At 37.0% G+C, this 288358-nt stretch overlaps 22 protein-coding genes, 7 long non-coding RNA genes, 1 other non-coding gene and 7 pseudogenes across 52 annotated transcripts in view; 14 read left to right on the forward strand and 23 right to left on the reverse strand.

Moving 5' to 3' along the window:
- Window positions 1-9720, reverse strand: part of LOC103945339 (disease resistance protein RPS2-like) — an 11934-nt gene extending 2214 nt beyond the window's left edge. Inside the window, exons 1-4 of one of the 2 annotated variants that reach the window (XM_048588178.1) lie at window positions 8830-9720; window positions 8494-8574; window positions 467-2844; window positions 1-173 (exon numbers count right to left, since the gene is read on the reverse strand). The exon at window positions 1-173 is cut by the window's left edge and continues 193 nt beyond it. In XM_048588178.1, coding sequence (XP_048444135.1) covers window positions 1-173; window positions 467-2842 — 2549 coding nt within the window. In that variant the 5' untranslated portion in view covers window positions 2843-2844; window positions 8494-8574; window positions 8830-9720. Of the gene's footprint in view, window positions 174-466; window positions 2845-8493; window positions 8761-8829 lie in introns of those variants that run through there. The other variant, XM_009355899.3, reaches the window with a different exon arrangement.
- A 4666-nt stretch (window positions 9721-14386) lies between these two features.
- LOC125479194 lies at window positions 14387-19437 on the reverse strand. Of its 5 annotated transcripts, none has more exons than XR_007259870.1 (4): window positions 19212-19437; window positions 15067-15197; window positions 14808-14970; window positions 14387-14645 (listed from the first exon to the last, which is right to left on the reverse strand). It is a non-coding gene; the product is annotated as an uncharacterized LOC125479194 (long non-coding RNA). The 5 variants fall into 5 exon arrangements; XR_007259868.1 differs by having other exon boundaries at window positions 19216-19435; XR_007259872.1 differs by lacking the exon at window positions 19212-19437 and adding an exon at window positions 19013-19200.
- A 12512-nt stretch (window positions 19438-31949) lies between these two features.
- LOC125479363 lies at window positions 31950-39852 on the reverse strand (annotated as a pseudogene).
- Window positions 39853-49031: 9179 nt separating this feature from the next.
- On the reverse strand, window positions 49032-50978 carry LOC125479330 (WD repeat-containing protein ATCSA-1-like). The gene is made up of 4 exons (XM_048588531.1): window positions 50339-50978; window positions 49665-49833; window positions 49283-49351; window positions 49032-49202 (listed from the first exon to the last, which is right to left on the reverse strand). Exons 1-2 carry the CDS (start codon window positions 50700-50702, stop codon window positions 49745-49747), a joined length of 453 nt encoding a protein of 150 aa, XP_048444488.1. The 5' UTR covers window positions 50703-50978; the 3' UTR covers window positions 49032-49202; window positions 49283-49351; window positions 49665-49744.
- Window positions 50979-52363: 1385 nt separating this feature from the next.
- Window positions 52364-88568, forward strand: LOC125479282. Of its 5 annotated transcripts, none has more exons than XR_007259908.1 (6): window positions 52364-52731; window positions 87518-87613; window positions 87768-87843; window positions 87963-88012; window positions 88134-88164; window positions 88262-88568. It is a non-coding gene; the product is annotated as an uncharacterized LOC125479282 (long non-coding RNA). The 5 variants fall into 5 exon arrangements; XR_007259909.1 differs by lacking the exon at window positions 52364-52731 and adding an exon at window positions 87004-87294 and having other exon boundaries at window positions 87518-87609; XR_007259910.1 differs by lacking the exon at window positions 52364-52731 and adding an exon at window positions 87004-87294 and having other exon boundaries at window positions 87518-87605.
- On the forward strand, window positions 53312-64399 carry LOC125479286. The gene is made up of 3 exons (XR_007259917.1): window positions 53312-53377; window positions 53499-53529; window positions 64172-64399. It is a non-coding gene; the product is annotated as an uncharacterized LOC125479286 (long non-coding RNA).
- Window positions 54377-61243, reverse strand: LOC125468108 (probable disease resistance protein At4g27220). The gene is made up of 4 exons (XM_048588444.1): window positions 61058-61243; window positions 60448-60528; window positions 55337-57693; window positions 54377-55049 (listed from the first exon to the last, which is right to left on the reverse strand). Exons 3-4 carry the CDS (start codon window positions 56303-56305, stop codon window positions 54504-54506), a joined length of 1515 nt encoding a protein of 504 aa, XP_048444401.1. The 5' UTR covers window positions 56306-57693; window positions 60448-60528; window positions 61058-61243; the 3' UTR covers window positions 54377-54503.
- LOC125479287 lies at window positions 62061-63129 on the reverse strand. The gene is made up of 2 exons (XR_007259918.1): window positions 62345-63129; window positions 62061-62230 (listed from the first exon to the last, which is right to left on the reverse strand). It is a non-coding gene; the product is annotated as an uncharacterized LOC125479287 (long non-coding RNA).
- Window positions 64842-73048, reverse strand: LOC125479273 (probable disease resistance protein At4g27220). 3 transcript variants are annotated; one of them, XM_048588440.1, is made up of 6 exons: window positions 72819-73048; window positions 71672-71814; window positions 70747-70829; window positions 70047-70127; window positions 66051-68422; window positions 64842-65760 (listed from the first exon to the last, which is right to left on the reverse strand). In XM_048588440.1, exons 5-6 carry the CDS (start codon window positions 68418-68420, stop codon window positions 65212-65214), a joined length of 2919 nt encoding a protein of 972 aa, XP_048444397.1. In that variant the 5' UTR covers window positions 68421-68422; window positions 70047-70127; window positions 70747-70829; window positions 71672-71814; window positions 72819-73048; the 3' UTR covers window positions 64842-65211. The 3 variants fall into 3 exon arrangements, with proteins under 3 accessions (XP_048444397.1, XP_048444395.1, XP_048444396.1); XM_048588438.1 differs by having other exon boundaries at window positions 70666-70829; XM_048588439.1 differs by lacking the exon at window positions 70747-70829.
- LOC103945340 lies at window positions 80294-81238 on the reverse strand (annotated as a pseudogene).
- A 652-nt stretch (window positions 88569-89220) lies between the features above and the next one.
- LOC125479275 (probable disease resistance protein At4g27220) lies at window positions 89221-91249 on the reverse strand. Its single transcript, XM_048588443.1, has 2 exons — window positions 90131-91249; window positions 89221-89837 (listed from the first exon to the last, which is right to left on the reverse strand). Exons 1-2 carry the CDS (start codon window positions 91109-91111, stop codon window positions 89289-89291), a joined length of 1530 nt encoding a protein of 509 aa, XP_048444400.1. The 5' UTR covers window positions 91112-91249; the 3' UTR covers window positions 89221-89288.
- A 15-nt stretch (window positions 91250-91264) lies between these two features.
- On the reverse strand, window positions 91265-92531 carry LOC125479364 (probable disease resistance protein At1g15890). Its single transcript, XM_048588599.1, has 2 exons — window positions 91305-92531; window positions 91265-91273 (listed from the first exon to the last, which is right to left on the reverse strand). The coding sequence occupies exons 1-2, from the start codon at window positions 92529-92531 to the stop codon at window positions 91265-91267; spliced, it is 1236 nt and encodes a 411-aa protein (XP_048444556.1).
- Window positions 92532-97623: 5092 nt separating this feature from the next.
- LOC125479284 lies at window positions 97624-99386 on the forward strand. The gene is made up of 2 exons (XR_007259914.1): window positions 97624-98227; window positions 98800-99386. It is a non-coding gene; the product is annotated as an uncharacterized LOC125479284 (long non-coding RNA).
- A 1715-nt stretch (window positions 99387-101101) lies between these two features.
- On the forward strand, window positions 101102-102088 carry LOC125479277 (increased DNA methylation 1-like). The gene is made up of 2 exons (XM_048588445.1): window positions 101102-101935; window positions 101972-102088. Exon 1 carries the CDS (start codon window positions 101153-101155, stop codon window positions 101858-101860), a length of 708 nt encoding a protein of 235 aa, XP_048444402.1. The 5' UTR covers window positions 101102-101152; the 3' UTR covers window positions 101861-101935; window positions 101972-102088.
- Window positions 102089-102413: 325 nt separating this feature from the next.
- On the reverse strand, window positions 102414-105071 carry LOC125479276 (annotated as a pseudogene).
- Window positions 105072-105279: 208 nt separating this feature from the next.
- Window positions 105280-108089, forward strand: LOC125479280. 2 transcript variants are annotated; one of them, XM_048588448.1, is made up of 7 exons: window positions 105280-106868; window positions 107055-107220; window positions 107290-107376; window positions 107484-107523; window positions 107615-107668; window positions 107749-107805; window positions 107891-108089. In XM_048588448.1, the coding sequence occupies exons 2-7, from the start codon at window positions 107081-107083 to the stop codon at window positions 107948-107950; spliced, it is 438 nt and encodes a 145-aa protein (XP_048444405.1). In that variant the 5' UTR covers window positions 105280-106868; window positions 107055-107080; the 3' UTR covers window positions 107951-108089. The 2 variants fall into 2 exon arrangements, with proteins under 2 accessions (XP_048444405.1, XP_048444404.1); XM_048588447.1 differs by having other exon boundaries at window positions 105280-106814.
- A 1106-nt stretch (window positions 108090-109195) lies between these two features.
- Window positions 109196-112004, forward strand: LOC108867095. 2 transcript variants are annotated; one of them, XM_048588450.1, is made up of 7 exons: window positions 109196-110783; window positions 110970-111135; window positions 111205-111291; window positions 111399-111438; window positions 111530-111583; window positions 111664-111720; window positions 111806-112004. In XM_048588450.1, the coding sequence occupies exons 2-7, from the start codon at window positions 110996-110998 to the stop codon at window positions 111863-111865; spliced, it is 438 nt and encodes a 145-aa protein (XP_048444407.1). In that variant the 5' UTR covers window positions 109196-110783; window positions 110970-110995; the 3' UTR covers window positions 111866-112004. The 2 variants fall into 2 exon arrangements, with proteins under 2 accessions (XP_048444407.1, XP_048444406.1); XM_048588449.1 differs by having other exon boundaries at window positions 109196-110729.
- A 1230-nt stretch (window positions 112005-113234) lies between these two features.
- Window positions 113235-115117, forward strand: LOC125479283. 3 transcript variants are annotated; one of them, XR_007259911.1, is made up of 5 exons: window positions 113235-113629; window positions 113852-114177; window positions 114297-114346; window positions 114468-114498; window positions 114612-115117. It is a non-coding gene; the product is annotated as an uncharacterized LOC125479283 (long non-coding RNA). The 3 variants fall into 3 exon arrangements; XR_007259913.1 differs by having other exon boundaries at window positions 114688-115117; XR_007259912.1 differs by lacking the exon at window positions 114468-114498.
- A 230-nt stretch (window positions 115118-115347) lies between these two features.
- LOC125479274 (probable disease resistance protein At4g27220) lies at window positions 115348-151331 on the reverse strand. Of its 6 annotated transcripts, XM_048588442.1 has the most exons (6): window positions 122627-122913; window positions 122110-122188; window positions 121049-121195; window positions 120480-120560; window positions 116484-118849; window positions 115348-116201 (listed from the first exon to the last, which is right to left on the reverse strand). In XM_048588442.1, exons 5-6 carry the CDS (start codon window positions 118845-118847, stop codon window positions 115653-115655), a joined length of 2913 nt encoding a protein of 970 aa, XP_048444399.1. In that variant the 5' UTR covers window positions 118848-118849; window positions 120480-120560; window positions 121049-121195; window positions 122110-122188; window positions 122627-122913; the 3' UTR covers window positions 115348-115652. The 6 variants fall into 6 exon arrangements, 2 of the variants coding, with proteins under 2 accessions (XP_048444399.1, XP_048444398.1); XM_048588441.1 differs by lacking the exons at window positions 122110-122188; window positions 122627-122913 and adding an exon at window positions 150509-151012; XR_007259904.1 differs by lacking the exons at window positions 115348-116201; window positions 116484-118849; window positions 120480-120560; ... (1 more) ...; window positions 122110-122188; window positions 122627-122913 and adding exons at window positions 133993-134050; window positions 138347-138427; window positions 138914-139070; window positions 139870-140012; window positions 150509-150972.
- Window positions 127752-128740, forward strand: LOC125479278 (increased DNA methylation 1-like). The gene is made up of 2 exons (XM_048588446.1): window positions 127752-128582; window positions 128619-128740. The coding sequence occupies exon 1, from the start codon at window positions 127800-127802 to the stop codon at window positions 128505-128507; it is 708 nt and encodes a 235-aa protein (XP_048444403.1). The 5' UTR covers window positions 127752-127799; the 3' UTR covers window positions 128508-128582; window positions 128619-128740.
- On the reverse strand, window positions 128795-130828 carry LOC125479281 (WD repeat-containing protein ATCSA-1-like). The gene is made up of 4 exons (XM_048588451.1): window positions 130107-130828; window positions 129428-129596; window positions 129046-129114; window positions 128795-128965 (listed from the first exon to the last, which is right to left on the reverse strand). Exons 1-2 carry the CDS (start codon window positions 130468-130470, stop codon window positions 129508-129510), a joined length of 453 nt encoding a protein of 150 aa, XP_048444408.1. The 5' UTR covers window positions 130471-130828; the 3' UTR covers window positions 128795-128965; window positions 129046-129114; window positions 129428-129507.
- Window positions 131467-132396, forward strand: LOC125479285. 2 transcript variants are annotated; one of them, XR_007259916.1, is made up of 4 exons: window positions 131467-131678; window positions 131798-131847; window positions 131969-131999; window positions 132105-132396. It is a non-coding gene; the product is annotated as an uncharacterized LOC125479285 (long non-coding RNA). The 2 variants fall into 2 exon arrangements; XR_007259915.1 differs by having other exon boundaries at window positions 131467-131847.
- Window positions 151332-162133: 10802 nt separating the features above from the next.
- LOC125479279 lies at window positions 162134-164471 on the reverse strand (annotated as a pseudogene).
- Window positions 164472-180211: 15740 nt separating this feature from the next.
- On the reverse strand, window positions 180212-185063 carry LOC125479365 (probable disease resistance protein At4g27220). Its single transcript, XM_048588600.1, has 2 exons — window positions 182896-185063; window positions 180212-180962 (listed from the first exon to the last, which is right to left on the reverse strand). The coding sequence occupies exons 1-2, from the start codon at window positions 185061-185063 to the stop codon at window positions 180227-180229; spliced, it is 2904 nt and encodes a 967-aa protein (XP_048444557.1). The 3' UTR covers window positions 180212-180226.
- Window positions 185064-220886: 35823 nt separating this feature from the next.
- LOC103964000 lies at window positions 220887-223998 on the forward strand (annotated as a pseudogene).
- Window positions 223999-225793, reverse strand: LOC103963999. The gene is made up of 4 exons (XM_009376880.3): window positions 225588-225793; window positions 224731-224842; window positions 224410-224463; window positions 223999-224205 (listed from the first exon to the last, which is right to left on the reverse strand). Exons 1-3 carry the CDS (start codon window positions 225695-225697, stop codon window positions 224449-224451), a joined length of 237 nt encoding a protein of 78 aa, XP_009375155.2. The 5' UTR covers window positions 225698-225793; the 3' UTR covers window positions 223999-224205; window positions 224410-224448.
- A 133-nt stretch (window positions 225794-225926) lies between these two features.
- On the forward strand, window positions 225927-226781 carry LOC103964017 (annotated as a pseudogene).
- Window positions 226782-229189: 2408 nt separating this feature from the next.
- On the reverse strand, window positions 229190-231568 carry LOC103963998 (aldehyde oxidase GLOX1-like). The gene has a single exon (XM_048588563.1). It carries the CDS (start codon window positions 231049-231051, stop codon window positions 229426-229428), a length of 1626 nt encoding a protein of 541 aa, XP_048444520.1. The 5' UTR covers window positions 231052-231568; the 3' UTR covers window positions 229190-229425.
- Window positions 231569-244193: 12625 nt separating this feature from the next.
- LOC125479366 lies at window positions 244194-244985 on the reverse strand. Its single transcript, XM_048588602.1, has one exon. The coding sequence runs from the start codon at window positions 244983-244985 to the stop codon at window positions 244194-244196; it is 792 nt and encodes a 263-aa protein (XP_048444559.1).
- Window positions 244986-253111: 8126 nt separating this feature from the next.
- On the reverse strand, window positions 253112-256372 carry LOC103964016 (GPN-loop GTPase QQT1). 2 transcript variants are annotated; one of them, XM_009376893.2, is made up of 10 exons: window positions 256090-256372; window positions 255933-255977; window positions 255745-255824; window positions 255001-255075; window positions 254525-254628; window positions 254260-254416; window positions 254062-254149; window positions 253906-253978; window positions 253697-253827; window positions 253112-253560 (listed from the first exon to the last, which is right to left on the reverse strand). In XM_009376893.2, exons 1-10 carry the CDS (start codon window positions 256179-256181, stop codon window positions 253485-253487), a joined length of 921 nt encoding a protein of 306 aa, XP_009375168.2. In that variant the 5' UTR covers window positions 256182-256372; the 3' UTR covers window positions 253112-253484. The 2 variants fall into 2 exon arrangements, with proteins under 2 accessions (XP_009375168.2, XP_048444193.1); XM_048588236.1 differs by having other exon boundaries at window positions 255920-255977; window positions 256090-256194.
- On the reverse strand, window positions 256352-256423 carry TRNAP-UGG. The gene has a single exon. It is a non-coding gene; the product is annotated as a tRNA-Pro (tRNA).
- Window positions 256424-258949: 2526 nt separating this feature from the next.
- LOC103963996 (LIM domain-containing protein WLIM1) lies at window positions 258950-260717 on the forward strand. The gene is made up of 4 exons (XM_009376877.3): window positions 258950-259243; window positions 259854-259950; window positions 260036-260079; window positions 260175-260717. Exons 1-4 carry the CDS (start codon window positions 259109-259111, stop codon window positions 260490-260492), a joined length of 594 nt encoding a protein of 197 aa, XP_009375152.1. The 5' UTR covers window positions 258950-259108; the 3' UTR covers window positions 260493-260717.
- A 113-nt stretch (window positions 260718-260830) lies between these two features.
- On the reverse strand, window positions 260831-263488 carry LOC103963995 (F-box protein At3g12350). Its single transcript, XM_009376876.3, has 2 exons — window positions 262363-263488; window positions 260831-261444 (listed from the first exon to the last, which is right to left on the reverse strand). The coding sequence occupies exons 1-2, from the start codon at window positions 263269-263271 to the stop codon at window positions 260962-260964; spliced, it is 1392 nt and encodes a 463-aa protein (XP_009375151.2). The 5' UTR covers window positions 263272-263488; the 3' UTR covers window positions 260831-260961.
- A 1009-nt stretch (window positions 263489-264497) lies between these two features.
- Window positions 264498-267516, reverse strand: LOC103964014 (exocyst complex component EXO70I-like). The gene is made up of 3 exons (XM_009376892.3): window positions 266722-267516; window positions 265739-266277; window positions 264498-265314 (listed from the first exon to the last, which is right to left on the reverse strand). Exons 1-3 carry the CDS (start codon window positions 267514-267516, stop codon window positions 264498-264500), a joined length of 2151 nt encoding a protein of 716 aa, XP_009375167.2.
- Window positions 267517-270899: 3383 nt separating this feature from the next.
- On the forward strand, window positions 270900-273236 carry LOC103963992 (annotated as a pseudogene).
- Window positions 273184-275087, reverse strand: LOC103963994. Its single transcript, XM_009376875.3, has one exon. The coding sequence runs from the start codon at window positions 274456-274458 to the stop codon at window positions 273355-273357; it is 1104 nt and encodes a 367-aa protein (XP_009375150.1). The 5' UTR covers window positions 274459-275087; the 3' UTR covers window positions 273184-273354.
- Window positions 275088-281474: 6387 nt separating this feature from the next.
- On the forward strand, window positions 281475-286304 carry LOC103963991 (trichohyalin-like). Its single transcript, XM_048588604.1, has 3 exons — window positions 281475-282498; window positions 282546-284209; window positions 285961-286304. The coding sequence occupies exons 1-2, from the start codon at window positions 281548-281550 to the stop codon at window positions 283773-283775; spliced, it is 2181 nt and encodes a 726-aa protein (XP_048444561.1). The 5' UTR covers window positions 281475-281547; the 3' UTR covers window positions 283776-284209; window positions 285961-286304.
- The last annotated feature ends 2054 nt before the right edge of the window (window positions 286305-288358 follow it).

The raw sequence follows: 288358 nt of genomic DNA on the forward strand, positions 1-288358 counted from the left end.
TCCGTTTTTTCTTCACCATATTCTTCTGTTGAAACTATCTCTTCCATTGATTCACATCCGGCTATCTCAAGTTTTTTAAGTTGTACAAGATTCCTAGCCATGGGAGACGATAACACAAAAGTTAAACCAGTACATTGATCCACCACCAAGCTTGTTAAGTTCGGCAACACAACCTGCAGTATTTGTACATTCCATTTTTAAGAGAAGAGAATTCACATTAATTGTTATTATCTAGTCAAATGGTATCCTTAAATGAAAAAATTATACAAACAAATATTTCTTGATACGCACTAGAAAAAACTGAACCACTTCAAATGATCAAATATATGTAAATTTAGAGAAATAAAATCTAGAAGTTCTATGGTGGTTGATTCATTTTTCTTTGCAAATTATTTCGCTCAAATAATAAATAAATAAATAAAAGTACTAATGGCATAAATGGGAAAGAATGACACCAAAGGCATACCTCCTCAGTAATGATATGTGTAAATTGGGCATTGTTTTTCACATGGAGATGCTTGAGTTGTTGAAAATCTTCACTACCTGAGTGGTACACAACATTATCAGCTCCCTCCGACCCATCCAAGTACAAATCTTCACATGACCTCTTCAACAACATTTCTAGACCATGGTCCAATTCACAGCCCGTTGGGAGGTGGAGCTTCAATGTATTGAGGGTTTCATCCACATCGTCCCATTTTGGCGCAGTGCCGATTAATATTTCGTATCTTTTTAACTTGTCTGTGAACAAGTTTGTCGGAATACTGCTAGCATCTGGAACATGTATGCTTAATGCAGCTAAACGAGGCAAGTCCTTCAGTTCCAAAAGGCTAGCATTACTTCTTTCTCCGATGACTCCTTCTGGCACCCATCCGTTGAAGCTGTTTTTCATTCTCAAGTCTTCTAGACTTTTCAAACTTGATATAACATTAGGTGAAATCACTTTGAGTTCAGAGCACCAGCTTAAATCCAGCAGTCGAAGACGAGTCAATTTCCCTATTTCTTTCGGCAACTCTTTAAGATTGGAATATATAAAGCTGAGAATTTCTAGTTGCGATAGCTGTCCGACTAGAGTTATGTCTCCCAACACGCATTGATCCAAACACAATGTACGAAGATTTTCTAGGAGCAGAAGAGATGGAGGTATTGACCAAATATGCACATTGGTAAAATCCATAACTTTAAGCTTTCCCATCTCCTCGAAAAATTTACCTGGGATTTCAAGCAAGTCACCATCATATTGCAAATGAAAAAACTCCAGTTGTTGGCATTTCAAAACTTCAGGAAGCCTAGGGATGTTTTTGCAACGCAAAGAGATCATTGTGCAATTTTCCAAAAAATCCTTGTTGTTTGGCCATTCCTTCAACTCATCTCCATATGTTCTTAATAAGGCACGTTGGCCTTTAGATGCAATCGAGATGGCAACATCACGTACCATATCATGCATTGTGAATGATGTATTATCCTCGAATTCGAGTAACAGACAAGAATCTTTAAGCTCTTCAATCCGCGAGTGCAATGCATATTGTGCGTGCTCCACTGAGTCAATGTTATTAAACAAACCCAAACCAATTGTATATTTCAACAAGTTTGTCAGAGAAGCGTAGGCTCCCCCAAGACGTACCAAAATTCCACATATCAAGAATAGGGGCTTCAGTTTTTGATCATCCAATTGATTGTAACTCCACTCTAAAGCCGAGTATGCTTCTTGTTCGGCTGAGTGTTCGTTGTCAAACACTTTTAGGCATCTCAAGGCATCCCTCCATACTGGTAAAGTACTTCTATTTCGTAAAGAGCTTGCGACTGTGACAACCAAAACTGGCAAACCTCCACATTTTTTGGCTACTTCAGTTGCCACAGTTTGTATGTTGGGATTTTTAACAACACCACCTGCCTTCATCTCAAATAAACGCCAAGCTTCTTCCTCGTTTAAAACTTGAAGCACAAAGTCTTTCTGCAACCGCTTCTCTGAGGATAACAATTTTCGAGTTCTGGATGTCAACAGTATTCTACAAGTCGGCAGACAAGGAAGTCCTACACTCTGCAAGTCAATGCTTTCCCAAATGTTGTCTAAAATTACAAGAACTTTCTTGGCTTTTATCCTGTTACACAGACGAAGTGCTCTGTTTGACATAGTTTCGCTTTCATAAACTTCCATACCTAACATCTTGGCAATTTCTTTTTGAATTCCTTCAAGGTCCGGATTTTGCACACTTCTTACCATAACCGCATCAGCAAATAACTTTTCTTTTACAGCTTGCCTAAGGACTTCTTCAACCAGTGTGGTCTTCCCCACGCCTCCAATACCATACACCAAAATCAGGTCGGTATTAGGAATTCTCAGTTCATCCATGATCTTCTTGACAGTTAAATTCCTCGAATCAAATGCCTCATAATGTTTGTCAGATACCATGGATACCTCTTGTGGGCGGACATTGTACGAAATGCTAGCGAAATCTCTTTTCGCGTAAAGGTTAACAACCGCCTGCTGCAACTTTGTTGATCTCCTACCTAGCTTGTAACGGAGCACCGGGTTTGGACAATCCCCACGGAGACAGCTCATCTTTGTTTGCGTATCACGCTTCCATAATTCGTTCGCCTTCTCAGTGATCTCAACCACGTCTTTTAGCCAGTTCTGAATGTCAGTTTGGATTTCTTCACCTTTTTCTTCAGCTCGAACAACCTCGAGTTCTAGCCGCTCTCTAGCAGCACTTAATTCGTTCACTTGAGTCATTAGATTCTCAAGGTTCCTTTTGCAGTGAGCTAGGTAACCCACTTGGCGCATAGCTGGTTGAACTGCATACTCGGCAACTTTTCCGACAATATGAATGACAATGTCCATGCCTGCTCATAAATACAAATTAAATTGGAAAAAAATGAGCTCAATAAATACTTTACTTTTCTAATTGACTTATGAGTTATGATCTTTCAACAACTTATAACTAAACACATTGCATTTCAGTGTATTATAAGAAACTGAGAATTCTATTCCACTTTTTGAAAAAGATTACTTTTTGAATAAAATCTTGTCTAAGATTGGAAATTAACTATAGTTGGCCTTTAGTTGTAATTTTTGAATATTAATTAAGTCATAGCAATTATGGGTAATGCTATAAAGGCTAAATTTGTAGACAAAATATGCAAACTAAATAACTTGTCACAACATGAATGAGCACGTTTATCAACACTTAAGTAATAATCCAATTATCAACTTGCATTTCATTTAGTTTACAAAATCTTGTCTACAAATTTAGTCTCTTCAGTATTACCCAATAATTATTTGTTTTGTTTGGCTCACACATATGAGTCATGTGTTGACAACAATTGAAGACCATGTGAATGCCTTCCAGTTGTGGCGAGGAAGACTCCGTTCAAGAGAAGACATCTACTGCCACAAACAAAGTTAGAAGCAGATCTTGACTTTGTGGGTTGCATGCAATTGTGCATGCTTTCTCTTCTATTCATTAAATGGTAAGTGGAGAAAAGGGAGAAATTTTTGGGGGTGATGGGAACACACACCTTAGCAGCGCAGGTGGTGTTCCCTTCCAATCCAATAACGCCATCTGCCCCACTAAGGTAAAATAGTTCTATCTTTTATAGAATAATCAATAAATAAAATTTAAAAATAATAATAATAATAATAATAATAATAAGCCTCATTCTCGAGGCCCTACCCCAACCTTCTAATCATATGCCCCTCCAATTCCTCTTAGCCCCCGACAACCACCATCGTCACCTGGGGTTCTGCTCCACCATGTCCTCGTCCCCTTATCATCCTACCTTTCTCCTGGTGATCAAGAACCGGCGTCTTCAAATCATGATGATGAAGCAACATGATAGAAGAAGATGATGGTGCCAAATTGAGATTTTAGTTGTGTGATGGAGACTAGAGCTTTCATGGGTGTTCATGGTGGTCGGTGTGACATGGTTGTTGGATGGAGGATAGACATTTTGGCGTAGGTGCCGGTGACCCTTTAGTCAGAAAATGCTTGTTAATTAAATATTAAGTTTTCTAATTGCTTTAATGGTGGGCTAGATTGTTGGTGTAAATATCGGATTTGGATCCTCGCCAGATCCTCTCCCTAGGAATCCTAGAGATCAACGAACACGGACAGTTGATTAAAAATTGTACGGCCACAATTTTTTCATTTTTTATATTTTTCATGCAAAACTATGTTGTTTTACTTTTAAAAATATAAAAAGTATTTAATTGGGACCGCACAATTTTTTTACAATGGTCCGTGTTCATTGATCTTTAGGATCCCCAGGGAGGGGATCTGGCGAGAATCCAAATCCATAAATTCCAACTTAAATGCACAGATGTCAAGACCTTATTAGTGGAACTCCAAGTCAACAAGAGTTCCCAGTACCTCGAAAATTTTCTCGAGAAGAGGGTTACATGCTAAGTAGGCTAGGTGTTGAATATGGCATGTGAGTTTAAAACTTTTTGGTCCATGTGTCAATGGGTGAACCTTTAGTCAGAAAATGCTTGTTAATTAAATATTAAGTTTTCTAATTGCTTTAATGGTGGGCTAGATTGTTGGTGTAAATTTCGGATTTGAATCCTTGCCGGATCCCTAGGGGATCCCCTTCCTGGAGATCCTAGAGATCAACGAACACAGACCATTGATAAAAAATTGTACGGCGACAATTTTTTCATTTTTTATATTTTTCACGCAAAACGATGATGCTTTACTTTTAAAAATATAAAAAGCATTTAATTGGAACCGCACAATTTTTTATCAACGGTCCGTGTTCGTTGATCCCTAGGATCCCCAGAGAGGGGATCCGGTGAGAATCCAAATCTGTAAAGTCCAACTTAAATGCACAGATGTCAAGACCTTATTGGTGAAACTCCAAGTCAGCAAGAGTTCCGGGTACCTTGAAAAATTTCTCAAGAAGAGGGTTACATGCTAAGTAGGCTAGGTTTTGAATATGCCATGTGAGTTTAAAACGTTTTGGTCCATGTGTCAATGTGGTGCATGTGATATTAAAATTATAAAAATTATAAAAACGAAAAGAAGTAGGGATAAGAAGGAGGAGTTCCGGTCAAAAAAAAAAAAAAAAAAAAAAGATACGAATAAGGAGAGAGATCTGAGGTGGGGGAGTTAGAAATCCAATCGATTTCTCTTTCCTTCTGATTAACCCCTCCATCTTTCTCTTTCCTTCTGCAGCTCAATCAATTTCTTGACTTGGAAACCTAATCGATTTCTTGTGTATTCTCTCAGGAATTTTCTTCCTTTTTTGTTTCTGTTTTGAGAGAGAGAGAGAGAGTTGTTTTCTGTTTGGTTGGTGGGAAAGTTGAGGGGATTGAAAAAAAATGGGAGGAATGAAATCGAAATTCAGGGTCTTTTTTGGGCGGGTATTTCGGGAAAAATGTGGATAAAGTTAGGTATCCGAAAGTTGTGATTTTGAATTTCGCATTTCAAGATTAAGGCTGCTTGTTCTATCTTTTAGAGAGAGAAAGGAGAAAGCAAGTTATTTTCTATTTGGTTGCTGGGAAAGTTGAGGAAAGATAACAAATTATGAGACAATGACGGAACAAGCAAGCAATGATGAAAGGAGAGAGTCAGTGTGAGGTCCACAGTGCCAGCCCTAAGAACCGGTGTAGTGGTGCCGTTTGCCGTTGCTATACACTTCCGAGGAGTCGTTGTCATATAAGTAAACAAATTTTAATCAAAGGTTATATGATCTGTTGCACCAGAGTCCAGAATCCAACCTCTATGATGTTTCATATCAGAGGTTAAAAGAACACGCCCCATACTACCTGTATTGGACAGTGATTCACTAAGAGTGGTTCTAGTCAACAAACTTTGACTTGGATCTCTAGGAGTAGGCACGGCTTCCTTGGAGCTAGGTGCAGCAATGACACGGCTTCCACTTGCTTCATTAGCAGCTCGCTCATTGGCACTTAATTTTTCTTCAATTCAGGGAACCACTCAAGGACTCCATGCTTTTGGAAACAGGTATCCTCAGTATGACGGGTTTGACGTAGAAAGTACACTTTAAATCATATTTATTCTCTTAAATAAAAGGATGAGAAGTTGTCAATGAAGGTGAGACATATGGCTGGCCAGCAAGGAGTGGCCAAGACACCATGGCTATTGTCGGTGTCAGGGCTCCTCCTTGGCTGCCGACACTACTTCCTCCCATCATGGTAGCATGACATTGGGCTTCATGCCTAAGAACATAAGACACCTATTCAACAGATGGTAGAGGTTGAGTTCTCAAAATATCATTATGTACCTTATCAAATACATAATCAAGTCTCGCCAAGAAGGCATAAACTCGGTCCAATTGGATCTCCTCTCGAAGCGTCTTCAAGTCAAGAGCACACTCCATCTTAATCGGTCTTCTTTGATCCAGTTCTTGCCATACTGCTTTGAGATCGGTATAGTACACACCAATATGACGCCCTTCTTGATAGAGTCGAAACGACTTTACCTTCAACTCATAAATCTGAGAGATATCAAAACCATCATAATATGTGCGAGCAACTTCTTCCCACACTTCTTTAGTAGTACGAAGATGGATGAAAGAACCCATGATGGTAGGATCCATGGAATTAATCAACCACCATTTCACAATTGTATTCCCAGTTTCCCAAGCTTCATACTCGCCACTCTCTTCCTTGGGTTCCTTGATACTCCTTGTCACGAACCCTTTCTTACCATGCACAGTGATCTGCATCTCCAATACTTTGGACCAAAGAGGATAATTTGGTCCATTGAGTTTTATGGTATTTGGTACGTTTGAAGCATCATTATGTATCACCACATAGATCACAACTGAATTGTCGGTGGTCGAATGTGAACCCCCCTCCAACTTCAGCCGTGAGTTTTCCTCAATACTTACCATTGATAGGGCAGCAAATTACACACGGCACGACAACTTTTCTTTCTGCAGGAGCTCAACAAAGAACGAGACTGCATATTCCAATATGAGTAACGGCATGGTGGGGAAAAAAGTTTAGGGCTACGCTAACTCGGCTCGGATGCCAAATATAATTTTACGGCTTAATTTTGATGTATTCTATAATTCTGAATATAAGTACATACAATCCTTGTTACCTAAGGAGACAATAAAGGACACATATATAACCTTCCTAAGACATGACTCAAATATTGACATTCCCTTTCTCCTACACATTGACTCACGCAATAACAACCTCCTCGACATCTTCGTTTAATCGAAGAGCATGAAGACGACCTCCTCACCACCACCTCCCATCCTAACTTTAGGTTTCAAAATTTTATTAGTTTTTTTTTAATAACCACATGGACCCAAATTGACACACACTTAGTCATTGTCTACCTAGGCGCCACGTCACAGGTTAATGGTCGTTTTAACAGAAAACTTAATGGATGTATGAAACATATATCTCCAAAAATTATCACTTTAGGTATCAAACTGGAATGAAAAAAACTTAAGATATGAAATGATAAAAACCAAAAAACTTCACATTAGTAAACTAAGACTAACCCTTTTTATTAATTCTCATAATGAGAAAATTCATTTCATCGTATAAGATATTGCGAGAAAACACAACTGAGTTGTATGTTTTCAGCAAAACTCCTGTCCAAACACAAATTTGTTTATCTGAGAGGATTGCTTGGAGTCAAAACAGAATTCATTTAGAAGGGAATGTTGGAGCTCAATGAGATTTGGTTTTGATCCAACAACTTGGAACACAAGAAATCTGTTTGTGTTTGTCTGTTTGAATTCCATAAGACTAGTGTTATGTAGCTGCTAGTGTTCCTTGTTGTTAGTGAACTAGGTGTGGACTTAGTCTCATAAGACAGGTGTATGCACCAAATTAGTTTCTTAGATTGAAGGGTTCAAAGTAATTGTCTTCGTTTGGTTGTGAAGGAGAAGAGATAAGAATGTATGAAGTATGCTAAGCTGCCACTATTAGCTCAAGCATTTCATCTCTAAAATTCTCTCTAATTGTTCTTCATTCTTTTTCAAGATTACATCACGTATATACACTAAACTATTGCAGATTTAACATAAACGTACGATAAGTAATCAATGCATTGACTAAAAAGTACAAGCTTGCATGGCACTAGATTTAGAAGCAAACCAAATGACCCACTTTTTACCAAAAAAACTCACAATTGTTGTTTTAAGAAAAAAGCATGGAGTTAATTGTTATGACATAGGGTTAAGCGATCACGCGTATTGGACTGCGTCCAAAAGCCAAGTCCTAAACCCTAAATTATAAGCTCCACCCGCCCACATCCTCATTCCGACACCCTTACCTATCCACTTGTTGTGCTCCAATTGATTCTTATTTGTGAAATTTCTTTATTGTTATAAAGTAAATTGATTCTACAAACTATTGAATTCGGGGCATTTTTCTTTGTTATTAAAGGCTAATTACATGTGAAAAGCCCATAAATCAAATCAAATATGAAGCCAACCATCAAATTACCATAAATGAAATCCAAAATTCCAACTCAAATCAAATATGATTATAATTAAAGAACGTACCCTTAGCTTTGTTGGTTATGGATGAAGTGAGTTGCTCTTCAATATATACGTTCCTTGGAGCACCTATACAAATCGGTGGTTCTGTAAATTGAGAATAAGCTAATGAAGTAAGAAGGGATAGTACTTAATAATTTCATTTTTTTCTTGCAAAGTTATTCTGGATATAATTGCAATTTGCTAACTAAAAGCAAAAAGAACCGAGAAATCTATTAAAAGGACTAAGTTTTATCTTCTTCTTCTAATTTAACAATATGTGTACCTGTTTGGGTTTTTAGGGTCAACAGTACCCTACAACCAAATGAAATGATTATCAAACGGACTCTAAACCACATGTACCTTTTTCACTTTTGGTGGTGAATGCTCTTCTAATTCTTCTGCTTGTGATGCTCTTTCTTTGAAGTAAACAGACAGAAAGAAAGAAAAAAAGAAGGTTGCTGCAATGAAGAAACTGCTAGTGTGCAGGAGACCGAATCTAATTTAACTAGAATGAAAACGATGAACGAATCACGGAAGTGAAACTATCTTTCTAAGCTTAATTCGATCATAGAGAAAATGCTAGATCATGAAGAGATAGGCCAGTGGAATGAAGAATTGAGAAATTGAAAGTGAGAGTCAACGGGCCTGCATGCCGAAGAAAATGGATAATAAATACATGGATCATATGGAGACATTAGTCTATTCCTCCAATTGCTAATCAAATTTGGAGTGAAACCTTTACTTTATTCGTTGCATCGTAGTGCGTTGTCTGCAGAATTTGGAGCGAAACCTTAACGCAAGTCCTAAGAAGGTGGTTAGCAAACCAATTACAAATTTTGCTAGTAAACAATGACTGAAGGCATTTAAGCTAAAATATTATGGAAATTAGACTATAGAGAGAATATTAATATTTTAATAAAGACATGGGAAGGTGGCTGGCAACAAGTACGTACTAAATTTGCTAGTAAAAAATGACGGAAGGCATTTCAGCTACCAGAGATTCTGGTACCTGACATAAGAGAGAAAAACAGAAGACCAGTAACGTGGGTTTTTTTTAATTATTATTTTTTAATTATTTTAATTTTATAAAAATATAATGAAAATAAATATGTGATTTTGCAGTACTGAAATGTCTCACAATGTCACCATTTTAATTTGTTAGTATCTAACTTTAACATTACTTCCTTCTACTATCATCTCTTTGTCCTTTTTTTTTTTCTGATTTTTATTTTTTTATATAATGAATGTGTGTGCTGTCTACTTGCATTGTTGTATGTGTGCTCATTGTGCTTTTCATCCTCTTTTATACATACATACATAAATATACATATATATGTATATCATATAATATATGTATATATATATATATGTGTGTGTGTGTATTTATTATATATGTGTGTACTCAGGATGATTATTGATTAATATTTTTTTTAATATAATATATATGTACACTCAGTGTATATATTAAAAAATTTAGGTTCCATGAGGCTTTGCCTCACGCCTAAGTGGGGCTATCACTTGGACGCCTCGCCCACGTCTCGCCCTTTTAATACACTGCTACAAACACACAAAAGAAAATGAAATATTCCCCATTTGGTGGCTAAGAAAACCTAAAAAAGTAAACAACTATTGAGAAAATACACACAGAAATTGCAATTCCCACAAATCCACAACAAACAAGAAACCCCATGACCCCATTTTCTTTCCCAAATTTTCCAGGCAAACAAACAGACCCCAACTCAACCCTAATCCCCAAATTTCTCAATCAAACACCACTCAATCACCTGTCAAAAACCAAAGAAATTCAAGAAAACGAAGAATGCAACAGTGGAAGGTTCTTGTTTCTTATCAAAATAGATCCCTCTTAAGAAAAGGGGCTTATATGCATTAAATTTGAATGCTCCTATCAATCAAGTTACCAAGGTCCTAAATCCTAAAATGCAGAGAAAGTCTTATGTTCGTATAAATAGTGTCTTACTAATAACATGATGAACGAGAGTATCCATGTCCCGATAAATTAATAAGTTAGAAAATCAGAGGTGTCATAGAGTCATGGAGAAACGAACATTATGGCTTCGATTCAGCCGGATATGACTTTGGTTTGTATGAGTCCCAGATTAACATCCTTATCAGAAATTTGAAGGCCCAAAGATTTTCAGTTGCCTGATACAGTTGCCTGATATTTCTCTTTATGCATAACACCATACCCACCTGCTTCAAGTAATTACCATAAATGCATATCTACATTCATATTCAAAATATCAAAAACTTTATCATGTTTCGGTTCCTCAATTTTTATTTTTTTGGCGTTTAAATTTTGATCATTGTATTCTTAACCCAAAATTTAACATTTCAAAGTTTCAGAATATAAGATTCTCTGCAACGTTCTATACACTCTCCTAAAAAAAAACAAATACTCTAACTATTTGTGTTGTTAATGAAGATGATGATGCATGCCAAGGAGGAGGTTGGAGGGTTTTAATTTTTTTGGTCAACTATTAAGTTTTATTTAATTTAGTAAACTAGCTACTACTAATTATTATTTTTCGTTAGCAAATCAACTACTAAATTTTCTAGTAAACAATGACTGAACGCGTTTCAACTAAAATATTACGGGGATTAGACTATGTAGAGAGAATATTAATATTTTGACGAAGTCCTAAGAAGGTGGTTAGCAAACCAATTACTTAATTTGCTAGTAAACAATGACCGAAGGCATTTAAGCTAAAATATTATGAAAATTAGACTATAGAGAGAAAATTAATATTTTGATATAGACATGGGAAGGTGGTTGGCAAACCAACTACGAACTGAATTTGCTAATAAAAAATGACGGAAGGCATTTCAGCTACCAGAGATTCTGGTACGTGACATAAGAGAGAAAAAACAGAAGACCCGTAACGTGGGTTATTTTTTTTTTTAATTATTTTTTTTTATTTTAATTTTATAAAAATATAATGAAAATAAATATTTGATTTTGCAGTACTGAAATGTCTCACAATGTCATCATTTTAATTTGTTTGTATCTACCTTTAACATTACGGATCACTTTTTATGCTATGAGTGTTTTAGTTATTAGATTTAATTTTCACAATTATTAGATCTTTTATTTTAAAACTGCAATCCAGGATCATAAATCATTTTGACAGAAAAAGAACTAGCTTCTTGAAATTTGTAAAGCCATTAGCAATTTGTTGATGTTTCTTTGTTTTATTTAATCTAAAGATTGAAATACATAAGGATGTGCATGAGTAAAAAGAAGTGGTGCAACCATTGGCAATGAAGTAAAGATTGTGTTTTGTGTGTGATTATATGAGAATTTTAATTCAATTTCTAAATTGTCATTGTTTTTCCTGGTCATCGAGGAGGTAGTCAAGTTATTTGAATCTCTGGAAATATCGATATGAACCGAAATGGAAAAAATAAAATAAAATAGAATAGAATCGAGTGCTCCCAGAGAATCAGCTTGCATATAAGGCCAGAAAGTATGAATAAGAGTGCTAGATGCCCTAATAGACTGCTGAGACAGTTGGGTGGCTCCATGCGAACTAACAGCTTGGACGGCAAATTATTTTGTCTACAACCCAATGACATAGCCAATAATGCATAACAAACGACAGCCAATAGTGCGTGACGATCGACACAGTGTAGAATATGCAGACTTGTCTTAAAAATTGTTTAACAAATCAAATACACAAAAAATTTAGATGAAGTAAGGCATTTGATTTAAAATCACAATAAACAGAACTTGAATTACATCACTACAAACCAATGTTTCAAAAGGCTTGCCTCAGGACGCGCCTAGACGGCCTCTAAGGCTGGGCGTGAGGGTTGCTGCCTCTTTTATACATACATATATATATATATGTATATATCATATAATATATGCATATATATATATATATATATATATCTGTGTGTGTGTATTTAAAATATATGTGTGTGCTCAGGGTAATTATTGATTAATAATCTTTTTTTTAATATAATATATGTGTATATATTAAAAAATTTAAGTTCCATGAGGCTTTGCCTCACGCCTAGGCGGGGCTATCCCTCGGATGCCTCAACCACGCCTCGCTCTTTTAATACACTGCTACAAACACAAACAAAAGAAAATGAAATATTCCCCATTTGGTGGCTAAGAAAACCTAAAAAAGTAGACAACTATTAAGAAAATACACATAGAAATTGCAATTCCCATGCACAAATCCACAACAAACAAGAAACCCCATGACCCCATTTTCTTTCCCAAATTTTCCAGGCAACCAAATAGACCCCAACTCAACCCTAATCCCCAAATTTCTCAATCAAACACCACTCAATCACCTGTCAAAAACCAAAGAAATTCAAGAAAACGAAGAATGCAACAGTGGAAAGGTCTTGTTTCTATCAAAAAAGATCCCTCTTAAGAAGGGGGCTTGTATGCACTAAATTTGAATGCTCCTAAACCCACAAATTCGTAATCAATCACGTTACCAAGGTCCTAAATCCGAAAATGCAGAGAAAGTCTTATGTTCGTATAACAAGTGTCTTACTAATAACATGATCAATCAGAGTATCCATGTCCCGATAAATTAATAAATTAGAAAATTAGAGGTGTCATAGAGTCATGGAGAAACGAACATTATGACTTCGATTCAGCCGGATATGACTTTGGTTTGTATGAATCCCATATTAACATCCTTATCAAAAATTTGAAGGCCCAAAGATTTTCAGTTGCCTGATATTTCTCTTGATGCCTAACCCCATACCCACCTGCTTCAATTAATTACCATAAATGCATATCTACATTCATATTCAAAATATCAAAAAAATTTATCATATTTCGGTTCCTCAATTTTTTTTTTTTTTTGGCGTTTAAATTTTGATCATTGTATTCTTAACTCAAAATTTAACATTTTAAAATTTCGGAATATAAGATTCTCTGCAACGTTCTATACACTCTCCTAAGACAACAGATACTTTAACTATTTGTGTTGTTAATGAAGACGATGATGCATGCCACGGAGGGGGTTGGAGGGTTTTAATTTTTTGGTCAACTATTAAGTTTTATTTAACTTAGTAGACTAGCTACTACTAATTATTATTTTTCGTTAGCAAATCAACAATTAGATTTTCTAGTAAACAATGACTGAACGCGTTTCAACTAAAATATTACGGGGATTAGACTATGTAGAGAGAATATTAATATTTTGATAAAGTCTTAAGAAGGTGGTTAGCAAACCAATTACTAAATTTGCTAGTAAACAATGACCGAAGGCATTTAAGCTAAAATATTATGGAAATTAGACTATAGAGAGAATATTAATATTTTGACAAAGATATGGGAAGGTGGTTGGCAAACCAACGAGGCACTAAATTTGCTATTAAAAAAATGACGGAAGGCATTTCAGCTAAAATAAAATTTGCTCCTAAACAATGACTGAAAGCATTTCAGCTAAAATATTACACGGATTAGACTTATAGAGAGAACTAGAAATTGGTACGCGGATTAAAAATTATATGAAAGAGCATGTCTAAAAAATATAAATAATTAATATTATTTATATTGCAACATGAAGAAGATTTTTACATAGAAAAAATTTGATTGATACGGACCACATACAAGATCATAGATTTATTTTTAGAAAAATTTGAAGTAGGTCTAATTTTATCGACTACTTTTTGAAATAGGTCCAATTTTTAGTGACTTTTGACCTTTGAAATAGATTCAATTTTTCGTTACTTTGGACCCATATAAAAAAACCCTTTTTTTTTTTTTTTTTATGAATGCCAAAAAGATTAGATGTGAGTTTGTTTAAGTAGTTTCTGTGGCTTTTCGCCGTTCATACGACATATTTGCATTTCTAATAACGAATGCAGTGTGGCATGTCCAGACAACAATTTTCTCACGACAGATAATCCAACAATATAAATGTACACAAATGTTAATGAATCAAATAAATTGAATAGGCAACAATAATTGGAAAAGGATGCCTGCACTGTAAACCGCAAAAGACTAATACATGCAAAAGCAAAAAAAGAAAGGTGAACAAAAGTCTTCAACTTTTGACAATTTCACGCAACTTTAAGACTTGTATGCTCACACACACACAGAGCCTTCGGCTAGGAAGAAGGCTGTCACACTCTGCTTTCTGTCACACTCTGCTTTCTGCCACTTTTGCAAACATTGACATCTAGCACAAAAGCGAGAGAGAGATCTGACAGATGAGTGAGAGAATCGATAAACAAAATCCTCCAAAATCACAATAGGATATTTGAACAGAAAACAAATTTGCAAATCCAAAATCACAAAAACGAAATTGAAACACCCACATTGAGAAAGCTATAAAACTCACCGGGAATTGCTAGCTTTTCTGGGTAAAAAAAATTATTCGAATTGAATTGAAGAACCGCGGACAGTTCTACTGGTTCAGTGGTTCTTCCAGCAACAAAGCACCTTTCTCCCTCTTTTTTCGCCATTCCGACCATTTCCAGGTTGGAGAATAAGTGGATAATCACCTAACCATTCGTTAAAGAAAAACGGTTTGCATTAGAAAATCCTCTTGTACTAAAAAAACAATAATAATATTGCATCATAAATACCAGAATTCTTACCAGCATTGGGTTTTTAGCTGAGCCTATAGGTGTAAAATTCTCACCAGAATTACCGAGATTTTTCCTGAAACTTTTCTTTATCTTCGTGAGAATCAGAAGATGAACTTGAGCATTCTCCTCCAATTAGATGCCTGCCTATGATGCATGGACACGGACACGGATACGGGAATACGACACGATACGACATGGGAATACGTGAAATTTCTAAAAATAAGGACACAATACGTCAAGGATACGGCAATTAAAAAAAAAAAAATATATATATATATATATACACACACACACACATATCTAAAACATTATAAAATAAGCATTCAAATTTATTCCAATAAACTCTAAACATTTAGAAAGATAGTTCATCCAATAAGCAATTAGTCTTAAAACTTGAAAAAGTAAAAGGATCATCCAAACGAAATTAAAATAAAAAATAAAAAAAAAGTCTCATTCAACTTCCACATTCATGATGTCTTCTCCAGTAATCAAAGTAGTCTCCAATGACGGTTCATCAAGTGAAAGGTTAGCAATATCAAGCATCCCGACACTTTCTTCACCCGAATTTTCAAAGTCATCTCCTCCAACATCCCACAATTGAGTAATACCTTCTTTGTAGGTTGAGCTATTCCTTGATAAAAGATGAAGATTATTATGCACAAATACCAAATCCTCTGCTCTTTGTGGTGTAATCTTGTTCCTTCTTAGAAAGTGAATAAAACTATAAGTGCTCCAATTTCTTTCACAACAAGAGGAGGAACAAGGTTGTCCAAGTAGCTTCAACGCTATGGATTGGAGACTAGGTGTAGAAGCTCCATGGACAATCCACCACATCACTGGTTCCAAATGAAACCTATCATTCATAGAATCAATAGCTCCAAAGTCATTCAAGCACATAGAGAAAGAGGCATACTCCACATTGATACTTCTTCTAATTTCCTCATTGGAAAAGTATCTCTCAAAGCACTTTTTCCTTTCAGTTATAAGCTCAACATCTCGGTGTGGAGCAACCCGACTAGGGTCTTCTTGGAGCCATTCTGAACTATAATACCTAAAATAAAAGAAATAGCACTTTAAAAATATAATCATAAAGCTAAAGATTAATTTATAAGAGTTTATAAGGATATTAGCAAAATCATTACCTTGGATTTAATGAATGCGCCAAACAATGAAGTCGTGTGCTACTTTTAGTCCATCGTTCCAATAAATTGCGATACACCGCATCAAAAAAGCTGCTTTTTTCATGTAATGCCTTGCGCTCATTCCTGTAGATAGCAGCTTTCACCTTTTCAATCATAGTATCCCACCACTCATACACCAAGTGAAGACAAGGTTTATCTGTATCAGCCATTCTAATAACCTCATATATTGGAGCTGTAAAGAAAAGAATATAATCAATCTTCTACCAAAAGTACTCATCCAATATTTTTTGCTTCACCGACATTGCTTTAACCAAATCATCTTCTTTGTATAAAGCCTGGGCTAATCACCATTTGTTGTAAACCTTCCTTTACTTCCTTAAATCTTCTAAGCATCACAAGTGTGGAAGCAAATCTGAAAAATTTTAAAATTAGGATAGCTCATAATTGAATAAGAAAAAAAAAAAAAAAAGTGGAGAAAACAAACCTTGTTTCGGCAATGGAGAGCAACTTTAGTTTGCAATGTTCATTAAACATGGACAATCTCATGCTATGGTTCATAATAAAATTTTTTATGGACCAAACATCACTAGCAATAGTTGAAATCCAATTGCAGTCATCGTACGAAACATCTGTTTGTTTCGGAGAGCATATACTCTTCAAAGCAAGATTAAGAGTGTGAACAACACAGGGTGTCCAAAAGATATGGGGATAGTGAGCCTCAATAAGTAACCCATCAACTCTACAGACAGGAGCATTGTCAGTGATCACTTGAACAACATTTTCATGACCAATTTCTTTGATAGCTTTTGTAAAAAAGTTGGCAATACAATGCTTGTCTTTATATTCACCTTCACAATTAATTGCCCTCAAGAACATAGGCCCGCTTTCACAAGTTGCCATAATATTAATTAGTGGTCTCCTTTGTGCATCTGTCCACCCATCACTGCACAAACTTACACCTTTAGTGCTCCATGTGCGCTTGATTGGTTGGAGGCATTGTTCAATGTGACTCTTCTCTTGTTGCAGAAGAGTGGTTCTTAGTGCATGTAACCTGGTGGAACATACCCTAGAAGTGTAGAAGCACGAACATATGAGTTTCGATAGTGTGGATTTCTTGCAAGGTTAAATGATAAGCCACCTGTATAAAACATCCTTGCAACCTCGGCATCACATTGATCTTGAGCTTCCTTGTTAAAAGCTTTACTGAGAGGCCCACTTGTTCCTTTTCTCTTCTTTGGATCAAGATTCATTTCAGGTAGCTCATAACAAAAAGAACCAGTATTGGGCAAAGACACATTCTTAAGAGCAGAACTCTTCAGCTTATATTCACACTCTCGAATTAACTTTTCCATTTCTACAAGATTTTCATTAGTAACCTTGCTGCAAGGCGCGATCCCGTTTCCAGCCATTTTTAACAAATGATACTTGACCCTAGGGTAGGATCCTTTATAAGTTTTCTGACAATAATTGCATTTAAATTCAGTATTTCCTCCTCCTTTATTTCCCACTTTTTCGAGCTTTTTGACATACTTCCACAACGGAGTGTGATAATTTTCAACAATCTCATCAGGATTAGCATTATCATCCAGATTAGTATTATCATTCGCATGATTATCAGGATGATTCATTTTCCTAAATCAACAAACATATAAAGTTATAAACAGTAAGAGTTAATCCATCATGAAAGCATATACATAAAAAAACACATCATGAAAGCATATACATAAAATTATTATAATCTAATTATTCATACCACTACACAATAATATATTATAATATGCAAAATACAAGAATATTATAATAATACAAAAAGTTAAAAACAGAAAAGCAACAAGCTTCATCAGAATAATATTATAATAAAAACAACAAGCTTCATCAGAAGAATATTATAATAATACAAAAAGTTAAAAACAGAAAAGCAAATAGAAAAGCAACAAGCTTCATCAGAATAATATTATAATAATACAAAAAATTACAAACAGAGAAGCAAAAAGCTTCATCAAATTCGAATGGGCTATAGGGTAGTGGTATGGGTATTATAATATATTATTGTGGGTAGTGGTATGTGTATTATAATATATTATTGTGGGTAGTAGTATGAATATAATAATATTGGTTTCGACTTTTGGAAAAGCAAATGGCATTATATTTTATAATCAGTTAAAGGCTTAAAGCTTTTAGTTTCAAACTTTCAGTACTCACTCACCTGGAGTTGCAGACAGAGAAGAAGGAGACGACAGAGCACTTGTAGATGGAGAAGATAGAGACGACGGCGCAGTTGCAGATGAAGACGATGGAACGGTTGCAGATGACGGTCTGATTTGTGAAAGTCTCCCAACAAGAGTGATTTATGTTATGAGGTTCGAGAGGTAAATCCGAGTTTTATTTTATTTTTTCTAATTATCCTCCGATTTTAGAGTGATTTCAGTTAGTTAGCTTCGATCAATCACGATTCTATGCAAATTTATTGTGATTTTTTTTTTTTTTTTCTGATGATCCTCCTATTTTAGTTTCAAACGTATCCGAAAAGTAGGATACAGGTATCTGGACAATACGATACGCGTATCTTATCAGTCCTAAACGTATCTCTTCATTCCGATACGTATCGGGCGCGTATCCACGCATATCCTTCGCGTATCCGTATCCTCAGCGTGTCAGATACAGGATACGATGGATTTCTCCCATGTCCATGCATCGTAGATGCCTGCATAAAGCCGCCAACAAATTCAATTAGTGTTTAAAAATTAAAACATTCAAAAGCAATATTTGTGATATTTTTTACTTGTTATTTAGAAAAAGCATGCTCAAGAAACCTCTAGCCTCTCAGAAAAGGTAATCAAACCATATAGAACCACAAACACAAAGTAAATAAGAAATGCAAAGATGCAGATTTTCAAGGAAGCTTAGCAACCTCCAGGAGCAAGAAAAAAATGCAAGATGGATTCGTACAAAATGCTACAAACAATAAGCAAATTCATGTCCATTTTAACATGAATACAGCGGCAAGATTACCTACCATTCCAGTCAGACTGAAACCTATGAAAAGGATGAATAGGTAGCAAATCTTTCCGCCTCATTTCAACCTCATGAACAGGAACCGTCTCTATTTCCTTCTCTCCTGGAAATAAACCAATAGGACACAAATGGATTTTCAAGAGGAAATTGAGACCAGATGGTACCATGGACAAGTATAAAGCTCATTTAGTAGTCAAGGGGTATCGTCAAAAAGAAGGACTTTACTACTTTGACACTTATTCACCAGTAGCTAGGTTATTAATAGATATAGCGTCTGTATACAATCTCGAGATACATCAAATGGATGTCAAGACCGCATTTCTAAATGGTGAATTAGACGAAGAAATATATATAGAACAACCTAAAGGTTTCATTGTCAAAGGTCAAGAAAAGAAAGTTTGCAAACTGATTAAGTCATTATATGGACTTAAACAAGCTCCTAAGCAATGACATGAAAAATTCGATCATAATATGATTACGAATGGATTTGTAATCAATGAAAGTGATAAATGCATTTATGTTAAGCAAACGAAAAATGCTTGTGTTATTGTATGTCTATATGTTGATGACATGCTTATAATGGGAACAAGCAAAGATGTGATTAACTCCACAAAGAAAATGCTAAATTCTAGTTTTGATATGAAAGATATTGGAATATCTGATGTGATTTTTGGAGTTCGAATCCTAAGGAATTCAGATGGATACGTCCTAACTCAATCACATTATGTTGAAAAAGTTCTAAAAAGGTTTGGACATTATGATTGTAAACCTGCAGTAACTCCTTTTGATCCCATTCACAAACTTACTAAAAACGAAGAAGAGAGCGTATTTCGATTAGAGTATACCCAAGTTATCGGTTGCTTGATGTACATTATGAATTGTACAAGACCTGATCTTGCTTATTCAATAAGCTGACTAAGTAGGTATTCAAGTAATCCTGGAAGAGTTCACTGGAATACATTAATAAGGGTATTAAGATACCTAAAGCATACAATGAACTATGGTTTGAATTACACTCAATATCCCCCAGTCATAGAAGGATATAGTGATGCAAATTGGATTTCAGGGAGCACAGACAGTAAATCCACAAGTGGATATGTATTTACACTTGGTGGAGCAGCTGTGTCATGGAAATCGTCTAAGCAAACATGTATAGCACATTCGACAATGGAATCAGAGTTTATAGCCTTAGATACAACTGTTGATGAAGCTGAATGGCTTAAACATTTTTTGGAAGATATTCCATTATGGCCCAAGCATGTGACTGCAATATGTATACATTGTGACAGCATGACTGCACAAGGTCGAGCCAAAAACGCTGAATATAATGGAAAGTCGAGATGTATAAGGTGATGACATAAGACCATTAGACAGCTACTCAAGAATCGAACTATTTCCATTGATTATATTAAATCTAAGGAGAATATTGCCAATCCTTTGACAAAAGGCCTATCCAAGGATCAGGTGGCATTTAATCAAGGGGAATGGGTTTAAAGCCAACTCAATGAGTTATAACTTGACGGAAACCTAACCTAGCTAATTGGAGATCCCATGGTCTAGGTTCAATAGGCAAACTAGTTGAGGAAAACTCAAAGTAAGAAGCACGCAATCTTTACTCATTCTTATGATGGAAAACAATATGTTACCTATAAGACGAAGAGGGTGAACAACAATTCTTAATAATGCTAATATCTTATGGTTAAGATGAATAGAATATGCTATTCTTAATTAGCGTTACCTATATGAGATTGATGTGAGGTCGCATCTTTGAGAATTTATATGGCTACAATTCTCTAAAGGTCTCATGAAATCAGGATCTATTCAGGACCAAAATAAACACAACCGTATGAATTGACATGTGTCAAGATGTGATATGTGTGATACTTATTGTTTCGATTTACTACTAAGAATGATCAGTTTAACATATTAAATTAACTGCTTCATTAGGTAAATCCGATAAGTACTCACTAGAGAAGGTTCAAGTCCAAAAGACACATATCCCGATGTGTATTATATCTAAGTTCTTTGGAAAGACATTACTAATTTAGTCAGTATCTTATTTTCTATTCAAATGTGGGGTATTGCTAGAGTTTGAATAGAAAATGGGGGTTATTGTTGGAACTTGTGTATAAGGGACTCCCAGTCCCACATCGCCCAAACTTTTATTGAAAGTTAGCTTTATAAGTGAGTTCACTCACTTATAGTTTGAAAAGAATTGGGCCAAAGGTGAGTTCACTCACTTATTGTTTGAAAAGAATTAGGCCAAAGCCATGGACCTTGGGCCTTAGACTTGGAAGGTTTGGGTGTATATATTAAATGTCAAAGATGGGCCTTGGGCCTTGGGGCTCAGATGGACGAAAAACACAAGTTACGTTTTTGATTTTTTGGATTCAGTTTTTTCGAAAGGATAAATTAGATTGAACAGTTACGTCCGTTTTAAAACTAATAAGAATGAATGGTTACATTTGTTCAAGTTACGCCATTATATATATGGCAATAAAATCAGAAAATTCATCAATCAATTTCGTTTCCTTTTTCCATCTTTCACAGAGAAATGCACAACCAATTCGCCAAGAATCCAAGTTCGTGTGCAAGAACTTGGATTAGATAGTTGTATCCTGCAAGATAGACGTCCATTGAACTACTGCACTAGTGTAGGGGCGAATTTCTGTCTTAGGTGATTGCTTCTGCAAACCTCTATCTTCAAAGAATAAGTCAGTGATTTGTGATTTTAAATGCGATTTCATTAAGTGTTTATATTTTGATATATTGTATCTGTTGTTGAATTTTTCATTAGAAATAGACTGTGCAAATTGCTATATATTATATACTTAACATTTGGTTGGTTATAACACCTAGTTTCTCGGCGTGGTACAACGAACAGAATTTTAGCTTGATTCCAGGATTTTGTTAGGGTGTAACTATATAGGATAACTGAACAAATTATCGAGAGAAATATTTGATAGATACATTTGGTAATTATGTACAATTGTTTAATGTGTTATTAAACTAAATATCACTTAACAAATTTTATTTTTCTTTCAGAACAGACTCAGTTTTTCTTCTTTTAATTCATCAATGACTCAGTTTTACTTTTTTTAATTATCAGTGCACAAGTTTTTCCATAAATTTTTCCCTTGATTCTACTTTAAGAATGAGCTTAAATGTACATATCTATACACGCCGCAAGAAAATATAAACTTACTAATCATTGTGCCTATCAAATACAGCCTCTTAGATCTAAAAGCAAAACAGGAAACTCCGAGAAAGACAAAGGTGCTCTACCTAGCGGAAATGAGGATCATAAGCACAGCGGATGCTAGTCACTCCAATTATCCTCGTCCTTGGATGGTCCTTTATCCTGCATTTCCAAATATGCATAAGATACAAGCCGCTAAACAACTAATAAGGTTAGATATGCTAATTAGAGCTTATCTTTGGGGCTTAATTTTCTGATATCATTCTTCTCATCAAGGAGGAAAATATATAATGTACAAGAGTGATTTACAAGGAAATAAATAAACATCAAATAACCTAATTACAATCTGATTATAAGGACTCAAAAAGGTAACTAAACTAATTACAAAAGGTCAACTCTCCAACACTCCCTTCAAGTTGGTGCATAAATGTCGTTCATGCCCAACTTGACAAGAGAGTTGTAGAACGCTTGACTTGCAATAGCTTTAGTTAAGATATTCGCTAATTGATCCTTTGACTTTACGAACGGGAATTGAATAATATTCCCATCCAACTTCTCCTTAATGAAGTGTCTGTCAACTTCCACGTGTTTTGTGCGATCATGTTGAATTGGGTTGTGTGAGATATCGATAGCTGCTTTATTATCACAAAATAAATCTGAGGCTGAATTCGAAGGATACCCGAGTTCACCAAGTAACCTCCGAAGCCATAATAGTTCACATACTCCTTTTGCCATACCCCTATATTCCGCCTCTGCACTTGATAAAGCAACCACTTTCTGTTTCTAACTCCGCCAAGTCACTAAGTTTCCTCCCACAAATGTAAAGTAACCAGATGTGGACCGACGATCAGTAACATTGCCTGCCCAATCTGCATCGGTGTAACCCTCTATTCGGCAATGATCATTCTTGGAGCACATGATGCCTCTACCTGGTGAGGACTTTAGGTATCGTAGGATGTGTTCAACTGCACCCATATGTGCCTCAGTTGGAGAATGCATAAATTGATTAACAACCCTAAACCCTGCGTATGCAATATCAGGCCTGGTGTGAGATAAATAAATTAACCTCCCAACTAACCTTTGATAACGATCTCTGTTAGTGGGAACTTGATCAGGGTGCACGGCAAGATGGTGATTTTGGACTATAAGGGTGTCAGTCGGTTTACAATCAAGCATTCCGGTTTCTGTTAATAAGTCTAGAACATATTTTCTTTGAGACAGAAATATACCCTGTTTAGATCGAGCTACTTCTATCCCCAAGAAATATTTCAAACCACCAAGATCGTACATCTCGAACTCGGTTGCTAGGTAATCTTTGAGCCTTGAGATTTCCTCTTTGTCATCACCCGTAACAATCATATCATCCACATAGATGATAAGTGTTGTCAATTTCCCAATTCAACATTTCAAGAAAAATGTATGATCGGAATTGCCCGGCCTGAACCCATATCTCCTCATAGTCGTCCGAAACCTCCCAAACCATGCTCGAGGTGATTGTTTCAACCCATACAACGCTTTATTCAACTTGCACACTACTCCGGGTTGTAAAACCGATGCATAACCAGGTGGTATATCCATATACACTTCTTCTTTAAGATTATCATGTAAGAAAGCAATTTTCACATCAAATTGCTGTAATGGCCAATCTAAGTTGGCCGCCAATGAAAGCAATACTCTTACCGTATTAATCTTGGCTACCGGGGCAAATGTCTCTGTATAATCAACACCATACTTCTGAGTGTATCCCTTGGCCACCAATCGTGCTTTGTATCATTCAACAGATCCATCAACTTTGTGCTTGATGGTGTACACTCATCGACACCTAACTCTCTTCTTTCCTTGGGGAAATGGAACTAAATCCCACGTTTGATTTTTCTAGAGTGCAACCATTTCTTCCTCCATGGCCTTGGTCCATCGATCGTCAGATAGTGCCTCCTTCAATGAACTTGGTGTGCTATCATTGGATATTTGTTGTACAAAAGCTTTGCCGAGTTCTGATAACTTCTGTGATGACACATAGTTGTCAATGGGGTATTTAGAGCCTTTCGTTGTGTTCGGTGAATATCAATTGGGTGGTTTTCCCTGGTTGTGCCTGAAAGGTAATTGATAATTCAGAACAATGGTATCATCAACAGGGATAGTAGAGCTTACCTCAGGAATATTCTCAGGAGTATGGTCATCTGGTGGTACTATATTTGGAGATGAGGGGGAGTAGTATCAGTAGAAGTCTCAAAGTTGACAAGGGTTTCTGGTAGAGTACTATATTGGGTGGCAGCACTGTTGCCGCTTTTCTATTCAGAATGATTCTTTCTAAATCTTGTGATTATGTATCAATGTGGATTTCTGGTATGACCCTTTTTAATTCTTGTGATGTTTTGAGGGGTTTTTTTTTTTCTTTAACGATATTCTACTTTGAGAAGAGAATTTGGGCTAAACGAGATAAAATGCCATAAATAATTAGGTATTGAACTCGTCATTTATGTCAGTCAAATACGAGACTTCTCATTTACTATTATAGATGAATATCATTGGCCTATAGTGTTACAACATATACAAAGATCGTTAGAATTTTTCAAATGTAAAAGATTATTCTTATGTTTTCCCGTCTTTTGTTCCAACTTCAATGTTGTGTCATTTTTAGCTTGGATTTGGAACTCGAATAGTCGAGCATTTACCCACTAAACAAAATGAGGAGCAAAACAAAATGTCATGGAGTTTCTGCAAGGGAACAATAGTTTAGTTGGTTACTCTATATTCAAAGTCTCATGTCTAATTTCCTCTTCTTCAATATCACTCGTATAAAATAGAAAAATAAAATTTGTAAGGTTGTTAGAGTTTCATCTTGTACTCCCCCATCTTCCCATTACATTACACCACACTGATAACGCCATAGTGGGCTACAAGTGAAACCACACTTAAGGATGGCAACGGTTCGATTTGTGGACGGAAATGCTACATTCATCTCCATAACCATGAAAATTAACCATATCCATAACCGCAAATTAACCATCAGGGATTATCTATAACCATATCCACTGGGTAACGGATTTTCAATCAGTGATTGGTTATACCCATCTTCGTCAAAAAACAAAAAAAAAAAAACAAAAATTATATTTATCCAATTGACGCATTATAAATTTTAGTAGATACTAATTCCGTCATTATATAGCAACATCCAATTACAAAAAACTAACAATATATTTGAAGTTGTTAATGATAACATGCACCAATTTCTTAACAGTGAGACTCTTGAAGAGAGATGAATCTGATAAACTTGTAATATTTGATAATTGATATATAAAATGATTCAATGAATTAATTTGGTTGAGTATAACAATAAGAGTATTGAATTGATGAGGTTGTTTATATGCCCCATGCATGATGTTTGGTGCATAATAAAAATAGCATAGGGTTCGATGCATGCATAATGACTTAGTATAGAGAGGATTCGGTAAATTGAATAAAATTATATTATATATCAAATATATATACATATATATATTCGGGTCGGATTTGGGGACGGATAGGGATTGGGGACCCCTATAACCATATCCAAAACCATAACCGAATAAAGTTTGCGGTTTTTCCCCATATCCATACCATACCCGAATTTTCATATCCAAATCCAATACATTCGGACGGTTATCCACGGTTATCGGGTTTAACGATTAGAATTGTCATTCCTAACCACACTTCACATATTAAAGATTATTCAAAAGGTGTTTAACCCCAAAAAGTTTTAAGTAATTAATGCTTAATTAGGGTTGGAGATAAGAGTTTAATGGAATTTGAGCCCATAAACCATCCTATCATGAAAAGTTCCCCCACAAGAACAACAAAAAGTAAATAATTCTCGATATTTTTTTGGGAGAAAATCTATCACAACATTTAATATTTGAGGAAGTCTGAGCCTCTTTTAGGTGCAACAAACTCCATGCTTTTAGCTTAAATCACGGAAATGGGGCACTAATCAAATGATGGTACCTTAATCCTAATGATTGTCGGGAACTCATGTTAGCATTGTCTTAGGGTATTTTTATTAGCACCCCACATTATGTGAATACACTCCATTTTAAAATTTGATATTAAATGAGTTATATACCTTAATATGAAATATCAATTTTGACCTTATAAGGTTTTAAAAATAAATAAATGAACTCTAAATAAACTCCAAATTGTTGCAGTCATGTTTAGAATAGGAATGTGATTGCGTAAATCCTAGTAGATCTAAGAATATCTCTTATATTCCTATTAGTAGTTAATTACCTATTAAGAGTTGTAATCCTAAAAGGTTACAGATTCTACCTATCCTACTACTATAAATAAAGGCTCAATGGGATGATACAACACACACCTCACAATTAAATAACTCTCTCTTTCTTATTGACGTCGGCCTCCCTCTCTCTATTCCCCTAGAATAGTTCCGTCATATAGGCTTACAACATGCTTTTGCCATAAGCTAAGGAACTGAAGGATCGTAGGAGGAGACTCTCTATTCTACAATAATTCAAAGGTTTTTATTTGTTTTTTGCTAATCAGGTACGCTTAAAATAAAATAAGATATTTGAAACGTCCACAAAGCATGAAAACATTCTCCATGATGCATGAATCCCCTTATATTTATATTTTTCTTCCAATATATATATATATATTGTATATGTTTATATACTGGTCAATATATATATATATATATGTATGTATGTTTCATGCAGTACACAATTATTTTGCTATGTGGAACTTGTGAGTCAAAGCATATAAATAAATTAGAAACATCAATAAAAAAAAAAATATTGGGCACAGTGCGGCAGGTGCCGCACCGCACCATCACCATGGCACTACCGTAGTCCTCTGCGCTGGCCTACTGCTTAGCTGCGTCAAGCACGCCACCAGGACAACGTCGTTTTTACGTCTAGACCATGGCAGCAGCCCTTTGGGCCTTGCTGCAACCACATGGACACACCAGGCCTTCGACCTGGTTGACTTACCCTGGTTCGAAGCCCAGCCTACTCCCTAAGGAAGCCTGCAGCCTTCCTGGACTAGTCCATGTGTTCTCGGCCCAAACTACCAGCAACATAAGGTTGCTAGGCCTTGTCTTGCACCCTGGCCTACTTACCTGCAGCCCTATCTGCTGGGCATAGCTCCCCTTGACCCAATAACAAAGAAACCCAGCTTCAGTTGGGCTTCTCGAACTCAACCCAAGGTTAGCATTTCGCTAGGCCTACCCCGTGTCCACCCATTCGACCCAAACGCCAGCATCTGCTGCTGCTGGGCTTCCCTGCCTCATCCCTTGGCCTGTAGCCATATGTGGGCTATTTTTGCAGCCAAACCCGAGGCCCAATAGCCTCTAGGGCTTTTCCCTACTCACGGCACCCAAGCCTAAACCCTTTTGGGCTATGTTTTTTTTGACCTAATGCTAATTTTTGGCATTCTAAATAATTTTAACCCAAATGTTATTATTATTTTCTGTTTCTACAATTGACCCTATATGGTTCGATTTATTGAATTAATTAAAAGTAACCTATAGTCCATTAATCTGATAATTAATCCAAAATTATTGAACCTGAAGATCATTTTTTGGACATTAACGATTCAATAATTTATTTTTATACTTGGAACCGTTGACATCATTTCGTAGTCCCGAAGCTCTCACACTTGAGTTCCTGAAGCAACTCAAATCCACTACACTTAAATCAACATATTGAATTATGTGTTCTTGATGGAACCTCTCCTTTGTGAACTAATCATTCATAAAACTAAATTGAACCTGTAGTTTCATATTGAGTGCCTTTGAAACTCGAAGTTTTCAAACTTGAACAAGCTCAAATTCACTGCTCTGGAAGTATCTGGAAGAAACTACCTGAAGTGGGTTCAAGACGTAAAACTCCATCTTACTGCGAAGGGTATTAGAGCCACCATCGAGGCACCCGCCGACCTTCACAGTAATTTGGTTAATTATCGCCTCGTTGGTTGCACAGATGCTGGATATATGTCTAACCCACATAGGGCACGTTCTCAAATGGGCTATGTCTTTACCATTGGAGACACTGCTATATCTTGGAGGTTTACCAAGTAAACATTAGTTGCGACTTCTTCAAACCATGCTGACTTTCTTGCCCTGCATAAAGCATCGCGTGAGTGCTTTTGGTTAAGAGCAGTTATAGAACATATTCGAAGCACTAGTGGTCTTATGTCTGTCGTTGACCTTCATATGACGATCTTTGAAGAGAATGCCGCATGTATCAAGTAGTTAAAGAAGAGATACATCAAAAGAGACAACATCAAGCATATAACGCCAAAGTTCTTTTACTTTCACCATCAACAACAACAGCAAAACATTGAAGTCAAGCAAATCCGTTCCCAGGACAACCTGACTGATCTCTTCACCAAGTCATTGCCCAATTCTACTTTTCAGAAGCTCGTCCAAGGAATCAATATGCGTGCATAAATTATCTAAATTGAATCGCTTGTAGTTTTCTTATTTGGAAGTTATGTCTAACTCAAGGGGAGTATCCTGAAACATACTCACTTGATCTTAATGTATTCTTTTTCCTACGATTAGGAGCACTTTTTCCACTGGGTTTTTGCTACCTAACAAGGCACCCATCCTGGGATGATCATACTCCGTTGAGTTCACTACTTTCGTCATGTTTGACGTTTGTTTTAGACATTATGCCTACTTCTCACTTTTCTCCTTAGTCTATGGGTTTTCACCTATCCTAGGTTTTACCATAGCGAGGTTTTGTGAGTTTTACTACCCATGCATACTTACTTTCTTATATTAAAGAATCGCATTTACCATACTGACTTCATCAACTGTTCTACCTTATCTGTTGAAGATCCGATGCAATGTTTGTTTGAGTATTTACACACTCAAGGGGGAGTGTTGCAGTCATATTTAGAATAGGAATGTGATTATGTAAATCCTAGTGGATTTAGGAATATCTCTTATATTCCTATTACTAGTTAATTACCTATAAAGAGTTGTAATCCGAAAAGGGTAAGAATTCTACCTATCCTACTACTATAAATAAAGGCACAATGGGGTGATACAACACACACCTCACAATTAAATCACTCTATCTCTTGTTGCCGTCGGCCTCCCTCTCTCTATTCCCCTAGAATAGTTCCGTCACATAGGCCTACAACACAAATCACTTTTAACATATATGTCCTAAGATTATTTATCTTCTTCAACTCACAAAACCACTCTCAACTTCCTCCGTCACATGTAACAATTTACCATGTTAAATTGCTATCTCAAGTTTGGCAATGAGACGTGTTAGTTTATTCGCCAGAAACCTGTAGCTTTGTAACAATAATCATAAGAAAAAATCATTCTTATTAGACTTATACAAATACAATCTTTTACATATTGCTTTATTTTTATTAGTGGTTTTTACACTAATTAAGTTCTAATGGTAAGGGAGGAAACTAATATTAATGTTTTATTTCTTTTGATGTGGTTAATATTTTGTGAAGCAATGAAGGGAAGTAGCAAATTTTTAAGGTATAGGCAAGCTCATGCCGAATATTATAGTAGTTTTCTGTAGCTTTTTGCCGAATTTTTATGGTTTCTTTATTATCAAAGAGTAGGCTAGCTTTTGGAAAATTATGAAGCAATACAAAAATAGTATCATGAAGTTAATGCAGAACCATTATTTATGTTATGCATTTCTAAAAATTCCTTTTTGCCACAAAATGATGGATTCTCAAATTTTCGTTTGTTCCTGGTGGATTCTCAAATCTATATCTTTATTATTTGAGAGGGGGGGGGGTGGAGGAGAAACAACATAGAAACCACCTGTTTGAAGAAACAAATAAGATCTTTGGTTGATCTTATGTATTTGCACCTAAGATGTGAAGAGTATGGGGAGTATGTAGGAAATTTAAGGTGTATATTGAGAGTTGGGTTGTGAAGGTATTATTAGAAAGTATGTGGGGTGTATTAAGATACATTTAAATTTTAAAAAAAACAAAAAAAGAAAAAAAAAGAAAAGAAGCAAATGTGTGGTTTATTCAACAATATGTGAGGTGTTAATATAGACATTGTCTTATATTATGTGTAATTTAACCAGAAAGATAAATAAAAAAAAGGGTTGTTGCAATGAAGAAATTGCAAGCGTGCATGAGACTTGACTCTAATTTAACCAGAATGAAAACGATGAACGAATCGCGGAAACGGAACTATCTTTCTAGGTTAATTCGATCATAGAGAAAATGCTAGATCTTGAAGAGATAGGAGTGGGACTTCATAGGATTGAGCTTAGACTCTGTTCTAGGCTTATCTAGTCTAGGCCACCATACAAGCCCTTAAGGTTCACATGACAATGGAATAACGTTTGCGCAATTATTTCTTAAGGTTCAAGTGGTGATGATTGCTAAAGTTAACATGATTGTGAAATTGTTTTAGAATACTTTTAAATTGATTAAAACATTCTTTCACATGGAGGGCGAGTCAGGTGACAAATATTTGGTAGAGCCAACCAATACATATGAGTTTTATCTTTATTAGAAAGACAGTACACATGCATGACAAGTAATTTGAAAACAAACACGTTTCGCTTAGCCAAGAAAAGAAGAAAACCTTAATTGTGGAAGAGCCTTCTAGGATGAGTGGATGCCTCCCAACATGCAATCCATTGTTGAATTTTGCGGCCCAATTCTATTCGGGCCTTCTGTTTTGTCTTAAAGCCCATATTGTTTTGGTCCTTTAGCTACTCATGTGAAAGCCCACGTGATGGCTAGGGTTTAATTGGGCTAGGGTCGTAAGACGAGGTATGTCAAGTCTCGTGGAACATCTCGAAGAGCCTCCCATGTTGTTCATAGAGGATCTCACTCCTGATTACTATTTGTTGTTCTGAGCTTTCTTCTCCTGGACCTTAGCTTGAAGAGTATCTTTCTTTCTTTTCTTCAATCACTGCCTCATGCTAGACACGAGAGGGGTGTCGTTCTGGTTGTTGTGGCTTCCTCGGCTCTCTATGTTGGATAATGATACTTGATCAAAAAAGAGTGTCCAAACAATGGATACTAACTTGACAAAGCTGATGAGAGTAGGAATAAGTGTCATTTCCCACAAACGACACCAAATCTTGATGCACAAAGTTGGAGATACTTTGGAACAAAGTAAAGTGTCAAGTTTATGACCATTGCATGGTTGCTCTGGTCATCTAAGTTGGGCTATGTCCGTGAAGGTAGATGATTTTTCAATAATAATATAGAGTTTACATGATACAATGGTCAAAGCATAATCATCATAAGCAAGTTCTAATGACAAGTTTAAGTATTATAATGGCATTAAGGATTAATTTTATGGAGGGAAATGATCTTCTTTTATAATTGAGGAGTCTCCGACCTTCGTGCACAATCGATGTGGGGCTCTAAGAGCTTTATTTCGATGTTGACTCGTGTCGTGCTGTGATTAGCCTCTTGGTTGGAGGTAAATTTTTGTGCTTCAGCAGGGGTGTCTCAACATGAACCCCTCAGTTAGAAAAGTGAATAAAAATTATAGGAGAAAATTGTGTTCTATAAAACCCAAAACCAATTACCTTTATAGATAAAAATAACAAACACGTTACCAAAGAGAGATTTTTTAGTGTGACCTGTACACGAGGTGATACACCACGTGTCACTATACAAATGGTGGGATATGTGTGCTAAAAAGTTAATAACTTAAAAAAATAAAATTTCCCACCACTTCATTTAAACACGTGGTATACCACTTGTCTTCTCGTCTCTATGGTGAGTGTAGCATTGCTGTCACCACCACCACGACCACCACCCCCCATCATCAATATCTGCATCACCATCACTATCGCCATAAGAATCTTCATAGCTTCCGTCATCAGCAATATCATCACCATCTACAGTAAACATCATCATTAGATTCACTACCATCACCAACACCACCATCTGCATGAACTTCATCGTCGTCGTCGTCATCCTTGCGACACCAATAATAATCTCGTACTACCTCCTCTGTTATCTGCACTCCTAGTTCTGGGGAACTCTTCCACTCAAGACAGTTAATCTTCAACTCAGGGCATTTGTATATATGTAAGGTTTTCAAGGATCGGAATTTGACAATGCAATTTCCAGAGAAGAAATCTTGCAGACGCGGTAGAGAGTAAAGTTTCAAACTTTGCAACTGGCTAAAACAAATCTCACCATCATTTACTGCATCATCTGCATCTGATGTCGTTGCCCCTATTCCTCTCATTCTTTTACAATGCCCAACCGTCATTTCTCTTAGCCGCTTTAAAGTTTTGGCTATCGTGTAAGTTGTTAAATATTTCAAACTATGACAACCAACTACTTCCAAAGTTGTTAAATTCTTGAAGGGAATAGCAGATAACACCGGATCCTTCAATGCAGCACAAGCAACCACATGTAGAACTTTCAAGTTTGGAAAAACTGGGTCTGCCCCTGGGAAATTCTCGTTGTATAGATGCATCAACTTTCGCATTTCCTTAACCTTCAAAACACTTAAATGTGGGAAGGTCACGTCTGGATGTACACTATTCTCAAATAAAGAAACTTTCTGGTCAGAGTACTCAAACACCAACGATTTTAGTTTCCTAAACAACTGTGATGAAGATGGACCACACCATATCTCCATGTCTCTGCCTAAGGTCATGTTTTCCAAGTTGGGGAATGATACATCCTGCAATATTACCAACGCAAGAATGATAAACGACAAAAATAACGACAGAAGGAGATTTTTTCTATGAACTAGCTTGAAAAGCTAACTTCGTTCAAGAAAATTGTGTTATGTATTTTTACCTTGTCAATTAAGAACATAGAGTGTTTAATTGGAGTGTAAGGACCTCCAAACTCATGCTTCTGGAAACTTGAAATTTCAGAGGCAAAAAGATCCAATTTACCACATTCCTTCACATCCACTTGTTCGAGTAGCGGCCATTCGGAAGCATGCATTCCTGGATAGAAGCTCTTAAGTTGGGCTAGACAGATAAATTCAATATTTGTTGATTTTGGAAACACAAACTTGGGCATCATTTCTAGTCCCTCTTCCTTGGAAATTATTTCCTCCACTCCAGAACAAAACTTCACTTTTAGCTCTCGTAGTTGCTGAAGACCTCTAGCCACTGAGCATGGAAAAATATATTTCAAACTCTTACAGTCATCTATAAATACCGAATCTAGATTTTCACAACCAAACATTTTCAACTGAGTCACAGAGGTGTAAGGTGTTTCTTCGATCTCAAAAACCACCTCTAAACAACTGCACGAACTTATCAATAAACTTCCTAAAGCATTCAATCTTCCTGCAATGCTAGGTGTAAAGATGCTTATTAGACTATGGCATTCGATAACTTCAACATCTCTAAGTTTGTAGAAAGAGTCTGGATCCAGTTGGTTGTGCCATACTGTAGTCAAAGTAGATAGCCCAAAGATGGACAATATCTCCAACTTTGGAAACCCTACCTGTATTCGAATTACAAAATTGTTAAATTTTTTTTTTATTTATTTTTTACTTTTTATTTTTTTTGTCGAAGTAAATACATTAGACGTAAGAATAATGATCAATAACAGAGAAACAATAGTATAATAATTTTACCTTATCGTCAAAAAGAAAGTATAGTTCTTCTGTCTCAAGTTTAGGTTCAAAGACAAATCCTTTCAGTTCTGCACAATTCTTTAATTTCAAACTGTCCAAAGATGGAAACTGGACATTACAGCTTACTGAGCAGAATCTAGAGAGTTTTGGAAGATCTCTTAGCTTCATATGTTGTAGCTTACAAAACATGCCATCCGTTTTTTCTTCACCATATTCTTCTGTTGAAACTATCTCTTCCATTGATTCACATCCGGTTATCTCTAGTTTTTTAAGTTGTACAAGATTCCTAGCCATGGGAGACGATAGCACAAAGGTTAAACCAGTACATTGATCCACCACCAGGCTTGTTAAGTTCGGCAACACAACCTGCAGTATTTGTACATTCGATTTTTAAAAGAAGAGAATTCACATTAATTGTTATTATCTAGTCAAATGGTATCTTTCGATGAAAAAATTATACCAATAGATATTTCTTGATACGCACTAAATAAAACTGAACCACTTCAAATGATCAAATATATGTAAATTTAGCCAGACAAAATCTAGAAGTTCTATGGTGGTTGTTTCATTTTTCTTTGTAAATTATATCGCTCAAATAAATAAATAAATAAAGAACTACTAATGGCATAAATGGGAAAGAATGACACCAAAGGCATACCTCCTCAGTAATGATATGTGTAAATTGGGCATTGTTTTTCACATGGAGATGCTTGAGTTTTTGAAAATCTTCACTACCTGAGTGGTACACAACATTATCAGCTCCCTCCGACCCATCCAAGTACAAATCTTCACATGATCTCTTCAACAACATTTCTAGACCATGGTCCAATTCACAGCCAGTTGGGAGGTGGAGCTTCAATGTATTGAGGGTTTCATCCACATCGTCCCATTTTGGCGCAGTGCCGATTAATATTTCGTATCTTTTTAACTTGTCTGTGAACAAGTCTGTCGGAATACTGCTAGCATCTGGAACATGTATGCTTAATGCAGCTAAACGAGGCAAGTCCTTCAGTTCCAAAAGGCTAGCATTACTTCTTTCTCCGGTGACTCCTTCTGGCACTCATCCGTTGAAGCTGTTTTTCATTCTCAAGTCTTCTAGACTTTTCAAACTTGATATAACATTAGGTGAAATCGTTTTGAGTTCAGAGCACCAGCTTAAATCCAGCAGTCGAAGACGAGTCAATTTCCCTATTTCTTTCGGCAACTCTTTAAGCTTGGAATATATAAAGCTGAGAATTTCTAGTTGCGATAGCTGTCCGACTAGAGTTATGTCTCCCAACATGCATTGATCTAAACACAATGTACGAAGATTTTCTAGGAGCAGAAGAGATGGAGGTAACGACCAAATATGCACATTGGTAAAATCCATAACTTTAAGCTTTCTCATCTCCTCGAAGAAGTTACCTGGGATTTCAAGCAAGTCACCATCATATTGCAAATGAAAAAACTCCAGTTGTTGGCATTTCAAAACTTCAGGAAGCCTAGGGATGTTTTTGCAAGGCAAAGAGATCATTGTGCAATTTTCCAAAAAATCCTTATTGTTTGGCCATTCCTTCAACTCATCTCCATATGTTCTTAATAAGGCATGTTGGCCCTTGGATGCAATTGAGATGGCAACATCGCGTACCATATCATGCATTGTGAATGATGTATTATCCTCAGATTCAAGTAACAGACAAGAATCTTTAAGCTCTTCAATCCGCGACTGCAATGCATATTATGCGTGCTCCACTGAGTCAATGTTATTAAACAAACCCAAACCAATTGTATATTTCAACAAGTTTGTCAAAGAAGCGTAGGCTCCCCCAAGACGTACCAAAATTCCACATACCAAGAATAGGGGCTTAAGCTTTTGATCATCCAATTGATTGTAACTCCACTCTAAAGCCGAGTATGCTTCTTGTTCGGCTGAGTGTTCGTTGTCAAACACTTTTAGGCATTTCAAGGCATCCCTCCATACTGGTAAAGTATTTCTATTTCTTAAAGAGCTTGCGACTGTGACAACCAAAACTGGCAAACCTCCGCATTTTTTGGCTACTGCAGTTGCCACAGTTTGTTTGTTGGGATTTTTAACAACACCACCTGCCTTCGTCTCAAATAAACGCCAAGCTTCTTCCTCGTTTAAAACTTGAAGCACAAAGTCTTTTTGCAACCGCTTCTCTGAGGATAGCAATTTTCGAGTTCTGGATGTCAACAGTATTCTACAAGTCGGCAGACAAGGAAGTCCTACACTCTGCAAGTCAATGCTTTCCCAAATGTTGTCTAAAATTACAAGAACTTTCTTGGCTTTTATCCTGTTACACAGACGAAGTGCTCTGTCTGACATAGTTTCGCTTTCATAAACCTCCATACCTAACTTTCTGGCAATTTCTTTTTGAATTCCTTCAAGGTCCGGATTTTGCACACTTCTTACCATAACCACATCAGCAAATAACTTTTCTTTTACAGCTTGCCTAAGGACTTCTTCAACCAATGTCGTCTTCCCCACGCCTCCAATACCATAGACCAAAATCAGGTCAGTATTAGGAATTCTCAGTTCATCCATGATCTTCTTGACAATTAAATTCCTCGAATCAAATGCCTCATAATGTTTGTCAGATACCATGGATACCTCTTGTGGGCGGACATTGTATGAAATGCTAGCGAAATCTCTTTTCGCGTAGAGGTTAACAACCGCCTGCTGCAACTTTGTTGATCTCCTGCCTAGCTTGTAACGGAGCACCGGGTTTGGACAAACCCCACGGAGACAGCTCATCTTTGCTTGAGTACCAGGCTTCCATAATTCTTTCGCCTTCTCGGTGATCTCAACCACTTCACCCAGCCAGTTCTGGACGTCAGTGTGGATTGTTTCACCTTTTTCTTCAGCTTCAATAACCTTGAGCTCTAGCCGCTCTCTAGCGGCACTTAATTCGTTCACTTGAGTCTTTAGATTCTCAAGGTTTCTTTTGCAGTGAGCTACTTCGACTGCATACTCGGCAACTTTTCCAACAATTTGCAAAAGAATGTCCATGCCTGCTGATGAATACAAATTAAATTAGTAAAAAAAGGAGATCAAGAAATACTTTACTTTTTTAATTGACTTATGAGTTATGATATACACTACAAGAAATCAAATAAATATGGGCAGAAATACTTGTCTCTAAAAACCCCCAATAGGGGTAAATATGTTGAAAAATTGCCCCTAAAAAAAAAGATGGGGCGGAAAGTAGATTCACCCCTGAAAGATTCGTTGCTATTGTTATAGATGCAAAAAAAATGTCAAATATCCACCCCTATTGTTTTTGTTGCCGCGTTGGCAAGTTTTATAAATACATATCATTACAGGCAGAAGCATCCGCACACCCCTAATACTTTTTAATTATATAAAAAAATAAATCGAGTAGATAATTATATCCGCTCCTAATACTTTCAATTATAAATAAAATTAAATTCACATTATAATAAATGCATTATCCATCCAAACGTTAGTTATTGGTTTTGAATTAAATATTCAAACCCAGCATGATTCATCTTCTTCTTTCCAGATCTAAAAATCTTCTCCTTGTATTTTTAGTCTCTCAAGCTTTGCAGATTAGAACTCTAAGTTCACCTTCTTATTTTGCAGCAGCACATGAGTCGTTCTCAATTAAGAATTGTTCATAAACAAATACAAAAGAAAAAAATAAAACGTAACAACAAAGTCAAATTACAATGTTTACAAATTTGTACGAACAAACAGAAAAATCAACCCTAAATTTCACAATCAATTAAACGTATAGGAAAAATCAATAAACAAAGATTAATACAAGGCAGTTACCTCTAAAATGAAAATTCTTGAGAACCTCTTTCTCCCTGTCAATCAAATTATATTTCTATTCCAAACTATTCATGAAATTCTCTTCCACTCTAAATTATTCAAAACCCCCTCATGTATACCTGCAAAACAAAAAATTCAGGATGGAAGAAAAACTTTGATCAAACCAAATGAAATGAGTTTATCTTCTATCTAACAAACCTTTCATTTGGTCATCTCGGAGTAGCAAGGGACAAATAGACAACAAACTGAGAGTGAAATTGTGTTTCAAGGTGATTATTATGAGGGATGTCATATTTAATAAAGAAGCTGTTAGGAATTGGGATAAAAAGGTTGAAGATATCATCTTAGTACCACTAAGACTTGATGAAGTGGAATGTGAAACACAAACTGAGAGTGAAATTGTGTTTGAAATTTAGTCTCCCGAACGTTTAAGTTCAACACCAGAGGACCTAGAAGTGCAAGACTCTCCCTTAGGATCAACTTCATTAAGAATGAGGAGGTTGAGTGAGATTTATGCAACATGCAACTATTGTATACTGGAACCTGAAAGCTTTGAAGAAGCTGAGAAGGACCAATTTTGGCAGAAGGCAATGAGTGATGGAATTGCCATGATTGAGAAAAACTCAACTTAGGGAACTTGTGAATAGACCAAGGGACAAACTAGTAATAGGTGTGAAATGGGTCTATAAGACCAAACTGAATCAAGACGGCTTCATACAAAAGAACGGCATGACTAGTTGCTAAGGGTTATTTACAACAACATGGGGTGGATTTCAATGAAATTGGCAAGGTTGGACACTATTAGGACTTTAATTGCTTTGGCCGCATAGAAAGGTTGGAAATTGTATCCGTTGGATGTAAAGTCAACTTTTCTCAATAGCATACTTGAAGAAGTGTACATAGATCAACCACAAGGTTTTGTGGTTCCAAATAAAGATGAGAAGGTGTTCAAATTAAGGAAGGCACTATATGGAATAAAGTAAGCACCAAGGTCTTGGTACATTGAAATTGACTCCTACTTCAGCAAAAGTTCAAGTGAGGAAACAAGTTATACAAAGACGGGAAAAGGCTAAGAAAAACTACCTGTGTTTATCTATGTTGATGATGTGGTGTTCACTGGAAGCAATGAAGCTATGATTTATGAACTCATGGAGGATATGATGAAGTATTATGAAATGATTTCTTCTTCACTTTCTGGGAATTGGAGTGATTCCATAATCCAGTGGTATTTTCATACATCAACAAAAATATACACAGACCTTACTTGAGAAATTTGGATTGAAATGATGCAAAGTCAATTGCTACCCCCATTGATTACAAATGAAAAAGTGTAAGAATGATGGAACTGAAGCTGCCGATGAGAATTTGTAGAAGAAAATTGTTGGCAATCTACTTTATTTGACTGCAAGAAGACTTGATATCATGTTTGTAGCAAAACTACCATCAAGATTTATGCATGGTGTAACACAGATTCACATGGGAACTTCAAAAAGGATCCTCAGATACATCTCATGAACCTTGGACTTTGGACTCAAGTATAAAAAGTGAAAATGCAGATCTAATTGGCTTCTGTGATAGTGACTGAGGTGGAAGTGAGGATGATATGAGAAGTACCTCAAGTTATGCCTTTACATTTGTATATGGGATATTTTCTTAGGCTTCAATCAAGCAACAAAGTTCTGCAATAACTAAGACTAAAAACCATGTGTTCCATCAGAAGACTAGAGACAAAAAAAATAAAAAATAAAAAATAAATAAATTCCATTTCATCGTAGAGGCATTGCTGGAAAACACAATTGAGTTGTTGTTCTGCAAGTCTGAAGGTCAGACTGCAGATATTTTTAGCAAAACTCTGCCTAAACATATATTCGTTTATCTGAGAGGATTGCTTTGTTGGGTTTTTTCCAGCCCATAAGTTGTCCTACGTCTATAAGGAATTATAGTCTTAGAGGATTAAATTGTTTTCCCAATTGGAGTTAGTTTCTCAATTGGAGAATGATTCGTAACTAGATTCCAATTAGGATTAGTAATCCTTATTGAAGAAGACCTTTATTATGTCTATATAAAGGGGCTATTGTACTAGTTTTGAGAAGGGGAGAAAAACAATAAATTGTATACCACTCAAGGGATTAGAGTGAGAGAATATTGTAAAGTGTGTGCAAGAGAAAAGAAAAGAGATAGTGTATTTCTTGTTCTTGTTCTTTCAGATTTTTCGTCAAGTCCTAGCTCTAGAGATTTGGCAAGATTATTGGTTGTACTCATTATTGATAAAGTGAAAAATTGTTGTTGCTGTCCCGTGGACGTAGGCACGTATTGCCGAACCACATAAATTCGTGGTGTTATTTATCTTGGTTATTTGTTTTTCGATTTCTGGAGTTTGTTCTATTTTTCTCATTCTTAAACGCGATATTCTCAACATGCTTGGAGTCAAAGCAGAATCCATTTAGAAGGGAATGTTGGAGCTAAATGAGATTTGGTTTCAATTCCAACGGCTAGTGTTATGTAGCTGCTAGTGTTACTTTGTTGTAAGTGGACAACGTGTGGACTTAGTAATAGTATCACAAGACAAGTGTATGCACCAAATTAGTTTCTCAGATTGAAGGGCTAAGAGTAATTGTCTTTGTTTGGTAGTGAAGGAGAAGGATAAGAATGCATGAAGGATGTTGAGCTGCTACTATTAGCTTAAGCATTTCATCTCTAAAATTCTCTGTTTTGTTCTTCATTCTTTTTCAAGATTACATCACGTATATACATTGGACTATTGTAGATTTAACATAAACACAATAAATAATCAATACACTGGTTAAAAAGTACAAGCTTGCATGGCACCAGATTTAGAAGCAAACCAAATGTTGTTTTAAAAAACTCACAATTGTTGTTTTTTTTTTTTTTTAAATGGCATAGGGTTAATTGTTATGGTCTAGGGTTAAGCAATCAAAAGTTTAGGACTCCGCCAAAGACAGAGTCCTAAACCCTAAATTATAAGCTCCACCCACCCACACCCAGGTTCCGACGCCCTTATCTATCCACTTGTCATGCTCCGATTGATTTTTGTTTGTAAAGATTCTTTAGTGTTATAAAGTAAATTGATTCTACAAACTATTGAATTCGAAGCATTTTTCTCTATTATCAAAGGCTAATTACATGTGAAAAGCCCCTAAATCAAATCAAATATGAAGACAGCCACCAAATTACCATAAATGAAATCCAAGATTCCAACTTAAATCAAATATGATTATAATTAAAGAACGTACCCTTATCTTTGTTGGTTATGGATGAAGTGAGTTGCTCTTCAATATACGTTCTTTGGAGCACCAATACAAATCGGTCGTTCTGTAAATTGAGAATGAGCTAATGAAGTAAGAAGGGAGAGTACGTAATAATTTATTTCTTTCTTGCAAAGTTCTTCTGGATACAATTGCAATTTGCTAACTAAAAGCAAAAAGAACCAAGAAATCTAAAAGCACTATGTTTTATCTTCTTCTAATTTAACAATATGTGTACCCTACAGCTAAACGAAATGGCTATCAAAGGGGTCCTAAACCACAGGTAAAATTGTGTGTACTTTCACTAAGGTCGACTAAAAAAAGAAGCACGTCACCAATTAGGATGGATGTGAGACACTTTTTTTTAGATAACAAAATCTTGTTGTGGTATAAGATGAAATCTGGATTCTGCTTTCACTAAAGATCATTCACTAAGAATTTAGGAACAATTAAAACAGAACAAAAAAACAAAGCAAATGAAGTTAAATAAGAAGATTAAATGACGTACCTTTATCACTTTTGGTGGTGACTTCTCTTCAAATTCTTCTGCTTAGACCAGAGAGTTTGTGATGCTCTTCTTTGAAGTAAACAGATAGAAAGAAAGAAAAAGAAGGTAGCTGAAATGAAGAAACTGCAAGTGTGCAGGAAACTGACTAATTTAAACAGAATGAAATTCCCAAACATAGTAAATCCATTTGCAATTTGTTGATGTTTCTTTGTTTTATTTAGTCTAAAGATTGAAATATATAAGGACGTGCATATATATGGAGTAAAAAGAAGTGGTGCAACCATTAGCAACGGAGTAAAGATTGTGTATTGTATGTGATTTATATAAGAATTTTAATTCAATTTCTGAGTTGTCATTGTTTTTTCCGGTAACTAAGGTGGTAGTTAAGTTATTTGAATCTGTGGAAATATCGATACAAACCAAAATGGAAAACAACCAAAAAAAAAAAAAGCATGGAATTGAGTGCTCCCAGAGAATCAGCTTGCGTATAAGGCCAGAAAGTATGAATAAGAGTGCTAGGCGTCCCCAATAGACTACTAAGACACTTGGGTGGCTGCATGCCAAAGGCACGAGCATCTAACAGTTTGGACGGCAAATTATTCTGTCTACAACCAAACAACAGCTTGGCCGGCAAATCATTCTGTCTACAACCAAACAACAGCTTAGCCAGCAAATCATTTTGTCTACAGCTTGGACGACAAATTATTCTGTCTACAACCTAACAACAGCTTGGACGGCAAATTATTCTGTGTACAACCAAACAACAGCTTGGATGGCAAATTATTCTGTCTACAACCACACAACAGCTTGGATGGCAAATTATTCTGTCTGCAACCTAACAGCTTGGACGGCAAATTATTCAGTCTACAACCTAACAACAGCTTGTACGGTAAATTATTCTGTCTACAACCTAACAGCTTGGACGGCAAATTATTCTGTCTACAACCTAACAACAGCTTGTACGGCAAATTATTTTGTCTACATCCTAACGACACAGCCAATAATGTGAAACAAATGACACGGCCAATAGTGTGTGACAAACAACACAGTATGCAGAGTTTGCAAACTTGTCTTAAAAATTAGTAAATAAATCAAATGCACAAGAAATCTAGACAAAGTAAGGCATTTGATTTAAAATCACACTAAACAGAACCTAAATTACATCACTACAAACACAAACAAAAGGAAATGAAATATTCCCCGTTTAGAAGAAGTAAGGTAGTTAAGTTATTTCAATCAAGTTGATGCATATATCAATCGAGCCTCATTAAAAACAGAAACTTGGAAAAAAAAAATTATTACATTTTTAATCACATCCAACCGTAAAAGTCAGCCCTGCCAATATTGGATTTTTTTGTTTCAGTTGCAACAACATACATTACCACATAAAAACTATGTTTGATTAAAAGATTTATAAATGCAAGAACTATGTTTGGTTAAACATTTTCGAACACAATGCATGCAATCAATTAGAAAAGTAACTGAACAAAAGAAGATGCATATAGAGATTTAGATAATGAAATTGAAAATGTTTGCATCTTCTTTAACAAAAGAAGACACACATAGAGATTCAGTTGATGAAATCAGATAGAGATTTAGGTTCGAGGAAAAACACTCTGCTGCTTTATTTCACAGCTGCTTATTCTAACAACATAGCATAAGCAATTTTTTTTTTAAAGCACAGCAATTCCAAACCAGCCCTAAAGGCATTTCAGCTAAAATATTACATGAATTAGACTATAGAGAGAATATTAATATTTTGACAAAGTCCTAAGAAGGTGGTTCTCCAAAGGAAATGCTAAAATGTACATATTGACTATAATAGTAAAAAAAGACCACACTAATATTCTCCAACCGAAGTGCCAAATCCTATGTGGCAATGACATGGATTGGCAGCAAAAGAGGTTGCTGTCAAATTTGACAGCAGCTTCAAATGTTTTTTTATTAATTATTAAATGTATTTTATTAATTTTTAATTAGTTTAATCATTTATTATAATTAATGTTGAGTTGACTGTTGCAATTATCCTACTTTTTTCTTCTTTTCAATCAAGGAAGGTGAATAGATTACTGATTAAACTTTAAATGTCCTTTATTAAATTTTAATTAGTTTAATAATTTATTTTATAAAATAATAAAATAATAATTTAATTTGACATATCGAGGTGTCAGAAACCATTTGTAGAAAAGTTACAAAACGACATCAAAACCATCACTGCACCCTGCTCCCACTCCCCTTCCCAAGGTTCTAATCACACTACCAGAGATTCTAGTACGTGACATTAGAGCGAAAAAAAACGAAGACACATAACGTAGGTTGCTTTTATTTTTTAATTTATAAAAAGAAAATGAAAATAAATATGTGATTTTGCATTACTGAAATGTTTCACAACGTCACCATTTTTAATTTGTTTGTATCTTGCTTTAACGGATCACTTAATGTTACGCATGTTTTAGTTATTCGATTTAATTTTCACAATTATTAGGTCTTTTATTTTGAAACCACAATGCAGGACAGATATGAATCATTTTGACATAAAGGAACGAACTTCTCCCTTCAACGATCCAAATTCCTGATATTCCCAAACATAGTAAATCCATTAGTAATTTGTTGATGTTTCTTTGTTTTATTTAGTCTAAAGATTGAAATATATAAGAATGTGCATATATATGGAGTAAAAAGAAGTGGTGCAACCATTAGCAATGGAGTAAAGATTGCGTACTGTGTGTGATTTATATGAGAATTTTAATTCAATTTCTGAGTTGTCATTGTTTTTTCCGGTAATTGAGGAGGTAGTTAAGTTATTTGAATTTGTGGAAATATCGAAACAAACCGAAATGGAAAACAACAAAAAAAAAAACTAGAATTGAGTGCTCCTAGAGAATCAGCTTGCGTATAAGGCCAGAAAGTATGAATAAGAGTACTAGGCATCCCCAATAGACTACTAAGACACTTGGGTGGCTGCATGCCAAAGGCACGGGCATCTAACAGCTTGGACGGAAAATTATTCTATCTACAACCAAACAACAGCTTCGACGGCAAATTATTCTGTCTACAATCTAACAACAGCTTGGATGACAAATTATTATGTCCACAACCTAACAACAACTTGGACGACAAATTATTCTGTCTACAATCTAACAACAGCTTGGACGGCAAATTATTCTGTCTACATCCTAATGACGCAGCCAATAATGTGAAACAAACAACACAGCCCATAGTGTGTGACAAAGTCCTGAGAAGGTGGTTAGCAAACCAACAATTAAATTTGCTAGTAAACAATGACTGAAGAAATTTCAGCTAAAATGAAATGTCAGAAACCATTTGCACAAAAGTTATAAAACAACATCAAAACCATCACTGTACCCTGCTCCCACTCCCCTTCCCAAGGTTCTAATCACACTCCTAGAGATTCTGGTAAGTGACATAAGAGAGAATAAGAGAGAAAAAAAGAAGACCCATAACGTAGGTTGTTTTTTTTTTTAATTTATAAAAATAAATATGTGATTTTGCATGTACTGAAATTTTTCACAATGTTACCATTTTTTATTTGTTTATATCTGGCTCTAACATATCACTTAATGCTATGAGTGCTTTAGTTATTAGATTTAATTTCACAATTATTAGATCTTTTATTTTGAAACCACAATCCAGGACAAACATGAATCATTTTGACATAAAGGAACCAACTTCTCCCTCCAACGACCCAAATTCCTGAAATTCCCAAACATGGTAAATCCATTAGTAATTTGTTGATGTTTCTTTGTTTTATTTAGTCTAAAGATTGAAATATAAAAGGATGTGCATATATATGGAGTAAAAAGAAGTGGTGCAACCATTAGCAATGGAGTAAAGTTGTGTATTGTGTGTGATTTATATGAGAATTTTGACATAAAGGAACCAACTTCTCCCTCCAACGACCCAAATTTCTGAAATTCCGAAACATAGTAAATCCATTAGCAATTTGTTGAAGTTTCTTTGTTTTATTTAGTCTAAAGATTGAAATATATAAGGATGTGCATATATATGGAGTAAAAAGAAGTGGTGCAACCATTAGCAATGGAGTAAAGGTTGTGTATTGTGTGTGATTTATATGAGAATTTTAATTCAATTTCTGAGCTGTCATTGTTTTTCTAGTAATTGAGGTGGTAGTTTAGTTATTTGAATCTGTGGAAATATCGATACAAACCAAAATGGAAAATAACAACAACAAAAAAAAAAAAAAAAAAAAAAAAAAAAGCTTGGAATTGAGTGCTCCCAGAGAATCAGCTTGTGTATAAGGCCAGAAAGTATGAATAAGAGTGCTAGGCGTCCCCAATAGACTACAAAGACACTTGGGTGGCTGCATGCCAAAGGCACGAGCATCTAACAGCTTGGACGGCAAATTATTTTGTCTACATCCTAACGACACAACCAATAATGCGAAACGAACGACACAGCCAATAGTGTGTGACAAACGACACAGTGTGCAGAGTCTACAAACTTGTCTTAAAAAATTGGTAAACAAATCAAATGCCCAAAAAATCTAGACAAAGTAAGACATTTGATTTAAAATCACACTAAACAGATCCCGAATTACATCACTACAAAAACAAACAAAAGGAAATGAAATATTCCCCATTCAGACGAAGCTAGGTAGTTAAGTTATTGCAAAGTGGGACACTTTACTACCCTCTATTTGTGATACAACACCAACCAAAGATTCCAACTCACCAGCCCCAACATGAAGAAAAACCAAATCATACTGGCTCGACTCCACTGCCTTCCCTTCTTGAAAACCAAGCAAGCTTAAGTAACTCAGATGCCCCAAAATCAACCAAAGTTCGGCGCTGGCTGGACTGTTTTTAAGAAAACAGTCAATTGTCCCCTGAAGGAAGCAAAGTAGAATCATCAAGCCGTCCCACGCCAAATTCCCCACCACAAAGATCATGTATCATCCCAAAATCCATGACAAATCTAACAAATTTAACCAACACCCCAAGCTAAAGGCCTCAAATTTCCCAACTGGGTTCTCTTTGAACATGATTATAATCTCAAATTGAACATAATTAGTATGATATTAAGCAACTAATGATGATTAAATTTTCAAAACTTGAACTACATACTTGTTATTACAGCAACAATCGTATTATCCTCCAAACCACCTTCTCTCATGTGATATTTCAGAGAGAGGGAGAGAGGACCTGAAGAGATGTCATAGATGGAGGAAAAGAAAGTGACACAGAACCCATTACCTCAAATCACCCTCTTCCCCCCACCCTGTGCCACCCCAACCCCCACGTCTTTTAGTGTAAAATGACCAAACCACCCCTAATCCCTGACCATCTATTTGGATTGAATCAAGCAAAATTGACATTTTACCTACCCAAGGGACAGCCCACTTGGGCCCAAAAACAACAGCCCAACCCGGTGGTTTTGGGTGAAGCTCAGCGCGCGTACACAATGGGACAATTGTAATTCAGTCAAAATCGAGGGCCCATTCCAGAAGAAACATACATAGTGCAATTTGAATCTCTACAGTAATATGTAGAGTACTATCACGTATAATATAATGCAAGTGACACAAACATAACTGACATATCATAAATTTAAAGTGTAATATATTAATATTACACGTCTTGCCGGTAGTACTTGCCGACACCAAACTAGGTAACAAAGATAATCAAATCAAAGGTGTTGCTCACCTCCTAGCTCGACATGCTTTCTGCATGGATACTTCTTTTTGGACTTGATTTGAGGAACCTCCGATTTTATTTGTTTACTTTCAGATTGTAATGTTGATGGTAGTGTTCTGCCTCCCTTATTTGTAATATGTTTTCTCTTATCAATGAAATTTTACCATTGCTATTAGAAAAATAATTTTATTTATCAAATTGGAAACATCATAACAATGCTCTAACTAAAGGATTATATAGATTGCAATTTTGTGTGTTAATATCAGGATAGAAAAAAAAAATCTCTAAAACACTATCTTGTCCATTTATGCATTTGTTTCTCTGAGTTAATCATTCTGTAGGATGAGGATTTATACTTCACTTTTTTAACATGGGAGTTTTAACGAAACACTTCAGGTACTGTTCATTTTTAACGAAAAATCACATTTTTACATTTCCCTGATACTATTCACTAAACCTTTATTTATCATTTTTCATTAAAACTGAAGTTTTGTTTGGACGTTTCGTTACTTTTCCTTTTTAACATTTGATATCATAAAAGGATGCAATAACCCTTTTTCTTCCACTAACCAGGGATCTAAAAAAACCACTCTTCAAATTTCATTTGACTTGGAACTATCTATACCTTTACATGTGCCAAATATGAATAGCAACTTTTACTTACGTATTAGACTGAATTGGTTTGAGCATGATTGGATTGATTGGATTGAGTATGAAAGATTTTGAAAACTGGGATTCATTTGGAATTTAAGGTTTAGGGCCGTAGTTCAAAGTTGAGGCCTTCTCCTCCATCTGATTCTGATATGGAGGACTTGACAGAAAACTACAGCAAGCTCAATTTGGCTCTGAGTGTGATGCACGAGTGTTTCGAGCCTTCTCAGGATCCTTACAAGAAGAGTGACATTGTCGAGGACATTATTTTCAACAGAGAATCGGACCTGAGCCGCTTGAACTTCAGAAGCTTTTACACAGTGCTTTTGGAGAGAGATGTGGAAGTGAACACCGCGGGTAGCCTGAGGATCTACAGTGAGTTGGCGGAAGTACCTCTGGTGGCAACTAGGTTCCATTATCGTAGACAAGGAATGTGTCGTGTTATGAGGGATGAGCTCGAAAACCAGCTCGTGAACTTGGGAGTTGAGAGACTGGTTTTGCCTTCCGCTTCTAGCACACTGGATACATGGACTAGCACTTCATTTGGGTTTTCAAAGATGACACCTAATGAGAGGATGCAGTTTCTCAATTATACTTTCATGGATTTCCAGGGCACTATCTTGTGCAATAAAGTATTGAAACAGGCAAACTCTACGACACAAGCAACCATACCGTTCGGAGGAAGTATCAAATTTGATGGATCGCCCGTTGCCACCTCCACAGTAACTCAGGCAGAAGACAATCAGCCGGAGAATGGAGCTTCAGACCAAGAATTGGGGAACGTTGCCTCCGGTGACAAGTTTTTGATTGATGTTGACTGCATGCTGTTGGACAACAACGAACCTAGTTTCTCGGCGTGATACAACGAACAGAATTTTAGGTTGATTCCAGGATTTTGTTAGGGTGTAACTATATAAGATAACTGAACAAATTATCAAGGGAAATATTTGACGGATACATTCGGTAATTATGTACAATTTTTTAATGTGTTATTAAACTAAATATCACTTATCAAATTTTATTTTTCATTCATAACAAACTCAGTTTTTCTTCTTTTAATCATCAGTGCACAAGTTTTTCCATGAATTTTTCCCTTGATTCTACTTTAAGAATGTGTTTAAATGTACATATATATACACGCCGCAAGAAAATATAAACTTACTAATCATTGTGCCCATCAAATACAGCCTCCTAGATCTAAAAGCACAACAGGAAACTCAGAGAAAGACAAAGGTGCTCTACCTAGCGGAAATGAGGATCACAAGCACAGCGGATGCTAGTCACTCCAATTATCCTCATCCTTGGATGGTCCTTTATCCTGCATTTCCAAACATGCATAAGATACAAGCCGCTAAGCAACTAAGAAGGTTAGATGCACAAAATCATCAGGTGTCCCACCTCATCGGAAACCATTCTGGGCGGCAACCAAACTAGAATTTGTCTATCATTGCCACCAGTGTACAATTCCTGCAATGAGAGACATGAAGTACAATTCATACAGGATTAAAAAATAATCAATAATCCATAGATAACAAGTGAGCTCATGGAATAAATAAATGGATGGAGGAAAACTTCAACAGGCTTTGTGATTTTAAATCTCAATCTCATCTTAGAACAGTTGGAAAAAGGGCTTACAACTCCCGTTAACTGACATAGAAGTTGGAGCAACCGACTTTAATATTAAATGCCATTTTAGTTTATAAAGCATTGATTGGAAAAGACCTATAATGCAATGAAGTTATAATTGAAATTTGAAAAAGAGGGAACACGGGACTTATACAAGCAAATAGACATCGCATATAATGGTTGTGCATTCACATTGTATCTTCAGTGTGGATCATCGTATTGGTTGAGATCTCATCACGTTCCATTGTCATAAAAGTCATAGATCCATGCTGTAAGTAAAACCCACTCGCTAGAAGTAGACCATTCCACAGTCATCACACCATCTGCCATCATGAAAATACAGCACTTAGGACCCTCTAGATGCACGAAACTTTATTCTACGTTATATGTTAAAACTTAAACCCAAGAAACAAAACTAAAAACACTTGTACTTTTGTAAACAAAAACTAGAGAACCCAAAGGAAGAATATGAATCTACCAAGAGCAGAAACCTAGCGATACTAAGGTTCTAAGCATGAATCCCGCCAACACGGTGTATTGTAAATTTCCTGCTGTCCACAGTTACAGGGTTCAACCAGAAAATCCAAATGCTACAAATTACAAAATGCTGAGAAAACCGACTAGGCCGGATTGTTTAAAGAAGCAAATTTTCGCAACATTCGTGACTGTCCACCCTAGATTTCAAGAACAACCCCTGCTTATATCCTCAATATTGTCATCCAAAATGTTTCATATGTTCACATAACCATGATAAGAAGTTTAAATTTTGTAACTTTCTATGTATCAAGTGTGCATCAAACGTCGAATTCTATGAATTTTGGGACATACCGCGGTGGCCAGACAAGGTGTGAGCAAAAGTCCCAGAGGCAATATCACAGAGGCGGACTTGAACATCTTCGGTTCCGGCCGCAATGAGCATGTGAGAAGTTGCCAACGGCGACATTGCAGTCCGGTACATCTTCCCCGGCATGTTGAAGTCCATAACTACCTGAGTCGCATTCGTGTCCCAAACATTGATGTGATGATCGTACGACCCCTTCACAAACAGTCCGTTGTCGACGGGATACCACACGGCGGAGGACACCGCGTACTTATGCCCGTGCTCGTGCTGCTTATCCACCGCAAACAGGCACTTATGCCTCGTGACAGCTCCGCCGCCCACGTTATCGGTCCCGCGCTGGACATCAAACATGGCGGCGGAAGCATCGGAGGCGCCGGATAATAGGTACCGGCCCTCCTTCAAATCGAACTGGAGAGAGTTGACGGAGCCTCGGTGAGGGGAGATGATGTCTTTGTGATAGGAGAGTTGGAGCGTTTGGATAACAGGTACCGGCCCTCCGTCAAATCTACATGCTCAATACCTCGAAGGAAAGCTAGTTGCTTTTTAGAGTATGCACCATAAAACCTAATCGATTTGACTTTGCAAAAGAGCCACACCAACCCTCTACATAGCTCTGGGCAACGTCAACTTTCCTAGCTTGGGAAATGAATCCTGAAACATTACAGGCCAATGTGGGGATGTTTTACAACAGGCATAGAAAAAAATATTGGGTCTTCAATAACTTTTATTCATTTGAGCATAAAGAAATGTTCTATTTTGCTTGATAAATTTCAATAGAAGTACTATTAGGGTGTAAATATGTGGATACTCCTATGGTAGAAAAATATCATTTGAGTATTTGCCCAAATCAGCTTCCTGTTAATAGGGGCAGATATCAAAGACTTGTAGTGACGTTAATTTATTTATCTCATACTCATCCTGATATTGCATATGTTGCGAGTGTTGTAAGTTAGTTTATGCACTTGCCTAGGGAAGATCACATAGCTGCGATAATGTGAATTTTGGCATATCTGAAGTCTACCACTGGTAAAGGAATACTTTATGGAAAAACATGGGCATCTAAAAGTTGTGGGGTTTACAGATGCAGATCGGGCTAGCAATGTTACTGATAGACGGTCTACATCTAGGTATTTTACGTTTGTTGGAGGTAATTTGGTTACGTGGCATAGTAAGAAGCAGAAAGTGGTGTCAAGGTTGTCTGCGGAAGCTAAGTATAGAGGTATGGCACACATAATATGTGAACTTCTTTGGTTATGTAAACTTTTGAGATGTCTTGGTTTTGAACTAAAGGAGACTATGTAGCTATATTGTGACAATAAATCTGCATGTAGAGATTGATCGACACTTTGTCAAGGAAAATCTTGAAAAGAAAATTGTCTCTATACCGTTTGTGAGTTCATGAAAGCTTCTTACTCATGCAGTATCTAGTAAGGTTTTTCAAGACTTAATCATCAAGTTAGGCATGTATGATATTTATGCACTAACTTGAAGGAGAGTGTTGATTTTAGTCTTAATTGTAGATGTTATTGGAGTCATGTTTTAAGTATGATGAGAATATGTAATCTTTAGGATTTAGTGTCCTTGTATTTTGCAATTACTGTCCTTATAGAATAAGGTGTCTGTGCCTATATATTGTAAAATCCTATAGGATCCCTCCAACCTCATCTTTCCAAATTCACTCATTTTTCTCTAATTTTAGTACGTACATCATTAGACTCCTTTTATGTCCTTCGTGTTGATCCAAGTTCCAACCACTATTCTTCCATCACACTCATCTTTTATTTATTTATTCTCTCCCCTTCCTTCTCCTGAACGGTTACTGTTAAGTCACGTCAATATTTTATATTAATTTTTTATAATAAGAGAAATATAAAATAAGAGAAAGTAAAAGAATGATATAAAAGTGAATAAGAGAATGTAAACGGATGATATGAAAAGGAATAGAATAAAGAAGGAGAGAATCCTAGTTCCTTTCTTAAACGGTTAAACCTTCCATTCTCGTTATTTTCTACAACCGGCCCCCACTTCATCACTCTTTCTTTTTCTCTTTCTTTCTTTTTATCTTTTGAGTTCTTTTCCTTTTTCACTCACCTTTCACAAAAAAATAGGTGAAATTAATCTCTGTCGCTCACAATTCGCAAAAAAAATTGTAAACCTCAAACAAAGAAATCGCATAAAACCTCAAACCCTCTTATCAACGAAGAGAATTCCCACACAATCGAAGTTTGAAACCAACAAATCAATTTCAAGTGTTAAGCTGCTAGGGTCTGGGTCTTCAAATTCCGACGAGCTGTTTCCATACGAACCGCGGCGCACCGTACCGTGCCATGCCGTCGAACACAATCCTCTCTGCTCTATCTCCGGCGTTCAAGCCATTAAGGTAAGCAATTTCTTATTTATTAAACGAATTAGGGAGTTACATCGGGCTTTTGAATTAGGGATTTACAAATTGGGGATATGGGCATTAATTTTTTATTTAGGGTTTTAATTTTGGAGAAATTAGTAGGCTAGGCAGGGGATTAATTTGATTGCGTCAGAATTTGAGTTTTGGGATTGTTGATCTGTGTTTGTTTTGTTATTGTGTTATTGGGTTGGTTTTGCAGTGATCCGTGGATTCTTGTACGCACTCGGATTGATTAAAATCCAAACAGTCTTAACAGCAGTTGATCTATTCAATCTGATTTCATCTATCATCTCGCACTCAGATTTCTCTATCTTTATTTATCTATTACCTCTAATTTATAACTTTAAAATGTTTGACTGTTTTCCCGCTTTGATCAGTATGAACAAAATTCTTGAGCGGAACCATAAAAGTTGCTATTCCTCACAAGACAATGTTGCTGAGAACGAAACACAGGTGATATTTCAGAATTACCGAGCCTCATCAAAATTCTGTTTGCATTTTTGTGTTTGTATGTGCTGGTGGTGGTATGAGCGTCTACTGACTGTTATACTTGATGGTATATATCCTCTAAGCACGCATGTTGGTTGGAGTCAAATGCAAATTCATAGAATCTGAATTTAAGGTAATCTATATGCATTTCATTTCAAGTTTCGTTCCATAGAATTTGCTTCACCGGTGCAGATGATGTTACAACTGTTTTAATGGCCTGAATGGATGATTTAGAACTGCTTCTTCGTATGCAGATTACCATATGTATTTGAGAGCACAGCTGATGTAAGTTCTCTCTCTCTCTCTCTCTCTCTCTCTCTCTCTCTCTCTCTATGTCTCTCTCTCTGTGCATCGAACTGTTTTGTCTGCCAACTTTGCTTATAACTTACTCTCCTTGCTTTCCCTTTATCAGGAAAATTTTACCGATTGCAAATGATAAATGTTACGAGCATGGGAAAAGCATAACCAATTTTAAATCAGCTTTACAGGTATGCATTGATTCCAGATTCAAACCATCACTTCCGTTTAGCATGTTGTTTATCATTTTGTGATCATAACACCGTCGGGCGGTGTTACTATTGTGAATGTTATGCGAGAAAGCAAAGAAAATTCTAATGGGAGAAAGCAAAGTTAAGGTGAAGATTTTGGTTTGTCCTTTAGCTTTCAATAATTTCACTGCTAATTCGGGGTTTTTCTTCATATGTTTTCCTTCGTGTTTCAACTTCCGATTTCACTCAATTTTATGTATTTGCTGAACGCCTTCTTTGTTTTACAAAATGTTTCTATATTCCCAAATAGTTGTACCAAGAACCAACACTACTTAGATCACACGGATGGTACTTGGACCTAAAAAAAGAATGGTCAAACGGATCTTTTCTCAAAGTCAAATCTCAATTGTACAAATGACTGATTTTTTTAATGTGTTGTTAACGTTTGATCGTTTTATCTTCAAAATATTATTGCTGTATCATTAACATTTGAACACTATATTGCCAATTTTAGTTCTAATCAATTTATTGGCGTCAAGATGATCTTGGAGGCCGTCAATGTACACGCTACTATTAGGCACATATATATATTCAGAACTTTCTACACCTTCAACAATATTTCAAACACTTATGAAAACTAAAAATCAAGCAAAAAATTATTTTAAATTATTCGAAATTTAATTTAAAATGGGCAGAAGATTGTCTTGGTTAAAACCCAAAACCATTACACACAGAAATAACAAACATCTTAACAACGAATATTTACAGTTTTCAAGGAAGAAGACTAACGAATAATCGTTTTATACGATTTTTCATTCTTATATGCGCTCCTTGTATTTCTGGGTTACTATTCCAGTCAAAGCCGTTAATCTTCAACTTAGGGCATCCGTATATAGTTGCAGTTTTCAAGGATGGGAATTTGACAATGCAATTTCCAGAGAAGAAATCTTGCAGACTTGGTAGATCGTCAAGTTCCAAACTTTGCAACTGGCAAAAAGAAATCTCACCATCATTTCCTGCATCATCTCCATCTGATGTCGTTGCCACTATTTCTGTCATTCTTGCACATGCCCCAACGGTCATTCTTCTTAGCTGCTTTAATGTTTTGGCTATCGTATATGTTGCTAAATATTTCAAGTTGCAACAACCAACTACTTCCAAAGTTGTTAAATTCTGGAAGGGAATAGCAGATGACCCTATATCCTTCAATGGAGAACAACCATATTCTTTTGTTGACACTATCTCTTCCATTGATACACGATTTCTAGCCATGGAAGACGATAACACAAAAGTTGAACTATTACAATGGCGCACAACCTGCAGTATTTGTACACTCCATTTTTAAGAGAAGAGAATTCACATTAATTGTTATTATCTAGTCAAATGGTATCTTTAGATAAAAAAAAATTATACCAACAAATATTTCTTAATACGCACTAGATAAAACGAATCACTTCAAATGATCAAATATATGTAAATTTAGCCACACAAAATCTAGGAGTTCTATGGTGGTTGTATCATTTTTCTTTGTAAATTATATCGCTCAAATAAAAATGAAAAAACAAGTACTGCGTAAATGGGAAAGAATGACACTAGTGGCATACCTCCTCAGTAATGATATGCGTATATTGGGCATTGTTTTGGACATAGAGATGCTTGAGTTGTTGAAAATCTTCACTACCTGAGTGGTACGCAACATTATCAGCTCCCTCCGACCCATCCAAATACAAACATTCACATGATCTCTTCAACAACATTTCCAGACCATGGTCCAATTCACAGCCAGTTGGGAGCTTTAGCTGCAATGTGTTGAGGGTTTCACCCATATCGTACCAATTCCACGAAGCACCGATTAATATTTGGTATCTCTTTAACTTGTCAGTGAACAAGTCCCTCGGAATACTGCCAGCATCTGGAACATGTATGCTTAATGCAGCTAAACGAGGCAAGTCCTTCAGTTCTGAAAGGCTAGCATTACTTCTTTCTCCAGTTACTCCTTCGGGCACCCATCCGTTGAAGCTGTCTTTCATTCTCAAGTCTTCTAGACTTGTCAAACGTGATATAACATTAGGTGAAATCACTTTGAGTTTAGAGCACCAGCTTAAATCCAGCAGTCGAAGACGAGTCAATTTCCCTATTTCTTCAGGCAACTCTTCAAACTTGGAATGTGTAAAGCTGAGAATTTCTAGTTGCAATAGCTGTCCGACTAGAGTTATGTCTCCCAAGATGCATTGATCCAAACACAATGTCCGAAGATTTTCTAGTGGAGGCAGCGACGAAACACACGCCCTAGTTAAATCCATAACTTTAAGCTCTTTCATCTCCTCAAAGAAGTTACCTGGGATTTCAAGCAAGTCACCATTAAAGTGCAAATAAAAATACTCCAGTTGTTGGCATTTCAAAACTTCAGGAAGCCTAGGGATGTTTTTGCAAGACAAAGAGATCATTGTGCAATTTTCAGAAAACTCCTTATTGTTTGGCCATTTCTTCAAGACATCTCCTTTTGCACTTAGTAAGGCACCGTGGCCTTTGGATGCAATCGAGATGGCAACATCACGTAACAAATCATGCATTCTGATTGATGTATTGTCCTTGGAGTCAAGTAACAAACAAGAATCTTTTAGCTTTTAAATCTGCGTGTGCAATGCATATCCTGCGTCCTCCATTGAATCGATGTTCTTAAACAAACCCAAACCAATTGAATATTTCAACAAGTCTGTCAGATCAGCATGTCCAAAATGATTTACCAAAATTCCACAGATCAAGAATAGTTGCTTCATCTTTGGATCATCCAATTGATTGTAACTCCACACTAAAGCCGAGTATGCTTGTTTGGCTGTGTCTTCGTTGTCAAACACTTTTAGGCTTCTCAAGGCATCCTTCCATACTGGTAAAGTACTATTTCTTAAAGAGCTTGCGACTGCGACAACGAAAACTGGCAAACCTCCGCATTTTTTGGCTACATCGGTTGCCACAGTTCGTATGTCGGGATTGTTAACAACATCACCTGCTTTCGACTCAAATAAACGCCAAGCTTCTTCCTCGTTTAGAACTCGAAGCTCAAAGTATTTTTGCGACCGCTTCTCTGAGGATAGCAGTTTTCGAGTTCTGGATGTCAAAAGTATTCTACAATTCTGCAGACAAGGAAGTCCTACGGCCTCCAAGTCAATGCTTTCCCAAATGTTGTCTAAAATTACAAGAACTTTCTTGTCTTTTACCCTGTCACATAGACGAGGTGCTCTTACTGACATAGTTTCGCTTTCTTTAACTTTCATACCCAACTTTGTGGCAATTTCTTTTTGAATTCCTTCAAGGTCCGAATTTTGCCCACTTCTAACCATAACCGCATCAGCAAATAACTTTTCTTTTACCACCTGCCTATGGACTTCTTCAACCAGTGTGGTCTTCCCCACGCCTCCCATACCATACACCAAGATCAGGTCCGTATTAGGAGTTCTCAGTTCATCCATGATTTTCTTTACAGTTGAAGTCCTCGAATCAAATGCCTCATAATGTTTGTCAGAAACCATGGATACCTCTTGTGGATAAACTTTGTACGAAATGCTAGCAAAATTTCCTTTTCCCTCGAGTTCAACAACCGCCTGCTCCAGCTTTGTTGATCTCCTGCCTAGCTTGTAACGGTGCACTGGGTTTGGACAAAACCCATGGAGACAGCTCATCCTTGCTTGCGTATCAGGCTTCCATAATTCGTTCGCCTTCTCGGTGATATCATCCACTTCTTTCAGCCACTTCTGGACGTCAGTTTGGATTTTTTCACCTTTGTTTTCAGCTCCAACTATCTCGAGCGCTAGCCGCTCTCTAGCGGCATGTAATTCATTCACTTGATTCTTTAGATTCTCAAGATTTCTTTTGCAGTGAGCTAGGTAACCCACTTGGCGTATAGCTGGTTCAACTGCATACTCGGCAACTTTTCCAACAATTTGAATAACAATCTCCATGCCTGTTGATGAATACAAATTAAATTAGAAAAAAAAGGAGCTGAAGAAATACTTTACTTTTCTAATTGACTTGTGAGTTATGATCGTTCAACAACTTATAAATAAACACTATATTTCAAAGTGTATTATGAAAAGGGGAAAATTCTATTCCACTTCTTGAAATAGATTACTTTTTGAATACAACCTTGTCTAAGATTAGAAACTAACTAGTTTCTTGGCATTTAATTGTAATTTCGAATATTAATTACGTTTTAATAAAGTGGGGCCCACTAACACATTTAGTTCTCATCTCTATTAGAAAGATGATACAAATAATGGTAAAACTATGCGGTAAGAGTAGTGTTTTTGTCAAAAAAAGTTCAAAGCAATGGTTGAACTACAACGTGGACTAAAAATAAAAAAGCTTAAAAGTGGTAGAGGTGGGGAATATACTTAAATCGAGTTCAAGGAGTTATGTGAGGATATGGGACTACAGAAACAAATAACTGTTGCTTACTGATCATAGCAGAATGGTATTATAGAAAGGAAAAATTAGACAGCGATTGAAATGGCAAAATCCATGTTGCTTGAAAAGAAGATGCCACATTCATTTTGGAGTGAGGCAGTTAAAACTGCAGTCTAACTTCTCAACATATGTCCAATAAAGACACTTGATAAAATGAATCCTTTTGAAGGATTTAGTGGCAGGAAACTCGATGTGAAGCATCCAAGGGTGTTCTATTTGTTATGCAGAGATGCCAACACAATTGAGACACAAACTTGAGGACAACAACACCAAATGCATCTATGTGGGATATAGGAGTTAAGAGAAAGGGTATAGATTTTTCAATCTTGAAACTTACAAGGTCATTATTTTGAGGGATGTCATATTTAATAAAGAAGCTGTTAGGAGTTGGGATAAAAAGATTGAAGATATCATCATCTTAGTACCACTTAGACTTGATGAAGTGGAATGTGAAACACAAACTGAGAGTGAAATTGTGTTTGAAATTTAGTCTCCCCAACATTTAAGTTCAACACCAGAGGACCTAGAAGTGCAAGACTCTCCCTTAGGATTAACTTCATTAAGAATGAGGAGGTTGAGTGAGATTTATGCAACTTGCAACTATCGTATAATGGAACCTGAAAGCTTTGAAGAAGCTGAGAATGACCAATCTTGCAGAAGGCAATGAGTGATGGAATTGTATGATTGAGAAAAACTCAACTTGGGAACTTGTGAATAGACCAATGGACAAACTAGTGATAGGTGTGAAATGCATCTATAAGACCAAACTGAATCTAGATGGCTTCGTACAAAAGAACAAGGTAAGACTAGTTGCTAAGTGTTATTTCCAACAACCTAGAGTGAATTTCAATGAAACCTTTGCTCTAATGGCAAGGTTGGACACTATTAGGACTTTAATTGCTTTGGCCACACATAAAGGTTGGAAATTGTATTCATCTTTGTTGTCAATAGCATACTTGAATAAGGTTTTGTGGTTCCAAATAAAGATGAGAAGGTGTTCAAATTAAGGCAGGCACTGTATGGACTGAAGTAAGCACCAAGGTCTTGGTACAGTGAAATTGACCACTACTTCCGCAAGAGAGGTTTTAGCAAAAGTTCAAGCGAGGTAGCAATTTATATAAAGACGGGAAAAGGCTCAAAAAGCTAATTGTGTTTTTCTATGTTGATGATGCGGTGTTCACTAGAAGCAATGAAGCTATGATTTCTGAACTCATGGAGGATATGACGAAGCATTATGAAATGACTAATTTGGGATTTCTTCATCACTTTCTGGGAATTGGAGTGATTCCAGAATCTAGTGGTATTTTCATACATCAGTAAAAATATGCACAGACCTTACTTGAGAAATTTGGACAAAAATGATGCAAGTCTGTTGCTACCCCATTGATTACAAATCAAAAAGTGTAGAAATGATGGAACTAAAGCTGCCGATGAGAATTTGTACAACAAAATTGTTGGCAGTCTACTATATTTGACAACAACAACAACAAGACTTGATATCATGTTTGTAGCAAACCTACTATCAAGATTTATGCATAGTATAACAAAGACCAAGACTAAAAACCATGTGTTCCATCAGAAGAATAAACACATTAAAGAAAATTTCATTTCATCGTAGAGGCATTGCTGGAAAACACAATTGAGTTGTTGTACTGCAAGTCTGAAGATCAGATTGCATATATTTTCAGCAAAACTCTTCCTAAACACAAATTTATTTATCTGAGAGGACTGCTTGGAGTCAAAGCATAATCCATATAGAAGGGAATGTTGGAGCTAAATGAGATTTGGTTTTGATCCTACAACTTGGAACACAAGAAATTTGTTTGTGTTTGTTTTGCTTGAATTCCATAAGGCTAGTGTTACTTTGTTGTTAGTGAACTAGGTGTGGACTTGGTTTCATTAGACAAGTGTATGCACCAAATTAGTTTTTTAGATTGACGGGCTCAGAGTAATTGTCTTTGTTTGGTAGTGAAGGATAAGAGATAAGAATGTATGAAGGATGCTGAGCTGCTACTATTAGCTCAAGCATTTGATCACTAAAATTCTCTGATTTGTTCTTCATTCTTTTTCAAGATTGCATCACGTATGTACACTAAACTATGGCAGATTTAACATAAACACGATAAATAATCAATACACAGACTGAAAGGTACAAGCTTGCATGGCACCAGATTTAGAAGCAAACCAAATGCCATAAATGAGATCCAAGATTCCAACTCAAATCAAATATGGTTATAATTAAAGAACGTACCCTTAGCTCTGTTGGTTATGGATGAAGTGAGTTGCTCTTCAATATATACGTTCCTTGGAGCACCATTTCAAATCGGTCGTTCTGTAAATTGAGAATAAGCTAATAAAGTAAGAAGGGAGAGTACGTAATAATTTCTTTTTTTCTTGCAAAGTTCTTCTGGATACAATTGCAATTTGCTAACTAAAAGCAAAAACAACTAAGAAATCTAAAAGCACTAAGTTTTATATTTTTCTTCTAATTTGACAACATGTGTACCCTAAAGCTAAATGAAATGATTATCATATGGGCCCTAAACCGCATGTAAAATTGTGTACTTCACTAAAGTCAACTAAAAAAAGATGCAGGTCACCAAATAGGATGGACTAGAAAGTTATGCCCGTGCGTTGCCAGGAGATTAAAAATTGTAAGAGAGATTGTGTTTCGAAGATACAAGGAGTATGCCAAACCACGCAAAAAAAATTTTGCTTCAACGCTAAAAGCTTTTGTCCAGTATGTGTTGGTTGTTAAGGAAGCATCCTAGGCAAGGAAAGAAAAATATTGAAACACACGAAGCAAATTTATATGACAATAGAATCATACTACAGAGAAAAAAAGGATAGAGTATGCTTACCTAGTTTGTTGTTGTTGTGTGGATTGGAGTCTGGTTTTGCACCAATTGGAGAGGACGTTTTTTTTCCAGCAGGACTTCACTACCAACATTCTTAGCTAGATGGTGAACGTTGTATGAGGCATCGTTATTATCCACAAACATGGAATTTGAAAAGATATAACTATAAATTCAAGCTTGAACCAACTTCTGCCTATATACAATGAAAAAAGCAAATCATAATTTCAATTCAGTCCCTCATCAGAATGTATAAGATAATGTGAATTAAAAAAATTGACCCAAAAAAAGATTAAAATTTTGATATTTATAAATCTCAAAATCACAAAACTCCCAAATTTAAACAAAACAAACTCCACATATGTGTGTTTTTCATGTTATAAACTCGAGTAGAATAGGCTTACATACAGTTGTTATAAAACAACACTTGTACCAAAATTCACTCACATTCTTAGTTGTAAGTTGTTGATTTGGTAAAAATTGGTGACTCATATAATGTATTGATACATTCATAGTATTTTTAATCAATTTTTACATACAATTAATAATATGGTTGTATATTTGCACTCGTTCTTTTCTAAATTTCTGTTCTCAGATTTTTATTCATTATTACTTCGTAAGTAAACAATTTTTTTTTAAAGGCAGAGAATGCAATAAATTACATATTCACTTGGCTAGGAAAACTAAAATCAAATAAGTTACTAAATGCACCAACAAATATAGTAAAGCTAATTATCCATGAATTCCCAAAAAAAAAAAAAAAAAAAAAAAAAAAAAACTGAAAACTGTAGTAATGCTGAAAAGCATATCCAACGAAAGGAATGATAATTTTTTTTTTTTTTTATATTAGAAATATCTTCAATTTTTATAATTATATACTTGAGTTCCAAATGGCATAGGAAATTACAAAAAAAAATAGAAAGAAGGAGAAAATGTGAAATTCCCAGATTAACATATGTCCTGCTATACTGAAGTATAAAGAACTCTAGTAATCACCTTGCTTATGGTAAAAAAAATAGTTTAAATAATGTTTTGTTGGAAAATAGCATTAGCATGCCAACTGTCATCGACTTGAGCACTATGGAGAGAATAATTTGCTTCAGTGTTCCGGAATTTGCAGACATTTGAAGCACATCGTAAATTATTGTTCTGTGTCACTACCAATGGAGTTGAGAATAGCTGGCAGCAAAAAAAGAGCAAATAATTTGTTATTAAGCATGCAGACAATATATTTCACACTTATCAAAACAATTATTTCTATCTAATACAAATGAAAGCAGGCTAAATATCTACCTTATTTAAAAAAGAAGTCTAATTTATGGAGAGGAAATTGATGCAGAATGGTTGTGCAATTGCTGTTCTTCTTTGCTAGTTTATATAGACAGTGGACACCTATGTTTACCCGCTTGCTTTCTACAATGCAAGATTCTTTCCTCATATTACCAAAACGATTTGCCTTGATGCTGCTGTTTACTCTCCTCGGACGAAAGGAATAGCAAGTTTGAGTGGTGAATCTATAGTGGCAGTGTCGGCAAGCAACTATTTTTTATAGAACGTAAACCTTGTTTCCAGAATCTCACATCAACAAGCACGATGGCTTACGAATCAATCCTCGACAGCAGAAACAAAGCATATACGTCACGTTGAAGCGGTATTTGGCATTCGTGCCGCTGTTCTCTTAGGCAATTATTCCTTTTTTTTTTTTAAAAAAAAAAAATTATATTTAGTCTCTAGATACTAATGTTCTTTCATTGAGATCTTATTGACTTTTTGGTTTTAATTGAAGTCTTTGACATTAATTTATTAACGTAGAGATTGGACAACTCCGTTTTCCTAAGTGAGGATTCCGGGGATTCTCAAATCACATTCATTCATCGTACATTGTGCGGTTATAAATTATTATAATTTTTTATATTTAAAATTAAATATAAACAATATCTGACAAAAACTGATCATACAATGTACGATGAACAATTATAATTAAAGAATCTTTAAAATCCTCGTAAAAAGGATCAAGCGAGAATCCAAAAGGTTTTGCCTGTATGCGTTTTGATTTACCAAGATAGGAATATGGTGACTTCTTATCAAAAAGATTTTGATAAGAAGTTATTGTTTTGAGAGAGTAAATGAGGCGTGGAAGAGAGGAATTAGTGGATTGCAATGATGAGTCGGATTGGCGCATGATTGATGCGCTGAAAGGGAGGAAACTCGCCAAAAGGTAAAGGAAAGGGGATAGGCTGAGGGAAGTGGGGTCTTGCCTGATGAGTTGTCGGTCACTCATGTACAATCCCAATTGCATTATTTTGATAGGTCTTTTGATAGGACGACATTGATCTGGACTGTTGGTTGATCTAACTGTCTTAATTTAAAATTATTAATTATTAATTTTAAATTTATAAATACATTTAATATAATGGATGAAGTTGAATATGATATATTTAACTATATATAAAATAAAATAAAAAATCTAACAGTCTAAAATTAAATCAAAATGCAATGCTTTGTTTCAGAAAATAATCAGTTTAGTGTTTTTTCATTATATATCAAAATCTAATATTTTTAAGTAAAAATGTTTTTGAAATTAAATTAGAATAACCTACATAATTTTTATTTTTTAAAAAAGTTACTTAATGGACATAATTCAACTTAAATTCATTTCTTAATAATCTTTGGTTAAAAATTTAACCCATAACGGTTGGAACAAATTTTTTTTTTCTTTTAGTCAAAACCTAAATTTTTGTTCCCAATGTTTGGAGATGGTCTTATTATAGGTATAACTAGAAATTACGCCCGCGCATTGCTGCAGGAACTAACTGTTTTAGACATAATCGATTGAATAAAACACATTTAAGTTGAATAAGAATGTCCCCATGATTAGTCTTCTCGTTTATTTTTCACAAACCAATCACATATTTAAAATCCAAGTACGAAAGCTTTGCAAAGATAAATTAAAAATTTATATAACTAATTAGACTTTGAACATGCAATCAAGGCACATAATCGTATACCTAAAAATAGTAAGGAACCGGCTTCTTCCTCTCACAACCAGAGTTCCTGAAATATCCAAAGAAAGTAAATCTGTTAGCAATTCAGAGAAATTGGAGGACCAAATCATATCAGGAAAATTTTACCGATTGCAAATGATAAATGTTACGAGCATGGAAAAAGCATAACCAATTTTAAATCAGCTTGTCAGGTATGCATTGATTCCAGATTCAAACCATCACTTCCGTTTAGTATGTTGTTTATCATTTTGTGATCAGAACACTGTCGGGCGGTGTTACTATTGTGAATGTTATGCGAGAAAGCAAAGAAAATTCTAATGGGAGAAAGCAAAGTTAAGGTGAAGATTTTGGTTTGTCCTTTAGCTTTCAATAATCTCACTGCTAATTAGGGGTTTTTCTTCATATGTTTTCCTTCGTGTTCAACTTCCGATTTCACTCAATTTTATGTATTTGGTGAACGCCTTCTTTGTTTTACAAAATGTTTCTATATTCCCAAATAGTTGTACCAAGAACCAACACTACTTAGATCACACGGATGGTACTTGGACCTAAAAAAAGAATGGTCAAACGGATCTTTTCTCAAAGTCAAATCTCAATTGTACAAATGACTGATTTTTTTAATGTGTTGTTAACGTTTGATCGTTTTATCTTCAAAATATTATTGCTGTATCATTAACATTTGAACACTATATTGCCAATTTTAGTTTTATCTTCAATTTATTGGCGGAGAGAATGTTGCGTCAAGATGATCTTGGAGGCCGTCAATGTACACGCTACTATTAGGCACACCTTCAACAATATTTCTAACACCGCAATAGCGGGCGGGTACACCGGCATATGAAAACTAAAAATCAAGCAAAAAATTATTTTAAATTATTCGAAATTTAATTTAAAATGGGCAAAAGATTGTCTTGGTTAAAACCCAAAACCATTACACACAGAAATAACAAACATGTTAACAAGAGAACTAACTATGCAGCAAAGTTAATTCTTTATATGTATTGAGTGTAGTTTTGCCACGACCACCACGATCCATCAGCAACATCTGCATCACCTTCGCTCTCTTTGTTAGAATCATCATATCTTCCGTCATCATTAACATTGTCATCCTCACCAACACCATCATCTGCATCAACAGTATCATCTTCATCCTCATCACCACCCCAAATAATCTTCTGTTATCTGTACTCCTTGTAGTTCTGGGGAACTCTTCCACTCAAAGCTGTTAATCTTCAACTTAGGGCATTCGTATATATTTACAGTTTTCAAGGATGGGAATTTGACAATGCAATTTCCAGAGAAGAAATCTTGCAGACTTGGTAGAGAGGAAAGGCTCAAACTTTTCAACTGGCAAAAAGAAATCTCACCATAATTTCCTGCATCATCTCCATCTGATGTCGTTGCCCCTATTTCTGTCATTCTTTCACATCTCCCAACCCTCATTGCTCTTAGCCGCTTTAAAGTTTTGGCTATCGTATATGTTGCTAAATATTTCAAGTTGCAACAACCAACTACTTCCAAAGTTGTTAAATTCTGGAAGGAAATAGCAGATGACCCTATACCCTTCAATGCAGAACAACCATATTCTTTTGTTGACACTATCTCTTCCATTGATACACGATTTCCAGCCATGGAAGACGATAACACAAAAGTTAAACTATTACAATCACGCACCACCAAGGTTATTAAGTTTCGCAACACAACCTGCAGTATTTGTACATTCCATTTTAAGAGAAGAGAATTCACATTAATTGTTATTATCTAGTCAAATGGTATCTTTAGATAAAAAAAAATTATACCAACAAATATTTCTTAATGCGCACTAGATAAAATGAATCACTTCAAATGATCAGATATATGTAAATTTAGCCACACAAAATCTAGGAGTTCTATGGTGGTTGTATCATTTTTCTTTGTAAATTATATCGCTCAAATAAAAATAAAAAAACAAGTACTAATGGCATAAATGGGAAAGAATGACACTAGTGGCATACCTCCTCAGTAATGATATGTGTGCATTGGGCATTGTTTTGGACATCGAGATGCTTGAGTTGTTGAAAATCTTCACTATTTGAGTGGTACACAACATTATCAGCTCCCTCCGACCCATCCAAATACAAATCTTCACATGATCTCTTCAGCAACATTTCTAGACCATGGTCCAATACACAGCCAGTTGGGAGCTTTAGCTTCAATGTGTTGAGGGTTTCATCCACACCGTACCAGTTGGAAGCACCGATTAATATTTGGTATCTTTTTAACTTGTCAGTGAACAAGTTCCTCGGAATACTGCCAGCATCTGGAACATGTATGCTTAATGCAGCTAAACGAGGCAAGTCCTTCAGTTCTGAAAGGCTAGCATTACTTCTTTCTCCGGTTACTCCTTCGGGCACCCATCGGTTGAAGCTGTTTTTCATTCTCAAGTCTTCTAGACTTGTCAAACGTGATATAACATTAGGTGAAATCACTTTGAGTTTATAGCAGTCCTTTAAATCGAGCAGTCGAAGACGAGTCAATTTCCCTATTTCTTGAGGCAACTCTTCAAACTTGGAATTTATAAAGCTGAGAATTTCTAGTTGCAATAGCTGGCCGACTAGAGTTATGTCTCCCAACACGCAATGATCCAAACACAATGTACGAAGATTTTCTAGGAGCAGAAGAGATGGAGGCAGCGACGAAATACGCGCCCCGGTTAAACCCATAACTTTAAGCTCTTTCATCTCCTCAAAGAAGTTACCTGGGATTTCATTATTAAAGTACAAATAAAAATACTCCAGTTGTTGGCATTTCAAAACTTCAGGAAGCCTAGGGATGTTTCTGCAAGACAAAGAGATCATTGTGCAATTTTCAGAAAAATCCTTATTGTTTGGCCATTCCTTCAAGACATCTCCTCGTGCTCTTACTAAGGCACCGTGGCCTTTGGATGCAATCGAGATGGCAACATCACGTAACAAATCATGCATTGTGATTAATGTATTATTCTCGGTGTCGAGTAACAGAGCAGAATCTTTAAGCTCTTCAATCCACGCGTGCAATGCATATCGTGCATCCTCCACTGAATCGAAGTTCTTAAACAAACCCAAACCAATTGTATATTTCAACAAGTCTGTCAGATTAGCGTATGCGCTACGATTTACCATAATTCCACAGATCAAGAATAGTCGCTTCAGCTTTTGATCATCCAATTGATTGTAACTCCACTCTAAAGCCGAGTATGCTTCTTGTTCGGCTGGGTCTTCGTTGTCAAACACTTTTAGGCGACCGAAGGCATTCTTCCATACTGGTAAAGTACTTCTATTTCTTAAAGAGCTTGCGACTGTGACAACCAAAAGTGGCAAACCTCCGCATTTTTTGGCTACATCGGTTGCCACAATTCGTATGTCGGGATTTTTAACAACATCACCTGCTTTCGTCTCAAATAAACGCCAAGCTTCATTCTCGTTTAAAACTCGAAGCTCAAAGTCTTTTTGCAACCGCTTCTCTGAGGATAGCAGTTTTCGAGTTCTGGATGTCAAAAGTATTCTACAATTCGGCAGACAAGGAAGTCCTACCGCTTCCAAGTCAATGCTTTCCCAAATGTTGTCTAAAATTACAAGAACTTTCTTGTCTTTGACCCTGTTACATAGATGAGGTGCTCTTACTGACAGAGTTTCGCTTTCTTGAACTTCCATACCCAACTTTCTGGCAATTTCTTTTTGAATTCCTTCAAGGTCCGGATTTTGCACACTTCTTACCATAACCGCATCAGCAAATAACTTTTCTTTTACAGCTTGCCTAAGGACTTGTTCAACCAGTGTGGTCTTCCCCACGCCTCCAATACCATACACCAAAATCAGGTCGGTATTAGGAATTCTCAGTTCATCCATGATTTCCTTTACAATTGAAATCCTCGAATCAAATGCCTCATAATGTTTGTCAGATACCACGGATACCTCTTGTGGGCGGACATTGTACGAAATGCTAGAGAAATCTGTTTTTGCGTAGAGTTCAACGAGTTCAACAACCGCCTGCTTCAACTTTGTTGATGTCCTGCCTAGCTTGTATCGGAGCACCGGGTTTGGACAAACCCCACGGAGACAGCTCATCTTTGCTTGCGTATCAGGCTTCCGTAATTCGTTCGCCTCCTCGGTGATCTTATCCGCGTCTTTCCGCCAGTTCTGTACATCAGTGTGGATTGTTTCACCTCTTTCTTCAGCTTCTACAACCTTGAGCACTAGCCGCTCTCTAGCGGCACTTAATTTGTCCACTTCAGTCTGTAGTTTCTCAAGTTTGCTTTTGCAGTGAGTTAGGTAACCCACTTGGCGTCTAGCTGGTTCAACTGCATACTTGTCAACTATTTTGACAATTAGACTAACAATCTCCATGCCTGCTCATGAATACAAATTAAATTAGAAGAAAAGGATCTCAAGAAATACTTTTCTTTTCTAATTGACTTATGAGTTATGATCTTTCAACAACTTATAAATAAACACATTATGAAAGACGGAAAATTCTATTCCACTTCTGGAAAAATATTACTTTTTGAATAAAACATTGTCAAAAATTAGAAACTAACTCTAGTTTCTTGGCATTTAATTGTAATTTTCTAATATTAATTACGTTGTGTAGGATACATTCATACCAAAACTAGTGTGGGATACATTTTTACCTATACTTGTATAAACATCATAGTGCTCTCTCACATTTTCTTGAATAATCATGTTGGATTCTAAGAAATCTGATGGACAAACGGTAAGAACGCTTACCGTTTTTATAAGGTCATGTCAGTTTGTTTAAATGGCTTTTCCATTTGTGTTTTCATATTTGTAAAAGAACACATTTATTTGTTTAAAAACTTCCAATCGACATACATCATTTTATGAAAGATAAATAACCCAATTCCAAATTCCTTTGAAAGGTTATATGTCTAATGGCCTTGCTTCAATTCCAACCAACCAAGAAACATCTTCATCATCAAATAGCCACAATAATAATACATATAATTATATCTAAAATTTTACAACACCCTTCACTTTTCTCCCTATTTTTTGGATTTCAATTCGAGCAGGGCTTGACAAAAAGTCAATTTTATATTCCATTATTTAAATAATTCCCTAAAAGCTAAAACCAACCAATGAACGGGGAGCTAAATGAGATTTGGTTTTGATCCTACAACTTGGAACACAAGAAATTTGTATGTGTTTGTTTGCTTGAATTCCATAAGGCTAGTGTTATGTAGCTGCTAGTGTTACTTTGTTGTTATTGAACTAGGTGTGGACTTGGTTTCATTAGACAAGTGTATGCACCAAATTAGTTTTTTAGATTGAAGGGCTCAGAGTAATTGTCTTTGTTTGGTAGTGAAGGAGAAGAGACATGAATGCATGATGGATGCTGAGCTGCTACTATTAGCTCAAGCATTTCATCTCTATATTTTTCTGATTTTCTTCATTCTTTTTCAAGATTACATCACGTATGTACACTGAATTATTGCAGATTTAACATAAACACGATAAATAATCAATACATTGACTAAGAAGTACAAGCTTGCATGGCACCAGATTTAGAAGCAAACCAAATGCCCCACTGTTTACCAAAAAACTCACGATTGTTGTTGTTGTTTTTTTTTTTTTTTTTTTTTTTAATTTTATAAAAAGCATAGGGTTAATTTTTATGACCTAGGGTTAAGCGATAATGAGTTTAGGACTCTGCCAAAGGCCGAGTCCTAAACCCTAAATTATAGGCTACACTCGCCCACATTCTGATTCCGACACCCTTATCTATCCACTTGTCATGCTTCAATTGATTCTTATTGGTAAAATTTCTTTAGTGTTATAAAGTAAATCGATTCTACAAACTATTGAATCCGGAGCATTTTTCTCTATTATTAAGGGCCTAATTACATGTGAAAAGCCCCTAAATCAAATCAAATATGAAGACAACCACCAAATTACCATAAATGAGATCCAAGATGCAAAACTCAAATCAAATATGGTTATAATTAAAGAACGTACCCTTAGCTCTGTTGGTTATGGATGAAGTGAGTTGCTCTTCAATATATATGTTCCTTGGAGCATCAATACAAATTGGTTGTTCTGTAAATTGAGAATAAGCTAATAAAGTAAGAAGAGAGAGAACGTAATAATTTATTTTTTTTTCTTGCAAAGTTCTTCTGGATACAATTGCAATTTGCTGTTAAAAGCAAAAGGAACTAAGAAATCTAAAAGCATTAAGTTTTATCTTCTTCTTCTAATTTAACATGTGTACCCTAAATCTAAATGAAATGATTATCAAACCGATCCTAAACCATATGTAAAACTGTGTGTATTTAGGATGGATTAAAAAGTTTTGTCCACATGTTGCTACGGGATTAAAAATTGTAAGAGAGGTCGTATTTTGAAGATACAAAGAGTATGCCAAAACAAGCAAAAAAATTTTGCTTCAACGCTAAAAACTTTTGTCCAGTATTTGTTGATTGTTAAGGAAGCACCCTAGGCAAGGAAAGAAAACTATTGAAACACATGAAGCAATTTTATATGACAACAGAATTCTACTACAAAGAAAATAAGGATAGTGTCAATTTTATATGACAACAGAATTATACTACAAAGAAAATAAGGAAAGTGTAGTTACCTAATGGTTTGTTTATTTTATTTTATTTTATTTTGGTTTTGTTTTGGGATTGGAGTTTGGTTCAAACCAATTGGAGAGGACCTTTTTTTAGCAATTCAGCAGGACTTCACCACTACCAACATTCTAGCTAGATAGAGAACGTTGTCTGAGTGCATCGTTATTATCTACAAACATGGAATTGGAAAAGATATAACTGTTAATTCAACCTTGAACCAACTTCTGCCTATATACAATGAAAAAAAACAAATCACTATTTCAACTCACTCTCTCATCAGAATGTATAAAATAATCTGAATTAAAAAATTCACAGATTAAAATTATGATATTTATAAATCTCAAAATCACAAAACTCCCAAATTTAAACAAAACAAACTCCACAAATGTGTTTTTCATGTATAATCTCGAGCAGAATAGACTTGCGTACAATTTTTATAAAACAACACTTATACCAAAATTTACTCACATTCTTAGTTGTAAGTTATTGATTTGGTAAAAGTTGGTGACTCGTATAATGTATTGATACATTCATAGGTTTTTTAATCAATTTTTACATACAATTAATAATATTGGTTGTATACTTACACTGTTCTTTCCAAAAATTGCGTTCTCAGATTTTTATTTATTATTAATTCATAAGGAAAAAAAATTTAAAAAGAAAAAAAGTAAAAAAGGCAGAGAATGAAATAAATAAAATATTAACTGAGCTAAGAAAACTAGAAAGTGTGAAATATATTGCAGAAATATAGCTAGTGAGTATGCTTGACTGTGTTGCTTAACTGTGACTAGGAAGATATTGAAATGTCTCAGTAAATCTTTCCAACCTTCAAAATAGGTCATTTTAAAACTAAACAAAAATTATCCATGAATTCTAAAAAAACTGAATCCTGTAATAATGCTGAAAAACATATCTGATGAAAGGAATGATGAATGAAAAAATAAAATCAAAGAAGGAGAAAAAAAAAATGAAATTCCCAAATTAGTGTTACACTACAACACTAGCAATCACCTTGTTTATCTTAAAAAAATAGTTTAAATAATGTTTTGTTGGAAAATAGCATTAGCATGCCAGCTGTCATCGACTTGAGCACTATGGAGAGAATAATTTGCTTCGGTGTGCTTGTGTGTCAGTACCAATGGAGTTGAGAACAGCTGACACCAAAAAATGCAAATAATTTGTTATTAAGCATGCAGACAATATATTCACATTTATCAAAACAATTATTTCTATCAAATACAAATTAAAGCAGATTAAATATGTATCTTATTTAATAAAACTAATCATGGTGGAACAACACAATCATATACTTAGCATGAAAATTCTTTCACTTCTCAAATATCTTTATAATTTTCTGTCGTCAGATCAGATGAATTAAAATCTCAAATTTGAATTTTTTTTTTTATAAAAACATGGTGAAAACACTTCTAAACAACTTAATCATCAAGTGAGTTAAGAATTATAAAAAAGTTGATAAAATTTTATTAGTAAATCTGTATCAGAAAAGTTGAAATATCTCAGGACAAATAGATTGGTAACTATTAACGTCAAATATTAATTGAAACCATTGAGGAAAAAATCGAATTTGAGAACATTTTTTTCAACGGATTTTGCTTCATTGTTCACATTAGATTATCTTGATTAGAGGACGATCAAATATGTAATTTAAGGGTATTCAATTAAAATTTAAAGTAATTGTATAAAATTCAACATATTCAATCATGATTTTATGATAGGTTAATAAAATTCTTAAAATCCGATTGTATTCAATTAGGATTTTAATAAAAATTTTACTTTCTAAGTGTATTCAATTACAAATTGTGAATTTGATTTGAAAGAATTGAAAAAGTTGAGAAATTATAGAAAATTTGAGAGAATTTTAAGCATTCATAAATCTCACATCTTCCATAAATTTTAAAAAGATTAAATCAAAATTTATAAGAAATCTCTACAAGTCAATTAAACTACATAAAAATTCATTAAAAAATTTTAAATCCTGAATTGAATACGTGCGCCTAACACTCGACACTTCAACGTAAAAAAACATAGCCATTATCCCTCATAAAAAATATGAACTGTTATCCTTATTGCGATGTATTTAATCGGATCACAAACATCCCATGACATCTCATAATATCATGAGGGCATAAACACATACAATTATCAAGAAGAACACAGAACCATTAACCCACTTCTCCACCGCCTTGACCCCGTTGATTTTTGGGTGAGTTTGGGTGGTGTTTGGAGGTGCTACGGAAGGTTTTGCCGAGAGGGAGAAGGAAGAGTTGCAGAGGGGAACAGATGGGAGGAGAGGCAGAGAGTTGTGAGGGATGAGAGAGAGTGACGGTAGGAAGATGGAGGAGTCTGAATGTAACGAGAGATTAAGTGAGGCGTGGGACAGAGAACCATTGACCCAATTCCGGAGATCCAGCTGGAGGGCAGTTTCGGTACAACAGCGAAAAAAAAGGAAATAGGTGATGGACGCGTGGAAACTGCAAAAAAAAGGTCTGGAAACGCGCATGATTGACGTGCATTATTGACCCATTGAAAGGAAGGAAACTGGCCAGAAGGGAAGGAAAAGGGCACAGGATGAGGGAAGTGGGGCCCTGCTTGATGTGTTGTCGGCCATCCATGTGCAATTCCAATTGCATTATTTTGATCGGATGACATTGATCTGGACGGTCCTGATTCAAAATTATTAATTTTAAATTTTATAAATACATTAAATCTAACTGGTGAGGTTGAATATGATAAAATTAACTATAAAAAAAGAGATCTAATATGAGACTTTTTTTTTTTTTTTGACAACTAAATCTTGCTTCGGTATAAGATATATGAGACATGAATCCTGTTTTCACTAAGTTTTTTTTTTCTATTAACAGGAGGATCTTTCTAAAATTATAATAATTGTAGTCATTGGATCAAAATTCAACGGCCCATGTTATCTGGTCAGTAGAATCCCGAGGCATTGCCTCGGAGAGGATCCAATTGCGTTGTGATGCTCTTTCTTTGAAGTAAACAAACAGGAAGAAAGAAAGGAAAAAAAAAAGAGTTTTAACGAAACACTTATGTACTGTTCATTTTTAACAAAAAATTATATTTTTACATTTTCTTGATACTATTTATTATACCTTTATTAGTCATTTTTCATTAAAACTAAAGTTTTTGTAAGCTTTTTGTTATATATATATATATATATATATATATATATATATATATATAAAGTTGCTGCAATGAAGAAACTGCAATTATATGCCTAGATCTAAATCTTTGGTCAGCTTCTTCGGGTCCTAAATGGGGGAAAGTGATCCGCTCCGGATCCTTTCCACGATTCCACCAAAGCCTCATAGGCTATCAATTCGGATTTTTGAAATTTGATTTAACGGTTAAAAATATGGAGTTTCATTTAAAATTATAATAATTTTAACTGTTAAATCAAATTTCAAGAGTCTGAATTGATGACTCATGAGGATCTGATGAAAAGAATCAGGAGATGATCCCTTTCCCTAAATGGGTATACTATAATAGGAACGATCTCTTCCAATGTAGCCTCAGAAACTCAATTTTTTGTTTCATATTTATATGTATATGTCAGCTTTTCAGAGTTTTTCTTGCAGTTTACTCATATGTGCACTCTGGCATGCTAAGTTTTATTGTTTTAGCTGAACCCACAGAAATTTTGAGGGCTTTTTTCTACAGTGATATTTTACTTTGAAGAAGGAATTTAGGCTAAACAAGATAATATTTTATACATAATTAGGCATTGAACTTGTTATTTATGTCAGTCGAACATGAAATTTTTTATTTACTAATGTAGAAAAATATCACTGGAATATATTACTACATATACAAAGATCATTAGACCCTTTAATGTTTTGTCATTTTTAGCTTAGGTTTGCAACTCAAATAATAGAGCACTTACCCGCGAAACAAAATGAAGAGCAAAACAAAATGTCATGGAGTTTATGTAAGGGAACAATAGTTCAGTTGATTAAAAGTATTTATTTTGTATTCAAAATCTCAATTATAATTTTCTCTCCTCAATATCGCTCGTACAAGATAGAAGAATAAAATTTGTGGGGTTGTTAGAGCATCTCAAAAGAAGATATCAAATTTAAAATATTAAATTGATATTTAATGGTTTATGTGGTAATTTGTACAATTTTTTGATTCAACTGATATGTTAAATAATAATGCCATTTTAAATATTTTTAATCACTTTATGAGGTCCTTTTACGTAGGTAACCAATCAAAATTTTAAAATACACAACCACATTTATTATATTTCCATTAAATCTATTAAAAAATATTAAATGGATTTGACAGTGGCTGTTAAATTGACAACAGAAGGTTTTGTCTTCAATTTGCTGTTAATTTTTACTATTATATACCTGGTAGTTTTGACATCTTCTTTAGAAATGCCTTTAAAGTATCTTCAAAGGAGATTTCAAATTTTAAACATAAAATTTAAATTTGACTATCTATGTGGTATTTTGATATCTTTTAAAATTTTACTCTTCATCCTCTATGTTAAATTAAATATTATTTTATTATACTATTTTCTTTTCTTTTTATTTTATTACACTGTTTCTTCAACCCAATTCATAAAGTTTCAATCTTTGTGCAATTCTTCGTCTGGGTTTTGCTAAAATCCAACTTCTGATCCCAACCTCCGCGGAGCAAATCAATAGTTCAAATTCACGGCACGTCATCCCCATCCTCCCCCTTCTCCTTCTCCTCTATCAAAGACATCCAAACACTCTGCGCCGACGAAATCGACGACCACTCCCAGCAACCGACAACCGGCGCCGCCACCAATAAAGCCCCCGCTATTTTCCATCACGTTCGAGTCGCCAACTCGCTCATTCGCGCCTGGTCAGCCGCCAAGCCCTTCACGTCTTTTGGGAAGCAAGTTTGTGCTTTCTGGCTTCTGCGTTTGGCTTTCTACTTTTCTTCTCTGTTCTCTCTGTGGTTTTCCAAAATTCAAGCTTCGGTCTTCCTGGCTTCTTCGTTTGCCTTCAGTTTCAGCGTTTCCCATAAAAAAATTAATAAAAAATATATTTGAAGCTGCTATCAAATTTAACAGCATCCTCTTTGTTGTCAATTCATATTAACGTAACATAAAAACCAACATTTCGATTGAAGAATATTAATGTAATCTTTTATTACTGTTATAATTTACATGGATATTTTAATATCCTCTTTTGCTCATAGAGTTTCATCTTGTACTCCCCCATCTTACTATTAAAATACCCCACACTGATAGTGCCATAGTGGGAACAACAATCATTGACACGTATGATCGAAGGAAACTCGCCAAAAGTGAAGGAAAAAGGAACGGGATGAGGGAAGTGGGGCCCAGCCTGATAGGTTGTCGGTCGCCCATGTGTAATCCCAATTGCATTACTTTATGATCGAGCCTCATTTATTTACGTTGTTAGTTGATCCAACAGTTTTCATTTTAAATTATTTAATTTTAAATTTTAAATTTATAAAAACATCAAATTTAACGAATGAAATTGAATATAATATATTTAACAGTTCAAAAAAAAAAAAATTTAACGGTCCAAAATTAAGAAACTGCAATTATATGCCTAGACCTAAAACTTTGGTCAACTTCTCTGGGTTCTAAATGGATATTCGAAAAAAAGGAACAATCGGTTCCAATGTAGCCATAGAAACTCAAATTTTTGTGACATTTTAGGAAGCCATCTATGTATATATAGGAATGATTCAAGCTGCTATAATCACTTACTATGTTTCATATTTATATGTATATGTCTTCTTTTTAGAGTCTTTCTTGTAGTTTACTTATATGTGCACTCTGGCATGCTAAGTTTTAGTTGAACCTGCAAAAATTTTGAAAGAACCAAATTTAGTTTGGTTTTGAATAACCGATAAATATACATGGACATAACGTTTTACAGATTTTGATCAAATATGTAACTTTTTCACTAAAGGGACAAAGATGAGTTAGTGGGAGGGGTCCAATGGTGAGTTAGTGGGACAAGTGCGATTTTTTTTTATTTTTCAACGATATTTTACTTTGAGGTGAAAATTTGGGCTATAATATACCATACATAAATAAGTATTGAACTCGTTATTTATATCAATTGAACATAAGACTTTTTATTTATTAATATAGAGGAATATTGTTGGACTATAATGTTACTATATCTACAAAGATTGTTAGTGACACGCCCCCGATCCCGATATTCCCCGAATACTAGGGTAGATACGTGCTGGCCGACACTCGAGGGTGACGAAAGCCATTTATTGAATGTAAATGCTTAGAATAAGAAATAAATAAGACTTATAAATTTAAAATATAATGAATATGCATTTCAGGAACGTGTTTAGAGCACACATCTAATCCAGAACACTAAAAGAACTTATATAAAAATTAAATGAATTAAAAAATGAGTCCTACACCGAGAGGATTCGAAGATGCCGTTGTGGAAGTGCCTTGATGTTGGGATTGTATGTCTTGATTCTAGTCCTGAAGGGGCGCAAAACAAACATGAGTGGACCAAGTTGATATAAATGTAATAAAACAGTTATCAACATACTAACCCCCAGGTTTTATGAAAACACATATATCATGATAAAAATAGGTTTTTTGAAATCTAGCATGTTGTGCAATGTCTCAAAATATATCTCGTATATATCGTAATCGCTAGGGAATGTCCAATCTCACTCCAAACCCCATGCTAACTCCCCCTCCATGTGCCAATTGCCAGAGGAAAATCACCTTCAGGCCACATGCTAGCTCCCCATCCCTGTGCCAATTGCCAGAGGAAAATCACCTTTAGGCCCTATGCCAACACCGTAACATCTCTCATGATGGAATCTATCCCTCGCCTCGTAGCGGAATAGGGACCACTAGGTAAGTACAAAATTGTTGAACATACATGTATTTGAAAAGCAACTTTATAGTATAAAGTCATTCATCATCTATACTATAAAGAGGTGTTCTAAACATGTTCTAAATATTATATCATCATCCATCATATATTCTATAAAGAACACAGGTTATAGGAAAAATAGTAATAATTCAAAATAGCTTCAGTAAGCATGTTATCTCATAAAACGTAATCATTAAATCATGGTTTTCATGTATGCATTTCTAATAGTAAAATATGCATTTTAGAATGGGTCCACTCACTGTACATCATTAGTACAAAGCCGTGCCAAAAGGAAAAACAGAATCGCCGCTATTAATTGCACCTAAGCACATAAAGGGTACAATTAATAAAACTATGCTCAAACGATTGAATTTGGGAAAACGAACTTCATAAATGGATTCAAGACGTCAAATTACCCTAAGAAGAGTCCTAGTTAAATTTCCAAAAAGTCAACATAAGAATATTTCAAAGAATATTCCTTAGAATATTGCACCAGGTTGGGCTGGGCTTGCTGCTAGGCTTGGTAGGCCGGCCCAAAGGCCTAGGGTAAAAGGTTAAAAGGTTACGGATTGGGCCTAGGGTTTTGGGTTTTAGATGGAACGGGCCTAAGACCCTAACCAAGATGGCCCAAGGCCTTTTGGGTTTTAGGAAAATAAATAAATAAAAAGAAAAGGGGGTTGGGTTTAACAGGCCTAAAGCCTGAGTTCTAAACGGCCCAAAGGGCCTGGGTTTACTGGACTGTGGGTCGCCGGATTTGAAGGAAGAAGAAGGCAGGATTTTGACCGGAATTTTAGACAAATTTTAAACGTTCATAACTTTGTCAATATTCAATGAAATTGAGTGATTCAAAAATGGAAATCATAGTTCTCGACGAGATGAAGAGAATGATACCTTGCATGATATCTAACTCGCCGTGATTTGTTCAGAAGATGCCTTGAAAGCAGCGAAGGTCGTTGGGAACTGGGTAAGATTCAAATGGATATAACTTCTTCAATACTCAGCGAAATTGGGTGAAACACAAAGGAAAGTTGTAGTAGCGAGATGAAGAGATTAATACCTTGAACGCAGGCCAACGCTTCGTGGTTTGGCAGGAAAGTGGCTCAAAAGTGACAGGTTTCTCGCCGAAATCAGGGAAAGTGATCTGAGTTCATTTTCTGCGTTCAAATACGCCAACATAGAGAAAATGCTAGATCATTGAGAGATAGGAGTGGGACTTCCTAGGGTTGAGCATAGACTTTGTTCTAGGCTTATCTAGTCTAGGCTGCCATACTAGCCCTTAAGGCTCACATGACAATGGAATAACGGTGGCGCAACAATTTCTTAAGGTTTGATGATCGCTAAAGTTAACATGATTGTGACCTTGTTTTAGAATACTTTTAAATTGATTAGAACACTCTTTCATATGGGGCACTAGTCATGCGATAAATTAACTCATTTGGTAGAGCCCACCAATACATATAAGTTTCATCTTTATTAGAAAGATGTACCCATACGGGATAAGTAATAATTTGAAAACAAACATTTTTGGCTCAGCCAAGAAAAGAAAAAAACCTTAATTGTAGCAGGGCGTTCTAGGATGGGTGGACGGCTCCCAAGCTGAGACTGAGATTGATCCAAAACAAGAAAACATCCGGCACGTCTAACGTCCCAAAAACGTATTGCACCATTACATCTGCCTGTAAGCAAAACCCACTCGATAGAAGTAGACCATTCCACAGTCATGAAAATACAACACTTAGGACCCTCTAGATGCACGAAACTTTATTCTACGTTATAAGTTAAACCCAAGAAACAAGACTAAAAACACTTGGTACTTTTGTAAAAAAAAAACTAGAGAACCCAATGGAAGAATATAAATCTACCAAGAGCTTAAATCTAACCTTACGATTCTAAGGTGATCTCCAACTGAAATAGCTAAGTATAGTCCCATCCAGAATTATAGCTCAACAAAAAAAATTATTTTTAAGTGATCAGTGTCAGACTATATTTATATACCATCTCCAATCGAAAAAAGGCTAAACATAGCCCCTCAATAATTTATTATTTTTAAGTTTGTTCCTTAACTTAATGGTATTGTTGCATGTTGGTATTGTTACATATTGTTTAAATTTCATGTTGGTATAGTTACAAATTTTATTAAATATTTTAATATTACTTACATGTTAACAACTTAGACATTAAAATAGCTATGAAAAGACTGTTTGAAGTGAAAAGAATGTGAAAATTTTGAATAAAATAAAGTAAGATAGTATATAAGGGTAAAAAAGATGTGAGAAATAATGTAGAAATGCCATAAATATTTATAGGAAAAAATTTAAAATTTAAAATTTTGACTAAAAAGAAAAATTCAACAGCAAGACATCAACTAGCTATTGCTGCTGATGTCAGCAAGCTGGAGGTGAGAAAGATCCCCAACAAACGGGTTGATAGTGGGCAGGAAGCAGCCAGCCCAATAGCCAATAAGGCCATTAATTAGCCATCTCATTGTCGACGGCCTAAGGTTCTAAGCATGAATTCCGCCAATACGGTGTACGGTAAATTTCTTGCCGTCCACAAATGGCAGGCCAGCCTTGAGCTAAAAATTACAGGTTCAACCAGAAAGTCCAAACGCTAAAAATTTACAAAATGCTGAAAAAACCGACTAGGCTGGATTATTTAAAGAATCGAATTTTCGTGATTGTCCACCCTAAATTTCAAAGAACAATCCCTGCTTATATCCTCAATATTGTCATCCAAAATGTTTCATGTGTTTACATAACCATGATAATTGATAAGAAGTTTAATTTTTCTAACTTTCTATGTATCAAATGTGCATCAAATGTTTAATTCTGCGAATTTCTTGGACATACCGTGGTGGCCGGACAAGGTGTGAGCAAAAGCCTCGGAGGCAATATCACAGAGGCGGACTTGAACATCTTCTGTTCCGGCAGCAATGAGCATGAGAGAAGTTGCCAACGGCGACATTGCAGTCCGGTACGCCTTCCCCGACATCTTGAAGTCCATCACTACCTGAGCCGTATTCGTATCCCAAACATTGATGTGATGATTGTACGACCCCATCACAAACAGTCCGGTGTCGACGGGATACCATACGGCGGAGGACACCACATACTTATGGCTTATCCACCGCGAACAAGCACTTGTGCCTCGTGATAGCTTCGCCGCCTCCGTAATTGGTCCCGTGCTGGACATCGAACACGGCGGCGGAAGCATCGGAGGTGCCAGATAGCAGGTACCGGCCCTCCGTCATATCGAGCTGGAGAGAGTTGACAGAGCCGCGGTGAGGGGACATGATGTCTTTGTGATTGGAGAGTTCAAGCGTTTGGATCCGGGTTGACTTGATTCGATTCGAGAACGAATTTGGGCAGAGCTTGCCCGCTTCTCTGTCACCGATTGCCCTCCACATTTTCGGAGCATCTTCTTCTTCTTGTGCCAAATGCAAAAGCGAAGCGGAGGTTCACAACGCAACCGTGTCGTATCGCAGTGTTTTCTCTCACACTCTGAAGTATGAATTCTCAAACCGGAACCGGTTTTGTTGTTACTGAATCCGTTTTCTGTTCTTCCGGGCTTCGCTTTGATTTGCGTCCTGGGTCGACTCGGACAAACTTGGACAGATTATTGAGCGGGTTCGGTTTATAATGGCTGACAGATGATGCGTCAGTAAAACGGCAGCGTAAGCCTATCTAAAATTGAAAGGTGGGGTCGTGTTGTGAATGAGAGATGTCAACTGTCGTTCTCGAATGACGAATTCAATATTTAAATAGGACAGGCCTATTGGCTATTGTAATGAATGTGATTATTGTGACAAATTTAATAATATTAGTTTTTTGTTAGACTTCCGATCATAGATAAACATGTGTTTAATTATAATTTTTTGTTTTAATTATTTGAACACGTGTTTATTTATAATTGAGGTTCAACAAAAGCTACTGCTATTCTTTCTTCTACATTCAATGATAGCCTAACCGACTGAAATTTCCTAACTTAGAATCCATTAGGCAAACCAAAATTATTAGGAATTGAGCCGTCGAGATCTTCTCCGGATCTCTGCGTCAGAGCTCAAGGACTCAAGGATTGAGGTCATTGAAGAGAGAGAATTGGTATGTGTGAAGTTGACAAGTAAAATGAGCTAACGAGACTACAAAATTTAAAATGAGGACCATTACAAATAAACAAACAACATGTAATTTCTTCCGTGTGTATCATTCTTCTACAATTCCCAAGCATCAATTCTTTTACATGTTTCAAGCTGTTACAACCGACAACTTCCAAAATTGTTAAATTCTCAATGGTATTGCAAATTACCTTAGATTTGGGTCTGCTTGTGGGGAATTCTTCTTCCACTGACACATCGAGTTCTGCGTTTCCTCAAGCCTCAAAGCACTTAAATTTGGAAAGGTGGCATCTACATGCCCAATACCTTGAAGGAAAGCTACTTGCTTTTTAGAGCATGCAGCATAAAACTTAATCGATTTGAGTTTGCAAAAGAGCCACACCAACTCTTTATATTGCTGGGCAACTTCAACTTTCCTAGCTTGGGAAGTGAATCTTGAAACATTGCAGGCCAATGTGGGGATGTTTTACAACTGGCATGGCAAAAAATATTGGGTCTTCAATAACTTTTATTCATTTGAGCAGAAAGAAATGGTCTATCTCGCTTGATAAATTTCAATAGAAGTACTCTTATTAGGGTGTAAACCTGTGATTACTCCTATGGAAGAAAAACATCACTTGGGTATTTACGTTGATCATGTTCCTGTTGATAGGGGTAGATATCAAAGACTTGTGGGGAGGTTAATTTATTTCTCATACTTGTCCTAATATTGCATATGCTGTGAGTGTTGTAAGTTGGTTAATGCACTCGCCCAGTGAAGATCACATAGCTGCGGTAATGCGAATTTTGGCATATCTAAAGTCTGCACTCGGTAAAGGAATACTTTATGGAAAACATGGACATCTAAAGGTTGAGAGATTTAAAGATGCAGATTGGGCTGTCAATGTTACTGACATACGGTCTACATCTGTGTATTTTACGTTTGTTGGAGGTAATTTGGTTCTGTGACGTAGTAAGAAGCAGAGGTCGTCTGCGGAAGCTGAGTATAGAGGTATGGCACAAGAAGTATGTGAACTTTTTTGGTTACGTTAACTTTTGAGATTTCTTGGTTTGAACCAAAAGAGGCTACGGAGTTATATTATGACAATAAATTTGCAAGGAAGATAGCTGACAATTCGGAATATGATTGAACAAAACATGTGGAGGTTGATTGACACTTTATTAAGGAAATTCTTGAAAGGAAAATTATGCCTATACCGTTTGTGAATTCAGGAGAGCAGTTGGCTGATTCTTACTCATGCAGTATCTAGTAAGGTTTTTCAAGACTCAATTATCAAGTTGGACATGTATGATATTTATGTACTAACTTGAGGGGGAATGTTGATTTGAGACTTAATTGTAAATGTTATTGGAGTATTATTTTAAGTAGGATTAAAATCTGTAATCTTTAGGATTTAGTGTCTTTATATTTTGTAATTACTTTCCTTATAGAATAAGGTGTATATACCTATATTGTAAACCTAAAGGATAAATAATATAATGTAGTATTAAAAGTATTTCTTCGTCTATCCCCCCCTCCACCCTCTCTACACAATCAGACTCCTTTTATGTTTTCTTCGTGTTGATCCAACCACTCTATTCTTCTATGACACTCATTTTTATATAATTTTTATTTCAACCCACCACTGATCTTCTCGTACAATTTCCCCCAAAGAACCATCTCTACCATCTTTCTTTTAAACCTTCCATTCTCATTATTTTCTACAACCCGTCCCTTCTTCATCACTCTTTCTTTTTCATGTGTTCACATAACCATGATAAGAAGCTTAAATTTTCTAACTTTCTATGTATCAGGTGTGCATCAAACGTCAAATTCTGTGAATTTTGGGACATACCGCGGTGGCCAGACAAGATGTGAGCAAAAGCCCCAGAGGCAATATCACAGAGGCGGACTTGAACATCTTCGGTTCCGGCAGCAATGAGCATGTCAGAAGTTGCCAACGGCGACATTGCAGTCCGGTACACCTTTCCCGACATCTTGAAGTCCATCACTACCTGAGTCGTATTCGTGTCCCAAACATTGATGTGATGATCGTACGAACCCGTCACAAACAGTCCGGTGTTGACGGGATACCACACGGCGGAGGACACCGCGTACTTATGCCCGCGCTCGTGCTGCTTATCCACCGCAAAGAGGCACTTGTGCCTCGTGATAGCTCCGCCTCCATAATCGGTCCCGCGCTGGACATCGAACACGGCGGTGGAAGCTTCGGAGGCGCCGGATAACAGGTACGGGCCCTCCGTCAAATCGAGCTGGAGAGAGTTGACGGAGCCTCGGTGACGGGAGATGATGTCTTTGTGATTGGAGAGTTGGAGAGTTCGGATCCAGGTCGACTTGATTCGATTCGAGAACAAATTTGGGCGGAGGTTGCCCGCTTCCCTGTCTCCGATTTCCCACCACATTTTCTGAGCATCTTCTTCTTGTACCAAATGCAAAAGCAAAGCAGAGGTTCACAACGCAACGGTGTCGTATCACAGTGTTTTCTCTCTCACACTCTGAAGTATGAATTCTCAAACCGGAACTTGTTTTGTTGTTAATTCGTTTTCTCTCTCACACTTTGAAGTATGCACTCGCCCAATGAATATCACATAGCTTCGGTAATGCAAATTTTGGCATATCTGCACCTAGTACAGGAATACTTTATGAAAAAACATGAACATCTAAAAGTTGAGAGGTTTACAGATGCAGATTAGGCTAGCAATGTTACTGACAGACTCTTTACATCTAGATATTTTACGATTGTTGGAGGTAATTTGGTTACGTGGTGTAGTAAGAAGCAGAAAGTGGTGTCAAGGTCGTCTGGAAGCTAAGTATAAAGGTATGGCACATGAAATATGTGAACTTCTTTAGTTACGTAAACTTTTGAGATATTTTGGTTTTGAACTAAAGGAGACTATGTAGTTATATTGCGACAATAAATCTGCAAGATAGATAGTTGACAATAAATCTCGAGCTTCAGCAATCCCCGAAGCCTCGACAACACACTGCAGCCACCACGAAGCCTCGAGCTTCAGCAATCCCTGAGTTCAACAACACATTAAAGCCCCACGAAGCCCCGAAGTCAACGACTTTGCTGCGGTTCTTCCTCCTCGCTACCTTGCCAACATTGAACTTCTTCCCTACCATGACCACCATGTGGGTGTCGAAGACAGAGAGGTAACCCCGCCCCACCCCACCCCACATTCCTCTTTTTTTTTTTTCTCCAACCACCAACACTGTAACAACCAATAATCCATTCTTTAGCCAATAGTTGTGCATCATTGCAAACCCACAACCCAAGCCTCTTAATTACCCACAAATTAATCTTTTACTTTTATTCATTTCTAATTCTAAAGAGAAAGCTGAAGCTTTGAACTAAGAAAAATGGGGATTTGAGATTTCGTCTCCAGGACAACCATTTCGTTGAATTGGGATTTTTTTGGGGTTTTCTCCCTGCAACCCAAGTTTTATTTGCTTCAGAAAGCCATGGAATTTTTCAATCAACGTACGGTGGTTGTGATTTCACTAATTTGTGAGAGCACTGATTGTGGTAGCTAGCAGGGCGAAGGTGAGGGTTTTAGGTTAGTTGGGAGAAAAGTGAGTTTAGTTGTTTGATTTCTAACGAGGATGGGTGAGGTTAAAGATAGACGAGGATGGGTGAGGTTACAGAACACAAACCCAGAAAAAGCAATTGTCGAGCTCGGCGGGGATGGCGTCGAGGTGGGAGTTGAGGAGGAGGGAGGGGAGGGAGGGTTGGACATGGTGGCGGTGAAGAGCATCGGAGGTGGAGGGGTTTGGGCTCGGTGAAGGTGAGGGGGTCGGGAAGGGAGGGAGAAGATGGGTTCTACGTTTTCTAGGTTGTTTGTTTTTTTTTTTTAATAATTTAAATAAGGTAAATATTATTATATTTTAAGACCATCTCCAATAGTTGGGCTAAAAGCCAAATTTTTTAGCCCGGAAAATTTAGCTTTTAGCCCAGAAACAACTTTTCTGCTCCAACCGTTCTGGCATAAAATTTTAGCCCGGGATTATTAAAGAATGAACTTATGCTATTTTTTTTTGTTAAATTAATTTTTTTTAAAAAAATAAATATGTAGACTATCGTAAATTAATTTTATGAACATTTTAATCTAAAAAAATTTAAATTCCGATAAATATTGAAAAATCACTAAATTTCCCACAAAGCAAGCCGTCAACTTTTACCAATCTTTCAACCCTGGGCTAACTTTCAATTCACCAACCTTTGAACACCAAATTTTCAATTCACCAACCGTTGAACACCACACTTTTAACTTTCACCAACTATATAAACACCAAACTTTCAACTTTCACCAACTATATAAACACCAAACTTTCAACCAACCATTCACCACCAAACTTTCAGAAATCATCCTTTATATAAACATATGTCCAATATTTTGTGTGGATGTTTGAACAAATACATAGGTATTTATAGAGTTTTTGGGTGAATTTTGAGTTAAATAATTTTTTTTTAATTATTTTAACCGTTAGATTTAAATTTGGGCCGTTAGATCTTTTTTTTTACCGTTAGATTTGATTATATTTGATCTCAGCCGTTGGATTCAATGTATTTTAAAATAACATATTTTAAAAAATCAAATTTGAATTTGGACCGTTGGATCAACCAACGGTCCTTGAAACACATCCGTTGGATTGCAAAAATAGCCGTTGGACTTCAGTTGGGTGGCCGACAACCCGCTGACAGCGGGGCCCACCCTGTCGGGCACGGTCTGCAAGCGCTCCGCGTGGGGCGCGTACGCGAGTGAGCGGGCCGAGACTGGCCTTTGGGCCAGCGAGTCCAGTCGCGCGGGGGGGGGGGGGTGGGAATCTGGGGGGAATTTGGCCCAACTTTAACATTTGGCATTTAGCCCAATGTTTTAGCATGGGTTGGAGATGGTTTGGGGGGGGGGAATTTGGCATTTAGCCCATTATTGGAGATGGTCTAAATGCATAAAAATTATTTTTTCGTTACGTGGTATAAATTTGATAGTCACGTCAGCATAAATGTGAATCCTGTTTTTGCCACGTCATCATTTTACGATTTATTTAATTAATTTTTTAATAAATATATAAAATTAAAATAAAATGATAAGTAAATGTATGAAATTAAAATGTTTTAAAAATATTGTAAAAAATTAAAATGAACTTCAAAATTGAGGGCAAAATGTAATTTACCCATCTTTCTTTTAGACCTTCCATTCTCGTTATATTCTACAACCGGCCCCTTCTTCATCACTCTTTCTTTTTCTCTTCCTCTTTGTTTTTGTTTTTTTTTTTTTTTTTTTTTTTTTTTGTTCTTTTTACTTCTTTTGCTTTTTCACTCACCTTTCACCAAAAAATAGGTGAAATTCATCTCTGTCGCTCACAATTCGCAAAAAAAATTGTAAACCTCAAACAAAGAAATCGCAAAAAACCTCGAACCCTCTTATCAACGAAGAGGATTCCCACACAATCGAAGATTGAAACCAACAAATCAATTTCAAGTGTTAAGCTGCTAGGGTCTGGGTCTTCAAATTCCGACGAGCTGTTTCCATACGAACCGCGGCGCACCGTACCGTGCCATGCCGTCGAACACAATCCTCTCTGCTCTATGTCCGGCGTTCAAGCCATTAAGGTAAGCAATTTCTTATTTATAAAACGAATTAGGGAGTTACATCGGGCTTTTGAATTAGGGATTTACAAATTGGGGATATGGGCATTAATTTTTTATTTAGGGTTTTAATTTTGGAGAAATTAGTAGGCTAGGCAGGGGATTAATTTGATTGCGTCAGAATTTGAGTTTTGGGATTGTTGATCTGTGTTTGTTTTGTTATTGTGTTATTGGGTTGGTTTTGCAGTGATCCGTGGATTCTTGTGACATCTGAAATTGATTAGATCAGCCATTTGCAGTTCTGTCGGTTTGTTTTCGGTTTTCAAAACTTCTTTGTATGTATGTACGCATGGTAAAATCCAAACAGTCTTAACACCAGTTGATCTATTCAATCTGATTTCATCTATCATCTCGCACTCAGATTTCTCAATCTTTATTTATCTATTACCTCTAATTTATAACTTTAAAATGTTTGACTGTTTTCCCGCTTGGATCAGTATGAACAAAATTCTTGAGCGGAACCATAAAAGTTGCTATTCCTCACAAGACAATGTTGCTGAGAACGAAACACAGGTGATATTTCAGAATTACCGAGCCTCATCAAAATTCTGTTTGCATTTTTGTGTTTGTATGTGCTGGTGGTGGTATGAGCGTCTACTGACTGTTATACTTGATGGTATATATCCTCTAAGCATGCATGTTGGTTGGAGTCAAATGCAAATTCATAGAATCTGAATTTAAGGTAATCTATATGCATTTCATATCAAGTTTCGTTCCATAGAATTTGCTTCACCGGTGCAGATGATGTTATAACTGTTTTAATGGCCTGAATGGATGATTTAGAACTGCTTCTTCGTATGCAGATTACCATATGTATTTGAGAGCACAGCTGATGTAAGCTCTCTCTCTCTCTCTCTCTCTCTCTCTGCATCGAACTGTTTTGTCTGTCAACTTTGCTTATAACTTACTCTCCTTGCTTTCCCTTTATCAGGAAAATTTTACCGATTGCAAATGATAAATGTTACGAGCATGGGAAAAGCATAACCAATTTTAAATCAGCTTTTCAGGTATGCATTGATTCCAGATTCAAACCGTCACTTCCGTTTAGTATGTTGTTTATCATTTTGTGATCATAACACTGTCAAGCGGTGTTACTATTGTGAATGTTATGCGAGAAAGCAAAGAAAATTCTAATGGGAGAAAGCAAAGTTAAGGTGAAGATTTTGGTTTGTCCTTTAGCTTTCAATAATTTCACTGCTAATTAGGGTTTTTCTTCATACGTTTTCCTTCATGTTCAACTTCCGATTTCACTCAATTTTATGTATTTGCTGAACGCCTTCTTTGTTTTACAAAATGTTTCTATATTCCCAAATAGTTGTACCAAGAACCAACACTAAGATCACACGGATGGTACTTGGACCTAAAAAAAGAATGGTCAAACGGATCTTTTCTCAAAGTCAAATCTCAATTGTACAAATGACCGATTTTTTTAATGTGTTGTTAACGTTTGATCGTTTTATCTTCAAAATATTATTGCTGTATCATTAACATTTGAACACTATATTGCCAATTTTAGTTCTAATCAATTTATTGGCGGAGAGAATGTACACGCTACTATTAGGCACATATATATATTCAGAACTTTCTACACCTTCAACAATATTTCAAACACCGCAATAACGGGCGGGTACACCAGCTTATGAAAACTAAAAATCAAGCAAAAAATTATTTTAAATTATTCGAAATTTAATTTAAAATGGGCAGAAGATTGTCTTGGTTAAAACCCAAAACCATTACACACAAAAATAACAAACATCTTAACAAGAGAACTAACTATGCAGCAAAGTTAATTCTTTATATGTATTGAGTGTAGTTTTGCCACGACCACCACGATCCATCAGCAACATCTGCATCACCTTCGCTCTCTTTGTTAGAATCATCATAGCTTCCGTCATCATTAACATCGTCACCCTCACCAACACCATCATCTGCATCAACAGTCATCATCTTCATCCTCGTCACCGCCACAAATAATCTTCTGTTATCTGCACTCCTTGTAGTTCTGGGGAACTCTTCCACTCAAAGCTGTTAATCTTCAACTTAGGGCATTCGAATATATTTACAGTTTTCAAGGATGGGAATTTGACAATGCAATTTCCAGAGAAGAAATCTTGCAGACTTGGTAGAGATAAAAGGTTCAAACGTTGCAACTGGCAAAAAGAAATCTCACCATCATTTCCTGCATCATCTCCATCTGATGTCGTTGCCCCTATTTCTGTCATTCTTTCACATCTGGCAACCCTCATTGTTCTTAGCCGCTTTAAAGTTTTGGCTATCGTATATGTTGCTAAATATTTCAAGTTGCAACAACCAACTACCTCCAAAGTTGTTAAATTCTGGCAGGGAATAGCAGATGACCTTATATCCTTCAATGCAGAACAACCATATTCTGTTGTTGACACTATCTCTTCCATTGATACACGATTTCTAGCCATGGAAGACGATAACACAAAAGTTAAACTATTACAATCACGCACCTGCAAGCTTGTTAAGTTTCGCAACACAACCTGCAGTATTTGTACATTCCATTTTTAAGAGAAAGAGAATTCACATTATTTGTTATTATCTAGTCAAATGGTATCTTTAGATAAAAAAAATTATACCAACAAATATTTCTTAATACGTACTAGATAAAACGAATCACTTCAAATGATCAAATATATGTAAATTTAGCCACACAAAATCTAGGAGTTCTATGGTGGTTGTATCATTTTTCTTTGTAAATTATATCGCTCGAATAAAAAATAAAAAAAACAAGTACTAATGGCATAAATGGGAAAGAATGACACTAGTGGCATACCTCCTCAGTAATGATATGTGTATATTGGGCATTGTTTTGGACATGGAGATGCTTGAGTTGTTGAAAATCTTCACTACCTGAGTGGTACACAACATTATCAGCTCCCTCCGACCCATCCAAATACAAATTTTCACATGATCTCTTCAACAACATTTCTAGACCATGGTCCAATTCACAGCCAGTTGGGAGCTTTAGCTTCAATGTGTTGAGGGTTTCATCCGCATCATACCATTCCCACGAAGCACCGATTAATATTTCATATCTTTTTAACTTGTCAGTGAACAAGTCCCTCGGAATACTGCCAGCATCTGGAACATGTATGCTTAATGCAGCTAAACGAGGCAAGTCCTTCAGTTCTGAAAGGCTAGCATTACTTCTTTCTCCGGTTACTCCTTCGGGCACCCATCCATTGAAGCTGCCTTTCATTCTCAAGTCTTCTAGACTTGTCAAACGTGATATAACATTAGGTGAAATCACTTTGAGTTCAAAGCACCAGCTTAAATCCAGCAGTCGAAGACGAGTCAATTTCCCTATTTCTTCGGGCAACTCTTTAAACTTGGAATTTATAAAGCTGAGCATTTCTAGTTGCAATAGTTGTCCGACTAGAGTTATGTCTCCCAACACGCAACCATCTAAACACAATGTACGAAGATTTTCTAGGAGCAGAAGAGATGGAGGCAGCGACGAAATACGCGCACCGGTTAAATCCATAACTTTAAGCTCTTTCATCTCCTCAAAGAAGTTACCTGGGATTTCAAGCAAGTCACGATTAAAGTGCAAATAAAAATACTCCAGTTGTTGGCATTTCAAAACTTCAGGAAGCCTAGGGATGTTTTTGCAAGACAAAGAGATCATTGTGCAATTTTCAGAAAAATCCTTATTGTTTGGCCATTCCTTCAAGACATCTCGTTGTGCTCTTACTAAGGCACCGTGGCCTTTGGATGCAATCGAGATGGCAACATCACGTAACAAATCATGCATTGTGATTAATGTATTGTTCTTGGTGTCGAGTAACAGACCAGAATCTTTAAGCTCTTCAATCCACGCGTGCAATGCATATCGTGCGTCCTCCACTGAATCGAAGTTCTTAAACAAAATCGAAGTTCTTAAACAAACCCACACCAATTGTATATTTCAACAAGTCTGTCAGATGAGCGTATCCCCATCGATTTACCATAATTCCACATATCAAGAATAGTGGCTTCAGCTTTTGATCATCCAATTGATTGTAGCTCCACTCTAACGCCGAGTATGCTTCTTGTTCGGCTGGGTCTTCGTTGTCAAACACTTTTAGGCGACTGAAGGCATTCTTCCATACTGGTAAAGTACTTCTATTTCTTAAAGAGCTTGCGACTGTGACAACCAAAAGTGGCAAACCTCCGCATTTTTTGGCTACATCGGTTGCCACAGTTCGTATGTCGGGATTGTTAACAACATCACCTGCTTTTGTCTCAAATAAACGCCAAGCTTCTTCCTCGTTTAGAACTCGAAGCTCAAAGTCTTTTTGCAACCGCTTGTCTGAGGATAGCAGTTTTCGAGTTCTGGATGTCAAAAGTATTCTACAATTCGGCAGACAAGGAAGTCCTACCGCCTCCAAGTCAATGCTTTCCCAAATATTGTCTAAAATTACAAGAACTTTCTTGTCTTTTACCCTGTCACATAGATGTAGTGCTCTTATTGACATAGTTTCGCTTTCTTGAACTTCCATACCCAACTTTCTGGCAATTTCTTTTTGAATTCCTTCAAGGTCCGGATTTTGCACACTTCTTACCATAACTGCATCAGCAAATAACTTTTCTTTTACAGCTTGCCTAAGGACTTGTTCAACCAGTGTGGTCTTCCCCACGCCTCCAATACCATACACCAAAATCAGGTCGGTATTAGGAATTCTCAGTTCATCCATGATCTTCTTGACAGTTAAATTCCTCGAATCAAATGCCTCATAATGTTTGTCAGATACCACGGATACATCTTGTGGGCGGACATTGTATGAAATGCTAGCGAAATCTTTTTTTGCGTGGAGTTCAACGAGTTCAACAACCGCCTGCTTCAACTTTGTTGATGTCCTGCCTAGCTTGTATCGGAGCACCGGGTTTGGACAAACCCCACGGAGACAGCTCATCTTTGCTTGCGTATCAGGCTTCCGTAATTCGTTCGCCTCCTCGGTGATCTTATCCGCGTGTTTCCGCCAGTTCTGTACGTCAGTGTGGATTGTTTCACCTCTTTCTTCAGCTTCTACAACCTTGAGCACTAGCCGCTCTCTAGCGGCACTTAATTTGTGCACTTCAGTCTGTAGTTTCTCAAGTTTGCTTTTGCAGTGAGTTAGGTAACCCACTTGGCGTCTAGCTGGTTCAACTGCATACTTGTCAACTATTCCGACAATTAGACTAACAATCTCCATGCCTGCTCATGAATACAAATTAAATTAGAAGAAAAGGATCTCAAGAAATACTTTTCTTTTCTAATTGACTTATGAGTTATGATCTTTCAACAACTTATAAATAAACACATTATGAAAGACGGAAAATTCTATTCCACTTCTGGAAAAATATTACTTTTTGAATAAAACATTGTCTAAAATTAGAAACTAACTCTAGTTTCTTGGCATTTAATTGTAATTTTCTAATATTAATTACGTTGTGTGGGATACATTCATACCAAAACTAGTGTGGGATACATTTTTACCTATACTTGTATAAACATCATAGTGCTCTCTCACATTTTCTTGAATAATCATGTTGGATTCTAAGAAATCTGATGGACAAACGGTAAGAATGCTTACCGTTCTTATAAGGTCATGTCAGTTTGTTTAAATGGCTTTTCCATTTGTGTTTTCAGATTTGTAAAAAGAACAAATTTATTTGTTTAAAAACTTCCAATCGACATACATCATTTTATGAAAGATAAATAACCCAATTCCAAATTCCTTTGAAAGGTTATATGTCTAATGGCCTTGCTTCAATTCCAACCAACCAAGAAACATCTTCATCATCAAATAGCCACAATAATAATACATATAATTATATCTAAAATTTTACAACACCCTCCACTTTTCTCCCTATTTTTTGGATTTCAATTCGAGCAGGGCTTGACAAAAAGTTAATTTTATATTCCATTATTTAAAAAATTCCTTAAAAGCTAAAACCAACCAATGAACGGGGAGCTAAATGAGATTTGGTTTTGATCCTACAACTTGGAACACAAGAAATTTGTATGTGTTTGTTTGCTTGAATTCCATAAGGCTAGTGTTATGTAGCTGCTAGTGTTACTTTGTTGTTAGTGAACTAGGTGTGGACTTGGTTTCATTAGACAAGTGTATGCACCAAATTAGTTTTTTAGATTGACGGGCTCAAAGTAATTGTCTTTGTTTGGTAGTGAAGGATAAGAGATAAGAATGTATGAAGGATGCTGGGCTGCTACTATTAGCTCAAGCATTTGATCTCTAAAATTCTCTGATTTGTTCTTCATTCTTTTTCAAGATTGCATCACGTATGTACACTAAACTATGGCAGATTTAACATAAACACGATAAATAATTAATACACAGACTGAAAAGTACAAGCTTGCATGGCACCAGATTTAGAAGCAAACCAAATGCCATAAATGAGATCCAAGATTCCAACTCAAATCAAATATGGTTATAATTAAAGAACGTACCCTTAGCTCTGTTGGTTATGGATGAAGTGAGTTGCTCTTCAATATATACGTTCCTTGGAGCACCATTTCAAATCGGTCGTTCTGTAAATTGAGAATAAGCTAATAAAGTAAGAAGGGAGAGTACGTAATAATTTCTTTTTTTCTTGCAAAGTTCTTCTGGATACAATTGCAATTTGCTAACTAAAAGCAAAAACAACTAAGAAATCTAAAAGCACTAAGTTTTATATTTTTCTTCTAATTTGACAATGTGTGTATCCTAAAGCTAAATGAAATGATTATCAAATGGGCCCTAAACCGCATGTAAAATTGTGTACTTCACTAAGGTCAACTAAAAAAAGATGCAGGTCACCAAATAGGATGGACTAGAAAGTTATGCCCGTGCGTTGCCAGGAAATTAAAAATTGTAAGAGAGATTGTGTTTCGAAGATACAAGGAGTATGCCAAACCACGCAAAAAAAATTTTGCTTCAACACTAAAAGCTTTTGTCCAATATGTGTTGATTGTTAAGGAAGCATCCTAGGCAAGGAAAGAAAAATATTGAAACACACGAAGCAAATTTATATGACAATAGAATCATACTACAGAGAAAAAAAGGATAGAGTATGCTTACCTAGTTTGTTGTTGTTGTGTGGATTGGAGTCTGGTTTTGCACCAATTGGAGAGGACGTTTTTTTCCAGCAGGACTTCACTACCAACATTCTTAACTAGATGGTGAACGTTGTATGAGGCATCGTTATTATCCACAAACATGGAATTTGAAAAGATATAACTATAAATTCAAGCTTGAACCAACTTCTGCCTATATACAATGAAAAAAGCAAATCATAATTTCAATTCAGTCCCTCATCAGAATGTATAAGATAATGTGAATTAAAAAAAATTCACCCAAAAAAAGATTAAAATTTTGATATTTATAAATCTCAAAATCACAAAACTCCCAAATTTAAACAAAACAAACTCCACATGTGTGTTTTTCATGTTATAAACTCGAGTAGAATAGGCTTACATACAGTTGTTATAAAACAACACTTGTACCAAAATTCACTCACATTCTTAGTTGTAAGTTGTTGATTTGGTAAAAATTGGTGACTCATATAATGTATTGATACATTCATAGTATTTTTAATCAATTTTTACATACAATTAATAATATGGTTGTATATTTGCACTCGTTCTTTTCTAAATTTCTGTTCTCAGATTTTTATTCATTATTACTTCGTAAGTAAACAATTTTTTTTTTAAAGGCAGAGAATGCAGTAAATTACATATTGACTTGGCTAGGAAAACTAAAATCAAATAAGTTACTAAATGCACCAACAAATATAGTAAAGCTAATTATCCATGAATTCCCAAAAAAAAAAAAAAAAAAAACTGAAAACTGCAGTAATGCTGAAAAGCTTTTTTTTTTTTTTTTTATATTAGAAATATCTTCAATTTTTATAATTATATACTTGAGTTCCAAATGGCATAGGAAATTACAAAAAAAATAGAAAGAAGGAGAAAATGTGAAATTCCCAGATTAACATATGTCCTGCTATACTGAAGTATAAAGAACTCTAGTAATCACCTTGCTTATGGTAAAAAAAATAGTTTAAATAATGTTTTGTTGGAAAGTAGCATTAGCATGCCAACTGTCATCGACTTGAGCACTATGGAGAGAATAATTTGCTTCAGTGTTCCGGAATTTGCATACATTTGAAGCACATCGTAAATTATTGTTCTGTGTCACTACCAATGGAGTTGAGAATAGCTGGCAGCAAAAAAAGAGCAAATAATTTGTTATTAAGCATGCAGACAATATATTTCACACTTATCAAAACAATTATTTCTATCTAATACAAATGAAAGCAGGCTAAATATCTACCTTATTTAAAAAAGAAGTCTAATATATGGAGAGGAAATTGATGCAGAATGGTTGTGCAATTGCTGTTCTTCTTTGCTAGTTTATATAGACAGTGGATACCTATGTTTACCCGCTTGCTTTCTACAATGCAAGATTCTTTCCTCGTATTACCAAAACGATTTGCCTTGATGCTGCTGTTTACTCTCCTCGGACGAAAGGAATAACAAGTTTGAGTGGTGAATCTATAGTGGCAGTGTCGGCAAGCAACTATTTTTTATAGAACGTAAACCTTGTTTCCAGAATCTCACATCAACAAGCACGATGGCTTACGAATCAATCCTCGACAGCAGAAACAAAGCATATACGTCACGTTGAAGCGGCATTTGGCATTCGTGCCGCTGTTCTCTTAGGCAATTATTCCTTTTTTTTTTAAAAAAAATTATATTTAGTCTCTAGATACTAATGTTCTTTCATTGAGATCTTATTGACTTTTTGGTTTTAATTGAAGTCTTTAACATTAATTTATTAATGTAGAGATTGGACAACTCCGTTTTCCTAAGTGAGGATTCCGGAGATTCTCAAATCACATCCATTCATCGTACATTGTGCAGTTATAAATTATTATAATTTTTTATATTTAAAATTAAATATAAACAATATCTGACAAAAACTGATCATACAATGTACAATGAACAATTATAATTAAAGAATCTTTAAAATCCTCGTAAAAAGGATCAAGCGAGAATCTAAAAGGTTTTGCCTGTATGCGTTTTGATTTACCAAGATAGGAATATGGTGACTTCTTATCAAAAAGATTTTGCTAAGAAGTTATTGTGCTGAGAGAGTAAATGAGGCGTGGAAGAGAGGAATTAGTGGATTGCAATGATGAGTCGGATTGGCGCATGATTGACGCGCTGAAAGGGAGGAAACTCGCCAAAATGTAAAAGAAAGGGGACAGGCTGAGGGAAGTGGGGTCCTGCCTGATGAGTTGTCGGTCACTCATGTACAATCCCAATTGCATTATTTTGATAGGTCTTTTGATAGGATGACATTGATCTGGACGGTTGGTTAATCCAACTGTCTTAATTTAAAATTATTAATTATTAATTTAAAATTTATAAATTTATAAATACATTTAATATAATGGATGAAGTTGAATATGATATATTTAACTATATATAAAATAAAATAAAAAAATCTAACAGTCTAAAATTAAATCAAAATGCAATGCTTTGTTTCAGAAAATAATCAGTTTAGTGTTTTTTCATTATATATCGGAATCTAATATTTTTAAGTTAAAATATTTATGAAATAAAATTAGAATAACCTACATAATTTTTATTTTTTTTTTAAAAGTTACTTAATGGACATAATTCAACTTAAATTCATTTCTTAATAATCTTTGGTTAAAAAAATTTTGTTCCCAATGTTTGGAGATGGTCTTATTATAGGTATAACTAGAAATTACGCCCGCGCATTGCTGCAGGAACTAACTGTTTTAGACATAATCGAATGAATAAAACACATTTAAGTTGAATAAGAATGTCCCCATGATTAATTTTCTCGTTTATTTTTCACAAACCAATCACATATTTAAAATCCAAGTACGAAAGCTTTGCAAAGATAAATTAAAAATTTATATAACTAATTAGACTTTGAACATGCAATCAAGGCACATAATCGTATACCTAAAAATAGTAAGGAACCGGCTTCTTCCTCCCACAACCAGAGTTCCTGAAATATCCAAAGAAAGTAAATCTGTTAGCAATTCAGAGAAATTGGAGGACCAAATCGTATTAAATTTGAGTTAAATGAGCAAAGGTACACCAATTAAATGAGATACTAAACACATTTCGAATCTATGAAATAGAAGAACAATCATGTTAAAACTCTTAAGATGGTGTCCTGAGCACAAAATTATAAGGTTAATAAAGGTAAATCCCAAGATATTGTCGTTAAGTTAGAAATTAATTTACCACTGATGAAATTCGAACCCATGCCGTCATATAAGGAAATCATTCCTTTCTATCATAGTGGTAAAGGGCCACCTGCAACCTATAATCATTATATAAAAGGAAAACTAATGAAAATAGTTTCAAAATTTTGAGTTTTAACGATAAAGACAAAATAACGGGTAAAATAAATAGTACCAGGATTGACTTTCTAATGTAAAAATACAATTTTTCGTTAAAATAAACCGTACTGAGAATTTTTCGTTAAAATTCTTTTATATAAATGAAAAGATACTTAAAATCAAGATTTTCTATATTTGTGAAATGATATATGCCGAGCGCATCCGTATTCCGTGCTCATTAAAATATATATCCGATAAGGTCGTTGATTTACAATATGAAAAGACGTTCTTGAAATTACGAAAAAGCACCGAAAGCTTCCCGCTACGTCTAGTATGTTCTAGCTGCTTGCGTGTCGTCGGTTCATCCTCCTTAAAATCTCTCACTCACACTCTCCCAAGCACCCATCAGAAAAAACTCATAACGATTCGATCAACCGAAGGAAATACCATATCAAATTCTTGAAACGCAGTTGTGGATTTACCCGCCATTGTTGCAGAAAAGCTTCAGCTTCCTCCTCATAAGGTACGTCCAAGATTTCTCTTGCTTCTCTCTCTGTGTGAATCTTTTGAGTTTTTAGAGTTGATTTCCATATGGGTTTTGGGTTTAGAAGGAATTGATTTAAGTAGTAAAGTCTCTGTCATTTTTCAATCTCGGAAAAAGAATTGAAGAAGTTCAAGAATTTCGTAAATTGGGAAGACATGATCGATGATTGTATGTTTTATTTATACGCTCTGTTTTCGCCTTTCGATATTTGTTGAATCAAATTGAAAGGAACCCCGGTGAACAAGTTTTAATTTTTATTTGAATTGCATGTTACCAAGATGGAATATTTAAGAAGTTCATGAGTTTCGTAAATTGGGAAAGGTATGATCAAAGGTTCTTTGTGTTCTTGGGTTGAATTGAAAAGAACCCAGATAAAATATTTTAATTTCTAGTTGAAATTAAAGAAACCCAGATGGAGATTTTTAATTTTTATTTGAATTGGAAGTTTCCCAGATGCAAAATTCTAAGTTTTGTTTAAACTGAAGGAAATTATACAAAAAGTTTGAATTTTTACTGTATTTTTTTAATTATCTCACCCATGTTGTTTGCAGTGTTTGTTAGGTATCATTAATTGGTGAAGGAAAATGAACCCTGATAAGTTCACCCACAAGACCAATCTTCTAGCACACTGGATACATGGACTAGCACTTCATTTGGGTTTTCAAAGATGACACCTAATGAGGGGATGCAGTTTCTCAATTATACTTTCATGGATTTCCAGGGCACTATCTTGTGCAATAAAGTATTGAAACAGACAAACTCTACGACACAAGCAACCATACCGTTCGGAGGAAGTATCAAATTTGATGGATCGCCCGTTGCCACCTCTACAGTAACTCAGGCAGAAGACAATCGGCCGGAGAATGGAGCTTCAGACCAAGAATTGGGGAACGTTGCCTCCGGTGACAAGTTTTTGATTGATGTTGACTGCATGCCGTTGGACAACAACGAACCTAGTTTCTCGGCGTGATACAACGAACAGAATTTTAGGTTGATTCCAGGATTTTGTTAGGGTGTAACTATATAAGATAACTGAACAAATTATCGAGGGAAATATTTGACGGATACATTCGGTAATTATGTACAATTTTTTAATGTGTTATTAAACTAAATATCACTTATCAAATTTTATTTTTCATTCATAACAAACTCAGTTTTTCTTCTTTTAATCATCAGTGCACAAGTTTTTCCATGAATTTTTCCCTTGATTCTACTTAAGTAACTCAGATGCCCCAAAATCAACCAAAGTTCGGCGCTGGCTGGACTGTTTTTAAGAAAACAGTCAATTGTCCCCTGAAGGAAGCAAAGTAGAATCATCAAGCCGTCCCACGCCAAATTCCCCACCACAAAGATCATGTATCATCCCAAAATCCATGACAAATCTAACAAATTTAACCAACACCCCAAGCTAAAGGCCTCAAATTTCCCAACTGGGTTCTCTTTGAACATGATTATAATCTCAAATTGAACATAATTAGTATGATATTAAGCAACTAATGATGATTAAATTTTCAAAACTTGAACTACATACTTGTTATTACAGCAACAATCGTATTATCCTCCAAACCACCTTCTCTCATGTGATATTTCAGAGAGAGGGAGAGAGGACCTGAAGAGATGTCATAGATGGAGGAAAAGAAAGTGACACAGAACCCATTACCTCAAATCACCCTCTTCCCCCCACCCTGTGCCACCCCAACCCCCACGTCTTTTAGTGTAAAATGACCAAACCACCCCTAATCCCTGACCATCTATTTGGATTGAATCAAGCAAAATTGACATTTTACCTACCCAAGGGACAGCCCACTTGGGCCCAAAAACAACAGCCCAACCCGGTGGTTTTGGGTGAAGCTCAGCGCGCGTACACAATGGGACAATTGTAATTCAGTCAAAATCGAGGGCCCATTCCAGAAGAAACATACATAGTGCAATTTGAATCTCTACAGTAATATGTAGAGTACTATCACGTATAATATAATGCAAGTGACACAAACATAACTGACATATCATAAATTTAAAGTGTAATATATTAATATTACACGTCTTGCCGGTAGTACTTGCCGACACCAAACTAGGTAACAAAGATAATCAAATCAAAGGTGTTGCTCACCTCCTAGCTCGACATGCTTTCTGCATGGATACTTCTTTTTGGACTTGATTTGAGGAACCTCCGATTTTATTTGTTTACTTTCAGATTGTAATGTTGATGGTAGTGTTCTGCCTCCCTTATTTGTAATATGTTTTCTCTTATCAATGAAATTTTACCATTGCTATTAGAAAAATAATTTTATTTATCAAATTGGAAACATCATAACAATGCTCTAACTAAAGGATTATATAGATTGCAATTTTGTGTGTTAATATCAGGATAGAAAAAAAAAATCTCTAAAACACTATCTTGTCCATTTATGCATTTGTTTCTCTGAGTTAATCATTCTGTAGGATGAGGATTTATACTTCACTTTTTTAACATGGGAGTTTTAACGAAACACTTCAGGTACTGTTCATTTTTAACGAAAAATCACATTTTTACATTTCCCTGATACTATTCACTAAACCTTTATTTATCATTTTTCATTAAAACTGAAGTTTTGTTTGGACGTTTCGTTACTTTTCCTTTTTAACATTTGATATCATAAAAGGATGCAATAACCCTTTTTCTTCCACTAACCAGGGATCTAAAAAAACCACTCTTCAAATTTCATTTGACTTGGAACTATCTATACCTTTACATGTGCCAAATATGAATAGCAACTTTTACTTACGTATTAGACTGAATTGGTTTGAGCATGATTGGATTGATTGGATTGAGTATGAAAGATTTTGAAAACTGGGATTCATTTGGAATTTAAGGTTTAGGGCCGTAGTTCAAAGTTGAGGCCTTCTCCTCCATCTGATTCTGATATGGAGGACTTGACAGAAAACTACAGCAAGCTCAATTTGGCTCTGAGTGTGATGCACGAGTGTTTCGAGCCTTCTCAGGATCCTTACAAGAAGAGTGACATTGTCGAGGACATTATTTTCAACAGAGAATCGGACCTGAGCCGCTTGAACTTCAGAAGCTTTTACACAGTGCTTTTGGAGAGAGATGTGGAAGTGAACACCGCGGGTAGCCTGAGGATCTACAGTGAGTTGGCGGAAGTACCTCTGGTGGCAACTAGGTTCCATTATCGTAGACAAGGAATGTGTCGTGTTATGAGGGATGAGCTCGAAAACCAGCTCGTGAACTTGGGAGTTGAGAGACTGGTTTTGCCTTCCGCTTCTAGCACACTGGATACATGGACTAGCACTTCATTTGGGTTTTCAAAGATGACACCTAATGAGAGGATGCAGTTTCTCAATTATACTTTCATGGATTTCCAGGGCACTATCTTGTGCAATAAAGTATTGAAACAGGCAAACTCTACGACACAAGCAACCATACCGTTCGGAGGAAGTATCAAATTTGATGGATCGCCCGTTGCCACCTCCACAGTAACTCAGGCAGAAGACAATCAGCCGGAGAATGGAGCTTCAGACCAAGAATTGGGGAACGTTGCCTCCGGTGACAAGTTTTTGATTGATGTTGACTGCATGCTGTTGGACAACAACGAACCTAGTTTCTCGGCGTGATACAACGAACAGAATTTTAGGTTGATTCCAGGATTTTGTTAGGGTGTAACTATATAAGATAACTGAACAAATTATCAAGGGAAATATTTGACGGATACATTCGGTAATTATGTACAATTTTTTAATGTGTTATTAAACTAAATATCACTTATCAAATTTTATTTTTCATTCATAACAAACTCAGTTTTTCTTCTTTTAATCATCAGTGCACAAGTTTTTCCATGAATTTTTCCCTTGATTCTACTTTAAGAATGTGTTTAAACGTACATATATATACACGCCGCAAGAAAATATAAACTTACTAATCATTGTGCCCATCAAATACAGCCTCTTAGATCTAAAAGCACAACAGGAAACTCAGAGAAAGACAAAGGTGCTCTACCTAGCGGAAATGAGGATCACAAGCACAGCGGATGCTAGTCACTGCAATTATCCTCATCCTTGGATGGTCCTTGTGATAGGAGAGTTGAAGCGTTTGGATGAAAAAGAGGAAACAACATTTCCCAAAAACGTATATAAAACCATTTCAGAAATGCTGGTGAAACAGGCTAACTAACAGCGAAGCAAATAATATTCATAAAAACTGAACAAATTAAGTGCGAGATAAGTAATTTGAAAACAAACTTTTTTGGCTCAGCCAAGAAAAGAAGAAAACTTTAATTGTGGCAGAGCGTTCCAGGATTGGTGGTCACCTCGCAAGCTGAGACTAAGATTGGTCCAAAACATGAAAACATCCGGCCTGTCTAATGTCCCAAAAATGTATTGCACCATCACATCCACCTGTAAGCAAAACCCACTCGCTAGAAGTAGACCATTCCATAGTCATCACACCATCTGCCATCATGAAATATACCAGCACTGAGGACCTTCTAGACGCACGAAACTTTATTCCACGTTATATTTTAAACTTAAACCCAAGAAACAAGACTAAAAACACTTGTACTTTTGTAAACAAAAACTAGAGAACCCAAAGGAAGAATATGAATCTACCAAAAGCAGAAACCTAGCTTTTACGATACTCAGGTTCTAAGCATGAATTCCGCTAACACGGTGTATTGTAAATTTCTAGCTGTCCACAGTTACAGGGTTCAACCAGAAAATCCAAATGCTACAAATTACAAAACGCTGAGAAAACCGACTAGGCCGGATTGTTTAAAGAAGCGAATTTTCAAAACATTCGTAATTGTCCACCCCAAATTTCAAGAACAATCCCTGCTTATATCCTCGATATTGTCATCCAAAATGTTTCATGTGTTCACATAACCATGATAAGAAGCTTAAATTTTCTATGTATCAGGTGTGCATCAAACGTCGAATTCTGTGAATTTTGGGACATACCGCGGTGGCCAGACAAGATGTGAGCAAAAGCCCCAGAGGCAATATCACATAGGCGGACTTGAACATCTTCGGTTCCGGCAGCAATGAGCATGTCAGAAGTTGCCAACGGCGACATTGCAGTCCGGTACACCTTTCCCGACATCTTGAAGTCCATCACTACCTGAGTCGTATTCGTGTCCCAAACATTGATGTGATGATCGTACGAACCCGTCACAAACAGTCCGGTGTTGACGGGATACCACACGGCGGAGGACACCGCGTACTTATGCCCGCGCTCGTGCTGCTTATCCACCGCAAAGAGGCACTTGTGCCTCGTGATAGCTCCGCCTCCATAATCGGTCCCGCGCTGGACATCGAACACGGCGGTGGAAGCTTCGGAGGCGCCGGATAACAGGTACGGGCCCTCCGTCAAATCGAGCTGGAGAGAATTGACGGAGCCTCGGTGAGGGGAGATGACCTGATTCGATTCGAGAACAAATTTGGGTGGAGGTTGCCCGCTTCCCTGTCTCCGATTTCCCGCCACATTTTCTGAGCATCTTCTTATTGTACCAAATGCAAAAGCGAAGCAGAGGTTCACAACGCAACGGTGTCGTATCGCAGTGTTTTCTCTCTCACACTCTGAAGTATGAATTCTCAAACCGGAACTTGTTTTGTTGTTAATTCGTTTTCTCTCTCACACTCTGAAGTATGCACTCGCCCAATGAATGTCACATAGCTCCGGTAATGCAAATTGTGGCATATCTGCACCTAGTACAGGAATACTTTATGAAAAAACATGAACATCTAAAAGTTGAGAGGTTTACAGATGCAGATTGGGCTAGCAATGTTACTGACAGACTTTCTACATCTAGATATTTTACGATTGTTGGAGGTAATTTGGTTACGTGGTGTAGTAAGAAGCAGAAAGTGGTGTCAAGGTCGTCTGGAAGCTAAGTATAGAGGTATGACATATGGAATATGTGAACCTCTTTAGTTACGTAAACTTTTGAGATGTCTTGGTGGTTGACAATAAATCTCGAGCTTCAGCAATCCCCGAAGCCTCGACAACACACTGCAGCCACCACGAAGCCTCGAGCTTCAGCAATCCCCGAGTTCAACAACACATTAAAGCCCCACGAAGCCCCAAAGTCAACGACTTTGCTGCGGTTCTTCCTCCCTGCTACCTTGCCAACATTGAACTTCTTCCCTACCATGACCACCATGTGGGTGTCGAAGACAGAGAGGTAACCCCGCCCCACCCCACATTCCTCTATTTTTTTTCTCCAACCACCAACACTGTAACAACCAATAATCCATTCTTTAGCCAATAGTTGTGCATCATTGCAAACCCACAACCCAAGCCTCTTAATTTCCCACAAATTAATCTTTTACTTTTATTCATTTCTAATTCTAAAGAGAAAGCTGAAGCTTTGAACTAAGAAAAATGGGGATTTGAGATTTCGTCTCCAGGACAACCATTTCGTTGAATTGGGATTTTTTTGGGGTTTTCTCCTTGCAACCCAAGTTTTATTTGCTTCAGAAAGCCATGGAATTTTTCAATCAACGTACGGTGGTTGTGATTTCACTAATTTGTGAGAGCACTGATTGTGGTAGCTAGCAGGGTGAAGGTGAGGGTTTTAGGTTAGTTGGGAGAAAAGTGAGTTTAGTTGTTTGATTTCTAACGAGGATGGGTGAGGTTAAAGATAGACGAGGATGGGTGAGGTTACAGAACACAAACCCAGAAAAAGCAATTGTCGAGCTCGGCGGGGATGGCGTCGAGGTGGGAGTTGAGGAGGAGGGAGGGGAGGGAGGGTTGGACATGGTGGCGGTGAAGAGCATCGGAGGTGGAGGGGTTTGGGCTCGGTGAAGGTGAGGGGGTCGGGAAGGGAGGGAGAAGATGGGTTCTACGTTTTCTAGGTTGTTTGTTTTTTTTTAATAATTTAAATAAGGTAAATATTATTATATTTTAAATGCATAAAAATTATTTTTTTTCGTTACGTGGTACAAATTTAGTAATCACATCAGCACAAATGTGGATTTCATATTTACTACGTCATCACTCTACAATTTACTTAACTGATTGTTTAATCTATATATATAAAGGGAGAAGGCCAGTTTGGTGAAGCATTTAGAAATACCAAAAAAGTCCCTTTGTTTCCTTCACAATCAAAGTCCAAAAAATCCCAAAATCAAGGACAAAAACGTAAAAAAGAATTTAACTTATCAGAAACTGTATTGGAAACAAAACATGGTAATTAAAATAAAAAAATCATGATAATTATCCTCTAAAAGTTAGTAGTTATGGAGAGGAGAGAGAGATAAATAATAAAAAGGCAACAAAAAAATATTAAAAATAAAACAAATTAAAATAAATAGAAAAAAAATAGATAATCCAAACTAAAATGGCAAAACCGTTCGGAAGAGAAGAGGATGAATGTGGCGTCATTTTTGAAACTGCTATGAGCATTTATCGTGTGGTTTTTTAAATAGATATCTATGGGAAAGCGCCTCAAAAAAATTTTGACTAGCCGGGTTTCTTTTTTAGTTATTCTTCTCTTTTATTCACCTTAATTTCTTGATGCATGATTTTTAACAAATATTTCTTAGAATGTTTATGCTTCCATTTTGATTAGTACGGTTCTTGCTATATTTTAGATTATTAAACAAACAAACAACAAATAAAAGTAAAGGGACGTGATGGGTAACTCCTCCATTTGAGGATGATATATTAATATCTCACAAAATTATATTAAACAAAAAGAAACAAATAAAAGTAGGGGACGTGATGAATAACTCTTCCATTTTAGGATGAGATATTAAAGTCAGAGATAATTGTACTGAACATCATTTTAGGAGAGAAATATTAAAAAATTAAGTAAAAAAAAAAAAAGCAACATAGTGAATAAGTGCTCTCCATTTTAGGAGACAGAGATATTAAACAGAAAAATTAAAATTTGTTATATTGGAAAAAAAAAAAAAAGGAAACGAAAAAACAAATAAAACAACAGGAATGTTGTGAATAACTTCTCCTCCATTTTAGAAGGAAATATTAATATCTAACAAAATTATATTAAAAATATCTAACAAAATTATATTAAACAAAAACAACGTAACTGCTCTCCATTTTAGGAGACAAATATTAAACATAAAATTAAAATTTGTTTTATTGGAAAAAAAAAAGGAAGAAAAAGTTAAAAAAAATAAATGGACAGGAACGTATCTCCTCCATTTTAGGAGGAGATATTAATATCTAACAAAATTATATTAAAAATAATAATAATAATGTGGGAGAAAAGGGATAGAGGTTATCGTTAGTTTAAAAAAAAAACGGTGAACTTCTCCCACTACCAAGTAGTAATTTCTTAGTTCCCACGTACATTCCCATTTGTACCATTCCGGCTACAATATTATTATATGTACTCCCCATCTCCTTTGATTATGTGGCCAAATCTTATACTCCCCTTTTTTTTTTTGCTCCGCCTTCACTTCTCTAAGTTGTTCTTTTTCTTTGATCTTTTTTATTTTGTGTTTGTAAATGATATGAGCTCAATCCCCATCTCCGTCAATTTTTAGCATGCATGCTGTCATTAATTGGATACTAGAAGCATGGTGATGGAAGCACAGTCGTACGAGATTGGTGGGTTTTCACTTCCTTTCCCTGCATGGTTGTACTCATTTTACACATTTCCATGTAAGCATAATATGTAATTGTATGATTCCCAGATTTAGCTTCAGTTGGGTTTTTTAATTTCTTCCTTTGAAATCTTTATTGTGCGTTTTTTAAATTTTGGTCAGATTGTGAATTTCAATTTTGATTATCTTAATGTGCTATACGTGTGCTATGGTAATTTTAAAAATTATTTGTTTTCATTCTTAGGATATTTACAAGAATACCCACAAAAAATGAAGAAGGAACCTATTGATAAGATCTCAAACAGACGTGTCTGTATTTTTACACCTGGTTGGGAGATATCTGTCGGAGTAAAAACTACTGATCTAAGCCAACTGATTCTCAAAGAGTGGAAAAAGAAGAAGCATGAGCAGTATGTATCCTAAATTATATACAAATTTGTTACAAGAAATCTAACATTATATATACCTTCAATATATAGGTGGTGCATGAAAAAGGCTGTGGAAGAATTAAAACCTTCAACAACTCCTCAGATCATACGTATTTGGAATAAAGTCCAACAAATAAGGTACAACACCATTTCTTACCTATTTATTTTTAATGGCATTCTCTATATCATTCTACAAATTAATTATCTCAAATTATAAAATAAAATAAAACAATTTATGGGTGCAGAAAAAAGATTAATAGTGGCCAAACAACTTTTCTAAATACGGTAAGTCTTCTCTTATTTTCATACAAAAGTATACTATAAATTCAAATTGCATTCAATTTTCAAATATAAATAAAATTGCATTTTTTGTCAGTTTTACAAGCATCACACCCGTCTCAAAGTACAAAGGTTGAAGTACAAGATTAAGGTAATATTTCTTATTATTTAATTTTGTAAATATTGTTACAATTTGTTACCTCAAACTTGACAAATATATTTATCTTTCAGTATTCTACAAGTAACTGGAGTAAAAGTATTGCCATGAGAAAATTGTCAAACTTAAAGGTATTTAGGTTAAGTTGCTTTCAATCTTTATAGTTGGGATTGTGCATTATAGTTAGACTTCTTATTTTATCATCATTGCTTGCAGATTAACCATGAAAATCTAAAGCATCAAGTGCAAGCAAATGGGTGGCAAGCATGGCTTTGATTTCACACGTAGGCGCTATGTTTACATATGTACATGTTGTCCATATTTTGCTTTGCTTCATATATTAGGAGTTCATCCCTAGCTAGCCTATAACTTTGATTGAAAACTTATGAATCTGAAACATTTTGATTTAAGGACATTAAGTGTTGTCAATATGTATTTAGAAATCAAATTACATGTCATATTTTCAAATTTTTTTATTTATAAATAGTATATGTTTCCCATTTTATCTTCGTTGTTGTTTTAAAGAAAAAATAGTAAAAAATGTATGAGAGATTACTCACATATGTGCAAATTGGATGGAATATATGCTCCTAAATTATTCAACAAATGTGGCAATATGACAATATGGCATGCGATAACACCATTATCACTTTGGAATGATGGGATGATTGTACGGTAACACCAGTATCTCATCAACCTTTCTTCAACTCAAGCAATTGGAACTACGTAGCCTAGCCCATGCTCTAATGTTGAACATCTCAGTCCCAACCCAAAATGGCACACCCATAATTATGTACTCACTCCTCTAACTGCATCAACTATCCCATTCACACAACCATTGAACAAATGATCTGCCAACCTGCTCGAATGACGCCAAATATTGCCCATAATACCTTTTTGTCCACCATAATAAAAAAATGTTGTTGTGCACCCTTTTAATACAACCACTAATCCTCATGTTACAAAATATATTGATCATTTCATATTTTCTATACAACATTAAATAATTAAGCATATTTTTTTATTTTTTATATGAGAGTTTAAGGAAACTAACTCTTGATCTTCTGTACAATATATAAGGGTAAAATGGTACTGATGGAGATAACAAAATTCTAACTAGACTGAGTAACTTAATTACCAAAGTCATAATAATGATCAAGCATAACTCATTTCGTGAAATCAAATTCTATCAGCCAAACAAAAAAAAAAGACACCATAATAATTAGCAAGCAAAAAAAAAAAGAAAAAAAAGGTGGATTGGTTAGTGTACAATTCATAAATTTCATTTTTGGGTACAATGGGTAGGTGCAAAAAGATTAAGTTAGATGATTGAACATAATAAAAAATTGAAAATAATAAGAAATTGTTGTGATGGACACAAACACATTTTATAAAATAATCACTTAAGAAATATAAGAATATCTAAAACAACACATCTTTGGGGCGCGTAGCGCCCGTGATGCAAAAATGCCTCTCGCACGCACGTTAGTGCGTGCAGAGAGGCTAGTCTATATATATAAAGGGAGAAGGCCAGTTTGGTGAAGCATTTAGAAATACCAAAAAAGTCCCTTTGTTTCCTTCACAATCAAAGTCCAAAAAATCCCAAAATCAAGGACAAAAACGTAAAAAAGAATTTAACTTATCAGAAACTGTATTGGAAACAAAACATGGTAATTAAAATAAAAAAATCATGATAATTATCCTCTAAAAGTTAGTAGTTATGGAGAGGAGAGAGAGATAAATAATAAAAAGGCAACAAAAAAATATTAAAAATAAAACAAATTAAAATAAATAGAAAAAAAATAGATAATCCAAACTAAAATGGCAAAACCGTTCGGAAGAGAAGAGGATGAATGTGGCGTCATTTTTGAAACTGCTATGAGCATTTATCGTGTGGTTTTTTAAATAGATATCTATGGGAAAGCGCCTCAAAAAAATTTTGACTAGCCGGGTTTCTTTTTTAGTTATTCTTCTCTTTTATTCACCTTAATTTCTTGATGCATGATTTTTAACAAATATTTCTTAGAATGTTTATGCTTCCATTTTGATTAGTACGGTTCTTGCTATATTTTAGATTATTAAACAAACAAACAACAAATAAAAGTAAAGGGACGTGATGGGTAACTCCTCCATTTGAGGATGATATATTAATATCTCACAAAATTATATTAAACAAAAAGAAACAAATAAAAGTAGGGGACGTGATGAATAACTCTTCCATTTTAGGATGAGATATTAAAGTCAGAGATAATTGTACTGAACATCATTTTAGGAGAGAAATATTAAAAAATTAAGTAAAAAAAAAAAAGCAACATAGTGAATAAGTGCTCTCCATTTTAGGAGACAGAGATATTAAACAGAAAAATTAAAATTTGTTATATTGGAAAAAAAAAAAAAAAGGAAACGAAAAAACAAATAAAACAACAGGAATGTTGTGAATAACTTCTCCTCCATTTTAGAAGGAAATATTAATATCTAACAAAATTATATTAAAAATATCTAACAAAATTATATTAAACAAAAACAACGTAACTGCTCTCCATTTTAGGAGACAAATATTAAACATAAAATTAAAATTTGTTTTATTGGAAAAAAAAAAGGAAGAAAAAGTTAAAAAAAATAAATGGACAGGAACGTATCTCCTCCATTTTAGGAGGAGATATTAATATCTAACCAAATTATATTAAAAATAATAATAATAATGTGGGAGAAAAGGGATAGAGGTTATCGTTAGTTTAAAAAAAAACGGTGAACTTCTCCCACTACCAAGTAGTAATTTCTTAGTTCCCACGTACATTCCCATTTGTACCATTCCGGCTACAATATTATTATATGTACTCCCCATCTCCTTTGATTATGTGGCCAAATCTTATACTCCCCTTTTTTTTTTTGCTCCGCCTTCACTTCTCTAAGTTGTTCTTTTTCTTTGATCTTTTTTATTTTGTGTTTGTAAATGATATGAGCTCAATCCCCATCTCCGTCAATTTTTAGCATGCATGCTGTCATTAATTGGATACTAGAAGCATGGTGATGGAAGCACAGTCGTACGAGATTGGTGGGTTTTCACTTCCTTTCCCTGCATGGTTGTACTCATTTTACACATTTCCATGTAAGCATAATATGTAATTGTATGATTCCCAGATTTAGCTTCAGTTGGGTTTTTTAATTTCTTCCTTTGAAATCTTTATTGTGCGTTTTTTAAATTTTGGTCAGATTGTGAATTTCAATTTTGATTATCTTAATGTGCTATACGTGTGCTATGGTAATTTTAAAAATTATTTGTTTTCATTCTTAGGATATTTACAAGAATACCCACAAAAAATGAAGAAGGAACCTATTGATAAGATCTCAAACAGACGTGTCTGTATTTTTACACCTGGTTGGGAGATATCTGTCGGAGTAAAAACTACTGATCTAAGCCAACTGATTCTCAAAGAGTGGAAAAAGAAGAAGCATGAGCAGTATGTATCCTAAATTATATACAAATTTGTTACAAGAAATCTAACATTATATATACCTTCAATATATAGGTGGTGCATGAAAAAGGCTGTGGAAGAATTAAAACCTTCAACAACTCCTCAGATCATACGTATTTGGAATAAAGTCCAACAAATAAGGTACAACACCATTTCTTACCTATTTATTTTTAATGGCATTCTCTATATCATTCTACAAATTAATTATCTCAAATTATAAAATAAAATAAAACAATTTATGGGTGCAGAAAAAAGATTAATAGTGGCCAAACAACTTTTCTAAATACGGTAAGTCTTCTCTTATTTTCATACAAAAGTATACTATAAATTCAAATTGCATTCAATTTTCAAATATAAATAAAATTGCATTTTTTGTCAGTTTTACAAGCATCACACCCGTCTCAAAGTACAAAGGTTGAAGTACAAGATTAAGGTAATATTTCTTATTATTTAATTTTGTAAATATTGTTACAATTTGTTACCTCAAACTTGACAAATATATTTATCTTTCAGTATTCTACAAGTAACTGGAGTAAAAGTATTGCCATGAGAAAATTGTCAAACTTAAAGGTATTTAGGTTAAGTTGCTTTCAATCTTTATAGTTGGGATTGTGCATTATAGTTAGACTTCTTATTTTATCATCATTGCTTGCAGATTAACCATGAAAATCTAAAGCATCAAGTGCAAGCAAATGGGTGGCAAGCATGGCTTTGATTTCACACGTAGGCGCTATGTTTACATATGTACATGTTGTCCATATTTTGCTTTGCTTCATATATTAGGAGTTCATCCCTAGCTAGCCTATAACTTTGATTGAAAACTTATGAATCTGAAACATTTTGATTTAAGGACATTAAGTGTTGTCAATATGTATTTAGAAATCAAATTACATGTCATATTTTCAAATTTTTTTATTTATAAATAGTATATGTTTCCCATTTTATCTTCGTTGTTGTTTTAAAGAAAAAATAGTAAAAAATGTATGAGAGATTACTCACATATGTGCAAATTGGATGGAATATATGCTCCTAAATTATTCAACAAATGTGGCAATATGACAATATGGCATGCGATAACACCATTATCACTTTGGAATGATGGGATGATTGTACGGTAACACCAGTATCTCATCAACCTTTCTTCAACTCAAGCAATTGGAACTACGTAGCCTAGCCCATGCTCTAATGTTGAACATCTCAGTCCCAACCCAAAATGGCACACCCATAATTATGTACTCACTCCTCTAACTGCATCAACTATCCCATTCACACAACCATTGAACAAATGATCTGCCAACCTGCTCGAATGACGCCAAATATTGCCCATAATACCTTTTTGTCCACCATAATAAAAAAATGTTGTTGTGCACCCTTTTAATACAACCACTAATCCTCATGTTACAAAATATATTGATCATTTCATATTTTCTATACAACATTAAATAATTAAGCATATTTTTTTATTTTTTATATGAGAGTTTAAGGAAACTAACTCTTGATCTTCTGTACAATATATAAGGGTAAAATGGTACTGATGGAGATAACAAAATTCTAACTAGACTGAGTAACTTAATTACCAAAGTCATAATAATGATCAAGCATAACTCATTTCGTGAAATCAAATTCTATCAGCCAAACAAAAAAAAAAGACACCATAATAATTAGCAAGCAAAAAAAAAAAGAAAAAAAAGGTGGATTGGTTAGTGTACAATTCATAAATTTCATTTTTGGGTACAATGGGTAGGTGCAAAAAGATTAAGTTAGATGATTGAACATAATAAAAAATTGAAACTAATAAGAAATTGTTGTGATGGACACAAACACATTTTATAAAATAATCACTTAAGAAATATAAGAATATCTAAAACAACACATCTTTGGGGCGCGTAGCGCCCGTGATGCAAAAATGCCTCTCGCACGCACGTTAGTGCGTGCAGAGAGGCTAGTAAATATATAAAATTGAAATACAATGATAAATAAATATATAAAATTAAAATGTTTTAAAAATATTGTAAAAAATTAAAATCGACTTCAAACTTGAGAAGGATAAAATGTAATTTACCCATTTTCTTTTAAACCTTCCATTCTCGTTATATTCTACAACCGGCCCCTTTTTCATCACTCTTTCTTTTTCTCTTCCTCTTTCTTTCTTTCTTTTTATCTTTTGAGTTCTTTTCCTTTTTCACTCACCTTTCACAAAAAAATAGGTGAAATTCATCTCTGTCGCTCACAATTAGCAAAAAAAATTGTAAACCTCAAACAAAGAAATCGCATAAAACCTCAAACCCTCTTATCAACGAAGAGAATTCCCACACAATCGAAGTTTGAAACCAACAAATCAATTTCAAGTGTTAAGCTGCTAGGGTCTGGGTCTTCGAATTCCGACGAGCTGTTTCCATACGAACCGCGGCGCACTTTACCGTGCCATGCCGTCGAACACAATCCTCTCTGCTCTATCTCCGGCGTTCAAGCCACTAAGGTAAGCAATTTCTTATTTATAAAAGAATTAGGGAGTTACATCGGGCTTTTGAATTAGGGATCTACAAATTGGGGATATGGGCATTAATTTTTTATTTAGGGTTTTAATTTTGGAGAAATTAGTAGGCTAGGCAGGGGATTAATTTGATTGCGTCAGAATTTGAGTTTTGGGATTGTTGATCTGTGTTTGTTTTGTTATTGTATTATTGGGTTGGTTTTGCAGTGATCCGTGGATTCTTGCGACATCTGAAATTGATTAGATCAGCCATTTTCAGTTCTGTCGGTTCGTTTTCGGTTTTCAAAACTTCTTTGTATGTATGTACGCATGGTAAAATCCAAACAGTCTTAACACCAGTTGATCTATTCAATCTGATTTCATCTATCATCTCGCACTCGGATTTCTCTATCTTTATTTATCTATTACCTCTAATTTATAACTTTAAAATGTTTGACTGTTTTCCCGCTTGGATCAGTATGAACAAAATTCTTGAGCGGAACCATAAAAGTTGCTATTCCTCACAAGACAATGTTGCTGAGAACGAAACACAGGTGATATTTCATAATTACCGAGCCTCATCAAAATTCTGTTTGCATTTTTGTGTTTGTATGTGCTGGTGGTGGTATGAGCGTCTACTGACTGTTATACTTGATGGTATATATCCTCTAAGCATGCATGTTGGTTGGAGTCAAATGCAAAATCATAGGATCAGAATTTAAGGTAATCTATATGTATTTCATTTGAAGTTTCGTTCCATAGAATTTGCTTCACCGGTGCAGATGATGTTATAACTGTTTTAATGGCCTGAATGGATGATTTAGAACTGCTTCTTCGTATGCAGATTACCATATGTATTTGAGAGCACAGCTGATGTAAGTTCTCTCTCTCTCTCTCTCTCTCTCTCTATGTCTCTCTCTCTGTGCATCGAACTGTTTTGTCTGCCAACTTTGCTTATAACTTACTCTCCTTGCTTTCCCTTTATCAGGAAAATTTTACCGATTGCAAATGATAAATGTTACGAGCATGGGAAAAGCATAACCAATTTTATATCAGCTTTACAGGTATGCATTGATTCCAGATTCAAACCATCACTTCCGTTTTGTATGTTGTTTATCATTTTGTGATCATAACACTGTCGGGCGGTGTTACTATTGTGAATGTTATGCAAGAAAGCAAAGAAAATTCTAATGGGAGAAAGCAAAGTTAAGGTGAAGATTTTGGTTTGTCCTTTAGCTTTCAATAATTTCACTGCTAATTAGGGGTTTTTCTTCATATGTTTTCCTTCGTGTTCAACTTCCGATTTCACTCAATTTTATGTATTTGCTGAACGCCTTCTTTGTTTTACAAAATGTTTCTATATTCCCAAATAGTTGTACCAAGAACCAACACTACTTAGATCACACGGATGGTACTTGGACCTAAAAAAAGAATGGTCAAACGGATCTTTTCTCAAAGTCAAATCTCAATTGTACAAATGACTGATTTTTTTAATGTGTTGTTAACGTTTGATCGTTTTATCTTCAAAATATTATTGCTGTATCATTAACATTTGAACACTATATTGCCAATTTTAGTTTTATCTTTAATTTATTGGTGGAGAGAATGTTGCGTCAATATGATCTTGGAGGCCGTCAATGTACACGCTACTATTAGGCACACCTTCAACAATATTTCTAACACCGCAATAGTGGGCGGGTACACCGGCATATGAAAACTAAAAATCAAGCAAAAAATTATTTTAAATTATTCGAAATTTAATTTAAAATGGGCAGAAGATTGTCTTGGTTAAAACCCAAAACCATTACACACAGAAATAACAAACATGTTAACAAGAGAACTAACTATGCAGCAAAGTTAATTCTTTATATGTATTGAGTGTAGTTTTGCCACGACCACCACGATCCATCAGCAACATCTGCATCACCTTCGCTCTCTTTGTTAGAATCATCATATCTTCCGTCATCATTAACATTGTCATCCTCACCAACACCATCATCTGCATCAACAGTCATCATCTTCATCCTCATCACCACCCCAAATAATCTTCTGTTATCTGTACTCCTTGTAGTTCTGGGGAACTCTTCCACTCAAAGCTGTTAATCTTCAACTTAGGGCATTCGTATATATTTACAGTTTTCAAGGATGGGAATTTGACAATGCAATTTCCAGAGAAGAAATCTTGCAGACTTGGTAGAGAGGAAAGGCTCAAACTTTTCAACTGGCAAAAAGAAATCTCACCATCATTTCCTGCATCATCTCCATCTGATGTCGTTGCCCCTATTTCTGTCATTCTTTCACATCTCCCAACCCTCATTGCTCTTAGCCGCTTTAAAGTTTTGGCTATCGTATATGTTGCTAAATATTTCAAGTTGCAACAACCAACTACTTCCAAAGTTGTTAAATTCTGGAAGGAAATAGCAGATGAGCCTATACCCTTCAATGCAGAACAACCATATTCTTTTGTTGACACTATCTCTTCCATTGATACACGATTTCCAGCCATGGAAGACGATAACACAAAAGTTAAACTATTACAATCACGCACCACCAAGGTTATTAAGTTTCGCAACACAACCTGCAGTATTTGTACATTCCATTTTAAGAGAAGAGAATTCACATTAATTGTTATTATCTAGTCAAATGGTATCTTTAGATAAAAAAAAATTATACCAACAAATATTTCTTAATACGCACTAGATAAAACGAATCACTTCAAATGATCAAAAATATGTAAATTTAGCCAAAATCTAGGAGTTCTATGGTGGTTGTATCATTTTTCTTTGTAAATTATATCGCTCGAATAAAAATAAAAAAACAAGTACTGCGTAAATGGGAAAGAATAACACTAGTGGCATACCTCCTCAGTAATGATATGCGTATATTGGGCATTGTTTTGGACATGGAGATGCTTGAGTTGTTGAAAATCTTCACTACCTGAGTGGTACGCAACATTATCAGCTCCCTCCGACCCATCCAAATACAAACATTCACATGATCTCTTCAACAACATTTCTAGACCATGGTCCAATTCACAGCCAGTTGGGAGCTTTAGCTGCAATGTGTTTTGGGTTTCACGCACAGTGTCCCATTCCCACGAAGCACCGATTAATATTTGGTATCTTTTTAACTTGTCAGTGAACAAGTCCCTCGGAATACTGCCAGCATCTGGAACATGTATGCTTAATGCAGCTAAACGAGGCAAGTCCTTCAGTTCTGAAAGGCTAGCATTACTTCTTTCTCCGGTTACTCCTTCGGGCACCCATCCGTTGAAGCTGTATTTCATTCTCAAGTCTTCTAGACTTGTCAAACGTGATATAACATTAGGTGAAATCACTTTGAGATCATGGCAGTTCCTTAAATCCAGCAGTCGAAGACGAGTCAATTTCCCTATTTCTTCAGGCAACTCTTCAAACTCGGAATGTATAAAGCTGAGAATTTCTAGTTGCAATAGCTGTCCGACTAGAGTTATGTCTCCCAACATGCATTGATCCAAACACAATGTCCGAAGATTTTGTAAGAGATGAAGAGATGGAGGTAGCGACGAAATACACGCCTTGGTTAAATCCATAACTTTAAGCTCTTTCATATCCTCAAAGAAGTTACCTGGGATTTCAAGCAAGTAACCATTAAAGTGCAAAAACTCCAGTTGTTGGCATTTCAAAACTTCAGGAATCCTAGGGATGTTTTTGCAAGACAAAGAGATCATTGTGCAATTTTCAGAAAAATCCTTATTGTTTGGCCATTCCTTCAAGACATCTCCTTCTGATCTTAGTAAGGCACGGTGGCCTTTGGATGCAATCGAGATGGCAACATCACGTAACAAATCATGCATTGTGATATAGGTATCGTCCTCGGTGTCGAGTAACAAACCAGAATCTTTAAGCTCTTCAATCCACGCGTGCAATGCATATCGTGTGTCCTCCACTGAATCGATGTTCCTAAACAAACCCAAACCAATTGTATATTTCAATAAGTCTGTCAGATCAGCCCATCCCCAGTGATTTACCATAATTCCACAGACCAAGAATAGTCGTTTCTTTTGATCATCCAATTGATTGTAACTCCATTCTAAAGCCGAGTATGCTTCTTGTTCGGCTGGGTCTTCGTTGTCAAACACTTTCAGGCGACCGAAGGCATTCTTCCATACTGGTAAAGTACTTCTATTTCTTAAAGAGCTTGCGACTGTGACAACCAAAAGTGGCAAACCTCCGCATTTTTTGGCGACATCGGTTGCCACAGTTCGTATGTCGGGATTTTTAACAACATCACCTGCTTTCGTCTCAAATAAACGCCAAGCTTCTTTCTCGTTTAAAACTTGAAGCTCAAAGTCTTTTTGCAACCGCTTCTCTGAAGATAGCAGTTTTCGAGTTCTGGATGTCAAAAGTATTCTACAATTCGGCAGACAAGGAAGTCCTACCGCCTCCAAGTCAATGCTTTCCCAAATGTTGTCTAAAATTACAAGAACTTTCTTGTCTTTTACCCTGTCACATAGATGAAGTGCTCTTATTGACATAGTTTCGCTTTCTTGAACTTCCATACCCAACTTTCTGGCAATTTCTTTTTGAATTCCTTCAAGGTCCGGATTTTGCACACTTCTTACCATAACCGCATCAGCAAATAACTTTTCTTTTACAGCTTGCCTAAGGACTTGTTCAACCAGTGTGGTCTTCCCCACGCCTCCAATACCATACACCAAAATCAGGTCGGTATTAGGAATTCTCAGTTCATCCATGATTTCCTTTACAGTTGAAATCCTCGAATCAAATGCCTCATAATGTTTGTCAGATACCATGGATACCTCTTGTGGGCGGACATTGTACGAAATGCTAGAGAAATCTATTTTTGCGTAGAGTTCAACAACCGCCTGCTTCAACTTTGTTGATGTCCTGCCTAGCTTGTATCGGAGCACCGGGTTTGGACAAACCCCACGGAGACAGCTCATCTTTGCTTGCGTATCAGGCTTCCGTAATTCGTTCGCTTCCTCGGTGATCTTATCCGCGTCTTTCCGCCAGTTCTGTACATCAGTGTGGATTGTTTCACCTCTTTCTTCAGCTTCTACAACCTTGAGCACTAGCCGCTCTCTAGCGGCACTTAATTTGTCCACTTCAGTCTGTAGTTTCTCAAGTTTGCTTTTGCAGTGAGTTAGGTAACCCACTTGGTGTCTAGCTGGTTCAACTGCATACTTGTCAACTATTCTGACAATTAGACTAACAATCTCCATGCCTGCTGATGAATACAAATTAAATTAGAAGAAAAGGATCTCAAGAAATACTTTTCTTTTCTAATTGACTTATGAGTTATGATCTTTCAACAACTTATAAATAAACACATTATGAAAGACGGAAAATTCTATTCCACTTCTGGAAAAATATTACTTTTTGAATGAAACATTGTCAAAAATTAGAAACTAACTCTAGTTTCTTGGCATTTAATTGTAATTTTCTAATATTAATTACGTTGTGTAGGATACATTCATACCAAAACTAGTGTGGGATACATTTTTACCTATACTTGTATAAACATCATAGTGCTCTCTCACATTTTCTTGAATAATCATGTTGGATTCTAAGAAATCTGATGGACAAACGGTAAGAACGCTTACCGTTCTTATAAGGTCATGTCAGTTTGTTTAAATGGCTTTTCCATTTGTGTTTTCAGATTTGTAAAAAGAACACATTTATTTGTTTAAAAACTTCCAATCGACATACATCATTTTATGAAAGATAAATAACCCAATTCCAAATTCCTTTGAAAGGTTATATGTCTAATGGCCTTGCTTCAATTCCAACCAACCAAGAAACATCTTCATCATCAAATAGCCACAATAATAATACATATAATTATATCTAAAATTTTACAACACCCTTCACTTTTCTCCCTATTTTTTGGATTTCAATTCCAGCAGGGCTTGACAAATAGTCAATTTTATATTCCATTATTTAAATAATTCCCTAAAAGCTAAAACCAACCAATGAACGGGGAGCTAAATGAGATTTGGTTTTGATCCTACAACTTGGAACACAAGAAATTTGTATGTGTTTGTTTGCTTGAATTCCATAAGGCTAGTGTTATGTAGCTGCTAGAGTTACTTTGTTGTTAGTGAACTAGGTGTGGACTTGATTTCATCAGACAAGTGTATGCACCAAATTAGTTTTTTAGATTGAAGGCCTCAGAGTAATTGTCTTTGTTTGGTAGTGAAGGAGAAGAGATATGAATGCATGATGGATGCTGAGCTGCTACTATTAGCTCAGCATTTCATCTCTCTATTTATCTGATTTTCTTCATTCTTTTTCAAGATTACATCACGTATGTACATTGAACTATTGCAGATTTAACATAAACATGATAAATAATTAATACATTGACTAAAAAGTACAAGCTTGCATGGCACCAGATTTAGAAGCAAACCAAATGCCCCACTGTTTACCAAAAAACTCACGATTGTTGTTGTTGTTGTTGTTGTTTTTTTTTTTTTTTTTTTTTTTTTATAAAAAGCATAGGGTTAATTTTTATGACCTAGGGTTAAGCGATAATAAGTTTAGGACTCCATCCAAAGGCCGAGTCCTAAACCCTAAATTATAATCTACACTCGCCCACATCCCGATTCCGACATCCTTATCTATCCACTTGTCATGCTTCAATTTATTCTTATTTGTAAAATTTCTTTAGTGTTATAAAGTAAATCGATTCTACAAACTATTGAATCCGGAGCATTTTTCTCTATTATTAAGGGCCTAATTACATGTGAAAAGCCCCTAAATCAAATCAAATATGAAGACAACAACCAAATTACCATAAATGAGATCCAAGATGCAAAACTCAATTCAAATATGGTTATAATTAAAGAACGTACCCTTAGCTCTGTTGGTTATGGATGAAGTGAGTTGCTCTTCAATATATACGTTTCTTGGAGCATCAATACAAATCGGTTGTTCTGTAAATTGAGAATAAGCTAATAAAGTAAGAAGGGAGAGAACGTAATAATTTCTTTTTTTTCTTGCAAAGTTCTTCTGGATACAATTGCAATTTGCTATCTAAAAGCAAAAGGAACTAAGAAATCTAAAAGCATTAAGTTTTATCTTCTTCTTCTAATTTAACATGTGTACCCTAAAGCTAAATGAAATGATTATCAAACCGACCCTAAATCATATGTAAAACTGTGTGTACTTAGGATGGATTAAAAAGTTTTGCCCACACGTTGTTACGGGATTAAAAATTGTAAAAGAGGTCGTATTTCGAAGATACAAAGAGTAGGCCAAAACAAGCAAAAAAATTTTGCTTCAACGCTAAAAACTTTTGTCCAGTATTTGATGATTGTTAAGGAAGCACCCTACGCAAGGAAAGAAAAATATTGAAACACATGAAGCAATTTTATATGACAACATAATTATACTACAAAGAAAATAAGGATAGTGTGGTTACCTAGTGGTTTTTTTTTCGTTTTGTTTTGGGATTGGAGTTTGGTTCAAACCAATTGGAGAGGACCTTTTTTTAGCAATTCAGCAGGACTTCACCACTACCAACATTCTTAGCTAGATAGAGAACGTTGTATGAGTGCATCGTTATTATCTACAAACATGGAATTGGAAAAGATATAACTATTAATTCAACCTTGAACCAACTTCTGCCTATATACAATGAAAAAAAAACAAATCACTATTTCAACTCACTCTCTCATCAGAATGTATAAAATAATCTGAATTAAAAAATTCACAGATTAAAATTATATCACAAAACTCCCAAATTTAAACAAAACAAACTCCACAAATGTGTTTTTCATGTTATAATCTCGAGCATAATAGACTTGCGTACAATTTTTATAAAACAACACTTGTATAACACTTATACCAAAATTTACTCCCATTATTAGTTGTAAGTTATTGATTTGGTAAAAGTTGGTGACTCATATAATGTATTGATACATTCATAGTTTTTTTAATCAATTTTTACATACAATTAATAATATCGGTTGTATACTTACACTGTTCTTTCCAAAAATTGTGTTCTCAGATTTTTATTTATTATTAATTCATAAGAAAACAATTTTTTTAAAAAGAAAAAAAGAAAAAAAGGCAGAGAATGCGGTAAATAACATATTCACTGAGCTAAGAAAACTAAAAAGTGTGAAATATATTGCAGAAATATAGCTAGTGAGTTTAGCAATCAAAAGTTTAGGACTCCGCCAAAGGCAGAGTCCTAAACCCTAAATTATAAGCTCCACCCACCCACATCCAGATTCCGACGCCCTTATCTATCCACTTGTCATGCTCCGATTGATTTTTGTTTGTAAAGATTCTTTAGTGTTATAAAGTAAATTGATTCTACAAACTATTGAATTCAAAGCATTTTTCTCTATTATCAAAGGCTAATTACATGTGAAAAGCCCCTAAATCAAATCAAATATGAAGACAGCCACCAAATTACCATAAATGAAATCCAAGATTCCAACTTAAATCAAATATGATTATAATTAAAGAACGTACCCTTATCTTTGTTGGTTATGGATGAAGTGAGTTGCTCTTCAATATACGTTCTTTGGAGCACCAATACAAATCGGTCGTTCTGTAAATTAAGAATGAGCTAATGAAGTAAGAAGGGAGAGTACTTAATAATTTATTTCTTTCTTGCAAAGTTCTTCTGGATACAATTGCAATTTGCTAACTAAAAGCAAAAAGAACCAAGAAATCTAAAAGCACTATGTTTTATCTTCCTCTAATTTAACAATATGTGTACCCTACAACTAAATGAAATGGCTATCAAACGGGTCCTAAACCACAAGTAAAATTGTGTGTACTTTCACTAAGGTCGACTAAAAAAAAGCACGTCACCAATTAGGATGGATGTGAGACACTTTTTTTAGATAACAAAATCTTGTTGTGGTATAACATGAAATCTGGATTCTGCTTTCACTAAAGATCATTCACTAAGAATTTAGGAACAATTAAAACAGAACAAAAAAACAAAGCAAATGAAGTTAAATAAGAAGATTAAATGACGTACCTTTATCACTTTTGGTGGTGACTTCACTTCAAATTCTTCTGCTTAGACCAGAGAGTTTGTGATGCTCTTTCTTTGAAGTAAACAGATAGAAAGAAAGAAAAAGAAGGTAGCTGAAATGAAGAAACTGCAAGTGTGACTAATTTAAACAGAATGAAATTCCCAAACATAGTAAATCCATTTGCAATTTGTTGATGTTTCTTTGTTTTATTTAGTCTAAAGATTGAAATATATAAGGACGTGCATATATATGGAGTAAAAAGAAGTGGTGCAACCATTAGCAATGGAGTAAAGATTGTGTATTGTATGTGATTTATATAAGAATTTTAATTCAATTTCTGAGTTGTCATTGTTTTTCCCGGTAACTAAGGTCGTAGTTAAGTTATTTGAATCTGTGGAAATATCGATACAAACCAAAATGGAAAACAACAAAAAAAAAAAAAAAAAAAAAAAAAAAAGCGTGGAATTGAGTGCTCCCAGAGAATCAGCTTGCGTATAAGGCCAGAAAGTATGAATAAGAGTGCTAGGCGTCCCCAATAGACTACTAAGACATTTGGGTGGCTGCATGCCAAAGGCATGAGCATCTAACAATTTGGACGGCAAATTATTCTGTCTACAACCAAACAACAGCTTGGACGGCAAATTATTCTGTCTACAACCTAACAACAGCTTGGACGACAAATTATTCTGCCTACAACCTAACAACAGCTTGGACGGCAAATTATTCTGTCTACATCCTAACGATGCAGCCAATAATGCGAAACAAACGACACAGCCCATAGTGTGTGACAAAGTCCTGAGAAGGTGGTTAGCAAACCAACAATTAAATTTGCTAGTAAACAATGACTGAAGAAATTTCAGCTAAAATGAAATGTCAGAAACCATTTGCACGAAAGTTATAAAACAACATCAAAACCATCACTGTACCCTGCTCCCACTCCCCTTCCCAAGGTTCTAATCACACTCCTAGAGATTCTGGTACGTGACATAAGAGAGAAAAAAAGAAGAAACATAACGTAGGTTGTTTTTTTTTTAATTTATAAAAATAAATATGTGATTTTGCATGTACTGAAATTTTTCACAATGTTACCATTTTTTATTTGTTTATATCTGGCTTTAACGTATCACTTAATGTTATGAGTGTTTTAGTTATTAGATTTAATTTCACAATTATTAGATCTTTTATTTTGAAACCACAATCCAGGACAGACATGAATCATTTTGACATAAAGGAACCAATTTCTCCCTCCAACGACCCAAATTCCTGAAATTCCCAAACATAATAAATCCATTAGCAATTTGTTGATGTTTCTTTGTTTTATTTAGTCTAAAGATTGAAATATAAAAGGATGTGCATATATATGGAGTAAAAAGAAGTGGTGCAACCATTAGCAATGGAGTAAAGATTGTGTATTGTGTGTGATTTATATGAGAATTTTGACAAAGGAACCAACTTCTCCCTCCAACGACCCAAATTCCTGAAATTCCCAAACATAGTAAATCCATTAGCAATTTGTTGATGTTTCTTTGTTTTATTTAGTCTAAAGATTGAAATATATAAGGATGTGCATATATATGGAGTAAAAAGAAGTGGTGCAACCATTAGCAATGGAGTAAAGATTGTGTATTGTGTGTGATTTATATGAGAATTTTAATTCAATTTCTGAGCTGTCATTGTTTTTCTGGTCATTGAGGTGGTAGTTTAGTTATTTGAATCTGTGAAAATATCGATACAAACCAAAATGGAAAACAACAACAAAAAATAAAAAAATAAAAAAAAATTTTAAAAAAAAGCATGGCATTGAGTGCTCCCAGAGAATCAGCTTGTGTATAAGGCCAGAAAGTATGAATAAGAGTGCTAGGCGTCCCCAATAGACTACAAAGACACTTGGGTAGCTGCATGCCAAAGGCACGAGCATATAACAGCTTGGACGGCAAATTATTCTGTCTACATCCTAACGACACAGCCAATAATGCGAAACGAACGACACAACCAATAATGCGAAACGAACGACACAGTGTGCAGAGTCTACAAACTTGTCTTAAAAATTGGTAAACAAATCAAATGCCCAAAAAATCTAAACAAAGTAAGGCATTTGATTTAAAATCACACTAAACAGAACCCGAATTACATCACTACAAAAACAAACAAAAGGAAATGAAATATTCCCCATTCAGACGAAGTAAGGTAGTTAAGTTATTTCAATCAAGTTGATGCTTATTTCAATCGAGCCTCATTAAAAACAGAAACTTGGAAAAAAAATTCTTACATTTTTAATCACATCCAACAGTAAAAGTCAGCCCTGCCAATATTGGATTTTTTTTTTCAGTTGCAACAACATAGATTACCACATAAAAACTATGTTTGATTAAATGATTTATAAATGCAAGAACTTTGTTTGGTTAAACATTTTCAAACACAATGCATGACAATCAATTAGAAAAGTAACTGAACAAAAGAAGATGCACATAGAAACTTAGATGATGAAATAGAAAATGTTTGCATTTCCTTTAACAAAAGAACACACACACATAGAGATTCAATTGATGAAATCAGATAGAAATTTAGGTTCGAGGAAAAACTACGTACCCCGCTGCAAAGTGGGACACTTTACTACCCTCTATTTGTGATACAACTACCACCAAAGATTCCAACTCACCAGCCCCAACATGAAGAAAAACCAAATCATACTGGCTTGACTCCACTGCCTTCCCTTCTTGAAAACCAAGCAAGCTTAAGTAACTCAGATGCCCCAAAATCAACCAAAGTTCGGCGCTGGCTGGACTGTTTTTAAGAAAACGGTCAATCGTCCCCTGAAGGAAGCAAAGTAGAATCATCAAGCCGTCCCACGCCAAATTCCCCACCACAAAGATCATGCAGCAGTTAGAGCAAAAATATTATATCATCCCAAAATCCGTGACAAATTTAACAAATATAACTAACACCCCAAGCTAAAGGCCTCAAATTTCCCAACTGGGTTCTCTTTGAACATGATTATAATCTCAAATTGAACATAATTAGTATGATATTAAGCAACTAATGATAATTAAATTTTCAAAACTTGAGCTACATACTTGTTATTACAGCAACAATCGTATTATCCTCCAAACCACCTTCTCTCATGTGATATTTCAGAGAGAGAGAGAGAGGACCTGAAGAGAAATGTAATGGAGATGTCATAGATGGAGGAAGAGAGAAGTGACAGAGAGGGAGAGATACAATCCATCAACCCCACCTTCTCTCTCCAGTCTGCAGCCAACACACCCATTCCCTCAGAACTCAATACCCATTACCTGAGGTATCGTTTGGTATGCAGACGGGACGGGACGGAATGGGACAGGACGGAACGGAACGGAGCGGGAGCAAAGATGCCCTCGGATGGAAACAAGGAGGAAGAAGAAGGAGACGGAGAGGTTATAATTTTGTGTTCCACGGATGTGGAACGAGTCGTTCCAGGGGGTGAGGTGGAATGAAAATTCACCTAAAACTCGTCCTGTGGAACAGCTCGTTCCACCCATTTTAGGCGCACCAAACATGGGACGGAACGCCTTGTCCCACTTTGTTCCGTCCCGTTCCACGTACCAAACGGTACCTCAAATCACCTTGCCCCCCGTGGCACGCCAATCCCCCACGCCCCTTAGTGTAAAATGACCAAACCACCCCTAATCCCTGACCGTCGATTTGGATTGAATCAAGCAAAATTGACATTTCACCTACCCAAGGGACAGCCCACTCGGGCCCAAAAACAACAGCCCAACCCGGCGGTTTTGGGTGAAGCACAGCGCGCACGCACAATGGCACAATTGTAATTTAGTCAACATCAAGGGCCCATTCCATAAGAAACATAAATAGTGCAATTTGAATCTCTACAGTAATGTGTAGAAACATATAATATAATATAATATAATATATTACACGTCTTGCCGGTAGTACTTGCCGGCACCAAATTAGGTAACAAAGATAATCAAATCAAAGGTGTTGCTCACCTCCTAGCTCGACATGCTCTCCGCATGGATACTTCTTTTTGGACTTGATTTGAGGAGCCTCCGATTTTATTTGTTTACTTTCAGATTGTAATGTTGATGGTAGTGTTCTGCCTCCCTGATTTGTAATATGTTTTCTCTTATCAATGAAATTTTACCGTTGCTATTAAAAAATTAAAAAATAATTCTATACTCAATTCATGAACGTTATGAAAAGCGCATCAATTAAGGGAAAATAATTGCAATTTGCATAAGGGCTATTATTTTCAAGATTTTGTCTATCGATAGGCACTTCATATCATTGTCTATGATAGAAACGTAGAGAAACAATGGAATTAACTTCCATTTTCCAACGACGAACTCCAATTTTGTTGATGGATTCCATGTTTTTTAAGCCTAATTAATTCTTGGAGTTGTGGTATTTCCTGCATCTATGAATTCTAAATAAATGAAATCATGTATGCTTTCATACGGTTGAAATGTTGAATTGAATAGGATTTAATTTTATTTATCAAACTGGAAACATCGTAACAATGCTCTAACTAAAGGATTATATAGATTGCAATTTTGTGTGTTAATATCAGGATAGAAAAAAAAAATCTCTAAAACACTATCTTGTCCAGTTATGCATTTGCTTCTCTGAGTTAATCATTCTGCAAGATGAGAATTTATACTTCACTTTTTTAACATAGAGTTTTAATGAAACACTCCCGGTACTGTTCACTTTTAATGAAAAATCACATTTTTACCTTTTTTAACATGAAAGTATTAACGAAACACTCCCGGTACTGTTCACTTTTAATGAAAAACCACATTTTTACCTTTCCTTGATGCTATTCACTACACCTTTATTTATCATTTTTCATTAAAACTGAAGTTTTTTTTGAACTTTTCGTTAGTTTTCCATTTTAACATTTGATATCATAAAAGGATGCAATAACCATTTTTCTTCCACTGACCAGGGATCTAAAAAAACCACTCTTCAAATTTAATTTGCCTTGGAACTATCTATACCTTTACATGTGCCAAATATGAATAGCAACTTTTACTTACGTATTAGACTGAATTGGTTTGAACATGATTGAATTGATTGGATTGAGTATGAAAGATTTTGAAAACTGGGATTCATTTGGAATTTAAGGTTTAGGGCCGTAGTTCAAAGTTGAGGCCTTCTCCTCCATCTGATTCTGATATGGAGGACTTGACAGAAAACTACAGCAAGCTCAATTTGGCTCTGAGTGTGATGCACGAGTGTTTCGAGCCTTCTCAGGATCCTTACAAGAAGAGTGACATTGTCGAGGACATTATTTTCAACAGAGAATCGGACCTGAGCCGCTTGAACTTCAGAAGCTTTTACACAGTGCTTTTGGAGAGAGATGTGGAAGTGAACACCGCGGGTAGCCTGAGGATCTACAGTGAGTTGGCGGAAGTACCTCTGGTGGCAACTAGGTTCCATTATCGTAGACAAGGAATGTGTCGTGTTATGAGGGATGAGCTCGAAAACCAGCTCGTGAACTTGGGAGTTGAGAGACTGGTTTTGCCTTCCGCTTCTAGCACACTGGATACATGGACTAGCACTTCATTTGGGTTTTCAAAGATGACACCTAATGAGAGGATGCAGTTTCTCAATTATACTTTCATGGATTTCCAGGGCACTATCTTGTGCAATAAAGTATTGAAACAGGCAAACTCTACGACACAAGCAACCATACCGTTCGGAGGAAGTATCAAATTTGATGGATCGCCCGTTGCCACCTCCACAGTAACTCAGGCAGAAGACAATCAGCCGGAGAATGGAGCTTCAGACCAAGAATTGGGGAACGTTGCCTCCGGTGACAAGTTTTTGATTGATGTTGACTGCATGCTGTTGGACAACAACGAACCTAGTTTCTCGGCGTGATACAACGAACAGAATTTTAGGTTGATTCCAGGATTTTGTTAGGGTGTAACTATATAAGATAACTGAACAAATTATCAAGGGAAATATTTGACGGATACATTCGGTAATTATGTACAATTTTTTAATGTGTTATTAAACTAAATATCACTTATCAAATTTTATTTTTCATTCATAACAAACTCAGTTTTTCTTCTTTTAATCATCAGTGCACAAGTTTTTCCATGAATTTTTCCCTTGATTCTACTTTAAGAATGTGTTTAAATGTACATATATATACACGCCGCAAGAAAATATAAACTTACTAATCATTGTGCCCATCAAATACAGCCTCCTAGATCTAAAAGCACAACAGGAAACTCAGAGAAAGACAAAGGTGCTCTACCTAGCGGAAATGAGGATCACAAGCACAGCGGATGCTAGTCACTCCAATTATCCTCATCCTTGGATGGTCCTTTATCCTGCATTTCCAAACATGCATAAGATACAAGCCGCTAAGCAACTAAGAAGGTTAGATGCACAAAATCATCAGGTGTCCCACCTCATCGGAAACCATTCTGGGCGGCAACCAAACTAGAATTTGTCTATCATTGCCACCAGTGTACAATTCCTGCAATGAGAGACATGAAGTACAATTCATACAGGATTAAAAAATAATCAATAATCCATAGATAACAAGTGAGCTCATGGAATAAATAAATGGATGGAGGAAAACTTCAACAGGCTTTGTGATTTTAAATCTCAATCTCATCTTAGAACAGTTGGAAAAAGGGCTTACAACTCCCGTTAACTGACATAGAAGTTGGAGCAACCGACTTTAATATTAAATGCCATTTTAGTTTATAAAGCATTGATTGGAAAAGACCTATAATGCAATGAAGTTATAATTGAAATTTGAAAAAGAGGGAACACGGGACTTATACAAGCAAATAGACATCGCATATAATGGTTGTGCATTCACATTGTATCTTCAGTGTGGATCATCGTATTGGTTGAGATCTCATCACGTTCCATTGTCATAAAAGTCATAGATCCATGCTGTAAGTAAAACCCACTCGCTAGAAGTAGACCATTCCACAGTCATCACACCATCTGCCATCATGAAAATACAGCACTTAGGACCCTCTAGATGCACGAAACTTTATTCTACGTTATATGTTAAAACTTAAACCCAAGAAACAAAACTAAAAACACTTGTACTTTTGTAAACAAAAACTAGAGAACCCAAAGGAAGAATATGAATCTACCAAGAGCAGAAACCTAGCTTTACGATACTAAGGTTCTAAGCATGAATCCCGCCAACACGGTGTATTGTAAATTTCCTGCTGTCCACAGTTACAGGGTTCAACCAGAAAATCCAAATGCTACAAATTACAAAATGCTGAGAAAACCGACTAGGCCGGATTGTTTAAAGAAGCAAATTTTCGCAACATTCGTGACTGTCCACCCTAAATTTCAAGAACAACCCCTGCTTATATCCTCAATATTGTCATCCAAAATGTTTCATGTGTTCACATAACCATGATAAGAAGTTTAAATTTTGTAACTTTCTATGTATCAAGTGTGCATCAAACGTCGAATTCTATGAATTTTGGGACATACCGCGGTGGCCAGACAAGGTGTGAGCAAAAGTCCCAGAGGCAATATCACAGAGGCGGACTTGAACATCTTCGGTTCCGGCCGCAATGAGCATGTGAGAAGTTGCCAACGGCGACATTGCAGTCCGGTACATCTTCCCCGGCATGTTGAAGTCCATAACTACCTGAGTCGTATTCGTGTCCCAAACATTGATGTGATGATCGTACGACCCCTTCACAAACAGTCCGTTGTCGACGGGATACCACACGGCGGAGGACACCGCGTACTTATGCCCGTGCTCGTGCTGCTTATCCACCGCAAACAGGCACTTATGCCTCGTGACAGCTCCGCCGCCCACGTTATCGGTCCCGCGCTGGACATCGAACATGGCGGCGGAAGCATCGGAGGCACCGGATAATAGGTACCGACCCTCCGTCAAATCGAACTGGAGAGAGTTGACGGAGCCTCGGTGAGGGGAGATGATGTCTTTGTGACAGGAGAGTTGGAGCGTTTGGATAACAGGTAACGGCCCTCCGTCAAATCTACATGCTCAATACCTCGAAGGAAAGCTAGTTGCTTTTTAGAGTATGCACCATAAAACCTAATCGATTTGACTTTGCAAAAGAGCCACACCAACCCTCTACATAGCTGGGCAACGTCAACTTTCCTAGCTTGGGAAATGAATCCTGAAACATTACAGGCCAATGTGGGGATGTTTTACAACAGGCATAGAAAAAAATATTGGGTCTTCAATAACTTATATTCATTTGAGCATAAAGAAATGTTCTATTTTGCTTGATAAATTTCAATAGAAGTACTCTTATTAGGGTGTAAATATGTGGATACTCCTATGGTAGAAAAATATCATTTGAGTATTTGCCCAAATCAGCTTCCTGTTAATAGGGGCAGATATTAAAGACTTGTGGTGATGTTAATTTTTTTATCTCATACTCATCCTGATATTGCATATGTTGCGAGTGTTGTAAGTTAGTTTATGCACTTGCCTAGGGAAGATCACATAGCTGCGATAATGTGAATTTTGGCATATCTGAAGTCCACCACCGGTAAGCAATTTCTTATTTATAAAAGAATTAGGGAGTTACATCGGGCTTTTGAATTAGGGATTTACCAATTGGGGATATGGGCATTAATTTTTCATTTAGGGTTTTAATTTTGGAGAAATTAGTAGGCTAGGCAGGGGATTAATTTGATTGCGTCAGAATTTGAGTTTTGGGATTGTTGATCTGTGTTTGTTTTGTTATTGTATTATTGGGTTGGTTTTGCAGTGATCCGTGGATTCTTGTGACATCTGAAATTGATTATATCAGCCATTTTCAGTTCTGTCGGTTTGTTTTCGGTTTTCAAAACTTCTTTGTATGTATTCGAACAGTCTTAACGCCAGTTGATCTATTCAATCTGATTTCATCTATCATCTCGCACTCGGATTTCTCTATCTTTATTTATCTATTACCTCTAATTTATAACTTTAAAATGTTTGACTGTTTTCCCGCTTTGATCAGTATGAGCAAAATTCTTGAGCGGAACCATAAAAGTTGCTATTCCTCACAAGACAATGTTGCTGAGAACGAAACACAGGTGATATTTCAGAATTACCGAGCCTCATCAAAATTCTGTTTGCATTTTTGTGTTTGTATGTGCTGGTGGTGGTATGAGCGTCTACTGACTGTTATACTTGATGGTATATATCCTCTAAGCATGCATGTTGGTTGGAGTCAAATGCAAAATCATAGGATCAGAATTTAAGGTAATCTATATGCATTTCATTTGAAGTTTCGTTCCATAGAATTTGCTTCACCGGTGCAGATGATGTTACAACTGTTTTAATGGCCTGAATGGATGATTTAGAACTGCTTCTTCGTATGCAGATTACCATATGTATTTGAGAGCACAGCTGATGTAAGTTCTCTCTCTCTCTCTATGTCTCTCTCTCTCTCTCTGCATCGAACTGTTTTGTCTGTCAACTTTGCTTATAACTTACTCTCCTTGCTTTCCCTTTATCAGGAAAATTTTACCGATTGCAAATGATAAATGTTACGAGCATGGGAAAAGCATAACCAATTTTAAATCAGCTTGTCAGGTATGCATTGATTCCAGATTCAAACCATCACTTCCGTTTAGTATGTTGTTTATCATTTGTGATCATAGCACTGTCACTGTCAGGCGGTGTTACTATTGTGAATGTTATGCGAGAAAGCAAAGAAAATTCTAATGGGAGAAAGCAAAGTTAAGGTGAAGATTTTGGTTTGTCCTTTAGCTTTCAATAATTTCACTGCTAATTAGGGGTTTTTCTTCATATGTTTTCTTTCGTGTTTCAACTTTCGATTTCACTCAATTTTATGTATTTGCTGAACGCCTTCTTTGTTTTACAAAATGTTTCTATATTCCCAAATAGTTGTACCTAAAAAAAGAACCAACACTACTTAGATCACACGGATGGTACTTGGACCTAAAAAAAGAATGGTCAAACGGATCTTTTCTCAAAGTCAAATCTCAATTGTACAAATGACTGATTTTTTTAATGTGTTGTTAACGTTTGATCGTTTTACCTTCAAAATATTATTGCTGTATCATTAACATTTGATCGCTATATTGCCAATTTTAGTTCTAATCAATTCAGCACGTGAAGTTTAGTTTCTAATCATTTTTAGGTTTGACATTGAATAGATTATTTGTACAATATTATTAAGAGACAAATATCTGTGCAAAAAGTAGAGGAAAAAAAAGGAATGATTGGGTGTGGATCAAAGTGAATTAAAGATTTCAAAAGAGGCAATCTACTGGAATCTCATACTTCGTATATTCAAAAAAGGAATGATCTATGGACTGGAATTAACCTCTGATAATAGGTCATGTCGAACTAATATCAATCCATTTGATTCTATTTATTCAAAGAAAAGGATTCAGTGTCCCATGACCATCGAAAGAGAGGGAGATATTGATAAAAAAAGGTTTGATCTTTGGGAAAAACAATAAAAAAGGGTTGAATTTAATTTTGATATATGATTAAGAATACGTGCTTTCGAAAGGTTTCAGTTTTTTTTTGTGTTCTTAAGTTTATGTCTCTAAAAGCACCTTAATTTTGTGATTAATTTAATTATTTTCATTTTGAAGATGAAATTGACGGAGAGAATGTTGCGTCAAGATGATCTTGGAGGCCGTCAATGTACACGCTATTATTAGGCACATATATATATATATATATATATATATATATATTCAGAACTTTCTACACCTTCAACAATATTTCAAACACCGCAATAACGGGCGGGTACACCAGCTTATGAAAACTAAAAATCAAGCAAAAAATTATTTTAAATTATTCGAAATTTAATTTAAAATGGGCAGAAGATTGTCTTCGTTAAAACCCAAAACCATTACACTCAGAAATAACGAACACGCCCTCCTTGTACTTCTTCCTCTGTTATCTGCACTCCTTGTAGTTCCGGGGAACTCTTCCACCCAAAGCGGTTAATCTTCAACTTAGGGCATTCGAATATATTTACCGTTTTCAAGGATGGGAATTTGACAATGCAATTTCCAGAGAAGAAATCCTGCAGACTTGGTAGAAAGAAAAGGTTCAAACGTTGCAACTGGCAAAAAGAAATCTCACCATCATTTCCTGCATCATCTCCATTTGATGTCGTTGCCCCTATTTCTGTCATTCTTTCACAACTCCCAACGATCATTTCTCTTAGCCGCTTTAAAGTTTTGGCTATCGTACATGTTGCTAAATATTTCAAGTTGCAACAACCAACTACTACCAATGTTGTTAAATTCTCGAAGGAAATAGCAGATGACCCTATATCCTTCAATGCAGAACAACCATATTCTTTTGTTGACACTATCTCTTCCGTTGATACACGATTTCTAGCCATGGAAGACGATAACACAAAAGTTAAACTATTACAATCACGCACCACCAAGCTTGTTAAGTTTCGCAACACAACCTGCAGTATTTGTACATTCCATTTTTAAGAGGAGAATTCACATTAATTGTTATTATCTAGTCAAATGGTATCTTTAGATAAAAAAAATTATACCAACAAATATTTCTTAATACGCACTAGATAAAACGAATCACTTCAAATGATCAAATATATGTAAATTTAGCCAAAATCTAGGAGTTCTATGATGGTTGTATCATTTTTCTTTGTAAATTATATCCCTCGAATAAAAATAAAAAAACAAGTACTAATGGCGTAACTGGGAAAGAATGACACTAGTGGCATACCTCCTCAGTAATGATATGTGTATATTGGGCATTGTTTTGGACATGGAGATGCTTGAGTTGTTGAAAATCTTCACTACCTGAGTGGTACGCAACATTATCAGCTCCCTCCGACCCATCCAAATACAAACATTCACATGATCTCTTCAACAACATTTCTAGACCATGGTCCAATTCACAGCCAGTTGGGAGCTTTAGCTGCAATGTGTTTCGGGTTTCACCCGCAGTGTACCATTCCCACGAAGCACCGATTAATATTTGGTATCATTTTAACTTGTCAGTGAACAAGTCCCTCGGAATACTGCCAGCATCTGGAACATGTATGCTTAATGCAGCTAAACGAGGCAAGTCCTTCAGTTCTGAAAGGCTAGCATTACTTCTTTCTTCGGTTACTCCTTCGGGCACCCATCCGTTGAAGCTGTGTTCCATTCTCAAGTCTTCTAGACTTGTCAAACGTGATATAACATTAGGTGAAATCACTTTGAGATTATGGCAGTCGAATAAATCCAGCAGTCGAAGACGAGTCAATTTCCCTATTTCTTCAGGCAACTCTTCAAACGTGGAATGCATAAAGCTGAGAATTTCTAGTTGCAATAACTGTCCGACTAGAGTTATGTCTCCCAACCTGCAGTCATCCAAACACAATGTACGAAGATTTTGTAGGAGATGAAGAGATGGAGGTAACGACCACATATCCACCCAGGTTAAATCCATAACTTTAAGCTCTTTCGTCTCCTCAAAGAAGTTACCTGGGATTTCAAGCAACCGACCATCAAAGTGCAAAAACTCCAGTTGTTGGCATTTCAAAACTTCAGGAAGCCTAGGGATGTTTTTGCAACTCAAAGAGATCATTGTGCAATTTTCAGAAAAAATCCTTATTGTTTGGCCATTCCTTCAAGACATCTCCTTCTGATCTTAGTAAGGCACGGTGGCCTTTGGATGCAATCGAGATGGCAACATCACTTAACAAATCATGCATTGTGATTAATGTATCGTCCTCGGTGTCGAGTAACAGACCAGAATCTTTAAGCTCTTCAATCCACGCGTGCAATGCATATCGTGCGTCCTTCACTGAATCGAAGTTCTTAAACAAACCCAAACCAATTGTATATTTCAACAAGTCTGTCAGATCAGCGTATCCCCTGTGATTTACCATAATTCCACAGATCAAGAATAGTGGCTTCAGCTTTTGATCATCCAATTGATTGTAACTCCACTCTAAAGCCGAGTATGCTTCTTGTTCGGCTGGGTCTTCGTTGTCAAACACTTTTAGGCGACCGAAGGCATTCTTCCATACTGGTAAAGTACTTCTATTTCTTAAAGAGCTTGCGACTGTGACAACCAAAAGTGGCAAACCTCCGCATTTTTTGGCGACATCGGTTGCCACAATTCGTATGTCGGGATTTTTAACAACATCACCTGCTTTCGTCTCAAATAAACGCCAAGCTTCATTCTCGTTTAAAACTTGAAGCTCAAAGTATTTTTGGAACCGCATGTCTGAGGATAGCAGTTTTCGAGTTCTGGATGTCAAAAGTATTCTACAATTCGACCGACAAGGAAGTCCTACCGCCTCCAAGTCAATGCTTTCCCAAATGTTGTCTAAAATTACAAGAACTTTCTTGTCTTTGACCCTGTTACATAGATGAAGTGCTCTTACTGACATAGTTTCGCTTTCTTGAACTTCCATACCCAACTTTCTGGCAATTTCTTTTTGAATTCCTTCAAGGTCCGGATTTTGCACACTTCTTACCATAACCGCATCAGCAAATAACTTTTCTTTTACAGCTTGCCTAAGGACTTGTTCAACCAGTGTGGTCTTCCCCACGCCTCCAATACCATACACCAAAATCAGGTCGATATTAGGAATTCTCAGTTCATCCATGATTTCCTTTACAGTTGAAATCCTCGAATCAAATGCCTCATAATGTTTGTCAGATACCACGGATACCTCTTGTGGGCGGACATTGTACGAAATGCTAGAGAAATCTGTTTTTGCGTAGAGTTCAACGAGTTCAACAACTGCCTGCTTCAACTTTGTTGATGTCCTGCCTAGCTTGTATCGGAGCACTGGGTTTGGACAAACCCCACGGAGACAGCTCATCTTTGCTTGCGTATCAGGCTTCCGTAATTCGTTCGCCTCCTCGGTGATCTTATCCGCATCTTTCCGCTAGTTCTGTACATCAGTGTGGATTGTTTCACCTCTTTCTTCAGCTTCTACAACCTTGAGCACTAGCCGCTCTCTAGCGGCACTTAATTTGTCCACTTCAGTCTGTAGTTTCTCAAGTTTGCTTTTGCAGTGAGTTAGGTAACCCACTTGCCGTCTAGCTGGTTCAATCGCATACTTGTCAACTATTCTGACAATTAGACTAACAATCTCCATGCCTGCTGATGAATACAAATTAAATTAGAAGAAAAGGATCTCAAGAAATACTTTTCTTTTCTAATTGACTTATGAGTTATGATCTTTCAACAACTTATAAATAAACACATTATGAAAGACGGAAAATTCTATTCCACTTCTGGAAAAATATTACTTTTTGAATAAAACATTGTCTAAAATTAGAAACTAACTCTAGTTTCTTGGCATTTAATTGTAATTTTCTAATATTAATTACGTTGTGTGGGATACATTCATACCAAAACTAGTGTGGGATACATTTTTACCTATACTTGTATAAACATCATAGTGCTCTCTCACATTTTCTTGAATAATCATGTTGGATTCTAAGAAATCTGATGGACAAACGGTAAGAACGCTTACCGTTCTTATAAGGTCATGTCAGTTTGTTTAAATGGCTTTTCCATTTGTGTTTTCAGATTTGTAAAAAGAACACATTTATTTGTTTAAAAACTTCCAATCGACATACATCATTTTATGAAAGATAAATAACCCAATTCCAAATTCCTTTGAAAGGTTATATGTCTAATGGCCTTGCTTCAATTCCAACCAACCAAGAAACATCTTCATCATCAAATAGCCACAATAATAATACATATAATTATATCTAAAATTTTACAACACCCTCCACTTTTCTCCCTATTTTTTGGATTTCAATTAGAGCAGGGCTTGACAAAAAGTCAATTTTATATTCCATTATTTAAATAATTCCCTGAAAGCTAAAACCAACCAATGAACGGGGAGCTAAATGAGATTTGGTTTTGATCCTACAACTTGGAACACAAGAAATTTGTTTGTGTTTGATTGCTTGAATTCCATAAGGCTAGTGTTATGTAGCTGCTAGTGTTACTTTGTTGTTAGTGAACTAGGTGTGGACTTGATTTCATCAGACAAGTGTATGCACCAAATTAGTTTTTTAGATTGAAGGCCTCAGAGTAATTGTCTTTGTTTGGTAGTGAAGGAGAAGAGATATGAATGCATGATGGATGCTGAGCTGCTACTATTAGCTCAAGCATTTCATCTCTCTATTTATCTGATTTTCTTCATTCTTTTTCAAGATTACATCACGTATGTACACTGAACTGTTGCAGATTTAACATAAACACGATAAATAATCAATACATTGACTAAAAAGTACAAGCTTGCATGGCACCAGATTTAGAAGCAAACCAAATGCCCCACTGTTTACCAAAAAACTCACGATTGTTGTTGTTGTTGTTTTTTTTTTATTTTTATTTTTATTTTTTTTTTATAAAAAGCATAGGGTTAATTTTTATGACCTAGGGTTAAGCAATAATGAGTTTAGGACTCCATCCAAAGGCCGAGTCCTAAACCCTAAATTATAATCTACACTCGCCCACATCCCGATTCCGACATCCTTATCTATCCACTTGTCATGCTTCAATTTATTCTTATTTGTAAAATTTCTTTAGTGTTATAAAGTAAATCGATTCTACAAACTATTGAATCCGGAGCATTTTTCTCTATTATTAAGGGCCTAATTACATGTGAAAAGCCCCTAAATCAAATCAAATATGAAGACAACAACCAAATTACCATAAATGAGATCCAAGATGCAAAACTCAAATCAAATATGGTTATAATTAAAGAACGTACCCTTAGCTCTGTTGGTTATGGATGAAGTGAGTTGCTCTTCAATATATACGTTCCTTGGAGCATCAATACAAATCGATTGTTCTGTAAATTGAGAATAAGCTAATAAAGTAAGAAGGGAGAGAACGTAATAATTTCCTTTTTTTCTTGCAATTCTTCTGGATCCAATTGCAATTTGCTGTCTAAAAGCAAAAGGAACTAAGAAATCTAAAAGCATTAAGTTTTATCTTCTTCTTCTAATTTAACATGTGTACCCTAAAGCTAAATGAAATGATTATCAAACCGACCCTAAATCATATGTAAAACTGTGTGTACTTAGGATGGATTAAAAAGTTTTGCCCACGCGTTGCTACGGGATTAAAAATTGTAAAAGAGGTCGTATTTCGAAGATACAAAGAGTAGGCCAAAACAAGCAAAAAATTTTTGCTTCAACGCTAAAAACTTTTGTCCAGTATTTGTTGATTGTTAAGGAAGCACCCTAGGCAAGGAAAGAAAAATATTGAAACACTTGAAGGAATTTTATATGACAACAGAATTATACTACAAAGAAAATAAGGATAGTGTGGTTACCTAGTGGTTTTTTTTTTGGTTTTTTTTTTTGGGATTGGAGTTTGGTTCAAACCAATTGGAGAGGACCTTTTTTTTAGCAATTCAGCAGGACTTCACCACTACCAACATGGAATTGGAAAAGATATAACTGTTAATTCAACCTTGAACCAACTTCTGCCTATAAACAATTAAAAAAAAACAAATCACTATTTCAACTCACTCTCTCATCAGAATGTATAAAATAATCTGAATTAAAAAATTCACAGATTAAAATTATGATATTCATAAATCTCAAAATCACAAAACTCCCAAATTTAAACAAAACAAACTCCACAAATGTGTTTTTCATGTTATAATCTCGAGCAGAATAGACTTGCGTACAATTTTTATGAAACAACACTTGTATAACACTTATACCAAAATTTACTCACATTCTTAGTTGTAAGTTATTGATTTGGTAAAAGTTGGTGACTCATATAATGTATTGATACATTCATAGGTTTTTTAATCAATTTTTACATACAATTAATAATATCGGTTGTATACTTACACTGTTCTTTCCAAAAATTGTGTTCTCAGATTTTTATTTATTATTAATTCATAAGAAAACAATTTTTTTTTTAAAAGAAAAAAAGTAAAAAAGGCAGAGAATGAAATAAATAAAATATTCACTGAGCTAAGAAAACTAGGAAGTGTGAAATATATTGCAGAAATATAGCTAGTGAGTCTGCTTGACTGTGCTGCTTAACTGTGACTAGGAAGATATTAAAATGTTTCAGTGAATCTTTCCAACCTTCAAAATAAGTCCTTTTAAAAATAAATAAAAATTATCCATGAATTCCAAAAAAAATGAATCCTGTAATAATGCTGAAAAGCATATCTGATGAAAGGAATGATGAATGAAAAAAATAAAATCAAAGAAGGAGAAAAAAAATGAAATTCCCAAATTAGTGTTACACTACAACACTAGCAATCACCTTGTTTATCTTAAAAAAATAGTTTAAATAATGTTTTGTTGGAAAATAGCGTTAGCATGCCAGCTGTCATCGACTTGAGCACTATGGAGAGAATAATTTGCTTCGGTGTTCTTGTGTGTCACTACCAATGGAGTTGAGAATAGCTGACACCAAAAAATGCAAATAATTTGTTATTAAGCATGCAGACAATATATTCACATTTATCAAAACAATTATTTCTATTAAATACAGATTAAAGCAGATTAAATATGTATCTTATTTAATAAAACTAATAATGGTGGAACAACACAATCATATTGACACACCCCGACCCAGAAAGTCCACTTGGACCCTGAATCGAGCTGTGCTGGCCGACACCAGGAAGGTGACGAAGCCATAAAATGTGATAGTGCATAAAAAGTGAATAAATTTGAATCTAAAAGTGTCTAAATACCAGAGTGCGCTACGAGTGGGAGCGAACCCATTTCACGCGCGATGTCAGAGCATAAGTAAGGTACAGTAATGTGAGTAAGAATCATACCCTCAAAAATATCCATCAATACTAAGATTCGCCACAGATTTTTGTCGATACAAACTCAGCAGCTAAAACCTGGAGGGCACCAAAGAGAAGGTGTGAGTAAGCAATAAAACCAAGCTTCCCAAAGTTACTACCTCTCTAAAAGTAATGCCCCTAAATGTACAACCCGTATCGTTTTCCGTAAGACAGTACAACATATATACATATATCCAAACCATACTCGGAAATGACCAAAACCACGATTTGCCATCACATCCACCATACATTAATAAGTAGGCCAAATGAACTAAATCAATACAAAGTGATATATCAGTCATAGTCAGCTAAAATGACATGTACAACTTATCCGTATCTCATCAATCATGGCTAGCATATAAGTCGGAGTCACCTATAGTGACCTGTACGACTTATCCATATCTCATCATATAAGTCGGAGTCACCTATAGTGACCTGTACGACTTATCCATATCTCGTCAATTCTGGCTAGCATATAAGTCGGAGTCGCCTATAGTGACCTGTACGACTTATCCATATCTCATCATATAAGTCGGAGTCACCTATAGTGACCTGTACGACTTATCCATATCTCGTCAATCCTGGCTAGCACATAAGTCGGAGTCACGTATAGTGACCTGTACGACTTATCCATATCTCGTCAATTCTGGCTAGCATATAAGTCGGAGTCGCCTATAGTGACCTGTACGACTTATCCATATCTCATCAATTCTGGCTAGCATATAAGTCGGAGTCACGCATAGTGACCTGTACGACTTATCCATATCTCATCAATTCTGACTAGCATATAAGTCGGAGTCACTTATAGTGACCTGTACGACTTATCCACATCTCGTCAATCCTGGCTAGCATATAAGTCGGAGTCACGTATAGTGACCTGTACGACTTATCCATATCTCATCAATTCTGGCTAGCATATAAGTCGGAGTCACGTATAGTGACCTGTACGACTTATCCATATCTCATCAATTCTGGCTAGCATATAAGTCGGAGTCACGCATAGTGACCTGTACGACTTATCCATATCTCATCAATTCTGGCTAGCATATAAGTCGGAGTCACCTATAGTGACCTATACGACTTATCCATATCTCATCATAACATGTGCAACACATGGCAACCGGTACGACAGTATCGAAGTTGCCTAACTCATAACTGTAGTCATGCTAACTCAATCGATTCAATTAACACCATAAACTCACCTGAACTTACCTGGGTGTCCTGAGTTCACCTTTGCACTTGAAAGCATTCCCAATAATTATAAGCAAGTAATATACATAGGGATATATCATGATGCAATCTACTACTCAACCATGTCGTAGCATTTTCAATTATAAACAATATGGTGTGAAGTGTACAATCAATAACGCCATACTCCCAAACTACTTATTTTCAGGGATAATTATCCATAACAATCCAATTAACTCTAATTTAACTAACTAATTCACAAAACTAAAACTTGTCTTTACCAATTTCCTTCGCATCACTCAATTTCCCAAGCAAGGCTTTTGTCTCAATTATTTTATGGCTGCATCTAACGTCTCGTTAGACTGCCTACGTACCCTAAACAGGGATCAAGCCATTCGTAGTTCACATTGTACGTCAAGCATTCACAATAATTATATATGAAAGTAATATGCCTAATCAATTTAAAGGTGTCGATAGAACTCTCAATAATATGCACAATAAAAAGGAAAAGATCCACTCACCTGGAGTCCACGCTATACTACTCTAGCACGCGCATCGAGGCATCCTGAATGATCGGTCCCTGTGGCCAATTATCAAATCACATCTCAGAACTCTTATCTGAAGAATATGCAATTCACATAAAACACAACCTCGACGACTTTCTAAAATAGGTTGAGACCTATTGACCACAAGTCAACCGTCGATCAAAGATCAACGGTAGGGTTTACAACCCTGTATAACCTGACCCGGAAGATCCGCATATCAGATTTCCAATCTGCAACTTCCAATGATCCACAATATGTTTCTAGAATAATATCTTAAAATTTCATTACGATCCAACGGTCAGATCTTCGCCAATTGCCTAAAACAAGTGGCCGTGAACATTTATTTTACTAACTTACAAATCCAATTCAGGAAGATCCGTAAGTCGGATTCCCGATCCGTAAATTCCTATGATCTTTAAATATTACGTATTATAATGTATCCAATTTTGGTGACGATCCAACGGTCGGATCATCGATTCACATTTTTATCAAGTAGCGTATTATAACGAATTTAGGTTCCAACGATCAACCTACGTCATTCAAATGACCAAACTGAATTCAAAACATTCGACATAGCCTAAAAATAGCATTGGCGGCTCACCGGCCACGCGCCGCCGCACGCGCCGCCGCGGGTGGCGGTCGGCCGCCCCGACTCGCCGGAAAATCCAACTAATTCCAAAAATTATCAAACTTCACAGAAATGAAGATCTCAGTGAGTGGAGCAACTTTCATACCTGCCACGAAGTCCAAAAGTGGACGGAAGATGGTCAATTTTGCCCACGAAGCCGGCGGGTGCCTAAAACTTCCCGACGTCGATTCGTCGTCTACGGTGGTCCAACGGGGTCAAGGTTGGTTGGGTTTTGCTCCTGGGATGATGGGCTACAAAGCCCAAGTGGTGGCATCGGCCATCGCTTTGCCGATTTGCCGGAAAATGGAGAAGGGTGGCCGGAGCACCATTGATTTTCGTCAACTTTCGTGGCCTCAAACCTCCACATCCCGTGGTCAATCAAGGTGGTTCTTGGGTGGGTTTTGTAGAGGGGAATGAGAGCTTCAAAATGGTGGTGGTGGCATCGAAAAACTCCACCGGAGTTGGCCGGAATCGGCCTTGGAAAATGGCCACCCGCGGTGGGTGCGGGTGGACGAAAACCCATTTCCCTTTTTTTTTTTCTTTTTTTTTTTTTTTCTTCTCCCTCCATTTCTGATTGGTCCTCCCCTTTAAATACACACTAACCTTGAATAACCGATTTCGAACGTCCGTAACTATACCGTTATAATCCGGACTCGCAAACGGCTTTCGCCTATACGTTCGTACCAATGAGTACTACGAGGATATGCTAAAAGAATAAGTCCCACATCTTTCAAGTCGATGGTCAACGGAAGTCAAAGTCCTTGCCTCTAGGGCAATTTCGTAAATTCACGCTTTTAAAATAAAATAAAAACGTAAAATTTGGAACGGGTTGTTACAATCTACCCACCTTAAGAAAATTTCGTCCTCGAAATTTAAAATCATCAGTCCAGTGTAGAATACTCAAATTTAAAGAGATATGTATGTAAATACATACATGAGGAAGACACAAAGTAATAGCGCCTACATAAAAGAGGATGACATTCCGTCATGATCGGAGTGTAATGACTCTTCTTTCATGCCTCCAACTCCGTACTTTCCTTCTCTTTCACATAAACGTGTTCAAAGCGTGACGCACTTCGAAATTTAGCAGCATGTAGTATTTTTGGGTCAAGCCCAAACAACAATTAACGAATTAAATAAGTAAATATAAATATTAACGTAGAATAATCTACTTGTTTACTTACTTAACAACCCAACGAATCAGTTATTAATATTACGGTCTGCACACCACAAAACCGACAATTCACTGATGTCTTGATAAACAAGTAACAATTCCCGAGGGTGCAATATTACCATCTTGCCCCTCAATGGGAAATACACATACCAACCTCGATTGTACTCATTCACTACCTTCTGAGGTAACATCGTCAATAACATAAATTTTCTACATCACAATCTCAATTAAATATTCGTTCGCAATAATCTGCTGTAAATCACAAGCTGCACATACAATATTTGTATTATATTTCGAAGAATACCATACTCCTAAACAGGAATGTAACCTTAGTTACCCATAATTCTAACAAAAGTATGCGTCCATTAAATATGCGCTATGCGTAAAATCTCCATATATCAACTCCAATGATACCATAGTTAACCCGAAATTGTAACCGTGGTTACAAGCGACTAGAATGGAGATAAGGATATACTGCAACCATGCTACTGGTGGACAAACAAAATGTAACTCGTCCACAAAGGTCTGAGTAACTCATTTCAAACTAATCGTTAATCTAGGGATAGAAATGCAATAATGAACAACTTCTAATACTCAAAACCTTCATAACGACTTCCAAAGGCTTGGAAGTGAAACATGTAACACGATGAAATATAAATACACCAAGATGATAATCTTGTCAGGTTTTTGTTTGCTGAATTTGTATAGAAGTCTAAGAGTAGTTTTCTCAAAAAGTCATCGTCCTCTGGACGCAATTAGAAAATTGTAATTGCCCAAGGAAGTTTGAACTCTATATCCTCAATATCCTCACAACATTAATCAAAAGCGGGGTACATCTAGAGTGAGGATTCATTTAGAACACATCAACGGGAGCCTCGATTTTATCTCTTTCCTACTTCCACATTTGATCACGTCACAAAGATAATTTCTAGATCACATCCCCCGAAGAGGTTGACTACATCCCACTTCTATCTTAGTGGTCTTCACAAGTGTCTAGTTGTTGAAATTTCAACACCCATTTTTTTTTTTTTTTTTTTTTTTTTTTTTTTTTTTTTTTTTACGAAATAATTATTGCCAATACTTCAATTTTTAGAGCAAGAAAAATATTGTTTTCTACTTAAGTAAACCACCACCAATTGGAACATCATATAAGCGTATCATTGGTTTAGCATCACGATTAATGAATTTCACATTCTTCACATATACAACATCTCTCGAACTGAGCATATAAAAAGATACTTTCTAACTCCATTCATACAAAATGATTAAAATCATTTGAACCATTTCTTGGTAGATTAAAGGTAAATCTATATCGATACTCATACTTCCCAATCAAATAGAAAAGGACATGCTGGAAGTGTGTGAGAGTAGGTACACCATAGTGCACTCATAGATGCCAATTTAATTCTACTATTGCTTCCGACAAAACTTAGCTTGTTCCAAAAAGTAAATGTAATAAAAAGTTCGAAGATCAATGAAGATTTGGACACACTTCTACATAAAAGTCCCAATCAATAATCCAATAAAATTAGAAATTGTTAATTCTAGGTCATAAGTATGATGGTTCATCTTTAGCGGTTCTACCACCGAGAAACATAAGCGTTAACCTACTAAGAAAGTCTGAATCCGAATTAACTTGTCACATCAATCGACAATCCCTATGCATCATCAAAATCTCCACCGAGAAGTGTCATCTAGCCTTGAAATAAGGTGATGACTGTTGACTTTAGGTCAATGAATAAGATGGTTCGTTTCAAACGGTTCTAATCGTGAAAATAAAAGCAATACTCCGTCATGTTGCCATACCAACTTAACAATGTGGTGGTATCCGCGGTAAGATTTTTGAGATATGACGCCAAAAGTATACGTCCTTGAAATTTACAGTACTACTAACCAACTCTACGACACGAACAAAAAGGTCTTCACAGTTTCCTCGACACTCATAACAATCTAACAGTGAGCTACCATCCCGCATTTCGATTCTAATGTCTACCTATGGAAGTGATCGAGAGGTGGTTAGTCAAAGGGTTTTCGTTTACCTAGATAAGTGATAGGGTAAAAACAACAATCATGAGTTTACCGTTCTATTACAAAGCTTATTTCTAAGCTTCCACGATCCTAAGGCTCAAGCGAAGTAGTTCATTGATCCTAGGAGGATTTAATGATTGCTTTTCGGATTTCTACAACTCCCAGGATATGACAACTTACATTCGCAAGCCTATTCTCACCCATTTAATAAGTACAACTACGAAAGCAAAAATTTGGAATAACGTTGATTGAAAAATCTCAATGCTAGAAAAAGACCTTGCCTAAGATCTACTTTCAAAAAGACTTCATCGACAGTCGATCTTCCTCCTAAAGATCCAACATGAACCCAAGTATGCTTGAAGATATTAGTGCTAATAGGGACCGAACAATAATTATCCCTCAGATGATCTTCCGCGAAATGTTACTAAGAAATTAAGACTAACTAAGATTTCCATTCTTTAAAGAATCAATACTAACGGCGGTAGGAAAATGATAGAATTATTTGGTAATATCTCTGGCGATACATAATTATCAAAACATTTACTTAGGCCATCAACTTGCCTCACTTTTATACCTTTCCTCCACGAGGAAAATCTTCGTTTCAATTCTAAGGACAACCGCCAAAATGATTTTATAAAATGTCGTCAAGACCACAAAATTGTCCAAAACTGAAGAAAAGTTAACATATTTTTCCATATTCGATGAGGCGATAAAGTTCGAACGTCAAACACAAAAACCAAGAGTGCTCACATCACGCGTGTGATGAACACAATACTGCCCAACATATGCTCTGATACCAAACTGACACACCCCGACCCAGAAAGTCCACTTGGACCCTGAATCGAGCTGTGCTGGCCGACACCAGGAAGGTGACGAAGCCATAAAATGTGATAGTGCATAAAAAGTGAATAAATTTGAATCTAAAAGTGTCTAAATACCAGAGTGCGCTACGAGTGGGAGCGAACCCATTTCACGCGCGATGTCAGAGCATAAGTAAGGTACAGTAATGTGAGTAAGAATCATACCCTCAAAAATATCCATCAATACTAAGATTCGCCACAGATTTTTGTCGATACAAACTCAGCAGCTAAAACCTGGAGGGCACCAAAGAGAAGGTGTGAGTAAGCAATAAAACCAAGCTTCCCAAAGTTACTACCTCTCTAAAAGTAATGCCCCTAAATGTACAACCCGTATCGTTTTCCGTAAGACAGTACAACATATATACATATATCCAAACCATACTCGGAAATGACCAAAACCACGATTTGCCATCACATCCACCATACATTAATAAGTAGGCCAAATGAACTAAATCAATACAAAGTGATATATCAGTCATAGTCAGCTAAAATGACATGTACAACTTATCCGTATCTCATCAATCATGGCTAGCATATAAGTCGGAGTCACCTATAGTGACCTGTACGACTTATCCATATCTCATCATATAAGTCGGAGTCACCTATAGTGACCTGTACGACTTATCCATATCTCGTCAATTCTGGCTAGCATATAAGTCGGAGTCGCCTATAGTGACCTGTACGACTTATCCATATCTCATCATATAAGTCGGAGTCACCTATAGTGACCTGTACGACTTATCCATATCTCGTCAATCCTGGCTAGCACATAAGTCGGAGTCACGTATAGTTACCTGTACGACTTATCCATATCTCGTCAATTCTGGCTAGCATATAAGTCGGAGTCGCCTATAGTGACCTGTACGACTTATCCATATCTCATCAATTCTGGCTAGCATATAAGTCGGAGTCACGCATAGTGACCTGTACGACTTATCCATATCTCATCAATTCTGACTAGCATATAAGTCGGAGTCACTTATAGTGACCTGTACGACTTATCCACATCTCGTCAATCCTGGCTAGCATATAAGTCGGAGTCACGTATAGTGACCTGTACGACTTATCCATATCTCATCAATTCTGGCTAGCATATAAGTCGGAGTCACGTATAGTGACCTGTACGACTTATCCATATCTCATCAATTCTGGCTAGCATATAAGTCGGAGTCACGCATAGTGACCTGTACGACTTATCCATATCTCATCAATTCTGGCTAGCATATAAGTCGGAGTCACCTATAGTGACCTATACGACTTATCCATATCTCATCATAACATGTGCAACACATGGCAACCGGTACGACAGTATCGAAGTTGCCTAACTCATAACTGTAGTCATGCTAACTCAATCGATTCAATTAACACCATAAACTCACCTGAACTTACCTGGGTGTCCTGAGTTCACCTTTGCACTTGAAAGCATTCCCAATAATTATAAGCAAGTAATATACATAGGGATATATCATGATGCAATCTACTACTCAACCATGTCGTAGCATTTTCAATTATAAACAATATGGTGTGAAGTGTACAATCAATAACGCCATACTCCCAAACTACTTATTTTCAGGGATAATTATCCATAACAATCCAATTAACTCTAATTTAACTAACTAATTCACAAAACTAAAACTTGTCTTTACCAATTTCCTTCGCATCACTCAATTTCCCAAGCAAGGCTTTTGTCTCAATTATTTTATGGCTGCATCTAACGTCTCGTTAGACTGCCTACGTACCCTAAACAGGGATCAAGCCATTCGTAGTTCACATTGTACGTCAAGCATTCACAATAATTATATATGAAAGTAATATGCCTAATCAATTTAAAGGTGTCGATAGAACTCTCAATAATATGCACAATAAAAAGGAAAAGATCCACTCACCTGGAGTCCACGCTATACTACTCTAGCACGCGCATCGAGGCGTCCTGAATGATCGGTCCCTGTGGCCAATTATCAAATCACATCTCAGAACTCTTATCTGAAGAATATGCAATTCACATAAAACACAACCTCGACGACTTTCTAAAATAGGTTGAGACCTATTGACCACAAGTCAACCGTCGATCAAAGATCAACGGTAGGGTTTACAACCCTGTATAACCTGACCCGGAAGATCCGCATATCAGATTTCCAATCTGCAACTTCCAATGATCCACAATATGTTTCTAGAATAATATCTTAAAATTTCATTACGATCCAACGGTCAGATCTTCGCCAATTGCCTAAAACAAGTGGCCGTGAACATTTATTTTACTAACTTACAAATCCAATTCAGGAAGATCCGTAAGTCGGATTCCCGATCCGTAAATTCCTATGATCTTTAAATATTACGTATTATAATGTATCCAATTTTGGTGACGATCCAACGGTCGGATCATCGATTCACATTTTTATCAAGTAGCGTATTATAACGAATTTAGGTTCCAACGATCAACCTACGTCATTCAAATGACCAAACTGAATTCAAAACATTCGACATAGCCTAAAAATAGCATTGGCGGCTCACCGGCCACGCGCCGCCGCACGCGCCGCCGCGGGTGGCGGTCGGCCGCCCCGACTCGCCGGAAAATCCAACTAATTCCAAAAATTATCAAACTTCACAGAAATGAAGATCTCAGTGAGTGGAGCAACTTTCATACCTGCCACGAAGTCCAAAAGTGGACGGAAGATGGTCAATTTTGCCCACGAAGCCGGCGGGTGCCTAAAACTTCCCGACGTCGATTCGTCGTCTACGGTGGTCCAACGGGGTCAAGGTTGGTTGGGTTTTGCTCCTGGGATGATGGGCTACAAAGCCCAAGTGGTGGCATCGGCCATCGCTTTGCCGATTTGCCGGAAAATGGAGAAGGGTGGCCGGAGCACCATTGATTTTCGTCAACTTTCGTGGCCTCAAACCTCCACATCCCGTGGTCAATCAAGGTGGTTCTTGGGTGGGTTTTGTAGAGGGGAATGAGAGCTTCAAAATGGTGGTGGTGGCATCGAAAAACTCCACCGGAGTTGGCCGGAATCGGCCTTGGAAAATGGCCACCCGCGGTGGGTGCGGGTGGACGAAAACCCATTTCCCTTTTTTTTTTTCTTTTTTTTTTTTTTTCTTCTCCCTCCATTTCTGATTGGTCCTCCCCTTTAAATACACACTAACCTTGAATAACCGATTTCGAACGTCCGTAACTATACCGTTATAATCCGGACTCGCAAACGGCTTTCGCCTATACGTTCGTACCAATGAGTACTACGAGGATATGCTAAAAGAATAAGTCCCACATCTTTCAAGTCGATGGTCAACGGAAGTCAAAGTCCTTGCCTCTAGGGCAATTTCGTAAATTCACGCTTTTAAAATAAAATAAAAACGTAAAATTTGGAACGGGTTGTTACACATATACTTAACATGAAAATTCTTTTACTTCTCAAATATCTTTATAATTTTTCGTCGTCAGATTAGATGAATTAAAATCTAAAATTTATAAGAAATCTCTCCAAATCAATTAAACTACATAAAAATTCATTAAAAAATTTTAAATTCTGAATTGAATACTTGCGCCTAACACTCGACAATTCACCGTAAAAAAACAAAGCCATTATCCCTCATAAAAAATATGAACTATTATCCTTATTGCGATGTATTTAAACCGATCACAAACAATCCCATGACATCTCATAATATAATGAGGGCATAAACACATACAATTATCAAGAAGAACACAGAACCATTAACCCACTTCTCCACCGCCTTGACCCCGTTGATTTTTGGGTGAGTTTGGGTGGTGTTTGGAGGTGATGCAGAAGGTTTTGCCGAGAGGGAGAAGGGAGAGTTGCAAAGGGGGACAGATGGGTGGAGAGGCAGAGAGTTGTGAGGGATGAGAAAGAGTGACAGTATTGGAAGATGGAGGAGCCTGAGTGTAACGAGAGATTAAGTGAGGCGTGGGACACACCGACACAGAACCATTAACCCGATTCCGGAGATCCAGCTGGAGGGCAGTTTCGGTACAACAACGAAAAAAAAGGAAATAGGTGATGGAAACTGTAAAAAAGGGTATGGAAACGCGCATGATTGACATGCATTATTGAACCATTCAAAGGAAGGAAACTGGCCAGAAGGGAAGGAAAAGGGCACATGATGAGGGAACTGGGGCCCTGCTTGATGGGTTGTCAGCCATCCATGTGCAATTCCGATTGCATTATTTTGATCGGAAGACATTGTCGGCCATGTGCAATTCCAATTGCATTATTGTGAGGTCCATTTATGTAGGTAACCAATCAAATTTTTAAAATACACAATCATATTTATTATATTTTCATTAAATTTATTAAAAAATATTAAATGGATCTGACAGCAGCTGTCAAATTGATAGCAGAAGGATTTGTTTTCAATTGACTCATGACCACGTAGGAAATTGAAGACTCATTTAGAAAAAGTTTGCTGTCAATTTTTACTATTATATACTTATGTTGCAGTTTTGACATCTTCTTTAAAGATGCTCTTAGAGCATCTTCAAATGAGAAGTCAAATTTTAAACATAAAATTTAAATTTGACGACCTATGTGGTATTTTGACATCTTTCAAAATTTTGTTTTTCAACCGGTATATCAAATTAAATATTATTTTATTACACTATTTTCTTTTCTTTTTATTTTATTACACTGTTTCTTCAACCCAATTCATTTTATTACTTTTTGATCGGGCCACATTTATCTGCATTGTTAGTTGATCCAACAGTCCCCATTTTAAATTATTTAATTTTAAATTTTAAATTTATAAAAACATCAAATTTAACGAATAAGATCGAATATAATATATTCAACAGTAAAAAAAATATATATTTAACAGTCCAAAATTAAGAAACTGCAATTATATGCCTAGACCTAAAACTTTGGTCAACTTCTCAGGGTTCTAAATGGGTATTCAAAAAAAGGAACGATCGGTTCCAATGTAGCCATAGAAACTCAAATTTTTGTGACATTGTAGGAAGCCATCTATGCATATATAGGAATGATTCAAGTTGCCATAATCACTTACTATATTTCATATTTATATGTATATGTCTTCTTTTCAGAGTCTTTCTTGTAGTTTACTTATATGTGCACTCTGGCACGCTAAGTTTTAGCTGAACCCGCAAAAATTTTGAAAGAACCAAATTTAGTTTGGTTTGGAATAACCGATAAATAGACATGGACATAACGTTTTACGGATTTTGATCAAATATGTAACTTTTTCACTAAAGGGACAATGATGAGTTAGTGGGAGGGTTGCAATGGTGAGTTAGTGGGATGACTGCGATGATGAGTCAGATGGATTGGATGAGTGATAGAAATCAGAGGGCTTTTTTAATTCTTGTTGTTGAAAATACTAGTGGGTAATGAATGCCCACAGTATTGAATACCTGCCACAACATTGAAAACGTTGCCAAAGGGTTGAAAACCTTGGCAAAATATTGATATGTGGAGATCATTTGTCAAAGATGTGTGCTTGGAGTTGCTCTATAAATAGAGCACTCCGTATGCTTCGAAGAGAGAGCAGAAAAAAGAAAGAGAGGAAGAGAAGAGGAGAGAATACATAGAGTTATCTTTGTACTCCTATTTATAATAAAAGCATCATTGCTACCCGAGGACGTACTCCAGTCACACTGACTGTAGAGGAACCTCGTAAATTTTGTGTCTTTTTATTTATTCCACTGTACACACATAGTCGATTTTACAACACGTTATCAGCACGAAAAGCTCTTATGTCAGTGGAAAGCACAACGCCATAAATCCGATGAAGCACTATCCACCTCTCACCTCCGTCATCTAAAATCTCACAGAACAAAAGGTATGTCCATTTTTCGTCTCTCCCACTGCGCCAGAAGCGCCCCACCGAATTCCGGTGAGAATTGAAATTTACGACCTGAAGTCGTCACGAGATGAGAAAACTCGTACTTGACAACTGGTTTCCAGAGATCCAGAAGAATCTCATCAGACTTGGAAACCCAGATCACGTTGTTTTCAACGAATCTTGAGAACTCCCATGAATACTTGGTTGTTTGAGATGGTGATGGCAAGAATGAATCCACACAAGCCTCCCTCTCTTGTGCCTCTGTCAACCCCACTGTCATCTATGTCTCTGTAAGGAAGTTCTTGCTTAACGATGACATGTTCCCTGGGTCATGCAAGAACAACGCCAGTCTCTTGTAGCCTTTTGGATTGAATTGAATTTGGGCAACTTCCATAACTACCTAGCTGGCCCTGCGTTTTGAGACTGGTAGAGACAGAGAAAGAAGAAAAAAAAAAAAGGATGTTGACTGCAACATAAGAAAAATATATATATAAAAAATGATTTGAATAGTGCATGACACCATTTAGTCAAAATCATTTAAATGGTTTCTGTTGGTGCATGGCACCATGTTGCAGAAATCAAAAAAGTAACAATAGTAAACTTTGAATAAGTACTGACAAAAGAAAGAAAAATAATAAATAAAAGGAGATATGATACTTCTTGTTATTTATGTGAATTTGTGTTGGTTTAAAACCCTTTCACAAGTTCTATTTACTTTAAAGTAATTTATTTATCATGGACGGTTTTACCGCCTACTGCTTTAAGTTTTGATTTATGTGAATGGTGCTGAATTAAAGCCCTTGTCACAAGCTTTATTTACTTAAATGCAATTTATTCATTATGGCTGAAATTACCGCCTATTGCTTTAATTTATTTATTGTACTTCTTTTGTTACGATGAGTACATACTGGACCCGAAGTTCCTTGATCAGATCAGAACCTGCAGTTTCTTGATCCTCATCAAATAAAAATGATTGGACCTGAAGTTCCATCAAACAAAAAGATCGGATATAAAGTCCCTTGATCCTCAAGATTAGGACATAAAGTTCCTTGATAAGTATCTTAAGTTTGAAGTGCCGCAGTGCCTCAACTTAATTGCAATAAAAAAAGCCATAAGAGTCTCGGTCTGTAAGACTATTAAATAAGGACCAGAAGTTCCTTATGTCCATACTCAAAAATGGTTTAGCAGAAGTATTTATTAAGCGGATGAAATTAATTACCCGCGTTCTGCTGATGAAAATAAAATTGCCAGTTTTTACATGGGTACATGTCATTTTACATGATGCATTATTGATTTGGTTGAGACCTGTTGACAACCATCAATACTTCTCAGTAGAACTCGTGTTTGGGAACCAGCCAAACATTATATATTTACGAGTTTTTGGTTGTGTTATCTATGTGCTTATTGCACTGCCACAACATACTGAAATGAAGCATCATTGCGGATTAGGCATTGATGTTAAACATCATCTATCATTCAATATTTAAAACCCTTGACTGGGGATACATTTACCGCGTGGTTTGCGGACTGTCATTTTGATAAGACAGTTTTCCTGCCGTTAGGGGGAGAAAATAACTTTGTTTCAGAAGAACGATGAGCAAATATCATTCCAGAAGAATGATGAGAAAAAACCGTTCCAGAAGAACGAAGAGAATTTGTCGTATTTTGATTCATGAAGCAATCAATATACAAAACAAAGTGAGAATAATTGAATGATGCAACGATATGCAAATCAAATGCCAAATGCATTTAATGATGCAACGAAAATGATAAAATCACATATACTTGCTGCAAGTGTGCCTACAAGAATTAATGTCCCTATTGAACAAAATAATATGGCAGCAAATGATTTATCTGTTGCACGCCTGAAGCGTGGCAGATCCTCAGACTCAAAAGGTTCAGTCCTTCGAAAGAAGAAGAATATGGCACTACTGAACTATTGCATAACTGTCACATGCCAAATGCATAACAGTTGCCGCAAGGATACTTGTCCCGAAAAGGTTAATCCGCGGATATGGGAATATTGATGTCTCATGCATGAAGCATGATAGACGTATAAGTTCCAATGACTTAACTCCCGAAGTGGAGATTAAAAATCCAAGCTCTATAACGCTCAAGAGGAGGTTATGATCTGTATTCTCTAAATTATAACTATCCTGGAAGAGATAGTGTAATGCCCTTGAAGAGGCAATGGATATCCCAAAAGAAATGAAAAGCTTTTATGCATGTGCATGCACATGAGAATATGGGATCACATATTGATGATAACCAATGGTAATTTTGGTTCTTACAAGTAGCTACTAAATTCATCAATGAGCTGTGGTGATATTGAGTCCCGTTCTTTTTCCATCAACAAAATTATGGGCTAAAAATGGATAAAGGCAAATCCATTACAATTTTGTAAGAACGTGGAAAAATAGACCTATATACTTGGATACAATACAAATAGCCAAAGGATGTTACATATGGGCATTTGTAATACTGTGAAATACATTCACATGATATGACACAAGGTTGTAAAGGAGTTCATATGAATGGAGAATTATATACAAAGGGTTATGAGTCGCCCACATCATATCTCCATGAGTAAATCCCTCAAATATACATGGAAGCGAATTGCTCTGTATAAATTCTAAAGGAAAATGTGTCATGAAATGTAGAAAATCCCTGAAGGATTCAAATTGCTTGAAGAAAACCCCATAAGGGTAAAGCATAAAATATGTACTCAATACCAATGGATGGTATAAATTGCCTTAGTGAGTATTTTCATTATGGTATTGTTGCAACATACTAAAATCTCTTGCAAGAGTTGATGATATTAAATTGGGACTCCTGAAGAGTCAAGAAAGATTATAAAGTGTTGAGAGAAATATTGTCTCGAACTGCAGAATCGAACAATATGCCAACACGAATCTTATCCATGATATTTATGACATTAAAGAATCGTATGGATTGAAGATTATGAGTTGAATACTCAAATGATTTAGACACTAAGAATGATCATTTATCTTCGCGAGGGTAAAGATAAATTGATATTTGGTCCAGAAGTACCACATCTTAGTGAAATATATGCTTTATTGTATTTAACACAATACACTGAATGAAATAAAGCTTATATATTAATATCTCCGAGAAATTACATACACATGAGTTAAAACAAACAAACAGAAGGGAACCTTCACAAAGGTTACTCATGTGAAGCCTCAGTACTCGGAAGTACCCTAGAAGGGAAAAACACCAGAAGTTGATTATTTGGAGTCTCAATACTTGGTGGAACTCCAGACAGCTAAGACAATGGATGTCTTTGGAATAAAGACTCGAACCCCCGATTGTCATTTTGAGTCCGACCTTCGGATTCCAGTAGCTGGTCGAGCTTTCTTTTCATGCTCGTAGAGTAATTATTTGCAAGCATGTGTAACACTCTATTCTCATGCTTGAGCCCTCTAATCTCTTGTTTAAGACTTGCCACCTCAGCCATTAATGATTCAACTTGGTGAGTTCGAGCAAGTAGGCGCTGTCCCATATTGGATACAGAACCCGCACATTGAACACTGAGAGCCAATGAGTCTTGAACGGCCGCCTCATCAGACCGGTTTGAAAGGATTCTGTTGTCCTTTGGAGTGAGAAGATTTCTGGCTACCACTGTAGCAGTTATGTTATTCTTCATCACAGAGTCCCCAACCGTAAGAGGACCATTAGAAGTTGAGAAGGACGGGCGCCATATGTTATCCTGATGCTGCTCGTCTGTATCAATCCTGAGACTCAAATCTAAACAAATGTTAGATGGGCAAGCCATTTTCAGAAATGATGAAGGAAGTCAAATAAAATCTCAGAAGTGCAAGAAAGGGAAATTTCTGCAGGCAACAATTTTTTGAGTGTTTCTCAACAAAATTGATCTCTCTATAATAGGAGGGGCAACAGGACCACTTATTCAAAAATTGAAGAGACACCGATTTTCGAATCTCAAAAGCTGGATTTCCCTGTATGACGTCTGTCAACATTTCTCAGACGCAATCTCAGCTCTTGGATATCACGTGCAACTTTGTCAAAGATTTCTGATAAAGTTGAAAACGCGTGAATCTTACTGTTCTAATTACACCACAGTTGCTGACAAGAGTAAAGGCACAGCTTTACTACCTGCTATTGGAAAATCAATATATATGTCAACCTTTGTCCTCCACGGCAAGGCAGAACTGAAAAATATCTAACTCTTCCTCATCTCCGAGAATGCATCTTTCACAAAGTATGTCGAAATACTCAGTTTCCCCCCTCTCTGAGAATACCTCTACAAACAAGTCACACCAGAGTAAGAGTATCTCATATCATCAGGGACGAGAGCAAGAGTATCTCATATCATGCAATCTCCCTGTCCTTTCCTTTGTCCTTGTTCTTACCTGCCAAGACAAGGATAAAGAAAGCAATATGTCGGAACCTCCACTCAAACTTGCGCTGCCACCAAGAAGTGATGGTCCATTCAAATACAAGGTTTGCATTCCACTCCTGTATCAGATGACAAATACTACAAGAGAAGATGCCAAACCTGCATAAGGAAAATATCACTTCTGCAAGGAGAGCAAGTAAGGCAAGTGAAAATGATATATTGAAGCATGTGGAGACAACCACAACAAACACATGTCAGTTCATCCTCGACAAAGCCTAAGATCACTTGTCACATGAAGCTCCTCATGATCCAATTTCATTCAAGATCAAGCCTGGACGGCCTTTGAAGAAATCACAAGTCCGATTCAAGATCAAGTGTCCACCACCCTTGAATCAAATTCAGCTCCAGATAAAATAGGTAAATTCAAATCTTTGGAGGAAGTCTAGCAGAAAGGCCCTCCAACCCAGTTCAAGAACAAGTCTGTGGAAAGTTAACAACAAGTGAAACACCTCTTTCGGCAACTATCACCGCTAAAAGACTAAAGCAGCAGGATCAATGATCAGCTTAAATATTTTGAAATCAGGGGGAGATACTCATCAAGGGGGAGCATCCAAAATAGATCAAGATCTTAACGAGGCAACTCATGTTGATATGTGGGCATCCAAGGGGGAGTGTTGAAAATACTAGTGGGTAATGAATGCCCACAGTATTGAATACCTGCCACAACATTGAAAACGTTGCCAAAGGGTTGAAAACCTTGGCAAAATATTGATATGTGGAGATCATTTGTCAAAGATGTGTGCTTGGAGTTGCTCTATAAATAGAGCACTCCGTATGCTTCGAAGAGAGAGCAGAAAAAAGAAAGAGAGGAAGAGAAGAGGAGAGAATACATAGAGTTATCTTTGTACTCCTATTTATAATAAAAGCATCATTGCTACCCGAGGACGTACTCCAGTCACACTGACTGTAGAGGAACCTCGTAAATTTTGTGTCTTTTTATTTATTCCACTGTACACACATAGTCGATTTTACAACACTTGTGATGTTTTGAGGGGCTTTTTTTTATTTTTTTATTTTTTTATTTTTTTTATTTACTACAACGATATTTTACTTTGAGGAGAAAATTTGGGCTATAATATATCACACATAAATGAGTATTGAACTCGTTATTTATATCAATCGAACATAAGACTTCTTATTTATTAATATAGAGGAACATTGTTGGACTATAGTGTTACTATATCTACCAAGATTGTTAGTGACACGTCCCCGATCCCAATATTCCTCGAATACCAAGATAGGTACATGCTGACCGACACTCGAGGGTGACGAAAGCCATTTATTGAGTGTAAATGATGAGAACAAGAAATAAATAAGACTTATAAATTTAAAATATAATGAATATGCATTTCAGGAACGTGTTTAGAGCACACATCTAATCTAAAACACTAAAAGAATTTATATAAAAATTGAATGAATAAAAAAAAATGAGTCTTACACCGAGAGGATTCGAACATGTCGCTGTGGAAGTGTCTTGGTACCGGGATTGTATGCCTCGATTCTAGTCCTGAAGGGGGCGCAAAACAAACATGAGTGGACCAAGTTGATATAGATATAATAAAACAGTTATCAACATATTAACCCCCAGGTTTTATGAAAACACATATATTATGATAACAATAGGTTTTCCGAAACCTAGCATGTTGTGCAATGTCTCAAAATATATCTCGTATATATCGTAATTGCTAGTGAATGTCTAATCTCACTCCAAACCCCATGTCAACTCCCCATCCTTGTGCCAATTACCAGAGGAAAATCACCTTCAGGCCCCATGCCAGCTCCCCATCTCTATGCCAATTGCCAAAGGAAAATCACCTTCAGACCCTATGCCAACACCGTAACCTCGCCTGTGACGGAATCTATCCCTCGCCCCGTAGCGGAATAGGGACCACTAGGTAAGTACAAAACCATTGAACATACATGTATTTGAAAAGCAACTTCATAGTATAAAGTCATCCATCATCTATACTATAAAGAGGTGTTCTAAACATGTTCTAAATATTATATCGTCATCCATCAGATATTCTATAAAGAACATGAGTTATAGGAAAAATAGTAATAATTCAAAATAGCCTCAGTAAGCATATTATCTCATAAAACGTAATCATTAAATCATGCTTTTCATGTATGCATTTCTAATAGTAAAATATGCATTTTAAAAGGAGTCCACTCACCGTACACCGTTAGTGCAAAGTCGTGCCAAAAGGAATAATGGAATCGCCGCTATTAATTGCATCTAAGCACATAAAGGGTACAATTAATAAAACTATGCTCAAACGATTGAATTTGGGAAAACAGACTTCATAAATGGATTCAGGACGTCGAATAACCCTAAAAAGGGTCCAGGTTAAATTTCCAAAAAGTCAACATAAGAATATTCTAAAGAATATTCCACCAGGTTGGGCTGGGCTTGATGCTAGGCTTGGTAGGCCGGCCCAAAGGCTTGGGGTAGAAGGTTAAAGGGACATGGATTGGGCCTAGGATTTTGGCTTCAAAGGGCTTTGGGCTTTAATAATTAAAAAAGGTTTGGGTTGTGGGTTTTAGAGGGAACGGGCCTAAGGCCCTAACCAAGATGGCCCAAGGCCTTTTGGGTTTTAGGAAAATAAATAAATAAAAAGAAAAGGGGGTTGGGTTTAACGGGCCTAAAGCCCGAGTTCTAAATGGCCCAAAGGGCTTGGGTTTATTGGACTGTGGGTCGCCGGATTCGAGCGAAGAAGAAGGTTGGATTTCGACCAGAATTTTAGACAAATTTTAAACGTTCATAACTTTGTCAATATTCAAATGAAATCGAGTGATTCAAAAATAGAAATCATAGTTCTCGACGAGATGAAGAGAGTGGTACCTCACACGACATCTAACTCACCGTGGTTTGTCTGGAAAATGCCTCGAAAGCCGCGGAGGTCGCCGGAAACTGGGTAAGATTCAAATGGATATAATGTTTTCAATACTCAAACGAAATTGGGTGAAACAAAAAGGAAAGTTGTAGTACTCAGCGAGATAAAGAAATTGATACCTTGCATGCCGGCCAACTCGCCATGGTTTGGCTGAAAATTGGCTCGAAAGTGACAGGTTTCTCGCCGGAATTCGGGGAAGTGATCCGAGTTCATTTTTTGCGTTCAAATACGCCAACCCACTTCAAAGACAAACTAAATTACTTCTAAAACACGATCTAATAGGTTTTAAAAGGTTTTGGAACGTTACCTTCACTAAAATCGGCAAGGTCTTCGCCGGGGAAAACCACAGTTCCTCGCTGAAGCTTCTTGGCTCGACGACAGTAGCTAGGATCGACATGGGGTGGTCTGGTGGGGTGGTGTCGTCTTCATTGATGTGGTGTGGAAGTGAGGGTGTGTGGGTTGGTTCACGGGGAGAATGAAAGAGTACAGAAAGGGGGCTCGGGGGAAAAAGAGAACAAGAAGAAAGAGTGAGGGAGAAGAGAGAGAGAGGTCGGGGTACACAAATCAGAGGGTGGACCTCTTAGGCTCACCAATTAAGACTCAAAAACTATTTGTAACTAAAAACCCAAAACTATTTTTTAAAATCGAGGGTGGGGTGTAACAGTTAGAACCTTTCAAATGTAAAATATTGTTTTTATGATTTCGCATCTTTCGTTCCAACTTTAATGTTGTGTCATTTTTAACTTGGATTTACAACTCGAATCATAGAGCACTTACCCACGAAACAAAATGAAGAGCAAAACAAAATGTCATGGAGTTTATGCAAGAGAACAATAGTTCAGTTGGTTAAAGGTATTTACTCTGTATTCAAATTCTCAAGTCTAATTTTCTCTTCCTCAATATTGCTCGTATAAAATAGAAAAATAAAATTTGTGGGGTTGTTAGAGTTAGAGTTTCTTGTACTCCCCCATCTGCCCATTACATCACACCACACTGACAGTGCCATAGTGGGCTACAAGGAAAGGCACACTTCACATATTAAAGATTATTCAAAAGGTGTTTAGCCCCAAAAAGTGTAAGTAATTTGGTTAATTAGGGTTGGAGATAAGATTGTCACGAAATGTCCCTCACAAGAACAACAAAAAGTGATAATTCTCAATATTTTTTTGGGAGAAATCCTATCACAACATTTAACATTTGAGGAAGTGTGAGCCTCTTTTAGGGAAAAGTATCCGGCGTAAGTAATTTGGTTAATTAGGGTTGGAGATAAGATTGTCATGAAAAGTCCCCCACAAGAACAACAAAAAGTGATAATTCTCTATATTTTTTTGGGAGAAAATCTATCACAACATTTAATATTTGAGGAAGTGTGAACCTCTTTTAAGGAAAAGGATTATTGCCATATTCTTTTCTGGGATCCTAAGGATCATGCAATCGTAACCGTTCATTGTATATTATATTGTCATAAATCATTTCAAAATTTAAAATTTAAAATTTAATATAAATAGTACCTAACAAAAATTGATCACAGGATGTACGATAAACGGTCACGATTGCGAGATCTATAGGATCCCCATAAAAAGGATCCAAGCCGGATCCTTTTCCCTCTTTTAGGTGCAACAAACTCCATGATTTTATCTTAAATCACGGAAATGGGGCACTAATCAAATGATGGTACCTTAATTCTTATGATTGTCAGGAATCAATGTTATTATTGTCTTATATTATGTGTAATTTAACCAGAAAGTAAAGGAAAAAAAAAAAAGTTGCTGCAATGAAGAAACTGCAAGTGTGCAGGAGATGTAATCTAATTTAACCAGAATGAAAACGAGGAACGAATTGCAGAAACGGAACCATCTTTCTAGGCTTAATTCGATCATAGAGAAAATGCTAGATCATGAAGAGATAGGAGTGGGACTTCATAGGGTTGAGCTTGGACTTTGTTCTAGGCTTATCTAGTCTAGGCTGCCATACTAGTCCTTAAGGCTCACATGACAATGGAATAACGTTGGCGTGACAATTTCTTAAGGTTCCAGTGGTGATGCTCGCTAAAGTTAACATGATTGTGAAGTTGTTTTAGAATACTTTTAAATTGATTAGAACACTCTTTCACATGGGGCGCGAGTCATGTGACAAATTAACTCATTTGGTAGAGCCCACCAATACATATGAGTTTCATATTTATTAGAAAGATGGTACACATACGGGATAAGTAATTTGAAAACAAACATTTTTGGCTTAGCCAAAAAAAGAAAAAAACCTTAATTGTAGCAGAGCGCTCCAGGATGGGTGGACGCTTCCCAAGCTGAGACTGAGATTGATCCAAAACAAGAAAACATCCGGCACGTCCAACGTCCCAAAAACGTATTGCACGATTACATCCGCCTGTCAGCAAAACCCACTCGCTAGAAGTAGACCATTCCAGTCATGAAAATACAACACTTAGGACCCTCTAGATGCACGAAACTTTATTCTACGTTATAAGTTAAACCCAAGAAACAAGACTAAAAACACTTGGTACTTTTGTAAACAAAAACTAGAGAACCCAAAGGAAGAATATAAATCTACCTAGAGCTTAAACCTAACCTTACGATCCTAAGGAGATCTCCAACCGAAATGGCCAAGTATAGTCCCGTCTAGAATTATAGCTCTACAAAAAATTATTTTTAAATGATCAGTGCCAGATTATATTTATATGCCATCTCCAATCGAAAAGGGCTAAACATAGTCCCTCAATAATTTGTTATTTTTAAGTTTGTTCTTTAACTTAATGGTATTGTTACATGTTGGTATTGTTACATATTGTTTAAATTTCATGTTGGTATAGAATTTTATTAAATATTTTAATATTACTTGCATGTTAACAACTTAGACATTAAAATAGGTATGAAAAGATTGTTTGAGATGAAAAGAATGCGAAAATTTTGAATAAAATAAGGTAAGATAGTATGTAAGGGTAAGAAACGATGTGAGAAATAGTGTAGAAATGCCATAAATATTTATAGGAAAAAATTTAAAATTTAAAATTTTGACTAAAAAGAAAAATTCAACAGCAAGTTGACATCAACTAGCAATTGCTGCTGATGTCAGCAAGCTGGAGGTGACAGAAAGATCCCCAACAAACGGGTTGATGGGGGGCTGGAAGCAGCCAGCCCAATAGCCAATAAGGCCATTAATTAGCCTAGTGGGTTCCATTTCTTTTTGGTCCAGCCTTTCATTGAAGTTGGGTTTTTTAACAAAATGTTTCATGTGTTTACATAACCATGATAATTGATAAGAAGTTTAATTTTTCTAACTTTCTATGTATCAAATGTGCATCAAATGTTTAATTCTGCGAATTTCTTGGACATACCGCGGTGGCCAGACAAGGTTTGAGCAAAAGCCTCGGAGCCAATATCACAGAGGCGGACTTGAACATCTTCTGTTCCGGCAGCAATGAGCATGAGAGAAGTTGCCAACGGCGACATTGCAGTCCGGTACGCCTTCCCCGACATCTTGAAGTCCATCACTACCTGAGCCGTATTCGTATCCCAAACATTAATGTGATGATTGTACGACCCCATCACAAATAGTCCGGTGTCGACGGGATACCATACGGCGGAGGACACCACATACTTATGGCTTATCCACCGCGAACAAGCACTTGTGCCTCGTGATAGCTTCGCCGCCTCCGTAATTGGTCCCGTGCTGGACATCGAACACGGCGGCGGAAGCATCGGAGGTGCCAGATAGCAGGTACCGGCCCTCCGTCAAATCGAGCTGGAGAGAGTTGACAGAGCCGCGGTGAGGGGACATGATGTCTTTGTGATTGGAGAGTTCAAGCGTTTGGATCCGGGTTGACTTGATTCGATTCGAGAATGAATTTGGGCGGAGCTTGCCCGCTTCTCTGTCACCGATTGCCCTCCACATTTTCGGAGCATCTTCTTCTTCTTGTGCCAAATGCAAAAGCGAAGCGGAGGTTCACAACGCAACCGTGTCGTATCGCAGTGTTTTCTCTCACACTCTGAAGTATGAATTCTCAAACCGGAACCGGTTTTGTTGACACTGAATCCGTTTTCTGTTCTTCCGGGCTTCGCTTTGATTTTCGTCCTGGGTCGACTCGGACAAACTTGGACAGATTATTGAGCGGGTTCGGTTTATAATGGCTGACAAATGATGCGTCAGTAAAACGGCAGCGTAAGCCTATCTAAAATTGAAAGGTGGGGGTCGTGTTGTGAATGAGAGATGTCAACTGTCGTTCTCGAATGACGAATTCAATATTTAAATAGGACAGGCCTATTTACTATTGTGATGAATGTGATTATTGTGACAAATTTAATAATATTAGTTCTTTGTTGGACTTCCAATCATAGATAAACACGTGTTTAATTATAATTTTTTGTTTTAATTATTTGGACACGTGTTTATTTATGATTGAGGTTCAACAAAAGCTACTGCTATTCTTTCTTCTACATTCAATGATAGCCTAACCGAATGAAATTTCCTAACCTAGAATCCACTAGGCAAACCAAAATCATTAGGAATTGAGGAGTCGAGATCTTCTCTGGATCTCTGCGTCGGAGCTCAAGGACTCAAGGATTGAGGTCATTGAAGAGAAAGAATTGGTATGTGTGAAGTTGACAAGTAAAATGAGCTAACGAGGACTACAAAATTTAAAATGAGGACCATTACAAATAAACAAACAACATGTAATTTCTTCCGTGTGTATCATTCTTTTACAATTCCCAACCATCAATTCTTTTACATGTTTCAAGCTGTTACAACCGACAACTTCCAAAATTGTTAAATTCTCAAATGGTATTGCAAATTACCTTAGATTTGGGTCTGCTTGTGGGGAATTCTTCTTCCACTGACACATCGAGTTCTGCGTTTCCTCAAGCCTCAAAGCACTTAAATTTGGAAAGGTGGCATCTACATGCCCAATACCTTGAAGGAAAGCTACTTGCTTTTTAGAGCATGCACCATAAAACTTAATTGATTTGAGTTTGCAAAAGAGCCACACCAACTCTTTATATTGCTGGGCAACTTCAACTTTCCTAGCTTGGGAAATGAATCTTGAAACATTGCAGGCCAATGTGGGGATGTTTTACAACTAGCATGGCAAAAAATATTGGGTCTTCAATAACTTTTATTCATTTGAGCAGAAAGAAATGGTCTATCTCGCTTGATAAATTTCAATAGAAGTACTCGTATTAGGGTGAAAACCTGTGATTACTCCTATGGAAGAAAAACATCACTTGGGTATTTACGTTGATCATGTTCCTGTTGATAGGGGTAGATATCAAAGACTTGTGGGGAGGTTAATTTATTTATCTCATACTTGTCCTAATATTGCATATGCTGTGAGTGTTGTAAGTTAGTTTATGCAATCGCCCAGTGGAGATCACATAGTTGCGGTAATGCGAATTTTGGCATATCTAAAGTCTGCACTCGGTAAAGGAATACTTTATGGAAAACATGGACATCTAAAGGTTGAGAGATTTAAAGATGCATATTGGGCTGTCAATGTTACTGACATACGGTCTACATATGCGTATTTTACGTTTGTTGGAGGTAATTTGGTTCTGTGACGTAGTAAGAAGCAGAGGTCGTATGTGGAAGCTGAGTATAGAGGTATGGCACAAGAAGTATGTGAACTTTTTTGGTTACGTTAACTTTTGAGATGTCTTGGTTTGAACCAAAAGAGGCTACGGAGTTATATTATGACAATAAATTTGCAAGGAAGATAGCTGACAATTTGGAATATGATTGAACAAAACATGTGGAGGTTGATTGACACTTTATTAAGGAAAATCTTGAAAGGAAAATTATGCCTATACCGTTTGTGAATTCAGGAGAGCAGTTGGCTGATTCTTACTCATGCAGTATCTAGTAAGGTTTTTCAAGACTCAATTATCAAGTTGGACATGTATGATATTTATGTACTAACTTGAGGGGGAATGTTGATTTGAGTCTTAATTGTAAATGTTATTGGAGTATTATTTTAAGTAGGATTAAAATCTGTAATCTTTAGGATTTAGTGTCTTTATATTTTGTAATTACTTTCCTTATAGAATAAGGTGTATATACCTATATTGTAAACCTAAAGGATAAATAATATAATGTAGTATTAAAAGTATTTCTTCTTCTATCCCCCCTCCACCCTCTCTACACAATCAGACTCCTTTTATGTTTTCTTCGTGTTGATCCAACCACTCTATTCTTCTATGACACTCATTTTTATATAATTTTTATTTCAACCCACCACTGATCTTCTCGTACAATTTCCCCCAAAGAACCATCTCTACCATCTTTCTTTTAAACCTTCCATTCTCATTATTTTCTACAACCCGTCCCTTCTTCATCACTCTTTCTTTTTCACTTCCCTCTCTCTCTCTCTCTCTCTCTCTCTCTCTCTGAGTTCTTTTCCTTTTTCACTCACCTTTCACACCCTTCTTCCTTACTACAAACCACAATCTTGTCTCCCTCTTCACTAGCTAATATTGATGCATAACCCAATTTGAATTCCATAGAGCAATTCTCTTGGAATATAGCTTGCTCGGTTGTAAGAGTCTTAATCAGCAATTCTCTTGGAATATAGCTTGCTCGGTTGCTCGGTTGTAAGAGTCTTAATCAGCAATTCTCTTGGAATATAGCTTGCTCGGTTGTAAGAGTCTTAATCGCGACATCGTCTTCATCCGCCATGACTCCCATTGGTGAGGTTGATAGGCCAAAGGCAATGTTGTTGTTGTAGCTTGGCATCCCAACACATCTGACGTCTTGCTGGCAATGTGGCTTTTGGTGGTGTTGAAGGTGTAGGATGGCATTTTTTGACAATATGTGGGTTCATGGTTTTTGGACTGTAAAAATTTGTTAGAGATTCTGTTGATGAATAAAGATATAAGAAATAGGTTGGCAATGGTGAGCTTGTTAAGTAACGTGATGACAAGAAGAATCCATTGTAAGGAATTTGATGTGTTGGTGTTGGTTGTTTGGTTCCAAATGCTTTCTTCACCCCTAGGTTTGTGATTCACGCCTAATCTACTTGCACAAAAGTTACTATTTTTGGTTGATGGTGGTGTGTTTTCATGGTTAGAGGATAGAGGCAGAGAGTATTATAAATCTAGTAAAACACAATAATACACCGAATTTAAGTGGTTCACCAATTTGGCTATGTCCATTAAAGTTACATTGGATTTGACTATGTACGAGAGATTTACAAAATACAATGAAGATGGTCTAGAGCCTTTAGATAAGGTAAAAGAAATGGAAGGTGGGTGGTCTGAGAAGGAGAGATCTTTCTTCTAGCTGCTATGTTGTTACTGGTGTGGTGTTGTTTCTCCTGTATTGTTCTTTCCTCCTTCGGCCTTTATGGAGAAAGAAATGAAATCCTCAATTAAGCCTTCGATGTCACGTTTCAATTCTTTTGTAACACTTAAACATCAAGAACTGAAAGTATCAGTAACTAATCATGATTATAATCATTACCATGCATGTGGACAACTATCCAAAAGCCACATCCAACTCTAAGGGATATAGAATCCCACCTTTATTTTGGGGAGTGAATCATCACCATCATTTCCTGCATCATCTCCATCTGATGTCGTTGACCCTATTTCTATGATTCTTTCACAATCCCCAACCCTCATTTTATTTAGCCGCTTTATAAAAACATTAAATTTAACTTAAGATCGAATATGACAAATTCAACAGTAAAAATAAATAAATAAAATTAACGGTCCAAAATTAAATCAACAGTTAATGCAATACTTTGTTTCAAGAGAATAATCAGTCTAGTGATTTTTCATTATATATCGAAATCTAACTTTTTAAAGTTAAAATGTTCATAAAAATAAATTAGGATAATCTACATAATTTTTACTTTTTAAAGGTTACTTAATGGACATAATTCAGCTTAAATTCATTTCTTAATAATCTATGGTTAAAAATTTAACTCAGAACGGTTGGAACAAAAAAATTGTTTTTGGGTTAAAACTTAATTTTTTTGTCCCATTATTTAGAGGTGGTCTTAGTATAGGTATATATGAGGCTCTTTTTTTTTGTTTTTTTATTTTATTTTATTTTAAGATAACTAAATCTTGCTTTGGTGTAAGATATATGAGATATGGATCCTGCTTTCACTAAGTTCATTCACTAAGAATTTAGGAACAATTTAAACAGAACAAAAAACTCAATTATATGCCTAGACCTTAAACTTTGGTCAACTTCTCAGGATTCTAAATGGGTAGGCATACAAGAATAGGAATGATCAGTTCCAATGTAGCCAAAGAAACTCAAATTTTTGCGACATTTTAGGATGCCATCTATGTATGGGAATGATTCAAGCTGCTATAATTGCTTATTATGTTTCATATTTTTGTGTATATGTCTGCTTTTTATAGTCTTTCTTGCAGTTTACTCATATGTGCACTCTGGAATGCTAAGTTTTAGTTGAACCCACTGAAATCATGAAAGAACCAAATTTAGTTGGGTTTAGGAGAACAGATAAATATACATGGACATAATGTTTTATGGATTTTGATCAAATATTTAACTTTTTCACTAAAGGGGCAATGATGAGTGGGAGGGGTGCAATGATGAGTCGGATTGGATGGGTGATAGAAACTAGAGGATCTGAATCATGAGTTACTGAGAAGGAAAGACCTTGAAGAAAAAAATCAAACTGTTGAGTGTCGCATTTGGTTGTCGGAAGACATCGGTCATGTCTTTCCACAATGAGTTTTAAGTCTAAGATTGAGAGTTTGAGAGCCAAAAATCCAGTTTTAGTACCCAAATTTGCTGGATGTTGAAGATTATCAAGTGGCCTTATTAGTAGTATTTAGGCCATCTCTAACTGATGGCTGGCCAGAGGGCTCGTTTTAGCCCTTTGGCCCTCCAAAATTTTCCAAGATATTAATATTTTAATGAACAGTACAGGGCCATATTTGCCTCCGTCCCCAACCGAGGGCCAGAGGGCCAGAGGATTCGTTTTAGCCCTGCCACAAAAAACCGTCTCCAACCAAGGGTCAAAGGGCCATAGGGCCAAACATAATTTATTATTTAAAAACTACAACTGAAATTCAAAAAAACGGCTAAGTGACGTCAGCTAGCCGTTGGATTTGAATTTTTCTTTTGCTATAAATAAGGTGGATATTGGGCTATAATTCACACAACTTTGAATTCAATCTATTTCAATTCAATCTCTTTCAATTCAAGTTTGCAATGAATTCCAACTTTGGATCCTCTTCAGATTCCAACTAGGGGTCCTCATTCAATTCCAAATTGGAAGCAAAATGGGCGCAAATGAGACGAGAAGATGAGGAGTGTGATGAAGAAGTTCAAGAAGGGCTCGTGCAAAAATATATGATGGGCCTAATTTGCCCTTCAATCCAATAACTGGTAGTATCTCTATGAATGAGTACATGAGGCGCTATAGAATGATATGTTCTCGTGCCACAAACAAGTACCTACAACATGATCTTGTTGCACATCTTTGGGCCAAAAGAAGCATGGAGTAGGCGTTTAAGTTTTATGTTATTAAATGTTTTTTAAAATGTTGTTAAATGTTTTTTTTTTATGTTGTATAATTTGTATGTTGGTTAATGTTATTTAATGTTATTTCATATTGTTTAATGTTGTTTCATCTTACTTAATTTAATTTAATGTTGTATAATGGCTTAGCAAGTTATAGGAAAAAATATAATTTAAAAAAAATATGAAACAAATTTTGTGAAATAGAAGTTATAGGATAAAAATAGAATTTAAAATAAAATAAAGCAACTATGTGAAATAGAAGTTATAGGAAAAAATGGAATTTAAAAAAAAATGAAACAAATTTTGTAAAATAAAAGTTATAGGAAAAAATAGAATTTAAAAAAAAATATTAAAAATAAAAGTTATAGGAAAAATTTTGTAAATATAAAATAATAATAAAACTATAAAAAAAAAATTCAAATGCAACGACTAGCTGACGTCAGCTAGCCGTTGCATTTGAATTTTTTTTTTCTTAAGCATTTAACGTACAGGAATACATTTATATTAAATAATATAAACGTATTCCTGTCGGTTATAACTGACAGGATTCCCAGTATTTCTGGCCAGCCCTCCAGCCCTCTAGCCTTCTAGCCCTCTTCGATTCTGTGGGGCCCTCTCAGATTTCAGAGCCCTCTGGCCTAGCCCTCGGTTGGAGATGGCCTTATGTAGGCTGGAATGCTTGTTTCTTTTCTATTCAGAACGATTCTGTCTAACTCTTGTGATTATGTATCAATGTGGATTTCTGGTATGACCCTTTTTAATTCTTGTGATGTTTTGAGGGGTTTTTTTTTTCTTTAACGATATTCTACTTTGAGAAGAGAATTTGAGCTAAACGAGATAAAATGCCATACATAATTAGGTATTGAACTCGTCATTTATGTCAGTCGAATACGAGACTTCTCATTTACTACTATAGAGGAATATCATTGGCCTATATAGTTACTATGTATACAAAGATCGTTAGAACCTTTCAAATGTAAAAGATTGTTCTTATGTTTTCACATCTTTCGTTCCAACTTTAATGTTGTGTCATTTTTAGCTTGGATTTGGAACTCGAATGGTAGAGCATTTACCCACTAAACAAAATGAAGAGCAAAACAAAATGTCATGGAGTTTTTGCAAGGGAACAATAGTTTAGTTGGTTAATGGTTACTTTATATTCAAAGTCTCATGTCTAATTTCCTCTTCTTCAATATCGCTCGTATAAAATAGAAAAATAAAATTTGTGAGGTTGTTAGAGTTTCATCTTGCACTCCCCCATCTTCCCATTACATTACACCACACTGATAGTGTCATAGTGGGCTACAAGTGAAGCCACACTCCACACATTAAAGATTATTCAAAAGGTGTTTAGCCCCAAAAGTTTTAGGTAATAAATGCTTAATTAGGGTTGGAGATAAGAGTGTGATGGAAATTGAGCCCATAAACCACCATCCTATCATGAAAAGTCCCCCACAAGAACAACAAAAAGTAAATAATTCTCGATATTTTTTTGGGAGAAAATCTATCGCAACATTTAATATTTGAGGATGTCTGAGCCTCTTTTAGGTGCAACAACTCCATGATTTAAGCTTAAATCACGGAAATGGGGCACTAATCAAATGAAGGTACCTTAATCCTAATGATTGTCGGGAATTAATGTTAGCATTGTCTTAGGGTATTTTTATTAGCATCCCACATTATATGAATACACTCCACTTTAAAATTTGATATTAAATGGGTTATATACCTTAATATGAAATAACAATTTCGACCTTATAAGGTTTTAAAAATAAATAAATGAACTCTAAATAAACTCCTAATTGTTGCAGTCATATTTAAAATAGGAATATGATTATGTAAATCTTAGTGGATCTAGAAATATCTCTTATATTCCTATTAGTAGTTAATTACCTATGAAGAGTTGTAATCCTAAAAAGGTAAGGATTCTGCCTATCCTAAAAAGGTAAGGCACAATTGGGTGATACAATACATCTCACAATTAAATAATTATCTCTTTCTTATTGCCGTCAGCCTCCCTCTCTCTATTCCCCTAGAATAGTTCTGTCACATAGGCCTACAACACGCTCTTGCTGTAAGCTAAGGAACTGAAGGATCGTAGGAGGAGGCTTTATTCTACAAAAATTCAAAGGTTTTTATTTGTTTTCTGCTAATCAGATACGCTTAAAATAAAATAAGATATTTGAAATGTCCACGAAGCATGAAAACATTCCCCATGATGCATGAACCCCCTATATTTATATTTTTCTTCCAATATATATATATATATATATATATGTGTGTGTGTTTTATTCATTACACAATTATTTTGCTATGTGGAATTTGTGAGTCAAAGCATATAAATAAATTAGAAGCAATTCTAGGGTTTTTCAAACCCTAATTTAGTCGGAAAAAAAAAAAAATTTTGGGCACGGTGCGGCACAGTTGCCGCACCACCACCATGTCATTACTGTAGTCCTCTGTGCTAGCTTGCTGCCTAGCCGTGTTGAGCACGCCAACAGGATGACGTTGTTTTTATGTCAAGACTATGGCTGCAGCCCTTTGGGCCTTGCTACAACTATATAGACACACCAGGCCTTCGGCCTGGTTGACTTACCTTGGCCGAATGCCCAGCCTACTCCTTAAGGAAGCCCGCAGCCTTCCTGGACCCGTCCATGTGTTCTCGGTCCAAACTACCAGAAACATTATGCTGCTGGGCCTTGTCCTGCACCTCGGCATACTTACCTGCAGCCTTATCTATTGGGCTTAGCTCGCACCGACCCAATAACAAAGAAACCCAGCTTCGGCTAGGCTTCTCAGAATCAACCCAAGGCCAACGTTTCGCTGGGCCTACCCCGTGTCCACCCATTTGACCCAAACACCAGCAGTTGTTGCTGCTGGGCTCCTCTACCTCGGCTCGTGGCCTATAGCCACATGTGGGCTGCTTTTGTAGCTAAACACGAAGCTCAATAGCCTCTAGGGCTTTGCCCTACTCACGGCACCCAACCCCAAACCCTTTTGGGCTTTTTTTTTTTTTTTTTTTTTTTTCGACCCAATGCTAATTTTTGGCATTCTAAATAATTTTAACCCTAATGTTATTATTATTTTCTGCTTCTACAATCGACCCTATATGGTTCGATTCATTGAATTAATTAAAAGTAAACTATAGTCCATTAATCTGATAATTAATCCAAAATTATTGACCTGATTCATTGAATTAATTAAAAGTAAACTATAGTCCATTAATCTGATAATTAATCCAAAATTATTGACCTGAAGATCATTTTTTGGACATTAACGATTCAATAATTTATTTTTATACTTTGAACCGTTGACATCCTTTCGTAGTCTCGAAGCTTTCACACTTAAGTTCCTGAAGCAACTCAAATCCACTACACTTAAATCAACATATTGCATTATGTGTTCTTGTAGGAACCTCTCCTTTATGAACTAATCATTTATAAAACTAAGTCAAACTTGTAGTTTCATATTTAGTGCCTTTGAAACTCGAAGTTTTCATTCAAAACTTACCACATGAAACCTGTAGCTTTCATGTTTAAATTAAACCAATACATGTCTATAGAACCCGAATGTTCTATAATGTATGTCTATGGATTACCATATAACTAACTACGTTTTGTTGTACTTTCCATTTTAGGGACATGTCGAACTTGAATAAGCTCGATTTCATCGCTTGGAAGGATCTGGAAGAAACTACTTGAAGTGAGTTCAAGACGTAAAGCTCCATCTTACTGCAAAGGGTATTAGAGCCACCATCGAGGCACCTACCGACGATAAACCCGTCGATGAAGCTCAAAAAGCTACTGCAATGATCTTCATTCGAAGACACATCCATGATGCACTGCAGACTATTTTGATCACCATGAAGACATTTACTTGCCTAAAGCAAGACACAACTGACAACATCTTCGCTTCCAAGACTTTAAGTTCGTGAATGAATGCAACTCTGAAGTTTGTAGAATCTGATCACTGCTTAAGTTTTGTAAAGTGGACTTAACTAAATCAAATCTCCTAGAGAAGACTTATTTGACCTTCTACACCACCATTATTGTCTGCATCAACAATATAGGGCACAGAAGTTCACCAAATTTTCGGATTTGATCTTAGTTGTCTGGCTGATAATGCTACCACGTACATCATCTTGCGTGAGTGACACTATTTTACTAACTTCGTACCTAAGAACACATTTCTAACAACCCTCTCAGGCCTATCCAACCTGATAGAAGGATACGAAAAGGCTCGTATCATGTTGTCTAATGGTACAATCTTAACCATTAAAGAGGCCCTCTATTTTCCACGTTCCGGAAGAACATTGCTGAGTTTTTGAGATATTCGAGATAATCAATATCATATTGGAACCACTAAAGAGAATGGTTTTGAATTTCTTTGTATCACTTTAGTACGAGTATGGCCCTAAGCATATTCACGAGAAGTTAGAACATCTCCCGAGTGGGTTGTACATCACAACCATTAGTGGCATAGAAGCCCACCATGTGGCCGGCTCTGTGCCTGAGTTCCAGAGTACTTTGTTGCTTTAGCATGACCATATGGGACATCCTGGACGTGATATGATGCGTAATATCCTCAAATCATCACATGGGCATCATTTACCTCTCTACATTGGATTTTCGCGATGCAATGCTTTTTCTTTGGGTACCCTCACATACAAAGATTATTCACGGCCCTCCCTAATTTTCTTCAGCAGATTCAAGGGGATATTTGGGACCTATCCAACTAACATGAAAACCATTTAGATACTTTATGGTGTTAGTTAATGCGTCGACAAGATGGTCACATGTTTGCCTGTTGTCCACACGCAATGCTGCATTTGTGAAACTCCTAGCATAAATTACTAAGCTAAGGGCTCACCACCCTGATTATCCAATCAAGTCGATTCGACTGGATAATGCTAAAGAGTTTACATCATATACTTTTGATGATTATTGCATGTCAATTGGGATTGATGTCGACCATCCTATACCCCATGTTCACACCCAAAACAGCCTGGCAGAAGCTTTCATAAAGCGTCTTCAATTGATAGCTTAAACTTTGGTTATGCAAACCAAATTGCTGGTATCTACCTAGGGCCATGCAATATTACACACAGCTATGTTGGTCTGCCTGAGGCTCATCGATACCCAACCTCATTCATCGTTACAATTGGTTACCGGATACGAGCCCGACCTCTCGCATTTACGTGTATTTAGGTGCATAGTCTATGTGTTAATAGCCCCACCACTACGTACCAAAATGGGTCCTTAGAGAAAAATGAGAATCTATGTCGATTATGATTCGCCATCTATTATTCGTTACTTAGAGCCCTTGACAGACGATTTCTTTACCACATGTTTTGCAGATTGTCACTTTGATGGGACAGTCTTCCCGTCGTTAAAGGGAGATATGCATGCTAACGTTCCCGTAAAATACCGCAAATTGTCGTGGTATGCTCCCATTATGTCTCATTTAGATCCTTGCACTGCCTAGTCTGAAACTGAGGAATGACTAATTATAGATCTTCAAAGCATTGTTTAAAGCATGCCAGATGCTTTTACTTATCTAGCTAAGGTGACAAGATCATATATACCTGCTGCAAACGCACTTGCAAGGATAGACGTACCCTACGTACGTCCTAACATCGCCTGGGAAAGCCAAACCATCCTCGAAGGTAGGAAGGCTACACCTTCCATGCGGCCTGGTATATTGGCGGTTAGCTAATCATCTACTCCTACCCTGAAGCATGGCAAACCTTTTGGTTCAAAGGACTCACAACCTTGGAAGAGGAAATTGGCACCAACTAGTGACCCTAGTTTGAATCTGACCATCGCTTACTCATCTATTCCAATGCATGAGGTTATTCTAGATTACGGTGATATCTTAGATAAGAGAACCCGACCTCTCGATAATCCCGAGATTTTGGTCCATTACGTAATATTATATGAGGTTTGGAATCGGAATGAGATGATCGGCGACAATGCATTTCCGTACACAGTAGCTACTGACATCATACTTAGCAATGACTTTCAACCACATTCCGTTGATGAATGCCGATGTAGAACGGATTGGTCAAACTGGAAACAAGCAATCCAAGTTGAACCTGATTCGCTTGTGAAACGTAAGATATTTGGACCTGTAGCTCTTGCTCCACCACATGTGAAGCCCATGGGCTACAAATGGGTTTTCGTGAGGAAGCGTAATGAGAAGAATGAAATAGTGGGATACAAAGCAAGCCTCGTAGCACAATGCTTCTCTTAACGCCCTGGGATTGATTACGAGGAAACGTATTCCCCCGTAATAGACGCCATAATGTTCCGCTACCTTATCAATTTGGTAGTTTCCGAAAAACTGAATATGCAGCTTATAAACGTGGTAACCATGTATCTCTATCGGGATCTAGATACGAAAATCTACATGAAATTTCTAGAAGGACTTCTATTGACTGGTTCAAATAGTTCTAGACCACGGAACACTCTTGATTAGATTGAGAATATCACTCTACGGATTGAAACAATTAAATGCTAAACGAGATCCCTTCCATTCTAAGGAGGATGAAGAAGAGATTTTGGAGCCTGAAGTTTGATACATAAGTGCACTTGGTGCTTTATTGTAATTGGCTCAATGTACTAGACCCGACATTTCCTTTGTTGTCAATCTTTTGGCTAGATGCAGCAATGCTCCTACACACAGACACTGGAATGGTGTTAATGACATTTTCCGCTACCTTAAGGGTACTATGGATTTGGGCTTGTTCTACACCTATGAATCCTCAAGAGCACACGCCACCCTTCACGGTCATCGGGTTGATTCTCGCCTCATTGGTTGTGCAGATGTTGGATATCTGTTTGACCTACGTAGGGCACATTCTGAAACGGGTATGTCTTTATCGTTGGAGACACTGCTATATCTTTAAGGTCTACCAAGCAAACGCTAGTTGCGACTTCTTTGAACCATGCTGAGATTCTTACCCTGCATGAAGCATCATGTGACTGTTTTTGGTTGAGAGCAGTTATGGACCATATTCGAAGAATTAGTGGTCTTACATCTATCGTTGACCTTCCAACGATGATCTTTGAAGACAATGCCGCATGTATCGAGTAGTTAAAGAAGGGATACATCAAGGGAGACAACACTAAGCACATAACACCGAAGTTGTTTTACTCTCACCATCAACAACAACATCAGAACATTGAAGTCAAGCAAATCCGTTCCTAGGACAACCTGGCGGATCTCTTCACCAAGTCATTGCCCAAGTCTACTTTTTAGAAACTCATCCAAGGAATCAATATGCACGCATAAATTATCTGAACTGAATCGCTTGTAGTTTTCTTATTTGGAAGTTATGTCTAACTCAGGGGGAGTATCCTGAAGCATACTTACTTTATCTTAATGTACTTTTTTTCCTACGATTAGGAGCATTTTTCCCACTAGGTTTTTGCTACCTAACGAGGTTTTAACGAGGCACCCATCCTAGGATGATCACACTCCGTTGAGTTCACTACTTTCATCATGTTTGACGTTTGTTTTAGATATTATGCCTACTTCTCACTTTTCTCCTTAGTCCATGAGTTTTCACCTATCCTAGGTTTTACCATAGCGAGGTTTTGTGAGTTTTACTACTCATGCATACTTACTTTCTTATATTAGAGAATCGTATTTGCTCGTTGTGCCACCGACTTCATCAACTATTCTATCTTATCTACTGAAGATCTGATGCGATGTTTGTTTGAGTATTTACACACTCAAGGGGGAGTGTTGCAGTCATATTTAGAATAGAAATGTGATTATGTAAATTCTAGTGGATCTAGGAATATCTCTTATATTCCTATTAGTAGTTAATTACCTATTAAAAATTGTAATCCGAAAAGGGTAAGAATTCTACCTATCCTACTACTATAAATAAAGGCACAATGAGGTGATACAACACACGCCTCACAATTAAATCACTTTATCTCTTATTGTAGCTGGCCTCCCTCTCTCTATTCCCCTAGAATAGTTCCATCATGTAGGCCTACAACACATATCACTTTTAACATATACATCCTAAGATTATTTATCTTCTTTAACTCACAAAACCACTCTCAGCTTCCTTCATCACATGTAACAATTTACCATGTTAAATTACTGTCTCAAGTTTGGCAATGAGACGTGCTAGTTTATTCGCCAAAAACCTATAGCTTTGTAACAAGAATCATAAGAAAAAATCATTCTTATTAGACTTATACAAATAGCATACAATTGTCAATTTGCAGATTTTTAAGGGTAGTTTGGACTTACTATCTTTTAGACCTTTTAAGCACCACGAAATGTTTCATACAACAATATATTGCTTTATTTTTATTAGTGGTTTTTACACTAATTAAGTTCTAATGGTAAGGGAGGAAACTAATATTAATGTTTTATTTCTTCTGATGTGGTTAGAACATTGTGAAGCAATGAAGGGAAGTAGCAAAATTTTAATGTTTAGGCAAGCTCATGCCGAATATTATAGTAGTTTTCTATAGTTTTTTGCCGAATTTTCATGGTTTCTTTATTATCAAAGAGTAGGCTAGCTTCTGGAAAATTATGAAGCCATCCAAAAATAGTATTCATGAAGTTAATGCAGAACCATTATTTATGCTATGCATTTCTAAAAATCCCTTTTTGCCACAAAATGATGGATTCTCAAATTTTCGTTCGTTAATGGTGGATTCTCAAATCTATATCTTTATTATTTGAAAGAGAGGGGAGAGGGGGGGGGGGACAACATAGAAACCACCTATTGGAAGAAACAAATAAAATCTTTGGTTGATCTTATGTATTTGCACCTAAGATGTGAAGAGTATGGGGTGTATGTAGGAAATTTAAGGTGTATGTTGAGGGTTGGGGTGTGAGGGTATTATTGGAAAGTATGTGGGGGTGTATTAAGATACGTTTAAATTATAAAAAATAAAAATAAAAAGAAAAGAAAAAAGAAAAAGGAAATGTGTGGTGTATCTAGTATGTGTGGTGTATTCAACAATATGCAGGGTGTTAATATAAACCTTGTCTTATATTATGTGTAGTTTAACCAGAAAGATAAAAAAATAAAAATAAAAATAAAATGGGTTGCTGCAATGAAGAAACTGCAAGTGTGCATAAGACTTGACTCTAATTTAACCATAATGAAAACGATGAACGAATTGCAGAAACGGAACTATCTTTCTAGGTTAATTCGGTCATAGAGAAAATGGCAGATCGTGAAAAGATATGAGTGGGACTTCATAGGATTGAGCTTAGACTTTGTTCTAGGCTTATCCAGTCTAGGCTACCATACAAGCCCTTAATATTCACATGACAATGGAATAACGTTTGCATAACTATTCATAAGGTTCAAGTGGTGATGATCGCTAAAGTTAACATGATTGTGAACTTGCTTTATAATACTTTTAAATTGATTAAAACATTCTTTCACATGGGGGGCGAGTCAAGTGACAAATATTTGGTAGGGCCAACCAATACATATGAGTTTTATCTCTATTAGAAAGACAGTACACATGCATGACAAGTAATTTGAAAACAAATGCGTTTGGCTCAGCCAAGAAAAGAAGAAAAACTTAATAATGGAATAGCCTTTGAGGATGGGTGGATGCCTCCCAACATGCAATCCACTGTTAAATTTTGTGGCTCAATTCTATTCGGGTCTTATGTTTTTTCTTAAAGCCCATATTGTTTTGGTCATTTAGCTACTCATGTGAAAGCCCATGTGATGGCTAGGGTTTAATTAGGCTAGGGTCGTAAGACGAGGTATGTCAAGTCTCGTGGAGCATCTAAAAGAGCCTTTCATGCTGTTCATAGAGGATCTCACTCCTAATTACTATTTGTTGTTCTGAGCTTTCAGCTCCTCGACCTTAGCTTGAAGAGTAACTTTCTTTCTTTCCTTCAGTCATTGCCTCACGCTAGACACGAGAGGGGTGTCGTTCTAGGTGTTGTGGTTTCCTTGGCTCCCTATGTTGGAGAGGGATACCTGATCAAAGAAGAGTGTCCAAACAATGGATGCTAGCTTGACAAAGCTGATGAGAGTAGGAATAAGTGTTGTTTCGCACAAACGATGCCAAATCTTGATGCACAAAATTGGAGATACTTTAGAACAAAGTAAAGTGCCACATTTATGACTTTGCACGGTTGCTCCGGTCATCTAAGTTGGGCTACGTCCGCGAAGGTAGAGGATTTTTCAATAATAATATATAGTTTACATGATACAAAGTACGAGTTTAAGTATTATAATGGCATTAGGGATTAATTCTATGGAGGGAATGATCTTCTTTTATAGTTGAGGAGTCTCCAGCTTTCATGCACAGTCGATGTGGGGCTCTAGGAGTTTTATTCTGACGTTAACATGTGTCGTGCTGTGATTAGCCTCTTGGTTGGAGGTAAATTCTTGTGCTTCAGCAGGGGTGTCTCAACATGAACCCCTTAGTTAGAAAAGTGAATAAAAATTATGGGAGAAAATTGTGTTCTGTAAAACCCAAAACCAATTACCTTTACAGATAAAAATAATAAACATGTTAGTAGGGAGAAATTTTTCAGTGTGACCGGTACACGGGGTGGTACACCACGTGTCACTTTACAAATGGTGGGATATGTGTGCTAAAAAGTTAATAACTTAGAAAATAAAATTTCCCACCACTTTTATTAAAACACGTGGTGTACCACTTTCCAGTCCTTGTGAAAAATTTCTCGTTAGCAAGAAAACTATTGCTTTCATATATGCTGAGTGTAGCATTGTCATCACCACCACCACGACCGCCACCCCCCATCATCAATAACTGCATCACCATCACTATCGCCATTAGAATCTTCACAGCTTCCGTCATCAGCAATATCATCACCATCACCAACACTACAGTAAACATCATCATTAGATTCATTACCATCACCAACACCACCATCTGTATCAACTTCATCATCGTCGTCGTCGTCATCCTTGCGACACCAATAATAATCTCGTACTACCTCCTCTGTTATCTGCACTCTTAGTTCTGGGGAACTCTTCCACTCAAGGCTGTTAATCTTCAACTCAGGGCATTTGTATATATGTACGGTTTTCAAGGATCGGAATTTGACAATGCAATTTCCAGAGAAGAAATCTTGCAGATGTGGTAGAGAGTAAAGTTTCAAACTTTGCAACTGGCTAAAACAAATCTCACCATCATTTCCTGCATCATCTGCATCTGATGTCATTGCCCCTATTCCTCTCATTCTTTTACAATGCCCAACCGTCATTTCTCTTAGCCGCTTTAAAGTTTTGGCTATCGTGTAAGTTGTTAAATATGTCAACCTATGACAACCAACTACTTCCAAAGTTGTTAAATTCTTGAAGGGAATAACAGATAACACCGGATCCTTCAATGCAACACAAGCAACCACATGTAGAACTTTCAAGTTTGGAAAAAATGGGCCTGCCCCTGGGCAATTCTCGCTGTGTAGATGCATCAATTTCCGCATTTCCTTAAGCTTCAAAACACTTAAATGTGGGAAGGTCACATCTGGATGTACACTATTCTCAAATAAACAAACTTTCTGGTCGGAGTACTCAAACACCAACGATTTTAGTTTCCTAAACACCTGTGATGAGGATGGACCACACCATATCTCCATGTCTCTGCCTAAGGTCATGTTTTCCAAGTTGGGGAATGATACATCCTGCAATATTACCAACGCAAGAATGATAAACGACAAAAATAACGACAGAAGGAGATTTTTTCTATGAACTAGCTTGAAAAGCTAACTTTCGTTTAAGAAAATTGTGTAATGTATTTTTACCTTCTCAATTAAGAATAGAGAGTGTTTAATTGGAGTGTAAAGACCTCCAAACTTATGCTTCTGGAAACTTGAAATTTCAGAGGCAAAAATATCCAATTTACCACATTCCTGCACATCCACTTGTTCGAGTAGCGGCCATTCAGAAGCATGCAGTCCTGGATAGAAGCTCTTAAGTTGGGCTAGACAGATAAATTCAATATTTGTTGAATTTGGAAACACAAACTTGGGCATCATTTCTAGTCCCTCTTCCTTGGAAATTATTTCCTCCACTCCAGAACAAAACTTCACTTTTAGCTCTCGTAGTTGTTGAAGACCTCTAGCCACTGAGCATGGAAAAATATATTTCAAACTCTTACAATCATCTATAAATACCGAATCTAGATTTTCACAACCAGACATTTTCAACTGAGTCGTAGAGGTGTAAGGTGTTTCTTCGATCTCAAAAACCACCTCTAAACAACTGCACGAACTTATCAATAAACTTCCTAAAGCATTCAATCTTCCTGCAATGCTAGGTGTAAAGATGCTTATTAGACTATGGCATTCGATAACTTCAACATCTCTAAGTTTGTAGAAAGAGTCTGGATCAAGTTGGTTGTGCCATACTGTAGTCAAAGTAGATAGCCCAAAGATGGACAATATCTCCAACTTTGGAAACCCAACCTGTATTTGAATTACAAAATTGTTAAATTCTGATTTTTTTTTTTTTTTTGGTCGAAGTAAATATATTAGACATAAGAATAATGATCAATAAAAGAGAAACAATAGTATAATAATCTTACCTTGTCGTCAAAAAGAAAGTATAGTTCTTCAGTCTCAAGTTTAGGTTCAAAGACAAATCCTTTCAGTTCTGTACAATTCTTTAATTTCAAACTCTCCAAAGATGGAAACTGGACATTACAGCTTACTGAGCAGAATCTAGAGAGTTTTGGAAGATCTCTTAGCTTCATATGTTGTAGCTTACAAAGCATGCCATCCGGTTTTTCTTCACCATATTCTTCTGTTGAAACTATCTCTTCCATTGATTCACATCCGGTTATCTCTAGTTTTTCAAGTTGTACAAGATTCCTAGCCATGGGAGACGATAACACAAAAGTTAAACCAGTACATTGATCCACCACCAAGCTTGTTAAGTTCGGCAACACAACCTGCAATATTTGTACATTCGATTTTTAAGAGAAGAGAATTCACATTAATTGTTATTATCTAGTCAAATGGTATCTTTAGATGAAAAAATTATACCAACATATATTTCTTGATACGCACTAGATAAAACTGAACCACTTCAAATGATCAAATATATGTAAATTTAGCCAGACAAAATCTAGAAGTTCTATGGTGGTTGTTTCATTTTTCTTTGTAAATTATATCGCTCAAATAAATAAAAAAAAAGAAGTACTAATGGCATAAATGGGAAAGAATGACACCAAAGGCATACCTCCTCAGTAATGATATGTGTAAATTGGGCATTGTTTTTCACATGGAGATGCTTGAGTTGTTGAAAATCTTCACTACCTGAGTGGTACACAACATTATCAGCTCCCTCCGACCCATCCAAGTACAAATCTTCACATGACCTCTTCAACAACATTTCTAGACCGTGGTCCAATTCACAGCCAGTTGGGAGGTGGAGCTTCAATGTATTGAGGGGTTCATCCACATCGTCCCATTTTGGCGCAGTGCCGATTAATATTTCGTATCTTTTTAACTTGTCTGTGAACAAGTCTGTCGGAATACTGCTAGCATCTGGAACATGTATGCTTAATGCAGCTAAACGAGGCAAGTCCTTCAGTTCCAAAAGGCTAGCATTACTTCTTTCTCCGGTGACTCCTTCTGGCACCCATCCGTTGAAGCTGTTTTTCATTCTCAAGTCTTCTAGACTTTTCAAACTTGATATAACATTAGGTGAAATCGTTTTGAGTTCAGAGCACCAGCTTAAATCCAGCAGTCGAAGACGAGTCAATTTCCCTATTTCTTTCGGTAACACTTTAAGCTTGGAATATATAAAGCTGAGAATTTCTAGTTGCGATAGCTGTCCGACTAGAGTTATGTCTCCCACCACGCATTGATCCAAACACAATGTACGAAGATTTTCTAGGAGCAGAAGAGATGGAGGTAACGACCAAATATGCACATTGGTAAAATCCATAACTTTAAGCTTTCTCATCTCCTCGAAAAAGTTACCTGGGATTTCAAGCATGTCACCATCATATTGCAAATGAAAAAACTCCAGTTGTTGGCATTTCAAAACTTCAGGAAGCCTAGGGATGTTTTTGCAAGGCAAAGAGATCATTGTGCAATTTTCCAAAAAATCCGTATTGTTTGGCCATTCCTTCAACTCATCTCCGTATGTTCTTAATAAGGCATGTTGGCCTTTGGATGCAATCGAGATGGCAACATCGTGTACCATGTCATGCATTGTGAATGATGTATTATCCTCGGATTCGAGTAACAGACAAGAATCTTTAAGCTCTTCAATCCGCGAGTGCAATGCATATTGTGCGTGCTCCACTGAGTCAATGTTATTAAACAAACCCAAACCAATTGTATATTTCAACAAGTTTGTCAAAGTAGCGTAGGCTCCCCCAAGACGTGCCAACATTCCACATATCAAGAATAGGGGCTTAAGCTTTTGATCATCCAATTGATTGTAACTCCACTCTAAAGCCGAGTATGCTTCGTGTTCGGCTGAGTGTTCGTTGTCAAACACTTTTAGGCATCTCAAGGCATCCCTCCATACTGGTAAAGTAGTTCTATTTCTTAAAGAGCTTGCGACTGTGACAACCAAAACTGGCAAACCTCCGCATTTTTTGGCTACTTCAGTTGCCACAGTTTGTATGTTGGGATTTTTAACAACACCACCTGCCTTCGTCTCAAATAAACGCCAAGCTTCTTCCTCGTTTAAAACTTGAAGCACAAAGTCTTTTTGCAACCGCTTCTCTGTGGATAGCAATTTTCGAGTTCTGGATGTCAACAGTATTCTACAAGTCGGCACACAAGGAAGTCCTACACTCTGCAAGTCAATGCTTTCCCAAATGTTGTCTAAAATTACAAGAACTTTCTTGGCCTTTATCCTGTTACACAGACGAAGTGCTCTGTCTGACATAGTTTCGCTTTCATAAACTTCCATACCTAACTTTCTGGCAATTTCTTTTTGAATTACTTCAAGGTCCAAATTTTGCACACTTCTTACCATAACCGCATCAGCAAATAACTTTTCTTTTACAGCTTGCCTAAGGACTTCTTCAACCAGTGTGGTCTTCCCCACGCCTCCAATACCATACACCAAAATCAGGTCGGTATTAGGAATTCTCAGTTCATCCATGATCTTCTTGACAGTTAAATTCCTCGAATCAAATGCCTCATAATGTTTGTCAGATACCATGGATACCTCTTGTGGGCGGACTTTGTACGAAATGCTAGCGAAATCTCTTTTCGCGTAGTGGTTAACAACCGCCTGCTGCAACTTTGTTGATCTCCTGCCTAGCTTGTAACGGAGCACCGGGTTTGGACAAACCCCACGGAGACAGCTCATCTTTGCCTGCGTATCACGCTTCCATAATTCGTTCGCCTTCTCAGTGATCTCAACCTCGTGTTTTAGCCAGTTCTGGATGTCAGTTTGGATTTCTTCACCTTTTTCTTCAGCTCGAACAACCTCGAGTTCTAGCCGCTCTCTAGCAGCACTTAATTCGTTCACTCGAGTCTGTAGTTTCTCAAGGTTCCTTTTGCAGTGAGCTAGGTAACCCACTTGGCGCATGGCTGGTTCAACTGCATACTCGACAACTTTTCCGACAATGCCCATGCCTGCTCATAAATACAAATTAAATTGGAAAAAAAGGAGCTCATGAAATACTTTACTTTTCTAATTGACTTATGAGTTATGATCTTTCAACAACTTAAAAATAAACACATTGCATTTCAGTGTATAATAAGAAACGGAGAATTCTATTCCACTTCTTGAAAAATATTGCTTTTTGAATAAAATCTTGTCTAAGATTAGAAATTAACTCTAGTTGGCATTTAATTGTAATTTTTAAATATTAATTAAGTCGTAGTAATTATGGGTAATGCTAGAGAGGCTAAATTTGTAAACAAAATATGCAAACTAAATGACTTGTCACAACATGAATGAGCACATTTATCAATGCTTAAGTAATAATCCAATCATCAACTTTCATTTCATTTAGTTTACAAAATCTTATCTACAAATTTAGTCTCTCTAGCATTACCCAATAATTATTTGTTGTGTTTGTTTCACATATATGAGTCATGTGTTGACAACAATTGAAGACCATGTGAATGCCTTCCAGTTGTGGCGAGGAAGTCTTCGTTCAAGAGAAGACATCTACTGCCACAAACAAAGTTAGAAGCAGGTCTTGACTTTGTGGGTTGCTGGTTGCATGCAATTGTGCATGCTTTCTCTCCTATGCATTAAATGGTAAGTGCAGAAAAGGGAGAAATTTTTGGGGTTGATGGGAACACACACCTTAGCAATGCAGGTGGTGTTCCTTCCAATCCAATAACGTCATCTGCCCCATTAAAGTGAAATAGTTTTATCTCTAACAGAATAATCAATAAATGATTTTCTTTTTTTTAAAGCCTCATTCTCGAGGCCCTACCCCAACCTTCTAATCATATGCCCCTCCAATTCCTCTTAGCCCCTGACAACCACCATCGTCGCCTGGGGTTCTGCTCCACCATGTCCTCGTCCCCTTATCATCCCACCTTTCTCCTGGTGATCAAGAACCGGCGTCTTCAAATCATGATGAAGCAACATGATAGAAGAAGATGATGGTGCCAAATTGAGATTTTAGTTGTGTGATGGAGACTAGAGCTTCTGTGGATGTTCATGGTGGTTGGCATGACATGGTTGTGGCGCAGGTGCTGGTGACCCTTTAGTCAGAAAACGCTTGTTAATTAAATATTAAGTTTTCTAATTGCTTTAATAGTGGGCCAAATTGTTGGTGTGAATTCCAACTTAAATGCACAGATGTCAAGACCTTATTGGTGGAACTCCAAGTCAGCAAGAGTTCCCGGTACCTCGAAAAAATTCTCGAGAAGAGGGTTACATGCTAAGTTGGCTAGGTGTTACATATGCCATGTGAGTTTAAACTTTTTGTCCATGTGTCAATGTGGTCCACATGATATTAAAATTTCAAAAATTAAAAAATTATAAAAACGAAAAGAGGAAGGGATAAGAATGAGGAGTTCTGGTTTATAAAATAAAATTAAAAAAAAAAAAAGAAAAAAAAGAAAAAAAAGATACGAATAAGGAGAGAGATCTGAGGTGGGGGAGTTGGAAATCTAATCGATTTCTCTTTCCTTCCGATTAACCCCTCTATCTTTCCCTTTCTTCTTGACTTGGAAACCTAATCGATTTCTTGTGTATTCTCTCAGGAATTTTCTTCCTTTCTTGTTTCTGTTTTGAGAGAGAAAAAGTTGTTTTCTGTTTGGTTGTTGGGAAAGTTGAGGGGATTAAAAGAAAATAGGAGGAATGAAATCGAAATTCAGGGTCTTTTTTGGGTGGGTATTTATGAAAAAATGTGGATAAAGTTAGGTATCCAAAAGTTGTGATTTTGAATTTTGGGTTTCAAGATTTGAGGCTGCTTGTTCTATCTTTTAGAGAGAGAAAGAATGAAGCAAGTTATTTTCTGTTTGGTTGCTGGGAGAGTTGAGGAAAGATAACAAATTATGAGACAATGACGGAACAAACAAGCAATGATGAAGGGAGAGAGCCAGTGCCGGTGTGAGGTCCACGATGCCGGCCCCAAGAACCGGTGTAGTGGTGCCGTTTTCCATTGTTATACACTTTTGAGGAGTCGTTGTCATACAAGTAAACAAATTTTTATCAAAGTTTATATGGTCTGTTACACCAGAGTCCAGAATCCAACCTGTATGATGTTTCATATCAGAGGCTAAAAGAACACGCCCCATACTACCTGTATTAGACGGTGATTCACTAGGAGTGGTTCTAGTCAACAAACTTTGACTTAGATCTCCAGGAGTAGGCATGACTTCCTTGGTGCTAGGTATGGCAATGACATGGCTTCCACTTGCTCCATTAGCAGGTCACTCATTGGCACGTAACTTTTTCTTCAATTCAAAGAACCACTCAGGGACTCCATGCTTTTGGAAACAGGTATCCTTAGTATGATGAGTTTGACCATAGAAAGTACACTTTAAATCACCTTTATTCTCTTAAGTAAAAGGATGGGAAGTTGTCGATGAAGGTGAGACATATGGCTGGCTAGCAGAGAGTGGCTGAGACACCATGGCTATTGTCGGTGTCAGGGCTCCTCCTTAGGTGCCGACACTACTTCCTCCCATCACGCCTAACAACATAAAATACCTATTCGACAGATGGTAGGGGTTGAGTTCTCAAAATATCACTATGTACCTTATCAAATACATCATCAAGTCCTGCCAGGAAGGCATAAACTCAGTCCAATTGGATCTTTTCTCGAAGCGTCTTCAAGTCAAGAACACACTCCATCATAATCGGTCTTCTTTGATCCAGTTCTTGCCATACTGCTTTAAGATCAGCATAGTACACACCAATACGACGCCCTTCCTGACGAAGTCAAAACGACTTTACCCTCAACTCATAAATTTGAGAGATATCAGAACCATCATAATATGTGCGAGCAACTTCTTCTCACACTTCTTTAGCAGTATGAAGATGGATGAAAAAAACCCATGATGGTAGGATCCATGGAATTAATCAACCACCATTTCACAATTTCATTCCCAGTTTCCCAAGCTTCATACTCGGCACTCTCTTCCTTGGGTTCCTTCATACTCCCTATCACGAACGCTTTTTTACCACACCCAGTGATATGCATCTCCAATACTTTGGACCAAAGAGGATAATTTGATCCATTGAGTTTTACGGTATTTGGTACATTTGAAGCATCATTATGTAGCACCACATTGCACCACATGGCTCCCATCCCAACTTTGGGTTTCAAAATTTTATTAATTTTTTTTTTTAATAACCACATGGACCCAAATTGACATGCACTCAGTCATTGTCAACCTAGGCGCCATGTCACAAGTTAATGGTCGTTTTAATAGAAAACTTAACGGATGCATGAAACATATATCTCCAAAACTTTCACTTTCGGTATCGGACTGGAATGAAAAAAACTTGAGATATGAAATGATAAAAACAAAAAAACTTCAAGTTAGTAAACTGAGATTAACTCTTATTATTAATTCTCATAATAAGAAAATTCATTTCATCGTATAAGATATTGCAAGAAAACACAACTGAGTTGTATGTTTTCAGCAAAACTCATGTCCAAACACAAATTTGTTTATCTGAGAGGACTGCTTGGAGTCAAAACAGAATCCATTTAGAAGGGAATGTTGGAGCTAAATGAGTTCTGGTTTTGATCCTACAACTTGGAACACAAGAAATCTGTTTGTGTTTGTTTGTTTGAATTCCATAAGACTAGTGTTACGTAGCTGCTAGTGTTACTTGTTGTTAGTGAACTAGGTATGGACTTAGTCTCATAAGACAGGTGTATGCACCAAATTAGTTTCATAGATTGAAGGGTTCAGAGTAATTGTCCTTGTTTGTTAGTGAAGGAGAAGAGATAAGAATGTATGAAGTATGCTAAGCTGCTACTATTAGCTCAAGCATTTCATCTCTAAAATTCTCTCTAATTGTTCTTCATTGTTTTTCAAGATTACATCACGTATATACACTAAACTATTGCAGACTTAACATAAATGTACGATAAATAATCAATGTATTGACTAAAAAGTTCAAGCTTGCATGGCACTAGATTTAGCCCCTAAAGCAAATCAAATATGAAGACAACCACCAAATTACCATAAATGAAATCCAAGATTCCAACTCAAATCAAATATGATTATAATTAAAGAACGTACCCTTAGCTCTGTTGGTTATGGATGAAGTGAGTTGCCCTTCAATATATACGTTCCTTGGAGCACCAATACAAATAGGTAGTACTGTAAATTAAGAATAAGCTAATGAAGTAAGAAGGGAGAGTACGTAATAATTTCATTTTTTCTTGCAAAGTTATTCTGGATATAATTGCAATTTGCTAACTAAAAGCAAAAAGAACCAAGAAATCTATTAAAAGCACTAAGTTTTATCTTCTTCTTCTAATTTAACAATATGTGTACCTGTTTGGGTTTTTAGGATCAACATTACCCTACAACTAAATGAAATGGTTATCAAACGGACCCTAAACCACAGGTATCTTTATCACTTTTGGTGGTGAATGCTCTTCTAATTCTTCTGCTTAGACCAGAGAGTTTGTGATGCTCTTTCTTTGAAGTAAACTGACAGAAAAAAGAAAAAAAGAAGGTTGCTGCAATGAAGAAACTGCAAGTCTGCAGGAGACCGACTCTAATTTAACTAGAATGAAAACGATGAACGAATCACGGAAGTGGAACCATCTTTTTAAGCTTAATTCGATCATAGAGAAAATGCTAGATCATGAAGAGATAAGCCAGTGGAATGAAGAATTGAGAAATTGAAAGTGAGAGTCAACGGGCCTGAAGCCGAAGAAAATGGATAGTATACTATGCATGGATCATATGGAGACATTAGTCTATTCCTCCAATTGCTAATCAAATTTAGAGTGAAACCTTAACTTAATTTTTTGCATCATAGTGCGTTGTCTGCAGAATTGGACTATGTATTTTATTTCAATCCCCAAGTTGTCAAGTTTAGTGACGACCCGATGTAAACCCCATACCTATCTTTCAAGCTCCAAGATGTTTTACATTTGACATCTCTCTTTGAAGATGCTCTTAGTGAGCCATGTTGATAACGGTTTGACCCGTTAACTAATGAGTTGTGTTTGTGCTAACTCATTAGCTGAATAGGCTGTGTTCGTGAATAATTTTTCTAATTGTCAACTTAACGAGTCATTTTTTAATGATAATAAAAAAATATATATGTTGTCTCAATTACAAGCTATAGGAGTGGGACTTCATGTAGGAATTTTGAGACCCCACTTGTCCCACATCGGGCAACAGTGGTTTTTTACTAGTCTTTATATAGGCTTATTCCTTCTTCTTAGTAATTAGAACTTAGACCATTTGGAATGAGGATTGAGGTTTGGGGCACTAATTGTGTGGATTAGGCTTGATGATTATACTATAATATTAATATTAATTAATCAAGACAAGGGCCTTGGGGGCACTTGGGGCCAAGGAATTAAAATTAATTTGATCAATTAGTTTTAATTTCGAATTAAATTTTTAATTAAATTAATTTAAAACGTTTTGATTAATAGACACAACTCTTTGGAAAGAGTTGTATCTCTTTGGAAAGAGTTGTATAGCTTTAGATACATCCAAAAGGTGTTTGAAGAGTTATGGAAAAGCCTATATAACTGGAGTCCTCAGTTCCATCCAAAAATCATCTTTTCTTCCTCCTTGTCTTCCGTACAAAATTTCCAGAGAGTAAACACACAAAGCAATTTGCTAGAGTTCTATAATCCAGTGCGCGTTGTAGAATTAGGTAGTTGCATCCTGGTCGAGCAGACATTATAGAACCACAAGCACACAAGTGGGACGAAAATACTGTTCGAATGACATAGCGTTTGCGCTAGCCTTTACCATCAATTCATTCAAGTTAGTGTCATTTTAATTTTTTGTAATTATTGTGTAATTGCATTTTGTATTGCAAGTATTTTTTAATAATAAAGTATAAGTATTTCAATTCTATATTTCTGTTATTTTATTGTTTCTAAATTGTTCTCCAACAATTTTCGAACAATATGGAACAATCAGGAACTAAACCTCATTCTGAGAAGCCTGAGAAATTTAAGGGCGGAGACTTCAAAAGATGGCAGCAGAAGATGCTATTTTATTTGACAACACTGAATTTGGCTAATGTTTAGCGCAAGACAATGCCTACTGCAAATGGAGAAAATATTTTTTCTGCAGAAACTTTGACGGCCATAAATGCCTGGAATCATAAAGATTTCCTCTGCAGAAACTATATTCTCAATGCATTAGATGATTCGTTAGATGATGTCTATGTGGTATGCAAAACAGCCAAGGAACTTTGGGAATCACTTGAGAAAAAATATAAAACCGAGGATGCTGGTTCAAAGAAATCTGTCATGGGCAAATTTTTGGACTACAAATGGTGGATTCCAAGTCCGTTGTCTCTCAAACTGAAGATCTCCAGAAAATCATCTATGACATTCATGTTGAAGGGATGGTGATCAATGAGTCTTTCCAAGTGACGTCATTTATAAAAAAACTGCCACCTTCTTGGAAAGAGTTCAAGAATTATCTCAAGCACAAACGTAAGGAGATGACTCTTAAGGATCTCATTGTAAGGCTGAGAATTGAGGAAGATAACAGGAAAAATGAGAAGAGCTTGGTTTCGAGTATGTAAGCCAAGGCTAATGTTATTGAAGGAAGTTCATCAAAGCAAAAGCCAAAGTTTCAAAAAACTAAGAAGAAGGAAAAACACTTTGTCCCTAGTGCAAAAGGTAAAGACTTTAAGAAAATCAACGAAAGTTGCTGGGTTTGTGGAAAGCAAGGCCATAGGGCTCAAGAATGTCGCCATCGAAGGGATCAAGGTCCTGGAAATCAAGGCAACAACAATCGCGTGAACCTGATTGAAAACAATGTGGATGCCTTGGCTGCAATGATTTCTGAAATCAACCTTGTATCTGACCACGCTGATTGGTGGATAGATACCGGTGCAACTCGCCATATGTGTGTTGACAGAAATATGTTCTCTTCGTACCAAAAAATCGAGGGAAATGAACAGCTGTTTATGGGAAATGCATCTGCATCTGTTGTGGCTGTAATAGGGAAATGTGTTCTGAAATTCACTTCTAGAAAGGAATTAACCCTCCTTGACGTGCTACATGTCCCCGATATAAAGAAGAATCTTGTTTCTGGTCCTATCCCTAGTAATAAAAAATTCAAACTAGTTTTTGAGTCCAATAAGTTTGTACTAACTAAAGGGGAATGTTTGTTGGGAAGGGTTACCTTGCTGATGGATTATTCAAACTAAATGTACTTGCTAATGCTATGAATGAAATAAATAATGCTTCTGCTTATATTGTTGATTCGTCTAATTTATGGCACTCTAGGTTATGACATGTAAATTTTCGTTCGTTTTTTAGAATGCATAATTTAGGTTTGCTGCCCAAAATTGATTATCTAGATAATGTTAAATGTGAAACTTGTACAAAATCAAAATTTGCAAGTCAAAGCTTTAAATTAGTACATGAAAAATCCAATGATTTGTTAGATTTAATTCATAGTGACTTATGTGATTTTAGATCATATCCAACTCGTGGTGGAAAGAACTATTATGTAACATTTATAGATGATTTCAGTAAGTATTGTTATGTTTATTTACTTCATAGTAAAAATGAGAGACCTTGGAAATGTTTAAGACATATAAGGCAAAAGTTGAGAATCAACTTAACAAGAAGATTAAACTCTTAAGGTCCGATAGGGGAGGAGAATATGAGTCTCATGCCTTTGCTGAATTTTGTGCCACGCATGGCATAATTCATCAAACAACAGCCCCTTATACACAGCAACAAAACGGTGTTGCTGAATGGAAAAATAGAACTTTTAAAGACACGATCAATTCTATGTTGAATAGCTCTGGGCTTCCACACAATTTGTAAGGTGAAGCTTTACTTACTGCAAGTAAAATTTTGAATCGAATTCCACCTAAAACGAGAAAGCAGTCACCATATGAAATATGGAAAAGAAGAACCCCAACATTTAAATTGCTTAAAGTGTGGGGTTGCCTGGCAAAAGTACAAGTCCCAATGCCAAAGAGAACAAAATTAGGGCCTAAAACTATAGATTTTTTTTTTATTGGTATTGTATCTAATAGTTCCGCTTATAGATTCTTAGTTTTTCATTCCTAAGTAAGTGATATACATGTCAACACTATTATAGAATCTATGAATGCAATATTTTTTGAGGATATATTTCCATACAAAATAGGCAAGTCTGATTTATTGAAAAAGAGATTACATGATGATGTATCTGAGGTTAATGACGAACCTAGAGAACATGATGATGGTTCATCCTCGTCTAAAGTTCAAGAAGAAGAAGAACTTGAACCTAGAAGGAGTAAAAGGACAAAAATTCGAAAGGACTTTGGGCCTGATTTTGTGACCTTATTAACCGAGACAGAACCTCAATCATTCAAAGAGGCCATGTCTACTCCTGAAGCTCCATTTTGGAAGGATGCAGTTAATAGTGAGATAGATTCCATTATGAAAAATCATACATGGGAATTAGTCGATTTACCCCCTGGCAATAAGCCAATTGGGTACAAATGGATCTTTAAGAAGAAATTAAAACATGATGGTACAATTGACAAATATAAGGCTCGTTTGGTAGCTAAAGGATACGGTCAAAAACATGGTTTGGATTTCTTTGATACATACTTGCCTGTAACAAGAATTACGTCAATAAGACTGTTGATTGCTATAGCTGCACTCCATAACATGGAAATACATCAAATGGATGTAAAGACTGCGTTCTTAAATGGAGACTTAGATGAGGAAATATATATGGAACAACCCGAGGGCTTTGTGGTTAGAGGTCAAGAACACAAAGTTTGTAAACTTGTGAAATCACTATACGGGCTTAAACAAGCTCCAAAGCAATGGCATGAAAAATTTGACCATATTATGATCACACACGGTTTTAAGATAAATGAGTGTGATAAGTGTGTCTACACAAAAACTCAAAATAATGCTTGCGTTATGTTGTGTTTTTATATGTAGATGATATGCTTATAATGGGAACTAACAAAAAGATAATAAATTGGACCAAGAAGATATTGAAATCAAGTTTTGATATGAAAGGTCTTGGATTAGCTGATGTGATTCTTGGTGTAAAAATAAAAAGAAACCAAGAAGGATATACTCTTACACAGTCCCATTTTATAGAAGCTACACTTAGAAAGTATGGTCATTTGGAAAGTAAAGATGCAATTACTCCTTTTGATGACAATAGCAAACTTAAGAAGAATAGAGGAGATGATATATCTCAACGAGAATACTCACAAGTTATTGGAAGCCTTATGTACATAATGAACTGTACAAGGCCTGATATAGCATACTTATTGAGTAGACTGAGTAGATATACATGGAATCTTGGGCTTGATCATTGGGAAGCTTTAATTCAAGTATTGAGATACTTAAAGCATACAATGAATTATGGATTGCATTATATAAGGTATCCTCCTGTGCTTGAAGGATTTACTGATGCGAATTGGATATCAGATAGTAATGATACAAAATCCACAAGTGGATATGTATTTACTTTGGGAGGAGAAGCAATATCTTGGAAATCTTCTAAACAAACATGCATAGCCCGAGCAACTATGGAATCAGAATTTATAGTTCTCGATATGGTTGGAGGAGAAGCTGAGTGGCTAAGAGATTTTTTGGAAGATGTTCCCATATGGCCTAAACCTGTAACGGCAATATGTATACACTATGATAGTTTAGCTGCACAATATCAAGCTAAAAATAGTGTATACAATGGGAAGTCTAGACAAATTAGACAAAGGCATAATACTATAAAGCAATGGCTCTCTAGTGGTGTAATTTCTATTGACTATGTTAAGTTAAAAGATAATATTACGGATCCGCTTACTAAAGGTTTGTCTAGAGAGCAAGTTAAGCATACATCGAGGGGAATGGGTTTAAAGCCAATAGAGTAAAATGAAACTACCAAACGGAAACCTAACCTAGTTTATTGAAGATCCCATGGTCTAGGTTCAATAGGCAAACTGGTTTGGCTAGATTCAAGAACAAACACACTTATATACCCATTCCTATGATGGAAGAAGTGTGGTGACTGCTGATGGTGTAGGATACATTAGTTTAATGATATTGATACTTGTAAATCAGGTGGAATAGTAGCAGCCTATTCTTAATCAATATCACCTATATGAGAGTAAATGTGGGGTCGCATTTATGAGAATTACATGGCTACATTCTCTAAAGCTCTCATGAATCCAGGATTTGTTCAAGACCAAAATGAACACAAACGTATGAATTTGCAATGTGTTGGTGTGACATATGTTTTGCTTATTGTCTTGGTTTACTGTGGAGATGAACAGTTCAAGATTTAATATTCACTGCGTTATCTAGTAAATCCGATAAGTATATACTAAGGTAGGTTTAAGTCCAAAAGACACCTCTCCTGATGTATGTCACATCTATTGTTTACTCTCGTATCTTAGTGTTTCTAGGACCAAATAGTTGTCTCAAATGTGGGGTATTGTAGGAGTTTTGAGACCCCTCTTGTCCCATATCGGGCAACAGTGGTTTTTTACTAGCCTTTATACAGGCTTATTCCTTCTTCTTAGTAATTAAAACTTGGACCATTTGGAATGAGGATTAAGGTTTGGGCCACTAATTGTGTGGATTAAGCTTGATGATTATACTATAATATTAATATAAATTAATATGAATTAGATAGTTGTATCCTGGTCGAGCAGACGTTGTAGAACCACAAGCACACGAGTGGCATGGAAATACTGTTTGAAGGATATAGTGTTTGAGCTAGCCTCTACCATCAATTCATTCAAGTTAGTATCATTTTAATTTTTTGTAATTATTGTGTAATTGCATTTTGTATTGCAAGTATTTTTTAATAATAAAGTATAAGTATTTCGATTCTGTATTTCTGTTATTTTATTATTTCTAAATTGTTCTCCAACACTTCATAGGATTAAGCTTAGACTCTGTTACAAACTTATCCAGTTTAGGCCACCATACAAGCCCTTAAAGGTTCGTGTCCCAATGGAAGGTTTGCGAGACTATTTCTTAAAGTTCAAGTGAGGATGAGCTAAGGTTAACATGATTGTGAAACTTGTTTGAGAGCACTTTAAATTGATTAAACACTCCTTCACATGGGGTGTGATCAGCATGGTCAGATAAAACTAAAATACAGAAAAAGTCTTATATGTGTTTGTTTAAAACGTGTCTTACTTAATAAAGTGATCAATAAGAGTATCCATGTTCCAAAAAAAATCAGATGTGTCATAGAGTCATGGAGAAAAGAACATTATGATTTTGATTCAGCCCGATATGACTTTGGTTTGTACCAAGTCCCAAATTAACATCCTTATCAAACCAATTTGAATCCCCAAGGGTTTTCAGCTGGCTTGATATTTCTCTTCATACATAAATCCATACCCACCTGCTTCAAGTAATTACCACAAATTCATATCTACATTCATATTCAAAATATCAGAAATTTTATCATGTTGCGGTGCCTCAAATTTTTTTTTTTTTTTTTTTTTTGTTTTTTGTTTTTTTTGGCGTTTAAATTTTGATCATTGTATTCTTAACCCAAAATTTAACATTTCAAAGTTTCGGAATATAAGATTCTCTACAACATTCTATACACTCTCCTAAAACAACAGACACTCTAACTATTTGTGTTGTTAATGAAGATGATGATGCATGCAAAGGCGGAGGTTGGAGGGTTTTAATTTTTTGGTCAACTATTAAGTTTTATTTAATTTAGTAAAGTAGCTACTACTAATTATTATTTTTCGTTAGCAAATCAACTGCTAAATTTTCTAGTAAACACTGACTGAAGGCGTTTCAACTAAAATATTACGGGGATTGGACTATGTAGAGAGACTATTAATATTTTGACAAAGTCCTAAGAAGGTGGTTAGCAAACCAATTACTAAATTTGCTAGTAAACAATGACTGAAGTCATTTAATTAAGCTAAAATATTATGGAAATTTGACTATAGAGAGAATATTAATATTTTGATAAGGACATGGGAACGTGGTTGGCAAACCAACTACGCACTAAATTTACTAGTAAAAAATGACGGAAGGCATTTCAGCTACCAGAGATTCTGGTACGTGACATGAGAGAGAAAAACAGAAGACCCGAGAGAGAAAAACAGAAGACCCGTAACATAAGAGAGAAAAACAGAAGACCCGTAACGTGGGTTTTTTTTATTTATTTTAATTTTATAAAAATATAATGAAAATAAATATGTGATTTTGCAGTACTGAAATGTCTCACAATGTCACCATTAGCAATTTGTTGATGTTTCTTTGTTTTATTTAGTCTAAAGATTGAAATATATAAAGATGTGTTGCATATATAAAAGTAAAAAGAACTGGTGCAACCATTAGTATTGGAGTAAGGATTGTGTATTGTGTGTGATTTATATGAGAATTTTAATTCAATTTCTGAGTTGTCATTGTTTTTCCTGGTAATTGAGGTGACAGTTAAGTTATTTGAAATATCGATACAAACCGAATGGAAAACAAACAAAAAAAAAAACATGGAATTGAGTGCTCCCAGAGAATCAGCTTGCGTATAAGGCCGAAAAGTATGAATAAGAGTGCTAGCCGTCCCCAATAGACTACTAAGATACTTGGGTGGCTGCATGCCAAAGGCACGAGCATCTAACGGCTTGGACGGCAAATTATTCTATCTACGACCAATTAGAAAGGTAACTAAACAAAAGAAGATGCATATAGAGATTTAGATGATAAAATAGAAAATGTTTGCATTTCCTTTAACAAAAGAAGACACACATAGAGATTACAAATAATTAAAGAACGTACCTTTAGTTCTGTTGGTTATGGATGAAGTGAGTTGCTCTTCAATATGTACGTTCCTTGGAGCAATACAAATCGATCGTTCGGTAAATGGAGAATAAGCTAATGAAGTAAGAAAGGAGAGTATGTAATAATATCATTTTTTTTCTTGTAAAGTTATTCTGGATATAATTTGCAATTTGCTAACTAAAAGCAAAAAGAACCAAGAAATCTATGAAAAGCACTAAGTTTTATCTTCTTCTTCTTCTTCTAATTTAACAATATGTGTACCTGTTTGGGTTTTTAGGATCAACAGTACCCTACAACTAAATGAAATGGTTAATTATCAAACGGACTCTAAACCACAAGTAAAATTGTGTGTACTTCACTAAGGTCGACTAAAAAAAAAAAAAAAAGGGGTCACCAATTAGGATGGATATGAGATTTTTTTTTTTTTTTTTTAATTTTTATATAACTAATCTTGTTGTGGTATAAGATCAGATCTGGATCCTGCTTTCACTAAGATCATTAACTAAGAATTTAGGAACAATTAAAAGAGAACCAAAAAATTGCCAATGAAGTCAAATGAGAAGATTAAATGACGTACCTTTATCACTTTTGGTGGTGAATGCTCTTCTAATTCTTCTGCTTAGACCAAAGAGTTTGTGATGCTCTTTCTTTAACGTAAACAGACAGAAAGAAAGAAAGAAGAAGAAAAAAAGGTTGCTGCAATGAAGAAACTACAAGTGTGCAGGAGACCGACTCTAATTTAACTAAAACGAAAACGATGAACGAATCACGGAAGTGGAACTATCTTTCTAAGCTTAATTCGATCATAGAGAAAATGCTAGTTCATGAAGAGAGAGGCCAGTGGAATGAAGAACTGAGAAATTGAGAGTGAGAGTCAACGGGCCTGAATGCAGAAGAAAATGGATAGTATACTATGCATGGATCATGTGGAGACATTAGTTGCTAATCAAATTTAGAGTGAAACCTTAACTTAATTCGTTGCATCAGAGTGCACTCTCTGCAGAATTGGACTATTTATTTTCTTTCAAGCTCCAAGTTGTCAAGTTTAGTGACGACCCGATGTAAACCCCATACCTACCAAAAATTCATATACTACTGTATTGAGACGTTTGATTCGTCCCAGTTTGATAACAAGAGGGACGTTTTTATATTATTTTACTAATAAGCTTGCTTGTTGTATTTAGAAACAATAATTGAAATTTGAAACGCACCATTATTTTCAAATGAGATGTTAAAACTGCTACACAGACATACAACAGTATAAAATGACAGCAAACTCTCTCCAACAAGCCTTCAATTTCTTATGTGTAGATGAATAAACTGTGTATTCCAAGTATTTGATTGGATGTTTCAATAATTGGTCCGCACAAATAGATGAAAACGATTATATATTGATGTTTTTATTTAGCATATCAGGTGGAGCAAAAAATTGTACAAAATGTTAGATTGCCACATAAGTCATCAAATATGATTTTGATGTTTTACATTTGACATCTCTCTTTGGAGATGCTCTTAGTGAACCATGTTGATAACGGTTTGACGCGTTAACTAATGATTTGTGTTTTTGCTAGCTCATTAGTTGAATAGGCTATGTATGTTCCTGATTTCAACTTAACGAGTTGTTTTTAATGATAGTAAAAAATATGTTGTCTCAATTACAAGCTATAGGAGTGGGACTTCATAGGATTAAGCTTAGACTCTGTTACAAACTTATCCAGTCTAGGCCACCATACAAGCCTTTAAAGGTCCATGTGCCAATGTAAGGTTTGCGAGACTATTTCTTAAAGTTCAAGTGATGATGAGCTAAGGTTAACATGATTGTGAAACTTGTTTGAGAGAACTTTAAATTGATTAAACACTCTTTCACATAGGATGTGATCAGCATGATCAGATAAAACTAAAATACAGAGAAAGTCTTATATGTGTTTGTTTAAAATGTGTCTTATTAATAAAGTGATCAATTAGAGTATCTAGGATGATTCTCTTATTTAATTAGTTGGACTACTCTCTATATTGTCAATTGATTTTATGATAGAACATCAACTTTCTTTATGGTATCAAAGCCATGTTGACCCACGTGTGTGAAGCCCAACGGTCACACTTGCTTCACGTCACACAATTTGTACAAGAGGTTAAGTTACTTCTTATATTGCCAATTTATTTTATGATAGAACTACAACTTTTTTCATTAAACAATGACTGAAGGTATTTTAGCTAAAATAAAATTTGCCAGTAAACAATGACGGAATGCATTTCAACTAAAATATTACGGGGATTAGATCTATATAGAGAATATTAATATTTTGACAAAGACCTGAGAAGGTGGATGGCAAAAATCAGCCACTAAATTTGCCATTAAACAATGACTGAAGACATTTAAGCTAAAATAAAATTTGCTAGGGACTTGGATCCTCTCCTGAGCCCAAGGAGAGGATCCTCCTGACCAAAGGACATGGCCGTTAAATGAAAATCCAACGGTTACAAACAGGAGATCCTTTTAAAATTATAATAATTATAGTCGTTGGATTTTCATCAAACGGTCTAAAACTTTTGGTCAGAAGGATCCTCTCCTTGGGCTCAGGAGAAGATCCAAGTCTGTAAAGAATGGCCGAGGGCATTTTAGCTAAAAATATTATGGGTGTTAGACTATAGGGAGAAATTTAATATTTTAGACAAAGACATGAAATGGTGGAAAAGGATCCTTGTCGGATCCTTTTTATGGGGATCTTAAGGATCCTTCAATCGTGATCGTTCATCGTACATAGTGCGATCAATTTTCGTTAGGTATTATTTATATTTAATTTTAAATTTTAAATTTTAAATTTTGAAATGATTTATGACCGCACGATGTATGATGTACGATTACGATCACGAAAATTTTAAGATCTCTATGAAAAGAATCCGGCAAGAATTCTCAGGAAATGAATCCAGCGAGGATTCTTGTGGGAGTGGGACTCCCAGAAAGAAAGTTGGAAAGGGAGAGAACTGGGAAGGAAGGGGGAGACTCTTAGGCTTTCGTATCAAAGTATCAGAAATCATTTGCAGAAAAGTTACAAAACGACATCAAAACCATCACTGCACCCTGTTTCCACTCCCCTTCCCAAAGTTCAAATCAAGAAGAAGGATTCTTTTTTCTTTTTTTTTTTTTTTTTTTTTATCTTCTTTTTATTTGAACGATCATGATTAAACTACGTCAACATCTTATATTAATTTTTATAAAAAGAGAAAAATAAAATAAAAAAATATGAAAGGAGGGGGAAGGAGATGAAAAGAGGAAAAGATATAATCCTAATGCCTAATTACACTACCAGAGATTTTGTTAGGTGACATAAGAGAGAGGAGATAAAAAATAAAAAATAAAAAATAAAAAAAACCTATAACATGTTTTTTTTTATATATAAAAATTATTAAAAATAAAATGAAAATAAATATGTGATTTTGTAGTACTGAAATGTCTCACAATGTCACCATTTTAAATTTGTTTGTATCTGGCTTTAACGTTACGGATCACTTAAGATATGAATGTTTTAGTAATTAAATTTAAACTTCACAATTATAGAGTTTGTTTGTATATGCTTTTAAAATAACCGAAAGTGTTTTTGGTGAAAATATTTTTAGAAACAATCTCTAGTAAAAATGTTAATAAATCCTGAAAAAGCACTTAAGGTGCTTCTTGGAAGAAGCATATAATTGGTGTTTCTTGTAGAAAGCACTTAAATGCTTTTGGAACTCAAAAATATTTTCTCTAAAAGCGCTTTCAGTCATTTTAAAAGTACCTCCAAACGAGCAGATAATCTTTTATTTTAATCTTAGTTATTTAGTACCACTCAATGTTATATACTACTGAAAAGAAAAATGGTTTTCTTTGTCCAAAACGTTGTCGCTAATTTCACGGCTTCGAAAATTAGTTTTGTATTTTAGAAGAAATATTTAAAGTTTTGTCACCTAATGCGGTTCAAATTCGTTTTTGACAAAAATTGAAGGGTAAATTACATTTTACCATCTTAGGTTTGAGATCGATTTCAATTCTTTACAAAATCTCTAAAATATTTTACTTTCATACCTCAAGTACTATTTTATTTCAATATAATGCATTTGTTACATTTTCCATCCATTGGTTCATTAAAAGCTCATGTGGCTGCCACATTTGTGTTGACATGTCAGCCACATTTGTGTCACGTGGCAAAAAGAATAATTTTTTATCCATTTAAAATATTATAATAATTTACCTTATTTAAAAATAAAAATAAAAAGGTAAATTACATTTTAACCCCTCAGGTTTCAGTGCAATTACTGACACATCCCGACCCGATATGTCCACTAGGACTTCGAATCGAGTTATACTGGCTGACACCTGGAAGGTGACGAAACCATAAAGTGTAGTGATGTGGAAAATGTGAATAAATTTAAACCTAAAAATGCCTAAATATAAGAGTGCGCTGTGAGCGGGAATGAACCCATTTCCTGCGTGATTACAGAGTATAAGCAAAGTACAGTAAGGTAAGATAATGATTATACCATCATAGGTAACCACCTATACTGGGATATGCCAAGAATCCTCGTCGATACGGAAGCTCAACTACTAAATAGGGGTGGGCACGGCCGGGCAGGGTCCATTGTTGGAGGGACTAGACCTAGACCGGACCCGTGAGAATAGGAAACGGGATGGGTCAAGCTAGGGATCGCAGTTTGTAATATAGGAACCGGACCTAATCCAGCCCGATTAAAATTGACCAGTTTGAGCCCGGTCCACGGGTCCTTGGTTTTTTTTTTTTTTTTTGGTTATATATATTTAAAAAAAAAATCGTAACATTTGCAGTTTTGCATAGATTCATTTGCACAAATTCAATTCAACATTTGCACACGTTTTGCACATATCATATCCAATCACCAATCCAGTGCAGATTCAACTCAAACACAAAACTGGAAGCATAAAGGACCTCGTCTTATCCCAACTGTCAACCGCGTCATCACCACACAGACTCGGTTCTCCTCGTCGCATTCCTTAAATCCATCCTCAAATCGTTCCAGGACCTCGTCTCGGCCAAGCCCGACCTGACCCAGACCCGCTCTCAGAATTCATGCTCCCAGATCCTCTGCTTCTTCTACCGAGTCCGAAACCTCTTGATCGAGGTCCCGTCCGGCAATCTCCGGTTTGGGAAGGAGCGCAAATCGGCGAAAGTGCATTACCGAAGACAGAGACGTACAGAGAGAGAAAGAGAGAAAGAGAGAATGTGTTTGTGTGTGTGTGGGGGGGGGAGAGAGAGATCGAGCGGGAGGATATTGAAAATCAGAGATTGAGATTAAGGTCTGAGATCGAGAGCGAAAAGATCGAGATTAAGGTCTAAGAATGAGAATAAAAGAGAGAGGGTGAGAGGAGAGTTGAGCGGTAACTCAGGATAGAGAGGGTGAGGGCTTGAGTGTGAATTGAGCCTAAGAGTGAGAACAAGAGAGGGTGTGTAAATGGGTAATAATAAAAGGCAGATCACAAATGCAATGAACAATCCGGGCTGGGGGCCCGTTGTTTCTAATTTTTGGAACCGGCTCGCCCCGTTTTGTATTTTTAATTTTTGCACCTGTCCCGTACCCGCCCCGAACCGTAAGGAACCGGCCCACCCCGCGAATCCAGGAACCATTTGCCCACCACTACTACTAAAACCTGGAGGGGTGAAAAACAGAAGGGTGAGTAGGCACAAAAATAGGGCTTTAGAAAACACATTTCTCTTTTCTGAAAGTAATAACCCCTCACTGTAAAACCCATATAGTTTCCATAAAATAATACTACATAAGTACGAAAACGAATGCCTGAGTGCAGTGAAAATGGAAACATGCCATGCCACGATATCTCAGCAATAATAAGCGTAAACCAAGTGTGAAATCAATCTAACTAGCATGCCAATCGGAGTCACCTAATGTGACATGTACAGCTGGACCTATTGCTCATCAGTCTATGCTAGCACACACCTAGTGTGACATGTTCGACAGGCTGGGTGTAAATATGTATACTTTAGTGCTACGATCACGTGATGGCTAGTGATAAATTGCGAGTCACCTACGAGTCGGAACTGCCTAATGCAGTCTGTACGACAGGCTAGCACCTACTTGGATCCAAGACGAGCGTACGGTGCGGGAGGTGAACATCACGTGAAGGCTGTGCCTTAGCCCGGGGCGGGAGCACTAACACCGGGGTGCAGCAATGATGAGCTCTAAATGAATATATACATGCTCATATAATGCAACCACACATAAAACTCACCTGAACTTACCTGCACCTCCGTAGGATCATTTGTCATAATCACAGATCTCATCGTAATGCAATATTTAAATATAACACATTTAAATCATGGCATGATATGCATAATCAATTTAAAACATTTTTGGAAACCGTAATATATATATATATATAAACAAATGGCCACTTACCTCAAGTCCATGCTATAACTCCCTAGCACAAATATCAAGGCGTCACGAACGATCCTCGTCTAGAATAAATATCAAATTACGTCTCAGAATTTTTATCAATAGAACACTTAACTTATATAAAACACATCCCCCAAGGGCGTTCTAAAATGATTTGAAACTCATTGACTAAAATTCAACCATCAGTCAAAGGACAGGGGTAGGGTCCATAACCATACGTAACTCAATCCAGAAGATCCGCATCACTGATTTCCAATCGGTAACTTCCAAGGATCCACACTATGCTTCTAGAACATCATACTAAAGTTTCATTACAATCCAACGGTTGGATCTCCACTACTTGCAAATTCAAGTGGTGGTCAACATTTTATTTTACAAACTTATAAATCCAATTTGGGAATATCCATACATTGGATTCCTAATCCTTAAGTTTCTAATATTCTCAAATATTACATACTATAATGTATTAATGTTTGGTGACGATCCAACGGTCGGATCGTCAATTCATATAAGGATCAAGTAGCGAACCATAGCAAAATTGTACCCAAACAATGGAATTTCGTTAATCGGACTTCACATATGGAATCAAGGCATCCAAATTAGCTTAGGATGGGCAGGTGGGGTCTCTACCCACACACCACCGACACACACGGCGGTCAGCCACCCTGACTCGCCGAAAAAATCAACTATTTCTAAAAATTTTCAAATTTCATATAAATGAAAATCTCAATGAGTAAAGCAAGTTTAATACCTGTGACCAAGTCCAATTTGGTCAGAAAAAGCCTCAAATCACCACGAACCCGTCGAAAACCTTAGAATAGGTGTTCGTCGATTCGATTTCTCCGGTGTTCCAATGCCCCTATCACTAGTTGGGTCTTGTTCCATCTAAGGGGAGTTGATTAGGAGTGGTGGTGGGTAGTGAAACTCGCTGAAACGAAGGAATCGCCATCGAGCACCTCTGGTGCTCCGGTGGAGTTCTACACTAAATGGGACCTAAAACCCTTCGATCTTGGGTGGAAATGGTAGAGGAGAGATTGAGGGAGAGGTTGCAGGTGTTGGATGATGGTGATTCGATGGAAAAATGGCTGAAATTTGCCGAATTTGGTTAAGTAAGGTGTGCGGGTGCACGGTAGTCGAGAAAGGAAAGCTTCCTTTATTCTTTTTTTTCTTTTTTTTTATCTTCCTTCCCTCTCTGATAGGTTGCTCACTCCTCCCTAAATTCTGATTAGTCCTCCACTATTCAACTGATTGGTTCCTTCTCTTTAGCCTGAATGGCCTCTTTCCCACAAGGTGGGAGTTTATATTCCTTTAAATCTATAGTTTAGTGAAACGACTTCAAATGTTCGTAACTATACCGTTATAATCCAGACTCGCAAACGGCTTTCGCTTATGCGTTCGTAGCTTGAAAATCTATTTGGAAACAGTAATTGTGACTTAGAACGGTCAACGAAAGTCAAACATCCTGGCCTCTAAGGGCATTTTAGTAAAATCACTATTTTAAAATTTATAAAACTTAAAAGTAGGGACGGATTGTCACAATTACAACATCTTTAAAACATTTCAATCTCATACATTTAGTTTTTTTTTTTTTTTTTTAAATTTCATACAATCGTTAAAAAAATCTGTTAAGTGACGAAGTGGCGAATAAGGGGTCCCTATTAGTGCTGAAGTGGCTGCCACATTTGTGCTTAATAAAATATTAAAAAAATTAATTAAAGAAAAGTAAATAAAAATAAATAAATAACCAAAACCAGATTGTCTTCCCCACCCGAGCCCACCCCCAAGTCACACTCCCTCTTTCTCTAATCCCTAAATCCAAGAACCCCTTCGTCTTCCCCAAAACAAAGACACCCCATTCTCTCCACGCGAGCCCACCCCCAGATCCCCCTCATGACCTCCTATCGCACGTCGCCCACTACTCGACGTCATTAGCCGTAACAGCCACTGCACCTCCCACACCTCCCACACCTACTACGACGTCGGTGAGTGGAAAAATCACAGATGATTTCACAGGCAAGGGCACCGTCGGCAAGGTCTGTCAGGTGATCAAAGCCGTCATCGATGTTAGATTCGATGAGGGGTTGCCGCCGATCCTCACGACTCTCGAGGTCCTGGATAACTCGAAGGGGCTTTTGGATTTAGGGATTAGAGAGAGAGAGAAAGAAGTAGTGTGATTTGGTGGTGGACTCAGGTGGGGCGAATGGGGTGAGGAAGACAATCTGGTTTTGGTTTTGGTTTTTTATTTTTTTATTTTTTACCTTTCTTTAATTAATTATTTTAACATTTAAAATATTTTATTTAGTGTTTAGCCATGTGGCACAAATGTTGCAGTCACGTCAGCATTAATAAGGACCCCTTATTCGCCACATCAACACTTAGCGGTTAACTTAACAGATTTTTTAACCGTTGTATGAAATTGAAAAAAAAAATTAATACTAAATGTATGAGATTGAAATATTTTATAGATGTTGTATGAGGTTGAAATTGCACCGAAACCTGAGGGGGTAAAATGTAATTGAACCTTATATATATATATATATATATATATATATATATATAACTAAGGTAAATTATTATAATATTTTAAATGGATAAAAAAATTATTACCTTTTGTCATGTGGCACTAATGTGGCAGCCACGTCAGTTTTTAACGGATCAATGGATGAAATATGTAACAGATTTATTATATTGAAATAAAATATTACTTGAGGTATGAACATGAAATGTTTTAAAGATGTTGTAAGGAATTGAAATCGACCTCAAACCTAAAGTGGTAAATTACAATTTACTCATAATTGAACATAAAACATTTCACGTACAAATGAAGATGATTATCACTCAACTGTAGTACTATGTGGTCATTGTTATTGTTACACATTGAGAAAAATTACTCTTATTTTGGTTTGTAATATGTTATTGCAGAATTAAGCAGGAATAAAATGCGCCATTCTTGTTGAATGGTGTGTTTATATTTTGGAATGCTGGATTTAACGAGAGCATTGGTGTGTGCATGTTTTTCTTGAGCAACGTGCCCGTTTAATTGTCACATCCTACCCCGGGGGAGGATCACTTCCGGGACCCGTTCCACCACCGTAACGCGATATTGTCCGCTTTGGGCTTACCATTCCCTCATGGTTTTGTTTTTGGGAACTCATGAGCAACTTCCCAGTGGGTCACCCATCATGAGATTGCTCTAGCCTCCTTCTCGCTTAACTTTGGAGTTCCTACGGAACCCGAAGCCAGTGAGCTCCCAAAAGGCCTTGTGCTAGGTAGGGATGAGAATATACATATAAGGATCATTCCCCTGGGCGATGTGGGATGTCACAATCCACCCCCCTTAGGGGCCCGACGTCCTCGTCGGCACACACGCGGCCAGGGTTAGGCTCTGATACCAATTGTCACATCCCGGCCCGGGGGCGGATCACTTCCCAGGACCGCTCCACCACCGTAACACGATATTGTCCGCTTTGGGCTTACCATTCCCTCACGGTTTTGTTTTTGGGAACTCACCAGCAACTTCCCAGTGGGTCACCCATCATGGGATTGCTCTAGCCCCCTTCTCGCTTAACTTCGGAGTTCCTACGGAACCCGAAGCCAGTGAGCTCCCAGAAGGCCTCGTGCTAGGTAGGGATGGGAATATACATATAAGGATCACTCCCCTGAACGATGTGGGATGTCACATTAATGCTGGGAAAGGACAAAAGATTAGATTTCAGAAGATTAAAGACGAAAATGTATGGTTTTTATAGTCAAGTGAAAAAGGATAACTTATCTAAATAAATCAAATGATAGTACCCTGTCCATGATGCCCCGCTTTTGCTTTAATCTACGTCATTGAGGTTAATCCATGCACAAGTAGGTAGGAGTATAATTTTCTTTCCTCTAATTTCCCTTTCCTTCACAATTTTTGCTTCTTTTTATTTTTATTTTTATAAAGAAATCAACATAAGATGTTGACGTGACTTCATCGTGATTGTTCATATAGAATGAGAAGAAAGAGAAGAGGAAATAAATAAATAAAAAATTAAAAAATTAAAAAAAAAAAAAGAAGAGAGGAGAAAAAATTCTACTCATGTTGTAGGCCTATTTGATTGAAAGATCTAAGGTTTAGAGAGAGTAGGCCGGCCACAATTAGAGAGAGGAGAGAGTGATTTAATTGTGATATGTGTTTGATTCACCCCATTGTGCCTTTATTTATAATAGTAGGGTAGGCAAAAACCTTTCCTTTAGGATTACAATATCTAATAGGTAATCTACTCCTAATAGGAATCTAAGATACATTCCCAGATTCCCTAGGATTTATATAATCATGTTCCTATTCTAAATATGACTGCAACACTCCCCCTTGTGAGTGCAAATACTCAACAAACTATCGCATCAGATCTTCAGCAGATAAGGTAGAATAGTTGATGAAATCATCGGCACAACGGGTGATCGCGAGTCTTAAATTTATGTGAAGTATGCATTTGTAGTAAAACTCACAAAACCTCGCTATGGTAAAATCCAAGGCATGGGGAAAACCCATAGACTAAGGAGAAAAGTGAGAAGTATGCATAATGTCTAAAACAAACGTCAAACAGGACGAAAGTAATGAACTCAACGAAATATGATCATCCCAGAATGGGTGCCTCATTAAAACCTCGTTAGGTAGCAAAAACCCAGAGGGAAAAATGCTCATAATCGTAGGAAAAATAGTACATTAAGATCATGTGAGTATGCTTATATATATTTCCTCTGAGTTAGACATAACTTCTAAATAAGAGAACTACAAGCGATTCAACTCAGATAATTTACTCACACCAATTCCTTAGACGAGCTTCTGAAAAGTAGACTTGGGCAATGACTTGGTGAAGAGATTGGCCAGGTTGTCTTGGGAACAGATTTACTTGACTTCAATGTTCTAATGTTGTTGCTGCTCGTGTGAGTAAAAGAACTTCGGCACTACGAGCTTGATGTTGTCTCCCTTGATGTATCTCTTCTGTAACTGCTCGATACATGCTGTATTGTCTTCAAAGATCATCGTAGAAAGGTTAACGATTAATATAAGACCACTAGTGCTTCAGATATGTTCCATAACTTTTCTCAGCAAAAAACACTTACGCGATGCTTCATGCAGGGCAAGAATCTCAACATGGTTTGACGAAGTCGCAACTAGCGTTTTCTTGGTAGACTTCCAAGATATAATGGTGTTTCCAACGGTAAAGACATAACCCGTTTGAGAACGTGCCTTATGTGCGTCAGACAGATATCCAGCATCCGCCTAACCAACAAGGTGAGAATCAATCCGAGTACCATAGAGGGCGGCAACACTCGAAGATTCGCGGGTATAGAATAAGCCCAAATCCGTTGTACCTTGAGGTAGCGGAAAATATCTTTAACACCATTCCAGTGCCTATGTATGGGCGCATTGCTGTATCTTGCCAAAAAATTAACAGCGAAGAAAATGACGGGTCTAGTGCACTGAGCCAAGTAGAATAAAGCCCCAATTGCACTTAGGTAAGGAACTTCGGGTTCCAAAATCTCTTCCTTATCCTTCTTTGGAAAAAGGGATCTCGTTTAGCATCTAGAGTCCGAATGACCATGGTTGTACTCGAAAGCTTCGTTTTATCCTCATTAAAACGATGCAATACATTTTGGGTATAATTCAATTGATGAACTAGGATTCCATTCGAACAATGCTCGATCTCTAGGCCGAGACAATATAGAGTTTTCCCAAGATCCTTCATCTCAAATTTTGATTTCAAGTGTGCAGCAATTTCCTCAAGCTCTGCGGGAGTCCCAATGAGGTTCATGTCATCAACATAAACTGCAACGATTACAAATCCGGAATGTGACTTCATTATAAACACACATAGACATAATTTATTGTTCACATAACCCTGACTTGTCAAATATTCACTCAGATGGTTATACCACATTCGCCTGGATTGTTTCAATCCGTAAAATGACCTCCTCAACCTAATTGAAAGAATGTTTCGTGGTCTAGAACTATTTGAACTAGTCAATGGAAGTCTTTCTGGAACTTTCATGTAAATTTTCGTTTCTAGATCGCTATAGAAATAGGCAGTTACCACATCCATAAGCTGCATATTTAGTTAACTACTAAACTGATAAGGTAGCGGAACGTTCTAACGTCGATTACGAGGGAATACGTCTCCTCGTAATCAATCGCAAGGCATTGAAAGAAGCCTTGCGCTACAAGGTGTGTTTTGTATCGCACTATTTCATTATTCTCATTACATTCCTCACGAAAACCCATGTGTAGCCAATAGGCTTCACACGTGGTGGTGTAGGAACGATAGGTCCAAACACTTTACGTTTCACGAGCGAATCGAGTTCGACCTGGATTGCTTGTTTCTAGTTTGACCAATCGGTTTTACGTCGGCATTCATCGACGGAATTTGGTTTAATGTCATCACTAAGCATGATGTCAATAGCTACTGAGTACGCAAATGCATCGTCAACAATCATCTCATTTCTATTCCAAACCTCATCCAGTACCGCGTAGTGGATCGAAATCTCGGGATTCTTGAGAGGTCGGTATGTTTTATCTGAAGCATCACCGTAATCTAGAATAACCTCAATCGTTGGAACAAATGAGTGAGCGATGGTTAGATTCAAACTAAGGCCACTAGTTGGTGTCATTTTCCTATTCTGGGGTTGTGAATCTTTTGAACAAAGGCGTCTACCACGCTTCAGGGTCGGAGCAGATGATTGGCTAACCGCCAATGTACCTTACCGCGTGGAAGATGCTGCCTCCCCACCTTTGGAGAAGGTCCGGCCTACCCAGGCGAGTTGTTGACGTACGCGGGGTACATTTATCTTTGCATGTGTGTTTGCAGCGGGTATATATAATCTTGTCACCTTTGCTAGATCATTAAAAGCATCAGGCATGCTTTGAGCAATACTTTGAAGATCTATAATTCGTCGCACCTTAGTTTCAGACTGGGCAGTGCGGGGATCTAAATAAGACATAGTGGGAACATACCACGACAATTCACGGTGTTCTACAGGAACGTTAGCATGCTTATCTCCCCTAATAACGGGAAGACTATCTCATCAAAGTGACAATTTGCAAAACGTGTGGTAAAAAGATCTTTTGTCAAGGGTTCTAAATAATGAACAATTGATGGCGAATCATAACCGACATAGATTCCCATTTTTCTCTAAGGACCCATTTTGGTATGTAGTAGCAGTGGTATTGGCACATAAATGGTGCACCCAAACACCAGTAAATGTGAGACGTCGGGCTCGTATCCAGTGACCAATTGTAATTATGAATGTGGTTGGGTAGCGGTGGGCCTCAGGCAAACCAACATAGTTGCGTGCAATATTGCTAACCCCAGGCAGATACCAGCAGTTTGGTTCTCATAACTAAAGTCCGAGCTATCACTTGAAGGCGTTTTATGAAAACTTCTGCCAGGCCATTTTAGGTGTGAACATGAGGTACAGGATGTTCCACATCAATCCCTACTGACATGCAATAATCGTCAAAAGTCTGTGATGTAAACTCTTCAACGTTATCTAGTCAAATTGACTTAATCGAATAATCAGGGTGGTGAGCCCTTAGCTTAATGATTTGAGCTAGGAGTCTAGCAAACGCAGCGTTACGTGTGGACAACAGGAAAACATGTGACCATTGTGTTGATGCATCAACCAACACCATAAAATATCTAAATGGTCCGCATGTTGGTTGGATAGGTCCACAAATGTCCCCTTTAATCCATTGAAGAAATTTAGAGGGGTCGTGAATAATCTTTGTGAGGGTTGAGTGTTTAGCTTCCCTAAAGAACACGCTGTGCAGGGCGAAACTCCAACATAGGGGTGTAACTTATGCTTGTGTGAAGATTTAAGGATACGACGCATCATGTCACGTTCAAGATGTCCCAAATGGTCATGCCAAAGCAACAAAGTGTCCTGGAACTCAGGCATAGGGCCAGCCACACTGTGGGCTTTTATGCCACGAATGGTTGTGATGTACAACCCACTCGGCAGCTGTTCCAACTTCTTATAAATATACTTCTGGCCATATTCGTACGAAATGATACAAAGAAATTTAGAACCATGATCTTCAGTGGTTTCAATATGATATTGATTATCTCGAATATCTATAAAACTCAGCAACGTTCTTCCGGAACGTGGAGAATAGAGTGCCTCCTTAATGGTTAAGATAGTACCATTGGATAACATGATGCGTACCTTTCCGTATCCTTCAATCAAGTTGGATAGGCCTGAGAGAGTTTTTCAAATGAGCTTTTTTGGGTATTAAGTTAGTAAAACAATGTCATTCACGCAATATGGTGTGCGTGGTTGCACTCTGCCAAACAACTAACTTCCCCACTAGACATACCTAGAAATAAATTGATTGAATTGGTCACATGCATAAATATAATTCCATTCATTCAATTAAGCAATTCGAGAAAATAATATCGATTCAAATAACAATCCATAATTCAAAACAAACCAACACCAAACAAATTATTCCAAATACTTAGAAAAATTATTCAAAATTAAACTATAAACCTAGAAAAATAGGGGGTAGGGGCTGGCCACTCCTAGTGCGTTCAGCCACTAGGGGTAAACACCCTAAAAACATGTCTAATTCATTCATCCATAGAGGCTGACGCCTCCTGAAAATCCGATATCTCCATTGATATAGTTACATCTTCTGGATGATCCACATGTGCAAAGTTAGACTCACGACGGGAATGATACTTGGCAATAACCTCAGGGGAAGCTCGACGTACACATGACTAATGATCCCTTGATCCACAGCGATAGCATGTGTCCAGTTCAGTAGAAGCTGGCTGAACGGGAGCTTTGCCTTTGTTCTTGAAGTTTGGGGCCTTAGGGGCGAGTGGTGGACGTTGTTGGGTCGCATTTCCTCCCTTAGGTGTGGCATTCTATTAACCTTGGGCCCGTGGTAGGGCTTACCGCTCATTGCTACGGCCACGACGATTCTTTCGTCGTTTATGGCTTCTAGAATTCGTCACATATGTTTCAGGTGCGGCGTTTGATCCAGTGGGTCGAGCTTGATGATTCTTCATCAAAAGCTGGTTTTTCTTTTCAGCGAGAAGTAAAACAGAGATCAAATCCAAAAACTCGGTGAATTTCTGTGCCCTATATTATTGCTGTAAGACAATATTGGTGGCATGGAAAGTCGAATAGGCCTTCTTCCGGAGATCTGATTTAGTTAGTTCCACTTTGCAGATTTTCAACAGTGAACGGATTCTACAAACTTCAGAATTGTATTCATTCACGGACTTAAAGTCCTGGAAGCAAAGATGTTGTTAGTCGTGTCTTGCTTCAGGCAAGTATATATCTTTTTGGTGATCAAAACGGTCAGCCATAGCAAGCCAGAGGGTACGTGGGTCCTCCTCAGTGAGGTACTTAGTCTGCAGTGCATCATGGATGTGTCTTCGAATGAAGATCATTGCATTAGCCTTCTAAGCTTCATTAATAGGTTTGTCGGTGACGGGTGCCTCGATAGTGGCTCTAATACCCTTTGGAGTTAAATGGAACTTCACGTCTTGAACCCACTTCAGATGGTTTTGTCCGGAGACTTCTAGAGTAGAGAAATCGAGCTTGTTTAAGTTCGACATGTCCCTAAAACGGAGGGAATAAAAAGTGATTAGTCATATGGTAAGCCATAGACGTATATCGTAGAACAAACATGTTCTATAGATACGTATTGGTTCAATTTATGCATGAAAACTATAGGTTTCATGTGGTATGTTTTGAATGAAAACTTTGGGTTTCAAAGGCACTAAATTTGAAAATACAGGTTCAATTTAGTTTTATGAACAATTAGTTCATAATGAGAGGTTCCTGCAAGAAACACATAATACAAGATACTAATTGAAATATAGTGGATTTGAGGTTCTTTGGGGACTCAAGTGTAAGAGCTTTTTTATTACGAAAGTATGTTACAATTCAAAATATAAAAATAAATTATTGAATCGTTAATGTCCAAAAGTGATCTTCAGGTCAATCATTTTGGATTCATTATCAGATTAATGGATTGCATGTCATTTTTAATTAATTCAATAAATTGGGCTATACATGGTTGATTGTAGAAGCTAAATAATATTAGAATAATATTATTGGGTCGAAAATACCATAGCCCAAAAAGGTGGGCTGGGTACCGTGACCAAGGGGCACGAGTTGGTTGCAATATGCAGCCCACGAGGTGACTGCAGGCCACATGTCCAATGACAGGGGCAGGCCCAAAAGCCTACGGGAGTGGAAGAAACCCCAGTGCAGCTAGGTTTTAGGTCTAGGCCGAAGGGGGGCACGGGTCAAGGCCCAGCAAGATTGCTGGCCTGGTTATGGTGCGGGGAGCCCAGTCATATGGGTTGGCTACAAAAAAAACTGCGGGCCGAGGCTAATTCAAAGCCCAGCAAGCATAACAGCTTGCTGGCGTGGGCCAACAAGGGAGCAGGGCTGCAAGCTCGTGCTTGGGAACAAGCCCAGCATGCTTCTGGCATGTGGGTTTGGGCTCTGGTGGACCAGTGCTGTCAGGCCCGTGTGATATGTAAGCCTAGCCGAGGCTTGGTTGTTGTCCGATGTGGAGCAGCAGGCCCAAAAAGAGCTGCGCAAGTGGTCCAAAGGCATCAGGATGATGCCATCCCATGGTAGTGTTGTGATGCCACGGTGGTGCCAAAAAATACCCAATTTTTCGAACCTAAGGTTTAGAAAACCCTAAATATGCTTCAAATTTAATTTTATACTTTGATTCATATATTCCACATAACAATTTAATTATGCGATGCATGAAACAATAATATAAACACATACAATATATATATATATATCGTAAGGAAAATATAAACATGGAGGGGTTCATGCATCATAGGGAATGTTTTCATTCTTCGTGGACGTTTTAAATATCTTCTTTTATTTTAAGCGTACCTGATTAGTAGAAAACGAATATAAGCCTTTGATTTTCTTTTTTTCTTTTTTTTTTGTTTGTAGAAGATAGTCTCCTCCTACGATCCGTCAATTCCTCAGCTTTTTGGCAAGAGCATGCTGATAACATATTTGTAGGCCTATTTGATTGAACGATCTAGGGTTTAGAGAGAGGGGGCTAGCCACAATTAGAGAGAGGAGAGAGTGATTTAATTGTGAGGTGTGTTTGATTCACCCCCATTGTGCCTTTATTTATTGTAGTAGGGTAGACAAAAACATTTCCCTTTAGGATTACAATATTTAGTAGGTAATCTACTCCTAATAGGAAGATAAGATACATTCCCAGATTCCCTAGGATTTACATAATCACATTCCTATTCTAAATATGACTGCAACAACTCCTAATATGTATTCAAAGTGATTATAATACACTAAATAGTAACTTTGAAATTTCAATCGTACATTTTCAAAAACAAATTCAAGTTAGTTTTGCTTACGCTTGTAGTTATATTCTTGAAATTTATGTTGTATTTTGTGTTCATTATAGTATATACAATAAAAACAGAAGCCAGTAAATGATGTTTAAACTTGCTTTAGAGATAGTTTGAATAACATTCTTCAAATTGAAAATAACCTAAACCACACAATTACAAATCACATTTTAAACCACCCTAAACAATGAAGCAAAAGTAGTGTTAGGAAGATTAAAAGTGCAGTCTACATTTTGTAAATCAAATGACATGAAATATGATAATTAAATTATTATTTAAGAGCCACTCCACCCCTCCCAATTGCCAAAGCAATTGGGTGATTCAATCCCCAAAATGAAGAAAACCATATTCAGCCCACACCCATTAGTCAGGCGATCCAGTGGGCCCAAGGCCGACCAACCGAGCTGTCAGAAGAATTTCGCCCGCCTCTACGCCTGAGGCTAATTGACTTCAGGGTGACGTTTGTTTGATGTCACCCAAGTTCTTAAACGACAAGATGACAGGATGAGAGAGAAGGGAACAACTGATTGGATGACCCAAACTTCATTCTTCTTCTCCATCAATAGATTCGAACTCTGGTCTTCTTCCCTTGAGTCTAGTTCTGATCGAACGACCCAAGCGACGAGAAGAACCGATCGGACGATCCAAGCTCCAGTCTTCTTCCCCTAAATCTAGTTATGAAGATGGTGAGATTCTAAAGAAAAGACATGCAAAAAAGAAGTGGCCACCATAGCCCCATGGAGAAAAAGCAGAAGGAGAGGGAGGAGTGAGATGAAGAAAAAGCAGAGGGACAGTCAGGAGGTAAAACAGATGTTTCAGGAGAGAGGAAGATGTACTCAGGCAGTTACTATTCATCAAGGCAGTAATTGTCAATGCTCAATAGCACGTACAGTAATGGAGACTTTGAGTTGCTCTAAGTGTTGATTAACATTTTTTTTTTTAATGATGTATCATTTAAATTGCAAATTAAGTCTACTTAGCATTACTCAGGAATCAAATAACAAAAAGGCCATATAGATCTAATGCTAAAACACTAATCATTGCATTTGTGTTGAAGTGAGTTGCTTGTAACTTTGTACTCATTCCCTCACTGCCGTTGGAAATGGTATCATGATTCACAATGATTTATGTTAGTTGAATTAAACAAATAAAGAGGCCAACTAGGCAGCCAAGTCAGCAATCTTCAACCACAACACATGCTCTTGGAGGGAGCAGCTAGACAAAGCCAGCCATATTTTGATTTCAAGTTGGCAATTTTGATATTAATTCATTCAAGTTGTCTTTGCTTGTAGTATGTTTGCAGCCATTCTGACCCTTTTTAGGAGAAGACTTTGCTTATGCTCATATCTTTGTCCATACAAGGAAAGTGCTTCCTAATTTTTTCCCACTAAAATTTCAAAATTTCTTCTTTTGTGCCATTTAATAATCTACCACAATAAGATTTCCCACCCATTTAGATTCAAAATTACAAAGAATGGATATAATTGGTAACATGTATATAAATTTCTTTGTGTTGACAGTATTAACACATTACCAGTGGCATATAAAGGCTAAATTTTTTAACAATTAACGACTGTCACATAACGCACTAGTTCAAAATCTAAAAATTCTTTGTGATTTTAGAATAGGCGTGAATTAATATCTAGTTTACCATATCAAACTCTAGATTGCAAATTCTAAACACAGACAAACCCACTAATGTATGAGGCCTGCAAATCTGCAACAACTTTGCCTAGGCAGGCAAAGCTGTATCTTTTCTGTACTAAACAAAGTCAGCGGGTAGAAAAAAGGCCACACCATCACAAAATAAGATCATCTACTCATCCGCCTTACAATATTTGTTTTTCCCTCCATCGTCACATCATTTGTAGTGGGTTCTACTGAACCCGAAAAATACGAAAGATTCCAAATTCTGAAAAACCCCGGAAAACTCAGACCAGAGACAGAGTGAGGGGAGAGAGTGAGGGGAGAGAGTGAGGAGAGAGAGGTAGCTTTCAAATCTTCCACGACTGCCACAAATCACGTTCTGGGTTGTGATTTTCCTTCTGGGGTAAGTTCAAAAAACCCTGTCCCTCTTCGTTTGTTTCGCCCCTTTCAACTTCCTCACTGTTCTTCTTTTCAAAGACTCAGCCTTTGCCTCCAAATCTATGCCCTTTTATTCCCCTATTTTTTATGGTTTTTTAACACTAAAAAAACTTGGATTTTTTTGCTGGGTTTTTTTGTTACTAATGTTGTTTCCTGTTCGGTATTGCCTATCCTGATTTGGGGATCTACGTTGTTGCTTACTGTTTTCGACCATTTTTTCATAGTAAAATCCGTACAACTCATAATTTTGTTGCATGTATTTGTTTTTGTTTCTTCAATGACGGTGACATGTTTTCATGCTTTACTATTTCCAGGTGTGTGCACAAATGAAACAAATCACAGACAAGTGATTTTTTTCCCCCAATTTTGAGTGTGAAATCAAATTACAAGGGTCCAAGATTTGTGGAGAAGATGTTGTGCTCTTGTTCAGGAGAGCAATTCAAATTCGAGGAGCCGCTGCACTCGCTGGAGTCCCTTGCACGACAGACTTCTCGGCGAGTGCCCCTTCGTCTAGGACTGGCGACTGGGAGTCCAAATTCGAAGACATTCAAGTGGATGAAGCTGAATCCACTCTTAAAGAAGCTCTGTCTTTGAATTATGAGGTGAGTGTTTTTGTTACGTTATGTGAAATTCATGTTTTGAATACTTAAACCCGAAAACTGAAATGGTTATTAAATGGACCCTAAGCGTGTTGATTAATTTCGTGTTTTTCGATGAGCTTTAAGGAAGCTAGAGCTTTTTTGGGGAGGCTTGAATTCCAAAGGGGGAATTTTGATGCTGCACTTCAGGTGTTTCAAGGTATTGAAGCTAGAAATTTAACACCGGGGATGGCCAAGAATATTGCGGAGAGAACTAGGCAAAGAAAACCGCGCACGAAAGGCAATAATGTGGTTCTTCCCAGTGTAATGTCAATGCACTCTGTAAGCCTACTTATTGAAGCAATATTACTTAAGGCAAGATCACTGGGAGAACTTGGAAGATAAATAGGTACGTGCCAACACTTTCGCGTTGTATTGAGCAAGAACTTCCCAGTAAATTAGATTACATTGAGATTAGTATAATGAAAATTGGATTAGTATTGAAATTTGTTGACGCTTGTATTATTGTCGTAAAATTTATGCTGTATTTTGCGTTCATTATAGTACATACAATAAAAAACAGATATTACAAGCATTAATGAGTTCTATTTAAACTTACTATTGAGAGAGTGAATAACATCCTTCCAATCGAAAATTAATCAAAACGACATGATTACAAAACACCCTAAACAATGAAACAAATAGCAGAAAGGGCAAATAGATCCAATGCTAAAACACTAGTGATTGCATTTGTGCTGAAGTGAGTTGCTTGGAACTTTGTACTCATTCCCTCATTGCCTTGGGGCATGGCATCATGATTCGCAATGATTCATGTTAGTTGAATTAAACAAATAAAAAGGCCAACCAGGCAGACAAGTCAGCAATCCTCAACCAGAACACATGCTCTTGGAGGGGGCAGCTAGACAAAGGCAGCCATATTTTGAGTTCAAAACGTTGGCAATTTTGATATAATTCAAATTCATTCAAGCTGGCTTTGCTTGTAGTATGTTTTCAGCCAATGTGAACCCCTTATTAGGAAAAGCTTTGCTTATACTCATATCTTTGTCCATACAAGGAAAGTGCTGCCTACTTTTTTCCTACTAAAATTTCAAAATTTCTTCTTTTGTGCCATTTCATAATCTACCACAATAAGATTTCCACCCATTTAGATCCAATAGTAATCCAAGAATACAAAATTCTCTATAATTAAAGAATAGATATAAATCGGTAATATGTCTGTAAATTCTATTTGTGTCGATAGTATTAACGCATTATTAATGGTATATAAATACTAAATCTTTTAAGAATGGACGACTGTCACATAACCGCACTAATCCAAAAACTGAAAATTCTATGTGATTTAAGAATAGGCATGAATTAATATCTAGTTTACCCTATCAAATTTTAGATTGCAAATTCTAAACAAAAACAAACGCACTTTGTATGCTGCAAATCTGCAACAAGCTTTATCTTTTCTGTACTAAACAAAGTCAGCAGGTAGAAAAAAGACCACACTGTCAATACAAATTTCTGTCGTCTTCAATCTTGACGAAAATGCACCTGTAAAACAATCAACACCTTTGACCAAAGACCTAAGCCTCACACGGCCACGAGGTTGGGGGTTAGGCCAATGAATCTCCGATACCTAAGTCAGTTTCTCTGAGAGAGTAAAGTCTTTAGGATTTTTTAGGCTAGCAAAAAGCTTTTGAAATTTGATAGAATATGAGGTATTTATAGGGATAGGACCGATCATAGTGTTAGGGTTTTACCCTACATGTGGCAACATCCTATTGGCCAAGGTTTTTATAGAGAAATATTCTCAAGATATTAAATAGGAAATAATATCTTGACATAATGGAATAATTATCCCTAATTGATTTAACTTGAGATTACTTACTTGATTAAAGTCAATCTTCAATTGAAAATGTATTAAATATATGATTTAGGTAATTAATTCTTGAATGCTTTGACTTTTCCTTGCCAATGGCAAGTGAGCTGTGGGCAGTAGTATTCAGCTGCTGAAGAGATTTTTCAGTGTGACCGGTACACGAGATGGTACACCACGTGTCACTATACAAATGGTGGAATATGTGTGCTAAAAAGTTAATAACTTAAAAAATAAAATTTCCCATCACTTCTACTAAAATACGTGGTGTACCACTTGTGTTCCCGTCACAATTAAAAATTTCTCCAGCTGCTGAAACCTTCAGGGGTGTGAGCTGTACATGGGAACATCTGATAAGCCTGCATATTCATTGAGGGCAATTTTATCTTTTTGAAGCAAAAATTCACGTGTCGCCTCTAGAATTTTTAGGATGATTTTAGGCTCCACACACCATCAAAAAAATAAGATCATCTACTCATCCACCTTATAATATTTGTTTGGACCTGGTTTCTCTACCTTCCCAGTTTCCACACACTCTCATCACCTCCTATCTGTGCGGTCACGGTTAAGTCATATTAATATTTTATATCACTATTGCTTTTTGTCTTATTATCTTTATAAAAAAAAAATTAATATAAAATATTAACGTAACTTTACCTCCAAATCTATGCCCTTTTATTTCCTTTATTTTTTATGGTTTTTTAACATTAAAAAAACTTCGATTTTTTAGCTGGGTTTTTTGTTTACAAATGTTGTTTCCTGTTCGGTATTGCCTATCCTGCTTTGGGGATCTACATTGTTGCTTACTGTTTCCGACCATTTTTTCGTAGTAAAATCCGTACAACTCATAATTTTGCTGGTTGCATCTGTTTTTGTTTCTTCAATGACGGTGGCATGTTTTCATGTTTACTGTTTCCAGGTGTGTGCACAAATGAAACAAATCACAGGTGCAAGATTTGTGGAGAAGATGTTGTATTCTTGTTCAGGAGAGCAATTCAAATTCGAGGGGCCGCCACACTCGCCGGAGTCCCTTGCCATGAGGGACTTCTCCACGAGTGCCCTTTCATCTAGGACCGGCGACTGGGACTCCAAATTCGAAGATATTCAAGTGGATGAAGCTGAATCCACTCTTAAAGAAGCTCTATCTTTGAATTATGAGGTGAGTGTTTTTGTTTCACAAATTCATGTTTTGAATACCAAAACCCGAAAACTGAAAACTGAAATGGTTATCAAACGGGCCCTAAACTTTTTGAGTAATTAGTGATTGGTTTCCTTGTTCTACAGCTTACTAATGTTTAATTTCGTGTTTTTCAATGAGCTTTTAGGAAGCTAGAGCTTTGTTGGGGAGGCTTGAATTCCAAAGGGGGAATTTTGAGGCTGCACTTCAGGTGTTTCAAGGTATTGAAATTAGAAATTTAACCCCGGGGATGTCCAAGGCTATTGTGGAGAGAACTAGGCAAAGAAAACCACGCACGAAAGGCAATAATGTGGTTCTTCCCAGTGCAATGTCAATGCACTCTGTGAGCCTACTTATTGAAGCAATATTACTTAAGGCAAGATCATTGGGAAAACTTGGAAGATACATAGGTATTTGATTACGTTTTCATGTTGTAGTATAATGAAAATTGGATTAGTATTGATTAGTTTGCGTGCTTTCATACTTTCTTATTCATCAGAGGCTGCAAAGGAGTGCAAAGTTATTCTCGATACAGTTGAATCAGCACTACCTAACGGAATGCCTGAAGACATTGGCGAGGACTGCAAATTGCCAGACATGTTTCACAAAGCGCTCGAGCTGCTCCCCATTGTATGGACAAAGGCAGGCTATCTTGATGAGGCTATCACTGCATGTCGCTGGGCCTTACTCAAGCCATGGAATTTGGAACCGGAGAGGTTGACTGCAATTCAGAAAAGCTTAGCTCGCACATTACTCTATGGCGGTGTTGAAGCAAACCTTCCCGCTCAGTTACAAATATGGGGCATAACCATGCCTAAAATTAATACAGAAGAAGCAATTCTGTTGGGAATTCTTATGAAAAAGGTGGCTTTGCGAGAGATTAAGTGGGATCCGGAAATCATGGATCATCTGACTTATGCTCTTTCTGTTACTGGATTGTATGAATTATTAGCAGATCATGTGGAGCAGGCCCTTCCAGGATTGTATAGACGAGCTGAGAGGTGGTACTTTCTTGCTCTTTGTTATACTGCCTCTGGAAAAAAACGAAGTAGCCTTGAATGTATTGAAGAAGGTTGCAGGCTGTTCTGAAGCAAAGAACAAGCCCCACTTCCGTTCTTTTCTCCTGGGAGCAAAATTGCATTCCCAAGACCCAATTCACGCTTGTGAAGGGATAGGTTTTTCTCGTAAAGCTATTGACTTGGCAAATCATCAATGTGAGCATTTCATGGGTCAATGCCATAAATATCTTGGTGTTTGCTATGGTGGTGCGGCAAGGGCTTCTGTATCGGATTCTGAAAGAATGTCTTTTCAAAGAGAGTCTTTGAACTCTCTAAACCACGCTGAGTCTTTGAACTCTCTAAACCATGCTGCTCTTAACAGGAAGGAGGATCCTGAGGTGATGTTTAGTCGGGGCCTCAAAAATGCGGTGCAGAGGAATCTGGATGCAGCTTTCAAAAATGCAATGAAGTACTCGGATTTGGTGGCTGGCTGCTCAGGACAAAGTTGGAAGCTATTAGCCCTTATAGTTTCTGCAGAGCAGCGCTTCAAGGATGCTGAAACTATAGTCGATTTTGCTTTGGACGAAGCCGGAAGAGTGGATCAGTTAGAACTGCTCAGGTTGAAAGCCGTGCTTCAAGTTGCTCAGGAACAACCCAAGCAAGCAATAGAAACCTACAGAATGTTGCTAACTCTTGTTCAAGCACAGAGGGATAAAATAGCTAAGAACTCCGAGCAAGAGAAAACCTTTGATTCCGAGGTTTGTATTCCTCAATTCTAAACCTTTAGCGATAAACGAGTTGAAGGGGCTCTATTAAGTCGGCATATTTTCGCTTCTTCACTGTTTAACTTTCTCTTTTTTGTGCTTCAGGCGTTTGTCGAAAGAAACTTGGAAAAGGAAGCATGGCGGGACTTGGCAGCCGTTTATACAAAACTCGGGTTGTGGAGTGATGCAGAAATATGTGTCAACAAAGCCAAATTGATCGACTTTTACTCTGCCCATGGTTGGCACACGACGGGTACGATTTTTTCCCATGTTATGTTGTCCTAGAGCTCAAGATACAAAAAATGATCCTGTTTGTGTGCATCAAAAACAAGTGCTTGCGAGCTCATACCAAATGCATAACTCGAATTCATCCTCAAATCTATTGTTTGAAGCTCAATCACAATACAAGGAAGCCCTTATTTCATTCTCAGTCGCATTGTCAATAGAGCCAGATCATGTTCCAAGCATCGTTTCGACTGCAGAAGTATTGATGAAACTTGGTAGCCAGTCGCTTGCTATGGCGAGAAGCTTTCTAATGAACGCACTGCGATTAGAACCGACAAACCACAGGGCATGGTTGAACCTCGGGTTGATTTCGAAAAAGGAAGGCTCGATACAACAAGCAGCCACCTTTTTCAAGCTGGCCTGAGATTCAGCTCTCAGCTCCAGTTCGAAGCTTTATGTAACAGTTAGCGATCCCTAGTTGTTCGTAAAATTACAGGTTATTAGTTATCACTTGTTCCACTGACCCTTGCTTGGTATCGGATTCTTAAGATTAGTATGTACATATACATTGGCTACTGAAATATCAAAATAAAGTTTGTTGCACCGAAAAATGAACGGCCCGGATTGAATTATTAAGAGATGCACCGAAGCAAGAACTTACAACTGTTATTATTTTCTTGACATTCAATATACAAAACAAATGACAAAGTGAAGGTCGATCGATAACAGCAACTGTCTTTAGAGATCTGGAGTATTTGTTCTCGGCGCAAAAGGAATGGCAGTCCACGGAACATGTTGCATCTGTATAAACACTGCAGACAAGTGAAGATTAAAAGTGAGAAAAACGAAAACAAAATTGGGGAACTATAAGATAATTCATCTCTACCTATACAATATAGAGATAATCCATGTATCGGAATTGAAATGACTCATAGGCAAAAATTTGAAACCATCATAAGATTATAGTTTAAGCAGAACTTATTGAGTTTTACTTGGTGGAACATTCATCGACTTACAGTTGGAAGTTGACGGAGAGACGGACCAAAGGCTAGGCCTCAACCCACTGACCACTGCATCCACATTACCAACAAAAAATGGTGATTTGAACGAACATACATATCACAATGAGCGAAAAGGTGACAAAATTGAAACCGGCACATCATACAGTGCCTTAATAGGTCGTACACTCGGCATCATAAAAATTAGCATATAACCAGCAGAGATTGGCATAACCACTATAGGCCAGTCCTATGATATTATTGTTTATGCTGACAGTGTAGCTCGGATCATTAGCATCAACTTTCCAACAAAAGATTTGGAAATTCAGTCAGTCAAACCTTTAATACTGGTTCGCCTTTGTTAGAGCTGGCAGCTTGCTTTGCAGCCGCCTGTTGCTGTTGCTGTGCACGCGCAGCTCTTCCTGCTGCAGACTTTTCGAATTCTTCTTGCCTGAAATTGTGGTTGCAGTAAAGTGTGCTCAAATAACGACGAAAGAAACCATCATGTGGGCACAGTAGTAATAGAACTACGATTCACACCCTATCAATGCGGCGCTATCTGCCTAACAAAATGCAAATATGACCTTTGGCAGGTTTTATGATTTTCACACTCTATACTTAGGTTTTGTTTGCAATACTGCCGGTTAACAGAATTACCGCAAAATGTTAGCACAGTTAGGTCTTGGACTTAACAAAGTTAAAATTCTGCAAGCAGAGACAATCCTATAGCGTTGAAACAAATTGCTTAAACATGAACAAACAATCGATGGAAATGGCGAACACAATCAACAAGATGAAGAAGATTTAACATGGTATTAATATGGAATGTGCATTGTCCTAACAAGGTCTACTCAGAATTCTGATCATCAAATTCATCCTATTTTTTCCCTATCCCATTTCCAAACTACTCTAATCTACGAGGAGCGGAATTTGAAATCGGGTGCCAATGGACGAACACACTGCTTAACCCACATCTGATTCCATATCCCTTTCCAAATTAAAACAAACAAAAAAAAAACAAAAAAAAGCTGATTTTTTATCCCCATGACAATTACAAATCCTATCCAAAATCACATCCTTACATACAAATTGATCGACTTGCAACAACGATACAAATATAAATTTCCAATTTCGAAAAATGAAAAATGGTCGAATTAAAAATTAGAAGGAAAAAAAAAAGAGAGAAATAATTTTACCTTCTCTGGGCAGCTTGGGCAGCGTTGGCAAGAGCTTCCGCGGAGGCTGCCCTTTCTTCTTCCCTTCTCTGTGCACTGTTGCCTCCATCGAAACAACACAGCAGCCCCATATCTCTCTTTCTCTATCTCTCTCTCCCCCTCTCTCTCCACAATCTGTGACTTCTGCTCCGATTGAATTCTAAATTTTCTGGTACATTTTTTCTTTTTTTGGCAAGTTGTTTACTTATATTTCCCACCTCTCCGGAGCATTTGCCGCGTGCCACGTCATAAAGCGAGGACAGTCTCGTCATTTGGACTGTGTTATAAACAACGTCGTTGTACGCGGTCAGGACCCCAAACGCTGCGTTTGAAAGGTTCTGCCTCCTTCAGTCCTGCTCGCTGGGAGAGTCTGTTCCGTTGCAGAAGCAAAACCCTAATTTTACACAGCGATGAGCGCCATGCCGTTGGATTCGCTGCCGCCGACCGAAACCCTAGAGAGCAATATAGAAAATGACCCAGTTTCCTCTGGATCCACCCTTATCGAAGATGCTACTCGCGAGTGTGGAACTCGGATGCAGCGATGAGATCTTGGCCATCATTGCAATGATTCAGACAGGCAATATCTTTTACAGAAAAAGAGAAGAACAAGCCAAGGCAGATCAGAAGAGAGCCAAGTTTTTTTTCACTCGCAGTCTATGAAGCTTGGAAAGCAAGTAATTTTTCGGGCCATGGTGTTTCGAGAATTTTGTTCAGTCTGGGTCCTTGAGGCGGGCGCAGGATATCAGAAAACAGGCTCCTGAGCATCATGGACAAGTACAAACTGGACTTTGTGAGTGCAGGAAGGAATTTTATGAAGATCAGGAAGGCAATTACTGCAGGATTTTTCTTCCCACGCTGCTAGAAAGGACCAGCAGGAGGGTTACAGAACCCTAACGGAGAACCAGCCGGTTTATATTCACCCCAGCAGTGCTTTTTCCAGAGACAACCGGATTGGATCATCTACCATGAGCTGGTTATGACTACGAAGGAGTTCATGCGCGAGGTGACAGTCATTGACCCCAAATGGCTGGTGGAATTGGCGCCGATGTCCTTTAAATTTGCAGATCCCAGCGTCCAGAACAAAATAAACCACTGTATGACAGATACAATGAGCCTAACTCTTGGCGTCATAAAGGATCTCCAAAGAAAATGTCAAAATGTCTAAATCAGCAATAACAATAAAAAAAGACAAATGCAATGTTTTTCCAACTTAGAAGTCAAATCTGATGTGGCATGACATAGAATAGCAGCTCTCCCTAAATTTGACATCAGCATTAAATATTTTTTATCAGATCTGCAACTCTCCTCTCTCACTCGAAGCGCCGCCGTTCTTCTTCTTCCCTTTTCTCAGCAACTTCACTAAGTTACTGCTCTGCAACAAAGCCTTATAATGCGTGCCATAGTTCGATTTTCCGATCACTTCCCCCGGAGCATCGAGAATGTCAGACTGTGAGGTCCTCCCCATCCTGAAAAGTCATCAGCTCCTCCTCTGCCTCCACAACTTCCTCTTGCTTCTGCTCTGTTTTTTCCACATCTTTTTGCTCACTTTTTGCAGTTTGCTTGCAGTAGAAGTAGATGAAAAGCAGGAAAAACACCAAAGTTGTCGATGAAGTCAGTGCAACAATCAAAGTCAGCATCTGGGTTCTGTTCATTGTGTAAAAAAATGCAATTTCTTCATGTGAAACATAGGAGGAAAACCCAGTTGAGGGATTTGGCTTTGATGTGGAGAGTTGAGAAAGTGATGAACATATTGCAGACGTGGATAGTTTTCATGGAGAAAGACTTGAATGCAACCAATGACGTATCAAAGATTTTAGACTCAGGAGGTCCCAATAATAAAGATAAAAAAATTTATATTGAAAAGCGTCCTCTCCACGCAATCTCCCATTTTGTTGCGAAGTAGACATTGAATCATATTCATAGCGAAAAATGTCATCTCCATTAAAGCAGTTGCAATCGGTAAAACCAAAGCTCATTGAAAAAGCAAATATTTACTGCAACCCTTTCTTCCACCATTTTTTTAGCAAGATTGCTAATGCCACTTAATTGAGAAAAATCATTATCGGAATGCATAAAATAAATATCAATATCAAGTTTTTTTTAAGGGAGAATATAATATCAAGTTGAGGAAGGGATGGGGTGGGACTGCGGGGGGACGTGATAGCGGTTTGGGGTTTTTATTTATTTATTTAATGATACAAATGTAAAATTCATTAGTTATCAAGAAACTTTACAAAATAAAAACCCAAAAAAGTACCACAAAGAAAAAGTGGGCCTTGAAAACAAGAAAACAAGCAACACCTCAACCATCTCACCAAAAGCCTCAGCAAAATATTAGGCCCACAAACAAACAGCAAAAATCGAACAAAACCAAACAATTGGCCTAAAGAGCTTTATGGGCCAAGTCTTAAAATAGAAAAAAATATTTCTTCTTCGCGCGGTCGTCTTCTCTAGGAAGACGCCGCCGCTGAAGCTGCACTGGCTGTCATCTTCGAGTATGAGAGGTCTCAGAAAATTTCAAAGCACAATTTAGGCTCTACGAAGGGTCCGAGGACCTCCCAGGTCCCTCTTTAGATCCGCCACTGAATGCAAGTAGGAGTAGAAGACAAGAAATTAATAAAATAATAGTTAAATAAAATAAAAAGAAAAAAAATAGTGTAATAAAATAATATTTAATTTGACATACCGGATGGAGAGCAAAATTTTGAAAGATGTCAAAATGTCACATAGGCTGTTAAATTCAAATTTTATGTTTAACATTTGATATCTTTTTTGGAGATGCTCTTAGTATGCATCACAAATGACATGTGTCATCTGCCCTGTCAGCAAGAACTACTCAATCGTCTTGATCTTATGTATTTGCCTTGTATATGTAAACATTGTTAGGTTTGAACCTCATTAAAATTATGTTCCACTGATTCTTTTAATTGCATTTCAGATTCTGCTTTCCAAACCTTTTTCTATCATATTAGATCGATATTTCATTTGTATTTATACCATGAAGATTTCTCTATCACTTGTCCATCGAGTTGTACTTCCGGCCCGTGTTCCTGAATGTAGTTCCACAGGGAGAGTTTGGATATGAATTTCATCAACTTATGATCTGCAGGTTTCAGTAGCTTATCAACTTTATGAACTTAAAGTACAGCTTGGGAATCCCGTATTTTTTTCTAATGCTTGTTTAATGAAGCAAGTTATTTCTGCCGGAAGATAGAAATGTTATTCCCTTGGTCCCAAATAATATATAAATTAAACTCAGGATTTCCTTCTCCCATAAAAACCAAGTCTGAAGTTTGATCTTCGGCGCTGCCTACTGACGACTGTATGAAGAAGCTGGAGTACCATCCCTTGGTTTCCAAGGGATCTCTTCAGAGCTTGAAACCCATATCTAGCTAATGTAAATATATCTGGGAGGGTCAAAACATTTAATTTATGCTGGATTTAGATTTTAAATCATGTATTTCTATGCCGGTTAAAGCACAAGGATGGCTAACTTGATGCACGGTACAGGAAAGTCATTTCTTTTAGAGTTGTTAAACCGAACGTACAACATTTTGTATACAGTGTGGTCTCTTTAATATTACTCGACTTTTTTATTATATAAAAGTTAGTACTACTTTGGTAAAGTTATAAAAATAAAAAGAAGTACAAATACAACTTGCAAAGTGGAATCAAAGCTGTTCTGTCTAAAATAAATAAATGTTCTATGAACATTTTTATTTTTCCAACTCACAATTAATCATGTTTTTGTGATAAAAAAAAATGAAGTAAAAAAGAAGGGGAGGAAGCACTACACAAACTGTATAATATAACTTTCATGTCATAACAGAATTTGAACCCAGATGCCTTCACTTGGAATTTGCTGATGCACCACATAGAGAAGATAATATCCGGAAGGCGCAAGATTACCGGAACCCGGCGTCGTCACCTGAACTTGGTACGTCATTGTCCCTACCTTTTTGACCGTCTCCGCCGCAAGAACCAGCAGCCTCTGATTCATTGAGAAGGAATGTGTATTAAATGACGGCGCCACGATCGTCACCATCACCAAATTCGTTGCCATGCTTCCCTTCAACGAAAACCGAATGAATAATTTTTTTCCGTAACTGATTTTAGCTTGTGATTTGGGATCAACGATTCTCGGACGCAACTTCGAGTACTTGGCATCCAAATAATCAGGACTAAATGCCTCTAATCTCAATTCTGTTGGAAATAACTCATCGGCTAACTCGTATTTATCATGAGGGTTACTACCTCCAACGAGTACCCTACCATCACGTAGTAATACCGCGGTGGAATGGTACATTCGCGGTATTGAGGCAGGGTTTGGTTTTTCAAACCGTGACCCAACAGCGTTATCTGGTCGGTACACAAGTGGTTCGAGCACAGGATTCTGTCCGAGTTCCCAACCAGCAGTCCCAAAAGATGCACCATTGATGATCAAAACGGTGCCATCTGGGAGCAATAACATGTCACTCATGACTCTAGCTTGAGGCATAGTCTCCACAACCCACTGCGGCTTCGGGTCGTTTATTTTGATCCGACCGCATGTGTTGAGAGCTTCCACAAAAGTACCCTTTATTGCCTTGATATAAGACCCTTTCGGAGCTCCACCACAGACCAAAACCTCAGCCTCAATAGACGGAGTCGTCAAGTTCCTTAATGGCAGCAACACGGCTGAACCGGTGCTAGGGTACGACCTCGGGTCGCCGCCGGGTATTTGCGGGTAGGTTTTAACGACTTTGTTCATGACATAATCGAACAGAATTGCTCGATTGTTTGCGAAAATGAATAAATTCCCATCGACATTGAGGAAAACATAAGGGTAAAGATTGTTTTCCTCGTTGGGGTCGTTAGTCTGCACAAGGAAGGGAAAGCTGTAGACATGGTTCGAAGACTCGGTCTTCGGATAAAACTCGTAGTTGAACTGCCGCCTTCCGCCGATGATGATCTGCCGTCCGTCGGGCAGAATATGATCGGTGGCGTACCAGCGGTTCACGCCTAAGGTATTCTCATACTCCTTCCAATCACAACCAGTGCAGGGCTCGAAAACCCTAACGCGGCGCTCTCCTATATCGTAGCCGCCGGTTTGGATCAAGTTGCCGTTGGGGGCTACGGAGCCGGAGGAGCACCAAATGTCGGATTGAACCGTGAGGGGGCGGACGGTATTAGTTGTGACGTCGTACTCGGCGGAGTGGGCGGTGCAGTCGTTTCTGACGCATGTACCGTTGGGTAAGGACAAGTTGGATTTGCCGAAGTCGGTGCGGTCGAACATGATGACGCGGTCGTTGTAGAGGAGTTGCATGTGCATGGCGGAAATGCCGACGTTTTGTTGCAAGAGCTGCCATTTTCCACCAGCAGCGCGGGTAGTAGTGAGAGAAAATTGAAATGACAAGATAAATAATGAAAAAATCATGAGATCAGAAACTAGACTAATTGGCTTCATTTTTTTTTCCTTGTGTTTTTGGTATTTTGGGGCTCTTAATTTTCTTGGGTCAGAAACTAGCTTTGTATCTCTAATTTGTGCTTTAGCTAGCGCTCTGTGGGTCTGTCTGCCTCAACCTGGGCCTCTTTAAATAGAAGGGTTTAAGCTTCCCAGAGTAATGTCAGAGGGAGAATTTTTTTTTTTTAACAAAAATGTTATTTTTACCAGATTTTTTATACTACCACATTTATATTATATTTCTAATGTGGGTGTGACCTACATATGTTAGTGGGTCTTACCTCTAATATAGACGTGGTACAATTATGTGGTAAGAAATATGATAAGTATAACATTACTCTCTTTTTAAACCACATGCGTAAACCATATACATGATGTCATTGTTGACGGTTGATCTGCTTATTTAAAATCCTCTTTAAAGAGTAATACTAAATAGATCCATTTTTAAACCACATTTACAAACCATGTGATGTGTTACCAATAAAAAAATAAGTACGTTAATCAACAATTAAGTAATAATTCAATTATCAACATCTGGTGAATCGCATGATGGTGGCCAGGTGGAGGGTGAAATGCCTTTGTGAATCTTTGCGGCCTTTGGAAGGGTGAATTGCAGTGCTCCGATTGCAATGGTGAAGCCACCAGCTAATCCTCTTTAAAAAAAAAAATTATCAACAATCACGTTATATGATTTCTAATAAAAATATATAACGTAATATTTTATTCAAACCTCCCTTCTATAAAACAAAAAAAATCGTCGTTTATTCTAATTATATTCTTACTTAGCTAAGTCTCTCATCTAGGACCTTGCCTGGGCCTGCAAAGTTTCATTCCAATATCACTAATATTTATATTTTTGGTAATATATTCACTAATATTCCACTTTGACAAAGACCTGAACATTCAGAAGCAAAAACTTGAATAATACACATGCAAAAAGAAGGAAGCTTTTGCCATATATAAACCGCCATACACGAATCTACATTGTCATTTAATCACGTTTTTATTAGCTTTTTCTCTTTAACGCATATATGATTTAAAGATCAGCAGACATATTTTAAAAATAACTTTTCTCCTTTTCAAAGGAAAAAAAAAAAAAAAAACTCCAGATTACAACTTTTAATAAAACTTTAACAATTAATGAACGATGACCAGCTTTAAGTTAGAATTCAAAAAGGTGGGCTGCGTGGCTGCTCGAATCAGTTCAGTTCTTTCGGTGATACCAAAACAAACTGTAAAGAAACAATATTCTCTGCACATATTTGCTGAGGTCCTTAGCTTTAAGCAAAGCAAACATTCTGCTAAGTAACGAAAATAATATTTTTCAAGGGGATATGTTTTCTTTAGTTTATTTTGATGATTATCTTTTCTGGTCATGACGCGTATACATCCATGCATTCTTTCACTGAATTTATAATGTATTTCTGATCTCCTTCTTACAATTATTGAAAATCGTTCTATTTACATTATCAACTAACAGCAGGACTTGGTATATATACTTATTATATGTAATTTTTTCAGGCAGCGCCTTTATCGTTTTTTCCTTGCCAAGATCATTTTTCTTATTGATCTTCTAATATTTAAATAAATAATTTCTTCTTTTTTATTCTCATTCTGCAATGTCTACGTGATGATCATAACTGTATACTTTCTAATTCAACCAATAAAAATTAACTCTAACGTTGTCAGAAATTCAGTATTTAATAGTATAGGATGCTTCATTTACTTATTTGATAGCCGATTGATGGCTAAACTATTTAAAATTTAGTTGATTTTGGTAGACTTGATGCTGAAATGCTGACTTAATGAATAGAAAATTTAGATCATCACACAATATTGTAAAATGAGAAAAAGAGGCGAAAAAATAATGAGAATGTTTCGGATAAGGAGGTTCCTAGCTTTCCTGTCAAATTAATTAATTTATCAACCACAAACTTTTTAGTCCGGTTTAGACAGCGGACCATATAAAAGTTGAAGCTCTTAGTTCATGAACCCAGAAGAATAATTTAACCACCATGTGCGTGCTTTTAACCACCAAACCGTATGCGTCAAACCTTTGATATGTTCGTGAACTTACAAGCACTAGAGAGAATAAATCAACTTGCTTACCAGCAGGAGACATAAACATTACTGTTGGAGAGACAAAAATATATTACTGCAAGAAGCATTATTATTTGACGAGGACCTTGTTGGCCTAATTAATAGTTGCAAAGACTTTTTTGACAGGGATTGAGAACTTGGTTTTCTCCTATAGTTTTTATTTTTTATTTTTATTTTTATGTTTTTACCTCTTGAAAAATCAATGGTTGAGATAGCTTTTTGGTTTTTATCAATGGCCAAAATACTTCACTGATGAAAAATGATTTTTAATATTTTAGTTCTTACATTTAGGAATTATACTATAAGGACTTCCCGTTGCAAACAATATTCTTTTAGGGCTTGAATATTTCTTTAAAGCCCCTAAATGAGTCCTTAAAGTCGGTAGTGGGAGTTCCTAAGTAGGGGCTCCCATTGGAGATGCTTTTAATAGGGAAACTACATATTTATACCACTTTGTTAGATCATATCATATGGCAAGTGATACACACAATCAATATACAATAAGATTTTATTAAAGGAAGTTTTAACGAAAAGCCCGCGGTACTGTTTATTTTAACGAAAAATCATACTTTTACACTAAAAAGTCAATCATGGTACTATTCAATTTACCCTTTATTTTGTCCTTATTGTTAAAACTCAAAGTTTTTATGCCATTTTCATTAGTTTTCCTTTTATTAAATGTAGTATGTACACATTACTAATAACATTAGATGGTACACCAATGTGATATTCATAACATTTTTCATTTTAAGAGAAGGACACCTATATGTATTCCCAACATATAAAAAAAATTAAAAAAAATACTTAGATTAATGTTTTACAAGTCATTACATGCCCAATTGGCTCCCATAAGGCACAAGGTCCATATTTTGATCAATGGACCCTTAATTAATATTTTGAGTAATCAAGCCCATTACCAAGCCACTTCTCTAATTACCAAGTCATATTGGTACGTGCGTGTATTAGTGGTGGTGAGATCCTGAACAAAACGCCTACTTTTATTTTTCATTCAAACTCAATCTTTCAAACCCCCTCCCCAAGTTTGATTCTGGAGGATTTGTGATTGCATAGCCTCACAAGTGCAGGAAATTAGTGTTACTTATATTCCTCTTCTTTGTAACGATAGCTAAGTTTGTCTCTCAGTTGTGAGTTCTTTAGTTTGGTTTGAGGACCCTCTCAATGTTTTCACAATGTTCTCTTCCAAAACTTGATACTTCATTAAAATAATTAAAATCCCTCAAAATCCTAATTGAATACATCCTCCTAAGTTTGATTAACAGTAAATATTGTTCTATTAATAAAAAATAACAGTACGTGTATACATTTAAGTGGGATTTCGTTTCAATGCTGAAAAGGATTTATGTTAATTTGGTATTTGCTTCATATTAGTTTTCGTTTCTGACTAAATACCAAATCTGAAAAATAAAAAGACTCACGTCATCTTGCTGAATCTGAATCTCCAAGGATTCTAAAACCCTAATTTTGTTCATAACTCAGAAAAATCTCCCCCTTTTCTTTTAATCCGGGCTGCTCTGCATCACTAAACCAATGGATCAGAAACAATAATTTTTGAAGATATCCACGTTTGTATATCTCTTATCCATTTCTAATTTTTACATGCTAATTAACTAGCCTTGAATTAATCTATTATAATATTCATACCCTACTATTCCATTCTTGAAAGTAGATTTTTCTTCTCATATCGATCTTTAGTTTTAATGAACTTCAATCTAGTCGGTTGTTTTCCTCGTACATACAAACATTCACGACCAAAAATAAATAAATAAATAATTTTGCAAGACAAAAAATTTTTGTCAAGTCAAATGGAGTTTCGTCACCTAAAATTTTAGGTAACGAAAAAAGTTTGTCGCTTAAAAGCCATCGCCTGAAGTCTTACTCGACGAACAGAAATTAATTATTCGTTTACATCCGGCGAACGGAGTCGTCGAAAAAAGCTGCATTGACCGCCTTATTCGCAATTGAAGTGATTCTATAATTCGTTATTAGTAAACTAGCACAAGCATCATACAACTACATATAACTTTTATAAAGCAAAATTTAGCCTCGTTTGGAATATGTGATCCAATTGGATATATTGAATAATTCACATTTAATATTGCATGATGAGGAAGAAATTGATGTCAGTTTTTTGAAGTTTTATCCAATTTAAAAGTAAAAGATGGATAATCACGAAAGAAACTTCCCACAAGTGTATATATTATTTTTATGAGGAGAGGGATAACTTAACTAATTCATTTTCTACCCTCAACTTGGATAAAATTTGAAAATCGGCAGCCACTCCTTCAACATACATTGAATCTAGTAACTTGTCAAGTCTAATCGTAGACAACAAACGAAGCCTTCTAGTCTACCTTCTAGACATTATTGTAGTGCTCTATATTTTGACTCCAATACGCATTGCTTTCCCCTTTTATCTTGAATTCTATTAACTGATCATTGTACACATGAAATTGGTCTTTGTTGAAAGTATTGTATATCCCACGTCGAAAATGGAAGCCTTGCAAAACTAGTTTAAGAGATTTTCCCCTCACTATCCACCCACAGTACTATGTGCACAGTCTTCAGCGAATGGTCTTAACCCCCTATAAAAGGTACTATAAGGAACATTTTTGGATTAGTGATGAAAAAACCGTTGGTTTCAATGGGCATCATTATTGGCTAGAGTCAGGCCAGGAAATAGCCCGTAAAAAGCTTCAAGACAAAGTTCCCTCCGGCGCAAAACTTGTACTGATATCACCCGACTTTCGATCATTTTTATTCCGAATCAAAACTACGTGATCTGGTTTTGCATCTTTAGGTTTATTGCAGTTCATGGAAACCAATTAAGCATCGTTTTTTTTGCGGTTTCTACTTGATGGAAATGCTGAATGTTGTTCTGGCCTAAGCTGTTTTGTGCACTTTGTGAAAATTGTTGGTTTAGTGTGAGGAAGTTTATTAGGCCGGCGGACCAGATTTTTCAAGGACTATTGTATTAAAAAAAATGTAAAGGTCATCCTATCCCTCGAATTGTTGAACAACATCGATTTTTTAGGATAGAGCAGTGGAGAATGTTTTGAATGATAATTTTATTCTTCTCAATGAGAGATATTTATACAAGTGTACAACTCTAATGTAAAGGGAAGAAAACTAATTACACGAGATTACAAGAGATTACACAGAATTGATATCAATTAGGAATCCTACCTAAAATACAAAGTCAACACTCCCCCTCAAGTTGGTGCATATATGTTACTCATGTCCAACTTGTGTAAAAAACATTAAAACTTATGACTTGAAACAGCTTTCGTGAGGATATCTGTCAACTAATCCTCTGTTCTTATTGTCGGTAGCTCAATTATTTTTTCTTCTAATTTTTCTTTGATGAAGAACCGACCAACTTCAACATGCTTTGTTCTATCATATTGTACTGGATTATGTGCAATGTCACGGGCAGCTTTATTATCACAAAATAATTTCATGGGCTGATCATGTAGTATACCCAAATCGCAAAGTAGGAGCTTAAACCACATAATTTCACAAATTCCCAAGGCCATACCTCTATATTCAGCTTTTGCACTGGAACGGGCAACCACATTCTATTTCTTACTTCTCCACGTAACCAAGTTGCCCCCAACGAATGTAAAGTAACCTGATGTTGAGAGCCTATCGTCAATCGAACCTGCCCAATCTACATCAGTATAAGCTTCAACTCTAAGATGATTATTCCTTTTAAACAAAATTCCTTTGCCGGGACTTCCTTTCAAATATCTCAAAATCCTCATCACTGCATTCATATGTTGTTCTCCGAGATCATGCATGTATTGACTCACCACACTTAATGCATAAGCAAGGTCCGGTCTTGTGTGTGCCAAGTACATTAAACGACCTACTAACCTTTGATATCTCCCCTTGTCAATTGGTACTTGATTAGGATCAACACTAAACTTCAATCCTTCCTCTAATGGTGTAGCTACTGGTTGACAAGCTGATATGTTGGTTGTTAAAGAAATCAACCCCATCTCATTAAAGGACTTACACAAATCTAGAATAAAGAATTCTAGAACATTCACTAAGGTTGGTTAGCTAGATTATCCAAGTTAAAGTAGTACTTTGTAGAAATGACTAGAATGTTGTTTCTTAAGTTGGTGGAAGAGTCTAGAAGAATGGTGAGGTTTCCACCAACATGCAAGATTAGTGTAGATAATTCTAGCTTAGGAAGTTAGTGGAATTATCTAGATATCTCTAGCATAGTGTGTCCATGCTTCTCCAAGGTTCCATCCATGCCTATAAAAGGAGAAGGCATCCACACCATTTGTATCAACAAATCAACAAGCAAGCTTGTAAGCAAGCAAGCAAGTGAGAGTGAGAAGAAAGAATAGTCTTGTAAGAGTGTGAGTGTTCTAGAGTTTGTCTCTAGAAAGTGAGTGAGTGTCATAGCTTCTCAAGAGTGTCTTTGATAGTTTGTGTTGTAATATTTTGTTTGTGTAATACAAGTAATTTGTTTACTTGTATTGTCTCTCCAACACTTGTGCTAGAGTTGTGTACTCTAAGTTTTTCACCCCAACAATTGGTATCAGAACGGCACGATCAAGAACCGTCTCTATTAAAGCTTTTGAGAATCGTGAGAAGTTTAGTACTTCGCAAAATTATTCGTTAATCTTGTTCGGCTTATCGAAGCTCTGCCGACACGATGGGAGATCTTCAAGTTGTTGGAGCAATCAAGAAGTTGAACAACAAAAATTACAACACGTGGGCGACATGTATGGAGTCTTACCTACAAGGCCAAGATCTTTGGGATGTCGTCGGCGGTAATGAAGTTACGCAGCCAGAAGAAGACACTAGCAACGCTTTGAAGAAGTGGAAGATCAAGGCAGGTAAGGCCATGTTTGCCTTAAAAACCACAGTTGAAGATGACATGTTAGAGCACATACGGAAGGCCAAGACACCAAAAGAAGCATGGGACACCTTCGCCACACTCTTTTCAAAGAGGAACGATACAAGACTGCAGCTTCTCGAGAATGAGTTGTTATCAGTGGCCCAAAGGGACATGACGATTGCGCAGTATTTCCACAAGGTAAAGTCTATTTGCCGTGAAATTTCTGAATTAGATCATAGTGCTGCCAGTGTAGAATCCAGGATAAAAAGAATAATTATCCATGGATTGAGACTCGAATATCGAGGCTTCGTTGCCGCTGTACAAGGATGGCCGACCCAACCATCACTTGTTGAGTTCGAGAATTTGCTTGCCGATCAAGAAGCTTTGGCAAAGCAAATGGGAGGGGTCTCGTTAAAAGGTGAGGAGGAAGCGCTCTACACCAAAAGTAAAGGCAGCTTTAAGCAGCGTGCTAGTGGTGGATCTAAAAGAAATGGTGACAAGGAAAAAGTCATCAAGGAGGAGGGAGTTCTCAGCCAGGGGGAGCTCCGCAGTATCACGACAATCGTGATCAGTCCCAGAATAATAAAAGATTTGAGGGCAAGTGTTACAATTGTGGAAAGAATGGCCACATGGCGAAGGATTGCTGGTTCAAAAGGTCTGTAGAAAGTAATGTTGCCAACTTAGAGAAGAAAAGTGAAGATGATTGGGACGCCGTAGCATATCTAGCTATGGATGAAGAATGGGATGCTGAAGCATCTTCTTGGTGGTGCTCAGAAAATGAAGTGTTGCTTAATTCAAGAGAGATAGAAGATAAGTTGCAGCAAAAGATGGGGGAGCAAATTGTTCGAATCCAGTCAAGACTAGATGAGTCTGAAGATTCGCTTGATGGTGATGATGTTGAGCAAGCAGTACCCCAAAACCCTTGGCAAGCTGACGTATATCAACAACCAGAAGAAGATAGACCTAGTGAAGTGGAAGTATCAACTCCACAAGCACAACTAAGGAGGTCAACAAGAATCCGGAAGCAAAATCTAAGATACGTTAGCGCAGTGTTAGAAGAAGAAGCAACTGGACCTGAGTGCTTCAAAGTTGGGAGAAGAGGTCACTGCAGCAAAGCTAAATCAAGCTTGGAATCTAGTGCCAAAGCAAAGAAATGTGAAAACCATCTCATACAAATGGGTGTTCAAGATGAAGCGTTGTCAACCCAGTGTAGAGAGAAGAATGAGATGGTGTTGAGGGGGAGTGTTAAAGAAATCAACCTCATCTCATTAAAGGACTTACAAAAATCTAAAATAAGAATTCTAGAACATTCACTAAGGTTGGTTAGCTAGATTATCCAAGTTAAAGTAGTACTTTGTAGAAATGACTAGAATGTTGTTTCTTAAGTTGGTGGAAGAGTCTAGAAGAATGGTGAGGTTTCCACCAACATGCAAGATTAGTGTAGATAATTCTAGCTTAGGAAGTTAGTGGAATTATCTAGATATCTCTAGCATAGTGTGTCCATACTTCTCCAAGGTTCCATCCATGCCTATAAAAGGAGAAGGCATCCACACCATTTGTATCAACAAATCAACAAGCAAGCTTGTAAGCAAGCAAGCAAGTGAGAGTGAGAAGAAAGAATAGTCTTGTAAGAGTGTGAGTGTTCTAGAGTTTGTCTCTAGAAAGTGAGTGAGTGTCATAGCTTCTCAAGAGTGTCTTTGATAGTTTGTGTTGTAATATTTTGTTTGTGTAATACAAGTAATTTGTTTACTTGTATTGTCTCTCCAACACTTGTGCTAGAGTTGTGTACTCTAAGTTTTTCACCCCAACACTGGTTTCATGCAACAAATCAATAATATACTTCCTCTGTGATAAGAAAATTCCCCAACTGCTTCTCGATACCTCAATCCCCAAAAAATATTTCAAGGATCCAAGGTCCTTCATCTCAAATTTTGTAGACAAATATCTTTGCAAGGCCACACGTTCTTCTGGGTCATTACCTGTTACCACCATATCATCTACATACACAATAAGTGCAGTAAGTTTCCCATTTCGTCTTTTCAGGAATAGAGTATGATCGGAGTTACTTTGTTTGTGGCCAAATGTTCTCATAGATTTTTGAGTCTTCCAAACCATGCATGAGGGGACTACTTCAAACCATATAAGGATTTCTTCAACCTGCACACTTTTCTTTTGTATTTATCTGGAGCATTACATCCTGATGGAAGATCCATATAAATCTCTTTTGTCAAGTCTCCATGCAAGAAAGCGTTCTTCACATCAAACTGTTGTAAGGGCCAATTAAGATTTGCAGCCAATGACAACAAAACATGAACTGTGTTGATCTTGGCTATAGGTGTAAATGTAACTGTGTAGTCGATTCCAAATTTTTGAGTGTATCATTTTGTTACCAGTCTTGCCTTGAAACGATCCACCATCACATCTGCTTTGTATTTCACAGTATATACCTATTTTCATCCCACAGGTTTCTCACCAGCTGGCAAATCTGTGATCTCCCACATAGCATTCTTCTTCAAAGACTTCAACTCTTCATTCATTGCTGATTGCCAATGTGGATCAGCTAAAGCCTCCTACACACTATTCGGAATAGATATAATAGATAATTGATGCACAAACGACTTATTTGATTCTGACAGGTGACTGGTAGATAATTATCACATAATTACTTAACAGGTATAACAAATTAGACTCAGGGTTGGGCTTACTCACCGGATACCTGGTTTTACATTTAAGGTCAGCTTCATAAATAAGTTTAGGAATACCTCGGTTGACATAATCAGGGAAACGACGTCGTGGTGGTGCATCCAGGATCGAAAACGATTGATTATGGTTATTGGCATGCAAGATCAACTGTGAGGTAGCTGGCGACACAGGGCTGTCTTGTGGTGAGGAAACTGGCAGTGAGCTATCAGGCAATGAGTTATCTGGCGATGTCAACTCATCCCTTTCAAGGTTTTCAACATTGTTTCCATGTGAAAGATCACTACTTGTCTCTAAGACATTACCACTTAATTCTAATTCATTCACATCATTGTTTTCATGTGAATGATCACCACTTATTTCCAAGACATCACCACTTAAATCCAAATCATTCACTCTATCTATATCTGGAATAATATAATCAAGAGTTTGAACTTCTTTTTGATTCTCCCCCTGAAGTGAAGACTCGAGATTGGAAAAGTACATATCATTCTCATGAAACACAACATCCATAGTGACAAACAACTTATTCATCGGAAAGTGATAACAACGGTATCCTTTCTGCCTTGATGCATACCTCACAAACACATATCGTAAGGCCCGAGGTTCAAGCTTACTTCGTTGTTGTTTGTGAAGATGAACGAAGGCCACACAGCCAAACACATGAGGTGGAAGATTAAGGACTGCATGAGCATTAACATGTGAAGAAAGTGTCTGAAGGGGGTTTGAAAATCAACCGATCGGGATGGAACATGATTAATGAGATACGCAGCTGAGGTGAATAGGATAGCAGGAGACGCGCCTCGAGGAAAGAAGCATGAACAACCTCCAGAAGTTGACGGTTCTTGCGTTCAGCAACCTTATTTTGTTATGGAGTATATGGACATATAGTTTGATGAACAATCCCATGATGATCAAGAAAGGCACGAAGTTCAGAGTTGACATATTCGCCACCATTATCACTCCTAAGAACCTGTATTTGTGACTTATATTGTACTTGTACCATTTTGTAAAACTTGCTAAAATAAAGAAGTTACTTCACTTTTGGATTGCATCAAACAAACCCAAGTCATACGTGTGCAGTCATCAATAAAAGTAACGAACCAATGAGCACCATCAAGTGTAGTAGTTTTAGATGGACCCCAAACATCAGAATGAATTATCATAAATGGAACAGAACTTTTATTCAAACTGGATGGAAACGAAGCACGATGACTTTTAGCTAGTTCACAAACACCACATTTAAAACTAGAAACATCATGCTTAACAAATAGGCTAGGAAACAAACTCCGTAAATAGCCGAAAGAAGCATGTCCAAGTCGTCGATGCCACAACCAAATCTCTGAAGCTTTATTCCTATCCCCCTGATTTCCTTCCACTACAAGAGCTTGAGTCAACATGTGAGAACTGTTGGATGTCAGCTCCAAGTAGTAGAGCTTCCCCTTCCTAATACCATAACCAATCGTCTTACTAGTCCAAATGTCCTTAAAAACACAAAAAGAAGGCCAAAAAATCACAAGACAATGTAGGGCGACAATTATTTGAGCAACGGATAATAAATTATAGTCAAGAGAAGGAAAACGAGTACATAATCAAGATTCAAGGTATCAGAAAGTGAGACATCGCCTTCTCCGATAATGGAGGCAACATTACCATTGGCGACACTCACGACAGTTTTGGGGGATGGTTTTAGGGTTTGTGCCTGTTTAGAATCACAAGTCATATATTCAATAGCATCAGAATCAATTATCTATGTATTATTCTTAACAAATGCAGAAATCTTTAAACCCTACCATCATAACCTGTGTCATTAAGCAAGGCCGACACTTTCCCGGCCATATGTTCAGAATGGATCTTAGCTTCGGTAATCGAGGCCATTCCCAAATAGTTATAATCAGTCCGCGAGTCCTTGATTAATGTAGCCTAAACCTCCAAGCAAGTTGAGCCCAAGAAACCAATCGGTATGGGCCAACAAGGTAGCCCACCAACGACAAAACAAAAAAAAAAGAGACCAATCTACAAAGCAAAGCTGATTTTTTTCGTCTTTCTTTTTTTTCTCTTTTTTTCTTTTTTTCTTTTTTTCTTTTTTTTTTCCTTTTTTTTTCTTTTTCTTTTGAAAACAATAATAAAAAAAAAGATGTGATATCCACACATCCTATTTTACTTTTCACACATCTTTTTAATTTCCAACCGTCAGATTGGATGAATTAAAGAAGATCAGTGGATATAAATTATCAAGGGTGTGTAAGAAGTAAAATGGGATGTGTGGATAGCACATCCCTAAAAAAACTGGTGCGGGTCTGTAGTCTTGCAGCAACAGGGGTTGTCTGGGTTTTCTGATTGCAGCAACGATCTCAGACGAGTTCGCGGGTCAGCTTCTCCAGCGTGATGCAGATGAGTCAACGAATTTCTTCGGGCGAGTTCAACAGATTTCGGATAGCAGTAGAGCTTATTCACAGTTTCTTGGACAACAACAATGCAAGGTTGCTCGCTGCGCTTAGTTGAGCACAGCAACGACGAGGCAAACAGGTCGCTCACTGTGATTTCTTCAGAGGGGCAGCAACGGCACAGCAGCCGCTCGCTGATCAAAGGCGCAGTGCTACTGGAGCAGTGGATTGCCCTTTCCTAGACGATGTGCTGAACAGCTCAGCACCGCAGGGAATCAATGGTGGGATCACATGATACCAGTTAGGGTTTTTCTGGCCCTGGTACCAAGTGGAGAATGCTTTGAATGATAATTTTATTCTTCTCAATGAGAGATATTTGTACAAAGAGTACAATCCTAATGTAAAAGGAAGAAAACTAATTAGACGAGGTTACAGGAGATTACACAGAATTAATATCAATTAGGAATCCTACCTAAAATACAAAGTCAACAAGAGCTAACGTCACACGTTTATATTTAATCCATAATCGCAATTGTGACTTGAGATGATTGGAATTAAGTCTCAAAACCCAATCTTAGAGTCTGGCCTCTTCTTATCCACTTTCATAAATCATGAGTTCAGTCTTAGTATTTTAAGTTCATCAAACAATGGTTACGACATTAGTCTGAATTTTAAAACAAGTTCAGCTCGACCGAGCCCCAAATGAGCCCTAGATCCTTGATTTAGCTTTTGGCACAAAAACTTTGCAGTGAAGAACTTAAGCATAAAACCAAAAATCCCTCGAAACCAATACATACATTTAACCACACAAAAAAAAAAAAAAAAAAAAAAAAAAAAACCACAAATATAGTGGAATTACAGGGCAAATTTCACTACTCACATCTTTCAAACATCTCTAGACTAATCTTATAGTTATCATAGTTTACATTTACCAAGTTGGCACCAGCGACCAAAAACAAAACATTGTCTGTACATACATGGCAGCCAAATCTTGACCGAGAAATTAAGAAAAAAGAGGAAATATGAAAGAAAGAACCAAGGAATGTAAGGACAAAAGTCACAAGTCAATCGCAACGCCGCGGTCACCAAATTTTCTGATGACCGTGTTGTTGTGATCTGGGCGTGCTTCCGGCCCCTATGTTGTTACTCTTTGGAGAAGACAGTAGTCCATGATTATTATTATTATTATTATTTTCACTCAATCTTCTACCATGATTTTTCTTCTTTGACGCTCTTTTTGCCTTGCCATTGCTTTCTTCCAACGTCGGCAATGCGTACCAGCCGATAGACGTGCACAGAATTGCAACCGACCGCCCGAACACCGCCAGCAGCACCAAAATGAACACCACAACCACCGGCAAATAGTAAGAAGGCCTTCTCCAGATGCCCAAGTTCATGTCCTTAAAGTTTAATGACGAACGCACCCTCTTATAATTCTTTGGTTGTTGCTGAACTGCTACTTCTTTTGTGGGCGTGGAGGGCTCGACGGTAAAATTATTCAAACCTTCCGAGTTACTCGTTGCATGCTTTTCTGTCACCACCTGAATTTTGGTTTTCTCTTTGCGGTCTTCTTTCTTGTTGTCCTTCAACTTGATCACGACCGGGACGGGAGGGGCGTCCTCGTTCGACTCCTTGAACATGAAGCGGACGAGGGATATGTCTTGCTGAGGCGTTTGCGCATAAATCTTCTGCCGTTTCTCTTCGAGATCGGCTAAGAGTTCAGAGAACTTGTCGAGGCCTCGACTCGAATAGGGGTTCTTGCTCTCCTTGCTACTTCTCTTTGTTGATCTTTTCGGCGTGGAGCAAGGACTTGAAAAGGGTTCGTCTTGAACATCTTTCTGATGGAAGAATACGCAGCTGAAAGGGCTTAACATCTGAATAAACTAAAGACTAAAAACGAAATGATTCTTGAGTTTTGGGATTTGAGTATTGAGGGATTTGGTTTGAGTGGAAGAAAGGAGAGATTATATATATATAAGGGGTTGCTTTTGCTGTGATTAGCTGAGAAGAGAGATCCAGACGAGCTTTTGGTAAATAAAAGGTTTGACAAAAGCAAAATCTCATGGAAGCTTCTGCTGCGCACATGGATTTTGGGGTGGGTTTGACTTCTTGGAGAGGAAGGCAATAATGCCACATATATACATCTGATATTTATTTTTGGATAATATTTTGATACTCACTGGTGAATAAGGATGTATCATATATACTCATTTCTAATTTGGCTTAATAAAAAATACCACGTATTCTTTATTTTTAACGGTCCAAAAAAATTAAGTAATATATACATCATTTTGTAAAATAATAAATGATGTATTAAATTTCTTTGCAAATACGCAGACTGGATATATAGGAAGATAAAATGGAAAGAAAATATTATTTAAAATTGAGTTGGTACAAATTTTAGATATGAAAACATTTTTAATAATAAAATGCTGAGTGACGCACAAGTATTATTGTGAAAATCTTAAACGAGGGAGTGAGACAATGTTTTCCAGAAGGATCACTCTGCCCGCTAACCATGTGCCACAGATTAATTGGAAGTTTGGCATGATATACAAGTGGTTGAGAGTATTTGTCTTATGTACATATTAGATGTGTCGATGATATTTTTAGTTACATAGAATAGAATGAGAATTAAAATCAATTTATTTAAATAATTGTATTTCCTAATTTTCTTTGTGTTTACTATACCAATAAAAGCGAAAAGAAAATGTGTTTTTCATTGAAATTCGTATTGCAATATTGAAACTGTGAATCAAATCATGAGACTAGTTCATTTTATTTCTTCGTTTACTTCCTACGTTCTCCAATTCTTGCTTTCTCCAGTTCATGTTAAGTGAGCATACCAGGAGTTCGATTCCCCCCAATTTATAGCTCTAGTGATGAAATATTTATTCTCATACAAAATAGTTTGGTAGAAACACAAGAATCTAATTTCCACTTACAATATGTCAAATATGAACACGTAGCTTGCATGAGCCTTTTTCATGACATTCTCATCAATTCACAAGCCTAGAGGTATCCGAAACCCGGGTCCCTTGGTTCTTAGCCTTTAGATTCATCTTATAACAAGAAGTGTATTTTTGTCACCATCATCACTATAGTGTATATTCACCACATATCTAATCATTTGTCAAATATTCTTTTACCTAATTATAGTTAATTTTCACATTAAACGTTATTTCAATTTAAAAAAAATAAATAAATAAATAACCATGGTTAAGTAAAAGGGCACGTGGGAGATAATCAGGTGTATGGTAAGCATATACTAAAGTTTAGGGTGGTAAGCAAAAATGCTTCCCATAACGAGCATTTGACAAAATTGGGAATGAAAAATAGATGTCAAATGATTTTAGAGCATCTATCTTAAATATAAATTTTAAATTTGACAGCGTATGTGGCACTTTAACATATTAAACGTTTTAAAATAAAAAACAATGACAAAATTAATAAAATTCATTTAATAATTAATTAAAAGAAGATTTAATTGAAGTTGTTGACAATTTTGGCAACAAGCGTGAGGGTTGCCAATACATGTATGGTTTGACTTTTCAATTGGAAAAAATTGTTGTTGTTTTTTTATTGATAATGCTTATTTAGATAGTTTGACATTTATTTTGGAGATGCTCTAAAATCTTGTGTTAATTGTATAATTTTGTTAGTTTGTGTGGTAAATCCACAGAAGTGAACAAAAAAAATTCAAATATCATCTATGCAATTTTTTTATGAATGTTTATCCATAATTGCATATTTAATTTCCGGGTCATTTTTCATTAACGTGTGGATGACAAAGATTAAATCCAACATCATGTCTGCCTTGACGTATTGGATTACGTACTAATAATAAATTGTTCATACTTATTGCATGATGCAATATTAATTTGCAGATATTGAAGAGGAGCAGAAGCAAGTTATTTAAATAATAGGATATTAGCAAAGCACTTATCTAAATGATGCGTGACTGCTAGTTATTACTAAATCTAAGTAGAACTAACAATTTCTTACGTGGTCTGTTAATCTAATTCGAAATGATAAGAAAGTAATAGGTTTTTGGTCAGATGAGGTATTAAGGGGGAGCGAAAGGTGCGATCGCACAGGCCCCAAATTTAAAGGCCTCCAAAAAAAAATTCATCTAAATTTATATGTAATAATGCTATATATTAAAAAAAATAATTGTTTTTATTAGCACTTTAAAATCTCATTTATAAGTGTAAAAAAAAAAAAATTCTTTCTACATATAAAAATTTAGAGTGTATAATGAGATATTTAAAGTGCTAATAACAACACCATAAAAACGATTTTTTTTTTTTCAATTCTGTTATATAATAATGCTATATATTCAATGAGCCTTAAGTTTGTTTTGATTTAAGTTATTGTTTTCTAGCATCAATACATTGTCTTGCGTTCCTCTTAGCAAGAATTATTGCAGTAGGATAATGACTAGGAGGATTTTAAAGGCATTATGGCATTAACATTTTCAAGGTTTAGCCAAGGCTTAGCTCAGGACCCCACTACTCGTCGTATTTGATTTGGTATTGCTACCGCACATGACTTTAAGTGTCATGATGATATTATTGATGAAAGTTTTTATCAAAATATTTTTGCTTCTCATTTCGGGCAATTGGCAATTTTTGTGGACTTCTTCTAAAAATTTGTTTCATGTAGCTTGGCAAGAAAATTTTGAGGCATGGGTACATTTTTTGAAAAACTATCTTAAGAAGGGGCCCTTTTATAAATTTCGCACAGGACCCCCTAAATCTCAAAGACGGCCCTATTTTTGGTCAACACCTTACCTAATTGGATTGTTATCAGATCACATGTTAAAAACCCGTTAATATCAGGTTGGGTCATGTCACCCGTTAATATTAACGGGTCGAGTTCAGGTCAGGTCATATTACCCATTTATCTTAACCGGTGTTACACGACAACACATATTTCTTCTATGTCATAGGGTTAAAACCAAAAAATATTTATTGCTTTCTTGATGTTTCCTTACATTTTCAATAACCCTTTAATATATCGAGTACTTCACAAAAATGACACAAACACAAAAATCACAACATGAATGCCAAATCTAAATCTAAGATCGATGGATGTAGAAAGATCATAAATCAGTATCATAATTTGTGAAAGCAAAACTTGTGAAACACGCATGTGACTATATTATATGAAGTCTCGAGAATTATTGTAATGGGTGGCGTAACACATGAGATATTTCAAGTTTCAAATATGTTAATGATGGTAGTTAATACTAATAGGATAATAACGCAGCCTCAATCTTTCTTATCGTTGAAAAACGAGAGGCGATGAGCTAGTTTCTATTCTCGTGGTAGTTATCTTCACTTGATAAGAGAGGGCGTATAAACTTGTTCAACGTGCATGAACCTAATAACCTTCTTGTATTCTTATGATTTCCATACTTAGCTATGCCTTGTGGTGATGATTACCGATTACATAGTTTAACTTATTGTGTATGTATTTTTTGAATTCAACTATGATATTCATTGATAACGAAGGAATAAGTACAAATAATAAGGATTTTGTGAATGTATTAACGAACCGATGGTAAAAATATTTTTGTAAAAATCATAACGTTTGTCTGAATTTATTATTTATTCAAAAGAATGGACAACTGCCAAGTCGTTACGTTACTTTAGGATGAGCTAAATTTCAAAACATGTCATAAATAATTTCTTGGAAGAAAAGATCTTATCATGTCGGAATATATCGTCTTCTGGCTGCTTAATTTGAATATGATTCCCGTTTTACACAATAATTGTTTGAATCTAATTTTCAAATATCATTGTCTGCACGGTTGATAATTTCCATAATTTTGTACACGTGAATCCCAGTTGACAACCACCGCATGCAAGAACTACATTTTTTTTCTTTGTATTTTATTATTTCTGCCTGTTTGCAAAAAATTTAAAAAAAATACTATGGGAAAAATAGATGTTCACATGAGGCATACTTGCGATGTTATAAACTTGTAATGTCCTGGTAATCTTCATCTTCTTCGTCTTAGAACAAGTCAACGTGAGCGTCGCATGAGAACATTTCCACGCGCTTAGAGAGTTCGTAGTTCATCAACAATTTATACAAGCAGGAAATGAAGATGCGAATTGGGTCAAAACTTAAAACTTAAATGAGTTGATAGCATATAGTGGTGGATTTAGAATTTGAATTTTAGGAATTCTAGTGTTAAATATAAGTTTTTTAGATGGGGACAGAGTGCAAAGCATGCAAAAAAAAAAAAAAAAAAAATCATTTTATTCACTTGGTGGGTGCTGTCAGCGCAACATGTCGAGGTATGCCTAGCATGCATGACATCAATTATTTAGTAGACGCAAAAGAAATCCGTACCAAACATTCGGAGGATCCTCAAAAAACCTTCACATCTGGACTTGGATGGTCCAGGGAACACCTTGGCCCCTACTTCCATCCACCCCTGATAGTGCATATATATATATATATATATATATATATATATGAAGGTAGCTACAATTAATTAAGGATCTTAAATTTAAATAGTAGTTGTCACATCCCGAGCTCGACTTCACCATATCACGATATTGTCCCCTTTGGACCCCGACCACACCCTCACGATTTTGTTTCTGGGAACTCACACGAGAACTTCCCAGTGGGTCACCCATCTTGAGATTGCTCATGCGCAAACTCGCTTAACTTCGAAGGTCCCATGGAACCCGAAGCCAGTGAGCTCCCAAAAGGCCTCGCGCTAGGTAGAGATAGGAATATACATATACGACTTAGAGGATCCAATCCCTGGCCGGATGTGTGCCGACGAGGATGTCGGGCCCCTAAGACCATCTCCAATGGTGAGCTAAAACTTAAAATTTCCCTTCCCCCCCCCCCCCCCCCAAAACAAAAAATCCACTCCAACTCATGACCTAAAATTAACCTAAAACCCAAATGGACGGCAAATATCAGCCCAATTTTAGGCCACAAAGAAAAACGGGCCCCACCAACTGAGATTGAAACTGGGGCTATGAAGCCCACTGCCCACTCCATACTCGCTTACACCCTGCACGTGCTAGGCTTTCTCAAAATTTTGTACCAACCCACGTGGGGTTGTTCCCCCACTGTCAGACCATCAAGTAGCTGTTGGGCTACTTTTCTTCATCCAACGGTTCCATTTAAATGGGCCGTTGGTTAATCCAACGGTCCAAGTTCAAAGTAATTTTTTTTTAGTTTTATATTTATGTATTTATTGAATCCAACGGCTTAGATCGAATATAATCAAATCTAACGGTAAAAAAAAGATCTAAGTTTATGTGGTTTATTAAATGTCGTTTGTATTAAGTTTATGTGGTTTATCATGATTTTCATGTATTGATCTAGTGATTTTTCAAAATTTATCAGAATTTAAATATTTTTAGGTTAAAATGTTTATATAATTAATTTAGGATAGTCTACATAATTTTTTTTTTAAAAGTTAATTTAAAAAAACTAGCCTTACTTCATTCTTTGATAATTTCGGGTTAAAATTTTAGGCCAAAAGGGTTGGAGCAGAAAAACTATTTCTGGGCTAAAACCTAAATTTTCTAGGCTAAATATTTTTAGGTTTTAGGTCACCATTGGAGATGGTCTAAGAGGAGTGGATTATAACATCCCACATCGCCTAGGGAGTGGATCCTCTAAGCCGTATATGTATATTCTCATCTCTACTTAGCATGAGGTCTTTTGGGAGCTTATTGACTTGTCACATCCCGGCCCGGGATTGGCTCTGATACCAAATTGTCACATCCCGACCCGGGCCCCCACCACATCCTGGGCTTGACTCCACCGTAATACGATATTTTCGCTTTGGGCCCCGATCACGCCCTCACGATTTTGTTTCTGGGAACTCACACGAGAACTTCCCAGTGGGTCACCCATCTTGGGATTGCTCTTGCACAAACTCACTTAACTTCGGAGTTGTGATAGAACTCGAAGCCAATGAGCTCCCAAAAGGCCTCGTGCTAGGTAGAGATGGGAATATACATATACGGTTTAGAGAATCCACTCCCTGAGCGATGTGGGACGTTACAGTAGTGGCTGCTAAAAGAATGATTGTCCCTAGTAAATCACAATAAGGTAGTGTTATCCACACACATTTTTACTTCACACACACTTCTCTCAATTTTTGGTAGGCATTAAATGAATTGAAGAAGATCAATTGCCAAAAAGTAACAAGGGTGTGTAAAAGATATAAAAGTGTGAGTGAATAGCACTTTCCGTCACAATAATAATTTTATTGTTTTTATGTTATTTATATATGTGTAATTAGTTTGTGATTTACAGTTAAAAAGAAGAATAGTTTTTTAATTATAGTGCAAGAGCGGAGCCAAAAAAATTTTATGGGTGGGCTAGCTAAAAAACTTACCCTAAAATCAAATGATTTTTTTTTTTTTTGCTACATACGTATTGTATGTAAAAATTTAAGTTTAACTTTAGTATTTGTATGCTTTAAAATTTGCTTGGTTTCACAATTGCAAATTGCAAAAATTATAATGAATAATGCAATTTCACATATATTTAGATGCAAACACAAGAAAAAGATGAAAACTTAATACATGGACTATCTCAATTACAACTATGCAACTAGCACAAAACAAAACCATGAAAGTAGAAGTAAAGACAATCTTAAAATAAATTTAAAAAAATGATTGAAAATAACATAACGCCCATTGAATTAAAGCAAGATAATCTCAAAACAAAATGACATCATAATTTTCATGGTAATTTTTATACTTTTTCTTGTGCTAAATACTCATTGGGCTAGTTTCATTAAAAAATAATAATTCTTATTGCACTTTTTATGTCTATTATATTAGGCTATATATTAAAGTACATATATATTACCACACACTCTCCTAGACTACAGCCCACCGTAGCCTTTGGTGCAGCTCCGCTAGGTTATAGTGAGCCAAAGAGTATTCATTATCTACTGCTCTCAAGAAAACTTTAAGTCGTGATTGTCCCATTGTATTGGGTTTGTTGTGCAAGTAAAAGTCGGCAAGTATTGAGTCAGAGCATCCCGGACTTGAATCATCGAATTAAGCTGTGAATTTTTAAGTAAAAATAAGTGTTTTCTGAAAAAAGCACTTCTAATAAAGGCACTTCTATTATAAACACATCGAAATTTTTAACAAAACATAAGTGCTTCCTAAAAGAGTACTTGAAGTATTTTTATTAACGATTTGGAAGTACTTTTAAAATAACTGAAAACGCTTCTTGGGATTAATTTTGGATTCTATACGCACGTCAAGTGCTTTTGGAAGAAGCACCACATACGTGCTTTTTGTAAGAAGCACTTCAAGTGCTTATCCATGATCCATTTGGATTTTTATTAAAGAATAGTTTAAAAAATATTTTCACCAAAAACGCTTTCAGTAATTTTAAAAGTACAACATAGCATGTACTTTTCTAAATGCAAACACAAAGAGAATTTTGTTAATAGGTACTTTATGATTTAGGCCTAATTCATTGGAATTAGGGTTTTGTTTCCATGCCTATTAGGGATTAGGATTAGTTTTCTATTAAATAACTTGTTATGTAATTTAGTTAAGAATAAGGACTAATACAAAATTCACGCAATTAAATGCAACTTTTCTAAATGCAAACACACTCCTTGTTCTTAGTCTAATTTTTTTTTTTTTTTCTAGAATCTAAAAATAATTTTAGTTATTTTAAACGTATTTTCAAATAGATAGTTATAAAAAAAATTAAAAAAAAAGGTGGGGCCCTAGAAGTTCTAGAACATAAGAAAAGAAAACAATGAGCAATCATCCCAACTTGAAGAATGGGGGCCCCAAATTTCTCACCCTCCGACATTGTGTTGTCGTCAACAAATTCAACCATGCTTAGTTAATGGCTTCCAGAAGTCTACACATCTAGAGAAACCAGGGATCTTCTTCACTTCACACAAGCAGATTTCCTCTGTGCGCGCGTGTGAAAGAAGTGAGCATAACTATTCAGGTCTTTATCAAGATCATTGACGTAATACTTGGCGGTGCGTAATCCAATCGACGCCTTTAAAACCACAGTTTTGTTGTTATAAAACCTACATCATCGTGATTGCTCAATCCCTTGCAAACAGTTCTACGCAATTAACTTATTCGTATAAATAATAAGGCATGACTAAACAGTATATACATCATACAAAAATAGTCACATGAGAGCGAGTTCCGTAACCTTTAAGCACAAGCTTCCGCAACCTTGAGAGTTCTTTGGATCTGTAGTCAATGAGGGACTCACGACTTAGCAACCTTCAAAAATATGAGAGTTCTTTGGTAACAGTCACGGGCTTCTGAAGTATATGACCAGCAAACTAGGATGTACTAGACATGCATCACTCTTGTACATATAGATTATCAGTCTCCCAGCCTTTCATTGTCGTCATCAAAAGTTTCGTCATCCTTCATGTACTTCTCTTGCACTGCTGCAACTGTGAGCTACTTTGTTAAGCAATACAGAAAAAAAAAACTGATAGCTCGAAATACTTCACGGTCAAATTCACAAGTATCTTCACAAGATAAGGGAACAAGTGCAAACTTATTACTGTAGAATCAAATGAAAAGGATATCTGTAATAATCCCAATCCACAGGACCGACCGCAATCTTACTGAATTCGACTGCACTCGCATCTATGCCAGCAAAAATGTACCCGTTGCTCTTGTCTATCAGTTTAACTAGATTTCCAACACTCTCTTTATCCTGAAAAGTAGCATTTGAGAACACGAAGTACAAAAAGTTCAAGAGGTCGGGAGTAAAGTGAAGAGAGGACTGGCGTGCCTGAATATCTAAGGTTGCAAAATTGACAAGACTGTAATCTTCAATTACTTCACAAAGCTCCTTAGTAAGCTTTCTGCAATATGAACAAAAAACATTTGTTTATGGAAGAGCAAGATTTTCATAGGTTGTTGCCATATGATCAAATATTAATCAAACCTGTACTTAGCCGAGCGAGGATCCTGATCAAGCTTGTACTGAAGATAAGATAAATCCTCTACATCTGTGAAGAAATCGAGGTTGAAAGCTGCAGGCATTAAAAAGAAAACAGAAATATCAGTATCAGATTATATATCTCAAATGTGTATAAGAAATGGCACGGATAAAAAAAAACAAAAGGATAAGCCATGACCATACCTAGCTTTCCGTAGCTCTCTATTAGATCAATCTTAGACAAGACATTTATGTGCGGGAGTTCCATATGAAGCATGGTTGATAAAGAGAGAATCAATGCACTAACATACTTTCCAGGGTCGCTGCAAAGATGGGAATCAACCAAATGTACTGCAGTCAACTGCACCAAATCAGGAAGCCATCAAGATTACAATCCCAAGGGCATAATTATCATGGTCCCGCTGAATGGTGCAAGCTAAAAGTATTAAAAAGAGGATTGGAATCATACCCTGAGGTTTAACTTCTTCACGAGTTTCATGATAACGTTCTTGGCGTTGGAGTGAAGAAAGAATAGTTCCACTTGGCCAGGGAGATCAAATAGAATATAATGATCTGCAAAGTTCATAATAATGTTAGGCAGCAGCATGCCACTATTATTTCATCACTGCTCAGGGGACAAACTAGAAGACTAATATTCGATTCCTTTTAAAAATGCTAGTACAATGCATAACTCTACATAATACACTTAGATAGACCAAAAAAACGAAAACAAGCATTTATACTTGCTTAGTTTCTTTCAACCATTGCTTTTTTTTTTCTTTTCCAGAGGTTGCATTTATCATTTATATTTAGGCATCATTGTTCAAACCTTGAGGTATAATCCCGAACTGTCATGCCCTCTGGAAAACATAAAACGGATTATCATGATTTTAATGCCAGAGCCCGAATATTCTAAACAAGTAAAACAAAGCAGAACACACCAACCTTTTATAAGAGGTTTCAACTTGGCCTCCAACCAGTCAATATTCTTCTCTAGATAATCCATGCAATATACAAGACCTGGACGAAGACGACGAAAGAAACTTCAGAAGTTGCAGAACTCCAAAGGCCCATACACTACAAGTATTAAGTACAAAATCCACCAAAAAAGGACTTGTAACATTCCTCAAAAAAGCATCATTTGTTGAGTTTAGAAACACATATGTAGCACCCAACTAACGGGTCAGTCATAACTCAAGAGAATTGACAACAAATAAACATGAATAGCATATCGTAAACCATCTGATAGACTGATACACAACATCAACAAGTTCCTAAACTTCACATGTTTTTGTCTTGGTCAAGAAAATCAACAAAAGGTACATCAAGTGATTTTATGTCTTTAATGACATGTAAGCTCTTTAACATGCACTCGTTAACTGTTCATCCTGTCTATCTTGTGGATATTTTAGAACCTTTACTCCATTTAACACACTCCCAAAAATAGAAAATAAAGGAGCTTCATGATCAGTGAACGGAAAATCGTCCTTTAAATGCGTATTTCCTACCATCTAACATCTCCAAATGTCACTTATTTTCGAAAGAGAAAATCGAGGGTCCAAATCCAAGAACTTCCTGTCTTTCCATTGGTTTCCTTCTTCATTAACAAACCAAACAATTTCCACCTTTTAACTTACTCAAGTAATGAACCTTTTACAAATTAAAAAGAAAAGAAGAGTAGGAGCTCACCTCCATTGGGACCAAGAGAGTGCTCCACCATGACATCACTCAGTTTTATAAGCTCCTCCATGTTCACAGCACATTCATACCTAAATTCACGTAAAGGCTCAACATTCTACATTGGAATGCAATGCAACACTACAAATTACGAACAACAAACACGAAAAATCAAAAAAATAAAAACCCGAAAAGGATACGGCAATGCATCGTTGGCAGGATCCAAGTTTACCACAGCAACTTTCCTGCACACCAAAACAGCAAATTGCTACTGTAAATATTTCAGACAGATTCAAAACGCAAAATTGAAGCCATGGAAAAACTTGAATACCCAGAAATCAGAGTGAAATGTTTTACCTTCCGATGAGCTGGAGGAACTGAGACATGCCATTGCAATAAGTGGTCTTTCCTGACCCAGGGGGGCCGATCACCACTTGCCCAAAAACCATTTTTGGGTTTTAGGGTAAAGTCGCCGGAAAATCGAGAGAAGTGATTGTTCAGTGCAATGCAATCGAAGAATTGAGAGGTTTAGGGTTTTAAATTTGGGGGCGGTAATTGAGGGACTGCGAGTCGGCGGCAAATGGAGAAGGGGGTAGAAATTAATGAAAGTGAAAAAAAGGGGGCATTCCGAGAATCGAACTCGGGACCTCTCGCACCCAAAGCGAGAATCATACCACTAGACCAAATGCCCTGTTTGTTATTAATCTAGGGCTATATATTAGTAATAAAATATTATCTTAAATTAAGCCCATGTCGGGGCCCATTGTTCCCACCCTTGAGCCCATTTATTACAATTCGGATGAGCTTTGTCATCTCACTTTCATTCACATGGGATGAGGTCCTACTGTGGAATGAAGGTCAATATGTTGCAGTTAATAAGACGGTATCATTGTTATCAACAAAACGTACTAGTATATTATTGATGATATTGATGCATGTATAATGTTATGAATAGAGAATTCTTTACATCCTATGATTTTGGAGGGATTTTTCAATGTGTCGGAAACACGTCTTGGTACACCAAGTGTTAACATTGGTTAAAAACTTGAAAAATTCCCACATATGGGTAAATTATAGCTTTCATTAGGCAAAAGCAAAAGTCCAATGTGGGACTCCCACATATTGCATGGATGGAATTTGGAATTAAGATTTGTCATCATGATCGAGTGTGGTAAAAGATAAAAGAAGAGAGTAAATGACTAGTTTTGTACCTCCATCATTTAAAACTCACGTGCAATGTTTGGATACTTACGCTATGTCAGTTTTCCTTCTCCATAGCTAAATTTGATACCCTAATTTAAAATATATTATAATATTGCTCAAATAATAAAAATAAAAAAATCATATGATCAAACAACCCTAACCATCTGCTACATCACAACTCTGCAAAAAACGTATCTTATTAGGTCCAAAATGTCCAATTGATATATATCATAGAACATTGGTTAGGATAAGATTACACGGAGATGTTCTTTTAGCAAAACGGTTTGTTATAATTATGTTGATAGATTATCAATCAAGATGATCGGTTAATGTTTGAGACAATTTCACTCAAGGATATAACTTTAATTTAGAAGTCATCTCCATCTTTATAAAAATGAGGTTTTTTAGCCAAAATGATCTATGAGATTGGCATAACTTCTCACTTTGATCCCTGAGATTTAAAATCAATATAAGTAGTCTCTGAGATTGTCTACCATTAATCATTTTGGTCATTCAGTGAAAAATCTCTGTTAAATGAGACTAAAATGACAAAAATACTCTCGAATTTTGTCAAATCATTTTGAACCATTATTTATTGAATTGAATATATTTTTCTCATTTTGATCATTCTTTAATAGAGATTTTTACAAAATGACAAAAATAACTTATGGTGGACAAACTCATAGATGACTTCTATCAATTTCAAATATAAGAAATCACAGTAAAAAGTTATGTCAATTTCAAAGACTATTTTTCGCTAAAATGCTTAAAAATAATGCTATCATAGGGTAAAGTATCATTGAGAATATAAACATGCAATGCAAGCCAGCTAGGCAATGAGATGATGAAGTAGTGCTGGCATTTGATGGCATGGACCATCAAACTTTGTGAAAAGTCACTAATTTGATGCTTCAAGTTCAATTTTTAAAAAAGGGGATTTTAGGTGTTACCCAATCCATTCATACATGTTTCCCACTCATTAGTGTCCCACAACTCTAATTTAGCTTCCAACTAAAACAAATCAAATTAGTAGTAGTCATTTTCTGAACTAATTAAACCTCTTTATACACCATCATCCTAACTAGGATTCGTATGAAAGTACTTTTAAAATGAATGAAATCACTTTTGGTGAAATTGATTTTAGGTTCAAAACGCACTTTTAAATGTTTTGGAAGAAGCATCAGATGTGTGCTTCTTGCAGGAAACACTTAAAATGTTTTTTCAATATCCATTTGAATTTTTACCAAAGATTAATTTAAAAAATATTTTCACCAAAAACACTTTTAATCATTTTAAAAACCTTCCCAGCCACCCCTAATATATTGCTAGCAATATTGGAAATTGAGATTTGAACACACAACTTTTAGTCTTAGGTAACTGTTTTTAACCACTTGAATATTGACCTTCTATTTGAGGTATAAATTCTTTCCGATCAAAGCCGTCCATCCATATTGGCCTGGCCATCTATTAAATTTGCAATGAAGTCAGCAATTTGTTTTTATATATTCCCATGTGTCCTTGAATATTTCCAGCTATGACATTGCCATCTCATAATAATGCAGAAAATCATTAGAAAAAAACAAATCAAATGTATGGTTTTTCAACTAGAGGACAGGAAAGATTTTTTAGTGGGCTAAGAAAACGTTCGGACACATTAAGTATAATAATATAATTGATTAAAAAATTTAAATAAAAAGTAAACAATAACATTACAACACTTAATGTACCGAGTCATGTTTTCGGCAAAAAATAAAATATCTAGAGAGTGAGAGACAGTGGTAGGTATGTGCTTGGAAAGGACTAGGATTCTTTCCTCTCTTTTTTTTATCCCCTTCTATCCTCTCATCTTACGTTCTCTTATTTTGTCTTTCTCTTGCTATAAAAAATTAATATAAGATGTTGACGTGATTTAACCGTGACCGTTCAAACAGGAAGGAATGAAGCAAAAAAAAGAAGGGAGAGAATTGGAAATGGGACAACATGATTGCTAATTGCAGCAGCTAACCTTAATCATATTCATCACAACAGTTTGACAGTTGTGCTTCTCTTTTGGTCTCTGCATTCTCATTCCCCCCTCCAACCCCAATAATCTCTCTCATTCCATTTCTCGTATCTCCCCTTCTTAGAGAGAGAAAGAGGAGAGAGAGAAGAAGAAGAAGAAGAAGAAGAAGAAATGGCATTTGCAGGAACAACTCAGAAGTGCATGGCTTGTGACAAGACAGTGTATCTGGTGGACAAGCTCACAGCTGATAACCGAGTCTACCACAAAGCCTGCTTTCGGTGCCACCACTGCAGAGGAACCCTCAAGGTTCGTTAACTTACGCCGATCTATAACTAAAAATGAAATGGTTGTCAAACGACTCTTAAAATTTACTGAAGCAAAATTTACTGCCATTTTTTGGGACGGATTGTTGAACTGAAGCAAAACCAGTCTCATATTGCTTGCACTCAACCAACTACTGCAATAATTAAGTGTTGTTTTCTGCATACTTTTCGATCTGATAAATTTTCTTGTTTGGAGTAAACTCTGCTTTGTGGTACTTTGTTCTCATCTTGAACAACTTTTTTTTTGAACATTGAAACTCCAGAAATTTCAATTTTCACCTGCATCTTGATGTTATAAGATCATAGATTAGACCCGAAAAATTGGTATGCGGATTGTTCAAATGCAAGAACAGAACTAGAGTTATGCAGATTGGCAAACTTTTACCACACCAAAGAGTCAGAAATCGGATTCCGGTCATTCCATTCTACCAGTTATTCTGGCATTGTTCTATCCCGGAATCATTCTGTATCGACTTAGATTTGATCTTCATCTGTAAGTCGATAAAGAATGATTCCGGGATAAACGATTAAATAACAACTTTCCATTTTTGGTTTTCATATACAACTCCATTGACCTATTGATGAACATGCAGCTCAGCAACTACAATTCCTTTGAGGGAGTACTCTACTGCAGGCCACATTTTGATCAGCTCTTCAAAAGAACCGGCAGTCTTGACAAAAGTTTTGAAGGTAAAATTAAAATCCCGCTTCAATAACTTGCCTTCCCTTCTCATCGCTCAAGTTGCTCAACTTCCGTTTCGATCTCCTTTCTCAGGGACACCAAAAATTGTAAAACCAGATAAACCTATTGATAATGAGGTATATATTTGTCCGAAAATCTTTAAAAGCTTGCCTGTGGATTCTACATGTCTTTGACATCTGCTCATCGCCGTGATGACAAATTTTTGTAACAGAAATCTGCAGTTGCGAAAGCTTCAAGCATGTTTGGTGGAACCAGAGATAAGTGCTTTGGCTGCAAGAATACTGTTTATCCAACAGAAAAGGTCTCGGTGAACGGAACTCCTTACCACAAGATGTGTTTCAAATGCACACATGGAGGGTGTACAATCAGCCCATCAAACTACATTGCGCACGAGGGTCGGCTCTACTGCAAACACCACCACACCCAACTCATCAAGGAGAAAGGAAACTTGAGCCAGCTTGAGGGTGACCATGAGAAGATCGCGGAGGATGAGAAAGTCGGCGCCAGAGAAGTTGCTGCCGAAATATGACTCAAAGAACACGATCGCCTTAACATCCGTTCACTATGCCTGAGTGGTGTTGCTGTCCCTCATACCTTATCATTTCCCTGCAAGACAGATGAGTCTAAGTATAATTGAATCGTGTGGGTTCATTCGTTTGTTGTTTTTGGTTTCCCTGTGAGGTTTGTGAATGATCGAATGAGATACCAAATCCTATATTTTCAATCTAAACCCTAATGTTTTGTTGCTTTGAAATTTTGAATAAAGGATGAGGATTCCCATGTTTTGAAGGCAATAAAACATGGAGACGTGAACCGATGCGCTTCTCCCACGCACACAAGTTCGAATCTCCGTCTCCACATCTTAAATTAGTTCAAAGTAAAATATCGCTTGTATCAAAAGAGAACAACAAAACAGGAAGAAATTCAGTCATTGGAATTATGACTGCAATGAAATTCTGTACAAAAACAAATTTAAAAATGAAGTAGGAGAGCATTCGTCACGACAAAGGCTCCACGGTATCAAGAAGACGACCATTCTTGGCAACATGCTTCAAGTCTCTGATAAAACAATCTTGAAGAGATCCAAACCCGAATGTTCCATCCCCATATTGCCAAATCCTTCCATGTGCAAGGAGAGGGTTAGGTCGGGGCCAGTTCGGAAGAGCTAGATCATGACGTAAGTTTATGCGCAGAATGCGGGAGACCCTTTCATTTCCCGCAAGAGAGAGATGCTGGTGAGCGTGATCCGCTGCTGCATTTGGTCGAAGATGTATGCGACTAGTATACAAATTTTCTTCCTCTGGGGAAATCGGAGACTCGATAAAAGTAGGGTTCACTGTCCAAAACACTGGTTGCTTACTGATAAAACGCATTAAACGGCAGAAATTCTCGGACTGGTTGCAAATCCTTAGGCAGGAAATGCCCCCAATGTCATCATATGCAACAAGGTAAAAACCCAAGATCATGTCATCATAAATTCCCTGCAGTTGGAAGAAGATGAGAAGGTTATTTGTGCCATAATTGAAACCTCTTCTGAATCCACAATCTGGTAATGGCACATTATAAGCAAAGAGTGAAAAGCGCAAAAACAGTCGGTTAAAACTAAAGCTGCCTCATCATACACAAAGTTTGGCTGATGATGCACCTAAAGCACACTGATCCGACTTTCCTAAGGTAGCAACGAGACTTCTTAACCGTGTTTTTTTTCTTAATCCGACTTTCCTAAGCGCAAAACCAGTCGGTTAAAACTAGAGCTGCCTCATCATACACAAAGTTTGGCTGATGATGCACCTAAAGCACACTGATCCGACTTTCCTAAGGTAGCAACAAGACTTCTTAACCCGTGTTTTTTTTCTTAATCTGACTTTCCTAAGCGCAAAACCAGTCGGTTAAAACTAGAGCTGCCTCATCATACACAAAGTTTGGCTGATTACGCACCTAAAGCACACTGATCCGACTTTCCTAAGGCAGCAACGATGCTTCCTAAGGCAGTATCGAATTCTACTCAAATAAATCAATGAAGCTAGAAGCTTGAGCATCGACTATAAGATTCAAGCACTTACAAACTAACAGGTTGTTGCAGAGTCGCAGACAGAACTCCGCTTGTAAATTTCATACCTAACAAATTGATAAGTACACGTTTATATAATCTAAGAACTCTATAGCCAACCTGATTAACCATCCAGTGTACATCTGGGTGCCAATTCTAAACTCCAAATTACAAACTAGACACATAGCAGTCCGCCAACACTCAACAAACACTTCACAACAGGTAAAACTGAAAGCAAAATGTTAATGCGTGTGTGTATATACTAGAGGCACAAAATCTCTCGAGGCAATAACAATCTTCTATTCAAACTTTCAGCTGAAAAATACAAGTACAAAGAGAGAAAAGGCACCTTCCAGAGGCCCTGCAAAGGCCGAGCCGCCGTCGGCGAGCAATCGACAATCTTGACGAAATGTTGAGGCTCCAGCTTCCTCCTTGCCTGCCTTTCCTTCTCTCTCCTCCTCTGCCTCCTGGAAGCTCTATCCGCACCCGGGCTGGTCCGGTTCGCAAAGTACTGATAAATCTCCACCACCGCCTGGTCCGGCGAGGTCCCCGGAGAGCCACTACTCTCGGCCGCTCCAATCACATCCTCGCCAACCCCACTGTTGTTTCCGCGGCCACTCCCCGAGCTCGAAGTTCCCCGAGCCCCAAAGCTTGCATCTTCCTCCACAACAAAATAGGTCTTCCCCATCACGCTCAAATTCACAGGAACCAACTCGCTCTCCCAAAACTTGAACCGGTGGGAATCCGCGAAATCTTCCGAAATCTCGGCCCGGCCTTCCGGGTCGAGAAAGTTCACGACTTGCCCCTCCGGCGAGAGGCTCATCCACAAAAACGGCGCCTTTACGACGCCATAAGTGCCATCCTTGGCCGGAGAGATCCGGAATCCGGTCACGAACGACGGGCCCCACTCGAAGAAAATCAACGGTGACGATATCGCGACGCCGCCTTGGCGCCAGAACCCAATCAGATTCTCCCAATCGCTGAGGGTCTGGTAGAGATTCCTGTACGTTATTTTTCCATTTCCCCATTTCCTGATCTGGGTCTTGGATCCCCATCTGCGGTCGCACATGTTGAACCAGAGCTTGCCGTCCGACTTGCAGAGCGAAACGAACCCTTTCGATGTGCAGGCGAAGCTGGCGACCTCGGGAGGCGTGAGGAACGAGAGGATGCAGAGCTGGACGTCCTCGGGGAAATCGGAGAAGGAAATGGCGCGACCCGATTCGTCAATTGCGAGACTTGGGTCTTTGATTGTCGTCATTTCGGATTCGGGAACTTTAGGCGATGATTTTCTCGGAAAAGTTGTGAATTTTCTGGGGAAAATTGGTGGCAAAATACAGGTGCTGGACAACGAAACGAGAAAGTGTTGTATTGAATTAGATTTGTTGATTCTTCGGCTAAAGGGAATGATTCTCTTTCTTCAACCTTGCTGGAGCACAGGAGTCTCGAAGACCACCACGTTTCTGTGCCAGTAAATTGACGGCGTTTGTTAGGGTACAATTGTAACGTAGCAGCTCGTGACACGTGTTGTACTCTTGAAACGTGGAGGCCCCAAGGCCCAAGCAGCCAAATACTCACCCTAGGCCCAACGTGTCCAACCGCACACGCATCGCGTGATATGGTGAGGGCTGCTCAAATTATAGGTTGTACTAAAAAAAAATTAATAATATTATTCTTACCATATTTTTGTACCATAATTGTATATCATCTTCGATGGCATCTGATATGAGCAGCCATATCATCTAAATTTAATTTCAAAATTTTAATAAATAATTAATAAAAAATTGTTAATTAAATGATGATTGTGGTATATGAGGAGTTTCCTTCCTCCACCTAAACTTATTTAAACGTTTTAATTAATAAAAAAATTGAAATTAAATGATAAAGAAATATAGTATAAAATTGTGGTAAGAATAGCATTACTCAAAAAAAAATTGCACACATTATCTACACATTTTTTTCTGAACAGTTAGATGAATCTCAACGGCTGATATTGGAAGTTTAGATTATGTTACTTACAGTCTCAATACAAAAGTTACACCAACGTCTCGAATTCTTGGCCGTCGGGGTGGAGCGGCAAGTGCGGAGTGAACTTCCGGCATAGAGAGAGTATTGAAATAAAAAAAAAAAATTGGAAAAGAATTCGTCTTGTAACTCCCATTCAATTTAACGTTTATTATTGATATGTGTAAGAGGTGCATTACAGAAAATTTGGTGATATGAGCAGGTTGACGGAATAATTTTTAAGTTCGAATATTTGGACTGCGTGATAATTCAGATGAAGACATATCGATTGGAAAATAACTCAAGCAACATACGAATAGAACTCAAATGAATAAATGAAGTTGGAGATCCCACAATGAATACTTACAAATAAAGAAATAAGGAAATTATTATACAGTTTGAAGAATCACTATATATATATCTCTACACTACCATCAAATATTCATACACAAAAGTAATCGAATCCAACGACATCAACAGCTCTCAATTGTCATTAGTACTCGATCTGGACCGTCGATGGTCCTTCACAACACCATCCTTCACTGAGCTCCCACCACCCGTCCGATCCTTAGACCCTCTCCGCTTGAGCTTCCCATCCACACCGTCAAAAACTTTCTCCAACAACTCACGAACCGAGTCAGGACTCAGATAACTCTTCCCCTGCAACAACCCCGAGGACGAGTTCACGAACTCAGTGTAGGCCGGAATCACCAGCTTCACGGTAGCCGCCCTAATCTGCTCCCGCAAATCAACGTCCGGAATTACACAAAACCCCCTGTGCCTCTTCGAAATGTCGTCCAAGCCCTTCATGAACGCCTCGATTTTCACCCTCACCAGCGCCGCCTTGGCCTCCTTGCTCTGCTTCTCCTCCAAATCGTCCTTCTCCAGAATCCTCACCAGCGGGGCCCACGATTGCTTCTGGTACAAGTAAGCGGACTCCTCGGCGACGACCTTGTAGTTGTTCCTCGTGTAGCCGTCGCCCAACAGCTTCCCGAGCTCCGTGTCCTTCGTCCGCATGTAAATGTACCAGTACGTGTTCATGCGGAACACGTGTTGCATGGGAATTGAAATGCCGATTTTGTCCCTCTCCCTGCTGCTGTTGTTGTAGCCCGAACGTTTCGACTCCACGTTTCGCTGCAGAGCTTCCATGATGTTGCAAATGGCGTCTTTGAGTAAGTTCTCGTAGGTTTCCGGCTTCGACAAGATTCCGGCTTTCCAGATTTGCTCCGTTCTGAGAACTTTCGCCATGGGGATGCTGTAGTTTTCAGTTGCCAAGTATTTCAAGTAGTTCACTGCGTACCTATTGAAGAATGTAAAAAGTGGCACTTAAGAAATGTGACAAAATAACATACAGTACATTTGAAGTATGGCGCTTGAATCGTATAAAACTGATTTCTGAATTTGATAAAATGTGAGGCATTGGTCCTTTTAATTCAACTCCGTCATAATTTTTGTCAAAATTAAGTTTGTGAGACAAATCTTAACTTGCAAATTTGATACTTCATAGATGATCGTTCTAAATATTGTGTGTCACATACTTAACTTTAACGAAATTCTCATGAAATAAGAGTCAATGACCAATGCTCCATATTTTTCAAATTCAAGTGCTGGTTTTAATTAAGAGATCAAAACTTGTGTTCGATAATAATTCAAAACCAATACTCCAATATACTCGACTAATTAATGATGTTCCGTTAATTCGTCTTTCTAATATTTTGACGTACCTTACTATTTTCGGCACCGAACCATCTGGTGGTGGAGGCATTCCATCAGAATTGCCTTCAATTTGGAGCCCAAATTCCCAAAAAACTTTACTCGAAGCATGAACAAGTAGCTTCTCCAGCTCCCTGAATCTTGTACAAATGTCAGTCCCCGATTCGCCATCGAAAACCTCTGAGAATCCAGGCTTCAGCTTCTCTAGGGAATCAAACATTTCAAGGAGCTTGAACAGCTTCTGGGGTTCTTTGCTACTCCGGGCAACGGCTTCGCCGAACCTGAAGAACACTGCCATGATTTTGTCTGCGATTTTGGCGAAGCATTCTGGCCATATCAGGCCCTCCATTATTCCTCCTAGGACTTTTTCGCAGAGCTTCTTCTCCGATACAAGCACTGCTTTGACTGCGAGCTCGAAGTGCTGGATCCAAAGGGTTATGGCAGTCTCCAAGCTCTCCCATGGCATTTCCTCTATTTCTTCTGGTGTGTGTGTTTTTAGGTAATCCGGGTTTAGCCTCATCAGTGCTTTGGCCACTCTTTTGTACCTCAACTGTTGAACAACAAGAAGCATAACAATTAGAAATATAAAATATAAAATTAATTATAATTTGATAGCATCGGCTTGAAGTGGAGTATTTCAATTAATTTAACGAATATTGTCTGGCTAGTGTCGATTAATTTATAAGTTTAAAAACATAGGCTCATTAAATTATTAGAATACAGTTGAACGTATTATGTCTTAAACTCTTTTAAAAGATGAGATTATAAAACTGTATTAAACTTAATTCCAATTATATTCGGCCTCAAAAGTACCGAGGACATGTAATAGTATTAATTTATCATATCATGCTGAGGTCACAATACGGAGGACCCTAAGCGCTTGGTCTAATAGCCAAGGGTGCTGTTCACCCTAGTATAGGTGGATAACTAATCACATAATTAAGAAGAAAACATTTCTCTAAGTGCGGAAAAATAACCATTGTAATGAAGTTACCTTAACATAAATATCGATGCATATGTCCAAGCAATCATCGGCAGCTAGGGTTTGTGAAATCCTTCTGAGAAGTTCAACCTCCAACTCAGTCCCCAAATCCAAACCCACGATCGCTATCTCATTCCTCTTATCCGAAGCAGCCTGCAAATCCACCACATTCCGATGTTTAATCTGCTCCAGTATACTCTCATACTCGTCCTGCAAATTCAGCAGCGCGTCATCAAGCAACCCTTCAAACCTCATGGCATCCACCTCCGTCTCGTACAGCGCCTTGAGAGTCACCAGCGTCTCCCTCAGCCGGTGAGTCCTGTACTGGTCCGTCGCCTTCGTCCGGCTCAAAAACTCCACCACCTCTTGCAGCCTCTGAATCACTGGCTCGCCTTCCTCGCAAATACAGCTAATCGCAATTTTCAACTGATCCACGCAGTCCACGTACTTGACAAGCTTCTTGAGCCGTTTCTTCCTTGACTTCTCGCTGGACAACGTCTCCGCGAGATCCAAGAGCTTGTCCTGGATGGTCTCGGAGAGCTTGAAGTTATCGAGAAGCGCCAGGGCCGGCGTGACAGCTCGGTTGATTCTGGTTTCCAAGGCTTTCGAGGCCATGGCTAGTGATTGCATAGGAGCTACTCTTTTAGACGCAGTTAGAAGCGTTTCGTCTATGACTTCGAACTTGTTGTCCATCTGTTGAAGATTTTCCTCCATTTTCGCCGTCGCTGTTAGGAGAGTTTTCAAATCGGCACATGCTAGCTCGAGATCGGAGAGCCTCGAATCGGCTGACCTGTAATTAGACGCCATTGTTAACCGTGATTAAGGTTGAATGGTTTTTTGTATTGTGTCATGTGTGTTTATATGATCGTCTCACGACGAGCACGATGTGTTTGGGGGGGCACAGGACAAGGAAGTAAAATCATCAGGGCTCGATGCAAACTAAGAACAACAAATGGCATTTGTGTGTTGGAAACGGACAAAGGGGTAACTTTCGAAGATTAGCACAGGGGAATGTGCTCAGACGGTGGAGAACTTGCTATCTGGACACTTGTCGCCTTGCATATTATTTTAAGTGTTATAATATATATCGACGACAATCTTAGTACTTATTCAGAGTCAATTAAAACAAATCCTCACATTATATTTGTGTATTGAAAACAAAAGATGAATAAGAGTTTATGCTTAAAATTGTTATTGACCGTTTTACAAATCTTCGTATTTATGATCAGAATCGTTCACATTAAAATCACTTTATAAGATCGTTTCTGCAAAAATTAAATAAAACTAAGGTTATCTAGTCATCAAATTGTATAAAAACAGATGAACAAAATTGATAGAAGCATTACAAATTGTGCATGTATTTGCTATAATAGATTGACTAAACGAACATAATTTTAATTCATTTTTACAAATATAATCTTTACAAAGTGATGTATATGATTCTGATCATAAATATAAAGTTTTATAATACAAAAAGGTTTGAATAGAAACTCAATAGTGTGGATGGAAGAAACAATCTATCGCCAATAGTGACTAGGGGTGTGATATCCACATATCATTTTTTACTTTTCCCACACCTTTTTAGTTTTTAGCCGTCAGATCGAATGAATTGAAGAAGATCAACGACATAAATTAACAAGGATGTGTGAGAAGTAAAAAGAGATGTGTGGATATCACACCCCTAATGACTATTCAACGCCAAAGATATACTATGGGCCGTGCAGCTACGGCAAGCCCGGTCTATGTTCACATTGGGGTCATGCCATTTGGGCTTCTGCTGAGTAATCACTCTTTTATTTTTGTGTAAATAAAGATTAATAATTACATGGACGAAATATTTTATCAAAAATGTCTTTGTAAGTTTTTTTAGTTTTCGAAAATGATGGATAACTTTGATTTGCCATCAGTTGTTTTTCTTTTAATGAAGAAAAAGATATTTGATCAAAAATCATGTAACGTTATGTGATTTGTGTTTTATATTTGGTGTTTGAAGCATGTATAAGTCGTGTCACATGATTTTGGGCACATTTTTGAAAGTCTTTTAGCTATCGAAGTATATCTTGCCGTTAAATGTTGTTTGAAAGATCAATCTCCATGTTTTCAAATTGACCAAGTATTATGCACTAATGTCAAGGAGGAAACATCACACAAATGTTGTTTTTGAGAACTCTTTAGTATAAAGCGACATAAATTATACCGAAGGGGAGGGAAATAGATAATTGTGGAGTAAAAGATAATAAAGAAATTCTAATACTGACACATGGATTTTTACATGCAAATGAAGAGAATGCTCTCTTTAAATTATCGAGGTTCACATCCACTCTACGGGCAATTCAACCATCTTGATAACCTATGCTCTCATTAAATTGTTGAAGTTCACATCCGTTTTATGCACAGTTCAACCCTTTTGAAGACCTAAGCAGCTAGCTTTGTCAGGGTAAATGCTACACATGTGGTTAGCCCTAACTCTATAAATACCTCATTCTCTATCAAAATTCTGGTAAGCTTTTGTCGCGCCATCAGGCCCAAAACTATATCTTTTTAGAGAAACTGACTTAGGCATCAGAGATCCATTGCCCAAACCATCCTCCTTGCGAGCGAGCGTTGTTTTGGTTATTGATCAAAGATGTTTATTTGTTTTGTGGGTACAATTTCGTCGAGACTGAAGACAGTGAAATTTTACCACCACAATAATTGTTTGAACTCATCACTTATGAGATTTGAATATAAAACCTCTCATTTATACATTAAGAATAATATCATTAGACTGATATACTAAGGGTGTGTTTACGTATCCATAATTGGAATGAAAATGTGAAATTGAATTCCGATTATAGAATACTTCGGTGTTTACTAAACATCGAGGAATCAAAAAAGCAGTGGGCCCCACACAAATTTTGGAATTCAATTCCTTGTATTGGTGGAATTGGATTCCTTAAATGTAGGTGATAATCCAATTTCAGGTGTTATTGGGAATCCGGAATGCAAATCTTCAACCAATTATACACTCACTTTATTTTCAATATTCTAACACTACCCCTCGCATTACGAGAGCAGATCCATCCTCTGCTGCCCAGCGCCCTTGTCCAGTGCCACTCATTCCCTAATCATCGCAACCACCCCAAGCCATCAACCCAACCCAAATCCACTTGCCATTGGATGCTATGAACTTGAAACAAATAATCTTGAAATCATAATGCAATGGATTGAGAGAGAGTTACGGTGGTGTTGGGAAGTGGGTTTCTATGAACAAAAAGATAAGGTTGTTTTTATTTTTATTTTATTTTTTTATTTTTTTTTTTAACGAAAGAGAAAAGGATAAGATTGATTAGGGTTTATTTATTTATTATTTATTTTCTCTCCTTTAATAAATAAATTTTTATTATTAATTAATATATAAATAATAATACAATTGATTATTTTCGATAATGGCATTTTAGTAATTCCATTGGATTGTATTCCGATTCCAGTAAATTAATAAACAACTTATACGAAATTAATACTATTTTTACTCCGATTCTAGATAACTTTAGTAAACAGTTACAACAAGAATCCAATTTCAACTCCTCCCCATTCCAACTCTTCATCAATTCAATTTCTCTTCAATTCAATTCCTTCCATTTTGATTACGGATTAGTAAACAAGCCCTAAGTGACTTGTTTTGAAATTATTATATAGACCATTTTTTTTAGATGACAAAGTGAGACTCCATGTTAGTTTCAAGGCCAAATAAACAAAGAAAAATTAATGAAAATAGCTTTGAAAACCTTAAGTTTTAACGATAAGGAAAAAAATAAAGGGTAAAGTGAATATTACATGGATTGACTTTGTAGTGTAAAATATGGATTTTTCGTTCAAGTGAATAATACCTGGAGCTTTTCGTTAAAGTTCTCGATAAACAATCAAGCCAATTACAAAAATAGTTGTAACCATCACGGGATGGTCCAATAGTTGAAGATAAATTTCAACCCCTTATTCCACATGACACGTTATGAATTCGATTTCTAATGCTGATAAACCATACTCGTGGTCATGGGAGATTGGAATTTTCCCAACTCCCGAAAGGTTGGATTGACGCGACCAAGTCACAAACTGATTCATTTTTTAAAATAAAAATAAAAAATAAAAAATGTTGTGTTCGACATTGAGCACGTGGCATAATTATGGCGCAATAGGACCAACTCTGAACCCTTCTGGTAGTAATTCCACCAAACACTCGTACTTACACGGTTGGGCTTTTCGTCACGGGAACCATTGTTGCGCTTTCGCCTGAGGCAACCTCGAAGCTTTTCGCTCCCACCAAAAATGGCCCGATCTCTACGACAGGGCTTCAAGATCGCCCGAGCGCACGTGCTATCGCGGCCGCGATGGGCGTCGTCGCAGTCTTCAGAGGCGCTGGTGGAGGTCAATGCCCCCGACTTTGGCATGATCTCCGGAATCCCCGAACAGCATCTCCGGCGAAGGGTTAGCTCTTCAATTACTCGTCGTTTTTCAAAATTTTCATATTTCTTTCTTTTTTTAATATGAAAATTTATTTTATTTTTTCGTAAAGTTCATAAATTTAATCCTGGTTTTGGGTGTGATTAGGTTATAATCTATTCGCCTGCTCGAACTGCGAGCCAACAAGGTTCTGGGAAAGTTGGGAGATGGAAAATTAATTTTCTTTCAACGCAGAAGTACGTATATTGATGTCTTAATCATGTTTTGCATGCATACTTAAATGATATTTATAGTTAATTTCATCGATTTTACGTAATTAATTGTGTGTGTTTAATACAATTAGCTCAATTATCTCAGCTGTGTTGTGTTTCTTTGAAATTTGATAGCAATATTGGTTGATCTGCATTTCCATTATCGGATGCTAATTGTTGAAGAATGTAAATATCCCCGATCGAAAATTTGATGAAATAAAACAGAGTAGGAATAAATGGTTCTACTACTAATGCACCGAGAGCTTTTGCGATAAAACCGCACACTAGCTAGCCGTGTTGTGAAGAGGGAATGTGCAAGTCAGGGATAATATTGGTGTAGATTCGTCACTGCCGGGAGGTCCGTCTCTCTGAAATCTTGATACTAATTATACCAAATTTCATTGAAATTATTGCAGGTGGGAAAACCCATTGATGGGATGGACATCTACAGGTGATCCCTACGCCAATGTTGGTGAAGCAGGACTGAGTTTTGAGAGTGAAGAAGCTGCAAAGGCATTTGCTGAGAAACATGGCTGGGATTATACGGTAGGTGCCTCTTCGAGTTTTGATCTTTCTGCATTGATAGAACTGTACCCAAATCAAACTGTTCTTGATTTTTCTGTCCAGTTTTATTATATGATAGTAAAAAGTAATGGTTCAAGCCTAGGACTGGATTGGATTGGATAACTCATTGTATTCAAGGTACGTAGACAGTGGCGGAGCCACGATTTTAGTCTAGAAGTGGCCCAAAGGTCTCAATCTAAAAAGCTCTCATAATCTTACTCTGCTGTGTGGTGAGCAGAGCAACCGACCGCTGTTGTTTAGGTTTGGTATGGTGTTGTCCTCATCATCCTCTTCCTTAAATGTAAACCCCAAGCCTCTCTGACTTTCTTCCTCTCTTCCTCCTTCTCAAAGCTGACGAGCAACAGATTGCTTGAACTCCATAAGAGCCACCAGCCTCAAATCAATCCGATGGAAAGAAATTAAAGTAAAAACGTCAGATTGGGCCCTAAGCTTACTGAAAAACCTTGAAAATCTTAAGCATAACGCTAAACTTTTCAGCGTGAAAAAACTGTTTGGCTGAGCCTGGAAACATCGTGCTCCCTTCATGGCTCCGCCGTATTTTTTATGTCTAGCTTGAATGTAGAAGATGAATTACTTGTTCGGAAACCTATCCCATCCAATCCGCAATGGTAGATTATGAGGGATCAGTTTTCTTGTCTAATCCCTCCTATGTTGTTAAATTTTATGACTCATCCAGTCCAATCCTATGCACGAAATGATCCTAATGTTCCACAAAATTTTGTATGGAATTGGATATCGTGTGTGCAAATTGACCACAATTTTGCACACTCTTGACACATAATGAACTGTGTTCGCAGGTCAGGAAGCGTCACACCCCACTTTTGAAGGTTTGAGATCCTCCTACCAAACTTATTTGAAGATGAAATTACTAGTTTTTCCAATTGGATCACAGAACGCTAGAAGCTCTATTAATCTAAATCTTATGACCATTCGTAGGTCAAGGCTTATGCAGACAACTTCAAGTGGAAGGGCCTGAAAAGAGTGAGAAGACCGCAGCTGATGCTGCGAACATCTGAGAACGTTATTTCCTCCCCCAGAATGTCCCTACCTACACCCGCAAATGCCACTGTGCGCGATACCTTTAGACCGATAGCGACAATGGCGTCAAGTCGCGGGTGTAGGTAAGTCTTTCCTTGAATCCGATCAGTACTTATGCTTGTGTGTTCGTACTTGTGAATTGTTGGATTTGGAAAATAAATTGAGATGAACAAGTTTTTTTTTCTCTTAAAAAGGCTGGCCAAACTTTACATATGCTTCCTCTTACTATATGCATTACATAGTACATATATATAATAGACACTTAAGCTGCATTGTTTCCCTCCCCTAGTGAGCTAGCTACACTACTTCTCTTAATTACAGTACAAATTTTTCAAGCACTGGAGCTGGAGGACTGACAACCCTCTCTGCTGCGGGTGTGGAACCTCCATTCAAAGAGGTAGTCCTTGGACTTACAGGACAGCTTCATCACGTCGCAGAACGTGTTGATCGCGTGCTTGTTCATGTCTTTCCCCCACTCAATCCTCACCCAGCAGGAGAACCCGTTTGAGGAAACGGGCACTCCGGAATCAGAAAGCTGCAGACTGACCTCCCCGCTGATCCTCTTGCCTCCAAACCGCCCGTCGCCTCCGGCCACCATGGCGTCGAGCCATGGACACTCTGGCTGGCCCACCATTTCCTTGTAGGCAGAGTTCGCCATCCTCACTTTGTTGTGCGAGTCTGATATGATTGCTGGCAGGGCTTCAGACTCCATCTCCTCCTCGACGTCCTCTGGTTTCTTAGGAACTTGCGCTGCCAGAGTTAAGCTCGGGTCTGCGCTGATGCATCCAACGCTTATGCTGGAACCCACCGGTCGAATTGGCTGCGGCGCTATGACATTGGTGGATGTTGGTGGAGGTGCGGGGGAATTCTCCTGTAGTTGCTTGAGCAGATCTTTTTCCTCTGGGATTTCAGCTGCCACGGTGTTCAAATCAATCAGCTCCTCTCCTCCGCAGGGTTTGATCAATTCGAACTCTGGCGGCACCACTGCTGGGTTTGTGACAATGGGGACCGACGCAGGAGGGATATGTGGCAGAAGAGGCAGAGTCATCAAACCGGTGGAGTTGTTGGCGGCATCGAGGCTGGTCGGAATGGGAAGCTTCGGAAGCACACGAGCAAAACCGTCCAATCTCGGATTTTTCACCGGAGATTGCACATGACAAGGAGTGGAAAAGCCTAGCATGTGATGACTCCTCTGCCTCTTAAAGGTGGTCGGAGAGAGAGCTGATCGACCCCGCTTTCGAGTCCTGGTGGGTCTGGCCTGCAACTGCGGCCAGAGGTTCCTAAGGTAAGGAGAGTCCCTGATTTTCTGAGACATGGACGGGCTTTCGCCGGCTGGGTTTGATGGGGTCACAGGTTTTGGCGCTATGGGCCTGTACCTGGACATAATCTCAGCGGTTTTCTCCGTGTTGGTGTAGGGGTTCAATGTCTTGATCATGGTGACGGTAGCCGGTTCTCTTTGCTAACGCCGGCCTACCAGCTGTTCGGTAACGACGGTGGTTGTGAGCCAAAAGAGAGTGTTGGGAGAAATGTGGAGGGAGGAGGAAGGGATTTGAGGGGGGAGGTTGGTGGGGGGTTTTTAGAGAGGGATTGGGTGTTTTTAAGAGTGAGAATTGGACCAATAGGAGAAGGCCAGCATAGATAGAAGAGTAAGCAGAGAGTGACACTTGGAAATGTACGGTGGGTACGTGTTTGTGAGAGCACACAGAAAAATGTCCATGTAGGACTAAGTGGGGTCCATTTTTTCCTGTGCTGGGTATGTGGCTGGGTACACCCACCAATCAGACGCCTGGCTTTGCATGCAATTCTCCTAAAACTGAAGACCAACGCGTGTGGGTTTGGCCGCCATGCGTGGGTACACCTATCACGATTGGTTTGGGCGAGTTTAGGCGTTTTGTTCAATTTACGAAACTGCCCCTTCTTCTGGGTCGGTTTTGTTTGGCGGGGGGTGACGTGTTGGTCCGCTGCGTCCGGATCTGCATGCAACCGAGAAATTTTTTGTTGTGATAGAAATACAAATAGTACACCACGTGTTTTAATAGGAATGATAAGAAATTTTATTTTTTAAGTTATTAACATTTTAGCATATATATTCTATTATTTGTACAATAACACGTGGTGAACGTCATACTGAAAAATCTCTCTATGCAACCGGATGCGGTGGAGTTTGATTGGTGGGTGAAGGCCTCGGGAGGTTAAAACGTTACAGAGAAGGAGAGAGAGGTGGGAACGGATTACACGTGGCGCGATGGGAAAACGTGGTCTGTGCAGCTAGGGCTCTGCGTTTTGTGGAGAAAGCCGGTTCGTTTTGCTTTGCTATTAGCGCGACGCTGCGGTGGTCGCCAAGTCGCTGAGTGGTGGTTGCGTGGGAGGCGCCGCGCGAAGAACGGAAGCCGAGGTTGGAGAAGGCTATTGGGTATGGGGTTAGGTTGTGGGCCCGCTTGGCTTTAGTCAGATCTTCTATTTTTTGGGCTCTTTCCTTTTGGTGCAAATCAATGGCCACCATAGTGCATAACTAAATTTTATTAGCAACAACACTAACTTACACGGTAAGGGCCCAAATACAAAAAGCAAAAAATGCCCCTCCCAAGCTAACCAAAATGAGCCCAAAACCAGAAACAAATCAAAAGAAAATTCAAGATGTCTGCTACCACCACGGCAACAGTGCATCACGATCAACCCGCTTCGACTGCCCCAATAGACGCCAAAAACACAACCATGCAGCATCGCGGAGATGAAGTGAAGGAAGACCGCATCATCCAACCACAAACGTCGCGCGGATCTCAGCCAGAAATTGAAAGGAGCCAGCCACCAATTAAAAGAAGCTCGTGGAATTACCACAAGCAACACTGTCAACAAAGGCAGACAGAGAGAAGGTGGTGGTGTTTTATCACCTGAGTTGGTTTAGAGATCGAAACTCTACACTCCATCTCGATTGATCACAACAAATTGCGTTGGAGACTGACTGCAGATCGAATTGGAGGTGCTTGAGGAAGATGGACGCCCATGGGGTATGAAGGACATGGCAAATCAGGAAGGAGAGATGGGGAAAAAAGTAGCTAAAGGAACGAAAGAAGGAAACAAAGAGAAAAGGGGAAAGATATGCCGTCGACCCTAGCCACAGCAAGGATCGGCATCTTCGAAATTGGACGAAAGGGAACCACTTACATAAGTGGTGAGAATAACTCTCAGGAAAAGAGAGCCTCTAACAAGAAGAGAAGAATCCATTTAGAGCTGGTTCAGTGTTGGTTTCATAAATGCTTATTCACAGTTTTTTTTTTTTTTTTTAATATTAAAAATCGTTGAATTTGTATTAGAATTTAGAGATGCAAGTATTTTTTTGAAAATTACGTGGAAATGCTTGTTGAAGAAACATTTTGTGTGTGCTTCTTTAGAAAGCGATAACAATTTTATGATTAAAAAGCAACGAAACCAAATAATAAGTGCCTCATGAGTAGATAGGTGATTAGATACTGAATGATAGAAAATATGAGTAACTCGTCAAATGTTGATGATTAGTTATTTATCCAATAAACATGATTACTCTAGTTTATCCGTCCTTAAACCACTAATAAGTTGCTGACAAGGAATCCAATGCATAATGAGCACCACACCACCTCATCTAATAAGTCTTCTCCATTAAGTTAAAAAAAAAGTCTTTTTTTATTTTTTATTTTTTTAAAGACCTCATCATCCAACCACAATTGTCGCACCATCTCAGCCAGAAATTAAAAGAAGCCAACCACCAATTAAAAGAAGCCTGTGAAATTACCATGAGCAACACTACCAACAAAGGCAGACAGAGAGAAGGTGGTGGTATTTTAACACCCGAGCCAGTTTAAACATTGAAACTCTACACACCATCTCGATGATTTGTTGCATTGAAGACTGACTGCAGATCGAATTAAAGGTGCTTGAGGAAGATGGATGCCCATGAGGTATGAAGGACATGGCAAATTAGGAAGGAGAGCTGGAGAAAAAAGTAGTTGAAGGAATGAAAGGAGGAAACACAGAGAGGGAAAGATATGCAATCGACCCCAGCAATAGCAAGGGCCGACGACTTCGAAATTGGAGGAAAAGGAAACCACTTACACATGTGGTGAGAAGAACTCTCAGGAAGAGAGCCTCTCACAAGGAGAGAAGAATCCATTTAAAGTTAGCTTAGTTTTGGTTTTGTAATAAGAACTTATGAGCATAAGTGCTTATTCAAAAAGTTATATATTAAAAATCGTCCAAAATTGTATTAGAGATGCAAATTTTTGAAAATTACGTGGAAATGTTTCTTGAAGAAACATTTTGTATGTGCTTCTTTAGAAAGCGAAAACAATTTTATGATTAAAATGCCGCGAAACCAAATCATAAGTACCTCATGAATTGATGGGTGATTAGATACTGAATGGTAGAAAATGTGAGTAACTCGTCAAATGTTGATGATTAGTTATTTATCCAATAAACATGATTACTCTAGTTAATCCGTCCTTAAACCACTAATAAGCTGCTGACGAGAAATCCAATGCCTAATGAGCACCACACCACCTCATTTAATAAGTCTTCTCCATTTTTTTTTTTTTTTTATGTTTTTAAAAAAGAATGAAAAACCAAAATATAAGTAAAGCATTACTTGGGAGTTAGGAGTAGGGCTGAGCACGGGTTGGGGCAGGTAGAGGGATTTTGAGTTTGGGAACCGGACTTAACCTAGCCCGTTTCAAACGGGTCGGTTCGGGACGAGTCCACGGATCCAATTACTTTTTTTTTTTGTTGGTTTTGATACAGAGCTTTAGAACGTTCCAGATTGCTCCCACTGTCGTAGCCGTTTTTCCCGATCAACCAAAACCTGTCATGCCCCGATCCCGACATACTCCAGAATCGACACGTGACGTCAGCCAAATACTCGTATATATCACATACCCTATCTCAGGAATACGGCAATCATAATTCAAGAATCAAATTGCAAAGAAATTTTTTGTTTACCTTATGACTGCATCTAACCTCCTCATTAGACTGCATACGTACCTTCAATAGAGATCAAGCCATTCGTAGTTCACTTATCACAAAATCAGACGTTTATTCCACTAAGTTCAAGCAGAAAAGCATAGCATTCCTCAATAATTTATTATAACCTGACAATATGTAATTCCTGGACTCAGGCTACATAACCAATCCCCATGAAAACATGAATTCTCTCCTATCCAACATATAAATCATTATCATGATATCGCAATTCAAAACACACATCATATTTAAGAGTCGACGAAACACAAAACCATTCTCTAGCCGCATTAATTAATTAATTTGATCAACGTAATAACAATCATTCCCATATCTTCTAAATTCATACCTTATGAAATCATAATCGAATCATAGAAATCCCGAATGAGTTACTCAGACGTCCAACATCTTTTCTAACTCAATTCACAAAACTCTCGAAACCATTGACACAAATATATAAAAATCTAAGGTTAGAGTGACACAATTAGGCCAAGCATACTTCTCCAAATAATGGGATTTTAGGCCACTCCACGAAATTCAACAATCTCGGGTTCTGGACCACTCAACTGAACCAAACCAAATATGATCGCCTATAAAATATACCATGTACAACCAATCATCATCACCTATAGAATGTGTATGGTCCCCCATCGCGGATATACCAAGCAGGACCATAGACATAAACTCATCGTGCAGGCAGTGATCACCCATCGCGGATATACCAAGCATGATCACCCCTGAATACATATGGTCCCCCATCACGGATATACCAAGCAGGACTACGTGGTGCAATCTCATCATCACACATTAAACATAATTATGCGCATACAAGCTATTGATTCCACATATCAACCAACATCTAGTCATATGAAGCACAAATCAAGGAATTCCCTTAATTACTTTTTCTACTAAAAATCTAATAAAGTACCTAACTCATCTCCTGACTTCCATCTCCATCTCATGCTAGGTAATAATGCCAATTTCAAATAGGTATTTAGTTGGCAATCATATCCAAATAATTATCAAACAATATTTAAATCCCATAATTGTCATAACATTCATCATAATTATCAATCACATTATTAAAAAGATACTTAAACACATATATGTCACAAATATCATCAGTGCACAAGCCAAATCCTATTTAATAATCATAGGTCTATGGCTAAATATATAAAAATCACATTTCAATAGAAATCATATTCATAAGACCAATTCTTAATCACAATTGATACCAATATAAGAAATTAAGATAAAAAACATATCTCATATATTCAAGTCACTATCTAACCAATATAGGCCCACTGGTCACGAGCCGTCGCATGAGCCGCCGCAGGTGGCGGTCGATCGTCCCGACTCGCTGGAAAATTCAACTATTTTTAAAAATTACAAAAAATTACAGAAATGAAGATCTCAAATAGTAGAGCAAACTTTATACCTGTGGCCAAGTCTAATTTGGCCGGGAAACACCTCAATTTCACTCAAACCCGCCGAAATCCTAAAAAAATGTGTGCTTTGATTCGGCTTCCAATCAAACTCCAACGCCTCCAACACTACTTGGGCTTTGTTCCTGGGGTTGAGGGAAGTCTTTTGGTGGGGGTCATAGATGGTGAAACTTGTCAAAGCCCCCGAAAAAAAGGATAAAGCCGCTGGAACACCAGTGGGTTTGTGGCTTCGAACTGGAAAAATGGGAAAGAATTTGGGAAATCTAACACTACAAAGATGTAGGGCTCATCAAGGGCTTTTCATGGACACCAAGATCACCCAAAACGGAGTTCGTATGAAGGAGATATGAGCAGGTCAAGTTGGCCGGTCGGGTGGAGAAACCGGGTTGGCCGATTCTCTCCCTTTCCCTTTCCTCCTTTCCCTTATTTTCTTTTCTTCTGATTGGTCTCCTTATCCCACAAGATGGGAGTTTAAAATAAATTTAAAAATCTATAGGTTAGTAACACAACTTCAAATGTCTGTATCTATACTGTTATAATCCGGACTCGTAAACGACTTTCGCCTACGTGCTCGTAGTTTCAAGATCTATTCAAATACGTTACTTGTGACCTCAAAAGGTCAACAAATTTTAAATAATTACCTTCCAAACTTCAAACTTCGTAACTAATTTAATTAAAATCTAAATCCAAATAAATAAATATAATTTCTCAAAAATAATATAAAATCTCAATAATACAAATACGTAGATTATAACAGTGAAATCCAGGAACGGGATTTCACAAAACCAATTTCCTAAATCGACGCCACAATTCCCATCAAGCAGCACTGTAAAGATGAAATGAAGTGATACCCCGTCTCCTAGCCACAAGCGTCGCACTGATCTCGGCCAAAAATTGAAAGAGGAAGCTGGAAACTCGGCATCTGGATAGGTAGAAGCACTTGACTGTTGACTGTCGAGATTCGATAGGGAGGGTTGAGGAGATTCAATCTAAGTTCATGAGAGAGATCGTGAAAGTGGGGACTAGGTCAATGAGAATCTCTAAGTATGGGATGTCATCGAGGACTCGAGGAGGACAATCGAGGTTGATGGGCCATCGTGGTGGTCGTTAGGGCCCATATTTGCGACGGCGGTGATGTTGGGGTGGTGGGGGAGATGACTGATGGAGAGTGACAGAGTGTTGGTGGAACTGTGGAGGGGAAGGGATGATGCATGCGAGATTGCGAGAGAAAATCGAGTTCGAGGACTCGAGTGACAAAGTAGAGCTGGAGGAGACCTGGGGTAAAACTAACGGTTAAGATTGGATGGTAGGTTACTCTTCAATCTCGTCCGTCCATTGAAATTACAAACGGGCCAGTCGAGGGCCTTGGTTTTCTATACAGCTGGAACCGGCCCACCCCTAAAATTTCATCGCCCCGCCCCGTTTCTCTTATTAAAAAATTGGAACTAGCTTGTACCCGCCCCAAACCTTAATTACCCGTCCTAACCTGTAGTTCCTGTACTCGTTTGCCCACCCCTATTTAGGAGTGCCTCTTTTTATGTATTTCAGTTGTGACTAACGCATCTTTATTGTTTACATTAAATAATTTAAGTAGTTTGCAATATCGTATTTTAAAGATTAAAAAAATAAAAATGGTTTAGTAATTTATATACATTGAACAAATTGATGATTTTGGTAATAATTAGATTGTCGCGATGAACTTTAAATGATAAATTGAAAAATGAACGATTTTAAAATAAAAAAAAAAACAATTTTTTTATGACAGAGGTGTGTTAAAATTCATCATTCACAACTGATGTGGATAGACATTCTACCTAATTATTGTCCTTAATAGTCACATTGGCGGTAATGACTGAACCCATCACACGTTAATGTAAGTTTCCCGACGGAAATGGACGAAAATGACCTACAATTTGACGGAAACGTAAGGGAGGGATTGACTTCGAAACTTTTTAAATAAAGAAAATTATTAGAAATTGCTCATTGTTTTTCCTTTAATAAAGAAAAAGAAAATCGAAAATAAATAATGAAAAAGGCTTTGCCTTTGTCGTTGGGTTTGGCTCAGTCATTCTTTAGTGGACTGTGGAGCGAAAATGGCGGACACCAAATTGAAGAGGCCCCAATCTGTGCCCGCCAACTACGTCACCCTCAACGACCTTAAAGAGCGCTGGCTCAGAGACCAGGAACGACAGCAGGAGGAAGAACGACGGCAAGAGGAGAAGAAACGACGGGAAGAGGAGGAGAAACGGCGACGAGAGGAGAGGGAACGGCGAGAAGAAGAGCTCCGCCAGCGGAAGCTCCGAGAAGAAGAGGCGAAGCAGAAGAGGCAAAACGCCATCGTTCGGAACCTGGAAACCGGTTCCAAGCCTAGTTATGGTGGTAATCGGGGACAGCTTCGGCCAGTTAATCGGAGTGTTTCGGAGTTCGGTGGGGCTGAGGTGGAGGCGAAAGGAAGCGAGGAAGAAAAGCCGAAGAAAAACGCTGTCGTTAAGAGAGCCGAAACCGATGACAAGACGAGGAATCGCGAGAATCGGGCAGAGTTTCGGCCGGTTTATCGGAGTGTTTCGGAATGCGAGGATATTGAGCTGGAGGGAAAAAGAGGCGAGGTAGGAGAACCGAAGGAAAACGTCGTCGTTCGGAGAACCGCAACGGGTAACAATTCGAGAAATGGGAGTGACCGGGCACAGTTTCGGACGGTAAATCGGGTTGGTCTGGCACCCTTGCTGGCGGGGGAAAGAAGTGAGGAAGCAGAGGCGAAGCAAAACGCCGTCGTTGGAAGAACCGGAACCGGTAACATTCCGAGAAATCGGAGTGATCGGGCACAGTTTTGGCCAGTTAATCGGAGTGTTTCTGAGCGGGAGGGGAAAAGAAGTGAGGAAGAAAAGCCGAAGCATTACGCGGTCGTTAAGAGAGCCGAAACCGATGACAAGCCGAGGAATCGTGGTAATCGGGAAGACTTTCCGCCGGTTAATCTGAATGTTCTGGAATGCGAGCATGCTGAGCTGGAAGGGAAAAAAAGCGAGGAAGGAGAGCCGGAGGAAAAGGCGTCTTCCGAACCGGAACCGGTAACAATCCGAGAGATCGGGCACAGTTTCGGACGGTGAATCGGGTTGGTCTGGCACCCTTGCTGGAGGGGAAAAGAAGCGAGGAAGAAGAGGCGAAGCAGAACGCCGTCTTTCAAAGAACCGGAACCAGTAACAATCCTAGAAATCGGAGTGATCGGGCACAGTTTCGGCCAGTTAATCGGAGTGTTCCGGAGCGCGATGGGACTGTGCTGGAGGGGAAAAGAAGCGAGGAAGAAAAGCCGAAGCAAAACGCTGTGGTTAAGAGAGCTGAAACCACCGACAGACCGAGGAATCGCGGTAATCGGGAAGAGTTTCGGCCGATTAATAGGAATGTTTCGGAATGTGAGGATGCTGAGCTGGAGGGAAAAAGAAGCGAGGAAGGAGAGCCGGAGGAAAACGGCGTCGTTCGGAGAACAGGAACGGGTAACAATCCGAGAAATCGGAGTGATCGGGCGCAGTTTCGGACGGTGAATCAGGTTGGTCGGGCACCCTTGCTGGAGGGGAAGAGAAGCGAGGAGGAAGAGGCGAAGCAAAACGCCGTCGTTCAAAGAATCGGAACCGGTAACAATCCGAGAAATTGGAGTGATCGGGCACAGTTTCGGCCAGTTAATCAGAGTGTTCCGGAGCGCGATGAGACTCTGCTGGAGGGGAAAAGAAGCGAGGAAGAAAAGCCGAAGCAAAACGCTGTGGTTAAGAGAACTGAAACCGCTGAAAGACCGAGGAATCGCGGTAATCGGGAAGAGTTTCGGCTGATTAATAGGAATGTTTCGGAATGTGAGGATGATGAGCTGGAGGAAAAAAGAAGCGAGGAAGGAGAGCCGAAGGAAAACGGCGTCGTTCGGAAAACCGGAAAGGGTAACAATCTGAGAAATTGGAGTGATCGGGCGCAGTTTCGGACGGTGAATCAGGTTGGTCGGGCACCCTTGCTGGAGGGGAAGAGAAGCGAGGAGGAAGAGGCGAAGCAAAACGCCGTCGTTCAAAGAACCGGAACTGGTAACAATCCCAGAAATCGGAGTGATCGGGCACCCTCGCTGGAGGCTAAAAGAAGCGACGAAGAAGAGCTGAAGCAAAACACCACAGTTGAAAGAACCGAAATTGATAACAAGCCGAGGAATCGGAGTGATCAGGGGCAGTTTCACCCGGTTAATCAGGGCGTTTCAGAGCTCGAGGTTACTGAGCTGGAGGGGAAGAAAAGCGAGGAACCTAGAGGAGAAGAAATGGAAGAAGAAGAAGAAGAAGAAGAAGGGGAAGGGTAACAGAAAGTGGAAGAAGAAAGCTAGGGAAGAGGAGGAGGTGACTGAGAAGGAAGGTGGAGTGGACGAGCCTCTGGTGAGTGGCGAGAAGGAAAACGATCAGGCGACTGGAAAGGAAGAAAAGGGAGTTGGAATTGAAATTGAAACTGAAATTAGGGCAAAGAGCGAGAATGTGGTTCTGGCGGAGGAAATTGTACCGAAATTTGAGGGTTTATCGGTGGATGGTAAGGCTGGTAATGGGGATGTTAAGCTGAGGAGGTGGAGTGGAGCTGATCGCCGTGGTAACGGTGAAATAAGGGATTATGATAAGAGGGTAGGCCGCTTCCATTTACAGAGACAGAGGGGTTCTGGGTTTAGGCTTTGGGTTAAGAAAGGCGAGGTTGGTGACAGCAATAGCGGCGGAGTTCAGAGCTTGGAGGGCAGTGATGCTGTTTCTGGTGAGTCAGAATTCACTATTTGTTTAAGCAGTGCCTTTGTTTTGTGATGGTTGCTGTTTTATCATAGCTTATTTAACTGATTTTAGATGTTGAGAATGCAATGATTTGAAAGAAACAAAAGGTTTTGGTATGCCAAGAATCATAATGTAGCATGAATTAGAGCATTTCTAAGTTACAATGCTGTGGGAAAGGTAGTTTTGTGTCAGTTGGTTAAGATTGGGAACAGTAGGGATTGATAGTCTGAGCAAAAGATTTGAAGCTTAGCATTGATCAAAAGTAAGCAGTTTAGTAGGAGAATTGTTAATGTCATTACAAAAGATTCGAGTTGAGAAGAACACAAGGGGTAATATCAGCTTCAGCTGGTAAACTTGTAGCTTACCAGAAGGGAAGTATATGCGCTGGAGGACACGGTTAATGTTAAAGCAAAGCAGGGAGCCTTGTTCGCTTGGGGTTGCCCTTTAGATATATTGGATAAGGTAAAGGGTTAAGTAAACATTGGAAATGTTAAAGCAAAATGCTGGATGGAAGGGACTTTGGAGCGGATGGAGGAGTATGTATTTAAGTTGGTGATGCATGATGTCAAAATATTTTCAACAGATTAGGATAGTTGTAACCTGTGAATGAAGAAATTTTTATGAGGTCTAGGAGGTAGGTGACTGGAAGTCATAAATCTGAGTTGAACTGGATGCCAGCCGTGATCGATATTTAGAGGAATTTACAAACTTAGGAAGTTGAAGTAGGATTTAAAAGGTTGAAATTATTGGCAACCGGCACCTCTGGTGAGTCAAAGCTTGGAGGGCAGTGATGCTGTTTCTGGTGAGTCAGATTCACTATTTGTTTAAGCAATGCCTCTGTTTTTTGATGTTTGCTATTTTACTGTAGCGTATTTAACTGATTTTAGATGTAGAGAATGCAATGATTTGAACAAAAAAAAATGCTTTTGGTATGCTGAGAATCATAATGTAGCATGAATTAGAGCATTTCTAAGTTACAATGTTGTGGGAAAAAGTAGTTTTCGTGTTGATGGGTTAAGATTGGGAACTGTAGAGATTGATAGTCTGAGCGAAGGATTAGATACACAACGTTGATCAAAAGTTAGCAGTTTAGTAGGAGAATTGTAAATGTCATTACAAAAGATTGAGTTGAGAAGAACACGAAGGGTAATATCAGGTTCACCTGGTAAACTTGTAGCTTACCAGAAGGAGAGTATAGGCGCTGCAGGACACGGTTAATTGCTTTGTTATGAGGTCTAGGAGGTAGGGGACTGGAAGTCATAAATATGAGTTGAACTAGATGCCAGCCGCGATTGATGTTTAGAGGAATTTACAAACTCAAAAGGTTGAAATTATTGGCAACCAGCCCCTCCGACAGATAGAAACTATAAGCTGTTGAAGGTAGTATAGCGCTTCGATTGATCATTTCAATGACGAGTTTTATGATTAAGATTTCATGCATACCATTGCCTCTTTATGAACATGCTTTACCCGAAGGCAACATTGTTTTGTTAAAATTGCAGCTTTGAGAATAAGGGTGCAAACATTTCTTGTCGGATTGGAGTTTAAAATAATATACTCGTCGGAACAATGTATATCAAACGAAGTATTGGAACATCGCCAATATATTATTTTCTGTTTCTGTTTCTGTTGAGGATAACGGCGTTAGTGAAGAGGGAAAATATGGTAAACCATGAGTATCTCAAGGGATACCGTCGTTGGCATCAATAAATTTTCTTTCTCATGCTCGCTCTGCAGGTCCGAGTGGAACATCTTTGAATGCAAGTTCACTGAAGTTGGCTGGGAAGACGAGCAAGAATTATCCAACACAGAGGTGGCGAAGCAGATGTGAACCGAACTTGTCACGCTGATGCAGTGGTTTAGTTGATGACTTGTAAATCACCGGAGAACATGCGTATTTCGGTTTGATGATTGACCTAATCATTATTCGGGTACTTTTACTTGATTAATGATCGTGATTTCGTGTGGAACTAATCGTGATTTCGGCATTTGAATTTCATGTATAAAAAGATGGTGATGCTCTGTTGTCGAAATGTGTCGGTATATTTCATGACTTTCATTAGAATCTCGATTTCTCTTAAGCTCTCTATAATGCAGGAATTGTTTTCGGTTCTTCAGGAAATTAAGGTCCATAATTAGCATGGAAGTGATTTCCGCACACCGGTTAAAGTAGAACAAGTGTGAGCGGAAATCATTTCCGATTTAATATTCAATGAAAATAAATCTTTTGTTAGAATCATAATGAAATTACCTCTCGAGCTATTCTATTCAATTTTTCCATTAAACAAAATCGTTTTTCAGTTTTGAAATCACCGAGTTTAAAAACCATGTCTTTCGAACAGAATCTGAAATTTGAAACTTTGTTTAACAAAAATACTAATTACCCCTAAAAAGGTGTGCCACCTAGCCCTCTTCCTACCCAACCACCCCTGAATTAGTGAATTAGGCAGGATTCTTTTGTATGAGATAACAAAGCAAAGAGCGAGTCAATTTTCATAAATTTCATAGTACATGTGAAATACCTATATAAATAAAATACAAATCAAAATGTGAGAGAGATAAAAAAGAGGCAGAGTCGTTTGTTTGCTTGGTTAGTCAAACATGGGTTAGTTCATAGATCTTTGGGCTTTGATTACCAAGGAATAAAAACTTTACAAATAAAACCCGAGGATTGACATTTGATTGCTGTCATTTTATACCTACTACTACAAAAAACTAGCAAAACAAATGGCCTAGAACGGTGGCGGTAACAATGACAATGACAAAGGTGGGGGTGGTGGTAATGATAACAAAAACAGTGGTGGTGTAAACAACAATAATGGTGGTGACCGTTGTATGGCAACACCAACAATAATAATTGTGGTTGGTGGCGATGGCAACAACAATAACAATAATGGTGGTGGTAGTGGCTGCTATAGTAACAATAACAACAATAATGATGGTGGTAATGGTGGTAAACACGATGATTGTCATACGATGAGAGAGACGAAGACCATGTTTCATACAACATGTTGTAGGGGAGTTCCTCTCGTATGCTAGATGTTTCTCATTTTAGATGATGCTCTTCTGAACCAGGAAAAATCGGAGCACTTTTCGCTTCTTCCTACACCGATTATCGCAGCTCTTTAGTGTGTCTTATTGGGCTATGTTGATAAGTCTCTTGTTTCCTTAAACATCTGTTTTCCAAGTGTTTCAGAACAAAATTCGTATTAGGCTTCTCTTTCTTCATGGGAACTTCAGTACCACAATACTTCCAAGAATATATTAATCTGTATACCCTCCCGAAAAAATGAATCTAATTGAACTATCACGCTCCAAATTTTTGATAATTCAATCAATCTTTCTTGGGCAAAGGGGAGGATATCTGGATCGGGGAAGAGAATGGGAAAATACCATATGATCCTAGGTCCGACCATGCTTAAAGCGGTCCTAGACGGGTGAGAAAATACATTTTCGATCACTGTGCTGTTTTTCGCATTCAATTTTAGTAACTGCGGTTCTATTTTGTCGATTCAGTCCTGCAGTATCGTTGCAATCAATACTAGCTTCCGCCTTATTTATTTTTTTTCGGTTCATTTACTTTCAGTTAGATGACATGGTGAATGTGGTTTTCATGTCGCACACAAAGGTAGCTGCTCTAGTTGCCCTATCTTGGACTCCTCTGTGTCGTACGACAATGATGCATCTCGAAAAGACAGCAGCTTAAATTGGTGGGAGAAGTTCGGTCCTATAAGGTTCAGATGTTAGGAATAACGAGTTCTATAAACTGCCCTGTAGATTGGATAAGTTATTCCCATCCTTTTGAGTCCATAAAACTACTGCTTGAAATAAAAGTGAAGTGAAAAATGCATTCAAATATCGGGATATTCTCTCTCTAGGACGTCCATCGAGCATAACAGTTGAAATGACTGCTCAGTTTTGTAATCAAAATTTGGGACTCAATACTTTTGATGTAGCAATTTTTTGTTAGCAAGAGCAACTTATGAATAACAGAATGAATGTCATTGTAACGTTCTAATCTAATAATACAATAATATATAAAATTAAATTTACATATAACAACGCATGATTGGACCAAAATGTTGAGCGACGTGAAACACGTTCCAAACTTTTTCTTGTTTACCCGTCAAAGGTT

This window comes from the organism of the source record quoted next, unplaced genomic scaffold (genome assembly GCF_019419815.1).
Source record: "Pyrus x bretschneideri cultivar Hongxiangsu unplaced genomic scaffold, Pyrus_bretschneideri_v1 Contig28, whole genome shotgun sequence".
In the NCBI taxonomy this organism is placed as follows: Eukaryota; Viridiplantae; Streptophyta; class Magnoliopsida; order Rosales; family Rosaceae; genus Pyrus; species Pyrus x bretschneideri.

What these genes read in the sequence shown, in the direction of transcription:
- LOC125479330 (XM_048588531.1), bottom strand. Translation starts at nt 50,702, where the DNA reads ATGTTTGATGTCCAGCGCGGGACCGATAACGTGGGCGGCGGAGCTGTC. An exon ending in CACCTTGTCTGGCCACCGCG is followed by an intron (nt 49,834 to 50,338) that starts GTATGTCCCAAA and finishes TCATGATGGCAG; the next exon opens with ATGGTGTGATGACTGTGGAA.
- LOC125468108 (XM_048588444.1), bottom strand. Translation starts at nt 56,305, where the DNA reads ATGCATGATTTGTTACGTGATGTTGCCATCTCGATTGCATCCAAAGGC. An exon ending in CGCATATCATTACTGAGGAG is followed by an intron (nt 55,050 to 55,336) that starts GTATGCCACTAG and finishes CAAATACTGCAG; the next exon opens with GTTGTGCGCCATTGTAATAG.
- LOC125479273 (XM_048588439.1), bottom strand. Translation starts at nt 68,420, where the DNA reads ATGGAGATTGTTAGTCTAATTGTCAAAATAGTTGACAAGTATGCAGTT. An exon ending in CACATATCATTACTGAGGAG is followed by an intron (nt 65,761 to 66,050) that starts GTATGCCACTAG and finishes CAAATACTGCAG; the next exon opens with GTTGTGTTGCGAAACTTAAT.
- LOC125479275 (XM_048588443.1), bottom strand. Translation starts at nt 91,111, where the DNA reads ATGCATGATTTGTTACGTGATGTTGCCATCTCGATTGCATCCAAAGGC. An exon ending in CACATATCATTACTGAGGAG is followed by an intron (nt 89,838 to 90,130) that starts GTATGCCACTAG and finishes CAAATACTGCAG; the next exon opens with GTTGTGTTGCGAAACTTAAC.
- LOC125479364 (XM_048588599.1), bottom strand. Translation starts at nt 92,531, where the DNA reads ATGGAGATTGTTAGTCTAATTGTCGGAATAGTTGACAAGTATGCAGTT.
- LOC125479277 (XM_048588445.1), top strand. Translation starts at nt 101,153, where the DNA reads ATGGAGGACTTGACAGAAAACTACAGCAAGCTCAATTTGGCTCTGAGT.
- LOC125479280 (XM_048588447.1), top strand. Translation starts at nt 106,784, where the DNA reads ATGGTGATGGAAGCACAGTCGTACGAGATTG. An exon ending in AAAAAGAAGAAGCATGAGCA is followed by an intron (nt 107,221 to 107,289) that starts GTATGTATCCTA and finishes TTCAATATATAG; the next exon opens with GTGGTGCATGAAAAAGGCTG. An exon ending in GGTTGAAGTACAAGATTAAG is followed by an intron (nt 107,669 to 107,748) that starts GTAATATTTCTT and finishes TTTATCTTTCAG; the next exon opens with TATTCTACAAGTAACTGGAG.
- LOC108867095 (XM_048588449.1), top strand. Translation starts at nt 110,699, where the DNA reads ATGGTGATGGAAGCACAGTCGTACGAGATTG. An exon ending in AATAAAGTCCAACAAATAAG is followed by an intron (nt 111,292 to 111,398) that starts GTACAACACCAT and finishes TTATGGGTGCAG; the next exon opens with AAAAAAGATTAATAGTGGCC. An exon ending in GAAAATTGTCAAACTTAAAG is followed by an intron (nt 111,721 to 111,805) that starts GTATTTAGGTTA and finishes CATTGCTTGCAG; the next exon opens with ATTAACCATGAAAATCTAAA.
- LOC125479274 (XM_048588441.1), bottom strand. Translation starts at nt 118,847, where the DNA reads ATGGAGATTGTTAGTCTAATTGTCAGAATAGTTGACAAGTATGCAGTT. An exon ending in CGCATATCATTACTGAGGAG is followed by an intron (nt 116,202 to 116,483) that starts GTATGCCACTAG and finishes CAAATACTGCAG; the next exon opens with GTTGTGTTGCGAAACTTAAT.
- LOC125479278 (XM_048588446.1), top strand. Translation starts at nt 127,800, where the DNA reads ATGGAGGACTTGACAGAAAACTACAGCAAGCTCAATTTGGCTCTGAGT.
- LOC125479281 (XM_048588451.1), bottom strand. Translation starts at nt 130,470, where the DNA reads ATGTTCGATGTCCAGCGCGGGACCGATAACGTGGGCGGCGGAGCTGTC. An exon ending in CACCTTGTCTGGCCACCGCG is followed by an intron (nt 129,597 to 130,106) that starts GTATGTCCCAAA and finishes TCATGATGGCAG; the next exon opens with ATGGTGTGATGACTGTGGAA.
- LOC125479365 (XM_048588600.1), bottom strand. Translation starts at nt 185,063, where the DNA reads ATGGGCATTGTCGGAAAAGTTGTCGAGTATGCAGTTGAACCAGCCATG. An exon ending in GAACCCCTCAATACATTGAA is followed by an intron (nt 180,963 to 182,895) that starts GCTCCACCTCCC and finishes CCCACATTTAAG; the next exon opens with TGTTTTGAAGCTTAAGGAAA.
- LOC103963999 (XM_009376880.3), bottom strand. Translation starts at nt 225,697, where the DNA reads ATGGGGCTGCTGTGTTGTTTCGATGGAGGCAACAGTGCACAGAGAAGG. An exon ending in GCCCAAGCTGCCCAGAGAAG is followed by an intron (nt 224,843 to 225,587) that starts GTAAAATTATTT and finishes CCACAATTTCAG; the next exon opens with GCAAGAAGAATTCGAAAAGT.
- LOC103963998 (XM_048588563.1), bottom strand. Translation starts at nt 231,051, where the DNA reads ATGAAGCCAATTAGTCTAGTTTCTGATCTCATGATTTTTTCATTATTT.
- LOC125479366 (XM_048588602.1), bottom strand. Translation starts at nt 244,985, where the DNA reads ATGTTAAGCCCTTTCAGCTGCGTATTCTTCCATCAGAAAGATGTTCAA.
- LOC103964016 (XM_009376893.2), bottom strand. Translation starts at nt 256,181, where the DNA reads ATGGTTTTTGGGCAAGTGGTGATCGGCCCCCCTGGGTCAGGAAAGACC. An exon ending in GTTGAAACCTCTTATAAAAG is followed by an intron (nt 254,629 to 255,000) that starts GTTGGTGTGTTC and finishes TGAACTTTGCAG; the next exon opens with ATCATTATATTCTATTTGAT. An exon ending in AGAGAGCTACGGAAAGCTAG is followed by an intron (nt 254,150 to 254,259) that starts GTATGGTCATGG and finishes TAATGCCTGCAG; the next exon opens with CTTTCAACCTCGATTTCTTC.
- LOC103963996 (XM_009376877.3), top strand. Translation starts at nt 259,109, where the DNA reads ATGGCATTTGCAGGAACAACTCAGAAGTGCATGGCTTGTGACAAGACA. An exon ending in ACTGCAGAGGAACCCTCAAG is followed by an intron (nt 259,244 to 259,853) that starts GTTCGTTAACTT and finishes ATGAACATGCAG; the next exon opens with CTCAGCAACTACAATTCCTT. An exon ending in TCTTGACAAAAGTTTTGAAG is followed by an intron (nt 259,951 to 260,035) that starts GTAAAATTAAAA and finishes CTCCTTTCTCAG; the next exon opens with GGACACCAAAAATTGTAAAA.
- LOC103963995 (XM_009376876.3), bottom strand. Translation starts at nt 263,271, where the DNA reads ATGACGACAATCAAAGACCCAAGTCTCGCAATTGACGAATCGGGTCGC. An exon ending in CTTTGCAGGGCCTCTGGAAG is followed by an intron (nt 261,445 to 262,362) that starts GTGCCTTTTCTC and finishes TTCCAACTGCAG; the next exon opens with GGAATTTATGATGACATGAT.
- LOC103964014 (XM_009376892.3), bottom strand. Translation starts at nt 267,516, where the DNA reads ATGGCGTCTAATTACAGGTCAGCCGATTCGAGGCTCTCCGATCTCGAG. An exon ending in GCATCGATATTTATGTTAAG is followed by an intron (nt 266,278 to 266,721) that starts GTAACTTCATTA and finishes GTTGTTCAACAG; the next exon opens with TTGAGGTACAAAAGAGTGGC. An exon ending in TCGGTGCCGAAAATAGTAAG is followed by an intron (nt 265,315 to 265,738) that starts GTACGTCAAAAT and finishes ATTCTTCAATAG; the next exon opens with GTACGCAGTGAACTACTTGA.
- LOC103963994 (XM_009376875.3), bottom strand. Translation starts at nt 274,458, where the DNA reads ATGATCAAGACATTGAACCCCTACACCAACACGGAGAAAACCGCTGAG.
- LOC103963991 (XM_048588604.1), top strand. Translation starts at nt 281,548, where the DNA reads ATGGCGGACACCAAATTGAAGAGGCCCCAATCTGTGCCCGCCAACTAC. An exon ending in AAGGAGAGCCGGAGGAAAAG is followed by an intron (nt 282,499 to 282,545) that starts GCGTCTTCCGAA and finishes GATCGGGCACAG; the next exon opens with TTTCGGACGGTGAATCGGGT.